The sequence below is a fragment of the Lolium perenne genome, chromosome 7, assembly GCF_019359855.2.
Source record: "Lolium perenne isolate Kyuss_39 chromosome 7, Kyuss_2.0, whole genome shotgun sequence".
NCBI classification, from domain to species: Eukaryota; Viridiplantae; Streptophyta; class Magnoliopsida; order Poales; family Poaceae; genus Lolium; species Lolium perenne.
In genome coordinates, this window is record NC_067250.2 from 294,444,463 (window position 1) to 294,732,820 (window position 288,358).

At 44.5% G+C, this 288,358-nt stretch overlaps 11 protein-coding genes, 6 long non-coding RNA genes and 2 pseudogenes across 33 annotated transcripts; 8 read left to right on the forward strand and 11 right to left on the reverse strand.

The window, feature by feature from the left end:
* Positions 1-9,812: 9,812 nt before the first annotated feature.
* Positions 9,813-129,050, forward strand: LOC127315149 (protein FAR1-RELATED SEQUENCE 5-like). Its single transcript, XM_071824364.1, has 8 exons — positions 9,813-9,954; positions 106,256-106,469; positions 107,612-107,627; positions 107,705-107,774; positions 107,901-108,202; positions 127,512-127,523; positions 127,597-127,651; positions 127,732-129,050. The coding sequence occupies exons 1-8, from the start codon at positions 9,813-9,815 to the stop codon at positions 129,048-129,050; spliced, it is 2,130 nt and encodes a 709-aa protein (XP_071680465.1).
* A 7,782-nt stretch (positions 129,051-136,832) lies between these two features.
* On the forward strand, positions 136,833-138,022 carry LOC139833235 (uncharacterized). Its single transcript, XR_011748624.1, has 3 exons — positions 136,833-137,651; positions 137,749-137,834; positions 137,948-138,022. It is a non-coding gene; the product is annotated as an uncharacterized lncRNA (long non-coding RNA).
* Positions 138,023-138,174: 152 nt separating this feature from the next.
* On the forward strand, positions 138,175-140,961 carry LOC139833327 (uncharacterized). Its single transcript, XR_011748869.1, has 4 exons — positions 138,175-138,283; positions 138,374-138,536; positions 138,680-138,955; positions 139,551-140,961. It is a non-coding gene; the product is annotated as an uncharacterized lncRNA (long non-coding RNA).
* A 2,229-nt stretch (positions 140,962-143,190) lies between these two features.
* On the reverse strand, positions 143,191-145,615 carry LOC127312193 (uncharacterized). The gene is made up of 5 exons (XR_007858191.2): positions 145,478-145,615; positions 145,281-145,389; positions 145,111-145,193; positions 144,791-144,883; positions 143,191-143,774 (listed from the first exon to the last, which is right to left on the reverse strand). It is a non-coding gene; the product is annotated as an uncharacterized lncRNA (long non-coding RNA).
* Positions 145,616-145,666: 51 nt separating this feature from the next.
* Positions 145,667-146,883, reverse strand: LOC127312194 (uncharacterized). Of its 2 annotated transcripts, none has more exons than XR_011748786.1 (4): positions 146,815-146,883; positions 146,302-146,435; positions 146,057-146,214; positions 145,667-145,981 (listed from the first exon to the last, which is right to left on the reverse strand). It is a non-coding gene; the product is annotated as an uncharacterized lncRNA (long non-coding RNA). The 2 variants fall into 2 exon arrangements; XR_011748785.1 differs by lacking the exon at positions 146,815-146,883 and adding an exon at positions 146,522-146,575.
* A 54-nt stretch (positions 146,884-146,937) lies between these two features.
* LOC127312195 (uncharacterized) lies at positions 146,938-151,498 on the reverse strand. The gene is made up of 10 exons (XM_071824365.1): positions 151,348-151,498; positions 151,155-151,250; positions 150,988-151,059; positions 150,562-150,899; positions 150,333-150,422; positions 147,594-147,737; positions 147,381-147,504; positions 147,234-147,272; positions 147,054-147,135; positions 146,938-146,944 (listed from the first exon to the last, which is right to left on the reverse strand). The coding sequence occupies exons 1-10, from the start codon at positions 151,496-151,498 to the stop codon at positions 146,938-146,940; spliced, it is 1,143 nt and encodes a 380-aa protein (XP_071680466.1).
* Positions 151,499-151,509: 11 nt separating this feature from the next.
* Positions 151,510-154,084, reverse strand: LOC127312190 (uncharacterized). Of its 5 annotated transcripts, none has more exons than XM_051342654.2 (5): positions 153,478-154,084; positions 153,233-153,288; positions 153,063-153,119; positions 151,835-151,899; positions 151,510-151,561 (listed from the first exon to the last, which is right to left on the reverse strand). In XM_051342654.2, exons 1-4 carry the CDS (start codon positions 153,829-153,831, stop codon positions 151,875-151,877), a joined length of 492 nt encoding a protein of 163 aa, XP_051198614.2. In that variant the 5' UTR covers positions 153,832-154,084; the 3' UTR covers positions 151,510-151,561; positions 151,835-151,874. The 5 variants fall into 5 exon arrangements, with proteins under 5 accessions (XP_051198614.2, XP_051198612.2, XP_051198618.1 ...); XM_051342652.2 differs by having other exon boundaries at positions 153,203-153,288; XM_051342658.2 differs by having other exon boundaries at positions 153,033-153,119; positions 153,446-154,084.
* A 1,182-nt stretch (positions 154,085-155,266) lies between these two features.
* LOC127312192 (uncharacterized) lies at positions 155,267-158,547 on the forward strand. Of its 9 annotated transcripts, none has more exons than XR_007858185.2 (6): positions 155,267-155,829; positions 155,987-156,037; positions 156,291-156,335; positions 156,748-156,868; positions 157,118-157,185; positions 157,347-158,547. XR_007858185.2 is itself a non-coding variant. In XM_051342664.2 (5 exons), exons 1-5 carry the CDS (start codon positions 155,736-155,738, stop codon positions 157,359-157,361), a joined length of 273 nt encoding a protein of 90 aa, XP_051198624.1. In that variant the 5' UTR covers positions 155,267-155,735; the 3' UTR covers positions 157,362-158,547. The 9 variants fall into 9 exon arrangements, 2 of the variants coding, with proteins under 2 accessions (XP_051198624.1, XP_051198621.1); XR_007858186.2 differs by having other exon boundaries at positions 158,046-158,547; XR_007858183.2 differs by having other exon boundaries at positions 157,118-158,547.
* Positions 158,548-160,515: 1,968 nt separating this feature from the next.
* LOC127312185 (protein argonaute 1B-like) lies at positions 160,516-167,606 on the forward strand (annotated as a pseudogene).
* A 7,292-nt stretch (positions 167,607-174,898) lies between these two features.
* LOC127312187 (uncharacterized) lies at positions 174,899-209,317 on the forward strand. 2 transcript variants are annotated; one of them, XM_051342646.2, is made up of 6 exons: positions 174,899-175,265; positions 175,920-176,047; positions 207,588-207,757; positions 207,858-207,935; positions 208,499-208,643; positions 208,739-209,317. In XM_051342646.2, the coding sequence occupies exons 1-6, from the start codon at positions 175,154-175,156 to the stop codon at positions 209,141-209,143; spliced, it is 1,038 nt and encodes a 345-aa protein (XP_051198606.1). In that variant the 5' UTR covers positions 174,899-175,153; the 3' UTR covers positions 209,144-209,317. The 2 variants fall into 2 exon arrangements, with proteins under 2 accessions (XP_051198606.1, XP_051198605.1); XM_051342645.1 differs by lacking the exons at positions 174,899-175,265; positions 175,920-176,047 and adding exons at positions 203,529-203,888; positions 204,540-204,667.
* LOC127312186 (protein argonaute 1B-like) lies at positions 188,090-195,608 on the forward strand (annotated as a pseudogene).
* On the reverse strand, positions 198,026-198,708 carry LOC127312189 (uncharacterized). The gene is made up of 2 exons (XR_011748876.1): positions 198,652-198,708; positions 198,026-198,268 (listed from the first exon to the last, which is right to left on the reverse strand). It is a non-coding gene; the product is annotated as an uncharacterized lncRNA (long non-coding RNA).
* Positions 199,364-203,337, reverse strand: LOC139833087 (uncharacterized). Its single transcript, XM_071823246.1, has 4 exons — positions 203,073-203,337; positions 200,428-200,526; positions 200,036-200,337; positions 199,364-199,948 (listed from the first exon to the last, which is right to left on the reverse strand). The coding sequence occupies exons 2-4, from the start codon at positions 200,516-200,518 to the stop codon at positions 199,364-199,366; spliced, it is 978 nt and encodes a 325-aa protein (XP_071679347.1). The 5' UTR covers positions 200,519-200,526; positions 203,073-203,337.
* Positions 200,708-201,833, reverse strand: LOC139833330 (uncharacterized). The gene is made up of 2 exons (XM_071823578.1): positions 201,522-201,833; positions 200,708-201,429 (listed from the first exon to the last, which is right to left on the reverse strand). The coding sequence occupies exons 1-2, from the start codon at positions 201,816-201,818 to the stop codon at positions 200,755-200,757; spliced, it is 972 nt and encodes a 323-aa protein (XP_071679679.1). The 5' UTR covers positions 201,819-201,833; the 3' UTR covers positions 200,708-200,754.
* A 131-nt stretch (positions 209,318-209,448) lies between the features above and the next one.
* On the reverse strand, positions 209,449-210,308 carry LOC127312188 (uncharacterized). Its single transcript, XM_051342648.2, has one exon. The coding sequence runs from the start codon at positions 210,181-210,183 to the stop codon at positions 209,785-209,787; it is 399 nt and encodes a 132-aa protein (XP_051198608.1). The 5' UTR covers positions 210,184-210,308; the 3' UTR covers positions 209,449-209,784.
* Positions 210,309-212,125: 1,817 nt separating this feature from the next.
* Positions 212,126-220,322, reverse strand: LOC127312183 (uncharacterized). 3 transcript variants are annotated; one of them, XM_051342642.2, is made up of 20 exons: positions 220,280-220,322; positions 219,670-219,853; positions 219,490-219,562; positions 219,331-219,408; positions 219,157-219,216; positions 218,971-219,075; positions 218,221-218,331; positions 217,480-217,521; positions 216,926-217,024; positions 216,765-216,853; positions 216,527-216,645; positions 216,339-216,451; positions 216,203-216,245; positions 216,028-216,119; positions 214,935-214,983; positions 213,935-214,005; positions 213,002-213,124; positions 212,780-212,895; positions 212,622-212,667; positions 212,126-212,502 (listed from the first exon to the last, which is right to left on the reverse strand). In XM_051342642.2, the coding sequence occupies exons 2-20, from the start codon at positions 219,825-219,827 to the stop codon at positions 212,470-212,472; spliced, it is 1,620 nt and encodes a 539-aa protein (XP_051198602.1). In that variant the 5' UTR covers positions 219,828-219,853; positions 220,280-220,322; the 3' UTR covers positions 212,126-212,469. The 3 variants fall into 3 exon arrangements, with proteins under 3 accessions (XP_051198602.1, XP_051198603.1, XP_051198601.1); XM_051342643.2 differs by having other exon boundaries at positions 213,002-213,121; positions 219,670-219,856; XM_051342641.2 differs by having other exon boundaries at positions 219,670-219,856.
* A 3,314-nt stretch (positions 220,323-223,636) lies between these two features.
* LOC127312182 (uncharacterized) lies at positions 223,637-224,856 on the reverse strand. Its single transcript, XR_007858181.2, has 3 exons — positions 224,535-224,856; positions 224,291-224,413; positions 223,637-224,117 (listed from the first exon to the last, which is right to left on the reverse strand). It is a non-coding gene; the product is annotated as an uncharacterized lncRNA (long non-coding RNA).
* A 44,878-nt stretch (positions 224,857-269,734) lies between these two features.
* LOC127312181 (uncharacterized) lies at positions 269,735-271,596 on the forward strand. Its single transcript, XM_051342640.2, has 3 exons — positions 269,735-270,097; positions 270,355-270,455; positions 270,551-271,596. The coding sequence occupies exons 2-3, from the start codon at positions 270,390-270,392 to the stop codon at positions 271,250-271,252; spliced, it is 768 nt and encodes a 255-aa protein (XP_051198600.1). The 5' UTR covers positions 269,735-270,097; positions 270,355-270,389; the 3' UTR covers positions 271,253-271,596.
* A 1,876-nt stretch (positions 271,597-273,472) lies between these two features.
* Positions 273,473-277,453, reverse strand: LOC127312180 (probable beta-1,3-galactosyltransferase 2). Its single transcript, XM_051342639.2, has 11 exons — positions 277,123-277,453; positions 276,612-276,708; positions 275,782-275,843; positions 275,465-275,676; positions 275,291-275,354; positions 275,104-275,176; positions 274,855-274,975; positions 274,468-274,555; positions 274,272-274,388; positions 274,057-274,166; positions 273,473-273,914 (listed from the first exon to the last, which is right to left on the reverse strand). Exons 1-11 carry the CDS (start codon positions 277,227-277,229, stop codon positions 273,766-273,768), a joined length of 1,200 nt encoding a protein of 399 aa, XP_051198599.1. The 5' UTR covers positions 277,230-277,453; the 3' UTR covers positions 273,473-273,765.
* Between the last annotated feature and the right edge of the window lie 10,905 nt (positions 277,454-288,358).

The window sequence follows — 288,358 nt, forward strand, 5'->3', positions numbered from 1 at the left end:
GAAGATACCAAAAGAAAGATAGATATTATGATAAGATCAAGAAGATTGCTCTAAATAATATGAGGAAGCTCCCCAAGGTTTGTGCACAAAACTAGACAATTTGCATTGGAGTATGAAGTGCACAAACATGGAATCATCACTCCCATAGTATCATTCAAAACAAAAGATACAAGTGAATCAAACTCTAATGATCACCACAAAATAGTGCCTTAAATGGAATGAGGAAGCTCCCCAAGGTACATGCATAAATTAAAATGTTGCATTTGAATACAATATGCATAACATGGAATCCTTACTCCCTCATTACCATTTAAAACACAAACATTTGCAATAGATCATAGATAGAAAATTAAGCTTAACACTTGCAACAAACAAATGGTTGAGCAACAAGTAAGAGGAACCATAATAAAAGGCTCAACCAAGAGGATATGTGAAAGGCATGATAAAGCATATTATAAGACTATTACAAGGATGAGCAAAAAGTATCATCATAATCTTCAATGAATTATATTGCTTAGCATGACCAATCAACATGAAACAAATAAATAAGATATCAAATGGAGATGTATCATCTCTTATGTGTATAAGTTTCTCTAAGTGAGCAATATCACAAAGATATTTATCCACAAAGAAACATGCACACACAAAATAGATACTCAAGAAATATAGTATGATATCCCAAAATGAAGTCATGCAATATACCAATAAGAATTTTTCCTTAATAGCATGGCCAAAGGCTCAATTTTATCTTATTGTACATTCATGAACTTCAACCACAAACATCTAAAATATATCACAAATATCAACAAGGGATAGAAGATAGTTAGGATGCATTGAGATAGGCAACAAGTATCACAAACGAGGATACCAAAAGAAATAACTAAATTTGCACTTTCATCCGTATTGCACACGTGAGAGCCTTGAGGAATTGATATGCAATAAAATTTCTAGATAGGCATAGTTGGGATGGATGAATCATGAGCATGATTTAATATACTTCCCAACAAATGCACTCATCTCAAATTACTCACATTCACAATAAAGAGGTTTCATTAAGACTTTTGCAAGAAGCTAGCACAATATTTGCAAATCAAGAGATTCATGCCAAGATGCAACCACATGGTTGGATGCTAGGAAAAAATGCATGAGAAGATACTTGTTACCGAGATAGCATTGGTGTGGATGTAGTAGATATGTGTTCATTGTCCATCTTAGCTTGCCTAAAGTTATCATTGAGTCACCACTTCTTCCCAAGAGTTAGACAAGCATCCAATGCATATCCAATGTACCTAACACAAAGGTAAGTACAAAATGGTCCCCAAACTAATTGGGTCCGAAGTAGTTAGACACACTACAACATATAGAACAAACTCCACAATACTATGTGCATATAGATATGAAATTCAATTTCATGCACATCTTAGCCAAATTAGGATTTGATGGAGTTTACCCTATATATTGGATAAAAGAAAGTAACACATGCCATAAGATATACATATATTAAATATGCATGCACAATACTTTCAAGAACCAAAGGAAGATACAATTTGGGCAAAACACCAAATAAATCAAGAGACAATGGTTGTCCAAATTATATCAAAAAATCAAATCAACACAAGATTGACTCCCAAGACTTATCTCATTATAAGAAGCTAATTAAACCTAAACACAAAAGAATGAGATAACCAACTCCCAAGAGAGCAAGGTTCCAACAAATAAACCAAACCCTCGAAACTTTTTATGATGGCATAAAGTACCAAAAAGAAAATTTATGTCTCCAAAAACCAAATTTTTGATAGTGATCAAGAGATGTTAAGCATTCTGACAAATATAGGAGAGCTCCCCCAAGATTAGTGCATTATCTAGGATTTTGCATATGAATACAAAATGCACAAAACTAGGATCATCACGCTACCTATATCTACTAAAATGCTAAGAAAGTTTGAATAGACAAATTAGATCCATAAGATGCAAGGAAGACACATGGGAGTAAAAGCACAACACATTCATGGTAATAAATAAGACAATTTAAACACAAGAGCCAATGTAAATATGATCAATAAATTTCTACCTCATAATAGATTGCCAATTGTCCTAGGACAAGAGGTATTAGGAAATATTTCCCGGTGGTAGTTTGTAAGTATATGTAAGATCATATTTACACCAAATAAAGCATATGGTAAAATATAAGAGTTAACCATCATGCAAAGAGAGTTTCTTGATAGCTTCAATTAGTCATACCAACATGCAAAGCAATTAATAGTATTCATACCAACATGCAAAGCAATTAATAGTATGCATACCAACATGCAAAGCAATTAATAGTATGACTTGAAGCACATGGTTTTCCAAAAATGTATTGAGGGACACATTGTGAAAAACCATGCCAAGAAAAACTTTCACAACCAAGATCCACAAAGATATTAGCAATGAAGCCATTTAAATAAATTGGAACTTGTTTGAGCAAACATGCCACATAGGAGAGAGATAATTTACAATATCAATTCTATGTGACACAACCTCAAATGTTCACATTTTCTAGGCTTGTAATATACACAAAGCTTATTACTCCCCCATAATGTGATAAGGAATTTAATTTCACAAGAGGCAAATAAGATCCAACTAGAGATATTAATGGACATTTAGAATTTGAATTTCTCATGAAGATGACATATCACATAGAGACTAGATAATCTTGCAATATCAATTCTAAGTGATATTCCTCATGTACACACATTGTTAGGATCATGAAATTCCCAAAGGAATATCACTCCCCCAAAATGGGATAGTCCATTAATCGCTCATAAGATCCATATAAGATACAACAAGATGCAAAGTGGCTCCAACACAAACACAAATACATGGTGTGCAACCCAACATGCATAGACTTGATTTCTCGAGAAAATCAAGTAGGAAGCACAACATATACAAACACATGCTAGGAACAAAACTAACACATGCAAAGGGGCGAGTAACTTTCAATATAAGTGAGTTGAGAACATGTTACCGCAAGGAGGAACATTGAATATATGATAGAAGCAAGATAACCAAAAAACTTGGCTTGAGATAATATAAACGATGAAGATCCCTTAATTCTTCATGATGTAGCCAAGTCTCCAATGCCCTCCAACAAGCACCTATTGATCAAGTTTTGAATTGTTGGTCCCCAACTAAGTTGGGTCCTAAGAGGTTAGTCACAATAGGCTTGGCAACCCAAATGGTTCTTTTCTTGACACCACTTTGAGCACCAACAAATTTGGCAAACACATTGCCACCCTCATCCTTACGAAGAGAATAAACATCATCAATGGTGATAGAGTTGGATGAGGTACCGATAGTGCAAAAGGAGGAGATGTGGCCCTTCTCACGGCATATGTAGCAGGTTCTTTTCTTCTCCTTCTTCTCACTAGATTTCTCCACAATGGGAGCATTGGCTTGCTTCCTCTTGGGAAGTGGCATTTCTTCAACTTGAGGTTGAATATGAGTTTGAGCTTGAGGCCGCTTCCCTTTTTGCCTCTTCTTCAAAGGGCAAGATCTAACATGATGCCCTTCAATTTTGCACTTGAAGCAAACAATCTTGGCCAGGTTTTTGACTTGTACTTGGCCCTTCTTCTTGTTGTTGTTATTGTTCTTGGACTTGTTCTTGTTGTTGGATTTGAATCCAAGTCCACTCTTGTCATTGGGGGATTGTTGCACACTTAACATCGTGTCAAGTTTGCATTTCCCTTCATGACTCTTTACCAAGTCATTCTTCAAAGAAGTGACTTGGGCCTTGAGCTCTTTGATTTCCTCTACATGGTTAGTAACAACACACGTACTAGAGGAAGTAGAACCTTCATTATTAGAGCAACAAGGCAAGGAAGATAATTCATCACAAGATTTAGCAATATTATAAGTGGATGAATTACTAGGACTAGCACATGGCAATATAGAATTTTGACTAGTAGTGCTAGTATCCACATGAGGCTCACAAGGTGTTGCCTTTGATATGATAGCCTCATGAGCTAACTTTAGCCTATCATGGGAGGCTAGAAGATCCTCATGGGAGCTAGAAAGCTTTCCATGATTTTCTTCCAATTTCCCATAATTTCTAGTTAGCAAATCAAGTTGAGACCTTAGCTCAACATTCTCCTTCAAGATAGATGCTTCACAAGAAGTAGAGTTAGTAGCACAAGCATCATTATTAGTATCAATATGTTATCACCAGATTTTGGCCAAATCAGGAGATGGGCCGTAAGGGAGATGGGCTTGGAAGATTACATGTGGAAGATCTCTGAAGCGGCCTTGCACGAAGAGTTTGGGCTAGATTGCCCGTGTATCTGTAATTATAGTAGATCGCATCTTAGATTAAAAGTTAGAGTTTGTCTCGTGCACGGTGGGGATTATTCCCACGTTAGAAAGTCCCCTGGACTATAAATATGTATCTAGGGTTTATGAAATAAACAACAACCAACGTTCAACCACAAATCAATCTCGGCGCATCGCCAACTCCTTCGTCTTGAGGGTTTCTACCGGTAAGCATCATGCTGCCTAGATCGCATCTTGCGATCTAGGCAGCACAAGCTTATGCTCGTTGTTCACGCGTTGCTCGTACTGAAGCCTTTTTGATGGCGAGCAACGTAGCTATCTTAGATATGTTAGGGTTAGCATTGTTCTTCGTATCATATGTTGTCGTAGTGCAACCCTTGCATATCTAGCCGCCCTTACACCTATCTTAGGTGTAGGGGCGGCACCCCGCTTGATCATTATTTAGTAGATCCGATCCGTTACGGTTGCTCCTTGTTCTTCAAGGATTAGTTTAATATCTGCAATAGTTAGGCCTTACAAAGGGTTGGAGGATCCAGCGGCACGTAGGGTGTCGTTCGCTAGTCCTAGACAGGATGTTCCGGGGATCAACCTCGTGTTGGTTTTTAGGCCTTGTCTAGGATCGGCTTACGATCACCGTGCGTGGCCGCGAGGCCCAATCGTGAGTAGGATGATCCGATTATGCGGTGAAAACCCTAAATCATCGTAGATCGCTTTAGCTTTATCTTGATCAAGCAGGACCACCATATATTCGTGCACCTCGTACGAATCATGGGTGGATCGGCTCCTTGAGCCGATTCACAGGATAACCTGAGAGCCGATCGAGGCTCGTATTTAATGTTTACGTGTATGCCATGCAGGAAACTAAGCGAGGCATCTCCATCACCTTCCTGACCAGGTATAGGTCAGGTGGCACGCCCCTGCACCAGCATCGGACGTGTGTACCAGAGGCTTTGCGGGCCGTCGCTCGGAGGGACCAGGGCCAGCCGCAGCCCTAAGTTGTTCCTGGCTCTACTGTGTTGCCCGTCGCTGCTCGCCGGTGGGTTTCGACCGCAACACATTCTGGCACGCCCGGTGGGACAATCGTCTACATCAACCACATCGCCATCTACATCTGAGATGGCGGACGGCACGCCAGTCACGTACGAGGATCTGACCGACGAGCTCAAGAAGAAGTATGACGAGGTCAAAGCAATCCTCGGCCGACCTCATCGGCTCTTTTCACGTAACCCGTTCACATGGCATCGAGGTGGAAGGGGTTCTCACCTGATGGTGCACTCGATGGGATAGACCTCTCTGCCCCGTCGAAGAACGCACCAGGTCCCTACGTCAGAGATCAACTACTTGGTGGCTCACTCGCCGCACCGCCACTCGAGAACCTCGGCGAACACTCTGAGCGTGTCGCTCTCCGGGTGATCCAGAGATCATGAGGCACCGCACTCTCCGTCAGACCAGCTCTCGGGACACACCAAGGAGAGATGCCACTCCAGTCCCGTCCACCGCTGCCATTTGCGTTGGCGGCACCGAAGTGCCGAATTCACCGCATTCGTCGTCTACAAGATCGGTGGTGACCCTAGTGACTGCCGCTCTTGCATGAGGCGCCTAAGGAGATCCCTCACGGATACATGTGCACATACGTGCGCATCGCGGTAATCGGGCGCTCACAAACCAGGCCGCAACATCAGGGACTTCGGGAAAGCAGAGGAACGTCGCAACAGATCTTGAGAAGCGACGTGGCTAACTAAATATGCCACCCCGACGAACCTCCGCAGCACAGCTCCTGCAGCTTGGCTCGTAGCTGAAAAGCGAGCATGGCTGGCTAAGTACGCCACCCCGGCGAATCTTCGCAGTTCGACTCCTGCAGCCAAGACCGCGGATCAGATCAAGACGATCCTCGTGGGACCAGTTCGGCATGGTGCCGAAAGGAGGACAATCGGCTATTCCAAGCCGTACCCCGATGAATACGAGTTGGTCCCACTACCACCCAAGTATCGGCTCCCTGACTTCTCCAAGTTCAGTGGATCGGATGGTTCCAGCTCCATCGAGTATGTGAGCCGATATTTGGCTCAGCTAGGAACGGCCTCAGCGTCGGATCCACTACGCGTGAGGTTCTTCGCACAGTCCCTCACGGGATCGGCTTTCGGGTGGTACACTTCGTTGCCACCAGACTCGATCCGGACTTGGAAGCAGTTGGAAGAACAGTTCCACATGCAGTTTCACTCAGAAGCTTCCGAGTCTGGCCTTGCCGATCTAGCACGTATACGTCGAAGCGCGGAGAAACCGTGGCGTAATACATACAGCGCTCGTAAATCTAAGGAACCGATGTTATTCGGCTCGTGTGACTGAAAAAGAAGCAATCGAATTGGCGGTGGTGGGCCTTGCCTCACAAATCAAGGACATGGCCTCCCAAGCGTACTATCCTTCATCGGCGCACATGGTTCGAAACTGTCAAGATATGAACAGCGCCACCCGGACTTGTACCAGGACAAATTCAAGCGTGCGTAGTCCTGGTCGGCGCAGGAAGACGAAGTTTCTGCGGGAGATCAAGAGGTAGCAGTGGCTGAATGGACTCGGGGGGCGACCCCCGTGTCCTGCAAATGGGTAAAGCCACCAGGCCCGCCCAGGGGGTTTGATTTTGACGTGACCAAAACTGAGCAAATCTTCGACCTCCTGCTCAAGGAGAAGCAGTTGAATATACCCGAAGGTCTCAAATTCCCCACAGTTCAGGAGCTGAATGGAAAGCCATACTGCAAATGGCATAATTCGCTCTCCCATGCCACCAACGACTGCAGGGTGTGGCGTCAGCAGATCCAAATGGCGATAGAACAAGGACAGCTGATTTTTAACCAGTACGCCATGAAGGTCGACACCCACCCCTTTCCCGCCGTTAACATGGTGGAGTGCACTTACCCTGAAGGTTGCCAGCCAGGATCCTCATTCAGTATCAACATGGTAGGACCTGGGCACCACTCTGGCAAGGATGGAGATGAGGGCAGCTGCTCTCGTAGCAAGGACACAGAGGAGGCCGCTCCACGCGATCGGCTCCGTCATGATGGCAAGCGCTACGTCACAGAGGGAGAAGTGAAGAACATAAGATATCAGCGACCCCTCTCTGATCACCTCCTCAACAAGTCTGTGAGTCAGTATGACCAACGCCGACGATCCAGTGATGATGATGAAAGAGATCGTCTGGCTAGAGAAGCTAGAAGACGTCGTCGGCATGATCGCGATGAGGAGGAGTACGAGCGCCGTGCCAAGGAAAAGTGTGGTGACCCTGCATACCACTGCATGTTGTAGTATGCCAGTCGTTGATATAACATTCACGAAGTACCATTCCGCAAATATTACATCCCTCAGAGTAGTACAACAGAACATAGCAGGGTCCATAACTCATTCATTGATTATTACAACTATCATACACATGTCATCTTGGAGCTCCTCTTGGGTCCTAAGAGGAATACTCCTGGGTTCGAGGCGAACCCAACTTAATTTACAATATAAGAGTCGCATTAAACTAAACATTTATTTCCTCGAGCAGCTAAATACTAAGAGTTCGGGCTGCTCGGTTACTACTACTATCGGATATCTCTAGGCTTGTTCTCCTCCGGAAGCCTCCCCGGATCCGTAGACGATGATGTAGTCTACGCCTTCAACACCTCCTGAGAGGTCTGGTTCCTCGTAGCCGATGATCTCGGCTCCTTCATTGTTGTCGTAGTCCTCCTCCAGACGATTCAGACAATCTAAGCATGAGATTTAAGAGTGGTATGAGTACGAGCGTACTCAACAAGTTCATTATAGATAAGAGGTGTTTTATGCACTAGCTACGATATTAGACCAGAAAGTCTAACACCAATGCAGGTTTTGGTAAACATTTCTTCAAGTGATTGCTTTTATTTCAAAAAGCTATGTCCGTCAGCCTTCACCGGTTTACTAGAACTTCATGGAGCTCCTTTCCGGCCGCTGTCATAGCTCCTTATCCCGAACAGGAGTGACAGTCACGCTTCTTTACACTCTGCAGAGGTGTGTTGCTTTACCCATAAGAGATTTTAACCTTGGTGCCAACCGGGCAGCTTTCCCGTCCACACTTCCTTCGGTGTGAGGCCCGGTATAAGGTCTAGCCAATCATGTTCCTCCGCTACCTCGCACACCCACCCTTTGTTGCATACCCCGACCCTGGGTCCTCATCGGTCCTCTTATACCAACTAAGGATGGACCCCGACCACGACAACAGTTTGGGACTCGTTAACCAAACTCCTTCGCCGGTAGCTGCAACCCATCATAGACCACTTACCGTGGGGAATTAGAATGGGATCCCCACCCCACCGCTTGCCCAACCAGGGTCAAGTGTCTACGGTAAGCGCATCCGTTGATGTACGAGAGGTGGAAACACTTTTGACTACTCCGTCCCACTCCGGATCTTATGGTTAACACGGGTATTACGACACAAGAATCACTGGCGATATTTGTTGTTTAATCCTAGATGGATATTAACCCTTGCAATGGAACCTCCACCATATCAACACAATCCATGGTTCCATTGCCCACCACATAGTCATATTCATAGTTATGAAAGTAGTGGTTTTGGTTTTTATGCAATAGTGATAACCATAATACTTTGCAAGTAATTTGATAGAAATACTCAAATGACATGAGCAAGTGATGAACTTGCCTGAACACTGCAAAGTTTTGCAGTTGGAAGGTGTGGACTGACCCTTGTCCTCTGCCTCTGAAAAATAGCATCATTGTCCGATAAGGGCAATGGTTAAAGAGGCAATTATGCATGATTCCATTTTTAGGGTTTGTTCCCCCCTTCCGGTGTCGTTATTATTTCATGTAAGAGGTTAATACTAAGAATAATTTGAGGATACTCCATTCTAAGTAAAATACAACCTTGAAATGTTGTCAAGGTGTTTTTAAAGTCCAAATGCATTAATGGACTTAATTTCATTTATAGAAAATTAGGTGTGTGATTTAAATGATTATTTAAATCATCAAAATAGGACTTATTCATAATTGTCTTTCAAAGTTCTCTTTGATATTTTATTTAAATAGAGAATTTTATGCTGATCATTTTTCGTATTTTTAAGAGCTTTTAATAATTTTCTATTGAATTTCAAAGTTTCATATTTTTGTTAAATTGTAAAAGGTCCTTTTTGCCCCTGGGCCCACCTGTCAGGGTGGCCCAGTGGGTTAACCCTAACCCGAGCCGCTCGTCCGGCTCGGTCGGACGCACCCGTCCCCTTCCTCACGCGCACGCGCTAACCCTAACCCTCTGAGCTCTGGCGACACCCGCGTCGCCGCCGCCTTTGCCGATTTTCTCCGGCCGACTCCGGTCATCGCCGGCGGTGAGATGGGTATCAATCGAACCGCCGTTCGACGGCGCTTCGATTGATCCGCATCGATCTGCTTCTCCTCGCCGCCGCCGTTCTTCCCCATCATTCCCGTGACATGACCGCGGCGAATCGCCGTGATCTCATCGTTGCACACGAGCCTAGCGCCAGGGCGTGATGGCGCCGCCGGCCTGCGCCGCTGTGGTGCGGAGCGCTGCAGCGCTAGTCGGGCCTGGCATGGCCTGGCCAGGTGCCGCCGTGCCTTCGTCGCGCGCCGCTGTGGCCGCCACGGCCACGCCTGCCGTCTGCTTCGCTCCAGGTACATGCGCCTCCATCTTCTCCCTCTCTTCATCCTCCTCTATGCCATGCTCTAATTACTCGTATGCCTCTCCTCATGGAGATGCTGGTACTGCCTACTGCTGTTGCTTCTGCGCCTCTATGTGCCTTGCGCCAAGCCAGCCCTGGTGCTATGCTGGCTGCTGCCATGCATATGTTGCTGCTGTGCATTAGCCATGGATTCTAGTTGCTGCTGCTCTTCTATTTTGCTCTATGCACTTCTGTTGCATGCTCAATTCCTACTGTGGCCTTTCTCGTGATTGTTCATGAACATCCGGTGATGCTCATGGCCTGCTGGCTGGCTCCTGTGATCATTATTGCTACTAGGATATTCTGTATGTGCATAATCTTGTCCCTGGCTTGATCGTTATGCATGATCCTTGTAGTATACAAGTGCCAGTGTCTCTGTTCCTGATGCTATCTTCACCAATTACTCAAGTGTATTCATTTATGGTGTTCTGGCTGGTTTACTGTGTGAAATTCTTGTAAATTTACAAGTGCCAGTACCCCAGTGTGCTCTTCTGTGTGCTATAATTACATGATTATGCTCAATTGAGCATTGTTACTGACTAAATAACACCATCCCTCATTGGTGTGCTTCTGAATACAATTGTATTTAATTTATTTACTTATCTGTGATGCAATTGTTTATGAGATGTGGCTATATAGTTGATCTGGTTAAATGTGTGGTTGCTAGGCTTGGCTCTATCATGTCTTAGCATGCTCTAGCAAGCTTCTGATGATCATATGATCATCAGTTGCTTGTAAAATCTGCTGTGATATGACTGTGCCTCTCTTCTGCTCATCTTTGTGTCTCGTGTGACACCAAAATCTGTTCTGATGCATGCTCTTGCTTGCTCAAGCAGTTGGTGATGCTTGCAATGATCCATTGGATCAGCTGCAAGACTCTGGTGCTTTGATTCCTTATAGGATTCACTTATCTGTATTTACTAGATTTACTAAAATGGATAAGTGATGTGAACTGCTTGCAGTAATGATCATTTCATTGAGTTTGGCAGGCTAGATGGATGCCACCACTTGGTTGGTACCCTAGCCCTCCTTTTGAACCCATCTGGGTGATGATAACTGTGCATGGCTTATTAGTTTGGGCTGGTTCAGTGGTTGAGGTGACCTTGACAGCAATTCATTGCTGTTTAGGTAGCTCCCACCCTTGTTGGCTTGCTATGGCTTAGTGAATGCATCACTGGTAATTCCTTGTTGGATTTCCAGTGATCTTTGATGTTGACAAACAAGAATAGACACATATTGTCTATCTATCTGATGGTGTGCTAGGTTTTAGGTGCTAAGTGGCTTTGGTTGAATAGATAGGATCATTTCCTTGCTGGATTGCCTTGGTTATGCCACTGTTTTGGTCTAGCCAGTGTTCCCTTGGTGATTTCCTATTGGCTTCACCCATTTTTGCTTGCACCAACTGACTTGGTAGCCAGATGATGATACAACTGGGTATTCTACCCTTCGTGTTCCCGTGATGCATTGTATGCTTATTTATGAGCAAAACTTGGTTTTGCTCGTGTTGATCTGTTTATACCTCACTCCAGCTCCTAGAAAATGGTGTGTTGGTGTAGAGGTTTTGCTTCGTGTCGCTTTCTTGGCTTGCCCTGCTCCTCCTTGTGGCTTGTGCTTGATCTACTCCATGGTTTACTTCTCAACAGAAACAGCTTCTTTGCTTGAGCTGTTCCTGGATGAAGTTCGGCTATGTGTTCTTCCCTGTTCTAAGTGTTCTTGTTTTCGATGACTTACCAAGATGCTCGCCGATGAATGAGCTAGGGTTTGGCTCAAAAAGGTTATATATGATGCCCTCTTGCTCTCTCGGTCGACAGCTTGGCCTCGGTCACTTTGGTGACTCTCCCCGGCCGTGTATGTGCCGGTAGACATGCACACCGCCTTGTGAGCTGCTTGTGTAGTTCCTGGTTGGAACTTGGTTCATTTGGTGGATCAGCTCGGCTGATCTTGATAATATCCTCCCACCGCTCATTTTTCTTGCTAACCTCGCCAAGTGGCAATGCCACTTGGCATAACACTTGTCTTTGTCTTTGTTTGTGTATTCACAGTGAACAATGTGATGCTCGATGAAGATCAAGATCCTCTTGGCAATATCTCCATGATGATCATCTTGTGTAGTTTAGGATAGATCATTAACTTGTAATTTTTCTTTATTTTTCTTTCTTCAATTCTGCCATTTATGTAATGTGATGTATTAATCATTTATTTCACTTATGAATATTGTAATGACAATGTAATTTGTGTGATGATCAATAAAGCTCAAAGTTTTCTCTAATGAGCTTTACTTTATTATAATTGTCCATATTATTTATTATTGATTAATTACTTAATGAATTTCCTCACAATTTAATTATTTAGGGTAATTCTTTAATGTTTGAATTTGAAATTCAAATTCAACATTGGTTTAAATTCAACCATGTCACTTATCAAGAATTAAATCATGCAACTCTCCCCTCTCTTCTTAAAACCCTAAACTAATGAAGTGAGGTGCAAGTTTGTCGCACTCTCGAAACCCTTACCCTGTAAGGTGTCGAGAGAGAAACTTGTCCCCCTTCGATGCAGTTTTTGTTTAAAAGCGCGAAATTTCCCCAGAATTTACTATGCAATGCACATCCCTTTCTAAAATCTACCCCTCGATCGTCTCTAAACCTGGGACATTACAGCCTTTCCCCCTTAAAGAAAACTTCGTCCGAAGTTGTGGTTGTAATACCCGAACAGCTCGGTATGTTTTCCTCGTGTCTTCCTCTTTTTCCTGTGGCTTCCCTCTCGGGATGATGCTTCCATTGTATCTTGCAATATTTGATCGCCTTATTTCTGAGTTGTTTCCAGCTCTCCTCGAGAATCTTGGCTGGCTTCTCGATATATGTTAAGTCTGGTTGTAATTCAAGCTCATCATGTGATATTGGTTCATCTGGGGTCTTTAAGCATGTCCGAAGTTGTGACACATGGAAAACATTATGAACTTGAGCTAACCTTCCCGGTAAATCCAATTCAAAGGCTAAACCTCGATTCTGACTCAGTATCTTGAAAGGTCCTATATATCTAGGACTGAGTTTTCCTTTTACTCCAAACCTCTGGAGTCCTTTCATCGGGCTTACCTTAAGATAAACCATGTCTCCAACTCGTGGCTCCCATATCCTTCTCTTCTGATCGGCATAACTCTTTTGCCGACTTTGGGCTATCTTGAGCCTGTCTCTGATAATGTCAATGATTTGTTGTTTTTCCTTGACATAATCAGGGTTGAACTCTTTGCTTGCTCCGGCTTCATACCAACATATTGGTGATCTACACTTCCTTCCATACAGAGCTTCAAATGGTGCCATCTTGATGCTGCTTTGATAACTATTGTTATATGAAAACTCTGCTAGTGGTAGGTGTTCTTCCCATGATCCTCCGAAGTCTAGGGCACAAGCCCTAAGCATATCCTCTAATATTTGGTTGATTCTCTCGGTTTGTCCACCGGTCTGGGGATGATAAGCGGTACTATAATCCAACTTGGATCCTAAAGCTTCGTGAAGTCGTCTGCATGCCGATGTGAACACGGATCCTCGATCCGATACTATCTTCTTTGGCACTCCATGCTTACTCACGATCTCTTTGATGTAAAGATCGATAAGTTTCTCTCCTTTATCCTGCTGGTTTACCGCTAAGAAGTGTGCACTTTTCGTCAACCGGTCCACGATTACCCATATCATGTCCTTCTTTTTGTTAGTCATGGGTAGTCCGGTGATGAAATCCATCCCTATTTCTTCCCATTTCCACTCCGGAATAGGTAAAGGTTGTAACTTTCCTGCCGGACTCTGGTGTTCAGCCTTCACTCTCTGGCATGTATGGCATTCTGCCACATATTGTGCTATCTCCCTCTTCATGTTATTCCACCAGAATAGTTCCTTTAGGTCCATGTACATCTTTGTACTTCCCGGATGTATGGAATATGGGGTTTGATGAGCTTCCCGGAGTATTACTTCCTTAATTTCAGCAATATCCGGAACGCAAATTCTTTTTTGGAACCATAATGATCCAGATTCTCCTCGGTGAAATTCTGATGGTCTTCCCTCATCTATTCTTCTCATCTCTTCTCCAATGAATGGATCGTCCAACTGACCCATCATTATCTCATTCTTCAAGTTAACATTAAGCTCATCGGCTACTTGCAACGCCGATAATCCTTCATGGGCTTCCTTCTCCCAAAGTTGTATTTGGGCTTGGCTTATTTCCTTCCTCAACTCCGGTGATATTTCTTGTTCCACTCCTCCGCACTCTTCCTACTCAGGCGTCTACTACTACATTAGCCTTCCCTGGTGTGTAATTGATTGTCGTGTCATAATCCTTGATCAATTCTAGCCATCTTTTCTGTCTCATGTTGAGTTCCTTCTGAGTGAAGAAATATTTGAGGCTTTTATGATCTGTATAGAGCTCACACTTTGCTCCATAGAGAAAATGTCTCCAAGTTTTTAGTGCAAATACAACAGCTGCTAATTCCAAGTCATGTGTTGGATAATTCACTTCATGAGGTCTGAGTTGCCTCGATCCATAGGATATCACTTTCCGATCTTGCATGAGTACGCAACCCAATCCATGTTTGGATGCGTCACAGTACACGGTGTAATCCTTGCCAACTTCGGAATCGCTAACACCGGTGCCGTGGTGAGTTTCTCCTTCAGAGTTTGAAAACTCTTCTCACACTCCTCTGACCACACGAATGGTGTGTTCTTCCTTAGCAACTTTGTCATTGGTCCTGCTATCTTAGAGAATCCTTCAATGAATCTCCGATAATATCCTGCCATTCCTAGGAATCCTCGGATTTCCTTGACAGTCTTGGGTGCTTCCCATTCTAGAACTGCTGCTACCTTACTCGGGTTAACAGCGATTCCATCTTTGCTAATAACATGACCAAGAAATTCCACTTGATCTAGCCAAAATTCACACTTGCTAAGTTTGGCATAAAGTTGATGTTCTCTTAGTGTTTGCAACACTAACCTCAAATGTTCAGCATGTTCAGCCTTGTTCTTGGAATATATCAAGATATCATCGATAAATACGATGACAAACTTGTCAAGATATGGCATGAAAATCTTATTCATGAGATTCATGAATATTGCTGGGGCATTGGTCAATCCAAAAGGTACTACAAGATATTCATGATGTCCGTATCTTGAAACAAAAGCAGTTTTCGGAACGTCTTCTTTCTTGATCTTTATCTGGTGATAACCGGATCTTAGATCAATCTTGGAAAAGACTCCCGCTCCTCTAACTTGATCAAATAGATCCTGTATTCTTGGAAGTGGATACTTGTTCTTGATTGTGACGTTGTTCAGATTCCTGTAGTCTCCGCACATCCTTCTTCCTCCATCCCTTTTATCTACGAAGATCACAGGTGATCCCCATGGTGAAACACTTTCTTGAATGAATCCTTTCTGTTCTAAGTCATCCAGTTGCTCCTTAAGCTCTTTCAACTCCTTGGGCTCCATCTTGTATGGTGCCTTAGCAATCGGAGCTGTTCCTGGGATTAGGTCGATAGTGAATTCTATCTCCCTATCTGGTGGCATACTGTAATTCTGCAGAAACACATCCCGGAATTCATTTACTACAGGTATATCCTCTAATTTCACCTCCTTCATGCTGTTCAGCTGTAGCTCAACTTCAATCTGTGTATGTTTGTCGCCTTGGTAGATCATTCTACTTCCATCCGGACTTTTCAATGACACCGTCTTGTTTACACAGTCGATCAATGCTCCGTTAGCTTCTAACCAGTTCATACCAAGAATGACATCAATGTCCTTCATCGGTAAAATGAACAGGTCCGCGTCAAACGCGCACTTATTGATCATAATGACTTGTTTTTGTTTGGCATGGGTTACTACTATCGTTCCCCCCGCAGAAAGTATGGTTATGGGTGTATCTAACTTAGTGCAACTAATCCCATGTTTGATGATGAATTGTTGAGAAATGAATGATGTAGTTGCACCAGTATCAAAAAGTACTTTGCCAGGATGAGTGAGTATCTGGAGCGTACCTATCACCGCCTGATCAGAGTTGACCACCTCCTCTAGACTGGTACAGTTCAGCTTGCCGAAGGGCTTCTTATTCTTCCAGTTGCCTCCGGTGTTTCCTCCTCGACCTCCACCTCCTGACTGACCTCCTCCAGTGTTTCTCTTGGGGCAATCCTTCAGCATGTGCCCCTCCTGGCGACAACCAAAGCATATAATCTTTGGCTTCTTACAATCTTTCGCGACATGTCCTTTGAATCCACAGGAATGGCATATAATCTGGTTTGCAGACTGATATCCTTGGTTCCTCCTCTGATTGTTGTTGTTGTTGTTGTTGTACCGTGGCTTGAAACTCAAGCTGGTATTGGGCTTGTTACTAACAAACCTCTTAGGCTCAAACTTGGCCTTTTTCCTCTTCTCTTCTTGCAGTTGTTTGAAGTCATCTTCAAGAGTGATGGCTGCATCCACCAACTCTTGGAATTCCGTTGCTCTCATCATACGTAGCTGTACCTTGAACTGGGGACTTAACCCCTTCAGAAACCTCTTCTTTTTCTTGTCCTCGGTGTTGACTTCTTCAACAGCGTACCGGGACAGCTTTGAGAACTCCCTGACATAGGTCAGGATTGCTTTGTCCTTCTGCTCGAGATTTTCAAATTCTCGACGTTTGAGCTCCACAATACTTTCAGGGACATTGGATTCCCTGAACTTCCTTGCGAATTCCTCCCAGGTGAATACCTTTCCCGCCAGATAAACGGCTACAATATTATCCCACCATGATGCGGCGGGTCCACATAGCAGATGGGTAGCATAACGAACCTTCTCTTGGTCGTTACATCCAACGATGTTGAGCTTTCGCTCAGTATCCATCAGCCAATCTTCCGCGTCCATCGGCTCGGGCGCGTATGCGAAAGATATCGGCTTGGTGTTTTGGAAGTCTGCTAATGTGACTCCCGGGTTCTCAGGTCTCTCCACCCTGTTCTGCCGCAACTCTTGAAAGAATTTATTCTGCTGCTCCAGCGTTACACGCTGTCGCTCCTCCACCAGCTGCATGTACTGGATAAAGTTTTGCTGCGTCATGGGTGGTGGTGGTGGTGGAAACTGATCTCTGGCTGCACCCTCAGCCTCTTCCTTTTCTTTTGCTTCGCGCTCCATGCGCTGCGCTTCAGTCTCGTTTCCTAACGTTCCCGACATAATCCCCCTAGTTCTGCAACACAAGATGATACTCATAATTACTCCATGCGCAAGTTTTCTGAGCTCAACTTTGTGCACAGAACTAGTCACGCAATGGAAATCAAGAAGCAAATCCAAATCATACAAAACATATACCCTGTATATACATACTTAAGTGGTCTTATTACAATACTCAAGTCGATGTGAGTATGCAAACTCACTTATTAAAGTATATATACAAATTTATACAATATTACAAACTATAATACACGTGGTACTTGTGTATTATAGCCTCGCCTCCCTTGGTGGACTCTAGTCGATCTTCACTCCCGGTACATCCCAGGCTTCCATCCGGTCGAACGTGTCGTCCTCCTGATAGACCCTGGAACATAAGGTCTCCCCATTGGCTGGTAATCCGAATCCGATGATGATCCTAGGGAGAAATCAGTGTTTACAAACTGATCGTTGAGTGCATCATAGTCCACCCATCGGGTGTACTCCCCTGTAGCCCCACCATAAGGGTTACCAAAACTCATACCCGACTCAACTTGTGTGGGATATCCTCCATCCACTCCTTCATTACTAGGATAGCTCTGGTTCTGGGTTGTTGCGTCATCATTCATCTCTCCATCAAAATACACAGAAGTACTATGAGTTCCAGTATCATCTCCCCAACGCCAACCCCTGGAATTCTCGATAGGAGTCCCAGAACGCTGGTTGTTTCCGGATTCCTCTCCGCCTTCATATCCCCCATAGGAACTACCCAGGTAATTCCCAGGTGTAGCAGGTGTAGGTTCACGTGCGAGTGGATCAATACTGATGTAGTCACCAGCTGAATAAACTGGTGTGTGCACTACATTCTCCATAGGTTCTTTTCCCCTACTCTCCTCCTTGGGTTCAGTGAATTCCTCAAGCATCGTATCAATTGCTCCTATCAGATGATGGTTCAACTGAAAGAGTAATGATATGAAGTTGCGGCTATTATCCATATATTTTGCCGCTGCTATGGGTTTGCGTTTAGCATATTTGTAGTGGTTGAGCATGGGATCTTCTTCCTCCTGATTATGAGGAATATGGGAGAACTCGGAATCCATAAGCTCTTTTGTCTTATGTTCCCGTATGTCGGTTATGGCTCTCATAACCGCTATATGGTAGGCTGTGTTGGTGGTCCTAGCTTCTCCAGCTGGCATGACTACGCTCATTCCCAAAGATTCGGGAAGTCGCAGTCCTACCCTGCACTTGGCCAACACCGGTCCATCATAGAACATGTACTTCTTTACTGGAATCTGGGGATCGCACCCAAATTCCAATAACATGGCTCGTAGGATATCTGCAAGTCCTCCTTGGTATTCGTTCAGTGTGGAATCCATAACTTTCACGTTTCTTCCCGGTCGTGAACTTGCCATGTTGGCTGTAGAAATAGAAAGATTATAAGATTAGTAATAATGCATCATAATAGAGATAATAAAGAATTATCGCACTAAAACATATGATTGTTGTATTCTCAATTGAATATACACCATATTTTTAGAGAATTCTTTACTAGTCCTATTTGACTCCTAACATTTGGTCCCATTTACTAGGTTCCAACCTAAGGTCAAAGCTTTTGCTCTGATACCAACTGTGGTGACCCTGCATACCACTGCATGTTGTAGTATGCCAGTCGTTGATATAACATTCACGAAGTACCATTCCGCAAATATTACATCCCTCAGAGTAGTACAACAGAACATAGCAGGGTCCATAACTCATTCATTGATTATTACAACTATCATACACATGTCATCTTGGAGCTCCTCTTGGGTCCTAAGAGGAATACTCCTGGGTTCGAGGCGAACCCAACTTAATTTACAATATAAGAGTCGCATTAAACTAAATATTTATTTCCTCGAGCAGCTAAATACTAAGAGTTCGGGCTGCTCGGTTACTACTACTATCGGATATCTCTAGGCTTGTTCTCCTCCGGAAGCCTCCCCGGATCCGTAGACGATGATGTAGTCTACGCCTTCAACACCTCCTGAGAGGTCTGGTTCCTCGTAGCCGATGATCTCGGCTCCTTCATTGTTGTCGTAGTCCTCCTCCAGACGATTCAGACAATCTAAGCATGAGATTTAAGAGTGGTATGAGTACGAGCGTACTCAACAAGTTCATTATAGATAAGAGGTGTTTTATGCACTAGCTACGATATTAGACCAGAAAGTCTAACACCAATGCAGGTTTTGGTAAACATTTCTTCAAGTGATTGCTTTTATTTCAAAAAGCTATGTCCGTCAGCCTTCACCGGTTTACTAGAACTTCATGGAGCTCCTTTCCGGCCGCGTTCGCAGTTCCTTATCCCGGAACAGGGAGTGACAGGTCACAGTTCTTTACACTCTGCAGAGGTGTGTTGCTTTACCCATAAGAGATTTTAACCTTGGTGCCAACCGGGCAGCTTTCCCGTCCACACTTCCTTCGGTGTGAGGCCCGGTATAAGGTCTAGCCAATCATGTTCCTCCGCTACCTCGCACACCCACCCTTTGTTGCATACCCCGACCCTGGGTCCTCGTCGGTCCTCTTATACCAACTAAGGATGGACCCCGACCACGACAACAGTTTGGGACTCGTTAACCAAACTCCTTCGCCGGTAGCTGCAACCCATCATAGACCACTTACCGTGGGGAATTAGAATGGGATCCCCACCCCACCGCTTGCCCAACCAGGGTCAAGTGTCTACGGTAAGCGCATCCGTTGATGTACGAGAGGTGGAAACACTTTTGACTACTCCGTCCCACTCCGGATCTTATGGTTAACACGGGTATTACGGCACAAGAATCACTGGCGACATTTGTTGTTTAATCCTAGATGGATATTAACCCTTGCAATGGAACCTCCACCATATCAACACAATCCATGGTTCCATTGCCCACCACATAGTCATATTCATAGTTATGAAAGTAGTGGTTTTGGTTTTTATGCAATAGTGATAACCATAATACTTTGCAAGTAATTTGATAGAAATACTCAAATGACATGAGCAAGTGATGAACTTGCCTGAACACTGCAAAGTTTTGCAGTTGGAAGGTGTGGACTGACCCTTGTCCTCTGCCTCTGAAAAATAGCATCATTGTCCGATAAGGGCAATGGTTAAAGAGGCAATTATGCATGATTCCATTTTTAGGGTTTGTTCCCCCCTTCCGATGTCGTTATTATTTCATGTAAGAGGTTAATACTAAGAATAATTTGAGGATACTCCATTCTAAGTAAAATACAACCTTGAAATGTTGTCAAGGTGTTTTTAAAGTCCAAATGCATTAATGGACTTAATTTCATTTATAGAAAATTAGGTGTGTGATTTAAATGATTATTTAAATCATCAAAATAGGACTTATTCATAATTGTATTTCAAAGTTCTCTTTGATATTTTATTTAAATAGAGAATTTTATGCTGATCATTTTTCATATTTTTAAGTTATTTTTAAGAGCTTTTAATAATTTTCTATTGAATTTCAAAGTTTCATATTTTTGTTAAATTGTAAAAGGTCCTTTTTGCCCCTGGGCCCACCTGTCAGGGTGGCCCAGTGGGTTAACCCTAACCCGAGCCGCTCGTCCGGCTCGGTCGGACGCACCCGTCCCCTTCCTCACGCGCACGCGCTAACCCTAACCCTCTGAGCTCTGGCGACACCCGCGTCGCCCCCGCCTTTGCCGATTTTCTCCGGCCGACTCCGGTCATCGCCGGCGGTGAGATGGGTATCAATCGAACCGCCATTCGACGGCGCTTCGATTGATCCGCATCGATCTGCTTCTCCTCGCCGCCGCCGTTCTTCCCCATCATTCCCGTGACATGACCGCGGCGAATCGCCGTGATCTCGTCGTTGCCGACGAGCCTGGCGCCAGGGCGTGATGGCGCCGCCGGCCTGCGCCGCTGTGGTGCGGAGCGCCGCAGCGCTAGTCGGGCTCGGCATGGCCTGGCCAGGTGCCGCCGTGCCTTCGTCGCGCGCCGCCGTGGCCGCCACGGCCACGCCGCCGTCTCGCTTCGCTCCAGGTACATGCGCCTCCATCTTCTCCCTCTCTTCATCCTCCTCTGTGCCATGCTCTAATTACTCGCATGCCTCTCCTCATGGAGATGCTGGTACTGCCTGCTGCTGTTGCTTCTGCGCCTCTGTGTGCCTTGCGCCAAGCCAGCCCTGGTGCTATGCTGGCTGCTGCCATGCGTATGTTGCTGCTGTGCATTAGCCATGGATTCTAGTTGCTGCTGCTCTTCTATTTTGCTCTATGCACTTCTGTTGCATGCTCAATTCCTACTGTGGCCTTTCTGTGATTGTTCATGAACATCCAGTGATGCTCATGGCCTGCTGGCTGGCTCCTGTGATCATTATTGCTACTAGGATATTCTGTATGTGCATAATCTTGTCCCTGGCTTGATCGTTATGCATGATCCTTGTAGTATACAAGTGCCAGTGTCTCTGTTCCTGATGCTATCTTCACCAATTACTCAAGTGTATTCATTTATGGTGTTCTGGCTGGTTTACTGTGTGAAATTCTTGTAAATTTACAAGTGCCAGTACCCCAGTGTGCTCTTCTGTGTGCTATAATTACATGATTATGCTCAATTGAGCATTGTTACTGACTAAATAACACCATCCCTCATTGGTGTGCTTCTGAATACAATTGTATTTAATTTATTTACTTATCTGTGATGCAATTGTTTATGAGATGTGGCTATATAGTTGATCTGGTTAAATGTGTGGTTGCTAGGCTTGGCTCTATCATGTCTTAGCATGCTCTAGCAAGCTTCTGATGATCATATGATCATCAGTTGCTTGTAAAATCTGCTGTGATATGACTGTGCCTCTCTTCTGCTCATCTTTGTGTCTGTGTGACACCAAAATCTGTTCTGATGCATGCTCTTGCTTGCTCAAGCAGTTGGTGATGCTTGCAATGATCCATTGGATCAGCTGCAAGACTCTGGTGCTTTGATTCCTTATAGGATTCACTTATCTGTATTTACTAGATTTACTAAAATGGATAAGTGATGTGAACTGCTTGCAGTAATGATCATTTCATTGAGTTTGGCAGGGCTAGATGGATGCCACCACTTGGTTGGTACCCTAGCCCTCCTTTTGAACCCATCTGGGTGATGATAACTGTGCATGGCTTATTAGTTTGGGCTGGTTCAGTGGTTGAGGTGACCTTGACAGCAATTCATTGCTGTTTAGGTAGCTCCCACCCTTGTTGGCTTGCTATGGCTTAGTGAATGCATCACTGGGTAATTCCTTGTTGGATTTCCAGTGATCTTTGATGTTGACAAACAAGAATAGACACATATTGTCTATCTATCTGATGGTGTGCTAGGTTTTAGGTGCTAGTAGGCTTTGGTTGAATAGATAGGATCATTTCCTTGCTGGATTGCCTTGGTTATGCCACTGTTTTGGTCTAGCCAGTGTTCCCTTGGTGATTTCCTATTGGCTTCACCCATTTTTGCTTGCACCAACTGACTTGGTAGCCAGATGATGATACAATCTGGGTATTCTACCCTTCTGTGTTCCTGTGATGCATTGTATGCTTATTTATGAGCAAAACTTGGTTTTGCTCAGGTTGATCTGTTTATACCTCACTCCAGCTCCTAGAAAATGGTGTGTTGGTGTAGAGGTTTTGCTTCTGTGCTGCTTTCTTGGCTTGCCCTGCTCCTCCTTGTGGCTTGTGCTTGATCTACTCCATGGTTTACTTCTCAACAGGAAACAGTTCTTTGCTTGAGCTGCTCCTGGATGAAGTTCTGGCTATGTGTTCTTCCTGTTCTAAGTGTTCTTGTTTTCTGATGACTTACCAAGATGCCTGCCGATGAATGAGCTAGGGTTTGGCTCAAAAAGGTTATATATGATGCCCTCTTGCTCTCTCTGGTCGACAGCTTGGCCTGGTCACTTTGGTGACTCTCCCTGGCTGTGTATGTGCTGGTAGACATGCACACTGCCTTGTGAGCTGCTTGTGTAGTTCCTGGTTGGAACTTGGTTCATTTGGTGGATCAGCTCGGCTGATCTTGATAATATCCTCCCACTGCTCATTTTTCTTGCTAACCTGCCAAGTGGCAATGCCACTTGGTATAACACTTGTCTTTGTCTTTGTTTGTGTATTCACAGGGAACAATGTGATGCTCTGGATGAAGATCAAGATCCTCTTGGCAATATCTCCATGATGATCATCTTGTGTAGTTTAGGATAGATCATTAACTTGTAATTTTTCTTTATTTTTCTTTCTTCAATTCTGCCATTTATGTAATGTGTTGTATTAATCATTTATTTCACTTATGAATATTGTAATGACAATGTAATTTGTGTGATGATCAATAAAGCTCAAAGTTTTCTCTAATGAGCTTTACTTTATTATAATTGTCCATATTATTTATTATTGATTAATTACTTAATGAATTTCCTCACAATTTAATTATTTAGGGTAATTCTTTAATGTTTGAATTTGAAATTCAAATTCAACATTGGTTTAAATTCAACCATGTCACTTATCAAGAATTAAATCATGCAACTCTCCCCTCTCTTCTTAAAACCCTAAACTAATGAAGTGAGGTGCAAGTTTGTCGCACTCTCGAAACCCTTACCCTGTAAGGTGTCGAGAGAGAAACTTGTCCCCCTTCAATGCAGTTTTTGTTTAAAAGCGCGAAATTTCCCCAGAATTTACTATGCAATGCACATCCCTTTCTAAAATCTACCCCTCGATCGTCTCTAAACCTGGGACATTACAAAAAGTCAAGGGAGCGGGACGACGAGGACAGGCACTGGGACTGTCCCTTCTTCAGACACTGCTGGGATTCAGGAATGAGCCGATTGCCTACAATCGGCAATTGCCCAGAATGCAACCAGAAGAAGAAGGAGGCAGCCAACGTGTCCGTGTTCCAACGCTTAGGGCCTCTCCCGCCTCGAAGCAAACACGCTGAGTCCCCTCGGTTGGAAGATCTCGAGGATTTGGAAGACGAGGGAGAAGAAGAAGAAGACAGGTACCACCGTCCAAGGTGGTGCCCTGATGGACTCAGCCGTTCTCAAAAGCGCAGGGTTCAGCGATTGCGCGGCTTGGAGGAAGCCGAAAGGTTATACCTGCACACGCTAAGAAAGGCGCGGCCGGATCTGGCCGCGAAAATTCAGCGGACCCTGGATGAAGAGGGTCGTCCACGGAAAATGGAGTGGCGCCCCAAGCAACGGAAAGCCGATGATGATACATCGGCTGGCACAAACATGGTGCTCGTCCTTCCGGCGGAGCTTAGTGCTCCAAGATTACACGATGCACTCAAGGTGGACGACAGCGAGCGCATCGACATGACAAAGGATGAGGTTGGGCTGGTCTTATCCACCGGCCTGATCGTCTAGCAAGAACAAACCAATGAGCAAACGTGGCGAGGTTGATCCTTGTGATCGGCCCCAAAAATCTATGAAGGAAAATTACAAGACCTTCATTGAGCGTTTTGATCAATATGGAGGCCGATTCCAGCAATCGGCCAAAATTATCCTCACCACATGTTCTGCTTGTGTTCAACATCGATCTACTGGGCGGCGGTTTACGTCGGCTGATGAGTCAGGGAAAATCAACATTAGTCCTACCAAAACCGACGTGCAAATACGGTGCCTTGGCTAGACTACAGAGCCGATATCTGCAGTTACCTGTCAGCTTCGGCTCGGGGGGCACCTAATCAGAGGAACAGGTGCAGATGAGCACATAAGCAGTGAAATATTGGGGGCCGATTAGAAAAATCGGCCAGTAAAAAAAATTCAGCATCATGATATACAGCCGATGCAAGGGCGCATCATGATATACAGCCGATGCAAGGGCATCGACTTTAGAATTAAGCCGATGCACAGTCATCGACTCTAGTACAGTTACACAAGACCTACCGGCTATGTGCTCGAGGCCCAGATTTTCGCCAAGATGGTTTTCAGTTCGGCTTCAAGAGCTTCTGTTTCCTTGAAGGGGATGTACAATGAGAGCAGCCTCGGCTGCAATGAGCCGACAACCCTTTGCGCCAAGTTCGGCAGTAACATCAGTTAGGCATGCAAGGCAGCCTCTTTCTCATTAAGCTGGTGGTGTTTCATCTACAACATCGGCGATCAGTAGAAGAAAGCTGATCAATGGGGGCAAGTTTGGCTGACTCTTCATGGTGGCTATCTCGGATTACCAGATTACCTGAGGTCAGAGCCTTTTTGTTTGATCTGTGCATCCTTGCCGGTATTCTCGCCTTGATTAAGGCTCGGGGGGCAGCAGGCCTGGTAAATGCTCTGTTTTTGGAGCCGATTGGAGTTGCATCGGCTGACCCTGCATCGTAATCTTCTCCGAAAGCAGTGAGGTGTTTCAGAAGAAGACTGCTAAAGCTACGGAGAGGAGCCGGAAAAGGAAGCCGTCGGCTTTTACGGGGCTTGGACCGTCCTGTTGCTGCGAGAGAAGGAAAGATACTGGATTCTCAAAATAGCCGATGAATAGTCATCGGCTATGGGATTGCGAAATCTTATGGTCAGGTATCAAATCGCAGTTTGAATTTGAAGTGTGCTTGACCGACGGTCTAAAGCGATATTTGAGTCCGGCTTCATGGGCGTCTAAGGAAAATGAATCCGATACGTTGCTATCGGTCTTGGTGTGGCAAGCGGGAGAATTGAAATTGGATTAATTGAAAGATAAGTTGGAAGAACAATTCTCATTAATTCAAAGGAGCGGCTTTACAGGAAAGAGCCGATGGCTCTCAAAAGGAGGATCTGGTGCCTAGTGCACTGCTACTACTAGTCCTACTCTACTAGTTGTCGTTGTCCTCATCGTCGCCGTCGTCGATGCCGTCGGCGCTGCTCCCAGGAAGCTCCTCGTCACTGCTGCCCCAGCCCTCGGCTGGAGCTTCTTCTTCCTCGTCATCATCATCATCCTCGCTGTCCGCCCAAGAGCGGAAGCGCTTCGTCGGCGGGTACCCGATCGAGGAGGAGGATTCATCCTCCTCCTCTTCCTCCTCGTCATCATCATCGTCTTCGCTGTCCGCCCAAGCGCGGAACCGCTTTGTCGGCAGAAGCTTAGCGGGGAAGGAGGGGCCGCCCCCCTTTTTTCCTTCTTCTTCCTCTACTTCTTCCCCCTTCCCGTCGGAGGAGGTGGGTTTCACCCAGGGATGGAGGTCGTCTTCGCTTTCGCTTATCAGCTCCCCTTTGATGAGGAACTTGAGGTCGTCTTCCCCATCGGTCAGAGGCGGGTCGCCCTCTGGCACTTGATCGGAGTTCCACTCCGGCTCGCTCGAGGAGAAGGATTGGAGGGAGAGGCCGGAGGAGACGGAGGAAGAGGAAGGCATTGCTACAGAGGAAGAGGGTTTTTTGGTGCCGATAGCTAGAACAGAGGAAGGGGATGAAGAGGGCTAATTGATCGGCACGGTTAAATAGTGAGGAGCCTGGTGGAGATTTAATGCCATTGCAGTTTCCGAGGAGGTGATGCTAAAAGCTATCGAATTTTGCAGAAAAGCTGAGAAGACAGGGCATCATGATGAAGGATACTGCAACGGTTCTGCTCTGCCACGACATGACCCTTCGAAGGAAAAATAGAGTGGTTTTGAAATTATCATTACCAAAACCAGGGGGACATGTGTTATCACCAGATTTTGGCCAAATCAGGAGATGGGCCGTAAGGGAGATGGGCTTGGAAGATTACATGTGGAAGATCTCTGAAGCGGCCTTGCACGAAGAGTTTGGGCTAGATTGCCCGTGTATCTGTAATTATAGTAGATCGCATCTTAGATTAAAAGTTAGAGTTTGTCTCGTGCATGGTGGGAATTATTCCCACGTTAGAAAGTCCCCTGGACTATAAATATGTATCTAGGGTTTATGAAATAAACAACAACCAACGTTCAACCACAAATCAATCTCGGCGCATCGCCAACTCCTTCGTCTCGAGGGTTTCTACCGGTAAGCATCATGCTGCCTTGCGATCTAGGCAGCACAAGCTTATGCTCGTTGTTCACGCGTTGCTCGTACTGAAGCCTTTTTGATGGCGAGCAACGTAGCTATCTTAGATATGTTAGGGTTAGCATTGTTCTTCGTATCATATGCTGTCGTAGTGCAACCCTTGCATATCTAGCCGCCCTTACACCTATCTTAGGTGTAGGGGCGGCACCCCGCTTGATCATTATTTAGTAGATCCGATCCGTTACGGTTGCTCCTTGTTCTTCAAGGATTAGTTTAATATCTGCAATAGTTAGGCCTTACAAAGGGTTGGAGGATCCAGCGGCACGTAGGGTGTCGTTCGCTAGTCCTAGACAGGATGTTCTGGGGATCAACCTCGTGTTGGTTTTTAGGCCTTGTCTAGGATCGGCTTACGATCACCGTGCGTGGCCGCGAGGCCCAATCGTGAGTAGGATGATCCGATTATGCGGTGAAAACCCTAAATCGTCGTAGATCGCTTTAGCTTTATCTTGATCAAGCAGGACCACCATATATTCGTGCACCTCGTACGAATCATGGGTGGATCGGCTCCTTGAGCCGATTCACAGGATAACCTGAGAGCCGATCGAGGCTCGTATTTAATGTTTACGTGTATGCCATGCAGGAAACTAAGCGAGGCATCTCCATCACCTTCCTGACCAGGTATAGGTCAGGTGGCACGCCCCTGCACCAGCATCGGACGTGTGTACCAGAGGCTTTGCGGGCCGTCGCTCGGAGGGACCAGGGCCAGCCGCAGCCCTAAGTTGTTCCCGGCTCTACTGTGTTGCCCGTCGCTGCTCGCCGGTGGGTTTCGACCGCAACACAATAGGAGAAGGAAAGTTGGCATGCTCTTTTAGATAAGAAGCTTTAAGTTGCTCATGCGACTCGGTGAGTTTGGTTAGCGCACTCTCAATGACCCTTGAGCCCTTTTTGAGTTGCTCAAAATCCTCAAGGAGTTTAGCATTAACAAACACAAGCTTATCATTTTTTAGCTTTAGTACATTTGCCATCTCAAGAGCTCTATCATGGTTTTCCTTTTCTCTAGATAATTCTAGAGCAAAGGTCTCCTCAAGAGCTTCCTTGGTGGTTTGTTCTTCTTCAAGTTCATTCTTTAAAGATGCTACATTATTGGCATACTCTCGTTCAAGAGCACCCTTTTTATCAATGGTGTTCTCATGCATCCAAATAAGTTTTTGGCTCTCAATAGCGGTAGTCAAGATTTCAAAGAAGTGAGAGCTAGCAATTTTATCTTTGCAAAGAACCTTGAAAACACTCTTACCCTTATCGCGTAGAGAGACAACCCAATCATCTTCTTCATATTCATCCTCATCCTTATCACCACGAGAAATATTAGGTTCCATGGTAGGAGGTACCGTGGAACCCTTGGCCATAAGGCATATATGAGAACCGTGAGATAAAGATGAGGAGTTACTTGAGGCTCCTTTCAAGATCTTGTCTTGACCAATAGAATCTTTGGTTTCCTCTACATTGTTAGCCACACAACAACTAGAGGAAATAGAAGCATTTTTATCATGGCCACAAGACAAATCAAGCATATCATCATGAGATTTATTCAAGCAACTTACACATGATATGCAAGGACTATCAACATAAGCATGTAAATCATTTCTAGTGCTAGATGTGTTTAAGTCCAAAGATGAACCATTGCAATGAGGTATAGATGAAGGATCATCAATAGTAAGCTCAATACCAACATTGCAACTTCCAACACCACTCACCATATCATTACCTTGTGTCTTGCCACACATTGGTGAAGTGGATGAAGATGAGAACTCATCACGGCCGGAAGTGGAAGCAATACAATCATCCTCAATAATATTGGACACATCATATTTATCTTGAAGCTTTGTCCATAATTCATGAGCGCTCCCAAAAGGCATGATTGAAGAAGTAACTACATTGCTCACAACAATGCAAAACACATGAGAAGCAAGAGCATCGAGGCAAGAGTTTTCCTCCTCCTCAAGAGTTAAATTTTGAGGATCCTTAGGAGAAGAAAAACCCATGTCAAGAAATCGCTCCATGTCCGGGACATACCCCGCAAAATATTAAGCACATAAATTTTCCATAGATCATAATTTGTGCCATCAAATATAAACAAGTTATTGTGCGCTAATCCCCTAACCGACATCTTTACTCTCAAGGCGGTGAAGCCTAAGAATGAGAGACCTTGCTCTGATACCAATTGAAAGGACACAGATGTCGCCTAGAGGGGGGGTGAATAGGCAGTTTAAAACTTTTACGAGATGGGTGATGTCTACGGGTGCTTCTATTCTTGTAGACAGCGTTGGGCCTCCAAGAGCAGAGGTTTGTAGAACAGCAGCAAGTTTCCCTTAAGTGGATCACCCAAGGTTTATCGAACTCAGGGAGGAAGAGGTCAAAGATATCCCTCTCAAGCAACCCTGCAATCACGATACAAGAAGTCTCTTGTGTCCCCAACACACCTAATACACTTGTCAAATGTATAGGTGCACTAGTTCGGCGAAGAGATAGTGAAATACAAGTGGTATGAATGAATATGAGCAGTAGTAACGGCGCCAGAAAAGTGCTTGCTGGCGTGCAGTTGATGGTAGTAATATTGCAGGAAGTAAACATGCAGTAGAACAGTAAACAAGCGGTGTTTGCAGTATTGGAAACAAGGCCTAGGGATCATACTTTCACTAGTGGACACTCTCAACATTGATCACATAAATAAATAAGTTCTCTTCCTTTGTGCTACATATACTCTTAATTGATAATGAACACCATTCGTTGTGTAGGGCTACAAGAGCACCTCAATGCCGGAGTTAACAAGCTCCACAACATTCGGTATTCATGTTTAAGTAACCTTTAGAGCATAATAGATCTTTGCAACTTAAACCGGGTACTAACATAGCATACACACTGTCACCTTTACACTATGAAGGGGGAATAAATCACATCAATACTATCATAGTAATAATTAACTCCATAACCTACAAGAGATTATGATCATAACCTACGCCAAGTACTACACGATGCACACACTGTCACCATTACACCGTGAAGGAGGAATAGACTACTTTAATAACATCACAAGAGTAGCACATAGACTAATAGTGATACAAAGCTCATATGAATCTCAATCATGTAAGGCAGCTCATGAGATCATTGTATTGAAGTACATAGGAGAGAGATTAACCACATAGCTACCGGTACAGCCCTTAGCCTCGATGGAGAACTACTCCCTCCTCATGGGAGACAGCAGCGGTGATGAAGATGGCGGTGGTGTCGATGGAGGAGCCTTCCGGGGGCACTTCCCCGTCCCGGCGGCGTGCCGGAACAGAGACTCCTGTCCCCCAGATCTTGGCTTCGCGATGGCGGCGGCTCTGGAAGGTTTCTCGTACCGTGGCTTTTCCGTATCGAAGATTTAGGTCAGGGACCTTTAAATAGGCGAAGAGGCGGAGTCGGAGGGGGTACGGAGCCGCCACACAACAGGGGGGCGCGGGCCCTAGCCTGGCCGCGCCAGCCCCATGTGTGGGCCCCCTGTGGCTCTCCTCTGGTGGCTCTCGGGTGTTCTGGAAGCTTCGTGGAATTCTAAGATGCTGGGCGTTGATTTCGTCCAATTCCGAGAATATTTCCTTACTAGGATTTCTGAAACCAAAAACAGCAGAAAACAGGAACTGGCACTTCGGCATCTCGTTAATAGGTTAGTTCCAGAAAATGCATAAATATGACATAAAGTGTGTACAAAACATGTAGGTATTGTCATAAAACTAGCATGGAACATAAGAAATTATAGATACGTTTGAGACGTATCAAGCATCCCCAAGCTTAGTTCCTACTCGCCCTCGAGTAGGTAAACGATAATAATGATAATTTCTTAAGTGACATGCTACCAACATAATCTTGATCAACAATATTGTAAAGCATATGAGATGAATGAAGTGATTCAAAGCAATGGTAAAGATGATGATTAAACAACTGAATCATATAGCAAAGACTTTTCATGAATAATACTGATGCGTGCAGTTGACACACGTCCGTTGGGAACCCCAAGAGGAAGGTGTGATGCAGACAGTAGCAAGTTTTCCCTCAGAAAGAAACCAAGGTTTATCGAACCAGGAGGAGCCAAGAAGCACGTTGAAGGTTGATGGTGGCGGAATGTAATGCGGCGCAACACCAGGGATTCCGGCGCCAACGTGGAACCTGCACAACACAACCAAAGTACTTTGCCCCAACGTAACAGTGAGGTTGTCAATCTCACCGGCTTGCTGTGAACAAAGGATTAACCGTATTGTGTGGAAGATGATTGTTTGCGAAGAACAGTAAAGAACAATTGCAGTAGATTGTATTTCAGATGTAAAGAATAGACCGGGGTCCACAGTTCACTAGCGGTGTCTCTCCCATAAGATAAATAGCATGTTGGGTGAACAAATTACAGTTGGGCAATTGACAAATAAAGAAGGCATAACAATGCACATACAAATATCATGATGAGTACTATGAGATTTAATCAGGGCATTACGACAAAGTACATAGACCGCCATCCAGCATGCATCTATGCCTAAAAAGTCCACTTTCAGGTTATCATCCGAACCCCTTCCGGTATTAAGTTGCAAGCAACAGACAATTGCATTAAGTATGGTGCATAATGTAATCAATAACTACATCCTCGGACATAGCATCAATGTTTTATCCCTAGTGGCAACAACACATCCACAACCTTAGAACTTTCTGTCACTGTCCCAGATTTAATGGAGGCATGAACCCACTATCGAGCATAAATACTCCCCTTGGAGTCACAAGTATCAACTTGGCCAGAGCCTCTACTAGCAACGGAGAGCATGCAAGAACATAAACAACATATATGATAGATTGATAATCAACTTGACATAGTATTCAATATTCATCGGATCCCAACAAACACAACATGTATGATTACAAAGAAACGATCTTGATCATGATAGGCAACTCACAAGATCGAGCATGATAGCACAATTAGGAGAAGACGACCATCTAGCTACTGCTATGGACCCATGGTCCAGGGGTGAACTACTCACACATCAATCCGGAGGCGATCATGGCGATGAAGAGTCCTCCGAGAGATGATTCCCCTCTCCGGCAGGGTGCCGGAGGCGATCTCCTGAATCCCCCGAGATGGGATTGGCGGCGGCTGCGTCTCTGGAAGGTTTTTCGTATCGTGGCTCTCGGTACTGGGGGTTTCGCGACGGAGGCTTTAAGTAGGCGGAAGGGCGGAGTCGGGAGAGTCACGGGGGCCCCACACACTAGGGCCGCGCGAGCCCCCTCTAGGCCGCGCCGCCCTAGTGTGGCGGTGCCCCGTGGCCCCACTTCGTCTCCCCTCCGGTCTTCTGGAAGCTTCGTGGAAAAATAGGCCCCTGGGCGTTGATTTCGACCAATTCCGAGAATATTTCCTTACTAGGATTTCTGAAACCAAAAACAGCAGAAAACAGCAACTGGCTCTTCGGCATCTCGTCAATAGGTTAGTGCCGGAAAATGCATAATAACGACATATAATGTGTATAAAACATGTGAGTATCATCATAAAAGTAGCATGGAACATAAGAAATTATAGATACGTTTGGGACGTATCAAGCATCCCCAAGCTTAGTTCCTACTCGCCCTCGAGTAGGTAAACGATAACAAAGATAATTTCTGAAGTGACATGCTATCATAATCTTGATCATACTATTGTAAAGCACATGAGATGAATGCAGCGATTCGAAGCAATGATGAAGATAATGAGTAAACAAATGAATCATATAACAAAGACTTTTCATGAATAATACTTTCAAGACAAACATCAATAAGTCTTGCATAAGAGCTAACTCATAAGCAATAAATTCTTAGTAGAAAGCTTTGAAACAACACAAAGGATGATTTAAGTTTCAGCGGTTGCTTTCAACTTGTAACATATATATCTCATGGATAATTGTCAACACAAAGTAATATAACAAGTGCAATAGGTAAACATGTAAGAATTAATGTGTCGTTGCCTATTCGACGGTACCTCGGAGGAGGGATCCTCACGAGGGGGAGAAGAAGTAGGGGCCATAGGGCGGAGTGCACACGGGACGGTGGTACGCGATTTACCCAGCTTCGGAACACCTGCACGACGACAGGGCCTACTGCTGCTTGTCTGGAATTATCTAGGCGCTTTCGCGTTGTTACAATGAGTTGTGGTTGTGCCTCTAGGGCTCCCGGGATCCGGCTTATATAGGCGCACGGATCTAGGGTTTACATGGAGAGTCCTAGCCGGAATACAAGTTACCTAACTACGGTACAATATCTTGCCGTGTACGTCAAGGATCCGCCTTCCTTCCAGGCCGTGCTGGATCCGGATACTTTATGGGCTTCCACAGATCCGGCCTCCTTCATAGGTCGGTTGAGATCCGGCTTCCTGTTCCTGGGCTGGACTTCATCCTTCATGATCTACAGCAACTGGGCCGCCCGATGGGCCACATGCCTCACCACCAACTATGGGCCACCCGGGCTTGCCGGATCTAGGCCATGCCATTGATATACCCTTAAAGTATACCCACAACAGTAGCCCCCGAAGTTCTCCGAGATTCATCATTCCTCCGACTTCATTCAGCTCGGATCCGAAGAGAATCTTGAAGAGCTTCAAAACTTTTACTTGATTCCGGGTTCATTCACTCGGAAATCCTTCGTCTTCAGATAAGGTACCACAACGGAGATTCCGCTTTCCCCGCGCACACCTTCCTTTTTTCCCGCGCTAAACCTCCGCAGATGCAAATCTCTAGCCGGAAATCTCGGGAGTGCATGGTTAAGTTACCTCCACGTCGTTTTACCGCACTTGACCTAAGACACGTGTCATCCATCCAACGGTGCGGCCGTTCCGTTTCCACCGTTGGATCCGAATCCCGAATCTCCGCGCGTAGCCTATAAATACCCCACGGCTCGGTAATTCTCCATTCTTTCACCGCATCTCACCACTCCATCTTCTTCCTCACGCCGCGCCGCCCGACGGATCTCAACTCCGGCGAACCTTCATCACAGGAGCTTCACGCGCCGCCGCCTCAAGCCTCTCCTCCAACCAAGATCGCCACGGTTGATCAAGAAATCAACTCCGCCGCCGATTCGTGGTCATCGGAGGCTCAAAACTGCTAGTTCGTCGACCTCTACTTCGCCAGAACTTCGCCGGACCGTCGCGCCATTGTCGGTACGTGCACCGGTCTTGTAGAAGAAGAAGTAGTTGTAGCGTAGATTCTCCGGTTACTCAACTTAGCTCGCATGGGTGCAGCCGGAAGCATGTCTCACGGTTCTCCTCACTGCACTGGTAGTTCTCCGAGTAGTCCGGATCCCAGTGCCGTGGAACCGATCTGCCCGGATCCCATCGCGTATCTACCACCATATGTTTCCGACGTTAGGCTTGCTCAACCGTTCTCCGCCTCTTCCAGTACTTTACTAGGCCGGATCCCAACAGCCCAAGAGCTCGAAGAGGAGCTACAAGGCCAAGCTAGAATGGCAGCCAAGGTACAAGAAGTGGAAAACAAGAAAGCTTCCAAGGCCCGGAGCCGTGAAGGGGTGCGGGGTCAATGGTGGCCCTGCGAGACAACTGACGCGGAGCTCCGGGAGCTTCAAAACGAAGGCATGATTTCCGAGCATTGGAGTTTTACGCGCGACTCCGACGTCCCCAAACCCGACGCGGATGAACGCGTTATGACAAAGGCGTGGGTCGAGCGCGGATTATCACTCCCTTGCTCGGAGTTCTTCATCTCCGTCCTCGACACGTACGGGCTCCAGCCCCACAACATCTGCCCCAACTCCTACCTCCTGCTCTCGAACTTCGCAACTCTTTGCGAGGGGCATCTCGGAATCCGACCCGATATCAGACTATGGCAATTCTTTTTCCGAGTGAAGAAAGAGACGAAAGACAAGGCCATGCTAAACTGCGGAAGTATGACGTTCATGCTCCGCTCTGGTCGGATGTATCCTCCTCATGACTCCCACGAATCCGTCCGGTACTGGAACGCCGGATGGTTTTATGTGAAGAACGAGTCAGTTCCGAACGTCCACGATGGACTCCCGCCCTTCAGCAACACGCCTCCGAAAGAATTGGCGAGCTGGAGCTTCATCCCCATGCTTGCCTAAACACCCATACTAGAGAAGGCTGCGCGGAGGATTTCCTGGTTGGTTCACGATGGACTAACCGGGGCCCAGCTCACCCTTGGCTGGTTTACCCGGAGGATCCAGCCTCTGCGCTACAACGCACGCCTGATGTGCGCTTACACTGGGGCGGACGATCTCCTCCGAGTCACTCGCCACGATCTTCCGGCCGACTCCCTCAAGAGAAGGTTCAAGACATTGGTGAAAATTCCTAGGGGTCAACAGGTCCCGGAACTGATCAAGGATATCTACACAAACGACCAGTGTCCTCCGGTAAGCTCTGTTCTTTTCGTTGCTTCAAACTTCACAAGTTTTTGGATGTTAACTTTGACTTTTTATTCATATTCCTCCCAGCTCAACACTTTGGCGGAGGAAAACTTCCGTACCATTCTTCGTGTCCCTGTCAGCGGCGACGCGGCGGAGGAGGTTCCGGAAGACGAAGAGGAGGAAGAGGAACAGGCACCCCGCAAGGCGGCCCCTCGACCTTCGAAGCGTCCCCGCGCCAAAGCTTCCGGCTCAGAAGCCGGAGCTAGTGGCGAGGCCTCCGCCAAGAAGCCCAAGACCGCAAGGCCACCTCCGCTAGACTTGAGGAAAGCGGAACGTGAACGCCTGAAGATGATCTCAACAGCTGGCAAACGCTCGCGCCCCATCATACCCGGCGCCCCGTAAGTTTCCGAATATGGTGCACCTCTATTTTGGTGAAATTATTTCTTATTCGATCCCTTTCACTTGTTTGCAGGAATCCGAGTACCACCGCCACGCGGACCATCAGCCAAGAGCCTATTACTAAATATATGAAAAAGTCTCCGGCTGTTGGTCCTACTACTCCAGCTCCGCCAAGTACTTCCCACCCTACTCCTCAGCCGTCTCCCCCTCAGGCTAATCAATCTCCCCCTCCTGCCGCAAACACTCCACCGGAAATAATTCCGATTAGCAGCGAGAAAGTGGGCGGAGAAGATCCTAAGGCCAAAGGCCCTGCCCAAGAAGACGCAGAAGAACAAGGCCAGGGAGAGGCTGAAGTCACTTCTTCTGAGAAGGCCGGAATCGGCGCTGGCGACATCGTCGTTTTTCCGAAAAACTTTGGAGATCCGGCTGACATCACTTCCACCCCCAAAGCATATGCTACCAAGTTTTTCAACAAGTTAACCGAGGCGGAGAAATGGGAGCTTGAACAAGACTTGCTCAACGCCTGGGGGAAGCCTGACGCCGCGACATCGGAAATCTAGGACTTTAAGAAGGATGTCGGCCAGTTCTTCGACAAACTCATCTGCAAGCAAAAGGTACTCCCCAGTAGCCCCCAAGCATGTACGCGGAAACTCAAGTAATAGTTAGCGCTTAGATGCTTAGAGAAAGATTACTTCCGGGAAAGTTTTTAAATTGGATCAGTAGCCCCCAAGCATTATGGCGGAAAGGTTCCGGCAATAATGCTTTGAAGGAAACCACTGTTACAGGCCGAATTTTTACTCCTGCCCTGTTTTGTTTTACAGGAACAGCAGGCGCTGCATTACGAGCTGCACAAGAACATTGCCCTCCAGCGCCGCGTTACTCTGAGTCAGGCGGAAAATATCCGTACTCTGAAAGATGCGAATGCGGAACTGAACAAGCAACTGGCGGACGCCCAAGGTTGGTTTCCGTCTTTTTTGTCATTAGTTCACATTCCGACTTTGAACTTGTTCTTGACTTATGTTATTATAGGCGCATCCTCTTCCCTTGTTACAGCCTCGTCGGAACTTGAGAACCTGCGCTCCTCGTACCAAGAATTGGAAACGAAACTAAAGGAGGCGGAACTAAAGAGGGAGCAGGCCGAGAAACAGCTGGCGGAGAAAAACTCCGAGCACGTCAGGGAAAAGGGCGAATTTATATTGAAAAGAAATGCTGACAGCGAGACCATCAAGAGGCAGCAGAAAGAGCTCAATGGGTTCCAGAAATATATGGAGACCGCGGAACATCACTGGGACTTGCTCAGCGAGAACATCTTAGGTACTATGCTGAAAACCTTGTCTAGATGTTTGCTCCGACCTTTATCTTGTGCTCAAATTGCATGCTTATATCCTGATTATCTTATGCAGAGCCGCTTGGGTATCCGGAAAAGCGTCGGAATTTGTTCCCACGAGACGACCTTCTTCAACTTGCAGGCGATGATTGCAAAGATCTCATCTCCGCCTCCCGCAAGATATGCCACAACTTATCTATCAAGAGGAGTCGCACTTGCAACGTTCGCAAACTTGTTAGAAAAATGGACGTTCTTCCGGAGCTGGTGATGGATCTACAAGCATCATCGGCCCGAGGCGCAACTGCAATGACCTTAACTATGTGCTTAGCACATAACCCGGAGCTTGATCTTGAGCAGGTAACCACGGGCGTTCCTCCGGATGCGGATGTTAGCGCGCTCCTGGATGCAGTGAGCAGCTACGACACCCGCATCGCGCGCAGGATCCGGCATGATCAATTCTACGACAAGGTCGTTCTTCCTGCGGACGAGCCCTTGGAAGCCGAACTTCAAAAGTAGCATGACGCGGAGGCGCGACCTGCGGAATCCGGAACCCAATTTACCTGGACCAGCTCCAAGGACGCTCCCCAAGAGGAACCCAAGGCCAGCACTGCAGCTTCTGAAGAAGAGGAAGAGAGTGATGAAGACGTGTCATCTCCGGCCGAAGACGCCGAGGAAAAAGATCCAGAGGGCAAGACTTCTCCGGCTAAGGGGGAGTGTATTCCTGCGGGAGAAACAATGCATCATTTTGGACCCCAGCGAGGGTTTGTAATATAACTTAAATTCTTAAGTAGCTAGGAACGAAACAAGTATGCATGGGCGGAGAAAACTTATCCTGCTAGCCATTATATTATTTGCATGTTTCGTTTTGTTGGAAAGCAAGTGCTGATATCGATGTTTTCCAGCTTACTCGCTTGACCTTCCGCGAGCCAGAAGACCTTTAACCGGGAATGCTCGCCAGCGGCGACGAAGCCCAATGGCAATCCGTCAATAACCGCGGAAACAAGCCCCCAGCCAAGGTGCCGGAAATCGCTACTAGGAATCCACGAATTCGCAACAGAAAAAATTTCCATCAGAAAACTTAAGCTTACGTCCTAAAGGACGATTTTGAAAATCACAACTTTCATACACGCCTAGGCGGAAAGATCCAGCTCTGCGGTTTTAGTCGGAAAAAACATACATGATCTAAAACGAACAAGTAAAGGAGGTAAAAGACTCAAAGAGTGAACCATAAGCTTTATTTCATTGATCATGTATAACTATTACAGAGTTTGTAACTCGGAAAGAATATGCTAAGTGTAGAAAGGACGTAGCTGTGCGATGTTCCAGGGGCGATCTGTCTCGTCGTAGATGTCATCTGGATCCACACGCTTGCGTTTCCGGTGCCAATTAGCAGGTCTGTCCTTTAGCTCTCGGAAATCAACAAGGTAGTACGATCCGTTATGAAGCACTTTGCTAACGACGAAGGGCCCTTCCCAAGGAGATTGCAGCTTATGGTCTTTCACCTGCCGAAGGCGGAGGACCAGGTCTCCTGCTCTGAAAGAGCGATTCCGGACTTGACGACTGTGATAACGTCGGAGTTTCTGCTGGTAGATGGCGGAGCGCTGGTCAGCTAAATTCCGAGCTTCCTCGATCAGATCTACAGATAGCTGTCTAGCCTCGTCAGCTGTTTCTTCGTTGAAGGCGGAAACTCACGGTGAATCATGGATGATGTCGGAGGGAAGCACGGCTTCGGATCCGTATACCAGGAAAAATGGGGTAAATCCTGTTGACCTGTTAGGGGTAGTTCGCAAACTCCACAAAACAGCTTCCAACTCGTCAGCCCAAGCTCCAGCTGCTCGTCGCAGCGGTTCTTCAAGGCGTGGCTTAATTCCTGATAATATTAGGCCGTTAGCCCGTTCGACTTGACCATTGGATTGTGGGTGAGCCACAGATGCAAGGTCCAGCCTAATCCCTACTGTCTCACAATAATCCCTCAACTCTCCTTGAGCGAAGTTTGTGCCATTATCCGTGATTATGCTATGTGGGATGCCGAATCTCATCACGAGGCTGCAGACGAATTTTAGTGCCGTAGCACCATCGGCTTTTCTCACTGGCTTAGCCTCGATCCATTTGCTGAACTTGTCAACAGCGACCAGGAGGTATTCAAAACCGCCAGGAGATGATCTTTTTAACTTACCAACCATATCGAGCCCCCAGACCGCAAACGGCCAGGTGATAGGTATGGTCTTCAGCTCTTGGGCTGGAGCATTTGGTTGAGTAGCATAGTACTGACAACCTCGGCAGGTTTTTACCAACTTGTCAGCATCTTCTTTAGCTGTGAGCCAGTAAAATCCTAGCCGGAAAGCTTTGGCAACGAGGGACCTGGGAGCGGCATGATGCCCGCAATCCCCTGCGTGGATCTCTCTGAGTATTTCAATGCCATCTTGGCTGGAGACGCATCGGAGGAAAACTCCCGTTGCACTTCGTTTGTAGAGCTGTCCATCAACGATTGTGTAGGATCTTGCTTGTCTGATGATCTGTCGCGCTAGGACCTCGTCCTCCGGCAAATTCTGATCAATGAGATAATCCAGGAAAGGCTGGGTCCAAGCCGGAATGATAACCATCACCTCCTTTGCCGGAGATACTGCCACCTCTGGGTTTTCCGGGTTAGCGCCCTTAACTGAGGGTATCCGTAGGTGCTCCAGGAAAATACCAGGCGAAATTTGCTTCCTACCGGATCCGAGCTTGGATAGCATGTCAGCTGCTGTGTTATCGTCTCTCCTGACGTACTTGACTTCGTAACCGAGGAAGCACTTGGCGATCTCGTCAACTTCGTCTCTGTAGGCCGCCATGACGGAGTTTCTGGCGTTCCAGGTTCCGGCTACTTGTTGTGCCACCAGGTCGGAATCTCCACAGCATATAATGTGCTTGATCCCGATTTCCTTAGCGATGCGCAGACCGTGTAGTAGAGCCTCGTATTCCGCCATATTGTTTGTAGCTTCGAAGTGGATCTGCAGAGCATACTGCAGTTCTTCTCCGGTAGGGGACTTCAGGGTGACTCCAGCTCCTGAGCCTTGATGCTGCTTGGATCCATCGAAGTGCATGACCCATGTTTCTGGTTCCGGCTCCAGACTTGCATCCGGAGCTTCTGTCCAATCTGCGACGAAATCTGCCAAGACTTGGGATTTAACCGCAGTCCTAGGCTTGTAAGCGATGTCGAAGGCGGATAATTCGATGCCCCATTTAGCCGTACGTCATGTTGCGTCAGCGTTGTTGAGAATTGTTGACAGCGGAGCCTTGCTCACAATTACATCGGGTGCTCTTGGAAGTAATGTCTCAGCTTCCGGCTGCCTAGGAACACTCCATAAGCTAGCTTCTGAAAGTGAGGGTATCTTTGCTTTGACTCCGTTAGTACCTCGCTAATGTAATAGACAGGTCTTTGGACGTCATATTCATGACCTTCTTCCTTTCGCTCCACCACGATGACGAGACTGATGACTTTGTTGGTAGCTGCCAGATAAAGGAGCATTGGCTCTGACTCTGCTGGGGCTGCCAAGATAGGTGGGGAGGTGAGTATTTCCTTCAACCCCCGAAGAGCTGCATCAGCTGCGTCGTCCCAGACGAATTTGTCTGTTTTCTTCAGCAGCTTGTACAAAGGTAGCGCCTTCTCGCCAAGACGACTAACAAACCTACTGATTGCTGCGACGCAACCAGTTAGTCCTTGCACATCTTTAAGACAAGTTGGCCGTTTGATACACAGGATTGCCTTGATTTTTTCCGGGTTAACCTCAATGCCTCTGTGAGAGACTATGAAGCCAAGGAGTTTTCCGGCTGGCACGCCAAAGACGCACTTCAGCGGATTCAACATCATCTTGTACCTGTGGAGATTGTCGAAGGTTTCTGTGAGGTCGCTGATCAAGTCGGATCCTTTTCGGGTCATGACCGCGATGTCGTCGACGTAAGCGTGCACGTTCCGGCCGATTTGGTCCTTCAGGCATCGCTGCATCGTACGTTGATAGGTGGCCCCTGCGTTTTTCAAACCAAAAGGCATAGTAACATAGCAGTAAGTACCAAACGGGGTAATGAATGAAGTCGCCTTTTGGTCGGACTCCTTCATCCGGATCTGATGATACCCGGAATACGCATCAAGAAAACACAGAAGTTCCGCCCCCGCCGTCGAATCAATGACTTGGTCAATGCGCGGCAAGGGGAACGGATCCTTCGGGCAATGCTTGTTCAAGCCGGAGTAATCGATGCACATTCTTAGTATTTCAGTGTTCTTTTTGGGTACAAGGACGGGATTTGCGACCCAATCGGTGTGAATAACTTCTATTACAAAACCTGCCTCTAGTAACTTAGCTAGTTCCATTCCTATGGCGCGGCGCTTCTTATCTCCAAAGCGTCGCATAGCTTGCTTCACCGGTTTAGCCCCCGGATTTATGTTGAGGTAGTGCTCGGCGAGTTCCCTAGGTACTCCGGACATGTCAGAAGGTTGCCATGCGAAGATATCCATGTTAGCGCGGAGGAACTCGACGAGCGCGCTTTCCTATTTGGGGTCCATGTTGGCTCCGACCGAAACCTGCTTGGAAGGGTCACCTACGATGAGGTCGTGCTTCTTGGTTTCTATCGCGGCCTTGAAGGAGGTCTTCTGTTCAGAGATCTGCTTCTTGGTGGTCTGCATCTCAGTCGGATCCACCGCGGCTCTGTAGCCTTGCAGCTCCTCTCCAGATATCACAGACTCTGCGAAGGCGGCTTCGCCTAACTCGCATTCATGAGCCTTCTTGTAGTCTCCGGATACGGTAATCATACCCTTGGGACCCGGAATCTTGAGCTTGTTGTAGATGTAGCACGCTCTCGCGTGGAACTTGTGGTAGGTGGGCCTGCCGAAGATGACGTGGTAGGAGCTCTTGAAGGGCACAACTTCAAACGTGATCTTTTCTTCGCGGAAATTATAAACATCGCCAAAAGCCACGGGAAGTGTGATGCTGCCGAGGGAATTCGCCTTCTTACCCGGAACTACGCCATGAAACTCAGTGTTGCTGTGTTTGAGCTGTTCCTTGGTGAGGTTCATCCGCTCTAGAGTCTCCAGGTACATGATGTTCAGGCTGGCTCCACCATCCATGAGGCACTTGGAGAAGTCATACCCGTCTATGCGGGGACTTACAACCAAGGCGTAGCATTCTCTTGGCACAATAGCAGGGTGATCCTCCCTGTCAAATGTGCACGGGATTTCCGACCACCTGACATACTGCGGCACAGCCGGAACTGTGGCGTTCAGGATCCGGGTAGCTGACTTGGTAGCGCGGACTGTTGGGGTTCCGAGGAAAGTGTGGTAAGCCCCCACGCTCTTTTTTTCGAATGGGTTGGATTTACCTGCGGATCCTACCTTGGGATCCGGCGAGTTATCATCCTCATCCATCGCCTCGGAACTATCTTCCTCTTTGTCCTTGTTCTTGCCCTTGCCTCCCTTGCCGCGTGGGCGGTGCTTCCGGGCTCGCTTGTATCCTGCCTCCGGGTCGTTCTTTAGATCATTGACCCACTTGCAGTTGCGGTTGGTGTGAGTTGACTTCCCTGTAACCGGATCCAGGTGGGCCAGGCAGGGCATGTCTCTGTACTCCTCGTAGGTTTGCGAGGCGAGGGATCCGCCAGCTGTGACCTCAGTGCCGTGCTGCTGACCCCTGCCGGCTCCGCCTCCACGGCCGCGTCCTCTTCCACCTCCTGAACCTCCGCGTTGGAACGCCATGGCGACCATCTCGGATCCGCCACTTTTCTGGTCATCAGGTGGGTTTTTGCGTTTATGGCCGCTGGTGTTACCGTTGTCACGGTTCTTCTTTTGCTGGTGCAGTGGAATTGCCGTCGCTGCTAGATCTCCGCCTGCGTCGTCATCGGCGGCGGTGTGATCGCTGGCGATGGTGATCATGTCATCCAACGTCAGTTTGTTTGCATTGACCAAGCAAGTTAGCTTGTGTCGCAGCAATCCTCCTCGCTGCAAGCCCCCAATGAAGGCGTGCATTGTTGTGCGGTTGTCGACGTTCTCGCACTCGTTTCTGCATGCCAACCATCGGGTGAGGAAATTCCTCGATGTTTCACCCTTCTTCTGGATACATGCCTGCAGGTCGCTTGTTGTGGCAGGTCTCTTGTAGGTGCCCCTGAAGTGTTTCTCGAAAGCGTTCTTCAGGTCAAACCAGCAAAAGATGGAATTCTTCTCGAGGTCGCTGAGCCAGATCCAGGCTGGACCTACAAGGTACAACTGAAGCATGCGGCAGGCGATGTTAGGGGTTCCTCCGGCGAAGGTTACATCATTATAGTAATCCTCAATCCAGGTATCCGGCCTTTCCGTGCCATCATAATTCTTCAGATTTCCGGGTAGCTTGAGATTCATCCTTGGCTTTGGTTCCTCTCGAATCATCCTGCCAAAGCATTTTGGGCCAATGTAGTCAGATCTGTACTCATTGAGGCGTTCTCGGGCGTCGCGTGGGCCGCCGCCTGGGGTTTTTGAGCGGGAGCGGGATCTTCGGCCACCGCCTCCACCTCCGCCGCTAGGTGGCGGTGAAGGGGACCTGCGAGGGGGCCTGTAAGATTTTTTGCTTCCGCCTTCGGAATCCCGGCGGTCTTCACGAGGCTCGCTCCGGCTTCGATGGCTACCTTCACCTTGGTGATAGTCTCCTCCGTCGTTCCGGCTCCTGCGAGGCTCTGGCTCACGTTCCGCGTTCCGGCTCCTCCAGGGCTCCAGCTCGCGATCATTGTTCCGGTTCCTTCTGGGCTCGGGCTCATGATCTTTGTTCTGGTTCCGACGCGGTTCCGGCGTGCGCGCCCTGGTCCTTGGCGGCGGCATATTGTCACGGATGTTAATTCCACCAGCCCCATGGGGCCTGGTGTTTCCGGCTGGACTGCGGCGGTGAGGTGGCGGGGGACGCGGGTACCCGTTAGGCGGAGGTGACGGATCCCGGTACTTGTTCCTACCAGTGTACATTGCGTCCTTTCCCTTCTTTGGGTCTGACGGAGGCGTCTTCGACGACACGGGGATTGGGTTCGGGTGCTCCCTTGCTTTTCTTCTGCGCTCCGTGGATCCGGTGCGCGATTCATCATCAGGGTGGCGATTGATACGGGCGTCCTTCTGCGCGGTGGATACACAGTGATCCGGATTGGATTCCAACCTGCGCGAAGTATCGGCCTTACTCTGCTGCTGCATTGCAGAAGCAACGAGCTTGCGGACGTAATCAATATCAATTTCCTCGTCCTTTTTGTTCAGGATTTCCGCCGCTTTCTGCATGTTATCCTTTGGAGTTGCGAGCGGCTGTGATACATCTCCGACGTATCGATAATTTCTTATGTTCCATGCCACATTATTGATGTTATCTACATGTTTTATGCACACTTTATGTCATATTCGTGCATTTTCTGGAACTAACCTATTAACAAGATGCCGAAGTGCCAGTTGTTGTTTTCTGCTGTTTTTGGTTTCAGAAATCCTAGTAAGGAAATATTCTCGGAATTGGACGAAATCAAAGCCCAGGGGCCTATTTTTCCACGAAGCTTCCAGAAGTCCGAAGATGAAACGAAGAGGGGCCACGGGGTGGCCAAACCCTAGGGCGGCGCGGCCCCACCCCTGGCCGCACCGGCCTGTGGTTTGGGCCCCCCGTGCCGCCTCTTAACTTGCCCTTCCGCCTACTTAAAGCCTCCGTGACGAAACCCCCAGTACCGAGAGCCACGATACGGAAAATCTTCCAGAGACGCCGCCAACGCCGATCCCATCTCGGGGGATCCAGGAGATCGCCTCCGGCACCCTGCCGGAGAGGGGAATCATCTCCCGGAGGACTCTACACCGCCATGGTCGCCTCCGGTGTGATGTGTGAGTAGTCTACCCCTGGACTATGGGTCCATAGCAGTAGCTAGATGGTTGTCTTCTCCCCATTGTGCTATCATTGTCGGATCTTGTGAGCTGCCTAACATGATCAAGATCATCTATCTGTAATTCTATATGTTGCGTTTGTTGGGATCCGATGAATAGAGAATACTTGTTATGTTGATTATCAAAGTTATATCTACGTGTTGTTTATGATCTTGCATGCTTTCCGTTACTAGTAGATGCTCTGGCCAAGTAGATGCTTGTAACTCCAAGAGGGAGTACTTATGCTCGATAGTGGGTTCATGCCTGCATTGACACCTGGGACAGTGATAGAAAGTTCTAAGGTTGTGTTGTACTGTTGCCACTAGGGATAAAACATTGATGCTATGTCTAAGGATGTAGTTGTTGATTACATTACGCACCATACTTAATGCAATTGTCTGTTGCTTTGCAACTTAATACTGGAGGGGGTTAGGATGATAACCTGAAGGTGGACTTTTTAGGCATAGATGCAGTTGGATGGCGGTCTATGTACTTTGTCGTAATGCCCAATTAAATCTCACTATACTCATCATGATATGTATGTGCATGGTCATGCCCTCTTTATTTGTCAATTGCCCAACTGTAATTTGTTCACCCAACATGCTGTTTGTCTTATGGGAGAGACACCTCTAGTGAACTGTGGACCCCGGTCCAATTCTCTTTACTGAAATACAATCTACTGCAATACTTGTTCTACTGTTTTCTGCAAACAATCATCTTCCACACAATACGGTTAATCCTTTGTTACAGCAAGCCGGTGAGATTGACAACCTCACTGTTTCGTTGGGGCAAAGTACTTTGGTTGTGTTGTGCAGGTTCCACGTTGGCGCCGGAATCCCTGGTGTTGCGCCGCACTACATCCCGCCGCCATCAACCTTCAACGTGCTTCTTGGCTCCTCCTGGTTCGATAAACCTTGGTTTCTTTCTGAGGGAAAACTTGCTGCTGTGCACATCATACCTTCCTCTTGGGGTTCCCAACGAACGTGTGAGTTACACGCCATCAAGCTCTTTTTCTGGCGCCATTGCCGGGGAGATCAAGACACGCTGCAAGGGGAGTCTCCACTTCTCAATCTCTTTACTTTGTTTTTATCTTGCTTAGTTTTATTTACTACTTTGTTTGCTGCACTAAATCAAAATACAAAAAATTAGTTTACTTGCATTTACTTTATCTAGTTTGTTTTATTTACTGTTGCTAAAATGGCCAACGCTGAAAATACTAAGTTGTGTGACTTCACAACCACAAATAATAATGATTTCTTATGCACACCTATTGCTCCACCTGCTACTACAGCAGAATTCTTTGAAATTAAACCTGCTTTACTGAATCTTGTTATGCGAGAGCAATTTTCTGGTGTTGGTTCTGATGATGCTGCTACCCATCTTAATAATTTTGTTGAACTATGTGAAATGCAAAAATATAAAGATGTAGATGGTGACATTATAAAATTAAAATTGTTCCCTTTCTCATTAAGAGGAAGAGCTAAAGATTGGTTGCTATCTCTGCCTAAGAATAGTATTGATTCATGGACTAAATGCAAGGATGCTTTTATTGGTAGATATTATCCCCCTGCTAAAATTATATCTTTGAGGAGTAGCATAATGAATTTTAAACAATTAGATACTGAACATGTTGCTCAAGCTTGGGAAAGAATGAAATCTCTGGTTAAAAATTGCCCAACCCATGGACTGACTACTTGGATGATCATCCAAACCTTCTATGCAGGACTAAATTTTTCTTCACGGAATTTATTGGATTCAGCTGCTGGAGGTACCTTTATGTCCATCACTCTTGGTGAAGCAACAAAGCTTCTTGATAATATGATGATCAACTACTCTGAATGGCACACGGAAAGAGCTCCACAAGGTAAGAAGGTAAATTCTGTCGAAGAAACCTCTTCCTTGAGTGATAAGATTGATGCTATTATGTCTATGCTTGTGAATGATAGGACTAATATTGATCCTAATAATGTTCCATTAGCTTCATTGGTTGCACAAGAAGAACATGTTGATGTGAACTTCATTAAAAATAATAATTTCAACAACAATGCTTACCCGAACAATTCTAGTAACAACTATAGGCCATATCCTTATAATAATGGCAACGGCTATGGTAATTCTTATGGGAATTCTTACAACAATAATAGGAGTTCACCCCCTGGACTTGAAGCCATGCTTAAAGAATTTATTAGTACACAAACTGCTTTTAACAAATCTGTTGAAGAAAAGCTTGGGAAAATTGATATACTTGCTTCTAAAGTTGATAGTCTTGCTGCTGATGTTGATCTTTTGAAATCGAAAGTTATGCCTAATGAAAATCATCATAATAAAATTGTTACTACAGCAAATGCCATTCAAGTTAGAATTAATGAGAATATAAGATTAATGGCTGAACTGCGTGCTAGGTGGGATAGAGAAGAAAATGAAAAACTAGCTAAAGAGAAGAATGTAGCTAAAGTTTGGACTATTACCACCACTAGTAATGTTAATGCTACACATGTTGCTGCACCTCCTACTAATAATAATAAAAGAATTGGTGTTAGCAATGTTTCCACTTCTAATGCAAAGCGAGAAACCGCCGAAATCGCTAAAACTGCTGAAACCGCTTCGTGATAAAGCTGCTGAAATTTTTTCCAACATTGGGGATGATGATCCCATTGCTTTAGATTATAATGGTTTGAATTTTGATGATTGCCACATCTCTGAAGTTATAAAGTTCTTGCAAAAACTTGCTAAAAGTCCTAATGCTAGTGCTATAAATTTGGCTTTCACGCATCATATTACAAATGCTCTCATAAAAGCTAGAGAAGAGAAACTAGAGCGCGAAGCCTCTATTCCTAAAAAGCTAGAGGATGGTTGGGAGCCCATCATTAAGATGAAGGTTAAAGATTTTGATTGTAATGCTTTATGTGATCTTGGTGCAAGTATTTCTATTATGCCTAAGAAAATTTATGATATGCTTGACTTGCCACCGCTGAAAAATTGTTATTTGGATGTTAATCTTGCTGATCATTCTACAAAGAAACCTTTGGGTAAAGTTGATAATGTTCGTATTACCGTTAACAATAACCTTGTCCCCGTTGATTTTGTTGTCTTGGATATTGAATGCAATGCATCTTGTCCCATTATATTGGGAAGACCTTTTCTTCGAACTGTTGGTGCTATTATTGATATGAAGGAAGGGAATATAAAATATCAATTTCCTCTCAAGAAAGGTATGGAACACTTCCCTAGAAATAGAATGAAGGTACCTTTTGATTCTATTATGAGAACAAATTATGATGTTGACACTTCGTCTCTTGATAATACTTGATACACACTTTCTGCGCCTAGCTGAAAGGCGTTAAAGAAAAGCGCTTATGGGAGACAACCCATGTTTTTACCTACAGTACTTTGTTTTTATTTTGTGTCTTGGAAGTTGTTTACTACTGTAGCAACCTCTCCTTATCTTAGTTTTGTGTTTTGTTGTGCCAAGTTAAGCCGTTGATAGAAAAGTAAGTACTAGATTTGGATTACTGCACAGTTCCAGATTTCTTTGCTGTCACGAATCTGGGTCTACCTCCCTGTAGGTATCTCAGAAAATTAAGCCAATTTACGTGCATGATCCTCCGATATGTACGCAACTTTCATTCAATTTGAGCATTTTCATTTGAGCAAGTCTGGTGCCATTTTAAAATTCGTCAATACGAACTGTTCTGTTTTGACAGATTCTGCCTTTTATTTCGCATTGCCTCTTTTACTATGTTGGATGAATTTCTTTGATCCACTAATGTCCAGTAGCATTATGCAATGTCCAGAAGTGTTAAGAATGATTGTGTCACCTCTGAATATGTCAATTTATATTGTGCACTAACCCTCTAATGAGTTGTTTCGAGTTTGGTGTGGAGGAAGTTTTCAAGGATCAAGAGAGGAGTATGATGCAACATGATCAAGGAGAGTGAAAGCTCTAAGCTTGGGGATGCCCTGGTGGTTCACCCCTGCATATATCAAGAAGACTCAAGCGTCTAATCTTGGGGATGCCCAAGGCATCCCCTTCTTCATCGACAACATTATCAGGTTCCTCCCCTGAAACTATATTTTTATTCCATCACATCTTATGTGCTTTGCTTGGAGCGTCGGTTTGTTTTTGTTTTTTGTTTTGTTTGAATAAAATGGATCCTAGCATTCACTTTATGGGAGAGAGACACACTCCGCTGTAGCATATGGACAAGTATGTCCTTGGTTTCTACTCATAGTATTCATGGCGAAGTTTCTCCTTCGTTAAATTGTTATATGGTTGGAATTGGAAAATGATACATGTAGTAATTGCTATTAATGTCTTGGGTAATGTGATACTTGGCAATTGTTGTGCTCATGTTTAAGCTCTTGCATCATATGCTTTGCACCCATTAATGAATAAATACATAGAGCATGCTAAAATTTGGTTTGCATATTTGGTTTCTCTAAGGTCTAGATAATTTCTAGTATTGAGTTTGAACAACAAGGAAGACGGTGTAGAGTCTTATAATGTTTTCAATATGTCTTTTATGTGAGTTTTGCTGCACCGGTTCATCCTTGTGTTTGTTTCAAATAAGCCTTGCTAGCCTAAACCTTGTATCGAGAGGGAATACTTCTCATGCATCCAAAATACTTGAGCCAACCACTATGCCATTTGTGTCCACCATGCCTACCTACTACATGGTATTTTCCGCCATTCCAAAGTAAATTGCTTGAGTGCTACCTTTAAAATTCCATCATTCACCTTTGCAATATATAGCTCATGGGACAAATAGCTTAAAAACTATTGTGGTATTGAATATGTAATTATGCACTTTATCTCTTATTAAGTTGCTTGTTGTGCGATAACCATGTTCACTGGGGACGCCATCAACTATTCATTGTTGAATTTCATGTGAGTTGCTATGCATGTCCATCTTGTCTGAAGTAAGAGAGATCTACCATCTTATGGTTAAGCATGCATATGTTAGAGAAGAACATTGGGCCGCTAACTAAAGCCATGATCCATGGTGGAAGTTTCAGTTTTGGACATATATCCTCAATCTCAAATGAGAAAATTATTAATTGTTGTTACATGCTTATGCATAAAAGAGGAGTCCATTATCTGTTGTCTATGTTGTCCCGGTATGGATGTCTAAGTTGAAGAATAATCAATAGCGAGAAATCCAATACGAGCTTTCTCCTTAGACCTTTGTACAGGCGGCATAGAGGTACCCCTTTGTGACACTTGGTTAAAACATGTGCATTGCGATGATCCGGTAGTCCAAGCTAATTAGGACAAGGTGCGGGCACTATTAGTACACTATGCATGAGGCTTGCAACTTGTAAGATATAATTTACATGATACATATGCTTTATTACTACCGTTGACAAAATTGTTTCATGTTTTCAAAATCAAAGCTCTAGCACAAATATAGCAATCGATGCTTTTCCTCTATGGAGGACCATTCTTTTACTTTCAATGTTGAGTCAGTTCACCTATTTCTCTCCATCTCAAGAAGCAAACACTTGTGTGAACTATGCATTGATTCCTACATACTTGCTTATTGCACTTATTATACTACTCTATGTTGACAATATCCATGAGATATACATGTTACAAGTTGAAAGCAACCGCTGAAACTTAATCTTCTTTTGTGTTGCTTCAATGCTTTTACTTTGAATTATTGCTTTATGAGTTAACTCTTATGCAAGACTTATTGATGCTTGTCTTGAAGTGCTATTCATGAAAAGTCTTTGCTATATGATTCACTTGTTTACTCATGTCATATACATTGTTTTGATCGCTGCATTCACTACATATGCTTTACAAATAGTATGATCAAGATTATGATGGCATGTCACTCCAGAAATTATCTGTGTTATCGTTTTACCTGCTCGGGACGAGCAGAACTAAGCTTGGGGATGCTGATACGTCTCCGACGTATCGATAATTTCTTATGTTCCATGCCACATTATTGATGTTATCTACATGTTTTATGCACACTTTATGTCATATTCGTGCATTTTCTGGAACTAACCTATTAACAAGATGCCGAAGTGCCGATTCTTTGTTTCTGCTGTTTTTGGTTTCAGAAATCCTAGTATGGAAATATTCTCGGAATTGGACGAAATCAAAGCCCAGGGGCCTATTTTTCCACGAAGCTTCCAGAAGTCCGAAGATGAAACGAAGAGGGGCCACGGGGTGGCCAAACCCTAGGGCGGCACGGCCCCACCCCTGGCCGCGTCGGCCTGTGGTTTGGGCCCCCCGTGCCGCCTCTTGACTTGCCCTTCCGCCTACTTAAAGCCTCCGTGACGAAACCCCCAGTACCGAGAGCCACGATACGGAAAACCTTCCAGAGACGCCGCCAACGCCGATCCCATCTCGGGGGATCCAGGAGATCGCCTCCGGCACCCTGCCGGAGAGGGGAATCATCTCCCGGAGGACTCTACGCCGCCATGGTCGCCTCCGGTGTGATGTGTGAGTAGTCTACCCCTGGACTATGGGTCCATAGCAGTAGCTAGATGGTTGTCTTCTCCCCATTGTGCTATCATTGTCGGATCTTGTGAGCTGCCTAACATGATCAAGATCATCTATCTGTAATTCTATATGTTGCGTTTGTTGGGATCCGATGAATAGAGAATACTTGTTATGTTGATTATCAAAGTTATATCTACGTGTTGTTTATGATCTTGCATGCTTTCCGTTACTAGTAGATGCTCTGGCCAAGTAGATGCTTGTAACTCCAAGAGGGAGTACTTATGCTCGATAGTGGGTTCATGCCTGCATTGACACCAGGGACAGTGACAGAAAGTTCTAAGGTTGTGTTGTGCTGTTGCCACTAGGGATAAAACATTGATGCTATGTCTAAGGATGTAGTTATTGATTACATTACGCACCATACTTAATGCAATTGTCTGTTGCTTTGCAACTTAATACTGGAGGGGGTTCGGATGATAACCTGAAGGTGGACTTTTTAGGCATAGATGCAGTTGGATGGCGGTCTATGTACTTTGTCGTAATGCCCAATTAAATCTCACTATACTCATCATGATATGTATGTGCATGGTCATGCCCTCTTTATTTGTCAATTGCCCAACTGTAATTTGTTCACCCAACATGCTGTTTGTCTTATGGGAGAGACACCTCTAGTGAACTGTGGACCCCGGTCCAATTCTCTTTACTGAAATACAATCTACTGCAATACTTGTTCTACTGTTTTCTGCAAACAATCATCTTCCACACAATACGGTTAATCCTTTGTTACAGCAAGCCGGTGAGATTGACAACCTCACTGTTTCATTGGGGCAAAGTACTTTGGTTGTGTTGTGCAGGTTCCACGTTGGCGCCGGAATCCCTGGTGTTGCGCCGCACTACATCCCGCCGCCATCAACCTTCAACGTGCTTCTTGGCTCCTCCTGGTTCGATAAACCTTGGTTTCTTTCTGAGGGAAAACTTGCTGTTGTGCGCATCATACCTTCCTCTTGGGGTTCCCAACGAACGTGTGAGTTACACGCCATCAGGCTGCTGTTCGACAGGGGTTGCGAAGTTGATCCTGCGGGGAGGGATTGCTTCTCTGACGATTCTATCAGCCTCCGCCTGTGCGTAGGTCATTTTCACTTCCCACTCTTTTCTCATACTCTTGACTTGCTCGAGTGTTGCGGTGATTTCGCGATCCTGTCTTTCGAAGCGATCCATGATATGCGCGGCTTCTTCCCTCTCATCCAATATAGCAGCTGCGGTATTGGCGAACTTCTTGGCTGTAGCTAGCATTTCCTTTCTGGTGGCCTCTAAAGCCTTCGGATCTGCGGCGTCGCCAGGGGTTATTGGCTTGTTGAGGACGTCCGACTTTGCGACCAAATCCATGCGTGCTTGTGCAACTATTTCTTCCGGAGACAGGACATCCTAGTACGGTAGTCCCCGATCTAGCGGAGATCCTACATTGGACGGTCCCGGATCGGAGGCGGTGTTTTCATCTTCGGGTTCCTACTGATCCAGCTGTGCCACGGTTGCGAGAACCTGCATGGGCTGGGCGGACTCGATGTCGGGTTGCTCACCGTATCCGTATTCTCTTACCTTCCGATCGAACTCTTCGGTGTCCATGGAATCCCCGGACATTGGGCTTAGGTTGCCGAGGATTGATTCCTCAGGGTTTCCGGCACCCTCTGGACCCGGAGCGTCGCTTTCTCCGACAGCCTCCTGCTGATCCGGAGCGACAGCGTTTTCCGGCGCCTCATCCTGCACGGGGCCAGCTCCGATCTCTTGAGGGGCGGCTCCGGCGGTATGGGCTATGAAGTGCACGAAGTGACACCTTTGCTTCTCTAACACCTGGGAGACCCAGGCGGATCTGCATTGGTCTTCCACCGTTATTTCCTGCTCAGGGGCGGATTGGGTGGGTTTTGATTTTTTCAGATCTAAGGCGGAATCCTTCTTAGGAAGTTCCTGCGACTCAGATCGGAACTTCGCGACTGCGTCCTGCTCAGCGGCGGTCGCGTCAGCGTTACTTACCAGTGGGTTTCCGTCGGAATCGACGTTTTCCCCGATGAAGATGTGTATGCCGCTGTTGCGGTCAGAAACCCACCGGCGAGTAGCGACGGGCAACACAGTAGAGCCGGGAACAACTTAGGGCTGCGGCTGGCCCTGGTCCCTCCAAGCGACGGCCCGCAAAGCCTCTGGTACGCACGTCCGATGCTGGTGCAAGGGCGTGCCACCTGACCTATACCTGGTCAGGAAGGTGATGGAGATGCCTCGCTTAGTTTCCTGCATGGCATACACGTAAACATTAAATACGAGCCTCGATCGGCTCTCAGGTTATCCTGTGAATCGGCTCAAGGAGCCGATCCACCCATGATTCGTACGAGGTGCACGAATATATGGTGGTCCTGCTTGATCAAGATAAAGCTAAAGCGATCTACGACGATTTAGGGTTTTCACCGCATAATCGGATCACCCTACTCACGATTGGGCCTCGCGGTCACGTACGGTGATCGTAAGCCGGTCCTAGACATGGCCTAAAAACCAACACGAGGTTGATCCTCGGAACATCCTGTCTAGGGCTAGCAAACGATACCCTACGTGTCACTGGATCCTCCAACCCTTTGTAAGGCCTAACTATTGCAGATATTAAACTAATCCTTGAAGAACAAGGAGCAACCGTAACGGATCGGATCTACTAAATAATGATCAAGCGGGGTGCCGCCCCTACACCTAAGATAGGTGTAAGGGCGGCTAGATGTATAAGGGTTGCACTACGGCAGCATATGATACGAAGAACAATGCTAACCCTAACACATCTAAGATAACTACGTTGCTCGCCATCAAAAAGGCTTCAGTACAAGCAACGCATGAACAAAGAAATAAGCTTGTGCTGCCTAGATCGCAAGATGCGATCTAGGCAGCATGATGCTTACCGGAAGAAACCCTCGAGACGAAGGAGTTGGCGATGCGCCGAGATTGATTTGTGTTGAACGTTGGTTGTTGTTTATTCCATAAACCCTAGATACATATTTATAGTCCAGGGGACTTTCTAATTTAGGCGTGCACCTAACCGTGCACGGGTAAAACTCTATCTTTTAATCTAAGATGCGATCTACTATATTACAGATACACAGGCATACTAGCCCAAACGTTGCACATAAGGCCGATTCATGTATATTCTTCCATGTATAATCTTTAAGCCCATCTTGATCGCGGCCCATCTCTGACTCGGTCAAATTCTGGTGATAACACATGCCCCCCTGGTTTTGGAATTGATAATTCCAAAATCACTCTGTTTTTCTTCGTCGGGTCGTGTCGTGGCAGAGCAGAACCGTCGCAGCACCCTTCATCATGATGTCCTGCCTTCTCAACTATTCCGCGTGATTTGACCGTTGTCTTTGGGCACCGCCTCCTCGGAAACTGCTGTGGCATTGAATCTCTACTATATCCCCTTTATTTAACCGCTCTGAGCAGTTTGCCACTTCATCCCTTTGCTCTGTTCCGGCTATCGGCACCCAGAAAACCCCCAATCTCCCGTAGCCATGTCTTCCTCTTCTTCCTCCTCCGCCTCGTCGGTCTTCTCCGACTCTTCCTCTTCTCGCGAGCCGACGCCGGAGTGGGGCTCGTTGGTGGCGCACGACATTCTCGCCCCAACGACGTGGGACAAGGAGGAGCACGATTCCTTCGTCTGGTCCGAGGATGACAAATCCTTGACCGAAGGAGAAGGCGACCTTCAATTTCTCGTCGAAGGGGAAGAGGAGGCGGAGAGCGAGGACGACCGCTTCTCCTGGGACGATTTCACCTCCTCCGAGGAAGAGGCGGAGGAGGACGACGACGACTCCCTCGAAGGTTACCCACCAGCGAAGCGCCTCCGCACCTGGTGGGACGACGACAGCGATGACGACGATGAGGAAGATGAGGCTCCCGTAGAAGGCTACGGGAGTTCCGATGAGGAGCCTATCAGCAGCTGCGCTGGCGGCAGCGATGACGAGGGCAGCAACGGCCCTTAGATTAGGGACTAGTAGTAGTAGTCGGCTTTTGTCCTCTTCTCCTCCGAGCAATCGGCTCTTTCTTTGTAAGAAATCCCTCTATTAATGAAGAAAATATTCCTCAATTAATTTCGCTTTCTTGTCAACTTTGCCGATCGTCGAACGAAATCGCCGTATAGAGAGCTGATAGTAGGACATCGGCTCGCAGTATAAACGCGATCTGAGGCCAAGCCGCCGCCTAAACACGCGGTCCAACAGGTCTAACTCACGTCCAAACCATCAGATTGAACTCCTCAGCAACCCACCAGGAGATTCATCCCAAATATCATGATTTCTGGTCTGAACCGATTCCGTTAACCTGCTAATTTGAGCTTGTTCCTCTAGAGTCGATAGCAATATATCGGCTTTATTATTCTGAAGTCGATGTCCGTGCATCGGCTGGACTCGCGTACTGTTGTCTCCGTATGTTTTCTCAAGTCGATGTCTGCGCATCGGCTGTGATTTTTTTATTTTTTACTGGCCGATTTTAAATCGGCCTCCATACCTTACTGCCCATCATCCCACATGCTTGGGAAATACCTCTTGTGGTGTTGACCATTGACGGCTACTGGGAACTTAACGCCGTCCAATTGTTCCAGCATGTATGCATTACCCTTCAAGGCCTGGACGACTTTGTACGGACCGTGCCAATTAGGAGACCATTTGCCATATGCCTTGTCCCTAGTTCCTAACGGCAACACAGCTTCCCACACTAGATCACCAACTTGAAACTCCTTTGGCCTAACCTTCTTATTGTAGGCACGAGCTACCCTGGCTTTGTTCTCTTTAATCTTCTCCAACGACCAAAGCCTAAGTTCTGTTGCGTCCTCAATAGTGTCACTCATCAAAGCTGCATATTCTTCAGCTGTTAGATCATTCTGAAATGTGACACGTCTTGATCCAGCCGTAATTTCCCAAGGTAATACGGCTTCCTGTCCATAAACGAGCTGGTATGGCGAAGTTTTTATAGCTCCATGGCACGACATGCGGTAGGCCCACAAGGCTTCTGATAACTTTTCATGCCAATCCCTAGGGTTCTCGTCAATTTTTCTCTTGATCAACTTGATCAAGCTCTGATTGGACGCTTCAGCTTGCCCATTGGCTTGAGCATAGTATGGAGATGATCGGATCAGTTTAATCCCCAAGTCATCGCAGAACTTTCTGAATTCTTTCGAAATAAAGACCGAACCTCCATCGGTCGTGATAGTTTGGGGAATCCCGAACCTATGAATGACGCGTTCTTTCACAAACTTGATCACATCTTCTGATTTCACCTTCTTCATAGGGACAGCCTCCACCCACTTGGTGAAGTAATCTGTGATAACCAAAATCCATTCATGTTTTTTACTCGACGCCGGATGGATTTTACCGATCATATCCATGCCCCACCCTCGGAACGGCCAAGGCTTGATGATAGGGTTCATTGCTGACGCGGGTACCATCTGAATCTTCCCGAACATCTGGCACGCTTGGCACCCCTTGTAGTATTTGAAGCAATCTTCAAGCATGGTGGGCCAATAAAACCCTGATCGCATAATCAGCCATTTCATCTTGTGAGCCGATTGATGAGTTCCACAGGCGCCTTCATGCACCTCATGTAAGAGCCGATTAGAGTCAGTTGGTCCCAGGCACTTGAGTAGTAACCCTTCCAACGTCCTGTAGAACATATCGTCTCCTATGAGGACATACTTCATGGCTCTGTATCTTACTCGTTTAGGTGCCCCCCGAGCCGAATCTTTTAAGTAATTGAAGATTTCGGCTCTCCAATCATCCTGTTCCAGGAACTGTACCTGAACTTCCGACCCGTCAGATATATCTATATAGCCTGACGCCATTTGTGCGAGATTGTTGGCCTCGGTGTTTTGGGATCTTGGGACCCAATTAAAGTTGATGTACCGAAACTGTGTCATCAACTCACGGCATTCCATCCAATATGGGAAAAGCGATTCACTCTCGCACTTATATTCATCCGTGAGCTGGTTAATCACCAACTTGGAGTCTCCAAAAAGCTCTACTGCTTCTGCCCCGGCTTCCAGTAGCAACTCCATTCCCTTACGTACTGCCTCATATTCTGCTACGTTGTTGGTGCAAGGGGTAGATAATCTGATGGAGAAGGAGTATTCTGCCCCCCGAGGCGACACGAGCAGAATGCCGATGCCACAACCATCGTCGCAAGCCGATCCATCGAAGAACATAGCCCATGCACGTATAGATAGTGCTGCTATATTGGTACTGATCCGTTCAGCTATAAGATCGGCCAACGCTTGTCCCTTGACTGCTTTCGCAGGCTGATACCGGAGATCGAACTCTGACAACGCAAACATCCACTTACCAAGTCGGCCTTTCAAAACAGGGGCCGACAACATGTGCTTGACAACATCTGACTTGCATATGACGATGATCTCTGCCGTCAAAAGGATGTGATGAAGCTTGGTGCAGGTAAAGAACAGGCAGAGGCAAAGTTTCTCAACCTCAGGATATCTTGTCTCCGCGTCCAACATCCTTCTGCTGAGGTAGAAAACGACCTTTTCAACGCCCTCGTAGAGTTGCACCACTACCGAAGCGATGGACGTGTCAGTTACGGACAAGTAGATGTAGAACGGCCTGTCTTGCTGGGGCGGAACTAGCACAGGCGGCGTCGTCAGATACCGCTTAATCTCATCAAACGCTTCGCTGTTCTGCCCCCCAGTGAAACTCGTCATCAGATTTAGTTTTCACCAGCGCCATGAACGGCTCGATTCGTCCTGACAGATTAGAGATGAATCGTCGGACAAAATTGATCTTGCCGATGAGACGTTGGAGCTCCTTCTTCGTGGTGGGTGGCTGCATGGTGCGCACCGCCTCTTGACTTTTCAGGCCGATCTCAATTCCCCGTTCATGAACCAGAAAACCTAGGAACTGACCAGCCGTCACACCAAAAGCACACTTCTTCGGATTCATTCTCAGTCCGAACTTCCGAGTTCGGTCTAGGACGCGTCGTAAATCATCCAAGTGTCCCTCCATGGAGACAGATTTGACTACCACGTCATCGATATAGATTTCCACCAACTTACCGATCAGATCATGAAATATATAATTCATGGCTCGTTGGTACGTTGCACCAGCATTCTTCAACCCAAAGGTCATGACTACATATTCAAACAAGCCTACTGCCCCTGGTACTTGAATGCGGTCTTGTGTATATCTTCCGGAGCCATGAAGATTTGGTTATAGCCGGCGTTGCCATCCATGAAGCTCAACACCTTGTGGCCAGCAGCTGCATTGATCAATGTTTCTGCCACAGGCATCGGATACTCATCTTTTGGAGTGGCTCTGTTGAGATCCCGGAAATCGATGGCCACACGCCATCGGCCGTCCTTCTTCTCTACAGGCACGATACTGGAGATCCACTCAGCATACCGGCATGGCCTGATGAACCCGGCGGCCAACATCTTCTCGATCTCTTTCTTGACTTCCTCCAGAATCTCGGCCCTCATCTGACGTGCTCGTTGTTGGAACGGCCGAAATCCTTTCTTAAGGGGGAGCCGATGTTCAATGATGCTCCTGTCCAACCCAGGCATCTCTGTGTAATCCCATGCAAAGCAATCTGGGTATTCTTTTAACAGAGCTATCATCTGACCCCTGAGCTGTGGATCTAATTTCTTGCTGATAAAAGTTGGTCGCGGCTTATCCCCAGGACCGATGTCGACTTCCTCTAGCTCATCAGCCGATGTAAACCCATACCCTAGCTTCCCGTCACCTGTGAGGTCAACGCCATATACTGGGAAAGCAGGTGGTGCGGATAATATGGGCCGATCGCTAGAATCGGCCTTCATCTTGATCATCACCAGGATCTTTTGGCAGTGTCGGGGCCGATCGCGTGGAGCGGCTTCCTCCTCATCTTCGCTATGAGAGCAGCTGCCCTCGTCTCTACCCTTGCCAGGGCGGTGCCCCAGTTCTACCATGTTGATGTTGAACGAGTATCTTGGCTGGCACCTCCCAGGGCACATGTCTTCCACCATGTCAACGGCGTATGCCGGTGAATTCGGCACTTCTGGTGCCGCCAGAGCGAATGACAACGGTGGACGGGACTGGAGTGGCACCTCTCCTTGGTAGGCCCCGAGAGCTGGTCCTGACGGCGAGCACTGATGCCTCATGATTTCCTGTATCATCCGAAAAGCGACACGCTCCAAAGTATTCACCAGGCTCTCAGAATGGCGACGCAGCGAGTGAGTCACCATGTAGCCAATCTCCTGATGCAGGGACCTGGTGCGTTCTTCTGACGGGACGGATAGGTCCACTCCATCGAGCGCGCCTTCAGGTGAGAACCCTTTCCACCTGATGCCATGCGAACGGGTTCTGTGAAAAGAGCCGATGAGGTCGGCTTCGAGGATCGCTTTGACCTTGATGTCTACTTCCCCCTCCTTTTCCTGTAGACAGTGTTGGGCCTCCAAGAGCAGAGGTTTGTAGAACAGCAGCAAGTTTTCCCTTAAGTGGATCACCCAAGGTTTATCGAACTCAGGGAGGAAGAGGTCAAAGATATCCCTCTCATGCAACCCTGCAACCACAAAGCAAGAAGTCTCTTGTGTCCCCAACACACCTAATAGGTGCACTAGTTCGGCGAAGAGATAGTGAAATACAGGTGGTATGAATATATATGAGCAGTAGCAACGGTGCCAGAAAATAGCTTGCTGGCGTGTAGTTGATGGTGGTAGTATTGCAGCAGTAGTAACACAGTAAAACAGTAAACAAGCAGCGATAGCAGTATTTAGGAACAAGGCCTAGGGATTACACTTTCACTAGTGGACACTCTCAACATTGATCACATAACAGAATAGATAAATGCATACTCTACACTCTTGTTGGATGATGAACACATTGCGTAGGATTACACGAACCCTCAATGCCGGAGTTAACAAGCTCCACAATTAAATGTTCATATTTAAGTAACCTTATAGTGTAAGATAGATCAAAAGACTAAACCAAGTACTAACATAGCATGCACACTGTCACCTTCATGCATATGTAGGAGGAATAGATAACATCAATACCATCATAGCAATAGTTAACTTCATAATCTACAAGAGATCACAATCATAGCCTACGCCAAGTACTAACACGGATGCACACACTGTCACCATTACACCGTGCAGGAGGAATAAACTACTTTAATAACATCCCTAGAGTAGCACACAGATAAATTGTGATACAAAACACGTTGCAATCATAAAGAGATATAAATAAGCACTTCACTATGCCATTCATAACAGTGAATAAGTATTCTGTGAAATATAGCCTAAGAGACCCACACGGTGCACACACTGTCACCTTTACACACGTGGGACAAGGAGTCTCCGGAGATCACATAAGTAAAACTCACTTGACTAGCATAATGACATCTAGATTACAAGCATCATCATATGAATCTAAATCATGTAAGGCAGCTCATGAGATTATTGTATTGAAGTACATAGGAGAGAGATGAACCACATAGCTACCGGTACAGCCCCGAGCCTCGATGGAGAACTACTCCCTCCTCATGGGAGCAGCAGCGGTGATGAAGATGGCGGTGGAGATGGCAGCGGTGTCGATGGAGAAGCCTTCCGGGGGCACTTCCCCGTTCCGGCAGCGTGCCGGAACAGAGACTCCTGTCCCCCAGATCTTGGCTTCGCGATGGCGGCGGCTCTGGAAGGTTTCTGTGGGTTTCGTCGAACGTATCAGGGTTTTCGATCCAGGGGCATTATATAGGCGAAGAGGCGGCGCAGGAGGGCTTCTGGGGGGCCCACACTATAGGGGGGCGCGCCCCCCCCCCCTTGGCCGCGCCGGGGTGTGGTGTGGGGCCCCTAGGGCTTCCCTCTGGCGACTCTCGGGTGTTCTGGATGGTTCCGGGAAAAATAGGAACCTGGGCGTTGATTTCGTCCGATTCCGAGAATATTTCGTTACTAGGATTTCTGAAACCAAAAACAGCAGAAAACAGGAACTGGCACTTCGGCATCTTGTTAATAGGTTAGTTCCAGAAAATGCACGAATATGACATAAAGTGTGCATAAAACATGTAGATAACATCAATAATGTGGCATGGAACATAAGAAATTATCGATACGTCGGAGACGTATCAGACCTCGTCATACTTCTTCTTGAGCTCGTCGGTCAGATCCTCGTACGTGACTGGAGTGCCGTCCGCCATCTCAGATGTAGATGGCGATGTGGTTGATGTAGAAGATTGTCCCACCGGGCGTGCCAGAATGTGTTGCGGTCAGAAACCCACCGGCGAGCAGTGACGGGCAACACAGTAGAGCCGGGAACAACTTAGGGCTGCGGCTGGCCCTGGTCCCACCGAGCGTGCCAGAATGTGTTGCGGTCAGAAACCCACCGGCGAGTAGCGACGGGCAACACAGTAGAGCCGGGAACAACTTAGGGCTGCCGCTGGCCCTGGTCCCTCCGAGCGACGGCCCGCAAAGCCTCTGGTACGCACGTCCGATGCTGGTGCAAGGGCGTGCCACCTGACCTATACCTGGTCAGGAAGGTGATGGAGATGCCTCGCTTAGTTTCCTGCATGGCATACACGTAAACATTAAATACGAGCCTCGATCGGCTCTCAGGTTATCCTGTGAATCGGCTCAAGGAGCCGATCCACCCATGATTCGTACGAGGTGCACGAATATATGGTGGTCCTGCTTGATCAAGATAAAGCTAAAGCGATCTACGACGATTTAGGGTTTTCACCGCATAATCGGATCATCCTACTCACGATTGGGCCTCGCGGTCACGTACGGTGATCGTAAGCCGGTCCTAGACAAGGCCTAAAAACCAACACGAGGTTGATCCTCGGAACATCCTGTCTAGGGCTAGCAAACGATACCCTAGGCGTCGCTGGATCCTCCAACCCTTTGTAAGGCCTAACTATTGCAGATATTAAACTAATCCTTGAAGAACAAGGAGCAACCGTAACGGATCGGATCTACTAAATAATGATCAAGCGGGGTGCCGCCCCTACACCTAAGATAGGTGTAAGGGCGGCTAGATGTATAAGGGTTGCACTACGACAGCATATGATACGAAGAACAATGCTAACCCTAACACATCTAAGATAACTACGTTGCTCGCCACCAAAAAGGCTTCAGTACGAGCAACGCATGAACAACGAAATAAGCTTGTGCTGCCTAGATCGCAAGATGCGATCTAGGCAGCATGATGCTTACCGGAAGAAACCCTCGAGACGAAGGAGTTGGCGATGCGCCGAGATTGATTTGTGTTGAACATTGGTTGTTGTTTATTCCATAAACCCTAGATACATATTTATAGTCCAGGGGACTTTCTAATTTAGGCGTGCACCTAACCGTGCACGGGTAAAACTCTATCTTTTAATCTAAGATGCGATCTACTATATTACAGATACATAGGCATACTAGCCCAAACGTTGCACATAAGGCCGATTCATGTATATTCTTCTATGTATAATCTTTAAGCCCATCTTGATCGCGGCCCATCTCTGACTCGGTCAAATTCTGGTGATAACAGCCGCCAACTGGGACGATGGAGAGCTTGACGGGGTTAGTCTTAGCCGGAATTCAGCACTCATCCGGAGGGACGATCGGAAGATTCCCGGCGAAAAGAACACGCCCCACAGCGATGGTGTCGTCGAAGCTTCCCATGGCGGAACCCTCCCGGTTCCGGCCTCCAGACGCCGCAGGCCCCACGGTGGGTGCCAACTGTCGTTGCCTATTCGACGGTACCTCGGAGGAGGGATCCTCACGAGGGGGAGAAGAAGTAGGGGCCATAGGGCGGAGTGCACACGGGACGGTGGTACGCGATTTACCCAGCTTCGGAACACCTGCACGATGACAGGGCCTACTGCTGCTTGTCTGGAATTATCTAGGCGCTTTCGCGTTGTTACAATGAGTTGTGGTTGTGCCTCTAGGGCTCCCGGGATCCGGCTTATATAGGCGCACGGATCTAGGGTTTACATGGAGAGTCCTAGCCGGAATACAAGTTACCTAACTACGGTACAATATCTTGCCGTGTACGTCAAGGATCCGCCTTCCTTCTAGGCCGTGCTGGATACGGATACTTTATGGGCTTCCACAGATCCGGCCTCCTTCATAGGTCGGTTGAGATCCGGCTTCCTGTTCCTGGGCTGGACTTCATCCTTCATGATCTACAGCAACTGGGCCGCCCGATGGGCCACATGCCTCACCACCAACTATGGGCCACCCGGGCTTGCCGGATCTAGGCCATGCCGTTGATATACCCTTAAAGTATACCCACAACATAATGCACGCAGTTTACACAAGTGTTTGCTTCTAAGATAGAAAGAATAGGTAAACTGACTCAACAATAAAGTAGAAGATAGGCCCTTCGCAGAGGGAAGCATGGATTACTATTTTTGTGCTAGAGCTTTTCATTTTGAAAACAAGAAACAATTTTGTCAACGGTAGTAACAAAGCATATGAGTTATGTATAAGATATCTTATAAGTTGCAAGCCTCATGCATAGTATACTAATAGTGCCCGCACCTTGTCCTGATTAGCTTGGGTTAACACTGATTATCATTGCATAACATATGTTTCAACCAAGTGTCACAAAGGGGTACCTCTATGCCGCCTGTACAAGGGTCTAAGGAGAAAGTTCGCATTGGATTTCTCGCTTTTGATCATTCTTCAACTTAGACACCCATACCGGGACAACATAGACAACAGATAATGGACTCCTCTTTTAATGCTTGAGCATTCAACAACAGTTAATATTCTCATAAGAGATTGAGGTTTTATGTCCAAACTGAAACTTCCACCATGATTCATGGCTTTAGTTAGCGGCCCAATGTTCTTCTCTAACAGTATGCATACTCAAACCATTTGATTGTGAAAACCGCCCTTACTTCAGACAAGACGAACATGCATAGCAACTCACATGATATTCAACAAAGGTAAAAGTTGATGGCGTCCCCAGAAAGCATGGTTACCGCACAACAAGCAACTTATTAAGAAATAAGACACATAAGTACATATTCTTCACCACAATAGTTTTTAAGGCTATTTTGTCCCATGAGCTATATATTGCAAAAGTAAAGGATGGAATTTTAAAGGTAGCACTCAAGTAATGTACTTTGGAATGGCGGAGAAATACCATGTGGTAGGTAGGTATGGTGGACACAAATGGCATGGATTTTGGCTCAAGTATTTGGATGCACGAGAAGAATTCCTCTCAACACAAGGCTAGGCTAGCAAGGTTGTTTGAAGCAAACTCAAGTATAAAACGGTGCAGCAAGACTCACATATAAACATATTGTAAGCATTATAAGACTTTACATCGTCTCCTTGTTGTTCAAACACCTCAACCAGAAAATATCTAGACTTAGAGAGAACAATCATGCAAACCAAATTTTAACAAGCTCTATGTAGTTATTCATTAATGGGTACAAGGTACATGATGCAAGAGCTTAAACAAGATCTATATGAGCACAACAATTGCCAAGTATCACATTATTCAAGACATTATACCAATTACCACATGCGGCATTTTCCGTTTCCAACCATATATCAATGAATGAGGTAGTTCAACTTTCGCAATGAACATTAAAGATAAAGCTAAGAACACATGTGTTCATACGAAATAGCGGAGCGTAATATCTCCAATATAAAGGATTGTGGGATCCGACTTTATTCAAACAAAACAAAAACTAAAGCAAACAGACGCTCCAAGCAAAGCACATAAGATGTGATGGAATAAAAATATAGTTTCAGGGGAGGAACCTGATAATGTTGTCGATGAAGAAGGGGATGCCTTGGGCATCCCCAAGCTTAGACGCTTGAGTATTCTTGAAATATGCAGGGATGAACCACGGGGGCATCCCCAAGCTTAGACTTTTCACTCTTCTTGATCATAGTATATCATACTCCTCTCTTGACCCTTGAAAACTTCCTCCACACCAAACTCGAAACAAACTCATTAGAGGGTTAGTGCATAATCAAAAATTCACATGTTCAGAGGTGACACAATCATTTCTTAACACTTCTGGACATTGCACAAAGCTACTGAAAGTTAATGGAACAAAGAAATCCATCGAACATAGCAAAACAGGCAATGCGAAATAAAAGGCAGAATCTGTCAAAACAGAACAGTCCGTAAAGACGAATTTTACAGGGGCACTTAACTTGCTCAGATGAAAATGCTCAAATTGAATGAAAGTTGCGTACATATCTGAGGATCACTCACGTAAATTGGCAGATTTTTCTGAGTTACCTACAGAGAATTCTGCCCAGATTCGTGACAGCAAGAAATCTGTTTCTGCGCAGTAATCCAAATCTAGTATTGGCTTTACTATCAAAGACTTCACTTGGCACAACAATGCAATAAAATAAAGATAAGGAGAGGTTGCTACAGTAGTAAACAACTTCCAAGACTCAAATATAAAACAAAGTACTGTAGTAAAAACATGGGTTGTCTCCCATAAGCGCTTTTCTTTAACGCCTTTCAGCTAGGCGCAGAAAGTGTGAATCAAGTATTATCAAGAGATGAAGCATCAACATTACCTTGGGCTTTACCCTTACCTTTCTTGTTCTTTTTCTTACTCTTTGATTTAGGGAATATATGTCTACCCCCGGGTGTAGAGGTGAATTTTAGGGTGCCTTCTCCCATATCTATGACTGCTCCCAATAGTTTCAGCAGGGATCTTCCGAGTGTGATTTGTCCAGTTCCTGCACATTCAATAACAAGATAATCAATGGATATTGTTCTCCCAAGAACGGTTGTATGCACACCCGCAGCTATTCCTTTAGGAATTGTAACAGAGTTATCAATAAGAGTTATTCCTTCTCCCCCTTCAACGAATCCCCAAAGTTTCAAAGATTCAGGAATACTCTTAGGCATTAGACAAAATTCAGACATAATATCACAATTGGCATGAAGAGTTTGGTCACCGATAACAATTTTAATAGTAGGATCCCATAATGAAGGTTCAGAGTTCACTAAAACTTGATCAAGACGGTTACGAACATATCTATAATTTTCATTCAAGCGAGATGCACTTGTCTCAAGAGTGTTTAATCTACTATAAATGCTAATAAGGGCTGAATCAAAGTTATTAGCTGAATCATGTGATGCAACCAACTTCTTTATGGCATTAAAAGCTTGATCCCCATTGCAACGAAGGAAATCTCCTCCCACTACAGCATCCAAGGCATATCTATAGCGAATCATAAGACCAAAATAAAAATTACTAAGGAGCAAACTTAGAGTCATTTGAGGTTCAGCTTTACGATAAGAAGTAAAAATTCCGGACCAAGCATCTTTAAAACTCTCCTCATCCCCTTGTTTAAAAGTAAAAACTAATTCCTCAGGTGAAGAAGTAACAGGTACAGAGCTAGACATGATAACAAAAGTAAACTAAATGCAAGTAACTAATTTTGTGTGTGTTTTTGATATAGAAAGCAAGACAGTAAATAAAGTAAAGCTAGCAACTAATTTTTTTGTGTTTTGTTTAAGTGCAGCAAACAAAGTAGTAAATAAAATAAAGCAAGACAAAAACAAAGTAAAGAGATTGGAAGTGGAGACTCCCCTTGCAGCGTGTCTTGATCTCCCCGGCAACGGCGCCAGAAAAAGAGCTTGATGCGTGCAGTTGACACACGTCCGTTGCGAACCCCAAGAGGAAGGTGTGATGCAGACAGTAGCAAGTTTTCCCTCAGAAAGAAACCAAGGTTTATCAAACCAGGAGGAGCCAAGAAGCACGTTGAAGGTTGATGGTGGCGGAATGTAATGCGGCGCAACACCAGGGATTCCGGCGCCAACGTGGAACCTGCACAACACAACCAAAGTACTTTGCCCCAACGTAACAGTGAGGTTATCAATCTCACCGGCTTGCTGTGAACAAAGGATTAACCGTATTGTGTGGAAGATGATTGTTTGCGAAGAACAGTAAAGAACAATTGCAGTAGATTGTATTTCAGATGTAAAGAATAGACCGGGGTCCACAGTTCACTAGCGGTGTCTCTCCCATAAGATAAATAGCATGTTGGGTGAACAAATTACAGTTGGGCAATTGACAAATAAAGAAGGCATAACAATGCACATACAAATATCATGATGAGTACTATGAGATTTAATCAGGGCATTACGACAAAGTACATAGACCGCCATCCAGCATGCATCTATGCCTAAAAAGTCCACTTTCAGGTTATCATCCGAACCCCTTCCGGTATTAAGTTGCAAGCAACAGACAATTGCATTAAGTATGGTGCGTAATGTAATCAATAACTACATCCTCGGACATAGCATCAATGTTTTATCCCTAGTGGCAATAGCACATCCACAACCTTAGAACTTTCTGTCACTGTCCCAGATTTAATGGAGGCATGAACCCACTATCGAGCATAAATACTCCCTCTTGGAGTCACAAGTATCAACTTGGCCAGAGCCTCTACTAGCAACGGAGAGCATGCAAGAACATAAACAACATATATGATAGATTGATAATCAACTTGACATAGTATTCAATATTCATCGAATCCCAACAAACACAACATGTATGATTACAAAGAAACGATCTTGATCATGATAGGCAGCTCACAAGATCGAGCATGATAGCACAATTAGGAGAAGACGACCATCTAGCTACTGCTATGGACCCATGGTCCAGGGGTGAACTACTCACACATTAATCCGGAGGCGATCATGGCGATGAAGAGTCCTCCGGGAGATGATTCCCCTCTCCGGCAGGGTGCCGGAGGCGATCTCCTGAATCCCCCTGATACGCGTACAACACGCGTCCGTTGGGAACCCCAAGAGGAAGGTGTGATGCGTACAGCGGCAAGTTTTCCCTCAGTATGAAACCAAGGTTTATCGAACCAGTAGGAGCCAAGAAGCACGTTGAAGGTTGATGGCGGCGGGATGTAGTGCGGCGCAACACCAGAGATTCCGGCGCCAACGTGGAACCTGCACAACACAACCAAAGTACTTTGCCCCAACGAAACAGTGAGGTTGTCAATCTCACCGGCTTGCTATAACAAAGGGTTAACCGTATTGTGTGGAAGATGATTGTTTGCAGAAAACAGTAGAACAGTATTGCAGTAGATTGTATTTCAGTATAGAGAATTGGACCGGGGTCCACAGTTCACTAGAGGTGTCTCTCCCATAAGATAAACAGCATGTTGGGTGAACAAATTACGGTTGGGCAATTGACAAATAGAGAGGGCATGACCATGCACATACATATTATGATGAGTATTGTGAGATTTAATTGGGCATTACGACAAAGTACATAGACCGCTATCCAGCATGCATCTATGCCTAAAAAGTCCACCTTCAGGTTATCATCCGAACCCCCTCCAGTATTAAGTTGCTAACAACAGACAATTGCATTAAGTATTGCGCGTAATGTAATCAGTGACTACATCCTTGAACATAGCACCAATGTTTTATCCCTAGTGGCAACAGCACATCCGTAACCTTAGTGGTTCTTGTCACTCCTCCAGATTCACGGAGACATGAACCCACTATCGAGCATAAATACTCCCTCTTGGAGTTACTAGCATCAACTTGGCCAGAGCATCTACTAATAACGGAGAGCATGCAAGATCATAAACAACACATAGACATAACTTTGATAATCAACATAACAAGTATTCTCTATTCATCGGATCCCAACAAACGCAACATATAGAATTACAGATAGATGATCTTGATCATGTTAGGCAGCTCACAAGATCCGACAATTAAGCACAATGGGGAGAAGACAACCATCTAGCTACTGCTATGGACCCATAGTCCAGGGGTAGACTACTCACACATCACTCCGGAGGCGACCATGGCGGCGTAGAGTCCTCCGGGAGATGAATCCCCTCTCCGGCAGGGTGCCGGAGGCGATCTCCCTGAATCCCCGAGATGGGATTGGCGGCGGCGGCGTCTCGATGGGTTTTCCGTATCGTGGCTCTCGGTACTGGGGGTTTCGCGACGGAGGCTTTAAGTAGGCGGAAGGGCAGGTCAAGAGGCGGCACGAGGGGCCCACACCACAGGGCCACGCGGCCAAGGGGGGGGGGGCCGCGCCGCCCTAGGGTGTGGCCACCTCGTGGCCCCACTTCGTCTCCTCTTCGGTCTTCTGGAAGCTTCGTGGCGAAATAGGACCCTGGGCGTTGATTTCGTCCAATTCCGAGAATATTTCGTTACTAGGATTTCTGAAACCAAAAACAGCAGAAAACAAAGAATCGGCACTTCGGCATCTTGTTAATAGGTTAGTTCCAGAAAATGCACGAATATGACATAAAGTGTGCATAAAACATGTAGATAACATCAATAATGTGGCATGGAACATAAGAAATTATCGATACGTTGGAGACGTATCAGCATCCCCAAGCTTAGTTCTGCTCGTCCCGAGCAGGTAAAACGATAACAAAGATAATTTCTGGAGTGACATGCCATCATAACCTTGATCATACTATTTGTAAAGCATATGTAGTGAATGCAGCGATCAAAACAATGTATATGACATGAGTAAACAAGTGAATCATATATCAAAGACTTTTCATGAATAGTACTTCAAGACAAGCATCAATAAGTCTTGCATAAGAGTTAACTCATAAAGCAATAATTCAAAGTAAAGGCATTGAAGCAACACAGAGGAAGATTAAGTTTCAGCGGTTGCTTTCAACTTATAACATGTATATCTCATGGATATTGTGAACATAGAGTAATATAATAAGTGCAATATGCAAGTATGTAGGAATCAATGCACAGTTCACACAAGTGTTTGCTTCTTGAGGTGGAGAGAAATAGGTGAACTGACTCAACATTGAAAGTAAAAGAATGGTCCTCCATAGAGGAAAAGCATCGATTGCTATATTTGTGCTAGAGCTTTGATTTTGAAAACATGAAACAATTTTGTCAACGGTAGTAATAAAGCATATGTATCATGTAAATTATATCTTACAAGTTGCAAGCCTCATGCATAGTATACTAATAGTGCCCGCACCTTGTCCTAATTAGCTTGGACTACCGGATCATCACAATGCACATGTTTTAACCAAGTGTCACAAAGGGGTACCTCTATGCCGCCTGTACAAAGGTCTAAGGAGAAAGCTCGCATTGGATTTCTCGCTATTGATTATTCTCAACTTAGACATCCATACCGGGACAACATAGACAACAGATAATGGACTCCTCTTTTATGCATAAGCATGTAACAACAATTAATAATTTTCTCATATGAGATTGAGGATATTGTCCAAAACTGAAACTTCCACCATGGATCATGGCTTTAGTTAGCGGCCCAATGTTCTTCTCTAACAATATGCATGCTTAACCATAAGGTGGTAGATCTCTCTTACTTCAGACAAGACGAACATGCATAGCAACTCACATGAAATTCAACAAAGAGTAGTTGATGGCGTCCCCAGTGAACATGGTTATCGCACAACGAGCAACTTAATAAGAGATAAAGTGCATAAGTACATATTCAATACCACAATAGTTTTTAAGCTATTTGTCCCATGAGCTATATATTGCAAAGGTGAATGATGGAATTTTAAAGGTAGCACTCAAGCAATTTACTTTGGAATGGCGGAAAATACCATGTAATAGGTAGGTATGGTGGACACAAATGGCATAGTAGTTGGCTCAAGTATTTTGGATGCATGAGAGGTATTCCCTCTCGATACAAGGTTTAGGCTAGCAAGGCTTATTTGAAACAAACACAAGGATGAACCGGTGTAGCAAAACTCACATAAAAGACATATTGTAAACATTATAAGACTCTACACCGTCTTCCTTGTTGTTCAAACTCAATACTAGAAATTATCTAGACCTTAGAGAAACCAAATATGCAAACCAAATTTTAGCATGCTCTATGTATTTCTTCATTAATGGGTGCAAAGTGTATGATGCAAGAGCTTAAACATGAGCACAACAATTTCCAAGTATCACATTACCCAAGACATTTATAGCAATTACTACATGTATCATTTTCCAATTCCAACCATATAACAATTTAACGAAGAAGAAACTTCGCCATGAATACTATGAGTAGAACCTAAGGACATACTTGTCCATATGCTACAGCGGAGCGTGTCTCTCTCCCATACAGTGAATGCTAGGATCCATTTTATTCAAACAAAACAAAAACAAAAACAAACCGACGCTCCAAGCAAAGCACATAAGATGTGATGGAATAAAAATATAGTTTCAGGGGAGGAACCTGATAATGTTGTCGATGAAGAAGGGGATGCCTTGGGCATCCCCAAGCTTAGACGCTTGAGTCTTCTTAGAATATGCAGGGGTGAACCACCGGGGCATCCCCAAGCTTAGAGCTTTCACTCTCCTTGATCATGTTGCATCATACTCCTCTCTTGATCCTTGAAAACTTCCTCACACCAAACTTAGAACAACTCATTAGAGGGTTAGCGAAAATAAAAATTAACATGTTCATAGGTGACACAATCATTCTTAACACTTCTGGACATTGCATAAAGCTACTGGACATTAATGGATCAAAGAAATTCATCCAACATAGCAAAAGAGGCAATGCGAAATAAAAGGCAGAATCTGTCAAAATAGAACAGTTCGTATTGACGAATTTTATCGAGGCACCAGACTTGCTCAAATGAAAATGCTCAAATTGAATGAAAGTTGCGTACATATCTGAGGATCACTCACGTAAATTAGCATAATTTTCTGAGTTACCTACAGAGAAAACAGCCCAGATTCGTGACAGCAAAGAAATCTGTTTCTGCGCAGTAATCCAAATCTAGTATGAACTTTTCTATCAACGACTTTACTTGGCACAACAAAACACTAAACTAAGATAAGGAGAGGTTGTCTCCCATAAGCGCTTTTCTTTAACGCCTTTCAGCTAGGCGCAGAAAGTGTGTATCAAGTATTATCAGAGGGTGGTGCATCTTCAGCGGGGTGTGGAGTTTTCTCAACCAGGCATAGTATATTAGATACATAAGTTTTAGCATCTCCCTTTTCATTAGTCTTAGGCTTGCTACTCTCATCAAACAAATTTTCAGGAACAAGCCAAGCATAGTTATTTTCTAGTGCATCATTCATCGCTAGGAGCTTACATGGTATTGGTGCTTTGATCTCCCCACCATCATTAATATTATTAGTGTACTTTATTCTATCCATATCCATCTTTTCAAGGAGACTAACAAAATTGGTATAAGAACCAAGCATATCGTATTTAGCAAAGACCTTCCTAGCCTCTCTTGCTATACCACCAAATTCTCTAAGAAGGGTTTCTAAAACAAAATCTTTCTTTTCCCCTTCTTCCATATCACCAAGCGTGAGAAACATGTGTTGGATTATAGGATTGAGATTAACAAATTTAGTTTCCAACATGCGAACTAAAGCAGCAGCAGCAATTTCATAAGTGGGAGCAAGGTCTACCAAGTGTCTATCTTCAAAATCTTCAATGGTACTAACATGATTGAAAAATTCTTCTATATTATTTCTCCCAACTATAGACCCACGTCCTACCGGTATGTCTTTTGTGGTAAAATTAAAAGGAAACATGATGAATCAAGTAAAGTAAATGCAAGTAACTAATTTTTTGTGTGTTTTTGATATAGCAAACAAGATAGCAAATAAAGTAAAACTAGCAACTAATTTTTTTGTATTTTGATTTAGTGCAGCAAACAAAGTAGTAAATAAAACTAAGCAAGACAAAAACAAAGTAAAGAGATTGGGAAGTGGAGACTCCCCTTGCAGCGTGTCTTGATCTCCCCGGCAACGGCGCCAGAAAAAGCTGCTTGATACGCGTACAACACGCGTCCGTTGGGAACCCCAAGAGGAAGGTGTGATGCGTACAGCGGCAAGTTTTCCCTCAGTATGAAACCAAGGTTTATCGAACCAGTAGGAGCGAAGAAGCACGTTGAAGGTTGATGGCGGGGGGATGTAGTGCGGCGCAACACCAGAGATTCTGGCGCCAACGTGGAACCTGCACAACACAACCAAAGTACTTTGCCCCAACGAAACAGTGAGGTTGTCAATCTCACCGGCTTGTTGTAACAAAGGGTTAACCGTATTGTGTGGAAGATGATTGTTTGCAGAAAACAGTAGAACAGATGTTACGGTAGATTGTATTTCAGTATAGAGAATTGGACCGGGGTCCACAGTTCACTAGAGGTGTCTCTCCCATAAGATAAACAGCATGTTGGGTGAACAAATTACAGTTGGGCAATTGACAAATAGAGAGGGCATGACCATGCACATACATATTATGATGAGTATTGTGAGATTTAATTGGGCATTACGACAAAGTACATAGACCGCTATCCAGCATGCATCTATGCCTAAAAAGTCCACCTTCAGGTTATCATCCGAACCCCCTCCAGTATTAAGTTGCTAACAACAGACAATTGCATTAAGTATTGCGCGTAATGTAATCAGTGACTACATCCTTGAACATAGCACCAATGTTTTATCCCTAGTGGCAACAGCACATCCGTAACCTTAGTGGTTCTTGTCACTCCTCCAGATTCACGGAGACATGAACCCACTATCGAGCATAAATACTCCCTCTTGGAGTTACTAGCATCAACTTGGCCAGAGCATCTACTAATAACGGAGAGCATGCAAGATCATAAACAACACATAGACATAACTTTGATAATCAACATAACAAGTATTCTCTATTCATCGGATCCCAACAAACGCAACATATAGAATTACAGATAGATGATCTTGATCATGTTAGGCAGCTCACAAGATCCGACAATTAAGCACAATGGGGAGAAGACAACCATCTAGCTACTGCTATGGACCCATAGTCCAGGGGTAGACTACTCACACATCACTCCGGAGGCGACCATGGCGGCGTAGAGTCCTCCGGGAGATGAATCCCCTCTCCGGCAGGGTGCCGGAGGCGATCTCCTGAATCCCCCGAGATGGGATTGGCGGCGGCGGCGTCTCAGTAAGGTTTTCCGTATCGTGGCTCTCGGTACTGGGGGTTTCGCGACGGAGGCTTTAAGTAGGCGGAAGGGCAGGTCAAGAGGCGGCACGAGGGGCCCACACCACAGGGCCGCGCGGCCAAGGGGGGGGCCGCGCCGCCCTAGGGTGTGGCCACCTCGTGGCCCCACTTCGTCTCCTCTTCGGTCTTCTGGAAGCTTCGTGGCGAAATAGGACCCTGGGCGTTGATTTCGTCCAATTCCGAGAATATTTCGTTACTAGGATTTCTGAAACCAAAAACAGCAGAAAACAGCAACTGGCACTTCGGCATCTTGTTAATAGGTTAGTTCCAGAAAATGCACGAATATGACATAAAGTGTGCATAAAACATGTAGATAACATCAATAATTGGCATGGAACATAAGAAATTATCGATACGTTGGAGACGTATCACCCCCGAGATGGGATTGGCGGCGGCTGCGTCTCTGGAAGGTTTTCCGTATCGTGGCTCTCGGTACTGGGGGTTTCGCGACGGAGGCTTTAAGTAGGCGGAAGGGCGGAGTCGGGAGAGTCACGGGGGCCCCACACGCTAGGGCCGCGCGGGCCCCTCTAGGCCGCGCCGCCCTAGTGTGGCGGCGCCCCGTGGCCCCACTTCGTCTCCCCTCCGGTCTTCTGGAAGCTTCGTGGAAAAATAGGCCCCTGGGCGTTGATTTCGTCCAATTCCGAGAATATTTCCTTACTAGGATTTCTGAAACCAAAAACAGCAGAAAACAGCAACTGGCTCTTCGGCATCTCGTCAATAGGTTAGTGCCGAAAAATGCATAATAACGACATATAATGTGTATAAAACATGTGAGTATCATCATAAAAGTAGCATGGAACATAAGAAATTATAGATACGTTTGGGACGTATCAAATACTTTCAAGACAAGCATCAATAAGTCTTGCATAACAGTTAACTCATAAGCAATAAATTCTTAGTAGAAGGCATTGAAGCAACACAAAGGATGATTAAGTTTCAGCAATTGCTTTCAACTTGTAATATATCTCATGGATAGTTGTCAACATAAAGCAATATAACAAGTGCAATAAGTAAACATGTAAGAATCAATGCACGCAGTTTACACAAGTGTTTGCTTCTAAGATGCAAAGAAGTAGGTAAACTGACTCAACATAAAGTAGAAGAATGGCCCTTCGCAGAGGGAAGCATTGATTACTATATTTGTGCTAGAGCTTTTATTTTGAAAACATAAAGAGAGCATAAAAAGTAAAGTTTTGAGCGGTGTTTGTTGTTGTCAACGAATGGTAGTGGGCACTCTAACCCCCTTGCCAGACAGACTTTCAAAGAGCGGCTCCCATGAAATTTTATTTTTGGGTGGCACTCCTTCCAACCTTGCTTTCACAAACCATGGCAAACCGAATCCTCGGGTGCCTGCCAACAATCTCATACCATGAAGGAGTGCCTTTTTATTTTAGTTTTATTTAGATTACACTCCTCCCCACCTTTGCTTTCTCAAGCCATGGCTAACCGAATCCTCGGGTGCCAACCAACAATCACATACCATGGAGGAGTGTCTATTTGTAATTTTATGAAAGTTAATTAATTCGGGACTGGGAACCCCATTGCCAGCTCTTTTTGCAAAATTATTGGATAAGCGGATGAAGCCACTAGTCCATTGGTGAAAGTTGCCCAACAAGATTGAAAGATAAACACCACATACTTCCTCATGAGCTATAAAACATTGACACAAATAAGAGGTAATAACTTTTGAATTGCTTAAAGATAGCACTCAAGCAATTTACTTTGGAATGGCAGAGAAATACCATGTGGTAGGTAGGTATGGTGGACACAAATGGCATAGTTTTTGGCTCAAGGATTTGGATGCACGAGAAGAATCCCTCTCAATACAAGGCTAGGCTAGCAAGGTTGTTTGAAGCAAACTCAAGTATCAAACGGTGCAGCAAGACTCACATATGAACATATTGTAAGCATTATAAGACTTTACATTGTCTCCTTGTTGTTCAAACACCTTAACCAGAAAATATCTAGACTTAGAGAGACCAATCATGCAAACCAAATTTTAACAAGCTCTATGTAGTTCTTCATTAATAGGTACAAAGTACATGATGCAAGAGCTTAAACATGATCTATATGAGCACAACAATTGCCAAGTATCAAATTATTCAAGACATTATACCAATTACCACATGCGGCATTTTCTGTTTCCAACCATATGACAATGAACGAAGCAGTTTCAACCTTCGCCATGAATATTAAGAGTAAAGCTAAGAACACATGTGTTCATACGAACCAGCGGAGCGTGTCTCTCTCCCACAGAAGGATGAACTTATTCAAACAAAACGAAAACAAACAGACGCTCCAAGTAAAGTACATAAGATGTGACCGAATAAAAATATAGTTTCAAGAGAAGAAACCTGATAAGTTGTCGATGAAGAAGGGGATGCCTTGGGCATCCCCAAGCTTATATGCTTGGGTGTTCTTGAAATATGCAGGGATGAACCACGGGGGCATCCCCAAGCTTCGACTTTTCACTCTTCTTGATCATATTGTATCATCCTCCTCTCTTGACCCTTGAAAACTTCCTCCACACCAAACTCAAAACAAACTCATTAGAGGGTTAGTGCATAATTGAAAATTCATATACAGAGGTGACACAATCATTCTTAACACTTCTGGACATTGCACAAAGCTACTGAAAGTTAATGGAACAAAGAAATCCATCAAACATAGCAAAACAGGCAATGCGAAACAAAAGGCAGAATCTGTCAAAACAGAACAGTCCGTAAAGACGAATTTTACAGAGGAACTTAACTTGCTCAGATGAAAATGCTCAAATTGAATGAAAGTTGCGTACATATCTGGGGATCACGCACGTAAATTAGCAGATTTTTCTGAGTTACCTACAGAGAACCCTGCCCAAATTCGTGACAGACAGAAATCTGTTTCTGCGCAGTAATCCAAATCTAGTATCAACTCTACTATCAAAGACTTTACTTGGCACAACAATGCAATAAAATAAGATAAGGAGAGGTTGCTACAGTAGTAAACAACTTTCAAGACTCAAATATAAAACAAAAATTGCTGTAGTAAAATAAACACATGGGTTATCTCCCAAGAAGTGCTTTCTTTATAGCCATTAAGATGGGCTCAGTAATTTCAATGATGCACTCCCAAGAAATAAGAGTTGAAGCAAAAGTGAGCATCAAGAAGCAAATTCAAAACACATTTAAGTCTAACATGCTTCCTATGTATAGGAATCATGTAAATAAACAAATTCATGAAGCATAATGCAACAAGCATAGATAGATAAAACAAGTGTAACTTCAAAATTTTCAGCATATAGAGAGGTGTTTTAGTAACATGAAAATTTCTACAACCATATTTTCCTCTCTCATAATAACTTTCAGAGGCATCATGAACAAACTCAACAATATAAGTATCACATAAAGCATTCTTATTGACATGCATAAAAGTATCATTACTCTCCACATGAGCATAATATATTTTATTAGTTGTAGTGGGAGCAAATTCAACAAAGTAGCTATCATTATTATTCTCATCAAGTGTAGGAGGCATAGTATAATCATAATAAAATTTACTCTCCATAGTAGGCGGCACCAAAAGACCACTATCATTATAATCATCATAAATAGGAGGCATATCATAATCAACATAAACTTTCTCCTCAATACCGGGAGGACTAAAGAGATCATTTTCATCAAAACCGACCTCCCCAAGCTTAAATTCTTCCATAGCATTAGCAACAATGGTGTTCAAAGCATTCATACTAATAACATTCCCATTAGCATGCATAAGTTCCATGGGTTTTTTAATTTTCTCTTCAAACACATCATGTCCTAATTCAAGATAAAGTTCATAAAGATCTCTCATTTTGTTGTTGTCTTCCATTAAGCCTTACTAGTGTAAAACAAGAGACAAAAAGATGCAATTGCAGGATCTAAAGGAAATACCTTCGAGCACTTACAACGGCAACAGAAAATAACTTAGTTACCTGGGACCGGAGTATGAGTGCCTTTTACCTTTCCTCCCCGGCAACGGCTCCAGAAAAGTGCTTGATGTCTACGGGTGCTTCTATTCTTGTAGACAGTGTTGGGCCTCCAAGAGCAGAGGTTTGTAGAACAGCAGCAAGTTTCCCTTAAGTGGATCACCCAAGGTTTATCGAACTCAGGGAGGAAGAGGTCAAAGATATCCCTCTCAAGCAACTCTGCAATCACGATACAAGAAGTCTCTTGTGTCCCCAACACACCTAATACACTTGTCAAATGTATAGGTGCACTAGTTCGGCGAAGAGATAGTGAAATACAAGTGGTATGAATGAATATGAGCAGTAGTAACGGCGCCAGAAAAGTGCTTGTCAAGGCGTGCAGTTGATGGTAGTAATATTGCAGGAAGTAAACATGCAGTAGAACAGTAAACAAGCGGTGTTTGCAGTATTGGAAACAAGGCCTAGGGATCATACTTTCACTAGTGGACACTCTCAACATTGATCACATAAATAAATAAGTTCTCTTCCTTTGTGCTACATATACTCTTGTTTGATAATGAACACCATTCGTTGTGTAGGGCTACAAGAGCACCTCAATGCCGGAGTTAACAAGCTCCACAACATTCGGTATTCATGTTTAAGTAACCTTTAGAGCATAATAGATCTTTGCAACTTAAACCGAGTACTAACATAGCATACACACTGTCACCTTTACACTATGAAGGGGGAATAAATCACATCAATACTATCATAGTAATAATTAACTCCATAACCTACAAGAGATTATGATCATAACCTACGCCAAGTACTACACGATGCACACACTGTCACCATTACACCGTGAAGGAGGAATAGACTACTTTAATAACATCACAAGAGTAGCACATAGACTAATAGTGATACAAAGCTCATATGAATCTCAATCATGTAAGGCAGCTCATGAGATCATTGTATTGAAGTACATAGGAGAGAGATTAACCACATAGTTACCGGTACAGCCCTTAGCCTCGATGGAGAACTACTCCCTCCTCATGGGAGACAGCAGCGGTGATGAAGATGGCGGTGGTGTCGATGGAGGAGCCTTCCGGGGGCACTTCCCCGTCCCGGCGGCGTGCCGGAACAGAGACTCCTGTCCCCCAGATCTTGGCTTCGCGATGGCGGAGGCTCTGCAAGGTTTCTCGTACCGTGGCTTTTCCGTATCGAAGATTTAGGTCAGGGACCTTTAAATAGGCGAAGAGGCGGAGTCGGAGGGGGTACGGAGCCGCCACACAACAGGGGGGCGCGGGCCCTAGCCTGGCCGCGCCAGCCCCATGTGTGGGCCCCCTGTGGCTCTCCTCTGGTGGCTCTCGGGTGTTCTGGAAGCTTCGTGGAATTCTAAGATGCTGGGCGTTGATTTCGTCCAATTCCGAGAATATTTCCTTACTAGGATTTCTGAAACCAAAAACAGCAGAAAACAGGAACTGGCACTTCGGCATCTTGTTAATAGGTTAGTTCCGGAAAATGCATAAATATGACATAAAGTGTGTACAAAACATGTAGGTATTGTCATAAAACTAGCATGGAACATAAGAAATTATAGATACGTTTGAGACGTATCAATGGGCTTAACAAATGCGGAATAAAACTAGCGTTTACTTTGTCAAGCCCAAAGCCTATATACTATGGTTCACCTATGTGCACCAACAACTTATTCTAAGCAATACAAACAACTATGTGATAGCAAGATATAACTTATGCTAAGCAATACAAGCAACTATGTGATAGCAAGATATATAAACTTATGCTAAGCAATACAAGCACGATGGCTATCACAATGTAAGGTGCATAAGTAAAGAGCTCGGGTATAGAGATAATCGAGGCACGCGGGAGATGATGATTTATCCCGTAGTTCACACTCTTGCGAGTGCTAATCTCCGCTAGAGAGGTGCGGTGGCTTAGTGCTCCCGAACGCCACAAGAGGCTCACCTTGAGGTGTGGTTGCTCGATGCACACCAACGCCACAAAGGCCTCACCCCAAGATGCGGTACTCACACCACACACCGAGCGCCACGAAGGCGCCTCACCTAAATCTCCGGTGACCCTCGCCACAAAGGCCTAGGTCACGGTTCCACTAAGGGATTTCCTTCGAGGCGGAAACTGGGTCTTACACAAAGGTTGGGGCACACATCCACAACTTAATTGGAGGCTCCCAACAAATCACCACAAAGGTCTAGAATCCGTCTAGGGTTCCAAGAACCCAAGAGTAACAACCTTCTTGCTTTCACCACCACGAATCACCGTGAAGAACTCAAACCGATGCACCAAATGCAATGGCAAGAACACCACAAAGATGCTCAAGTCCTTCTCTCTCAAATTCCAACAAAGCTACAAAAGCTATTGGGGGAATAAGAGAGGAAGAACAAATAAAAGGAGGAACACCAAATTTCTCCAAGATCTAGATCTAGTGGATTCCCCTCACAAAGAGATGGATTTGATTGGTAGGAATGTAGATCTAGATCTCCTCTTCCTTTTCCCTCAAAAAGATTCAAGAAGCATAGGAGGAGTAGAGGGAAAGGGAAGCTCTCAAGGTCAACAATGGTGGAGAGCACTTATGGGAAGAGGTAGCTGCCCAAGGAGGAAGAAGGGGGGCTTAAATACCCCCTCCCATCGAAATATGACCGTTTGGGTGTGCTCAGGCCGGATTTTCCGGGCCGGATATTTGCAAAATATCCGGCCCCCAAAAAACGGCTAAGGACTTGAGAAAACTGCTCGTAGTAAGGGGGCCGGATATTTGGCTGGATTTTCCCAAAAATCGGATTTTTCGGGGGGGCCGGATTATCCACCCCAAACTTGGGCCGAAATATCCGCCCCCCTGAAAACTGGCAGAAACATCAAACTGAAACGGGCATAACTTTAGCATCCGGACTCCGATTTTGATGATCTTGGGCTTGTTTTAAAGCTAGGAACAAGCTCTACAAGATCATGCAGGGAACCATCATAATCAAACAATGTAGGATAGAAAAAATGATGAAAGGTTTGACCTATCTAAAAAAGACATACCGGTGAAAAACTCCAACCTTGAAAATGCAACAAGTTGTCTATGCAAAATCCGTTTTCGATGAACTAGAGCTTGTCATGAGAATAAGCACAAGCTCTAAAACATCACATGGATAAGATCCAAATAACAACCAAGAAAGATGATGCAAGGATGCAAAGGTTTGAGCTCTCTCCGAACGATACGATCGAGTTACTCACTCGAGAGTCCTCTTGATAGTACGGCAACTAAACTGTAAACCGGTCTCCAACTACACTATGAGAGTGGTGAGAAAGAAACCCTATTAAGAGCAAACCTTATACTTGCGCATTCCACTTGAGCTCGATGATGACGATCTTGACCTCAACAAGATGGAACGCTGATGCGTGCAATTAACACACGTCCGTTGGGAACCCCAAGAGGAAGGTGTGATGCGTATAGAAGCAAGTTTTACCTCAGTATGAAACCAAGGTTTATCAAACCAGTAGGAGCCAAGAAGCACGTTGAAGGTTGATGGCGACGAAGTGTAGTGCGGCGCAACACCAGGGATTCCAGCGCCAACGTGGAACCTGCACAACACAATCAAAGTACTTTGCCCCAACGTAACAGTGAGGGTGTCAATCTCACCGGCTTGCTGAAAACAAAGGATTAACCGTATAGTGTGGAAGATGATGTTTGTTTGCGAAGAACAGTAAAGAACAATTGCAGTAGATTGTATTTCAGATGGAAAGAATGGACCGGGGTCCACAGTTCACTAGTGGTGTCTCTCCCATAAGATAAATAGCATGTTGGGTGAACGAATTACAGTTGGGCAATTGACAAATAAAGAAGGCATAACAATGCACATACATATATCATGATGAGTACTATGAAATTTAATCAGGGCATTACGACAAAATACATAGACCGCTATCCAGCATGCATCTATGCCTAAAAAGTCCACTTTCAGGTTATCATCCGAACCCCTTCCGGTATTAAGTTGCAAGCAATAGACAATTGCATTAAGTATGGTGCGTAATGTAATCAACACAAATATCCTTAGACAAAGCATCGATGTTTTATCCCTAGTGGCAACAGCACATCCACAACCTTAGAACTTTCATCATCGTCCCAGATTTAATGGAGGCATGAACCCACTATCGAGCATAAATACTCCCTCTTGGAGTTACAAGTATCAACTTGGCCAGAGCCTCTACTAGCAACGGAGAGCATGCAAGAACATAAACAACTCATATGATAGATTGATAATCAACTTGACATAGTATTCAATATTCATCGGATCCCAACAAACACAACATGTAGGATTACAAATAGACGATCTTGATCATGATAGGCAGCTCACAAGATCTAACATGATAGCACAATGAGGAGAAGACGACCATCTAGCTACTGCTGTGGACCCATAGTCCAGGGGTGAACTACTCACACATCGATTCGGAGGCGATCATGGCGATGAAGAGTCCTCCGGGAGATGATTCCCCTCTCCGGCAGGGTGCCGGAGGTGATCTCCTGAATCCCCCGAGATGGGATTGGCGGCGGCGGCGTCACAGTAAGGTTTTCTGTATCGTGGCTCTCGGTACAGAGGGTTTCGCGACAAAGGCTTTAAGTAGGCGGAAGGGCGGAGTCGGAGGAGTCACGGGGGGGCCACACGCTAGGGCCGCGCGGGCCCAAGCCTGGCCGCGCCGCCCTAGTGTGGTGTTGCCCCGTGGCCCCACTTCGTTTCTCCCTCGGTCTTCTGGAAGCTTCGTGGAAAAATAAGCCCCTAGGCATTGATTTCGTCCAATTCCGAGAATACTTCCTTTGTAGGATTTCTGAAACCAAAAACAGCAGAAAACAACAACTGGCTCTTCGGCATCTCGTTAATAGGTTAGTGCCGGAAAATGCATAATAATGACATATACTGTGTATATAACATGTGAGTATCATCATAAAAGTAGCATCGAACATAAAAAATTATAGATACGTTTGAGACGTATCAAGCATCCCCAAGCTTAGTTCCTACTCGCCCTCGAGTAGGTAAACGATAACAAGGATAATTTCTGAAGTGACATGCTATCATAATCTTGATCAATACTATTGTAAAGCATATGGAGTGAATGAAGTGATTCGAAGCAATGGTAAAGACAATGAGTAAACAATTGAATCATATAGCAAAGACTTTTCATGAATAGTACTTTCAAGACAAGCATCAATAAGACTTGCATAGGAGTTAACTCATAAGGCAATAAATTCTTAGTAGAGAGTTTTGAAGCAACACAAAGGAAGATTTAAGTTTCAGCGGTTGCTTTCAACTTCAACATGTATATCTCATGGATAATTGTCAACACAAAGTAATATGATGAATGCAAATAAGCAAATATGTAGGAATCAATGCACACAGTTAACACAAGTGTTTGCTTCTAAGATGGAAGGAAATAGGTAAACTGACTCAACATAAAGTAAAAGAATGGCCCTTCGCAGAGGGAAGCAGGGATTAAATCATGTGCTAGAGCTTTTCAAGTTTTGAAATCATATAGAGAGAATAAAAGTAAAGTTTTGAGAGGTGTTTGTTGTTGTCAACGAATGGTAATGGGTACTCTAACTACCTTATCAACCAGACTTTCAAGAGCGGCTCCCATGAAGGACGTTATTTCTACCACCATGGTAGATCATCCCTCTTCTCTTTTGTTTACACATGCATTTATTATTTATGGGTGACACTCCTCCCCACCTTTCCTTTCTCAAGCCATGGCTAACCGAATCCTCGGGTGCCTTCCAACAATCTCATACCATGGAGGAGTGTCTATATTTTTTCTTTCCTTTTTCTTTTAGCAAAATTAAGTTGCTCACTGATTGATCAGGGCAAAGCATGTGAAGAGAATTATTAATGCAAGTTAATTAATCGGGGCTGGGAACCCCATTGCCAGCTCTTTTTGCAAAATTATTGGATAAGCGGATGAGCCACTAGTCCATTGGTGAAAGTCTGTCCGAAGTAAATGACAAGATCGAAACATAAAACACCACATACTTCCTCATGAGCTATAAAACATTGACACAAATAAGAGGTAATAAATTTTGAATTGTTTAAAGTAGCACATGAAGTATTTACTTGGAATGGCAGAAAAATACCATGTAGTAGGTAGGTATGGTGGACACAAATGGCATAGGTGTTGGCTCAAGGTTTTGGATGCACGAGAAGTATTTCCTCTCAGTACAAGGCTTTGGCTAGCAAGGTTGTTTGAAGCAAACACAAGTATGAACCGGTACAACAAAACTTACATAAGAACATATTGCAAGCATTATAAGACTCTACACTGTCTTCCTTGTTGTTCAAACACCTTAACCAGAAAATATTTAGACCTTAGAGAGACCAATCATGCAAACCAAATTTCAACAAGCTCTATGTAGTTCTTCATTAATAGGTGCAAAGTACATGATGCAAGAGCTTAAACATGATCTATATGAGCACAGCAATTGCCAAGTATCAAATTATTCAAGACAATATACCAATTACCACATGCGGCATTTTCCGTTTCCAACCATATATCAATGAACGAAGTAGTTCAACCTTCGCAATGAACATTAAGAATAAAGCTAAGAACATATGTGTTCATACGAAACAGCGGAGCGTGTCTCTCTCCCATATAAAGAATGCTAGGATCCGATTTTATTCAAACAAAAAACGAAAATAAAAGCAAACAGACGCTCCAAGTAAAGCACATAAGATGTGATGGAATAAAAATATAGTTTCACTAGAAGAACCTGATAATGTTGTCGATGAAGAAGGGGATGCCTTGGGCATCCCCAAGATTAAATGCTTGAGTCTTCTTAAAATATGCAGGGATGAACCACCGGGGCATCCCCAAGCTTAGACCTTTCACTCTTCTTAATCATATTGTATCATCCTCTTCTCTTGACCCTTGAAAACTTCCTCCACACCAAACTTCAAGCAAACTCATTAGAGGGTTAGTGCATAATCAAAAATTCACATATTCAGAGGTGAAATAATCATTCTTAACACCTCTGGACATTGCACAAAGCTTCTGAAAGTTAATGGAACAAAGAAACCCATTCAACATAGCAAAAACGGCAATGCGAAATAAAAGGCAGAATCTGTCAAAACAGAACCGTCCGTAAAGACGAATTTTACAGAGGCACTTAACTTGCTCAAACGGAAAAACTCAAAACTAATGAAAGTTGCGTACATATCTGAGGATCACGCACGTAAATTGGCAGATTTTTTTGATTTTTTTACAGAGAGTTCTGCGCGAGTTCGTGACAGACAGCAATTCTGTTTCTGCGCAGCAATCCAAATCTAGCATCAACTTTACCATAGAGACTTTACTTGGCACAAAAACATGATAAGGAGAGGTTGCTACAGTAGTAACAACTTCCAAGACTCAACAATACAGTAGTAAAATAAAAAACATGGGTTATCTCCCAAGAAGTGCTTTCTTTATAGCCATTAAGATGGGCTCAGTAGTTTTAATGATGCTCTTGCAAGAAATAAGAGTTGAAGCAAAAGAGAGCATCAAGAAGCAAATTCAAAATACATTTAAGTCTAACCCACTTCCTATGAAAATGAATCTTGTACACAAATAAATTCATGAAGAACAAAATGACAAACATAGGAAGATAAAACACGAGTAACTTCAAAGTTCTCAACATAAAGAGGCGAAACTTAATATTATTAAGATGCATATAACCATGTTTCCCTCTCTCATAATAACTTTCAGTAGCATCATGAACAAACTCAACCATATAACTATCATATGAAACATTCTTATCATGAGCCACATGCATAAAATTATTACTCTCCACATAAGCATAGACATTACTATTAATTGTAGTGGGAGCAAATTCAATAAAATAGCTATCATTATTATTCTCATCACCATAATCATCATATATAGGAGGTAAAGTATCATCAAAGTAAATTTTCTTCTCCATGCTTGGGGGACTAAAAATATCATCTTCATCAAAACCGACCTCCCCAAGCTTAAATTCTTCCATGGCATTAGCAATAATAGTATTCAAAGAGTTCATGCTAATAACATTGCTACAACTATTTTGCAAACAAAGTTCCATGGGTTTTTTAATTCTCTCTTCAAACACATCATGTCCTAATTCAAGATAAAGTTCATAAAGATCTCTAATTTTTTTTTGTTGTTTTCCATTAAGCCTAACTAGTGAAGTCACACAACTTAGTGTTCTCAGGAGTATTCATTTTTAACAGTAATAAAGACAAGTAAAGCAAACTAAATAAAGTAAAGTAAAACAAGTAACTAATTTTTTTGTGTTTTTAATATAGAGAACTGATACGTCTCCGACGTATCGATAATTTCTTATGTTCCATGCTACTTTATTGATGATACCTACATGTTTTATACACATTATATGTCATTATTATGCGTTTTCCGGAACTAACCTATTGACGAGATGCCGAAGTGCCAGTTCCTGTTTTCTGCTGTTTTTGGTTTCAGAAATCCTAGTAAGGAAATATTCTCGGAATTGGACGAAATCAACGCCCAGGGGCCTATTTTTACACGAAGCTTCCAGAAGATCGGAGGACTTACGAAGTGGGGCCACGAGGTGGCCAGACACCAGGGCGGCGCGGCCTGGGCCTTGGCCGCGCCGGCCTGTCGTGTGGGGCCCTCGTGTGGCCCCCTGACCTGCCCTTCCGCCTACTTAAGGTCTCCATCGCGAAAACCCTAGGACGTTCAACGAAACCAGAGAAAACCTTCCAGAGCCGCCGCCATCGCGAAGCCAAGATCTGGGGGACAGGAGTCTCTGTTCCGGCACGCCGCCGGGACGGGGAAGTGCCCCCCGGAAGGCTTCTCCATCAACACCACCGCCATCTTCATCAATGCTGCTGTCTCCCATGAGGAGGGAGTAGTTCTCCATCGAGGTTCGGGGCTGTACCGGTAGCTATGTGGTTCATCTCTCTCCTATGTACTTCAATACAATAATCTCATGAGCTGCCTTACATGATTGAGATTCATATGATGATGCTTGTAATCTAGATGTCATTATGCTAGTCAAGTGGGTTTTACTTATGTGATCTCCGGAGACTCCTTGTCCCACGTGTGTAAAGGTGACAGTGTGTGCACCGTGTGGGTCTCTTAGGCTATATTTCACAGAATACTTATTCGTTGTTATGAATGGCATAGTGAAGTGCTTATTTATATCTCTTTATGATTGCAATGTGTTTTGTATCACAATTTATCTGTGTGCTACTCTAGTGATGTTATTAAAGTAGTTCATTCCTCCTGCACGGTGTAATGGTGACAGTGTGTGCATCGTGTAGTACTTGGCGTAGGCTATGATTGTGATCTCTTGTAGATTATGAAGTTAATTATTGCTATGATAGTATTGATGTGATCTATTCCTCCTTTCGTAGTATGAAGGTGACAGTGTGCATGCTATGTTAGTACTTGGTTTGGTTATGTTGATCTGTCATGCACTCTAAGGTTATCTAAATATGAACATTGAATATTGTGGAGCTTGTTAACTCCGGCATTGAGGGTTCGTGTAATCCTACACAGTTAGTGGTGTTCATCATCCAACAAGAGGGTGTAGAGTCTAGCATCTATCTATTTATTCTGTTATGTGATCAATGTTGAGAGTGTCCACTAGTGAAAGTATGATCCCTAGGCCTTGTTCCTAAATACTGCTATCACTGCTTGTTTACTGTTCTACTGCATGTTTACTTCCTGCAATATTACTACCATCAACTGCACGCCAGCAAGCACTTTTCTGGCGCCGTACTACTGCTCATATTTATTCATACCACTTGTATTTCACTATCTCTTCGCCGAACTAGTGCACCTATTAGGTGTGTTGGGGACACAAGAGACTTCTTGCTTTGTGGTTGTGTTGCGGTCAAAAAACCACCGGCGAGCAGCGACGGGCAACACAGTAGAGCCGGGAGGCTCACAGGACTGCGGCTGGCCCTGGTCCCTCCGAGCGACGGCCCGCAAAGACTCGGCACGCACGTCCGATGCTGGTGCAAGGGCGTGCCACCTGACCTATACCTGGTCAGGAAGGTGATGGATGTGCCTCGCTTAGTTTCCTGCATGGCATACACGTAAACATTAAATACGAGCCTCGATCGGCTCTCAGGTTGTCCTGTGAATCGGCTCAAAGAGCCGATCCACCCATGATCCGTACGAGGTGTACGAATATATGGTGGTCCTGCTTGATCAATATAAAGCTAAAACGACCTACTACGATTTAGGGTTTTCACCACATAATCGGAACATCCTACTCGTGATTGAGCCTGGCGGCCACGCACGGTGATCGTAAACCGACCCTAGACAAGGCCTAAAAACCAACACGAAGTTGATCCCCGGAACATCCTGTCTAGGGCTAGCAAACTACACCCTACGCGCCACTGGATCCTTCAACCCGTTTGTAAGGCCTAACTATGCAGATATTAAACTAATCCTTGAAGAACAAGGAGCAATCATAACGGATTGGATCTACTAAATAATGATCAAGCGGGGTGCCGCCCTTACACCTAAGATAGGTGTAAGGGCGGCTAGACGTCTAAGGGTTGCACGACGACAGCATATGATACGATGAACAATGCTAACCCTAACACATCTAAGATAACTACGTTGCTCGCCATCAACAAGGCTTCAGCACGAGCAACGCATGAACAGTGAATAAACGTGTACTGCCTAGATCGCAAGATGCGATCTAGGCAGCATGATGCTTACCCGGAAGAAACCCTCGAGACAAGGGAGTTGGCGATGCGCCTAGATTGGTTTGTGGTGAACGTGATTGTTGTTTATTTCATAAACCCTAGATACATATTTATAGTCCGTAGACTTTCTAACGTGGGAATAATCCCAACCGGGCACGAGCCAAACTCTATCTAATCGACACGTATCCTACTATATTACACATACACGGGCAAACTAGCCCAAACTTTGCATATAAGGCCGATTCATGTATTCCTTCCATGTATATTCTTCAAGCCCATCTCCAATCGCGGCCCACCTCTGATCCGGTCAAATTCTGGTGATAACACATGCCCCCCTGGTTTTGGAAATGACAATTCCAAAATCATTCTACTTTTCCTTCGTCGGGTCATGTCGTGGCAGAGCAGAACCGTCGCAGTATCCTTCATCATGATGCCGTGCCTCCTCAACTTCTTTGCAAGATTTGATAGCTTTAACATCACTCCCTCGGAAACCGTAATGGCATTAAATCTCCACTATACCCCCTTTATTTAACTGTGTCGAACGGTTCGCCACTTCATCCCCTTGCTCTGTTCCGGCCATCGGCACCTAAAAAACCCTCTTTCCGTGTAGCAATGTCTTCCTCTTCCTCCATCTCCTCAGGCCTCTCTTTCCAATCTTCCTCCTCGAGCGAGCAGGAGTGGAACTTTGATCACGTGCCAGATGGCCCACCCGAAGCACTCGTCGGGTCAGATGGTGACTTACCTCTGACCGATGGGGAGGACGACCTCGAGTTCCTCATCGAAGGGGAGCTGAAGAGCGAGAGCGAAGACGACCTCCACTCCTGGGCGAACTCCACCTCCTCCGACGAGGAGGAGGAAGAAGAAGAAGCAGAGGAAGAAGAGGAAGAGGAGGAGGATGATTCCTCCTCCTCCGCTGGGTATCCGCCGGCGAAGCGCTTCCGCGCTTGGGCGGACAGCAAGGACGATGATGATGACGAGGAAGAAGAGGCTCCGCCCGAGGGCTGGGGAAGCAGCGACGAGGAACTCTCTGGAAGCAGCGCCGACAGCAGCTACGATGCCGACGACGAGGCCAGCGAGGATTAGTAATGTAGGACTAGCAGTTCCTGAGCAATCGGCTCTTCTTTTGTTCTTCCTTTCTTGAGCAATCGGCTCTTCATTGTAAAAAAAAAAAACCCTCTTATTAATGAAGAAGAAATTTCTCAGCTGATTCTGTCCTTTTACCAAATTTGCCGATTGCTAAAATAAGTCAACAAATTAAGAGCCGGTGGCAGCGTATCGGACCTTGCCATGAAACGCGAGCAAAGCCAGCTCTATTGTCTATCCAAATGGTAATCTGTGACTTGTCCGCAAGAGCAAAACCCAAATCCCCAAAAACGCCGCTTGAACAGATCCAAACCACGGCCAGATGAACCTCAGATGTCAATCGCGCAGGTTCGCAACTGCAATGGATCCATGGGCAACACCATCCAATGCCCACGCTATGGTTTCCAGCCTGAAGGTGATCCTTAACTGCTCCTTGCTGTCTGAACATAGCGCCTTGCTCTATCTTTTCGCAGCAACAGAAACGGCCCTGACCCTGTAGACGATGACGGCTTCCCTTTCAGGCTCCTTTCAGCAGCTCTAGTAGTCTTCTTCTGCAACAACTCACCGCTTTCGAAGAAGGTTATGATGCAGGGTCAGCCGATGACACTCCAATCGGCTTCCACAAACAGAGTGTCTACCAAATCAGCTGCCCCCCGAGCCTCAGTTAAGGCGAGAACAGTGGCGAGGACACACAGTTCAGTCCAAGGGCCTTGAACTCAGGCAATTGAGACAGCCACCATGCAGAGGTCCTAGCCATTCCTACGGGCGTAGCTGAGAAGGTGGCCAACTTAGCCAAGCCGACGGTAGATACACCGGAGCCGATCACCTCTTCTTCCATTGAATTTTTTTTACTGGCCGATTTTTCTATCGGCCCCCAATATTTCACTGCACATGTATCGCACATGTTCATCTGATTAGGTGCCCCCCGAGCCGAATCTGCCAGGTAACTGCGGATATCGGCTCTGTAGTTAGCCAAGGCACTGTATTTGAACATCGGCTCCGTTAGGACTAATGTTGACTTTCTCCAGCTCATCAGCCGACGTAAAACCGCTGCCCATTAGATCGACGTTGAACACAGGCAGAACGTATGGTGAGGATAATTTTGGCCGATTGCTGGAATCGGCCTCCATGTTGATTGAATCGCTCAATGAAGGTTTTGCAATGTTACTCCATAGATCTTTGGGGCCGATCCCAAGGCTCGGCCTCGCCACGTTTGTCCACAGGTTTGTTCTTACTATACAGTCAGGCCGGTGGATAAGACCAGCCTAACCCCGTCCTTCGTCACGTCGATGCGCTCGCAGTCGTCCAAATTGATGCCTGAGAGTGGCTCTTGGCCTGTTGTCTCCCAAACGTTCATGCCAGCCGTTGAAATCTCGGCCGAATCATCTGCATGGACGACCTCGGCTTCATCTCCATCCCACTGTATTAAGCATTGGTGCATCGTGGATGGAATGTAACAGTTGGCGTGGATCCAATCTCTTCCTAGCAGGACAGCATAGGTGCTCTTGCTATCGACAATAAAGAACGTCGTAGGGATGGTTTTCCTCCCTACGGTCAGATCCACGTTCAGAACACCTTGTGCATCAGATGCTTGGCCGTTGAAATCGCTCAGTGTCACGTTGGTCTTGATCAGATTCGAGCTAGAGCATCCCAACCGACGTAGCATGGAGTATGGCATAATGTTGACTGCCGCTCCGGTGTCCACCAGCATCTTGTTGACAGGCTGCCCATTGATATAACCTCGCAAGTACAGGGCCTTCAGATGTCTGTAGCTTCTTTCTCGTGGCTTCTCAAAGATAGCGGCCGTGGGCACAGTCAAGTTGTGCCACAGGTGCTTCGTCTAATCCTGGAGCACTAAACTCCGTCGGAAGGATGAACACCATGTTTGTGCCAGCCGATGTTTCATCATCGGCTTTCTTTTGTCTGGGGCGCCACTCTTTCCTTTGTGGCCGACCTTCTTCGTCCAGGGTTCGCTGAATTTTAGCGGCCAGATCAGGCCGCGCCTTCCTCAACGTGTGCAGGTATAACCTTTCGGCTTCCTCCAAACCACGTAGTCGCTGAACCCTACGCTTTTGGGAACGGCTGAGTCCATCAGGGCACCACCTTGGCCGGTGGTACTTATCTTCTTCTTCTTCATCATCGTCTTCCAAATCCTCGAGATCTTCCACCCGAGAGGACTCAGCGTGCTTGTTCCGAGGCGGGAGAGGCCCTAGACGTTTGAACACGGACACGTTAGCTGCATCCTTCTTCTTCTGTCTACATTCTGGGCAGTTGCCGATTGTAGGCAATCGGCTCATTCCTGAATCCCAGCAGTGTCTGAAGAAGGGACAGTCCCAGTGCCTATCCTCGTCGTCTTGCTCTCTTGACTTTTCCTTGGCGTGGCGCTCATATCTCTCCTCGTCGCGATCATGCCGACGACGTCTCCTGGCATCCCTAGCCAGACGATCTCTTTCATCATCGTCGTTGGGTCGTCGGCGTTGGTCATATTGACTCACATACTTGTTGAGGAGGTGATCAGAGAGAGGTCGCTGATATCTCACATTCCTCACTTCTCCCTCTGTGATGTAGTGCTTGCCATCGTGACGGAGCCGATCGCGTGGAACGGCTTCCTCTGTGTCCTTGCTATGAGAGCAGCTGCCCTCGTCTCCGTCCTTACCAGAGTGGTGTCCAGGTCCTACCATGTTGATGTTGAACGAGAATCCTGGCTGGCACCCTCCAGGGTAAGTGCACTCCACCATGTTAACGGCGGGGAAGGGGTGCGTGTCGACTTTCATGGCGTACTTGCTGAAAATTAGACGCCCTTGTTCTATCGCCATTTGGACCTGCTGCCGCCACACCCTGCAGTCGTTGGTGGCATGGGTGAACGTGTTATGCCACTTGCAGTATGGCTTTCCGTTCAGCTCCTGCGTCGTGGGGATCTTGTGGCCTTCGGGTACCTTTAGCTGCTTCTCCTTAAGTAAGAGGTCGAAAATCTGCTCAGCTTTGGTAACGTCGAAGTCAAACCCTCTTGGAGGACCTTGTGGCTTAACCCACTTGCAGGACACGGGGCTTGCCCCCCGAGTCCATTCAGCCACTGCTACCTCTTGATCTCCCGCAGAGCCTTCATCTTCATTTGCCTCAACCAGGACCACCGCACGCTTAAATTTATCCTGGTATACATCTGGGTGGCGCTGTTCATATACTGACAGCTTCTGCACCATGTGCGCCAGTGAAGGGTAGTCTGCTTGGGAGGCCACGTCCTTGATCGGTGATGCGAGACCCACCACCGCCAACTCGACTGCTTCTTTTTCAGTCACACGAGCCGAATAGCATCGGTTCCTAACGGTCCTGAAGCGCTGGACGTATTCTGACACTGTTTCTCCGCGCTTCTGTCGTACTTGTGCTAAATCGGCAATACCAGCCTCGGAAGCCTCTGAGTGATACTGCATGTGGAACTATTCTTCCAACTGCTTCCAAGTCCGGATTGAGTCTAGTGGCAGCGATGTGTACCACCCGAAAGCCGATCCTGTGAGGGACTGTGCGAAGAACCTCACACGCAGCTCATCTGATGCTGAGATCGTGCCCAGCTGTGCCAAATATCGGCTCACATGCTCGATGGAGCTGGAACCATCTGATCCATTAAACTTGGAGAAATCAGGGAGCCGATATTTGGGTGGTAGCGGGATCAACTCGTACTCGTTGGGGTACGGCTTGGAATAGCCGATTGTCCTCCTTTTCGGCACCATGCCGAACTGGTCTCTCAGGATTGTACTGATCTGATCCACGGTGCTGGCTGCAGGAGTCGAACTCTGAAGATTCGCCGGAGTGGCATACTTAGCCAGCCATGCTTGCTTTTCCAGCTCTGAGCCAACTGCAGGAGCTGAGCTCTGGAGGTTTGTCGGAGTGGCATACTTAGCTAGCCACGTCTGCTTCTCAAGATCTGTTCCCGAAGTTCCTCCTCCTGTTCCAGAAGTCCCTGCTGTTGCAGTCTGGTTTGTGAGTGCCCAGTTACTGCAGTCTGGCACATATGTGCACGTGTATCCGTGAGGGATCTCCTTAGGCGCCTCATGCAAGAACTGGTAGTCACTAGGGTCACCACCGATCTTGTAGACGACGTATGCCGGTGAATTCAGCACTTCTGGTGCTGCCAACGCGAATGGCAGCGGTGGACGGGACTGGAGTGGCATCTCTCCCTGGTAAGTCCCTAGAGCTGGTCCTGACGGAGAGTACTGATGCCTCATGATTTCCTGGATCACCCGAAGAGCGACACGCTCCAAAGTGTTCACCAGGCTCTCAGAATGGCGGTGTAGCGAATGAGCTACCATGAAGTTAATCTCCTAACACAGAGACCTGGTGCGTTCTTCTGACGGGGCGGACAGGTCCACTCCATCGAGCGCGCCTTCAGGTGAGAACCCTTTCCACCTGATGCCATGTGAGCGGGTTCTGTGAAAAGAGCCGATGAGGTCGGCTTCGAGGATTGCTTTGACCTCGTCATACTTCTTCTTGAGCTCCTCGGTCAGATCCTCGTACGTGACTGGGGTGCCTTCCGCCATCTCAGATGTAGATGGCGATGCGGTTGATGTCGAAGACTGTCCCACCGGGCGTGCCAGAATGTGTTGCGGTCAGAAACCCACCGGCGAGCAGCGACGGGCAACACAGTAGAGCCGGGAGGCTCCCAGGACTGCGGCTGGCCCTGGTCCCTCCGAGCGACGGCCTGCAAAGACTCGGCACGCACGTCCGATGCTGGTGCAAGGGCGTGCCACCTGACCTATACCTGGTCAGGAAGGTGATGGATGTGCCTCGCTTAGTTTCCTGCATGGCATACACGTAAACATTAAATACGAGCCTCGATCGGCTCTCAGGTTGTCCTGTGAATCGGCTCAAAGAGCCGATCCACCCATGATCCGTACGAGGCGTACGAATATATGGTGGTCCTGCTTGATCAATATAAAGCTAAAACGACCTACTACGATTTAGGGTTTTCACCACATAATCGGAACATCCTACTCGTGATTGAGCCTGGCGACCACGCACGGTGATCGTAAACCGACCCTAGACAAGGCCTAAAAACCAACACGAAGTTGATCCCCGGAACATCCTGTCTAGGGCTAGCAAACTACACCCTACGCGCCACTGGATCCTTCAACCCGTTTGTAAGGCCTAACTATGCAGATATTAAACTAATCCTTGAAGAACAAGGAGCAATCATAACGGATTGGATCTACTAAATAATGATCAAGCGGGGTGCCGCCCTTACACCTAAGATAGGTGTAAGGGCGGCTAGACGTCTAAGGGTTGCACGACGACAGCATATGATACGATGAACAATGCTAACCCTAACACATCTAAGATAACTACGTTGCTCGCCATCAACAAGGCTTCAGCACGAGCAACGCATGAACAGCGAATAAACGTGTACTGCCTAGATCGCAAGATGCGATCTAGGCAGCATGATGCTTACCCGGAAGAAACCCTCGAGACAAGGGAGTTGGCGATGCGCCTAGATTGGTTTGTGGTGAACGTGATTGTTGTTTATTTCATAAACCCTAGATACATATTTATAGTCCGTAGACTTTCTAACGTGGGAATAATCCCAACCGGGCACGAGCCAAACTCTATCTAATCGACACGTATCCTACTATATTACAGATACACGGGCAAACTAGCCCAAACTTTGCATATAAGGCCGATTCATGTATTCCTTCCATGTATATTCTTCAAGCCCATCTCCAATCGCGGCCCACCTCTGATCCGGTCAAATTCTGGTGATAACAGGTTGCAGGGTTGCATGAGAGGGATATCTTTGACCTCTTCCTCCCTGAGTTCGATAAACCTTGGGTGATCCACTTAAGGGAAACTTGCTGCTGTTCTACAAACCTCTGCTCTTGGAGGCCCAACACTGTCTACAAGAATAGAAGCACTCGTAGACATCAAGAACGCAAACAAGACAGTAAATAAAGTAAAACTAGCAACTAATTTTTTTGTATTTTTGATGTAGGAAGCAAACAAAGCAGTAAATAAAATAAAGTAAAGCAAGACAAAAACAAAGTAAAGAGATTGGATGTGGAAGACTCCCCTTGCAGCGTGTCTTGATATCCCCGGAAACGGCGCCAGAAAAAGTGCTGCTGGCGTGCAGTTGACGTGGGAGATACAAATCTTTGTGGTGTAACTTTTCTTTAGGTCCCCGGCAACAGCGCCAAAAAAAAGTGCTTGATGCGTGCAATTAACACACGTCCGTTGGGAACCCCAAGAGGAAGGTGTGATGCGTATAGAAGCAAGTTTTCCCTCAGTATGAAACCAAGGTTTATCGAACCAGTAGGAGCCAAGAAGCACGTTGAAGGTTGACGGCGGCGAAGTGTAGTGCGGCGCAACACCAGGGATTCCGGCGACAACGTGGAACCTGCACAACACAATCAAAGTACTTTGTCCCAACGTAACAGTGAGGTTGTCAATCTCACCGGCTTGCTAAAAACAAAGGATTAACCGTATAGTGTGGAAGATGATGTTTGTTTGCGAAGAACAGTAAAGAACAATTGCAGTAGATTGTATTTCAGATGTAAAGAATGGACCGGGGTCCACAGTTCACTAGTGGTGTCTCTCCCATAAGATAAATAGCATGTTGGGTGAACGAATTACAGTTGGGCAATTGACAAATAAAGAAGGCATAACAATGCACATACATATATCATGATGAGTACTATGAGATTTAATCAGGGCATTATGACAAAGTACATAGACCGCTATCCAGCATGCATCTATGCCTAAAAAGTCCGCTTTCAGGTTATCATCCGAACCCCTTCCGGTATTAAGTTGCAAGCAACAGACAATTGCATTAAGTATGGTGCGTAATGTAATCAACACAAATATCCTTAGACAAAGCATCGATGTTTTATCCCTAGTGGCAAAAGCACATCCACAACCTTAGAACTTTCATCTTTGTCCCAGATTTAATGGAGGCATGAACCCACTATCGAGCATAAATACTCCCTCTTGGAGTTACAAGTATCAACTTGGCCAGAGCCTCTACTAGCAACGGAGAGCATGCAAGAACATAAACAACTCATATGATAGATTGATAATCAACTTGACATAGTATTAAATATTCATCGGATCCCAACAAACACAACATGTAGGATTACAAAATAGACGATCTTGATCATGATAGGCAGCTCACAAGATCTAACATGATAGCACAATGAGGAGAAGACGACCATCTAGCTACTGCTATGGACCCATAGTCCAGGGGTGAACTACTCACACATCGATCTGGAGGCGATCATGGCGATGAAGAGTCCTCCGGGAGATGATTCCCCTCTCCGGCAGGGTGTGATGGCGTGTAACTCACACGTTCGTTGGGAACCCCAAGAGGAAGGTATGATGCGCACAGCAGCAAGTTTTCCCTCAGAAAGAAACCAAGGTTTATCGAACCAGGAGGAGCCAAGAAGCACGTTGAAGGTTGATGGCGGCGGGATGTAGTGCGGCGCAACACCAGGGATTCCGGCGCCAACGTGGAACCTGCACAACACAACCAAAGTACTTTGCCCCAACGAAACAGTGAGGTTGTCAATCTCACCGGCTTGCTGTAACAAAGGATTAACCGTATTGTGTGGAAGATGATTGTTTGCGAAAACGAGTAGAACAAGTATTGCGATGGGTGTATTTCAGTATAGAGAATTGGACCGGGGTCCACAGTTCACTAGAGGTGTCTCTCCCATAAGATAAACAGCATGTTGGGTGAACAAATTACAGTTGGGCAATTGACAAATAAAGAGGGCATGACCATGCACATACATATCATGATGAGTATAGTGATATTTAATTGGGCATTACGACAAAGTACATAGACCGCCATCCAACTGCATCTATGCCTAAAAAGTCCACCTTCAGGTTATCATCCGAACCCCCTCCAGTATTAAGTTGCAAAGCAACAGACAATTGCATTAAGTATGGTGCGTAATGTAATCAACAACTACATCCTTAGACATAGCATCAATGTTTTATCCCTAGTGGCAATAGCACAACACAACCTTAGAACTTTCTGTCACTGTCCCAGGTATCAATGCAGGCATGAACCCACTATCGAGCATAAATACTCCCTCTTGGAGTTACAAGCATCTACTTGGCCAGAGCATCTACTAGTAATGGAGAGCATGCAAGATCATAAACACACATAGATATTACTTTGATAATCAACATAACAAGTATTCTCTATTCATCGGATCCCAACAAACGCAACATATAGAATTACAGATAGATGATCTTGATCATGTTAGGCAGCTCACAAGATCCGACAATGATAGCACAATGGGGAGAAGACAACCATCTAGCTACTGCTATGGACCCATAGTCCAGGGGTAGACTACTCACACATCACTCCGGAGGCGACCATGGCGGCGTAGAGTCCTCCGGGAGATGATTCCCCTCTCCGGCAGGGTGCCGGAGGCGATCTCCTGGATCCCCCGAGATGGGATCGGCGGCGGCGGCGTCTCTGGAAGGTTTTCCTGATCGTGGCTCTCGGTACTGGGGGTTTCGCGACGGAGGCTTTAAGTAGGCGGAAGGGCAGGTCAGGAGGCGGCACGAGGGCCCCACACCACAGGGCCACGCGGCCAAGGGGGGGGGGGCGCGCCGCCCTATGGTTTGGGCGCCTCGTGGCCCCACTTCGTCTCCTCTTCGGACTTCTGGAAGCTTCGTGGCAAAATAGGCCCCTGGGCGTTGATTTCGTCCAATTCCGAGAATATTTCGTTACTAGGATTTCTGAAACCAAAAACAGCAGAAAAAGAATCGGCACTTCGGCATCTTGTTAATAGGTTAGTTCCAGAAAATGCACGAATATGACATAAAGTGTGCATAAAACATGTAGATAACATCAATAATGTGGCATGGAACATAAGAAATTATCGATACGTCGGAGACGTATCAGCAACCCCAAGCTTAGTTCTGCTCGTCCCGAGCAGGTAAAACGATAACACAGATAATTTCTGGAGTGACATGCCATCATAACCTTGATCATACTATTTGTAAAGCATATGTAGTGAATGCAGCGATCAAAACAATGTATATGACATGAGTAAACAAGTGAATCATATAGCAAAGACTTTTCATGAATAGCACTTCAAGACAAGCATCAATAAGTCTTGCATAAGAGTTAACTCATAAAGCAATAATTCATAGTAAAAGCATTGAAGCAACACAAAGGAAGATTAAGTTTCAGCGGTTGCTTTCAACTTGTAACATGTATATCTCATGGATATTGTCAACATAGAGTAATATAATAAGTGCAATAAGCAAGTATGTAGGAATCAATGCACAGTTCACACAAGTGTTTGCTTCTTGAGGTGGAGAGAAATAGGTGAACTGACTCAACAATGAAAGTAAAAGAATGGTCCTCCATAGAGGAAAAGCATCGATTGCTATATTTGTGCTAGATCTTTGATTTTGAAAACATGAAACAATTTTGTCAACGGTAGTAATAAAGCATATGTATCATGTAAATTATATCTTACAAGTTGCAAGCCTCATGCATAGTGTACTAATAGTGCCCGCACCTTGTCCTAATTAGCTTGGACTACCGGATCATCGCAATGCACGTGTTTTAACCAAGTGTCACAAGGGGGTACCTCTATGCCGCTTTGTACAAAGGTCTAAGGAGAAAGCTCGCATTGGATTTCTCGCTATTGATTATTCTCAACTTAGACATCCATACCGGGACAACATAGACAACAGATAATGGACTCCTCTTTTATGCATAAGCATGTAACAACAATTAATAATTTTTCTCATATGAGATTGAGGATATATGTCCAAAACTGAAACTTCCACCATGGATCATGGCTTTAGTTAGCGGCCCAATGTTCTTCTCTAACAATATGAATGCTTAACCATAAGGTGGTAGATCTCTCTTACTTCAGACAAGACGAACATGCATAGCAACTCACATGAAATTCAACAAAGAGTAGTTGATGGCGTCCCCAGTGAACATGGTTATCGCACAACAAGCAACTTAATAAGAGATAAAGTGCATAATTACATATTCAATACCACAATAGTTTTTAAGCTATTTGTCCCATGAGCTATATATTGCAAAGGTGAATGATGGAATTTTAAAGGTAGCACTCAAGCAATTTACTTTGGAATGGCGGAAAATACCATGTAGTAGGTAGGTATGGTGGACACAAATGGCATAGTGGTTGGCTCAAGTATTTTGGATGCATGAGAAGTATTCCCTCTCGATACAAGGTTTAGGCTAGCAAGGCTTATTTGAAACAAACACAAGGATGAACCGGTGCAGCAAAACTCACATAAAAGACATATTGAAAACATTATAAGACTCTACACCGTCTTCCTTGTTGTTCAAACTCAATACTAGAAATTATCTAGACCTTAGAGAAACCAAATATGCAAACCAAATTTTAACATGCTCTATGTATTTCTTCATTAATAGGTGCAAAGTATATGATGCAAGAGCTTAAACATGAGCACAACAATTTCCAAGTATCACATTACCCAAGACATTTATAGCAATTACTACATGTATCATTTTCCAATTCCAACCATATAACAATTTAGCGAAGGAGAAACTTCGCCATGAATACTATGAGTAGAAACTAAGGACATACTTGTCCATATGCTACAGCGGAGCGTGTCTCTCTCCCATAAAGTGAATGCTAGGATCCATTTTATTCAAACAAAACAAAAAACAAAAACAAACCGACGCTCCAAGAAAAGCACATAAGATGTGATGGAATAAAAATATAGTTTCAGGGGAGGAACCTGATAATGTTGTCGATGAAGAAGGGGATGCCTTGGGCATCCCCAAGCTTAGACGCTTGAGTCTTCTTGATATATGCAGGGGTGAACCACCGGGGCATCCCCAAGCTTAGAGCTTTCACTCTCCTTGATCATGTTGCATCATACTCCTCTCTTGATCCTTGAAAACTTCCTCCACACCAAACTTAGAACAACTCATTAGAGGGTTAGCGACAATAAAAAATAACATATTCAGAGGTGACACAATCATTCTTAACACTTCTGGACATTGCATAAAGCTACTGGACATTAGTGGATCAAAGAAATTCATCCAACATAGCAAAAGAGGCAATGCGAAATAAAAGGCAGAATCTGTCAAAACAGAACAGTTCGTATTGACGAATTTTATTAGGCCACCAGACTTGCTCAAATGAAAATGCTCAAATTGAATGAAAGTTGCGTACATATCTGAGGATCATGCACGTAAATTGGTTTAATTTTCTGAGCTACCTACAGTGAGGTAGACCCAGATTCGTGACAGCAAAGAAATCTGGAACTGCGCAGTAATCCAAATCTAGTACTTACTTTTCTATCAACGGCTTTACTTGGCACAACAAAACACTAAACTAAGATAAGGAGAGGTTGCTACAGTAGTAAACAACTTCCAAGACTCAAAATAAAAACAAAGTACTGTAGGTAAAAACATGGGTTGTCTCCCATAAGCGCTTTTCTTTAACGCCTTTCAGCTAGGCGCAGAAAGTGTGTATCAAGTATTATCGAAGGGTGGTACTTCTACAGCGGGGTGTGGATTTTTCTCAACCAGGCATAGTATATTAGATACATAAGTTTTAGCATCTCCCTTTTCATTAGTCTTAGGCGTGCTACTCTCATCAAACAAATTTTCAGGAACAAGCCAAGCATAGTTATTTTCTAGTGCATCATTCATAGCTAAGAGTTTACATGGTATTGGTGCTTTGATCTCCCCTCCATCATTAATATTATTAGTGTACTTTATTCTATCCATATCCATCTTTTCAAAGAGACTAACAAAATTGGTGTAAGAACCAAGCATATTAAATTTAGCAAAGACCCTTCTAGCCTCTCTCGCTATACCACCAAATTCTCTAAGAAGGGTTTCTAAAACAAAATCTTTCTTTTCCCCTTCTTCCATATCACCAAGTGTGAGAAACATGTGTTGGATTATAGGATTGAGATTAACAAATTTAGTTTCCAACATGCGAACTAAAGCGGCAGCAGCAATTTCGTAGGTAGGGGCAAGGTCTACCAAGTGTCTATCCTCAAAATCGTCAATGGTACTAACATGGTTGAAGAATTCTTCTATATTATTTCTCCCAATTATAGACCCACGTCCTACCGGTATGTCTTTCGTGGTAAAATTAAAAGGAAACATGATGAATCAAGTAAGGTAAATGCAAGTAACTATTTTTTTTGTGTTTTTGATATAGCAAACAAGATAGCAAATAAAGTAAAACTAGCAACTAATTTTTTTGTATTTTGATTTAGTGCAGCAAACAAAGTAGTAAATAAAACTAAGCAAGACGAAAACAAAGTAAAGAGATTGAGAAGTGGAGACTCCCCTTGCAGCGTGTCTTGATCTCCCCGGCAACGGCGCCAGAAAAAGAGCTTGATGGCGTGTAACTCACACGTTCGTTGGGAACCCCAAGAGGAAGGTATGATGCGCACAGCAGCAAGTTTTCCCTCAGAAAGAAACCAAGGTTTATCGAACCAGGAGGAGCCAAGAAGCACGTTGAAGGTTGATGGCGGCGGGATGTAGTGCGGTGCAACACCAGGGATTCCGGCGCCAACGTGGAACCTGCACAACACAACCAAAGTACTTTGCCCCAACGAAACAGTGAGGTTGTCAATCTCACCGGCTTGCTGTAACAAAGGATTAACCGTATTGTGTGGAAGATGATTGTTTGCAAAAAACAGTAGAACAAGTATTGCAGTAGATTGTATTTCAGTATAGAGAATTGGACCGGGGTCCATAGTTCACTAGAGGTGTCTCTCCCATAAGATAAACAGCATGTTGGGTGAACAAATTACAGTTGGGAAATTGACAAATAAAGAGGGCATGACCATGCACATACATATCATGATGAGTATAGTGAGATTTAATTGGGCATTACGACAAAGTACATAGACCGCCATCCAACTGCATCTATTCCTAAAAAGTCCACCTTCAGGTTATCATCTGAACCCCCTCCAGTATTAAGTTGCAAAGCAACAGACAATTGCATTAAGTATGGTGCGTAATGTAATCAACAACTACATCCTTAGACATAGCATCAATGTTTTATCCCTAGTGGCAACAGCACAACACAACCTTAGAACTTTCATCCTTTGTCCCAGGTATCAATGCAGGCATGAACCCACTATCGAGCATAAATACTCCCTCTTGGAGTTACAAGCATCTACTTGGCCAGAGCATCTACTAGTAACGGAGAGCATGCAAGATCATAAACAACACATAGATATAACTTTGATAATCAACATAACAAGTATTCTCTATTCATCGGATCCCAACAAACGCAACATATAGAATTACAGATAGATGATCTTGATCATGTTAGGCAGCTCACAAGATCCGACAATGATAGCACAATGGGGAGAAGACAACCATCTAGCTACTGCTATGGACCCATAGTCCAGGGGTAGACTACTCACACATCACTCCGGAGGCGACCATGGCGGCGTAGAGTCCTCCGGGAGATGATTCCCCTCTCCGGCAGGGTGCCGGAGGCGATCTCCTGGATCCCCCGAGATGGGATCGGCGGCGGCGTCTCTGGAAGGTTTTCCATATCGTGGCTCTCGGTACTGGGGGTTTCGCGACGGAGGCTTTAAGTAGGCGGAAGGGCAGGTCAGGAGGCGGCACGAGGGCCCCGCACCACAGGGCCGCGCGGCCAAGGGGGGGGCCGCGCCGCCCTATGGTTTGGGCGCCTCGTGGGCCCACTTCGTCTCCTCTTCGGACTTCTGGAAGCTTCGTGGCAAAATAGGCCCCTGGGCGTTGATTTCGTCCAATTCCGAGAATATTTCGTTACTAGGATTTCTGAAACCAAAAACAGCAGAAAACTTGAATCGGCACTTCGGCATCTTGTTAATAGGTTAGTTCCAGAAAATGCACGAATATGACATAAAGTGTGCATAAAACATGTAGATAACATCAATAATGTGGCATGGAACATAAGAAATTATCGATACGTCGGAGACGTATCAGGGTGCCGGAGGCGATCTCCTGAATCCCCCGAGATGGGATTAGCGGCGGCGGCGTCACAGTAAGGTTTTCCGTATCGTGGCTCTCGGTACAGAGGGTTTCGCGACGAAGGCTTTAAGTAGGCGGAAGGGCGGAGTCGGAGGAGTCACGGGGGCCCCACACGCTAGGGCCACGCGGGCCCAAGCCTGGCCGCGCCGCCCTAGTGTGGCGTCGCCCCGTGGCCCCACTTCGTTTCTCCCTCGGTCTTCTGGAAGCTTCATGGAAAAATAAGCCCCTGGGCGTTGATTTCGTCCAATTCCGAGAATATTTCCTTTGTAGGATTTCTGAAACCAAAAACAGCAGAAAACAGCAACTGGCTCTTCAGCATCTCGTTAATAGGTTAGTGCCGAAAAATGCATAATAATGACATATACTATGTATAAAACATGTGAGTATCATCATAAAAGTAGCATGGAACATAAGAAATTATAGATACGTTTGAGACGTATCAAGCATCCCAAGCTAATCCCCGCGTAACACCATAGCTTGAGTTCCCTCTTATAGGAATAGTTATTCTAGGGTTTATGGTGTACTCCTAATACTCTAATTCAATGGTTGTCCTTTATTCTTAAATAGGTAAAGCTAGGATTAGTATGATTGGTCTCTCTCATTTGGGAAGGTCTTAAATACTAACCTAAGGTTAAGTTCCATAGAGAATGATGTGATCATCAACATCTAGGTTTAACATGAATGGGTTCTCTCTCTAGGGAATGTCTTGAATAAAATCCTAGGATTCCTCTTAAAGATGATGAGTTGAGTATAAGGATGTATATCCAAGGTTTAACTCAAGGTTTGTCATTGCTTCTCATAGAACTCTCACTTATCTAGTTCTGATGTATAATAATATGTAATAGAGAAGAATATATATTCCTAGGGTTCATCTCCTTGTCTTGTTTCCAAGAGTAAAGTGGAATGGATACCATGAGGTTCATGGTAGGACCAAGGATTAGTTTAAGACATGGAAAAGATAAGTCAAGAATGATTTCTTCATTTTATTGTTACTTGATTTACCATTGAATATATGTTCCTATGTTATGGCAAGTAATACCATATTATGATCTTTAATAAGATCAAACAATTGATCATTGAGTAAAGTGTGGTTGTGTTGATTATTAATTCCATTTGATCTAACCCCTTAGATCCAATCATCTCTACCCAAAACAAGGTTTTAACAAAGTCACATTGAGGTTTATAGCGCTTGACTTGACGAGCTACTTCAATTCCACCAAGGTCAAGTGAAATTTCAGTTACTGTGACTATTTTACTTTAAAGCGCAAAAATTCCCCGAATTTTCTATGCATGAATGCAATGCACACATCTGTTTCCTCTATTTTTGTAACCCCAAATACTGGGATATTACAGACAGCGACGCGCACCGTACTACACCCCCGTTGGCCATTGACCCATCATGCGCTTGTACCAACCATAGTACTAGGCGCGCGCCTGTACTACTCCCCACAGTTACGCACCTTGTACTGCGCTGCCCCACGTCATCGTCACCACGTCTCGGGTGTACTAGGAAGAACATACTGTATCACCTCTGTGTGACCGTCACGCGAGTGGAAAAGTCGCGATATGAACCCAGCGACCAGCCGTATTCGCCCATGACGCTCCCATGATGTTTTACGGTACCGGCGGTGAGAGCGACGGGGCGTGCAGAGTGGTGGTACCTGGAAGGTGCGCCGCCTCCGTCGCTGCGCACGCTCCAATCAAAAGCCGAAACGTCTGCGGGTCCTGCTGGGAGGCAGCAGAGCGCAATTATCCACCCACCTGACGCCTCCGCCCCGCCCGGGCGCGACTAGCGGGCGGCCGCATGCCCAATTGTCAAACCGAGCGGCCGGCCCAAAAAGGAAAGTACCTGTCGGGTTGGCTGAAAAAGGAAAGCCACCTGGTCCACCACCTGCGTGCCGGTTGGCTCTTTCTGGCACGCACCAGATCCCGAAAAAACAGGGCGGGAGATCCTCCCTCCAATCCCCGCCCAAACCTAGCTCCCCCAGATCCCAGGTCCAATATAACGCCCAACGCCCAGATCTGTCGTAAAAACAGAACGAAAAACCTACCAGCTCTTCGTCAACCTGGAGCTCCCAGCTCCGTTCAGGCCGTTCGTCTGCCTCCAGCTCCCCATCTCCCTTCGTAACCTTCCAAGCTCCCTTGGTCAAGCTCCCAAATCCCTTCGTCAACCTCCCAGCTCTCCATGTCTACGAACCAAGAACCAGGCATCTCCAGAACAGGAAGATTTCCAGTGGGATCTTCAGATCAGGTAACACAAACTGAACAGAAACCTTCAGAAATTGCCTATAGATCCTCCTATTCCTCTCCTGATAGCCTTCTTTTTTCATCAAAGAGAAGCTATGGGACATACCTGCTAGTGTTTGTGAACTTTGTTGCCTATACATGAGTAGGATTTGCTCCTGCATCTAGATTGAAGTTTCCCATGTAGATTGGAAACAACCAGGCAACTTTTGTTCTTGTTAGCCCTGCATACTATGTGCCCATGTAGCAATAGGCAAAAAACCTGGGCAGAATATGCAACTGGTACCAATTTGAAGCAAGTACTATGAGGAACTGCGAAGCTGGTAATAATTCTAGGATGAACAAGCAAAAAGGAAGCAACTTTTGTTACCCATGCATGCAAATTCCTTGCCTAGTACAAGCAACAAGTAATGTTTCACTGGCAACTTGTAAAAAATAAGATGAAAATATTAAAGTAAGTAACTTTTTAGCCTATGCATGCAACTTTCATGCATAAGAGAAGCAACAAAAAAATGTTCCCCAGGCAACAAAGTAATGTAGAATGACACAAAGTAGAAGCAGGTAACTTTGTAAAAACCATGCAGGCAAATTCAATGCTTAATAGAAGCAACAAGTAAATGTTTCCAGGCAACGAGTAATTTGCAGGTCTGCACTACGGCACATAGTAGAAAATAGAAGTAAGGATCCATCAACAGAAAATGGAACACATATTCAACAGTGGTCTTGACATCTAGAAGAACTCCATGCTATGTACAAATCCACATATCTGCAAACTAGAGCGTGCACCTAGCCAAGAAAAGTGTACTCTGTTCTAGGTAAAAGTAGCAATTGATGTTGAGGAAGTCATGATGTTGTCCTTTGCAATTCCTGTTGCACTTTATATCTTCTTTGTCAACGATGCCTATGTGTTTATAGAACAAGGTGTTAGTTCCAAGTCAAAAATGTAGTTGTAAGAAGTAAATATTGCAGATGCAATACATAAGCAGTAAGGCATGAACATAAAAATTAGTATTATGTTGATAGCAACAAAAAAGTACTCACTGTCATCATCATCATCTTCCCTACAAAACCCACCTGTTTTTTGCTACATGTTTGTGCATGTTAGTTGCTTTGTTTGTGGTTGTTAGTTGCTTTGTTTGTGTATGTTAGTGGCTTCCATGCCCATGTTAGTTGCATGTTTTCGATAACTATTTGCCTGAGATTTTGTGTTTGTTGTAATTGCTAATGGGTCATTTGTTCTAGGTCCCTGGTACTCATGGAGTGGATTTCCTTGATCTAAATGAGGTTCCTTTTGATATTAATGAGGAACCTGGTATCTTACCTCCCAATTATTTTACACAACTGTTGGATGAGGCAATTGACGAGTCACCATAGCCACTTGTGAACACTCACGCCCCGGTTGTTAATGTAGAACCTGCTGCAACAAATACATACACAGGTCCTCTTGTTGCTACTACAGACACTACTACAATAGCACAAGATGGAAATGAGGATGAGGCTTCGTCCCAGCCAAATGACCCCCATGTTGGCATGCGCTATGATACGTTGGAGGGTGCTAAGGAGCACTACAATGCACATGCTGCAAGGAAAGGTTTCTCTGTGAAAGTAAATAGTAGCAGGAGGTCTACAATCACCGGAGAGAAACAGAAACAGCAGTTCACTTGCAACAAATTCAGGAGACCAAGGAAAGATGATGGTGGGGCTGAGTTGCAAGTTGATGTTGGGCCAATTCCTGATTACGTAATGCGAAGATGAGGCTGATATTGAAAATGCAGAGCTTGCTTCCGTTGTGGCTGATCTTGCTGCTCAAGGGCGAAAAGAAAAGGCGCCCAAGAAGCGTAAAAGAGAAAATATTGTGCACACGTTTTGCAAGGCCCAGATGGTTGTGAAGTTAATTGATGGAAGATGGGAGGTTATCCACTTTGTGCCTGAGCATAACCATCCGCTTATCCACAAACCATCTCTCACAAAATATCTCAGGTCACACCAAGGCATGCCAGAGGAGGAAAAGGAATTTGTGAAGAATCTTTGATACGTCTCCAACGTATCGATAATTTCTTATGTTCCATGCCACATTATTGATGTTATCTACATGTTTTATGCACACTTTATGTCATATTCGTGCATTTTCTGGAACTAACCTATTAACAAGATGCCGAAGTGCCAGTTGCTATTTTCTGCTGTTTTTGGTTTCGGTTTTCCTCGTACGGAAATATTCTGGGAAGTGGGCGAAATCTACGCCCCGGGGCCTATTTTGCCACGAAGCTTCCAGAAGTCCGAAGACGAAACGAAGTGGGGCCACAGGGTGCCCAAACCCTAGGGCGGTGCGGCCCCCCCTGGCCGCGCCGGCCTATGGTGTGGGGCCCCTGTGCCCCCTCCTGACTTGCCCTTCCGCCTACTTAAAGCCTCCGTGACGAAACCCCCAGTACCGAGAGCCACGATACAGAAAACCTTCCAGAGACGCCGCCGCCGATCCCATCTCGGGGGATCCAGGAGATCGCCTCCGGCACCCTGCCGGAGAGGGGAATCATCTCCCGGAGGACTCTACGCCGCCATGGTCGCCTCCGGTGTGATGTGTGAGTAGTCTACCCCTGGACTATGGGTCCATAGCAGTAGCTAGATGGTTTTCTTCTCCCCATTGTGCTATCATTGTCGGATCTTGTGAGCTGCCTAACATGATCAAGATCATCTATCTGTAATTCTATATGTTGCGTTTGTTGGGATCCGATGAATAGAGAATACTTGTTATGTTGATTATCAAAGTTATATCTATGTGTTGTTTATGATCTTGCATGCTTTCCGTTACTAGTAGATGCTCTGGCCAAGTAGATGCTTGTAACTCCAAGAGGGAGTATTTATGCTCGATAGTGGGTTCATGCCTGCATTGACACAGGACGATGTGTGAGAAAGTTCTAAGGTTGTGTTGTGCTGTTGCCACTAGGGATAAAACATTGATGCTATGTCTAAGGATGTAGTTGTTGATTACATTACGCACCATACTTAATGCAATTGTCTGCATTTGCTTTGCAACTTCATACTTGGAGGGTTCGGATGATAACCTGAAGGTGGACTTTTTAGGCATAGATGCAGTTGGATGGCGGTCTATGTACTTTGTCGTAATGCCCAATTAAATCTCACTATACTCATCATGATATGTATGTGCATGGTCATGCCCTCTTTATTTGTCAATTGCCCAACTGTAATTTGTTCACCCAACATGCTGTTTGTCTTATGGGAGAGACACCTCTAGTGAACTGTGGACCCCGGTCCAATTCTCTTTACTGAAATACAATCTACTGCAATACTTGTTCTCTTGTTTCTGCAAACAATCATCTTCCACACAATACGGTTAATCCTTTGTTACAGCAAGCCGGTGAGATTGACAACCTCACTGTTTTGTTGGGGCAAAGTACTTTGGTTGTGTTGTGCAGGTTCCACGTTGGCGCCGGAATCCCTGGTGTTGCGCCGCACTACATCCCGCCGCCATCAACCTTCAACGTGCTTCTTGACTCCTACTGGTTCGATTAAACCTTGGTTTCTTACTGAGGGAAACTTGCCGCTGTGCGCATCACACCATCCTCTTGGGGTTCCCAACGGACGTGTCAACTACACGCATCAAGCAAATTTCTGGCGCCGTTGCCGGGGAGATCAAGACACGCTGCAAGGGGAGTCTCCACTTCTCAATCTCTTTACTTTGTTTTTGTCTTGCTTAGTTTTATTTACTACTTTGTTTGCTGCACTAAATCAAAATACAAAAAAAATTAGTTACTTGTTTTACTTTATAATATCATGCATGTTTTTATTACACTAGTTTGGCATAATGGACAAGAATGATCTTCTTATTCTATTTCCTGATTTAAAACATGGATTGTTTGATGCGAAAATTAAAAAACCTATGGAACCTTATTTGCATGCTGGTAGTAATATTAGTATGAACGCTTTGAACACCATTGTTGATAATAATATAGAAAGTTCTAAGCTTGGGGAAGCCGGTTTTCATGATCTTTTTATTCCCCCAAGCATTGAGGAGAAAATTTACTTTGATGATACTTTGCCTCCTATTTATGATAATAATATTGGTCTTTTAGTACCGCCTGTTATGGAGGATAAATTTGATTATGATTATAATATGCCTCCTATATTTGATAATGAGAATAATAATGATAGCTACTTTGTTGAATTTGCTCCCACTACAACTAATAAAATTGATTATGCTTATGTGGAGAGTAATGATACTTTTATGCATGTGAATAAGAATGCTTTATGTGATACTTATATTGTTGAGTTTGTTCATGATGCCTCTGAAAATTATTATGAGAGAGGAAAATATGGTTGTAGAAATTTTCATGTTACTAAAATGCCTCTCTATGTGCTGAAATTTTTGAAGCTCCACTTGTTTTATCTTCCTGATCTTGTCATTTTGCTCTTCATGAATTTAATTGTGTACAAGGTTCCTTTTCATAGGAAGCATGTTAGACTTAAATGTGTTTTGGATTTGCTTCTTGATGCTCTCTCTTGCTTCAAATACTATTTCTTGCGAGTGCATCATTAAAATTGCTGAGCCCATCTTAAAGGCTATAAAGAAAGAACTTCTTGGGAGATAACCCATGTGTTATTTTGCTACAGTACTTTGTTTCTATTTTGTGTCTTGGAAGTTGTTTACTACTGTAGCAACCTCTCCTTATCTTAGTTTTGTGTTTTGTTGTGCCAAGTAAAGTCGTTGATAGAAAAGTTCATACTAGATTTGGATTACTGCGCAGAAACAGATTTCTTTGCTGTCACGAATCTGGGCTGTTTTCCCCTGTAGGTAACTCAGAAAATTAAGCCAATTTACGTGCATGATCCTCAGATATGTACGCAACTTTCATTCAATTTGAGCATTTTCATTTGAGCAAGTCTGGTGCCATTTTAAAATTCGTCAATACGAACTGTTCTGTTTTGACAGATTCTGCCTTTTATTTCGCATTGCCTCTTTTGCTATGTTGGATAAATTTCTTGGATCCACTAATGTCCAGTAGCTTTATGCAATGTCCAGAAGTGTTAAGAATGATTGTGTCACCTCTGAATATGTTAATTTTTATTGTGCACTAACCCTCTAATGAGTTGTTTCGAGTTTGGTGTGGAGGAAGTTTTCAAGGATCAAGAGAGGAGTATGATGCAACATGATCAAGGAGAGTGAAAGCTCTAAGCTTGGGGATGCCCCGGTGGTTCACCCCTGAATATTCTAAGAAGACTCAAGCGTCTAAGCTTGGGGATGCCCAAGGCATCCCCTTCTTCATCGACAACATTATCAGGTTCCTCCCCTGAAACTATATTTTTATTCCATCACATCTTATGTGCTTTGCTTGGAGCGTCGGTTTGTTTTTGTTTTTTGTTTTGTTTGAATAAAATGGATCCTAGCATTCACTTTATGGGAGAGAGACACGCTCCGCTGTAGCATATGGACAAGTATGTCCTTGGTTTCTACTCATAGTATTCATGGCGAAGTTTCTCCTTCGTTAAATTGTTATATGGTTGGAATTGGAAAATGATACATGTAGTAATTGCTATAAATGTCTTGGGTAATGTGATACTTGGCAATTGTTGTGCTCATGATTAAGCTCTTGCATCATATGCTTTGCACCCATTAATGAAGAAATACATAGAGCATGCTAAAATTTGGTTTGCATATTTGGTTTCTCTAAGGTCTAGATAATTTCTAGTATTGAGTTTGAACAACAAGGAAGACGGTGTAGAGTCTTATAATGTTTTCAATATGTCTTTTATGTGAGTTTTGCTGCACCGGTTCATCCTTGTGTTTGTTTCAAATAAGCCTTGCTAGCCTAAACCTTGTATCGAGAGGGAATACTTCTCATGCATCCAAAATACTTGAGCCAACCACTATGCCATTTGTGTCCACCATACCTACCTACTACATGGTATTTCCCGCCATTCCAAAGTAAATTGCTTGAGTGCTACCTTTAAAATTCCATCATTCACCTTTGCAATATATAGCTCATGGGACAAATAGCTTAAAAACTATTGTCGTATTGAATATGTAATTATGCACTTTATCTCTTATTAAGTTGCTTGTTGTGCGATAACCATGTTCACTGGGGACGCCATCAACTACTCTTTGTTGAATTTCATGTGAGTTGCTATGCATGTCCGTCTTGTCTGAAGTAAGAGAGATCTACCACCTTATGGTTAAGCATGCATATTGTTAGAGAAGAACATTGGGCCGCTAACTAAAGCCATGATCCATGGTGGAAGTTTCAGTTTTGGACATATATCCTCAATCTCATATGAGAAAATTATTAATTGTTGTTACATGCTTATGCATAAAAGAGGAGTCCATTATCTGTTGTCTATGTTGTCCCGGTATGGATGTCTAAGTTGAAGAATAATCAATAGCGAGAAATCCAATGCGAGCTTTCTCCTTAGACCTTTGTACAGGCGGCATAGAGGTACCCCTTAGTGACACTTGGTTAAAACAGTGCATTGTGATGATCCGGTAGTCCAAGCTAATTAGGACAAGGTGCGGGCACTATTAGTACACTATGCATGAGGCTTGCAACTTGTAAGATATAATTTACATGATACATATGCTTTATTACTACCGTTGACAAAATTGTTTCATGTTTTCAAAATCAAAGCTCTAGCACAAATATAGCAATCGATGCTTTTCCTCTATGGAGGACCATTCTTTTACTTTCAATGTTGAGTCAGTTCACCTATTTCTCTCCACCTCAAGAAGCAAACACTTGTGTGAACTGTGCATTGATTCCTACATACTTGCTTATTGCACTTATTATATTACTGTAAGGGTATTTTACCCTTATCCATTATTTTGGTATCTATGACACCGTGCTAGAGTATTTGGACTAATACATGCCTACAAGATGACTTTCAGGTATTAGCCAAAGAGGTATGATGGTGTAGCAACGGAACAAAAGGCAACGGGAGACCCCCCCAATTCGACGAAAAATCAGCTAGTTTTTCTGAGCCAGGCCGGTCACAGATCCGGTCGGACCGGCCCTGGCACCGGGCAGCCCGGTCGCCAACCGGACCCTGAACCGGTGCCATCCGGGCGACATCCAGTAAAGAAACGAAGCCATCCGGCGCGCGTCCGGTCACCAGCCCGGTTTCGGACCGACTGCTCCGGTCCACGGCCCGGTCTGACCGGGCGCTCGACCAGCGGCCGGTCAGCAACCGGTTTCTGCGCTGTGACATCCGGGCCACATCCAGTAAGCCCGAAGCCTGCCGGTCAAGTCTCGGTCCCAGCTCCGGTTGGAAACCGGCCGGCCCGATACGTGGCCCGGTCGACCGAGCTGTGGACCGGCCTGTCCGGCGCAAGATCCGGTTGACCGGGTTTCTCGAAGAATCTGCTGATGTGGCAAGTGACCAACGGCCGTATTTAGAAGAACACTATAAATAGGTCTTCTCCTACCTCTGAACAGTTAGGCACTACACTACAAGCTGTTCTTGAGCTCTCTCTCTCATACTCCATTGCTAGAAACACCAAAAGCCTCAGATCTCCCTCCTCCTCCACCCAAACTCAAATCCCTCCGGGGAATCATTAGAGGAGGACCCGATCTACTGTTCTACCAAGCCAAATCTCATTCCCCCTTGTATTCATTGAGAAGCTTGCTTCCTAGGGTTCCTTGGAAACCCTAGGTAGGCAAGAGGAGTCCGGAAGCATCCGGGCTGTGGATTTGCTCCGGGCAAGATTGTGAAGGTTTGGAGGCTACCTCAAAGTCTACCACAAGTGAGTGAGCTATTCCTTCGTGGGATAGGCTCCGGAGAATAGGGTGAGCCTTCGTGGCGCGGGGAATCCTTCGTGGGACCTCCACTCCTCCAAACGTGATGTACCTTGTTGCAAAGCAAGGGAACACGGGAATACATCCTCGTCTCCGCGTGCTATCGGTTATCTCTAACCGAACTCCTTACTTGTGATTTAACTGCCTGTGAGAGCCTTCGTGCTCGAGTTAGTTGTATCCTCATATAGGTTGCTTCACCTAGTTTGCATTAGGCTCATCTTTATATTCCGCAAAGCCTAATATTGCAAAGAAAGAATTAAAATTTGTAGAAACCTATTCACCCCCCTCTAGGTTTACCATCTCTATACTTTCAATTGGTATCAGAGCCTGGACTCTTATTAAGGGCTTCACCGCCTTAAGAGTGAGATGGATAAACTCTTCGAGGGTCTAGATGAAGACTCTAACCTTTCGGTTAAAGAGATGAAATCTAGATTCTTGGCATATGAGGCCGAGAAGAAGAAAAAGGAGGATGAGCTACAAAACCAAATGGCGAAATGACTGCCATGCTTAAGAACCTAACTGCGGGTGGAACTTCTAGTGGGGCTTCGGTCACTAAGGAGTCCTACCATGATGTTAACTATAACTATCCTAGAAACACTTCACCCATGCCTCATATAAACCATAGTGGGACCGTTCCCCATTACGATGGAACTCACTTTCCACATTGGAAATCTGCTATGGAATCTCATATTCGCAGTGCAGTGTGGAGCTATGGGAGCTCATTGTTCATGGATATCCGGAGCCACAAGATCCCACTCGGTTGACATCCACCGAGTTCTACAACCGTCAACTCAATGCATCCGCACGTGACAAGATTAGAAGTGGCATCAACCGCAAGCTTCTTGATCAAGTCGATGACATTGTCTCCGCTAAAGAGTTGTGGGATCGGATCGTAGTACTACAAGAGGGAACCGATTTGATCCAATCAGCTCTCTATGAGACCGCAAAGCAAGAGGCCTACCAATTCATGATTCGAGATGGAGAATCCATATTTGATGCCTATGCTAGGCTTGGTGCTACGAAAGTAAGGGTCAAGGGACTTGGTGTTGAGAAGTACAATGACGGATTTGAGATGAACAGAAGCCTTCATAAAATCCAAGGTCATTGCTATGATTGCCGTCAAACAAGAAGACACCAACCTTGGACTCAACTTGCAAATCATGACCAAGAGTGCCGATCTCAACTCCGATGATCTAGTCTCCTATGTGGCCGCCAATGAAAGCATGGCCAAAGCCGGGAAGAGGCTCAAGGCAATGAACCGTGTTGATGAAGCCTCACACAACCATGAAGCGTCACACAACCTTGCTCTCAAAGCTAGAGCCGACCATGAAAGCAAAGAAGACTATGAGATTGAAGAAGATGAAGAGATGACTTCAACTAGTGACATTGCTACCGACTTTGCTTTCTTTGCCAAGAAGTACAAGGCAAAGTTCCCAATGCTCCTCAATGACAAGAAGAAGAAGAGAACTTGCTACAATTGTGATGAAGATAACCACTTTGCAAATGAGTGCCCTTATGAGAAAAGGGTAGACAAGCCAAAGTTCATCAAAGGGGTCAAGCCAAGATTGAAGCCGAACCCAATCAACGATCGGTACAAGAAGAACAAGGGAAGAGCTTTTGTTGGGGCCGAGTACTTGTCCGATGAAGAAGAGGAAGATGAGGAGAAGGAGGCCGGAGTGGCCGGTTTAGCATACTCTAAGCCCGGGTCACTCTTCACATATGACTACTCCAAAGATTACTCCACGGAGAATGATGTTGGCTCTTCCTTCATGGCAAGAACAACTCAAGATGATGACTCCGATGACTCTCCCTCCTCTCCAATCATTGGCTCTTGTCTTATGGCAAGGGAAACCAAGGTAATGGAACCTCCACCTTCCCTATCTAGTGTTCTTGATGATGAAAACGAAGATCAAGAAGAATTAACTATGCTTAAGGAACTCTATGATGTTAGATGCACCCTTCGTGGTGAAGCTCTTGTCAAGTTTGATTTCTTGATGGACTCACTCAAAGAAAAGGATGAGTCCATTGAGGAATTAGAATATCAATTGAATGAGAAGGAACGGAGATTCAATCTCCTAAGACAAGAGCTAAAAACCGAAAGGTGCATATCTCAAGGCCTTAAGCAACAAATTGAAACTTATGAACTTGATAAAGTTAAGGACCTAGAAACTATTGATAGGGCTCAATTATTGACCCAAGAGCTCAATGCTTCAAAGGAGGAACTTGAAGTTGCTCATGCTTCTCTCACTAGGGATCTTGACCACCTTGAAAGAGCTAACAAGCTTGTCAAGGATGAGCTCAAGAAACTTGGAGAGAATCATGATCTACTTCAAGAATCCTACAAAAAGGCTCTTGGATCAATGAAGGATCCCATTGATGTTGAAAAGCTTGCTTGTTCCTCCATTTCCTTTACTAGTGAGCATGCTAAACTTGTTGAGGAACATGTTCGTTTACAAGAGGAACTTTCTTTGCATGTTGAGACCAATGCATATCTTGAGTCCTTGGTGACCAAATATGGTCTTGACTATCATCCTAATGAATCTTCTTGTGAGCAAGCATCTATTCTTGAGGAAAATGTTAGGCTAACAAAGGAACTTGCAAAGTTCACCACCGCCAAGAACAAGATGGGATTGGATGACCTCTTGAGTAAGCAAAGGTCAAACAATCAAAAGTATGGACTTGGATATACTCCCAAGTCTCACAAGAAGAACAACTACAAGAAGGAGAAACCCGCTCAAGATAAGAACAAGAAGGTCACTAACAATGGCAAAGCCTCAAAGGGCAAAGCCACTAGTGGTGCCCACACGGGGCCAAACGATCACTATGCATTATTTGTTGATTATTATGGTGATGTCTATGCTAACTATGTTGGCCCTCCTAATGGCTATGCTTATAGAGAGTACTCAATTTGGGTACCAAAAGATATTGTTGCCATTGCAAAGGAACCCATTAATCGATGGGTTCCTAAATCCTCTACTTGATCCTGTAGGGGTATTCCTCCGGTGGTCCAAAATGGGTGTTTGATAGTGGATGCACCAATCATATGACCGGAGGAAAAGGTGTGCTTGATCAATTCATTGAAGATATCCACAAGAAGTCAAGCATTACCTTTGGTGACAACTCAAAGGGAAAGGTACTTGGGTATGGCAAGGTAGCAATCTCTAAGGACTTGTGCCTTGAGACGGTTATGCTTGTTGAACACCTTGGCTATAACTTACTTTCTATATATCATCTTGCCGATGCCGGTTACAATTCATATTTCACTAAATATTATGTGCAAGTCTTTAGGAGTGACAATCTCAAATTGGTCCTTGTTGGATTTGTGGAGAACAACCTTTATGTGGTTGACCTCTCGAAAGAGAGCCCCTCCTTCTCCACATGTCTAATGGCGGCCAAGCATGACGAAGGATGGTTGTGGCATCGCCGCCTTGGTCATGTTAACATGAGGAATCTTAAACAACTCCTAAAGGGTGAGCATATTGTGGGACTAACCGGTGTTTCTTTTGAGAAAGATCGTGTTTGTAGTGCATGTGTAGCCGGAAAGCAACTCAAGAAGAAGCATCCCATCAAGAGTATTGTTACCACATCTAGGCCTTTGGAGCTCCTTCATTTGGACCTCTTTGGGCCATCACACTATGATACTCTTGGTGGAAGCAAGTATGGACTTGTCATTGTTGATGATTACTCAAGATACTCTTGGGTCTTTCTCCTTAAGTCTAAGGACGAGACCCATAGAGAGTTCATCACCTTTGCCAAGAAAGCTCAACGTATGTATGAATCCGAGATCAAGGCAATTAGGACCGACAATGGCACCGAGTTCAAGAACTACACTATGCAAGAGTTTGTGGATGATGAGGGCATCAAGCATGAGTTTTCGGCGCCATACACCCCTCAACAAAACGGTGTTGTTGAAAGGAAGAACCGGACTATCATTGAGATGGCAAGAACCATGTTGAGTGAATTCAACTCACCCCACAACTTTTGGGGAGAAGCCATCTCTACGGCCGTCCACTACTCCAACCGGCTCTTCCTCCGTCCCCTCCACAACAAAACCCCATACGAGCTCCTTACCGGTAACAAGCCTAATGTCATGTATATTCGTGTCTTTGGATGCAAATGCCTTGTTAAGAACAACAAAGGAAAGCTCGGTAAATTTGAAACTAGAACCATAGAGGGTATATTTGTTGGATATGCGGAGAACTCTCACGCCTATAGATACTACAACCGGTCCTCCGGGACTATTGAAGTATCTTGTGACGTGGTGTTCTTGGAGGATAATGGCTCCCAAGTGGAGCAAGTTGTTCCATGTGTTGCGTAATGATGTTGATCCATCTAGTGCCATCAAGCATATGGGCATTGGACACATCCGGCCCATGGAGGTTCATAATGATGATCAAGATGATGGAGTAGATGTCTCAAGCACGCCACAAGTAGAGCCTAGCTCAACTCAAGCCGAACCATCAAGTGCAACTCAAGAACCACCCTCCACTCAAGATGAGTCTCAATCCGAAGAACAAGAAGAAGACCCTCATTCCATGGAGCAAGATCATGATGACGATCAAGAAACATCCTCAACTCATGATCAAGCTCAAGTGGTCCCTCATGATCAAGTACTAGCAAGAGATGAATTCATTGATCATGAAGGAACCATTCGGAAGATCAAGGCCGCTACAAGGGCAAGTGACATGAAAGTGGATCAAGTCCTTGGTAGCATCTCAAGAGGAGTGGTAACTCGTAGACACCATGCATTACTTATCACTTATTGTCAACATCATGCTTTTGTGTCTAGTTTTGAACCACTTAAGGTACATGAAGCCTTGGTCGATCCGGATTGGGTAATTGCCATGCAAGAAGAATTGGAGTGTTTCACTCGTAATGAAGTATGGTCTCTAGTTGAGAGACCCAAGGATCATCACATCAATGTCATTGGGACCAAATGGGTATTCAAGAACAAGCAAGATGAGAATGGCATTGTTATACGAAACAAAGCAAGGTTAGTGGCGCAAGGGTTTGCCCAAATAGAAGGTATGGATTTTGAGGATACCTTTGCGCCGGTAGCCTTGAAGCTATTCGTCTTTTGCTTGCATTTGCATCTTTCCACAATTTCAAATTATACCAAATGGATGTGAAAAGTGCATTTTTGAATGGTCCCCTAAAAGAAACCGCATATGTGGCTCAACCCCCGGGTTTTGAAGACCCATGCCGACCCAACCACGTGTATTTACTCCATAAGGCACTCTACGGTCTCAAGCAAGCTCCACGTGCTTGGTATGAGTTCCTTAGGGATTTCTTACTACATGATGGGTTTTGCATGGGTACGGTCGATTCCACCCTTTTCACCAAGCGGGTTAAAGGGGTGGCCTCTTTATATGTCAAATATATGTTGATGATATTATTTTTGGTGGAACTAACCCCAATCATAACAAAGCTTTTGAGCTATTGATGACTAGGAAATTTGAGATGTCCATGATGGGAGAGTTGAAGTTCTTTCTTGGCTTCCAAGTGAGGCAACTTGCAAAAGGCACCTTCATCTCTCAAGAAAAGTATGTGAAGGACATGCTCAAGAAATTCAACATGACCAATGCAAGTCCAATGAAGACACCCATGCCCGTAAAGGGGCAACTTGGTTCATGTGACGGTGAGAAGGATGTGGACATAAAGGTATACCGCTCCATGATAGGATCCTTGCTCTACCTTTGTGCCTCTAGGCCGGATATCATGCTAAGTGTAGGGATGTGTGCTCGTTTTCAATCCGCTCCCAAGGAGAGCCATTTAATGGCGGTCAAACGGATACTAAGATACCTTGTTCTCACTCCTACTCTCGGGCTATGGTATCCAAAGGGGTCAACCTTTGAACTCATTGGCTATTCGGATTCCGATTGGGCCGGTGATAAGGTTGATCGGAAGTCTACCTCCGGGGCTTGCCAATTTATTGGCCGGTCATTGGTGAGTTGGTCATCCAAGAAACAAAACTCCACCGCCCTATCCACCGCCGAAGCCGAATACATATCCGCGGCATCTTGTTGCACTCAATTGTTATGGATGAAGCAAACCTTGAAAGACTATGGTGTGTCTCTTGGTACGGTGCCTCTTCTTTGTGACAATGAAAGTGCAATAAAGATCGCCAACAATCCGGTTCAACATTGTCGCACCAAACATATTGACATTCGCCATCACTTCCTACGTGATCATGTTGCCAATAAGGATATTGATCTCACTCATGTGGGAACAACCTACCAATTGGCGGATATTTTCACTAAGCCTTTGGATGAAGCCCGCTTTGTTAACTTGAGAGGAGAACTTGGTATTCTTGATCCTAAAAACTTGGATTGATTAACTTCTTGCACTATATTCTTGCATTTATCTTGCTATCTAGCTTAGAGGCATAGCACATATGGGGATAGTCATCTTACCATGTCTTGGTATGATGCATACCTATGTGTGCAACATAAATAGACCCAATGTCATTATATGGACCCAAGCATGTCTCTTCGAGGTCTCATGACATTTGCGCTTTCACATAGGGGGAGTAATCCCCGCCCCTCATTGAGCCTTCATTACAACTTGATTTGACTATATAAGGCCAAATGATCTTATTGCAAAAACTATTTCAAAATGCTCTTATGATTCTTGATATACTTCGAATCATGCCCATTGTAGCTATTTGTATCTTGTTTGCATTTTCACTCCAATGGGTATGCCTAGAGAACTTTGTGTTTTTCCAATCCCATGTCTATGCTCATCTCATCATCATCTATCTATCTATTTGTACATGTCATCATATGAGCACTCACACACATTTACACAAAGAATAGGGGCAAAACGAGGCAAAATGACACATTTTTGGGAAAATTGTCTCTGGCCGATCCAGCCCGGTCGGACCGGCCTGTGCGCCGGGTCGTCCGATCAGCCCGGTCGACCGGGTTCCCGACCGGCCGTGCGTGCGGGCTGTTATGTTTTGAAGAGGATACCCTTGGGGATCTTCTTCCTCATTATCCCCCACCTCTCAAACCTCCATGGCCGCCGCCTCCACCATCTCCACCACATCCTAGGCACTTCCCACCACTAGATTCTCCCCAAACTTCACACAAACATAGATCGGGATCTCGCAAGCATCTTCACCAAAGCATTTGGTCCCTCTCAAGCTAGTTTGGGAGATCGTGGGGATTTGGTCCTCAAGCCTTCTTCACGAGTTCCTCTTGCTCACTTGGGCCAAGAGGACAATGTCTTCGGGTAAATCTTTCTCCCTATCCCTCTCCCTCTTGCTTTCCCTCCCACATTGCTCATTTTTGAGGAAAGTTGAGAAAAGTTAGGGTTAGGGTTAGGGTTAGTAAGTCCTCATGCCACCTAGAGTGTCACACCCCTCCTATGCACATTGTTCACTCTCCTGGTATAATCTATGTTCAAGTTTGTGAGTTTTGCATGATTTTATGTCGAATTTCTGGGCAAACATTACAACTCGGCATGACCCGGTCCACAGCCCGGTCGACCGGCCTCTCGACCGGCTGGTCCGGCGCACGATCCGATCAACCGGATGGCCAACCGGCTCGTCGGTCTGTCGTCCGATCGGACCGGCTCTGCGCCGGCTTGCTCAGCTTTTCGCATGATCTCGTCGAGACACTTGAACCTAGGCTATGCTTTTGGCTTCCTCACATATGCTGATGACATGTACACTTACCTCTTTGCTATCCTCTCCCTATTATGCTGATTCACGGGTGATGAATGGATCGAAGCGAACCCTGGCCATGTTGCCAAGAGAGGGAGGAGCTCCGGGGTTCCACCCCGGCGCTCTCTTGGTCGTGCTCCTCGACTAGGGGTGGCAGCTCAGCGGAGGCCGAATCAAGAAATCTGCCAATAAGAGGAAAGATAAAGAGGCGACACGGGATGGCGATGAGGTACGCCCGATTTCCATGCGGTAGTGTGCATATTGGGGCATGGAGAAGACTCGGAGAGTCCAACCCCTATCGCTTTGAGGAACCCACTTACACAGGGGGAGATCAATTCTTGGACCAACACACGACAAGTCATGTGGGAAGAATTCTATGACTCCCGCGAGTACATGAAGAAAGGCACCATTGTTATGCCCAAGGCCATCAAGGATGTCATTGGAATGTATGAAGCCACCAAGTTCCGCTTTGTGGTTGCGACCTTGAGGCGGATGGGGTTGTATGATCTTATGTGCCTGACACCTACCGATGGGTGCTATTGTCCAACCTTGGTGAGACGGTTCCCTTTGCACGATCTTTTTCCATGATGATGCGGCTCGGACTATGACTTGGATGACGGGCAAACAGCAATACACTTGCAACTATCTTGATTTACGTGAAGCCTTGGGGTTTGGTGGAGGGCGTACTTCTGGCTTCAAGATATATTCTCGGCAGAAGTTCAACCGTGGGGACATTGCTGGTTGCTATCATGGAACCCACACCTGGACCTCCCACCATCTCCGGGATGTACTACTCCTACCTCTTACTTGCCAAGCTCTTCCGTGAGACTCTCATCGGCAAGTCCGGCGATACAAGTGAATGCCGTGCATATCATCTCGAACTTGATGTACTACTGTCTCCCCGAGCACCGGCAACCTATTGATGGTCTGTGATCTCATCTCTTGCGAGTTACGGCGCTGTGTTCGCGAGAGGTTGACTCCTAACCTTGCCCGGTCGTTCAGCTCATCAACAAGGTTGTGCCCGCACCTCTCAATGTTTTAGGTGAGCGGGTCGGGATGGAAGCATTCAAAATCCCTGCCCAAGGTGATAACCCGGATGTTCGGAAATGATGCCTTCGAGCGCCGGTCCAAGGCACGCCATGACCATGCTAGCTCCAGCTCCTCTCGTCGCCCACGGCGTGGTGTCGCACGGTTCTTCTCTCGCTTATGGCAGATGTGCAAAACTACACATGATGTTGCACATAAAAGTCTCTCTTTGAACCAAGAGACAAGGAGGCGCCAAAATGAGTTCATGGCTGCTAGGAATGTGCCTATCCCTCCTCCGGCCCTGAGTTGGAGCCCGTCCATGCACAAGACCGGAGATGCCTCCTCTCACCGATGAGATGTTCCGAACTTTGATCCTTCTCTGTACTTTGGTGGTCCTACTCCTAGATTTGCTCATGCACCTCCCGCCGATGATGATGATGAAGAGGATGATGACGGTAATGAGGATGATGATGAAGAGGATGATGATGAGGATGATGATGACGAGGATGACGATGGGGATGGTGATGGCAACTCTCCATCCGCGGTGCCCCACTTCTATTGATGGGACGCTAGCATCTCTCCTCTTTTCTTCGCCTTTTTGGTGTTCCGATGCCAAAGGGGGAGAAGAGAGTAGAGTCTAGAATTACGGGGTTCTTTCGTTGTCACAAGCCATGGGAGTTGCTTTATTTGGATTTTATATGGCTTGTGCGTATTTGCTTTGATTTCTCAAGAACCATTTGCTACTTTGAATAATTCATGTATGGATATGTATGGACGACTATTATGTGTGCTACTCTATGTTAGGATAATCATGCTTTATGGATAATCATGCTTTATGCTTATATATGTTGATATACTTGTCCATACCATGCTTGTTTCCTAAAGATATTGGGGGAGCTTCTCATATTCCACAAATGGTGCACTTTGCATTCAAACGCAAACTCTCCAAGTGCACACATTATGGGGGAGCTGTCGTAATATCTTATATGGAATCAAGGTTTAGAGCTTATCATAATATCTATGTGTTACTCTAGCTCGGTTTGTCATCGTATACCAAAAAGGGGGAGATTGTAAGGGTATTTTACCCTTATCCATTATTTTGGTATCTATGACACCGTGCTAGAGTATTTGGACTAATACATGCCTACAAGATGACTTTCAGGTATTAGCCAAAGAGGTATGATGGTGTAGCAACGGAACAAAAGGCAACGGGAGACCCCCCAATTCGACGAAAAATCAGCTAGTTTTTCCGAGCCGGGCCGGTCACGGATCCGGTCGGACCGGCCACAGCACCGGGCAGCCCGGTCGCCAACCGGACCACTGAACCGGTGCCATCCGGGCGACATCCGATAAAGAAACGAAGCCATCCGGCGCGCGTCCGATCACCAGCCCGGTTTCGAACCAGCCACTCGGTCCACGGCCGATCGACCAGGCGCTGACCAGCGGCCGGTCAAGAACCGGTCTCTGCGCCTGTGACATCCGGGCCACATCCAGTAAGCCCAGAAGCCTGCCCGGTCAAGTCTCGGTCCCAGCTCCGGTTGGAAACCGGCCGGCCCGGTCTGTGGCCCGGTCTGACCGAGCTGTGGACCGGCCTGTCCGGCGCAAGATCCGGTTGACCGGGTTTCTCGAAGAATCTGCTGATGTGGCAAGTGACCAACGGCCGTATTTAGAAGAACACTATAAATAGGTCTTCTCCTACCTCTGAACAGTTAGGCACTACACTACAAGCTGTTCTTGAGCTCTCTCTCTCATACTCCATTGCTAGAAACACCAAAAGCCTCAGATCTCCCTCCTCCTCCACCCAAACTCAAATCCCTCCGGGGAATCATTAGAGGAGGACCCGATCTACTGTTCTACCAAGCCAAATCTCATTCCCCCTTGTATTCATTGAGAAGCTTGCTTCCTAGGGTTCCTTGGAAACCCTAGGTAGGCAAGAGGAGTCCGGAAGCATCCGGGCTGTGGATTTGCTCCGGGCAAGATTGTGAAGGTTTGGAGGCTACCTCAAAGTCTACCACAAGTGAGTGAGCTATTCCTTCGTGGGATAGGCTCCGGAGAATAGGGTGAGCCTTCGTGGCGCGGGGAATCCTTCGTGGGACCTCCACTCCTCCAAACGTGACGTACCTTGTTGCAAAGCAAGGGAACACGGGAATACATCCTCGTCTCCGCGTGCTATCGGTTATCTCTAACCGAACTCCTTACTTGTGATTTAATCACTGTGAGAGCCTTCGTGCTCGAGTTAGTTGTATCCTCATATAGGTTGCTTCACCTAGTTTGCATTAGGCTCATCTTTATATTCCGCAAAGCCTAATATTGCAAAGAAAGAATTAAAATTTGTAGAAACCTATTCACCCCCCCCTCTAGGTTTACCATCTCTATACTTTCAATTACTCTATGTTGACAATATCCATGAGATATACATGTTACAAGTTGAAAGCAACTGCTGAAACTTAATCTTCTTTTGTGTTGCTTCAATGCCTTTACTTTGAATTATTGCTTTATGAGTTAACTCTTATGCAAGACTTAATTGATGCTTGTCTTGAAGTGCTATTAATGAAAAGTCTTTGCTTTATGATTCACTTGTTTACTCATGTCATATACATTGTTTTGATCGCTGCATTCACTACATATGCTTTACAAATAGTATGATCAAGATTATGATGGCATGTCACTCCAGAAATTATCTGTGTTATCGTTTTACCTGCTCGGGACGAGCAGAACTAAGCTTGGGGATGCTGATACGTCTCCAACGTATCGATAATTTCTTATGTTCCATGCCACATTATTGATGTTATCTACATGTTTTATGCACACTTTATGTCATATTCGTGCATTTTCTGGAACTAACCTATTAACAAGATGCCGAAGTGCCGATTCTTTGTTTCTGCTGTTTTTGGTTTCAGAAATCCTAGTAACGAAATATTCTCGGAATTGGACGAAATCAACGCCCAGGGGCCTATTTTGCCACGAAGCTTCCAGAAGTCCGAAGACGAAATGAAGTGGGGCCACAGGGTGCCCAAACCCTAGGGCGGCGCGGCCCCCCTGGCCGCGCCGGCCTATGGTGTGGGGCCCCTGTGCCCCCTCCTGACTTGCCCTTCCGCCTACTTAAAGCCTCCGTGACGAAACCCCCAGTACCGAGAGCCACGATACGGAAAACCTTCCAGAGACGCCGCCAACGCCGATCCCATCTCGGGGGATCCAGGAGATCGCCTCCGGCACCCTGCCGGAGAGGGGAATCATCTCCCGGAGGACTCTACGCCGCCATGGTCACCTCCGATGTGATGTGTGAGTAGTCTACCCCTGGACTATGGGTCCATAGCAGTAGCTAGATGGTTGTCTTCTCCCCATTGTGCTATCATTGTCGGATCTTGTGAGCTGCCTAACATGATCAAGATCATCTATCTGTAATTCTATATGTTGCGTTTGTTGGGATCCGATGAATAGAGAATACTTGTTATGTTGATTATCAAAGTTATATCTATGTGTTGTTTATGATCTTGCATACTTTCCGTTACTAGTAGATGCTCTGGCCAAGTAGATGCTTGTAACTCCAAGAGGGAGTATTTATGCTCGATAGTGGGTTCATGCCTGCATTGACACACAGGACGATGACAGAAAGTTCTAAGGTTGTGTTGTGCTGTTGCCACTAGGGATAAAACATTGATGCTATGTCTAAGGATGTAGTTGTTGATTACATTACGCACCATACTTAATGCAATTGTCTGTTGCTTTGCAACTTAATACTAGAGGGGGTTCGGATGATAACCTGAAGGTGGACTTTTTAGGCATAGATGCAGTTGGATGGCGGTCTATGTACTTTGTCGTAATGCCCAATTAAATCTCACTATACTCATCATGATATGTATGTGCATGGTCATGCCCTCTTTATTTGTCAATTGCCCAACTGTAATTTGTTCACCCAACATGCTGTTTGTCTTATGGGAGAGACACCTCTAGTGAACTGTGGACCCCGGTCCAATTCTCTTTACTGAAATACAATCTACTGCAATACTTGTTCTCTTGTTTCTGCAAACAATCATCTTCCACACAATACGGTTAATCCTTTGTTACAGCAAGCCGGTGAGATTGACAACCTCACTGTTTCGTTGGGGCAAAGTACTTTGGTTGTGTTATGCAGGTTCCACGTTGGCGCCGGAATCCCTGGTGTTGCGCCGCACTACATCCCGCCGCCATCAACCTTCAACGTGCTTCTTGACTCCTACTGGTTCGATTAAACCTTGGTTTCTTACTGAGGGAAACTTGCCGCTGTGCGCATCACACCTTCCTCTTGGGGTTCCCAACGGACGTGTCAACTACACGCATCAATCTTCACAATACAAATTTGACAGCTGGTAAGTTTTTCATTTTTGATACTGCTAATATTTGTATGTTGCATGTGTAAAGATAAATTCAGCTGGTAAGAATCATTTGGAAAAGTAAAAAAAGAATGCTACAGTAGTATTTGTAAAAGTTGCATGAAAATGATAACTAGTTGCTTGTAATGGTTAATAAGTTGCTGCGAATGGTCATGAAGTTGCCTGTTCTATTAATTTACTTGCAGACAGTTGATTTGGTACTAGCCTAGATAGGTTTTATGATTTCATGGATTGTTTAGGTAGTTGCCTGGTTTATTTGTCAAATTCCAGGATATGTTGTGCAAGTTGTCATTGGAGAAAATGCGTGTAGAAAATAGTTTGGAAAGTAATGCTCGAAAATGTGAGGCAAATAGTTGTGGACTATAATACAACCAACTAACCATTTCCTACTTTTTTCAATAACAGGTAAAATGATGGAAATCATGTCAGAATTTTATGGTTCAGAGTTGCTTGTGCCATACACAACCAAAACAATCACCAACTACTGTGCAACTCTGACTAGAGAAGAAACAAAAGATGGGGATCTGGCTAAAGTTGTGAGCTACTTTGTAGAGCTTAAAGAAGAAAAGGATCCAGACTTTTATTTCCGGTTAAAATTGGACGACGAAGACAGGGTAGAAAACATTTTCTGGGTTGATGGAGCTGCCCGGAAGGCATATGCAGAGGCTTACCATGACTGTGTCTCCTTTGATGCAACTTACTTGACAAATAAGTACAGTATGCCTTTTGCACCATTCATTGGGATAAATAAACATGGGCAGTCCATCATGCTGGGTTGTGGATTTGTTAAGCAAGAATTGGCAACAAGCTATGATTGGTTGTTTGAGAGTTTCCTTATTGCCATGAATGGTCTTGCCCCGGACAATATTATCACAGACCAAGATGGTGCTATGGCGGTGTCGATTGGCAGATTGTTCCCATCTTCTGTTCACCGTAATTGTCGCTGGCACATAATGCAGAACGCACAGTTGAAATGTGGCCCTACACTGGGTAGGAACCCTGGTTTAGCTGAAGATTTCAATGATTGCATCGATTTCAGCTTTTCACCAGAGGAGTTTGAGGCAAAATGGGCTCTGTTTGTAGGCAAGTGGCCAGTTGTTGGTGGTGCAAATTCTTACTTTACGACTCTCTATGCTAATCGTGCTAAGTGGGTACCATGCTACTTCAAGCACAGATTCTTCCCATTCTTGCAGTCCACGCAACGAAGTGAGGGCTTTAATGCCATTCTCAAACGCTATACGAACCCAAAAAAGTCTATACTACACTTTGTACAACAGTATGAGAAGTTGCAGACTCATGTACTTGTGAAAGAAGGGGGTAATGATTACAGGACGGATTGTTTGGAACTTCGTCCATGGTCACCATTCCCTGTTGAGGAACATGCTTTCAAAGTTTACTGCAGAGACATATATTTGAGGTTCCGGAACGAGTTTGAGCTGATTGGGAGGTACAATGTGTTACCATTTGGTTGCAACTTTTACAAGCTTGAGCCAAACAGGGGATGGTGCGCAAAATATGGTACTAGGACCTACCTGGTAACCGCTAATAAGGAAGAAGGGACGTATTACTGTGAGTGCTCCAAGATGGACAGGGATGGTATACTTTGTTGCCACATCTTAAAGATCTTCACCCACCTTGGTGTTGATGAGATACCAGATAGGTATATCCTAAAAAGGTGGACTCAAGGTGCTTTGAGTGGTTATGTGCCAGCAACGATTCTTTGAACAGCCAGATGTTATGCCTCCGAGAATCACAAGTGCAATTGCGGCACGCGAACCTTAATATGGGATTCACAAAACTTGCCCGTATTGCTAGTAGAACAGACGCAGCTACGCCATTGTTAACAAACATTTGAGAGCTGCGGCAACAGAGATATCTCACTTGAACAAGTCGCTCAAGAAGAAGAAGCCTGTCTCAGCAGTCCCGTCCACTAGTGCACCTGATCGGCCTACGAAACCTAGGGACCCGGCAAAAACAACGACTAAAGGGAGGACTAAGGAGCACCGTACAGTTTCAGCTCTTGAGTTGCATCCAAAGAAAAAAGTTCAGTGTCACACTTGTGGTTCGTTCGAGCACAATTCTGCAACTTGCAAGCTTAGGTTTCTGTAGTACTGCAGAAACACAAGTCCTTTGTAGTTCTCCGCGAGCTTTATTTTTTTTTCTCTTTTAGTTGTCTACATTAGTTGTGACTTATTGAAAAATCAAAGAAAAGTCTTGCCTCCCTTATTGTAGTCTAGTGTGCAACTCTGAAATATGACAAAATTTCCTTGCTGTTATGTGTTGTGGCAACTTTTAGGTTAAAACGATGCAAAATGCAGTACTAGTGCAAGCAAATTGTGATGACAATGAAGCAACTATGAGAACATTGATATCAGACATGTACTGGCGAGTATGAAAAACTGAATTAGGAGATGAATTATAACATGTAAGTAGAAAAAATGATGCACTGATAACATTTATAAAAAAGTAGAAACCAAAAAAAGGAATTGATGTCTGCATACTTGTTCTTCAAATGTTTAGAATTTGCCTCCAGTTTCCTTTGTTATCTTAAAGTAACCCAATGCGGCCAAAGAACTTTCTTATCTTTGGGATATCCTCGGCTTTATATTCTGGTGGCAATCTCCCTCCCCAGCCGTCCGCATTCATGAGCGTGCAAACCCCACAATCATGGCTGCAACACCATAAGACGCGACAGAAAGAAAGAACAAGTAAATAAAAAGGCAGTGAGTAAAAGACCATGGAATGTTAAACACAAAGTGGAAAAGAAAGCATAAAAACATAGTTTATAAAACAAGTGGTATTGCTTACTTATTGGTTTGCTTTGGCACTGCTATTTCTTGCAACATGAAATCATCTATTTGATTTTAGACTTGTTGTAGTTCTCCTCCCATAGAATGGACAGAGTAGTGCGGATCTTCTTGTAAGTTTCCCTTAGAGCTTTGTCATTGAATGACCTCCATGAATCGAGCACTTGATACCTCTTGTCCCTCATGTTCACAGTTAACAACCAATAGTGGTTAATGAGAGGTTCATTTTTTGTCTTCTTGTTTAGTGGTTCGCAGACAGGTATCATGACCTGGTAGTTTGACATATATAATTACTGTTTGGTTAGAGCTTAAAATAAAACAGAGCAAAAATTTAGTAAAAAAAAAGTTATTCATGAGAAGACATGTGCTTTGTTGCCTGTATTAGTTGTGAAGTTGCATGAATAGGAGTTGTAGTTGCCTATATTTGCCTTGAAGTTGCATGAAATTTAGTACAAAGTTCTATTCATTCCATCTTAACACCAGAAGTACAAACATGTTTAAAAATAAATTATTAGTTGCACATATTGATTATGAGTTTGCATGAAAATAGGTACTGTATTTGCCTTGAATTGGTTCTAAATTACACATAGTAGTAATAAGGATGTTGGATGGGTATGGTTTGAAATTACTTATTGTTTGGAAGTATTTGCTATACAAAAGAAAGAATGTTGCCTGTAAATGTTTTTGTTGGTGATAAATAATACTGGAGTCACTAAAAGTAGTTGCTTCTTAAACAGTAGAGTGTTGCCTGGAATGGGAATGAAATTACTTTGTATGTAAAGAAAGTTGCTTCTGAAGTACAGAATGGCATGTTTTTAGCATGAATTGCATGGTTAGCACCAACCATGAAAAAATGCAAACAATAATTTTTTAAAAAAAAAACAGAGAAAAGAAAGGAAGTTATACCATGTCTTTCTTATCTAAACGTCTTTCATAACTGAACAGCTCCTTCATTTCATGGCGGTTAAAGTCGAGGTTCTGCAACCAAGTCTTTGCAAACGAAACAAAAAAAAACAAAAATAGTAATCAGCATTTTCATGTCCAACACAAAGAAAGTTTCTCATACTGTACATGACTTGTACTTACTCCTATCCTCAGTGGCATGATGACTTTGTTAGATGATGGTGTCATGTTCTTTGTGATTGCCTGAATTCCCACTTCCATAACTGCACTATGTAGCCAACCACCTGGCTTCATTGAGTTTGCGAGTTCCTTGGCCGTAATATGGTATCCACCAAAGTCCACGATATGAAGGCTGTAAGAAATTGAAGGGAGAAAGACAACCCCAAATTAGATAAGTTGCAATAAAAAAGTGTTTGCAACTAAGCATGCATCATTGATTCATGGAAGAAAACTAGTGCATGTTGTAGGTAGGAGAAACCTTTTGTCATCTAAATTCTGTTGCCTAGTGCTTCTTACTGCATACTGGATTATCATAGCATACAGTTTGTTCACTTCAGCTGAACCTTTGGGCTGTTTGGTGCTATCAACATTGACAAATGGAGATTTTTTGCACGGTGGAAGCTTGATTATCCTCCTCTGGAATTGATGAGGAACTGTTGAGCTTCCTGTACCACCCGATATTGATTCAGTTGCAACATTCTCTGCTTCTTTCATAGGTGTTTGAAAGCTGTTTGGAGATATTGAATTCTGTTCAGTTCTTTGTTGCTCGTGCACAGGTCTGCGTGCTTGCTCGGCAGCAATACAAACCCTCTCAATCTCTGCGGGATCAATTCCTTCCAAAGCATCATACTCTTCATCTGCGGATGCACATGTTGCAGCATTTTGATTTTCAGTCAAATCGAATTCCGGGCCAAGATTGAATGTTGGCGCGTTGCAATACCCTTCCAGAAGCTCACTTCCAGACCTGGTCCTCGGGAGTTTCATCTTATAATTGCTTTGTTCCTTCCACTTTGTTTCAGCAGATTTGCTGCGCTGCATATGCTGGGGCATGTCCGGTGACGCGATGCTCTTGTTGATCAAACTGTATACCTCATCCTGCGACAAAGACCCTCGAGGAGCTGTGTGTGGAGATGGCGGTGGGCATGTTTGACGTGTAGGAGGACTAAACTGCACCCTATTGCTGGGCACAACTGGCACCTGTAGGGCTGGAGTTGCATGTTCCAAAGGGCTTGTTGCTGCAAGTGAACTGGTAGTTGCCTTGTTTGCAACACTTGTTGCATGATCAGTTGGTGAGGTACAAATAGGTCCAGGTGTTGTTGCCTCCCTGGCAGCATGAGTTGCGAGGCATCTCAGTGTATTCCCCTGCATGGTGGTAGGAGTTGCCTGCTGTGGTGGATGATGCAGCTGGACTGACGAAGATCTTTGAAAGGCTCTTGGATTTGCAGTTGTCTCTGGCCTAGCTGTAGTTGCCTCAGTTCCAGCATTAGTTGCATGTATGCTACTGGAAGTTGCAACAACTGTGACTGATGTTGCCTTCAGTCCGGCATTTGAATGTTTTCCCTGCAAACCTGCATGAACAGCTTCAGTAGCTGACTGTTTGTTGATGTTTTTCATGGCACTTGCATGTTTACCCAATGTGGGCTCATCATGTTGCACATCTTCTGTCCTGTGACTAGGAGTTCGACCAAGAAACTCCATGTATGCCCCCGGGCTACCTTGCATAGCATTGATGAAAGCCAATCCATCCTCATGTGCAGCATTGGGGGTTGAATGTTCTTTGGACACATTTTCTTTGATATTATGTGACCTTTCCTCAAGAACAACATGTTTTTCCGTTGGAGGGATGTCTGCAAGCTTACTCTTTTTCTCAAATCTGCACAAGTCAGGCACTGATGCATCCTCCATTGTTGCTGTTGGCAAAACATCGGCATCATCCTTCTTTTTCCTCTTGTCACCCGTACCTGTACTGCCCCTTGTACTCCTGGTATTAAGATAGTACTGCGCAGTGGTCAAAGAATCGTCACTAGCTTCGTCATCATACATATCGTCGTTTTGTCCCTCCTGACCGCCAGTTGCAGCATTGTTGCCTCCATCACCATCACTGTCATCATCTCCATCATCACCTCCTTTACCATCAAATTCATCATCATCTCCCTGTTCCTCTTCCTCTTCCTCTTCATCTTCGTCATCGTCCCCATTCCCTTCAACCTCCTCCTCATCAGCGTCATCACGTTGTTCCCCATCATCCTCAGCGTCAGCTCGGTTGTCATCGTTGTTATCATTCTCACTGTCATCCTCGGTATCTTCTTCCCTGTTAACACGAAAAAGGGGAATCAAAAAACTATGCATAGATTATTTATTTTGGTAAAGTTGCAGTTTGAACAGTTGTAGTTGCATGTAATGGCTATTAAAAAAATAGCTGGAAAATGGTCAGGAAGTTGCCTGTGTTTATTAGTTTACTTGCAGACAATATAATTGCAGTGGAAAATAAATTTGGGAAAGTTGCAGATAAATGCAGTTCTAGTTGCATGTACTGGTAAATTAATTGCTACAGATGGTAATGAAGTTGCCTGCTTTATGCTTTTAGTTGCCTGTAATAGTAATTAAAATTGCATCTAAATGATCATGAAGTTGCCTGTTATAATGTTTCATGTTTTGCATTTGAGTTTTGATAATTACTTGCCTTCTGTCATCGTCGCTATCATCATCATTCAATACCAGGTTGTCAGCTTCATCGTCATCAGAATTTGCGGAGTCATCAGTATCATCTTGAAGTGCTGCCTCTTCTTCGTGACTCATACGCTGCCTCTTCCTTGGCCTCTGTGGTTTTTTCCTTCGGTACTACATTGGCACGGGTAGTGCTTCCAGCAGCAGTACGTTGCTCAAGATTGCCAATCCCCTGGACAAACTTTGCCATCGACTCTTCAAATTCAGAGCACAGACCATAAATCAACGCAAAAATTTTCCTTTTCTTCTGTAACAATTGAAATCAGGAAACAAATTCTTAACAATTATAAGATGTGGAAAAAGAATGATATAAAAACTATGCTATAACTAAGAAATAAGTATTGTTTTAGGTGCTCACACTTTGGTCGTAGTCTCGTGGTAGATTAGACGCAGTAAACTGTTCAGCCTTTAGCAATCCTCCAAAAAGACCACCCTGTTGAGTGTCCCTGAATTTCTCCTTCAGCTGGTTTTTAAATTCATAAAAGAAAATTGGAAAAAATGTATCAGTGTAAGGGCAATAAAAAAGAAGACTGTGAACTTTCTAAGAAATGAAAAAGTTATCTTAGCAAAATTAAAAAGAAGTTTATGGTCTATTGCATACTTGTAATTTGCCGAAAACTCCAGGGCTAATCCTATCCTTCTTCTTCACCTTGCTAATTAATGAGCTGTCCCAGGCATCAACACGAGGATTGCAGTCACTTATAACCTCATCAACTTCTAGTGAATCAAGGTACAACATCTGCTCATCAAAAAAAAGGGATGTGTGAGGGGGCAAAGGAAGCATTGGAGAAACAAGAAACAGTAGCTATTTTCATGAGGTTATAAAGTGACTGCAAAATTCAAGGAAAATACAGTAGCTATTTTCATGCAAAATTCATAATCAATATCTGAAATGAATAGCAACTTTGTAACCAATATAGGCAACTACAGCTCCTATTCATGCAACTTCACAACTAATATAGGCAACAAAAACATATATGAAATCTGAAAAAATCTTGTTGGCTCACAAAACAGAATTGAATTACCTGAAAAATCTTATTGGCTCACAAAAACATCATAGATAGAAAAAGCAAAAAACTTCATGTGAGGCAACTTAAAAAACTGTATTTCTAAGCAACTAAATATGGATTGAAGGCAACAAATTCATTGATAAAAAACCAGAAAAAGAGCTCTTGGTGGATTATGCAATACATAGTTGGGAGGCAATTTATGACTTGAACAAGGCAACTAACAGCAGTACATGTGCAAAAAGTATGTACCAAAAAGCAACTGCAGAGATTAAATACAGTGGAACCATGAATTAACACACAGGCTGGTCATATCTCAAAAACTAGCAACTAAAATGTTTGAATGTAAACAATAATTTTCCTCATATATGCTATTCTCTGTATTGTGTTCATCATAGGAAAAAAATACACTTACCACCAAATGAAATACGCAGCAACAGACAGACTTCTTATTTCCCAAGGCGCTGAAAGCAACCCTAATCTGATCAGCAACAAACTGGCATATATTTGTCCGAGGAAGAAGCTTGGTATCATATACAGCAGGGTAGCAGCGTGGGCTAACTTTAAGGTCGGTAGTAGGCGCAAGGAAGCAATCAAAAACAGCAATAGCCCAAGCTCGGAGAAATCGGTCGTCAGTAGCACCTTGCATATCTTTTATCATCTTACACCATGCAGTCTTTTCAGGAGCATTCGTTCCAGGAAAACCGTAGTCCTCATTGATTGCTTTGATGATGTCCGTCTTCATCTCGTAACAAACTTTCAGCCCAGAATTCGGTAGCCCCCAAACTCTTGAAACACTTTCAGCGTCAACTGGTATCTTCCCCCTGTTGGGTATCACTAACTCTGATTTCTTATGATTGTAACACTTCATGACCCATTGGCTGAGATCAATAGGCATAGTGCATGCACCGATGTTGAGAAGACCACCTAAGTCCATCTTTAGTATGGCAATCCTTTGATCAGCATTAAGATCACCATTTAGAGCAAAGAAACGGGATGGTGATGCCCTATTTCTTATTTCCTGCATAGCCAAGTTGCACAAAAAATAGAAAAAGAAAAAAAGTTACTCCTAAAAGTCCCATCAACTCTTAAATTTACTGCATGTTACAAAAAGAACCTACCCAGAACAGACAATTATACAAAAATGCTCTGTGTAAGAAATGATGCATCGTGAGTACAGTAAACTTACATCTGCGCTATCCTTTTTTTTCTTAACTTCCTTTTCTTTCTGTTTCAATGCTGTCTTCTTCTGAACTCCAGCATCCCCAGTCTTTTGTGGTACCTTCTTGTTCTTCTTCCTTTTTGGAGGATGCCCTCGACATCTTTGCTTCTGTTTCATTGCAATATGACGGTAGGCTGCATTGGGGAGTCAACACACATATAAACACATATAAAAGTTTGTAGGAGAAAAAAGGACCCAACCATTTAAGTGAATACAAATGCGTAAAAGCAAAAAAACAAGAGATTAAAAGGAAAACTAACCTGAACTTGTTTGGTGACACTGAAGAAGACCCAGCTACTTCAGACGGATCAGTTCCTACCATTTTAGCACACCTATTTGCTAAAAAACAAATGATAAGTAGGTAACCTTATCAACATGAAAATTACAGGAGGAAGAACTGAATCTACATAGCAACTTTACTAGCACTACAGACAACAAACATAGCAAAGTTGAGCAATAACAACCCAAAATAAAGCAAACTATGCAAAACAAAAAAGATTCATTCTGCATATCAACTTTAATAGCACAAGAGGCAACAAAACATAGAACTAGAGCAACAAACATATCACTACAGGCAACAAAAAAAACATAGCAGTACAAGGCAACAAAAAAAAATTCTAGTTGAGCAACAAACAAAAGTACAAAATTATAAAAATCAATACAACTCTTCATTCAGTCTATAAGAAAACTCAAGTATAGGTTCTAGCCTTTATTTTCAATACACAACTGAATCAAAACTAATAAAATTCATAAGGTGTGATTGGTTTTAGACTTGAACCTAGGAAGACATAGCCTCATGTTTTCAATTCTTCCTATAAATGTTACAACATTACCCGGCCAACCAGGCCATCTCCAGGGGGCAAATCAATCTGGATCGCACGTTGTTACTGCTACAGTGAATTTGCTCTCCCACTTTTCACTCTAACCGTTGGATCTGTAACTTCCTTTTTCACTTGTTCAGCTTCTTGTCGAGTCAATGACGCCTGGGGCCAGTCGCGTATGGGGTCGGGCCGCAGAGACAGCCCCGCACGCTTGTTCCCGTCGCTTTTCTTCGACTTCCACTCGCATCGCCTTGCTTTTCGCGTGTGCGTGGGAGCAGCCGGTGAAAGTGAAACCTAGATCGGTGAAACACTTTCCCCCAATCAGCCGCCTCCTCCCAATCCAATCCTCTCCTCGTCTCCTCCCCAATCGTTGCCTCTTTCATCCTCTCCAATCCCCGCTTCCATCACCACACAGGGCTGTGAGGAGGAGATGGGTGGAGGCGCGCAGGAGGAGCCTCTGCAAGACCGCATCCTGGAGGAGGGCGGCGGGACTAGACGGGACGACAACGGGAGGAGGCGTTGCAGGAGCAGGGCGGCGGCGCGTCGCCACAACCGGCTGGTGCTCGAGCCCGCCGCCTCTTCGCGTTGCTCGCTGACTCCTCGCGTCACCCGCCCCCAAGTCAGATGACGATGCGAATCAGTGGAGGAGGAGACCATGGAGGAGAGGAATGATGCATGGAGATGTCGTGGTTAGCGACGGAGCGCTAGCGGCGGGTGACGACCGGGCCAGGCAAGTCCATCTCGTCCCTCTCCTCTCGGTCTCTCTCTCCTGCACTCTGGGCGATGACCCCCAGTGCCTCTGCTACACCTCTTTGCTTCTTCCCCGGATAGCCCACTGGTATTTTCCCCCTTCTCTTAGTTCTCCACCTGGATCCACTTTAATTTTCCTGCTTAGGGTTACTATATCTGTATGATTCACGTGAAAGATTTTCCAGGTGAAGAGATCCCCTTTTTGGATCACGAAGAGCATGGAGCTTCTCAGATTTCCGAGGGAAATTCTACGGAGTCTGATTACCATCAGGTGGTTCTACCCTTCTTATCTTTTGAGGAAATCAAGTGTGGAAACTGAGCTTTATTGGTTTTACGCCCCCTCGATATGATTCTCTCCTCTTCAAATTTATTTTTCTTTTGCAGATAGGGTTTGGGTGTGCAGTAAGATTTTCATAGCGATGACAATTGCAGAATTGGTGTTGTCCATGGTTACTATAGCCCGAAGGTATACGTAACCTTCACACCTCTCTTTCCCTTCTCTCTTCTCATGTAATCTTTTTACTCCACTTGATATGCCCGTCTTTTACTTTAACTCTAGACTGAATTAATTATGTTACAACATTATTACGGCATAATTTTGTAAATATCTGACAATTTTATGCACCGTTAGGACCATCCACGGCAAGTCGAATCTCGAATGGCATGTATTTATATGGATTTGAGGTGAACCGACTGATTCTGCCTTGCTGTCATATCATTGTAAGTCGCTCTAATCCTTTGCTTACACAGATGCACATGATTTGCCAATTTGTTCGGGGGGTTTGATACTTCGATTGCTGGTCTTTTTAGGAAGTGTCACGTGCCTAAGGTTTCAGACTTGCAATGGTTATGACAGATTTAGTGATAGCTGACCATATGGCCTGTGACATTCAACGTGTGGTGGAAAAGAACTTACCTCCATGGTTGATGCGTATTAGTGCCCTAGGCGTCCAACTACATGAGCTGATCCAAGGTAACCTTCTTTTGTAAATTATTGTTTTCTAAGTTTATTTATTTTTTCTGATTTTGTGTGTGTAAATCATTAGTTAGTTGTAATGGAAATGTGGAAGTTTAGAGTTTATAATGCTGATTTACTTTCTGATATGTGAGGTGTAGTAACATACTGCTTGGCGGCGTGCTGCGGAATAGGCCGTGCCTCCTCTTCCCCCCAATCGCCGCCTCCTCTCCTCCTCCCCGATCCGCGGCGTACAGAGTAGGCAGGTGGAGCAGCACGACCCCGGGCTCCAGACCGTGCAGAAGAGATGAGGGGACAGAGGTGGCTCAAGCGGAGGACGACGGGCATGAGCGAGCGACGGCGCGCGTGGAGGAGGTACGTGTGGTGGCCGGACAAGCGGGCGAGGATGGCCAGGCCACAACAAGATTCACCTTCAGGTTAGGCTCATTTCTTCCTTCCAATCCTAAAGTTTTTCCTCTCCATTCTTCTCTTTTCATCTCTGGCCAGAGATGATTTGATCCATCCGGCGCGATTGAGATTTCCGTGTCTTGCTGCCGTGATGAGCTCTGATCTCAAATAGTGTTGTGGAAATTCGCTGGTTTGTAAGAGGCAGCAACAACGCATCTTTGCCGCTATCAACCTGTAGATTTTGTACTATATTAGTTTGAGGATTGCATAGGATCCACAAGAATTTGGCAAAATATGGAGTGGTAACTATCAACTCCATATTTCACATTGATGTGTGACATGAGTGGTAACTGATTTGGTAGTATATTAGTTTGAACATTGCATCGGATCTACAAGAAAGAGGCAAAATATGGAGTGCTAACTCCATATTTCTCATTGATGTGTGACATGAGTGGTAACTGAAATTGATTCATCATTTTCTATTTTAGTTGTAACTCCATATTTCGCATTGATCTGTGATAGGAGTGGCAACTGAAATTGATTCATCAATTTCTATTTCTATTTCTATTTTTCTGTATGACAATCTACTTGATCAGTCAGTATGATGTGTGTGTTCTTTTCTAGAGGAAAGAAGCCATCTACTTGAATGTGCTTTTGGCATTCTTTCTAGAAGAGAAAATAAGATTTAGATTGTAGGTCGCTTCAACCAAGAGGCAGAGGTACATTCGGAATTTGTTATGTACTTTTGCATGCTTGTAGATTGCTATCCCCTTTTATTAGTTGCATACAGTTATTGGATGGAAACCTAAGGTCTTTGTGCACTTCATTATGGATAAACCAATTTGTTGTATATACAATATTTTTGGCTGGATATATACGCATAGGTCTGATTGCAAACATGTTTCTTGCTACTGTTGGGAAGTCTGGGAATGACCTGCTATTGAATTCTGTAGGGTGCCGATTAGCAGTGAGTTTCTTTATTTTTCTGGGAATGACATTATGCAATTTTCCGAGCAGCAATCTTGGGATATCGGCAGGTTTGACAAGACTTTATTTATCTTTAAAGGGCCTCCGAATCCTCTCAATTTCTTTACTAACTTCATCTTTTCGTGTTTTGTTAATATGTTAATATGCTTTCTTCAGGATTGGTTCCCGTTTAGTTCTTGTCTTCTTGCTTTAAGTGTTACTGTAGAAAAGGTCTTGTTGTTTCAGCACGGATATGTTATTTTTGCTATATTCTAAAGCTAATATTATCCTTCAATCTGTAATGGAGGTTTATTCCGAGTTCTCTTTTCTGCATCTTTGGTAAGTACGCTTACTCAAAATGGGAGCCTTATTTCAGCAATGGTGACATGCTATGCGGTTGCCCTTTATTTCTATACTCCCAGCGGCAAGTACTCGTTGGCTGTTGGATGGCGTTTTATGGTTATTTGTCATACATGAATGCATGTTGTGGCTACCTCATGTTGTGATATTGTTTCCATGTATTTAAAGTGGATATGCATCATTAACGAATCTTTGTTTCTTGCCTCTTTGTTTGCCTTGCATTGATGGAGATCATAAAGTTTCTAATTCGTATTTTATCTCCTGAAAAAATACTGACTTTTTTCTTGCATCAAATCAGGGCCAAATAAAAGAAGTTTTCTATTCATGGTAGAAGCACAGCTTTATTAGGAAATGATTTCTATTATACAATGAATTCTTGAGGTACAGGTATGTGATTTGTAAGAGTGAGTTTTGCATTATTGTTTTCCAAGAAATTGAGTGGGTGCATTCTATGCAGAGATTGCTGTGAGTTTTCATCGTTGGTGCCTATGCCACATGTAGAATTAAACTAGAGGCTTGCTGATCGCTGCATTTTTTTCTAGACTGCAGTTTAATATTAGTGGTTGATGTGGTTTCTGATCTCTATTAAATGAACTAATAAATGTGTTATGAGAAAAGAGCTGAACATTATCATGTATTCTCTGTCCGCTTACTATATTGAAAGCTACTGAAGCATATCCCTTATATCCAGATTTGATGTTTTTTGTGTATGTAGGTGGCTCTGAGTGCATATAATCTGTGTTGATGTATTTAGCCATGGCGTTTATGTCACATGTATGGTACAGTCGTATTCAGCCAAGGTATTTTACCTATCCCTTTCTCTATTGTATTGAAATATTTTGCCATGGAATATTTTCTCATTATTACTTGTTTACTTACTCTAGCTTTGCGAGGCTTTTTTCACTAATATCAAGATAAAGAAGTTGTCGGCATGGTCGCTTTAATACGAAAGATCGTGTTAATTTGGTCGATGCACAATTGCAGAAGATAAAGAACTTTTCTGGCATGTTAGCTTCAATAATAAGGAATATGACAGGTAAATCTTGAGTGTGTGCCAATTTATTTTTTGTATTTTGCATTTGGTTCAGTTGCTACATCCAGTAATGGAGTGTAATTTGATTGATGATGTAGTCGTCTGATTTTTTTTTGACACAGAAGCTATATTGCTGAAGATGCCTACGGTTCAACAGCTTATGATGATTTACTTCAGCAGCTTATGATGTCTATGGTAATGTCTGCCAGGAAATTTGTGTTTTTCCTGATACTTTTTTGCTTCTATTTATTATCTTTGCCTATCTGTTTGTATTATTGTATTGGTGATTTTTTTCCTTCGTCTAAACATAGTATGGATGTATCCATGTAAATTCTAAGCCATCTTATTTGTAAAATGTGCGCTTGATTAATTGTATATTGATATGTTACGTTTCCCACTAAAGTTTGGTCTTTCCTTTCTCACTGAAGTTTGAGATTTCCCTTTACCAGGGAGGTTGGTGCAGTGTGTGACGGGAAGAAATGAGGTGAAGCTTCTCCCAATCGTCTGGCGGTGAGGAGGACGCGAGTTGGAGGTGGATTGAGCTCGATGGCCAGGAGGGGCCGTTAACTGATTGGGGAGTTTGGTGCAGCGTGTGATGGCAGGAAACGAGGTGAGGCTTTCATTTATTCCCCTGCTCATGATCTCTCTCAACAACTCAGTGTACGCCAGCTCTTGATAGCACCCTTGGCCGGTGAGAGCATCAATAGGAGCGTCTTAGCTTGTTTGGCTGCCATCTTCAAGCGGCATGGGACGTTCTGGTAGCATTAAAAAAGATTTTGTAGTGTTTCATAGATAAGGATTTGAAATTCCAGAGCCTGTGGATACTTTACGGATCAACATAGGTCACCTTCTGTTTTGATTTCATTTTACCTATTTGTTTTTGACACTAGATGACCCGTTGCGCTATCGCGCAAGTCTGAATTGAATCCATGTCTCATAAGTACATGGTGATAATCAGTAAGAAATAAAAGATAAATGAATCGACAGTATACTGATCAGCAGCAGCCACATACTGTTCACAATATTTGTTGGCATTTTCAAATAAAAGAACATCACCATCATCAGAAAATTTATTTTCCTTTAGTTGATTTTTAAGAGCTATTCCTATAAAGAATAGTACATGACATCGGCCATAACCAAGTCACAATATCATGATCTTGGGGAAAAGCTTTACCACTACATAATATTTGTATAATTGACAACATACCTATAAGAAATCAGAATGTTTAGCCATCTTTTGGATCGACGTATACACATTTTTCAAAAATCTGACCCCGCCACTAACATATGCGCCAACTATATTGCCAGTACCATGTATTAGTTACCTTACTCATTGAGGCTATGTGCATATATGCAACAAAGAACTATTGGTAGACGAGGGAATTAGGAATGCGAGCATCAGTTTCGAATCAAAATCAGAACCTATGAAATAAGCATAATTATTATAAATTATAGATGACCCTGTTATATAGCTACGGATTATAATCACTTCCAAAGCATAGTAGTAGTAAGCGAAAGTGATAGGAAATGCTCTGGTTGCCTGTAAGTGCAAGGCAATTACAATGCTGCTATATTCTCTAAAAAAACCGAACTCATTTCATGTTTATATAATTTATCTCATAGCCGAACCGTTCCTTTTTCTAGTGGATAAATAATGTGGATGTCATGCAAATACAAAATCAAGATCCTGTAGGTGCCAACGTGATAGAGAATAGAAGTAACGAAGAGGATGAGCTAACCTTGCTAGCTGCTGGAGCGGGCGAGCCGCTGGCTCCGCATAAGGACAGTTTAGTTTCAGAGAAGTGGCTCAAAGACCAACAATGTAAATGAGTTCATTGCTCCAGGAACCATACAAAAGCAGCATGCTCGAGCAGCTGCCCATGGCACAAACGACTGGACACCGAGTTTAGTTTCAGACAACAGGTTTCAGACAACAGGCAGTAATATTAGTAGGTAGCAACTAAAGTTCAGTTCTAGGAAATAGCAGCCAATAAGATCAGCAAAGGTAGCTAGAGCTAACCCATGAACTCGGCACGCACTACTGCAGGGCTCCTCCCCTGTTTGCACAGAGGGTGTACTTGCAAAGCGTGCCTTACATGCTTATACAAAATAAGCTTTACACTGGGGTGACCTTTACACTGGGGTGACAGTGCAAAGGTGACCCATTGACCGCATATACTACTGCAGGGCTCCTCCCCTGTTTGCACAGAGGGTGTACCTGCAAAGCGTGCTTCATAAACAGCGTGGGCTTATACAAAAGAAGCTTTGCACTGGCATTTACATAGACAGTGCAAAGGTGACATCGACTTGCACCAAGACGATGAGGCTGCCTCGGTAACCCGACGATCTAGCAAGGAAGGCTCACTGACCAACAGCACAGGGCGAGCCACGGAATGTTACTAAGATACTAACAAGCTCTTCAGATGGTCCATGTGAGGCATGCTTGCAGAAGGCACCATAGCTGAAGATAAGGCAGCGCGGACGAAGACCTGAATGTAAGAAGCCGTTATAATCTGTTAGCCTAGAAGAGAAGTAACCGAAGTGAGATTACAAATATAATTCTGAGAGAGCCTAGAAGAGAAGTAACCGAAGTGAGATTACAAATATAATTCCGAGAGAGGAAGGAACAAGTCAAAACCGAACACTCTTAAAATAGCGGAATAGGAAATCTTAAAAGTGGGCACGAAAAACAATCATAGCTGAAATCAGTGGCAAGAAGAAAACTTGTCAGGTAAGGAAGAGTCCTTCCTCTGGTTTCCAACCCTGTCCTATTTGATCTAGATAAGGAGTTTCCTGGTTGTTCTGGGCTATGCGAACTCAAAATATCTAATGGAGGAACCTTTTTTTTGTTTGACTTCCCTTCATTGATCTTAATGATGCAGTGCATTTTCATGTATCTCGTGCCGATGAAACCTACATGGAACTATTTCTTATTTAGACATGGCATATATGTACCCGTATCGCGGATGCTCTGTGGTTCTTGTTTATCATTACTCAAGAAGGGACCGTGCGTAAGAAAATGCTATAAATGGCCAATTCTAGCAGGTTTGCCCGCTAGGAATTATGTAGGTTATGATGAGTGTTGCTAATATCCATTCAAACATTTCTGTCTGATTCTGCTGCTGAGTTCCATGATCTTCTAACCTTATATGCGCACTATCTTGAGTGATTAGCCATCACTCACTGAGGGCAACCCTCTATGGCAGTTTAACTTAGTAAACCAATCACTGACTAAGGGTATTATGTTTCTCTGCCAAGTTCTGTTAAGGCTTAGTGAACTAACCGCTAATTAAGGTATTATGTTTCTCTGCCAAATCTTATTAAGGTATTTAGTGAAACTATCCAGCTGCAACATGAAAGGAAATTTCGGGTATTATTTTGCTAAACGAAAGCAGAGATAGAAGAAAGAATTCCCAGAGAGAAAAGAACAAGCAAAGATAGAACACCCGCAGAACAGCGGAAAGGGAAATTATAAAAGCAGGCGCAAAAAACAAGAGAGTCAAACCTTATATACATACGCCGCCCACAAACACATCGTCCAAGTGTCTACGGCTTCGCTTTCTTGGGCAAGGTACCTGACTTCGCAGAATTGGCGTTCCTAAGACAGAAGAAAGAATGTCATGTGCCTGTGGCTGGCTTTAGATAAAGTAGCACCATGTATTTAGGCTAAACCAAAGAAGGCGTAAAGAATATATTCATGGATTATTTGTCCAGCAGGGGGTGGTACATACATCCTAGAGCATAAAGCGGAAGTCGAAAACATAAAAATATCAAATCAAACATAATAATACCTAAACCTACAGGCAATAGGCGACGAAAGAATACCTCTTAGATTTTGGGTTTGGAGGCGGTCCGTTTTTCTCTACATCAGTGGTTATACAATCATCTTCCACAGGCTCAACCAACGTCTGGAAAATGTGCCAAGGAATGCAAGGTAAAGAAAGGATATCCAGGAAACGCTATCACAGGCAAAGATTAAAAGCACGTAGACTAACCGCTGGCTCTTCTTCAGCTGCGGCGGCACAAGCATCAGCCAACTGTGTGTTCCGTTTCGGAGGGCTTGAAAACAAAGAACGCTTCGTGCCACGCTTAGGGGCAGACGAACTGATGTGGGAAACAATAAATTAGGCAATGACATGGAAACAAAACAAACAAGATGTGCACACATCGAGAACAGGTAAAACAAGAATACCCTTTAGCTGGAGTCCCAGGGCTAGCAATAGGAGAAGGGGGTGTTGCATTCCCACTGCTATGCGATCCACCAAACGTAGCAGCCCTGTGATGCACATGTGATAGAGTTGGACCTAAGGGCAAGAGCCTGGAACCTGAACCACCAAGCGGACGATGAAGCCCCAAGACCTCGAGGAAGCAAAAAGCCAGAGGAGGTAACTCGGGTTTGTAGGTCTCCTCAATCCTGCAGACTTGGAAATTCAGGTTCTCGCTATTGCCTGAGTTCCATTTCTTCGAAATGGAAACTAAAAGCTTGTACTTGTGGCCAACGAGACGCTCAATCTCAGCCGGAATAGCTGTGTCGTGTCTAGCAACATTGGCCAACTCATCAACCGTGTAATAGCCTGGATATCTTTGCCGCATCAAGTTCATGAGTTGCTTGCCCACGGCCCCTGCCGCAACCTTTTCGAACATCACAAATTCAGATTCACCTGTGGCATCAGTCGCAAAGAAGGAGATGCAATACCTGAAAGCAAGGAGCAAACCACGATTAGGCAACATGTACCAGGGAATTAAAACAGGCAAGTGGCGAGGCACTTACGCTAGGCTAACGTCAGAAGAATCGCAGTCTTTGCCCGAACACCGAAATCGGCACCCATCGTGCTTAGAGGACTTGCGGCACACGGAGCACGAAGCGAACCACCAGCGCTGGTCTGCGCCGAGCCGGTCAACAGTCGCAGTGCAAAGGAATTTCTTTTCCTGGGAACATAGTTGGATCCAGGTAAGAAAAATGTAAAACAAGTATAAATCAGAATGAAGAGATTTTTCAGAGACAAAACAACCGACCATATCCACGAAGGGATCAACTTCATTCAAATTGCTCGAGGGTTTTCTCAGCGGGAGGCTCGTACACTCGGGGCGCGATGGCACCTGGCCCTGTAGGGACATAGGTGGCTAGAGGAACAAACTGCGGCCCAATCCTATTTCCAAAAATCCAAACGTAAGTATAGAGCAGACGGTAGAAAAGCCAGCACTAACAGGAAAATGTTAATTTCAGAGAACATACTTCTCACGGAACAAGTTAATATCAGGTATGTCCTCATCAATGTACCAACGACAGTGCGTAACTACCACTCAACCCTCTAACACCTAAAAAGAAATTGCAGAACAAGAGATACTCAGGTGGTGAGAAACTGAGAACGGCTGCACAAAACATATGAAACGATTCGTGTACGCAAGCAACAAAACACAACAACCCATCACATAACACTGAAAAGAGGTGCATTAACATACTTATAGCAGAAGAGATGTAGAGGCATAAACATACCAACTACAAGAAGTGAGAATCACAACACTTACCATGAGATGCCTTTGGCAGCGTTCCTACAAAGATAGCAATGACTGGTTCTTTCTCACCCATGGCACGAATCGCTTCCAGCGTCAAACTCAAGTGCTCGATCACCCCAAAGAACAAGCCTAATCTCATTGCCTGTACAATGAAACACAGGAAGATAATCAAGAAGGTGTATAGGCAACAAAGAGCGCACGCACGCAGAGAAAAGGAGAACAACAGCTTACAACAAGTCCTTCAAGATAACGGTCCTCGTATTAGAAGCAACTGCTGGTACATTGACTGAACAGGGATCACATCAGAAACCATGTCAATCTTCCCAATAACATCTGTACAGAAATAGCCCAGAAATCAAGAGGTAGTCACAGAAGGTGAATAGGAGCAGCCTCGTGAGTAGTGAGAGGAGAAGAAAATCAATAAAACTAACCAATGAAGCGTTCGGCACGGCCACAGGGGACTGGGATATCTGTAAACGAAGTAAGACTGTACCTACGTAATGGGTATGTATCCGCCAACCCAGGTCTTTCTTCAACCGTGGTATACCTTGTAACCGAACCATGAAAGGGCTCTCAACAGCTGAAGGTTGGCTTCGACGGATTACAGAAAAACTTCCTTATAACAAACACCTTCCCTTCCTCCAACACATCCTTAAGCCGTTCAGATGTAGCCGGAGGGAGCTGACCATACATATGGTTTCCCTAAAGAAACAAGAACAAATTTATAGCCGGCACAAGAAGAAAGCGAGAAACGGTAAAACCGTAGAAAACCATAGAACTATAACACCAACCTCAACGTCAAGTAGAACCAGATCAGTGTGCTGAATAGGCCCTTCATCGGTCCCTCCACGATAGTGCCACATGCGAGAAACAAGGACACAGATCGTCCACTGATGGTTGTCGCTGTGGATCTCAGAAAGCAGGTTGAACGCCATCTGAATCAACATAATAAAGACGATTAAAGCAGGAGGATGCAGCAGAGTGAACACAAGCATAATAAGCAAATAAGAGGAATAAGGACAAAACAAAGGAACCATAAAGCAAGCGCAATCATAGAGCCATTACCTTGTAGAAAATCAAAACATTTGCTAAAACAGACCACTACCAAAACACCGTAAGCATAATTTTTCGAGAAAATTCATGCCTCGTGGAAAACATGCAGATAGCCTAACCAACGAAGCAAGAGACCATACATAGCACACTTTGGCGTAAGCATGCGGCGAAAGCCTCCAAAACCAGGAGACTAAATGCTAGCATGAAACCATAATATATACACCCCAACATTCCAAGCAATCAGAGCACCAACAAAGATTATTCATCGACAAGTGACTGGAATATTTCAGCAGACACCCATGGCACCTCTGTTCGCTAGATAGATTAGCCATAGAAGTGAGATAAGCTATACATAGAACACCGGCAAAAGCATGCAACAAACACACCAGATTCCAAACCAAAAGGCCAAAAGCTTTCATGGAACCAAAGCATATATACTATAACTATGTACATTATTAGACTACGAGCAATACTATCTCACGACAAGTGCCTGAAAAATTTCAGAGAACACAATGTTCCTAGTTTCAGAACCACACGTGCCATCCTCGTTCTCAATCAATATCTTTAGGGCTTCTTTTGAGGTTACACGGGACACAGCGACATAAAACTGGCCATGGGTGAATACAGGAGTTTTAAGATACAAACCAACTGCTGCAAGAGTCTGGCCTTGACTTTTATTAATGGTCATCGCATAACATATTCTAATAGGAAACTGGCGGCGGTGTAAATTAAATGGCCATTTAGGATCTCTAGTTGTAAGACATATCCTGGGTATGTAGACAACATCTCCAACATGGGAGCCAGTCATCACAATGGCCTCAATGACTTTCTCAGCAAGCCTAGTGACAATAAGACGCGTGCCATTACATAAACCAGCTGTCTGGCTTATATTTCTAAGAAGCATGATGGGAACACCTTTTTTAAGCACCAGCCTATGATATGGGAAGTTGTTTACCTTGATAGTATTTAGGACCTCAACGGGATAAAAAATATCTATGTTACGAATCCCATCAGCGGAGTTTCCTGTAGAGTCACAGCTTAAGTATTCCTTCTCCTCACCAGGCACCATAGAAAGAACATGCCTATTGACATCTTCAGCTACCTCATTAGTCGGTGTCAAGATGGCTCTTTCTCTTAAATAGTTCGGATCAGAGTACCTTTTCAAGAAATCAACATATACAGCCTCAACAATAGCACCTATTTTATCACCATCAGTATGCACTAAATGATCGTCAGGGATGGTAATCCAAGTTGGGTCCGATTCCCCCGGGCGCGCCACGGCAGGAAATGTGCCATCACCGATGCTCAGAACCCACCGAGCAAAGGTTGCTGCCGCGACCTGCACATCAGGATCAGTGCTTTGAACAGCCAGACGCTGGTTAATAGTAAGGTGAAGAACCGTAACATGATCCCATAGAGGAGAATTAGTAATAGCAGAACCTACAACCTGGGAACGTGTCCCGCCCTCAATTACCGGCAAGATCTGCCTAAGATCACCACCCAAGACAACCACCTTCCCACCAAATGGTTCATCAGCTAGCAAAGGGTCATGGTCAGACAGGACATCACGCAAACTTCGATCAAGTGCCTCAAAGCATTTCCTATGTGTCATCAAGGCCTCATCCCAAATAATAAGGGACGACGCCTCAATCAAAGAAGAAAGCATTGTACCCCTCCGAATGTCACAGACCCCATTAGCATCTAGGTTAATAGGAATCTTAAATCTAGAATGAGTTGTCCTACCGGCCAGGCAACAGAAGAGACGCAACACCCGAAGATGCAACAGTCAAGACAATTCTTTTATATCCCCTAAGATATGTAACCAAAGCATTCCAAAGAAAAGTCTTTCCAGTGCCACCCTGTCCTGAGACAAAAAAATAACCCAGGCTTACCATCTCGCACCTTATCTACGATAGACTCAAAGGCAATTTTCTGATCTTCATTAAGCTGAAGTCGCATAGCCTCAGAGGTCCTAATGAGTGTTTCACAGTCCTGCGAAAGCTCGTCACTAATCATGGTATTTCCACACGAATCAGCAGCATAGCTTGTCTTTAGAGGCAAAGCATAATCTAGAATTTTACATCCATTCTTAGAGAAGACAATAGATAATTCATCTAAAAGCATATTTCTCAGCTCATCGTCGGGAACAGTATAGGAAGCATCATGAAGAGAACATTGTATCCTATACTGGATGTCTTCAGCCAAATAAGTCCAATATTTCTCAAAAAAGCCATTTTCATCAAGGACACCACAGAAAATAATCATAGTAACAAACAGCTGCCGTAACTGGTTCCCCATACCCCACTTCAAAGCCTCATCGAAAGCACAGTACCACTCACTGTCATCGCCTAACAACCCTCTTGCAGCACATGCATCCTTAAACGATTCATACACAACGCCATTATAAGTCCTAACGTCGGCATAACACTTTGCGCCTTTTACAATCATCAACAACATTCTGAGATAGTAAAGCTCACCGGTAGAAGGGTGAACATAATATACCCTCCCAATTTTGTCACTCCGTTTTCTCCGCACCCATTGTTTATTTTCTGGCACCCAAGACCACTCTGTTGGAAAATCACAGTAGGTTAAAGACCGGGCGTTAGCATACTTGGCATTACCAACAAACCATTCAGTTAGCATGGTCTTTTGTAACAGGCTATTATTAATAATCGCAGGAAGCTTAGCGAGTGCGCGAAAACGCACAATTTTAAAAACGGTTGGGCCTCCACCATCGTTCACGGAACGGTCTATGGTTGCTCCCATGGAGGTGAAAGCGAACAGGCAATTGTACTGGCGTATTTTCTCAAGAAATGCTTTGCTACGCACGGGGCCATCGAAATCAAGGAGGGCACGCAGGAACTCCGGCGGCTCCTTGAAAGGTGCAATAAAGACCTTCCCACCTTTGCAGCAATTGTTATAGACAACTCGCCTTTCAGTGATCGCAGACGCACTCTTCACCCTTTCCTGGTACCAGAAACTCGCCTTACACCGGCCACAACGATAGTCCGGCCCTCCATAGTAAGACTTATCTGCATAGCCAGCTACAGGTTTTCTCGGTTCAGAACCAAGCAAATAAAAACATGATAGCAACAAACACAGGCAGCACAAGCCACATGAGGTTTCTATTACCTTTTAAGATATCAACCTCCTCTGTTGTAAACCCAACCCACAAAGGCTCCAAGGGGGAAGTAAATGGAGCATCTGTACCAAACATGGGCATATAAAATCTCACAGAACTAAAATAGCACACAGCAAGCTAAACCAAGCAAGTAACAGGGGAAAGAGCAAACAACAACCTGGTGTGCGCCCACGCTGCCTATCATGTATGACCTTGCGCCTTTTTCGGTTTCTAGTAGCAACCTCTGGACTAACAACAGGGAAGAAACCATCCCCTACAGGAGAACCAGCAACAGCACGCACGCACAAACATTAAGAAGCTGAAACAAAAGGAACCCACCAGCACCCAAAAGAAAACAATGAAGCGCATACATTTTCTTTTGGGGAGGCCTGCAGAAACAAACCCAACAGGCGCCGGCAGTGGCACAAACCGGGCTCTATGGCGCCTAGGCGCACTGGTTCGAACTTTAGAAGCAGAAGCCACCCTGAATGCTCTTGTACGGGCAGGACGAGGGCCAACCATGGACGACAAAGAAGAACGCATAGGCACGAGCAATTTTAAGGAGAAACTCACTCTGCACATACACTATAGTACACCTCATGTCAGAACCGACCCATCCTCCGTCACCTCACGCAAGTCAAACAAAGCCGGCAGAGCACAACATGCAACGAGGGCCTCATGAACAGTAATAAAAACGGAAACAACAGTGCACATCCAGTGGATCATGGTAGTAAAACATTGAGGAGCAAATAAATGGTAAACACATAGACACAACGCACGGATACAGGCTATGACACAGAAACAGTGGTAAGCAAAAGGTTAACCAAAATCAAGAGCTCTAAATAAGGAGAAACAAACCTTGGGTGGAGCTGCGAGCAGAAGACAACACCGTTCAGCCCTAGCAAATCCTCAAGTGGCGAGACCTGCGTGTTTAAAACGAGAATGCATGAGGCACCAAACAAAACGAACAGAAGGCCATGCCACTATATGTCCCTATCAATAGCAGAAGCAGACAACACTGAACATACTCCGGTGGTCATACATGAAACCATTTAATTTGCTTTGAATAACTTCCATGTAAATAACAAAACAGTTTGTGTTGACCTCAACAAAATGGCAGCCTACCTTATGAAAAAGCAAAATTTACCTATCAATAGCGTATGTGACACCACTGAACATAATTTGGTGGTCATATAGGAAACCATTTAATTTGCTTTGAATAACTTCCATGTAAATAACAAAACAGTTTGTGTTAACCTCAACAAAATGGCAACCTACCTTATGGGAAAAAAGCAAAATTTACCTCGTAGATTGAAAGAGGCAAAATTTTCACATGATTAGGGAAGAGAAAAGTACCAAGTTTTATCTCAGCACTAACTATATGAAGTAAAATGCATTGAACCAAAAAGTGTGATGGAATATAACAGGGGCGACACTGCATAATATAGCTGAACCAAAATATCTGAAAATATATCACTTTTTTCACGACAGTACTAATTCAAGGGTCCAAAATATCTGAAAAGACATTCAGCTCTCTACCTCATCAAATTGCAACTCAAACCCCCAAACCCCTTTGTTAGTGGTCCAGTTAAATGTGTTATCAGAGAAAAGGAGTTATAAAAGCATGCTTACAATAATAAGTAGCAGCAGAAACTACAAGGAATTCCTCAGCCTAATCAGTAACTATTTTTAATTTATCGATACTTCAAGAAAACAAGTACTCTTGGTCCCTAAATAATTAGGACATAATTAACAGGAAGGAAAACTTAAATTATTTGTGTTTTTTTCTTGTTCAATATGGCTGACGTGCAACTGTTATTAAATCTGTTGACTCAAGAACAAAATGTGCCAACACAAGAACGAACTTTCTATAAGGCAATGCGAGATCATTCCGCACTGGTATTTTCTACTACAACAAAACATACACATACTATCTATCTAAAAATGCTTACGTGTTTGAGGTATTAACAACCAAATGCTTACTGCTGATTAGGAAGCAGGCATCTCACGAAACAAGGAAAAGTAGGAAATGATAGAGGTCAAGAAGAAGACCAACCGAGTTTAAAAAAAAAAAAAGAAGACCAACCAGCTCGTGCAAAAAGATAAGATCGTGGAACAAGGCCAGCACCACGGACGGAACAACCTGCAAGAAACAGACAGAAGCACATAGGACTCACCATGCAGGCATTTCACCAAACACGTAGAAGGCAGGGAGGGGAAACGTACATAACTGAGAAGAAGCAGGGGGAGACAAACCAGGCTATGCGAGTCGAGAAGGCCGGGGAAGAAGCGCAGCAGCGTCGCCAAGCACCCTGCAGCGGAGGACGAGCAGATGAGCGAAAGCAGGAACACACCGCCGGCAACCAAAGAAGGTACAGTAAAAACCATGCACAATAGAGAGGGGATTGAAATTTCTCCTGGAGAGGGGATTGAACGGGACCATGGGGGCAATTGAGCGACGAGCCTTACCTGAAGGTGGATCTGGCTTGGTCATCACGTACCTCCGCGGTCGTCGCTCGCCGTCCTCTGTCTACCGGCTCTTCTCCACGAGCTGGAGCCCCGGCGTCGTGCTGCTCCACCTGCCCCATGAGACGGAGCCGGAGCTCGCCGCGCCCGCCCTTCCCGAGCTCGCGCCGGCCTCCCCTTCCCTGAGCCGGAGCACGCCGCGGCCGCTCACAGCCGCCCCCGCTCGATCTCGATCTGGAGCTCGCTCGCGCCATGACGGAGAGATTCAGGAGGCGGCTCCTGCCGAGAACCGCCGTCGTCGCGCCTCCCGGCACTGCGCCGGCCTGGTCGCCGCGCCGCTCCGTCCCGAGCGTCCGGTGTCGCCGCGCGGGGGAGAAGGAGATCGCCATCGGGGAGGAGAGGGGCGGGGAGGATTGGGGTCGTCCACGGCTCCACGCCGATCTAGGTTTTCACCGTCTCCCGTGGTAGGAGACGGAAGAAGACGAGAATGAGCACCCTAGGCTGCCTCTGATGGCCGGGTCCCAAACGAAGCTGGCCCCAGTCGTCATTGGCTCGGTGGGACACAGAAAAAGTGAGAAAAAAAATGACCGATCGGACGGCTGCAGTGAAAAGCGGGATTGGCACTGGTGGAACGGACGAACCAGATGGATTTGCCCCTCTCAGAGCCCTTGCATGGCTGGGTAGTATTAGAACATTTATAGGAGAAATATACACTGAAGAATCTCTATACTGTAATAGACAGTTATACCACAAATTCTTGGCAGGAATAGAGTTACATACAAGTGACGTGCTCATTCTCAACATCTTGATAATGATACACAACTATATTGCAAATTGCGTTTGGGCCTAAGAATTCCACCTAAAGTTAAATCTTTCTGTGGTCTGTCAAAGATGCAGTTTCTGGTCATGATTGTAGCCTCAAACATTTGTTCTTGAGCTATTTTTTGCATCATGGGGAACTATATATCTGGCTATGTGTCACGGTCTATTGATACAACTGAAAATACATGTTCCTTCTTTGTCCTTTGTTTACTGTGTTAGATTGTTATATACTTCGGCTCTCTGCTATGTACAATTTCAGAATTTCTCTCTGAAAATAAATGCTATCAAAAGGGACATGGTGTGGTCTCACTGCTACAATCTCCATGGGGTTTTGCTTTTCATTTTATTGAATATTTCCTCTCCATTTGAGCTGTTAGTTTGTAGGGGGTTTTCTTCGTAAAGAGTTAAATCAAGCTTTTGCTGCTATGGAATGTTTCTTTTCGTTTTTTGAAGAAATCATTTGACTGGCTGATGTTATTTCTTCATAAAGAGTTAAATCAAGCTTTTGCTGCTATGGAATGTTTCTTTTCGTTTTTTGAAGAAATCATTTCACTGGCTGATGTTATTTCTTGTATACAACCTGACCTATATTTTATTGTTGCTTAGGGTTGACAAGATATCTAATATCTGAATCCATAAATCAGGGCTCTATGTAAATCCGGAATGATGTTTGGTACATGCCGGGCAATGGAGAATCATTGTTAAAGGTGATATTGCAGGCATCATCATGGCCACATCAAAGGTCCTAAACTCTAGGTGAGATCTTTCTTATTTTTTCATCTCTTGAGAATGAATCATCTCCTGCATAGTTATTAATAAGACTATATTTGTGTGACATTGTACTGGCTCATTGGTAATTGATAGTGCTTTGCCTTTTCATACTCGCAGCTATTTTTTGTTGCTCATCATGCCTTGTCTTATGAATTAGTAGTGATCCTGTAAGGCATGAATCAACAGGAAAAATTATAGAAAGGAAAATAATAGCGAGAAGGAGGGTGAGTAGAAAGAAGCATTTATACTCTTTAACATCGATGTTGATTCATATTATCAGACCGGTTTGTTTTATTAGTTGGGTCAGCTGAATGTTAAGACGGGAGGTGGGATAGATAGTCCTCATTGTACCATGAAATTTGAAAATAACTAATTTTTTTTGTTGATGAAGCCGCTGAAAATATTGGTTCTCACGTACTTACACCTTTCAGTTAAATACAAAATCTTTTGTTATTGGAATGTTTCAACTGAATATATCAAGGCAAGGAATTAATTGACAAGATGATCAGATACAATATATTAGTACATTGCCAATGTTTTTTAATACTTGATGTATGCTAAAAAAATTTGGTTTGCCTTTTAATAGTACCCCTCTGGCCCAAATTAATTAGTTGACACACATGGTACTGGAATCAAAACTCGACATAGTAATGGGCTTGCGACAATTAATCGGCCTGAAATTAATTTCTTGCCTTGATACATGATACATGAAGAACCACATCCTCGATGTCCTGTTCCAGGTCCACAGCTACTGCCTTCCCCAAGAAGGCCATCTTTGAGGCTAGATCAGCAAGGTGAGCCCTTTTTCCTTCACATCTTTGCAGCATCAAGTGATTGTCCATGGTTTTATCATCTTGCAATGTTAGCTGTAATTTTGCTTAATTTGTTGATTGTTTTCTTTCTTATGAGCAGAGGAAAGTTGTGACCAAAAAGTATTTGTATTGTCTGCAGGTCACCGTCTACAGAGGACTCATTTTTTGCCTCACAATTTCATTTCTACAGGTTATAATCCAATTTAGTCAATTAGTTGAGTTTGTTGTCTCTGGCATTTGTTTGATCCAAAAGAAAACTGTTAGCATTTTCCCCTTTCCCAAAGTACAAGCTATATTAACTATAGGCCATGTGCATATTAGTTAAATCACACGCATGCCCTTATAGCAAGGTTAATAATTCTCACCTTTTTTATAGTCACTATGTATGTTCTATTTTCTCAGCTGTATATTTGATCGTAATTCTTTTTTTGTTTGTTTGATAGGCTTAGTATGGGAGGAACCTGCGGTTATGATGTATAATAATTCTGGTATGCGAGTATGATAAAGACCACTTTGTGTGGCCTGCTCACATCTGTTCTTTGCTTCTTAGTTATGATCTTGGTGTATTCACATTGAAGAAAATAACACCACTTTATATGTACTTATTGAATGTCTTGATGGCACAAAAAAAACATGAGATTGGCTTCTATGTTATACACTTCATTTCTCTTTTGTATTAACAAATGGTTGGATGAAAAAAAAATTGTCGGTTCTGCAGCATACATGTGTTATCTTTATATAATTGGTTGAATGTTTTTTTATAAAAAAATGCTTATATAGGCTTAAGGGGCCACGACGACCTAATGAATTCTTGGACAACTATATAAACATCAGCCGTGTAAACCTTATGATTAACTATCTCGCTTTTACCTCTGCGCCGGGGCGCACCGGGTCATCTAGATTGTTCAGAGAAAGGTCGGTGCTTATAGAAGGATAGAATACAGATCTCCTGGTGGACTATGCTTTCTTATTTGTTGAAGTGAGATATGATTGTTGGCTGGAGATTCAGAGCTCATAGAAGGTCAAAGTTCCATTCCTGGATACAGTTCAGCATGTATAAATCACTTCAGTTACACATTTCTTTTGTCATTCCAATAGCCCTGCTACTATTTTAAGTCTACTGCAATCCATATGCATATTCAGTCAACTTTTTTGTTGTTGCAGTGATGTGATAAGCAGGCTACTTGTTGAAGTGCATCTCAATTAGATCTCTGAAACAAGCACCGTATTATTGGGTTATACTGAATGCAACTATTCAATTCTTTTGCAGTTGGTGAAGAACCGTTTGGGATCCTCATTTTAACTGAAAGTTTCACTAAATCCATTAAAGGCTGTCAGGTATCTTCTAGCTGTGCAGTGATGTGTTGCAGTATAGGCTTTTCTTAGCTGAGTTTTAGTTCTAACATATATTGGTTCTAATGCAACACAGTTTTTAGAAATGGAGATTAATAGTTGCTTTGCTCTTAGAAATGATGATTTATATATTTGTTTCCTGCAAGATATTGAAGCCCTAGAACTATAGGAGTGCAGCTTGCACGAATAAATAAGGTTAATAACCAGTTCCTGCTGCTTTGATTCTTTGACTAATAAACATGCCTGTAAATGTTTATTCATGTCAAATGCAAGACACGTTTAAGACAGCTCACTAATGAGGAAAAATAACTTTAATTAAGTGTCTACCGTTCTCCCTTGATGGTCAACATATTGTGATGTAAGATTTGTAGGACTTCATGCAAGTCTTAATTCTATTCTCGCACCTTGCTTTCTACAAGCAGCTTTATGAATTTGATATCAAGTCTTGTCTTTTAGATCTCTTTGAACAGTAATTGTTAAACGATTCATATGAATGATGTAGATCAAATTATGTGCACTTCGTGGTACAGCTATTGAAGTCCCAAAACCCTGATGAGACACGTAGTAATTCAGATATGTATGCTACCTTTAAGATTTCTGATCGGTATTCCATTTTTGTTGGTGAAGCGTTCTTCCTTTTCCGTACCTCAGCCATTTTCACCTGCAATTTATTATATAGTTATATGATTAATTAAAGCTCTGTTTTTTTATGTTCACTTCGTGGGACTACTCTAAGTTTGCTATTGTGGTGTACAAAACTTGGTGTCTGGTTTTAATTGTTCATTGATAGGCATTTTTTCTATCGCCTCGATTTAATTTTCGACCTTGTTAACAATCTTATAAAGAGAGAAATTAGGATTGTGTCCCGGTTAAACATGGCTCCTGAGGTGCAAGGCGTACTAACTGCTGCAGTTTTGGCGGTCCATCTTCTCGAAGCAAAGCCATAGGCCATGGACCTGCCGCTCTGCTCTAATTTGGTAGCAACCTGACAGTTAGCGAGAGAGCAGTTCGGGACGGGGCTACCTTACCGGAGATCTGGACGGTTTGGAGTTAGAATGGCCAAATCCTAATTTTCTGTTTAACCCCTTTTCCTTATTTATATGTATTTTATAGCTTCCCAGTTATATTACCTATCTCACCATTAGAGTATAACTATACATATTCTATCGGCTGTGTTGTATGGTAGTGTATTGCTATTGGTGATTTTCTGATCAACCTGGTTTGCAACCAAAGTATGAGTTGTGTTCTTACTGTTGATTCATTTGCTATTTATTTCTTGCTGATTATCACCATGTATTCACTTACTGATAAGACATGGCTTTAATTTAGGCTCGGGTTCGATCTTTATGCTGGGACGCAGGTTCATCCTATATATTAGCGTCCATTAGCATATTATTAATGTGATTTTGTTTGCATTGATTTAGGCATTTCTCTCATGTATTGAATCTGCCATTTGCGCGATAGCGCAACGGGTCATCTAGTATGCATAAACAACCTAGATGGTGGTCTTCAACCCAGAGCAACAGAAAATAAAGATAAGTATGAAAATCAAAATGCTGGCTCAAAAAAGTTAAATCCACCTAATCATCTCAAACTATGAACCTGCGTAGGTGTGACAAGCAACTATTGTATCAACATAGTCAACCAAAACAACAATATGAACCTGTAGATAACCATCTCAAACTATTGTAGCAAGTTTTCTACCACTACAGCCAACAAACAGATCTGGATTAGCAACAAAACAAAAATGGAACAAAAAAACAAGTACATAAGCAATTTTTCTACCACTGCAAAACTGCATAACTGCATAAGCATGTTTTCTACCAGTGCATAAGCAAGTTTCCTACCACTACAGGCAACAAACACACCTGGATTAGCAATAACAGGAATACAAAAAAGCAACTACAACATCAACTTATCCAGAAAAAAACCTCAAAACTCCCTCGACCCCTCTCGCCTGACCCAAACCCAACCTGCAATCACTTCGCAAGCTGAGCGGTTCAGAGTTCACACGCGCCGGCCGAAGCAGCCACGAGGAAATCTCGCCGCCCGGCGACATGAAGCTCCCGCTGTCGGCGGCCTCGCCAGACTCCGCGCCGGAGCTGGCCAAGCCGTCGCTGCCCACCACCTGGCTCATCCTGCACACGCTCTTCTGCGCCACATCCATGACCGTGGGCTTCCGCTTCTCCCGCCTCGTCGTCTTCCTCCTCTTCCTCCCCACCCCGCCACTCAACCCCGCCGCACACCTCGTCTCGCTCGTCACCCCGCCGCTCACGCTCGCCAGCTCCAACGCCACCGCCACCATCACCACCACCACAACCACATCCACCACCGTCACCACCACCACCACAGTCGCCGAGACCGAAAGCCTTCGCGCACCACCAGGTCCACCACGGCCCCGTCTTCGTCGGCCGCCACGCCATCGGCGTCCGCAAGTGTCCCCACCCCGACCCCAGCGAGCTCCTCAAGGCCCACCACATCCTCGCCGTCGTCCAGACCGCGCAGCGCAGCAGCCCCCGCGGGAACGGCTCGCCCAGGCCCGTCATCGCCATCACGCCCACCGTCATCGCAAAAATCAACGGGGAGGCGAGCACCCCCACCCTCTCCGCGCCACCTCGCCGCGCCACCTCGCAGCGGTCGACCTCACCTCGGCGCGGTCGACCTCAATCTAGAGTTCCGCGCCACCTCGCCGCGGGTAGACACCAACTACTACCAAAAATGCGGTTAGAGGCTGCAGGGGAGGAGGAGGTGATTACCGCGACACGGAAATGCACGGCGGCGGAACACGTCCTCGGCGCTGATTGACTCGCCGCTGAGATCCAGTCGCCCCCGTTGCGGAGCGCCACCCGCCTCCTCGCCGCGGCAGTAGCTCCCGAGGTCGGCGTCTCCGATCCAGTCGCCCCCGTTGTGGAGCGCCACCCCGCCGACCCCTACAGCCTCCGGCAACCACCAAATCGCCGCGCAATCGCCGGCGAGGTCCGCCGCTGCCGAGAGAGGAGATAGGGGAAACTGCGGGATGCGGAGTGGAGAAGTGGGCACGATCCCCCAAATTCGAACAGCGGTGTAGTTATTTTTCTCACGACGAAACCAACCAACCTAGTCACCGACATGTGGGACCCATGACGAGAGCAACGGTTAGTAAAAAAACTCACCCAGGTGCACCCACCGGACAATACGACACCTGAAAAGGATCAGGTGGCCACGACACCGCCCGCTCGGCGCGTCGTTTGGGCGGCCGCACGCCAACAAGATTTTAGGTATTATTATTATACGTAGGAGTACTTATCTTATCTCGATGTCGGTTTAGAACCCCACTAATCCCCGCGTGCGAGGCGCCCCCTCATCGTCCTCTCCTCAAAAAAGCCGTGCGAGGGGGTTGTGTTCGTGGTGGAGGCGACAGCACTACCGACGCCTAGGGTTTCGCCGCCGCCGCCGCTGCAGTTCACCGGGCGTGACCCAGGTACTCACCCCGCCCTCCACATCTGCTCCTCTACCCGTCCCGCGCCTCTACTTCCCCTGCGCCGTCCCCTGCTCCGTCTGCGCGCGAATATCGGTGCGCGTGCCGGCGGGGGTTCGGCGCCGTGTTCCGGCGGATCTATTTCGTATCAGCGCTCATCGTCCTCTGCCCATTTTTTCGCTTTTACTGGTGCTCGTGCTCGTGCTCGCGCGATCGTCCTCCTCCGTTTCCGCTAGCTGCGTAACGCCAGCAGCACCGCATTCTTCTCTCACGGTTCCAATCTATTTTTCCGCCACGACTGTTACGTCTGCTCCATCTACTGCTCCAAACCTTAACGCCCAAGCTTCGTACAGGGCATCGATGCAAAACAATGAGCCGGACGCTTCGTTAGGATTTAGCCTATGGCATAATAATCGGAATGATTCAGTTCAAGTAACAAGCGCCTCACACCGTGTGGACCTGCGTTGCAGCTTTGGACTGTTTCGGGATACGCTAGGATTAATCCCTGCTATTTCCCCTAGTTAAGCGCCTGCTTAAGCGGCCACGATTGAACGTGTCTATTTGTTCGAGGACATCAGTTGCAGATGGGTGAAACAACGTGTCAGTAAACAAGGGAAAATGGTTGTTAATATTTTTGATTTGTTTTTTTTTTTTACCAAAAGGCTTGAATGCTATGGTAATACATTTTGCTTATCATGGACCATCACTGCTTGAGTTCTGCCCTCGTTTTAGTGGTAAAACAAGTACTGGCCTACTGGATCTTCCATCCAGTCACTCTAAACAAAATAGGGAAACAACGAGGCAGCGTTTACTTGGATGTTCTTCTCTTGCATATGTTTTCATAGTTTTCTGTATGCGCAGTGTCTTACTTAACTGGTTATGCCAAGGATTACGCGTCGATGAGTCAATCATGGGTAGCGACTCATAGACTATTCATGACTCATGGAGACTAGAGTCGACCATAAAATACCACAATATATATTCACTAATATTCTAATACTAGTACTCCTTCCGTCTCAAAAAAAGCTGCCCAACTTTGTCTAGCTGCGGATGTATCTATACACTAAAAATGTATCTAGATACAACGGTATCTAGACAAACTTGAGCAGCTTATTTTAGGATGGAGGAAGTATGTAAATATGCAATACAACAGAAGGCTGGGGACAGGGAAACCTGGTCCATTGCATACAGTGGTCAGGGCCTTCCTCTTCATCAACCAGCAGCCTACAATAATTATCATAGCAAAAAAGACCATATCTGCATAGCTTCTGTGTTAGCCAGCTACAGCAAGGATATCATCCTACCCTTCAGTCCTTCACCGCAAAGGATCACATTTTAAATCCGTTTATATTGTGATTGCTAATTTACTGTCTGATTTTTTTACACTGATGGAGTGATGGGTAGATTCTTTACTATGTTTTGCCAACTTACTCCTTTTCATTTTTGTGGATATAGCATATTCTGTTTCCTGATACTCGTGTGTTTGGGTTTTTGTGCTCGCTTAACCCTACATTGGAATAATCTAATCAGTTGACACTGGGCATTTGCAATTTGTTAAAAGCTTATCTTCTATATCTATTACATTATATCAAATAATTTTCCTTATCATCTGCAACCATTGCTGTCATTTTTCAGAAAGTTGTTACTGTCATCTTTGCAGATGGTTGTAATATGTTACACATCCTCTTGTGCATCGCCCTGCATCCATTTTCTTATTTCGTCATAAAATTTCAGTTGATTATATTGTGTCTTGTTTGATAAGCTGTTCTTGTACGAGGTATAAGTATATATTAGAAGATTTAGAACATGGGCAAATTGCAGATATTGTCGATGTTTAGATTATGTAATGCTGTATATGCACTGCCTTTTGAATCCTATATTGAGAAAATGCACCCATTTATTTTTCTTGTCATGTTTATTCTTGATTCTGATATTCTCTTTTTCTGCAAGAAAGTTATAATTGCTATGTGTCTTGATAGTGTATATTCTTGTCTTGGCAGCAAGCATCATGGTTAGGAAGAAAAGAACTGGTCCTGGCAGCCCTGAGAGAGTTCTGGGGAGCCTTCGGGAGCTTCTGGGCAGGGATCCTCACAGCGAGCTGACAGGGGACCTCAACAGCATGGTGGAGGGCGTGGTTTTGCACCTCAACAGGTGGCCGTGGTGGTGCGCAACACCAGGGCCGCGGTGGACATTACCAGGGCCATGGAGGGCCAGCTCCACACCATCCAGGTGGTGGCCCACCTGAATATCAACAGCGTGACTTTCAGGGGCGTGGACATGCAGGTGGTGGTCCACCTGAATATTAACCGCGTGATTATCAGGGGCGTGGTCATCCAGGTGGTGGTCCACCTGAATATCAACCGCGTGACTATCAGGGACGCGGTGGTCCACGACCCAGAGGTGGTGGAGCCCCACAGCCATACCATGGCGGGCATAGGGGAGGTAGTGTTGGACGCAGTGCCCCTACAGGTCCACCAAGAACAGTTCCCGAGCTGCACCAAGCCCCATATGTCCAACATCAAGCCCCGATGGTTTCACCATCCGCATCGGGAGCTGGCTCATCCTCTCAGCATGTGGCAGAGGTGAGCAGTGGACAAGTCCAGCAACAATTCCTGAAACTTGCCATAGTGCATCAAAGTTCGACCAGCCAAACCAGTCAAATGGCGCCAGCATCAAGCAAGTCAGTTAGATTCCTCCCATTGCGCCCTGGAAAGGGTACCTCTGGGGATAGGTGCGTTGTGAAGGCAAACCATTTCTTTGCCGAGCTACCTGATAAAGACCTTCACCAATACGATGTATGCCCATTGACATGCTGTTTTATTTCCTTGCTGCAGTTCTTATTTTGTCTTTTCTGATCATTGATCTTGTTTCATCAGGTGTCCATAACACCAGAGGTTACATCACGTGGTGTCAATCGTGCTGTTATGGCAGAACTTGTTAAGCTTTATAGGTATTTCTCAGTTGGATGGACGTCTACCTGCCTATGATGGAAGGAAGAGCCTTTATACGGCTGGACCATTGCCTTTCCCTTCAAGGACATTTGAAATAACTTTGCAAGACGAAGAAGAAAGCCATGGTAGTGGACAAGTTGCGCCAAGGTATACTGCTACTATTATATTTCTACTTAATGTGTTAATAGTTCTGTGCTGATCTCCACCTTTTGTTTTAAGGCGTGAGAGACAATTCAGGGTGGTGATCAAATTTGCTGCTCGTGCTGATCTCCACCATTGGCTATGTTTCTAGCCAGGCGGCAACCAGATGCACCTCAAGAAGCTCTTCAGGTGCTTGACATTGTGCTACGTGAATTGCCTACTGCCAGGTATCTCTTAGGCCTCCTAACCATGCCTTGTTTTATTGTTTTACCTGTGGCATGTGTTATAATTTATATGGTTTTCTTCTCTAGGTACTCTCCAGTTGGCCGATCATTTTATTCTCCCAACTTAGGGAGATGTCAGAAACTTGGTGATGGTTTGGAAAGTTGGCGAGGATTTTACCAAAGTATAAGACCTACGCAGATGGGGCTTTCACTGAATATTGGTTAGATGCCACCCCTCTATTGTTTTTCTTTGTGTATCATGCATCATCGTTCATTTGTTGTCTTGTTAGTTCTGATGAATGTGGGTGGTTGGTGGCCTGAATGATCTGTAGTAATAATACATAATATTCCACTTTACAGAGCATCTTAGTGGAGGTCATGGATTGTCCATCGGTCTTGCTGACATAATGATTTATACGCTGTTTATTTTTGCAGATATGTCTTTGACTGCATTTATCGAGCCTCTCCCTGTGATTGAGTTTGTTGCTCAGCTTCTTTGCAGAGATATCTCAGTTAGACCCCTATCTGATTCAGATCGTGTGAAGGTTTGATTCATTACAGGTCTTGCTGTTGTTCAGAGACTGGTTTTAGGCTGAGTTACCATAACTATTTCCCCTTCTGCAGATCAAGAAAGCCCTACGAGGTATAAAGGTTGAGGTTACACATCGAGGAAACATGCGTAGGAAATACCGTATATCTGGACTTACTTCACAAACAACACGAGAGCTATCGTATGTACTTCTTTCCCTTGCTTTACACACAGTTTATGCTCTTGCAGATTCGTGGGCGATTGATTTCTTGTTTGTTTTCTGGCGTAGATTCCCTGTTGACGATCGTGGTACTGTAAAGACTGTGGTGCAATACTTCCTGGAGACATATGGTTTTAATATTCAGCACACAACTCTACCTTGCTTGCAAGTGGGCAATCAGCAAAGGCCGAATTATCTTCCTATGGAGGTTACTATCTTAAACAATCTTGCTTGTATCTGTTTTAAACATTGTATATTTACCTGTACATGTGTATCCTGGATGCTATATCCAGCTTCAGCATCTTTCCACGAGTTGTTCAATTAGTTTATCACTTTGAAATATCAGGTCTGTAAGATTGTTGAAGGTCAACGTTACTCCAAAAGACTGAATGAGAAACAGATAACTGCTCTCCTGAAAGTGACTTGCCAGCGCCCTCAAGAGCGTGAGAAGGACATCTTGCAGGTAAATGTTCATTATATAATTCTGGCGCAAGTTGTTATAGCTGTGTTGTTGCGAAATTGCCTACTGACATACTGCACCTGCATGTGATTTTCTTCCTATTTTGTGCTTTCTTTGGTCTTCTATGTTGACAAAGTTATTCCACTTTGATGTATTTAATTTGCCCTATTGCAATTAGAGCATCTATAATGTTAATGATCTTTTGGAATTCCTGCATAAACATGTTGTTAGCTGCTTGATGAGGTTTTTGTTAAGTTCAAAACCATAATTCAGGGGAGACTTACTATCTTGTTTGTATCGATTATTACACCCTATCAGCAATGCGCTGTTATCTGTCTGCACCAGCTTTATACATTTAAGCAGGAACTTTTTAATCTTTTTCTTTCCTATTTTACCAGACGGTGCATCACAATGCATACTATGAAGATCCTTATGCACAGGAGTTCGGCATAAAAATTGATGAGCGACTTGCATCGGTTGATGCTCGTGTTCTGCCTCCTCCAAGGGTACGTCTTTTCAGTTGCGATTACACAACAGCTGATTTCCCATATTGTGCATATGTTCTGCATAGCAACTGACTACATTTTTTTTTGCATTAGCTTAAGTACCATGATAGTGGCAGAGAGAAGGATGTCTTACCCAGGGTCGGCCAATGGAATATGATGAATAAGGTACACCTTGTTAAAATGTCCTGGGAATACAAAATATTTCCATTCGTCCTGTGAAAGCCTTCAGCTGCCTATTTCCATACATGAAGCTGAAGTAGAGAATTGTACTGTATGATTAATATGAAAATACTGTTTTACGAAAAACTAGAAAAAAGTTAAACTAACCAGTCAACTAGGAAACAGTTATCACCGGAGGTGAATATATGCTATGCTGTTTTCTGTTCATTGCATTAGCAATACAGTAGCAACTAGCAAGATTCTCTGTTTATTTGCACTGTGCAACTTTGTTAAATACATCCTTGGAAGTTTTGTTGCTGCTATGTATCATGATGTTATTATGCTCATTCCATCTATCACATTTCCAGAGGACTGTCTAGTTTCATATGGGAACATTTTTAAGAGAGTCTGCATGGTTTAACTCAAAAGCTATATTATTTGTTTTGATGTCCCTCTGCCATTAGCATTTCTTCAAGCCGGAATTGCATCTGTTTTCTACTTGTTGTGGCCCTTAGTTTTGCTCTCTTTTCAACCTTTTGTGATGTTGTGTTTTACATAGTTCTCATGTGTGTTCATTTTGGTGTGTAGAAAATGGTGAATGGTGGTGTGGTAGAGTCCACAACTGGGCATGTATTAACTTCTCTCGGAATGTGCAAGATAATGCTGCCAGGAATTTCTGTCATGAGCTTGCTTTAATGTGCCAAGTATCTGGAATGGTATGGTTCAGTCATCCAACTAGTTTCTCATAATATAGCTGCATCACTTTGGTTATATTGTATTGTACTCTGGTTTTCATATTTTCACTGTCTTAGGATTTTGCACCTGAACCTGTGCTGCCCCCACATAATGCGAGACCTGAAGATGTAGAAAGAGCACTAAAGGCTCGTTATCAAGATGCCATGAACATACTTAGACCTCAGGGCAGAGAACTTGACCTGCTAATTGTACTGCCAGACAATAATGGTTCTCTTTATGGTATGATCTCTTCCAAAGAACATTTGAAGATTGTCCAGAGGATACTTTTGCTTATCATTATTTTCATCCCAGGGGATCTCAAAAGGATTTGCGAGACTGATCTTGGATTGGTATCTCAATGTTGCCTGACGAAACATGTTTTTAAGATGAGCAAGCAGTATCTTGCAAATGTTGCTCTTAAAATAAATGTTAAGGTATTTCACCGAGCTTCATCAATTCCATCTTTAGTATAGACCTCGATTGTTATAAGTTACCTACTTTTAAGGTGGGTGGAAGGAATACTGTACTTGTGGATGCCTTGTCCAGGAATCTTATAGTTAAAATATTGAATATCTAAATTACCATTATAGAAATCATTAAGCAGTTAATTTAAAATGAAGGATTTTCCGATACATTGGATGATTTAGTGGTTATAGCTATGACCAAAAAATGCCCCTCTCGGAAAATAACAGGCCTCCGCTTCGCTCGGCCCTCACGCTGAGTGTAAGGAACCTTGCTCGCTACGGCCTCCACTCTGATAGAAGCCCGCAACCCACCAGAACCACCGTCACCTCTAGATCATTCCAACATGAAGCCAATTTGTAACCGTAGCTTTGATACCACTTGCTAGCATAATAAGAGATTATTGCAAAAGGTAGATGGGACATGTTGTTAGGCAATGCAGTTCAGGGATAAACGCCTACATCTGCAGGGGCATGCTTTACGTGTGCTCTTCCCTAGATACTATCATAGTACCGCCGATGACAAGCCTGTCAAGGTATAGAAATACGCCAGATCTATAAATGGCACGCTGGTCCAGCGCCCTGTCACGGCGCACTGGACCATCCCCGAAAATTAATCTTGTTTCTAACCTAGCTTTCGTCTAGTCTATTTTGACTACCCAGGTGCCTTTACGAGTTCAACTCTAGCACGTAACCTACCCACACAATTTGACTCCAACTTAACCTATAAACATATTTGTTACAACTTCAACATTTATTTTTTATCTTTCAAATTATAAAGTTTGTGCAATGTTTTTCAATTATACACATGCGCACACAACATATTTGAATCTTGAAATGGTTATCATCGTAAATACCGAGTAAGCTTTGCGGTGAGTTATATCTACCCAAACCGTAAGTTCCTTTGTTTTCTTCTTATTAATTAAATTTTGAACTAAGTCGTATGATGTGTTCTTTAATTGTTTATCTTGTCGATCTAACAAGAGCATGTCAGTGTTTGAGACTTGAGCATGTCGAACAATGGCGGGAATTGAATTCGGCTCACGGGTGCATATGGCCTCTACTAAAAAATTATATTTAAAAATATTGAAAATTTTGACATAAAGTTCTACATGCACATCTTCACAATCTACGTGCATTCGTCAGGCTTCACGAGGGACCAATATTTGTGTGGTCTATGTAAAAAAAGAGAAAATTTACTGAAAAGCCTTATTTTTAGCATTGAATTTTATTTTTTTCATCCACCACATGACAAGCCGATTTTCATGAAACAACTTTATGAGTTTGTAGCACGTGCGAGTTTTTCTTTTCATTTTCTTGATATTTTTAAATATAAGTAACATGCATTTCAAAATAAAGTGAGCATATACTCCCATTCCCATGTTCCAAAATACTATTCTCTACATTCTCAGAGAATGGCTGGTTTATACTTCTTAGACGGGTCCATATAACAATCGTTAATTATTTGTAACAATTGCAATTTTATGTGATGTTGTCAAATAATTCTGTCGCTAAACATATATTAAAAACATTGTTGCAGACTCGTGTGTTGCACGTGCATGCTAACTAGTTCCAACCAAATATGGAAGGCAGTTGCTGTTTTTTTTTAGGGAGGAAGTAAAAAAAAATCAAACCAGGCAGTTCGAACATCATTGCACTTGCAGTACACATGCAGGCCCTGGTGCGAGGGGCTCCTCGCCACCGACTAGGTCGGCAGCAGTAGGATGCCGCACACCCCGTGCCCGCAGGTTGCTAGCTCCCCGAGCGAAACAATTTGCGTCGGACGCCCAGGATGGAGAGTCGCAACTCCTGATCGGTTTAGGGTTTAGGGGGATATTCAAAAGCGAGGCGTATCGGGCTCCGCACTATTTAATCTCCCCCTCCGGCTAACTCACCCATCACCACCACACCACCTACGCCGCAGCAGCACGAGCATATCCATTCTCGCGTGCTTCATTCCCTTTTCCTTCCATCTGAGAGAGATGGCGACAGAGGTGTCTATCCCCGAGGTCGAGGCTCCCGAGGTGGAGTCGCCGGGATCCGGCTCCTCTGAGGTTGTGGATATGAAGGCCGTTAAGCCGGCCAAGAAACACCCGCGCTACGCCAAGGTATGAAGGCGATTTATTCCCTCGCACGTGGTGCTCCCATCAGTCTGCCTTTCGGTTGTCTGTTATGCTGGATCCGAAATTGTAACTTGCTGTTCATTTGCAGATGATCACGGAGACAATCGCTTATAGATGTCTCAAGGAGAGGAAACACGTCTCGAGCTTTGTGTCGATTCGCAATTACCTCGAGGATAAGTACAAATATGAAGACGGCTATAAGCTGTCTCGCAAATTACCGACGCTGCTCAGTGAAAGGCTTAATCAGCTTGCCGTCGTCGGTGAGCTGATTGAGCATTCGGTGAGTTGATTGAGCCTTCGGTGAGCTGATGAGCCTTCAATCAGCTTGCCGTCGTCGGTGAGCTGATTGAGCCTTTCAATGAGCAGCGCCGGGAATTTGCGAGACAGCTTATAGCCGTCTTCGTACTTGTACTTGTCCTCGAGGTAATTGCGGATCGCCACAAAGCTCGAGACGCGTTTACTTTCCTTGAGACATCTATAAGCGATCGCCTCCGTGATCATCTGCAAATCAACAACAAGTTACAATTTCGGATCCAGCACGATAGACAGCCGAAAGGCAGACTGATGGGAGCACCACGTACGAGGGAATGAATCGCCTTCATACCTTGGCGTACCGCGGGTGCTTCTTGGCCGGCTTGACGGCCTTCATATCCACAACCTCAGAGGAGTCGGATCCCGGCGACTCCACCTCAGGAGCCTCGACCTCGGGGTAGACACCTCTGTCGCCATCTCTCTCAGGTGGAAGGAAAAGGGAATGGAGCACGGGAGGATGGATATGCTCGTGCTGCTGCGGCGTAGATGGTGTGGTGGTGATGGGTGAGTTAGCCGGAGGGGGAGGTTAAATAGCGTGGAGCCCGATACGCCTCGCTTTTGAATATCCCCCTAAATCGATCGGCAGTTGCGACTCTCGATCCTGGGCGTCCGGCGCAAATGATTCAAAAAATGTGCAGTGTTTTTTCTTTTTTGTTGTTTCTTTTCTTTAAAAAATATATTTTTAAAAAATTATTATTTTTTATATACGAACAATTTCAGAATTTGAACATTTTTAAAATTTGAATAACTTTCAAATTTAAACACAATTTTTGTATTTGAACAATTTCGAATTTGAGAAAATATTGAATTTAAACAATTTTCGTATTTGAACAATTTTTATACTTGAACAATTTTTGCATTTCAACAATCTTTATACTTGAACAATTTTCGAATTTGTTAAAATTCATAATTGAGCGATTTTCGAATTTGATTTTTTTCGAATATTTGACATAGAACATTTTGCATTTAAAATATATTTAAATTTAAAATTAAATCTTAAGAACGAAAAAAGAAAAAAAGAAATAGAAAAGAAAAAACAGAAACAAAAAACAAAAATAAAACAGAAAACAGAAAATGACACTAACTGGGCCGACCAGGCTGCCCCATACCACGCCCGCGTGGGCGCGCGGCGCGCGGTATCCGCCGGCGAATTCTATACACTGACCAGGTCGGTGCTTACCAAGCACCGCACACCCGTTTGCTCTTTATCATCTTCAAAGTACTTCCTAGATTTGGAAATACCAGAAGTACAAGGATTCCGCGTGAAGTGAGTGGCCTCTACGGTTCATCCTTTAAATTGATTATTGATAATCCACCTTAGTCGTAGGATAACTATGACTTATTTGTTTGTGTGCAGTTTGCAACACCCAAAATTCCCCATAGTGCACCAGTCTCAGCAAGAAAGCCCTGCAGCTCCAGCCGAGGAGTCTCGAAGTATCTCGAAGCGAACTCAGGAGCTACGGAGTAGTTGGAGAACAATCAAACAGCTGGAAAGCTTCGACCCGTTCGAGCTACCGGTAAGCCGGTGCTCCTATGGTTCTCTCATCGGTCGCACACAAACCTTAAGGACGGGTTCTGCTCATTTGTCAGTCTAATTTTGTTTTTGGGCTCTGTTGCAGGAGAATGCTAGGTTTTTGTGCAAAGTTTCCCTGGTGAAGATAGACTGCACCAATGGCTGGTGCTATCGTGGATGCTTCGACTGCAAACGGTGGATCAGCCAGAACGGAAGCGAGGTCTGGTGCAGCCAATGTGCTTCAGTTAACAAGAAGAGGAAGAGGCCGGTTTGGTTGTAAGAACCTTTAAGACTCGTATTGCCACTGCCTCATTGTTTAGACATCGATCAGATGCTAACTAGTTTTACATGCTGCTGTTTTCGACACACAAGGTACAAGCTGGATGCGGTGGTGGAAGATGCCACCGGCACAATGAACCTGATGATCTTTGACGAGGATGTGGAGGGACTGATCAGGGTCGCGGCAGAGGACCTCGTCGATGAGATCACCGATGAGAACAGGCGTATCCTTCCAGATGCGATCTCGGATCTTATCAGCTCGACCCACGCCTTTGAAGTTGCCATCAACCACCGGAGCTTGGGCTGCGTCGTGAAGTGGGTCCTGAATGATGATCAGTTGATGCTGCTGCAGCACATTGGCTCAAGTCAGATGACAGTAGGAGATGACAGTCCTTCGCTGGTGGAAGAGGGCTCTTCTTCTGACTCTGGGTGCAGCTCACAGCTTACGGAGGTAGGTCATGCGTGATTGCATGACATTACGATAAACCGATGAGCGAAAACATGTACTCCGTAGTACTTTCTTTTTTCCTGAAAAACTGTACATACGCTCTGCCTAGTGTGTCGATCCAATCAGGATTTGTTGCCCGTTGATTTTCAGGAGAAGATGGTGACTGTGAAGCGAGAAACCGAGCTGAAGGCAGAAGATGGGGCTCTGGAAAAAGATGCTGAGTGATGCCTTTCTCTGACTTTGATTACCAACTGTGAATGTAGCAAGAACAAGATGCGCTATATGTGCGGTTTTCAGATCAAGTGCCTGCTCTTTTTTTTTTGCGGGTACAAGTGCCTGCTCTTTTGCTCAGCCTTGTTTCCAAACCTATGTAAAAATCCCTTGTAAATAATATTCTCCATGCTGTGTTTGGTTGCGCTGAAACTGGGCTCGGAATTGGAATTGGGGCCAAATCGGCAAATTCAGCTGTTTGGATTGCACTTAGAATTGGGGCGTGGAAACTGGGCTCAATTCGGAGCCCCCGCCCGCGCGTGTAACGCTTGTCCCAAATCTTTCCGAGGTCAGCACCTCGGAAACGCTCGGAATCTCCACAGCTCGCGTCGCATACCTCTTCGTCCTCGATAGAAATCGAGCGAGCTCGGGCCGCCGCCGTGAGCTGCAGCAGCCGGCGCTAGTACAGCCTCCCTTCCCTGGCTCGTCTCCTCCCTCCTCCATGCCCTCCCCTCCCTGGCCTCCCTCTTCCCCGACCTCCCATTCCTACTCCCTGGCCTAACCCTAGATGGCGGGCAGGACAAGAATGGCGGCACTAGGAGGAACGGCGGCGGAAGGCGGTAGGGGGCACGGCGGTGAGCGGCGGTATGGGAATGGTGGTCGACGGCTCCGCCCCGCCGCGCTCGCCTGCAGGTGCCTCTCCTCGACGCTCCGCCCCACCACGCTCGCCCGCAGGTGTCCCTCGTCGACGCTCCGCTCCGCCCCGCCGCGCTTGCCGGCAGGTCACCCTCCTCGACGTTCCGCCCGCGCGCTCGCCGGGAGGCGGCCCTCCCTCGTCGCGCTCGTCGGAATATGGCCTCCGCGCTCGCCGCCAGATGGGCGCTGCGCTCCGGCCAGCACGCTTGCCGGCATGCGGCCCTCCTAGCAGCTTCGACCAGTGCGCTCGCCGGCAGGTGGTCGTCCTCGATGCTCTGGCCCAGATTCATCCCAAGTTCAACACAATATCAATTTCCATAGTATGTACATCCAAACAGGATTTGGAATTAGTTACATCCTTTAATTTCAACAGCAAAATTCAAAGACATCCAAACAACATAATTGAATTTGAAGCCAATTCATTTCCATCTCAGATTTAGAATCTTACTCCAATTCAATTCCATGCCAACTTTCTATGCATCCAAACACAGCACTAGTAAATCTAGTTCTATCAAATCAAGTGTCCGGGTAACTTTTGCAAACAAGATGGATCTGTTGTGAATAGCAGGGTAGAGTACTTTATTTTGTCACGCCTCAGGGTATGTACAATGGTAAATGGTCATCTACAATGGTAGAGGAAGCTTGCCTTCTTTCACCGGTCCACGTCACTAGAGAAGACAGTAAATATTTCTTATTGTTATCTTTAGTAATTAATGATAATAATTTGTGTTGCGAACATAATACACATGTTAAAATGGAAAATTAGTTTTCTCTTGTTTTTGAGGGATCATTCTTTAGTAAAAAACAGAATTGCACTTTCTTCATTCTTTTTTCTCTAATTAAGCAAAAAAATTGACATGACTACCGTAACAGAAGACTGATGTCACTCTTTTCCTCGATATAGAGTATATATTAATATCGCGAAGGTATCAATTACATCAAAGATCTGCAACGACGCATTGTTCTAACGGCATTACAGATGCAGATAGCCAAGGATCTGTTTTCCTTATTGTCCAAATCATAAGTTGGATGGTTGAGCTTTTTTTTTTAACAGAGGATGGTTGAGTTTGAAGTAGTCATTGTAGAGGAAAACATGACCCATACTCCCATAGCCCTTTTACCATCGGCCTTCACCAGCCATATGTCAATCCACTTTACTGCTCATCCAAACATAGAAGATCCGTGGCAACCATTAGGCTCTCCCCATCATTGGCTTCTTCATCTGACGATGTATCCATATATTCATGGTAGAAGTACTCATTGTCGCTATCTGTAGACTACGAGTCCTTGCAAGCTAGTTTCTAAGTTTCCAGAATCTGGCAAACTATCGTTTTTCAGCTATTTGGCTTCTTTATCCCTTTTTTCAATACAACAATCAAATAATAAAGCAATCCATTGAATTGATAATAAGAAATTTGCAAATAAAATTTACCTACAACCTTGTTTTGTCAAATGACCAATCACCTTGCATGTGAGAGAACTGAGGTAGACACATGCACCATTGATGAATTGTGGCCGATGAAAAGGATGAGCTCCACGGCGGCATGCACTGGGATCCATCACGCTCGACCTCGCATGTGGCCAAAAGGTGTCGAAAACATCGGCAGGGAGTTGTGGCTGGTCGACCAGCGGCGTTGCAGGACATGGTGGTGATGGATGCGGCGTCGAAATGAGCATAGCGGTTCTACAAAGGATTGGAGTCGGGTCCGATAGAGAGGATGGTGGAGGGAGTCCGAACACCCCGAGCCAACCCCGAATGTTGGCAGGGGCCTTCGAAATATCGAACATTTTTGGCCAATAAATAGATCAATGAAAGATCTGTTAGAACGTAGAAGAGTTTTCGGTGCTGCCATTGGAGATGCTCTCACAACCTTACATTACAGTGGTCTAATTTGTTTTGAAGAATCTTCAACATTGGTCACCGGCACAACCCGATACCGGTCAGGCCTTGTTTACTTCTAAGGTACTTATGGAGATGGGAGGGGATTATTTCGTATCCCGGAAAATCCCCACTAGTCCGTTTACTTCTCCGGTTTTGAACGACATAATCCTGAGATATCCCCTCCCATCCCCATATTTTTTGCCTAAATCAAAAACTCTCCATCATAGTAGTGTATTTTTTGGAAGGGTATTTGAGGGGATTGGGTGAACACCAAATCCCCTCCCATCTCCATACCCATTGGAAAGAAAAATACCAGAGAGGTAAACAAGGCCTCAGTGTGGCTGCGGGCCCACCTGTTCGCGACCAAACGCTCTGCTTGAGACTCCTTGCTGGGAACGGGCAGGGAAAACCAGTCAAATCTTCCCCGGGGGCCATGGCCCTATGTCGGTATTATCCCTAGTCGGCTACCTCCCGATCCCCCGCCGCGCCCCGCCCCGCCGGCTTCCTCTCCACCACCACCACCGCTCCCCCTCGCGCCGGCCGGCCTATTCTCTCTATCGGGTTCTCCCCACGATCGGCGCGCCGTCGCTGCCCCGCGGCCGCGGTCCCGCGTCGCCTCCGCCCCGGCTACCTCGATCCGCCCCTTGATGGAGAAGGGCAAGTCGGTGGTCGCGGAGCTCGCGGCGTCCTTCAGCGGTATCCAGGTCGCGCCGCGCCGGAAGCCCACGAGTATACCGCCAGGACCAGCGGCGTCCTTCTGTAAGCTCTCCGTTTCTATCCCCATTAATTCCCATGCTATGGGATTTCTGTTCCTCTTCCTCGTAATTCGTATGGTGTGGACAATTCTTTTGAGAATTGTATGGTATGGACAATTGGAGATAAGTTACTCATCTCAGAATTTCACTTGTTCTTTTACGTTGTCAGCCATGGCTGCATGCCTGTATCGCAGCTTGGCGTTCAAAGTGTGTGCACTCTGTTTCTGGAGATGCAGTGTTTCTGGCAGTGTACCTTGTAGTAGGTTGTAACTTTCTAAAATATGAAAATCTTGTGTTACTCACTTGTTCATCCTGGGTAGGAGAAAGAAACTGCGAACTTTCTGAGATGGTAAAACAGATGCAGTCATTGTTCTCATGGAAGGTGTAGTTGATTCGGTTAAAGCTTCACTCTGATTGTTCCATCGATGATATCTAAAAGGGGCGTTTAAAGTTCTGAGCACTGCATGACTCCACTGTTGCTATTAGTAGGACGCATACATCTGGAAGTTCCAGCTAGTTGCTTTGGCGGTGGGATTAGTTAACTGTTGTTCACCTTCATCCAGTGGCATGTTGATTAGAAAAACTGAGTGTTTTCTTAGATGATGTGGTGTTGCGTGTTTTCTACAAAATGGTAATTTGAAAATTTGAACTAATTCAGATTCTCCCGTGAAGAAGGCCAGGCCTGGGAAATTGGTCAATTTGTGCATTGGCGTCCTCGGTCAGCATCTTGAAGATATTATCACTGATATTTCTGAATTCACTGCCTTCTTTCCACCCCACATAAAGGTACCAGTTTACATATTTGGTTATGCATGGTTCTTCTCACGTTTGATTCTTGCCTCAATTCTGAATGAACATTGTGCTCAGGATTTGATGAAATATTGAGTTTGTTTGTTGTTTCTAATTGGAGCCCAATTAATTGACAAGGTGACCCATTAGGAGGCTAAGTTGTTTGTGTAAGTTAGCCTTAGACTTATACAAATCAAACAAAAGTTAGAATGGTTAGGAGAAACAATGTATATTATGTACTCCCTCCGTCTTACGAAAGTTGTCTTAGATTTATCAAAATCTAGATGTATGTAGACACTATCTAGTATGTAGATACATCCAAATTTTTCAAATCTTAGACAAGTTTTATGAAACAAGAGGGAGTACAAAAGAATGCCGAACTGAGTTTCTGAATGAATGAGTGTCTAGGAGGAACTAGACACTACTTTTATTAAGGAGGTGAGATTCGAACCCAGGCTGCCTAGACCACCACCCGTGGTTCTAGCCAGACTGGTGAGTTCTCTCCCAACTGAGGACCTAATTCCTGAACCAATGACCTCAACACAAGAACCTTGTGCCTACAAGTATCACTAGGCCACAGATGTAGCAATTCAACCCGGTTAGGATTGGATCTCTGTGCATGCAGTGCTAGTCCCTAGGATCATTTGCTAGCACACACAGTTCGATGAATAAAAAGAATAGCAAATGCATCTTTATTACAACGTATGATACAAATTATAATTATTTCGACTTGCATAACTTGAAGCTAACTCAAATAAAGCAGTTCAAAACGGAAATAAATAAAACAAAGAACATCCATCACACCACATGCGAACATGCTGAGTATAAGCTCGTGACCTAAAACGGTGTCTCACTCGTCCTCAGAGTAACCTGCAACTGTAGGGTTGCAGCCATGGTCAATACATTTTGAATTGTATTAGCAAATGTCAATTTTGGTGGATATGTAAATGGCGCCTAACAATGACGTGCTTATTTGGCATAAGCAAAATTTGTCTCTCCTACTTCTAAAACAATTTTAATTCTTAAAAAACTTACTAACTATCATCACAGTAGCAACCCATTGTTACCCATAAAGTTTTTATTAAGAAATTGGAATAATGGGATTATCCAAATAGTTTCAGACTAGTTGCTCATAATGTTCATAACCGGGGACACGGCTAAATACTTAGTTTAACACTCTCCAGAGTATGTACACTTTTCCCACATGATTTGGCCAGCCCCTTCTACCATGATGGTTAATTTGCTTAAATGGTCGGGTAAAGGCTAAGACGAGATCTTTGGAAAATAGAACCATGAACCGCGCTTCGTATCATACCCAACCTACAATTCACTACCTGTTGATACACGACTGCCATGGTCCTATAACTTAGTCAAGACAGAGCCCATATGACATGTGGTTTTACTAGAGGCTACCAAAATAAAACCTGTCAAATCTCTTTATTTCTCGGTGGCCATCCACAAGTGTGATACACATGACCGCCATAGACATGACTCTGGTGTAACCACTCAACATAAACCAAGCAAAGCCATTTGCACCCAGATGATTCATTATCTTAAATTATTTTATTACATCAAGGCAATGATTTTCCAGTATCACATAACACATCATGAATTCCGAAACCACCTATTTAAAATAGCAAGGCTAAGCACTCTACAATACGGTGGTGACAAAAAAATCATGTCATAAAATTCATATGGCTATCCTAGATAGATTTCTTGGCATACCAATATATTTTTGAAACAATTTCTACACATACATAGTTATTGAAATTAACAAATTGGGCGTAGAAAAATAATAGGACAGAAATAGGACAGTGTGTGACTAATGCCTTCTTAATTGTTCAAACAATCGTTGCAGTCGCACTCGTTGCACTCCGGGCAATCTATCGCAACCAGACAAGTCACAGTCAATCTCAAAGCAATGAAATTACACAACAAAATAATGTATGCATGCATGCTTTGGAAATAATTTTAGATTCGAAAATACATTTATACGCAATTTGTGTATTCAATAGGTGTCTTAAATAGGGTTTTAATGCAAACAACAAACTTATACATAAAATATTTTCATAAATATGATAAACAGGTATTGCTGCATAGAGAATTTCAATGGTTTTCATTTGGCATTGGAATCAAATTAAAATTATTTACCAAATTTAAAAATACATTGAAAATACTACACACTATTTATAATTTGAAAATCTGTAAGTTTTGTAAAAATACAAACTTCCAGTGCCACGATGCTTCTCATTTTTATGAATTCAACTGTATATCATTAATTAAATTCGAAGCTACAAAACAATTGTTATGAATTTTACAAATTCAATCTGGATTGCACGTTTGCCCTTTAATCTGACGGCAGCTTATCCGCGCAAAAAGGTATCGGCCAATCGCAAAACGCCACGTGGCGAGGTTTCTCTAATAACTCGATTTTTCGTTTCTCCAAATATAAGAATCTTGTAAAATTCAAAACAACTGTTTCATAACTCGGAATTTAACAAATGATATACCATTGGATTCAAAAAAAATAAGAAGAACATCGTGGTACTGTTGGTTTGTATTTTTACAAAACTTACATATTTTCAAACTATAAATATTGTTTTAGTATTTTCAATATATTTTAAATTTGGTAAATGATTTTAATTCGATTCCAACGTCAAATGGAAACTAGTGAAATTGTCTATGAAGTAGTACATGTTTATAATATTTATGAAACTACTTTATGTATAACTTTCCTGTTTGAATTAAAACCCCTAACTGAGACACCTATTGAATACACAAATTGCATAGAAATGTATTTTTTAATTTAAAATAATTTGGAGCATGCATACATTATTTTGTTGTGTAATTTATCTGTTTGCATTGCTTCGAGATTGATTGTGAATTGTCTAGTTGTGATGGATTGTCCGGAGTGCAACTAGTGCGGCTGCAACAATTGTTAGAACAATTGAGAAGGCAACTGTCACACACTAATCCTATTATGATGGCATGTCACTCCAGAAATTATCTTTGTTAGCGTTTACCTGCTCGGGACGAGCAGGAACTAAGCTTGGGGATGCTGATACGTCTCCGACGTATCGATAATTTCTTATGTTCCATGCTACTTTATTGATGATACCTACATGTTTTATACACATTATATGTCATTATTATGCGTTTTTCGGAACTAACCTATTGATGAGATGCCGAAGTGCCGATTCTGTTTCTGCTGTTTTTGGTTTCGTAAATCCTAGTAAGGAAATATTCTCGGAAGTGGACGAAATCCACGCCAGGGGGCCTATTTTTACACGAAGCTTCCGGAAGACCGGAGGACTTACGAAGTGGGGCCACGAGGTGGCCGGACACCGGCGGCGCGGCTCGGGCCTTGGCCGCGCCGGCTTTGTCGTGTGGGCCCTCGTGTGGCCCCCGACCTGCCCTTCCGCCTACTTAAGGTCTCCGTCGCGAAAACCCTAGGACGTTCGACGAAACCGGAGAAAACCTTCCGAGCCGCCGCCATCGCGAAGCCAAGATCCGGGGGACAGAGTCTCTGTTCCGCACGCCGCCGGACGGAAGTGCCCCCGGAAGGCTTCTCCATCAACACCACCGCCATCGTCATCAACGCTGCTGTCTCCCGTGAGGAGGGAGTAGTTCTCCATCGAGGTTCGGGTCAGACCGGTAGCTATGTGGTTCATCTCTCTCCTATGTACTTCAATACAATAATCTCATGAGCTGCCTTACATGATTGAGATTCATATGATGATGCTTGTAATCTAGATGTCATTATGCTAGTCAAGTGGGTTTTACTTATGTGATCTCCAGAGACTCCTTGTCCCACGTGTGTAAAGGTGACAGTGTGTGCACCGTGTGGGTCTCTTAGGCTATATTTCACAGAATACTTATTCGCTGTTATGAATGGCATAGTGAAGTGCTTATTTATATCTCTTTATGATTGCAATGTGTTTTGTATCACAATTTATCTGTGTGCTACTCTAGTGATGTTATTAAAGTAGTTTATTCCTCCTGCACGGTGTAATGGTGACAGTGTGTGCATCGTGTAGTACTTGGCGTAGGCTATGATTGTGATCTCTTGTAGATTATGAAGTTAATTATTGCTATGATAGTATTGATGTGATCTATTCCTCCTTTCGTAGTGTGAAGGTGACAGTGTGCATGCTATGTTAGTACTTGGTTTGGTTATGTTGATCTGTCATGCACTCTAAGGTTATCTAAATATGAACATTGAATATTGTGGAGCTTGTTAACTCCGACATTGAGGGTTCGTGTAATCCTACACAGTTAGTGGTGTTCATCATCCAACAAGAGGGTGTAGAGTCTAGCATCTATCTATTTATTCTGTTATGTGATCAATGTTGAGAGTGTCCACTAGTGAAAGTATGATCCCTAGGCCTTGCTCCTAAATACTGCTATCGCTGCTTGTTTACTGTTCTACTGCATGTTTACTTCCTGCAATATTACTACCATCAACTGCACGCCAGCAAGCACTTTTCTGGCGCCGTACTACTGCTCATATTTATTCATACCACTTGTATTTCACTATCTCTTCGCCGAACTAGAGCACCTATTAGGTGTGTTGGGGACACAAGAGGCTTCTTGCTTTGTGGTTGCAAGGTTGCATGAGAGGGATATCTTTGACCTCTTCCTCCCTGAGTTCGATAAACCTTGGGTGATCCACTTAAGGGAAACTTGCTGCTGTTCTACAAACCTCTACTCTTGGAGGCCCAACACTGTCTACAAGAATAGAAGCACCCGTAGACATCAAGAACGCAAACAAGACAGTAAATAAAGTAAAACTAGCAACTATTTTTTTTTTGTATTTTTGATGTAGGAAGCAAACAAAGCAGTAAATAAAATAAAGTAAAGCAAGACAAAAACAAAGTAAAGAAATTGGATGTGGAAGACTCCCCTTGCAGCGTGTCTTGATATCCCCGGAAACGGCGCCAGAAAAAGTGCTGCTGGCGTGCAGTTGGCGTGGGAGATAAAAATCTTTGTGGTGTAACTTTTCTTCAGGTCCCCGGCAACGGCGCCAAAAAAAGTGCTTGATGCGTGCAATTAACACACGTCCGTTGGGAACACCAAGAGGAAGGTGTGATGCGTATAGAAGCAAGTTTTCCCTCAGTATGAAATCAAGGTTTATCGAACCAGTAGGAGCCAAGAAGCATGTTGAAGGTTGACGGCGGCGAAGTGTAGTGCGGCGCAACACCAGGGATTCCGGCGCCAATGTGGAACCTGCATAACACAATCAAAGTACTTTGTCCCAACGTAACAGTGAGGTTGTCAATCTCACCGGCTTGCTGAAAACAAAGGATTAACCGTATAGTGTGGAAGATGATGTTTGTTTGCGAAGAACAGTAAAGAACAATTGCAGTAGATTGTATTTCAGATGTAAAGAATGGACCGGGGTCCACAGTTCACTAGTGGTGTCTCTCCCATAAGATAAATAGCATGTTGGGTGAACGAATTACAGTTGGGCAATTGACAAATAAAGAAGGCATAACAATGCACATACATATATCATGATGAGTACTATGAGATTTAATCAGGGCATTACGACAAAGTACATAGACCGCTATCCAGCATGCATCTATGCCTAAAAAGTCCACTTTCAGATTATCATCGGAACCCCTTCCGGTATTAAGTTGCAAGCAACAGACAATTGCATTAAGTATGGTGCGTAATGTAATCAACACAAATATCCTTAGACAAAGCATCGATGTTTTATCCCTAGTGGCAACAACACATCCACAACCTTAGAACTTTCTGTCACTGTCCCAGATTTAATGGAGGCATGAACCCACTATCGAGTATAAATACTCCCTCTTGGAGTTACAAGTCATATGAACGGAGAGCATGCAAGAACATAAACAACTCATATGATAGATTGATAATCAACTTGACATAGTATTCAATATTCATCGGATCCCAACAAACACAACATGTAGGATTACAAAATAGACGATCTTGATCATGATAGGCAGCTCACAAGATCTAACATGATAGCACAATGAGGAGAAGACGATCATCTAGCTACTGCTATGGACCCATAGTCCAAGGGTGAACTACTCACACATCGATCCGGAGGCGATCATGGCGATGAAGAGTCCTCCGGGAGATGATTCCCCTCTCCGGCAGGGTGCCGGAGGCGATCTCCTGAATCCCCCGAGATGAGATTAGCGGCGGCGGCGGCGTCACAGTAAGGTTTTCCGTATCGTGGCTCTCGGTACAGAGGGTTTCACGACGAAGGCTTTAAGTAGGCGGAAGGGCGGAGTCGGAGGAGTCACGGGGGCCCCACACGCTAGGGCCGCGCGGGCCCAAGCCTGGCCGCGCCGCCCTAGTGTGGCGTCGCCCCGTGGCCCCACTTCGTTTCTCCCTCGGTCTTCTGGAAGCTTCATGGAAAAATAAACCCCTGGGCGTTGATTTCGTCCAATTCCGAGAATATTTCCTTTGTAGGATTTCTGAAACCAAAAACAGCAGAAAACAGCAACTGGCTCTTCGGCATCTCGTTAATAGGTTAGTGCCGGAAAATGCATAATAATGACATATATTGTGTATAAAACATGTGAGTATCATCATAAAAATAGCATGGAACATAAGAAATTATAGATACGTTTGAGACGTATCAAGCATCCCCAAGCTAATCCCCGCGTAACACCATAGCTTGAGTTCCCTCTTATAGGAATAGTTATTCTAGGGTTTATGGTGTACTCCTAATACTCTAATTCAATGGTTGTCCTTTATTCTTAAATAGGTAAAGCTAGGATTAGTATGATTGGTCTCTCTCATTTGGGAAGGTCTTTAATACTAACCTAAGGTTAAGTTCCATAGAGAATGATGTGATCATCAACATCTAGGTTTAACATGAATGGGTTCTCTCTCTAGGGAATGTCTTGAATAAAATCCTAGGATTCCTCTTAAAGATGATGAGTTGAGTATAAGGATGTATATCCAAGGTTTAACTCAAGGTTTGTCATTGCTTCTCATAGAACTCTCACTTATCTAGTTCTGATGTATAATAATATGTAATAGAGAAGAATATATATTCCTAGGGTTCATCTCCTTGTCTTGTTTCCAAGAGTAAAGTGGAATGGATACCATGAGGTTCATGGTAGGACCAAGGATTAGTTTAAGACATGGAAAAGATAAGTCAAGAATGATTTCTTCATTTTATTGTTACTTGATTTACCATTGAATATATGTTCCTATGTTATGGCAAGTAATACCATATTATGATCTTTAATAAGATCAAACAATTGATCATTGAGTAAAGTGTGGTTGTGTTGATTATTAATTCCATTTGATCTAACCCCTTAGATCCAATCATCTCTACCCAAAACAAGGTTTTAACAAAGTCACATTGAGGTTTATAGCGCTTGACTTGACGAGCTACTTCAATTCCATCAAGGTCAAGTGAAACTTCAGTTACTGTGACTATTTTACTTTAAAGCGCGAAAATTCCCCGAATTTTCTATGCATGAATGCAATGCACACATCTGTTTTCTTTATTTTTGTAACCCCAAATACTGGGATATTACAGACAGCGACGCGCACCTTACTACACCCCCGTTGGCCATTGACCCATCACGCGCTTGTACCAACCATAGTACTAGGCGCGCGCCTGTACTACTCCCCACAGTTGAGCACCTTGTATTGCGCTGCCCCACGTCATCGTCACCACGTCTCGGGTGTACTAGGAAGAACATACTGTATCACCTCTGTGTGACCGTCACGCGAGTGGAAAAGTCGTGATATGAACCCAGCGACCAGCCGTATTCGCCCGTGACGCTCCCATGATGTTTTACGGTACCGGCGGTGAGAGCGACGGGGCGTGCAGAGTGGTGGTACCTGGAAGGTGCGCCGCCTCCGTCGCTGCGCACGCTCCAATCAAAAGCCGAAGGAAAACACTCCGGTTCCCCCGGGGGATCCCTTCTTAGCGATCCTCCGCTTTCGCTGGACGACGCGTGTCCCTACGCATGGGAGGCAGCGAGCGGTGGGGGGCCCACCACACCGCTATCCATTGGAAGCTTTCTCATCCACGCATCTCTCCTTTATTTCTTCAGCCATGGATACAGCCATAAACTCTCCCCCGCGCGCTCGATTTTTGCCGTTTGCTGTAGGGATCGCCGGCTCGAATCCGCGCGAGGAGAGCTCTGCTACCGCCGCCGCTCTCCTAGCTCCGCCACCTTCGAGCCTCGCGCCGCGGGGGCCCTGCACCTCCTTCACTTTCCCCTCCCTTGCTCCCGGATGAGGGAAACCCAACGAGATTCGCCGCCGGTTCGTTCTGTGCCGCGGCTGTGTGCGGCTGGTGGTGCTACCATGGGCGACGGTGGAGGCGAGTTGCGGACATGCTGCTGCGACGGCGGCACCGCGGTTGTCCGCTGTCATCGAGTACGGCGGATGCGAGGTGCAGCCAGGCTTCTGCGACGGCGGCGCCGGTTGTCCCCTGTCATCGAGTACGGTGGGTGCTGACGTGTTGTCAACGGAGCCGGGCGGCGCTGCAAGCGGTGATTCTATCGGCGGTGGGCGACGCTCCTACAAGCGCCCGGCGCCGCTGCTACAAGCGCCCAGCGGCGCTGCTACTTTGCTCCGGCGGCGCTGCTACGAGCGCCCAGCGGCGGCGGCTGCTACTTTCCTCCGGCGGCGCGCTGCTACTTTCCTCCAGCAGCACTGCTACTTTGATCCGGCGGCGCTGCTACAAGCGCCCAGCGGCGGCTGCTACTATCCTCCGGCGGCGCTGCTACAAGCGCCCAGCGGCGCTGCTACAATTGCCCGGCGACGCTGCTACTTTCCTCCGGCGGCGCTGCTACAATTGTCCGGCGGCCCTGCTACAATTGCTCGGCGACGCTGCTACTTTCCTCCGGCGGACAATTGTCCGGCAGCGCTGCTACAAGAGACCGGCAGATAGCAAACGCCGAGTTCCGGTGCTGCAAAGCTGGCGGCTGCCAGTGGTAAGCGTCGATCCTGCGATGGTCGACTGTTGGTGCTACACGGGGCTGCCGCCGCTGCTACGACCACTAGCCACCGGCTGCTGCAAGGGTTGAGCCCGAGGGCGAGCAACGCTGCTGCAAGGGTTGGTCATCGGTGCCACTAGGGGGAGGCGGCGCTGCTGCGAGGGCAAGTTCGCCGGAGCTACGCCGGCATATTTTAGCGGGCGCTTGGGGATTATTCCGGTGGAGAAGAAAGTGACTGCACTGGGGAGAGATAAGGGAAAAGTGACCTGAACTGGGTCCACCCACGTGGGGAGGGGAAAGCAACGCTGAGCGTTTTTCGTATCTGATGCCATCGGACGGTTGAGCACCGGGGGATCGGGAATTTGATCCCCCGGGGACGCTCAGCGCTGGCCAAAGCCGAAACGTCTGCGGGTCCTGCTGGGAGGCAGCAGAGCAAAATTATCCACCCACCTGACGCCTCCGCCCCGCCCGGTTCTTTTTTTTTATTATTATTATTATACGTAGGAGTACTTATCTTATCTCGATGTCGGTTTAGAACCCCACTAATCCCCGCGTGCGAGGCGCCCCCTCATCGTCCTCTCCTCAAAAAAGCCGTGCGAGGGGGTTGTGTTCGTGGTGGAGGCGACAGCACCAGCGGCAGCACTACCGACGCCTAGGGTTTCGCCGCCGCCGCCGCTGCAGTTCACCGGGCGTGACCCAGGTACTCACCCCGCCCTCCACATCTGCTCCTCTACCCATCGCGCGCCTCTACTTCCCCTGCGCCGTCCCCTGCTCCGTCTGCGCGCGAATATCGGTGCGCGTGCCGGCGGGGGTTCGGCGCCGTGTTCCGGCGGATCTATTTCGTATCAGCGCTCATCGTCCTCTGCCCATTTTTTCGCTTTTACTGGTGCTCGTGCTCGTGCTCGCGCGATCGTCCTCCTCCGTTTCCGCTAGCTGCGTAACGCCAGCAGCACCGCATTCTTCTCTCACGGTTCCAATCTATTTTTCCGCCACGACTGTTACGTCTGCTCCATCTACTGCTCCAAACCTTAACGCCCAAGCTTCGTACAGGGCATCGATGCACAACAATGAGCCGGACGCTTCGTTAGGATTTAGCCTATGGCATAATAATCGGAATGATTCAGTTCAAGTAACAAGCGCCTCACACCGTGTGGACCTGCGTTGCAGCTTTGGACTGTTTCGGGATACGCTAGGATTAATCCCTGCTATTTCCCCTAGTTAAGCGCCTGCTTAAGCGGCCACGATTGAACGTGTCTATTTGTTCGAGGACATCAGTTGCAGATGGGTGAAACAACGTGTCAGTAAACAAGGGAAAATGGTTCTTAATATTTTTGATTTGTTTTTTTGTTTTTTTACCAAAAGGCTTGAATGCTATGGTAATACATTTTGCTTATCATGGACCATCACTGCTTGAGTTCTGCCCTCGTTTTAGTGGTAAAACAAGTACTGGCCTACTGGATCTTCCATCCAGTCACTCTAAACAAAATAGGGAAACAACGAGGCAGCGTTTACTTGGATGTTCTTCTCTTGCATATGTTTTCATAGTTTTCTGTATGCGCAGTGTCTTACTTCACTGGTTATGCCAAGGATTACGCGTCGATGAGTCAATCATGGGTAGCGACTCATAGACTATTCATGACTCATGGAGACTAGAGTCGACCATAAAATACCACAATATATATTCACTAATATTCTAATACTAGTACTCCTTCCGTCTCAAAAAAAGCTGCCCAACTTTGTCTAGCTGCGGATGTATCTATACACTAAAAATGTATCTAGATACAACGGTATCTAGACAAACTTGAGCAGCTTATTTTAGGATGGAGGAAGTATGTAAATATGCAATACAACAGAAGGCTGGGGACAGGGAAACCTGGTCCATTGCATACAGTTGTCAGGGCCTTCCTCTTCATCAACCAGCAGCCTACAATAATTATCATAGCAAAAAAGACCATATCTGCATAGCTTCTGTGTTAGCCAGCTACAGCAAGGATATCATCCTACCTTTCAGTCCTTCACCGCAAAGGATCACATTTTAAATCCGTTTATATTGTGATTGCTAATTTACTGTCTGATTTTTTTACACTGATGGAGTGATGGGTAGATTCTTTACTATGTTTTGCCAACTTACTCCTTTTCATTTTTGTGGATATAGCATATTCTGTTTCCTGATACTCGTGTGTTTGGGTTTTTGTGCTCGCTTAACCCTACATTGGAATAATCTAATCAGTTGACACTGGGCATTTGCAATTTGTTAAAAGCTTATCTTCTATATCTATTACATTATATCAAATAATTTTCCTTATCATCTGCAACCATTGCTGTCATTTTTCAGAAAGTTGTTACTGTCATCTTTGCAGATGGTTGTAATATGTTACACATCCTCTTGTGCATCGCCCTGCATCCATTTTCTTATTTCGTCATAAAATTTCAGTTGATTATATTGTGTCTTGTTTGATAAGCTGTTCTTGTACGAGGTATAAGTATATATTAGAAGATTTAGAACATGGGCAAATTGCAGATATTGTCGATGTTTAGATTATGTAATGCTGTATATGCACTGCCTTTTGAATCCTATATTGAGAAAATGCACCCATTTATTTTTCTTGTCATGTTTATTCTTGATTCTGATATTCTCTTTTTCTGCAAGAAAGTTATAATTGCTATGTGTCTTGATAGTGTATATTCTTGTCTTGGCAGCAAGCATCATGGTTAGGAAGAAAAGAACTGGTCCTGGCAGCCCTGAGAGAGTTCTGGGGAGCCTTCGGGAGCTTCTGGGCAGGGATCCTCACAGCGAGCTGACAGGGGACCTCAACAGCATGGTGGAGGGCGTGGTTTTGCACCTCAACAGGTGGCCGTGGTGGTGCGCAACACCAGGGCCGCGGTGGACATTACCAGGGCCATGGAGGGCCAGCTCCACACCATCCAGGTGGTGGCCCACCTGAATATCAACAGCATGACTTTCAGGGGCGTGGACATGCAGGTGGTGGTCCACCTGAATATCAACCGCGTGATTATCAGGGACCTGGTCATCCAGGTGGTGGTCCACCTGAATATCAACCGCGTGACTATCAGGGACGCGGTGGTCCACGACCCAGAGGTGGTGGAGCCCCACAGCCATACCATGGCGGGCATAGGGGAGGTAGTGTTGGACGCAGTGCCCCTACAGGTCCACCAAGAACAGTTCCCGAGCTGCACCAAGCCCCATATGTCCAACATCAAGCCCCGATGGTTTCACCATCCGCATCGGGAGCTGGCTCATCCTCTCAGCATGTGGCAGAGGTGAGCAGTGGACAAGTCCAGCAACAATTCCTGAAACTTGCCATAGTGCATCAAAGTTCGACCAGCCAAACCAGTCAAATGGCGCCAGCATCAAGCAAGTCAGTTAGATTCCCATTGCGCCCTGGAAAGGGTACCTCTGGGGATAGGTGCGTTGTGAAGGCAAACCATTTCTTTGCCGAGCTACCTGATAAAGACCTTCACCAATACGATGTATGCCCATTGACATGCTGTTTTATTTCCTTGCTGCAGTTCTTATTTTGTCTTTTCTGATCATTGATCTTGTTTCATCAGGTGTCCATAACACCAGAGGTTACATCACGTGGTGTCAATCGTGCTGTTATGGCAGAACTTGTTAAGCTTTATAGGTATTTCTCAGTTGGATGGACGTCTACCTGCCTATGATGGAAGGAAGAGCCTTTATACGGCTGGACCATTGCCTTTCCCTTCAAGGACATTTGAAATAACTTTGCAAGACGAAGAAGAAAGCCATGGTAGTGGACAAGTTGCGCCAAGGTATACTGCTACTATTATATTTCTACTTAATGTGTTAATAGTTCTGTGCTGATCTCCACCTTTTGTTTTAAGGCGTGAGAGACAATTCAGGGTGGTGATCAAATTTGCTGCTCGTGCTGATCTCCACCATTGGCTATGTTTCTAGCCAGGCGGCAACCAGATGCACCTCAAGAAGCTCTTCAGGTGCTTGACATTGTGCTACGTGAATTGCCTACTGCCAGGTATCTCTTAGGCCTCCTAACCATGCCTTGTTTTATTGTTTTACCTGTGGCATGTGTTATAATTTATATGGTTTTCTTCTCTAGGTACTCTCCAGTTGGCCGATCATTTTATTCTCCCAACTTAGGGAGATGTCAGAAACTTGGTGATGGTTTGGAAAGTTGGCGAGGATTTTACCAAAGTATAAGACCTACGCAGATGGGGCTTTCACTGAATATTGGTTAGATGCCACCCCTCTATTGTTTTTCTTTGTGTATCATGCATCATCATTCATTTGTTGTCTTGTTAGTTCTGATGAATGTGGGTGGTTGGTGGCCTGAATGATCTGTAGTAATAATACATAATATTCCACTTTACAGAGCATCTTAGTGGAGGTCATGGATTGTCCATCGGTCTTGCTGACATAATGATTTATACGCTGTTTATTTTTGCAGATATGTCTTCGACTGCATTTATCGAGCCTCTCCCTGTGATTGAGTTTGTTGCTCAGCTTCTTTGCAGAGATATCTCAGTTAGACCCCTATCTGATTCAGATCGTGTGAAGGTTTGATTCATTACAGGTCTTGCTGTTGTTCAGAGACTGGTTTTAGGCTGAGTTACCATAACTATTTCCCCTTCTGCAGATCAAGAAAGCCCTACGAGGTATAAAGGTTGAGGTTACACATCGAGGAAACATGCGTAGGAAATACCGTATATCTGGACTTACTTCACAAACAACACGAGAGCTATCGTATGTACTTCTTTCCCTTGCTTTACACACAGTTTATGCTCTTGCAGATTCGTGGGCGATTGATTTCTTGTTTGTTTTCTGGCGTAGATTCCCTGTTGACGATCGTGGTACTGTAAAGACTGTGGTGCAATACTTCCTGGAGACATATGGTTTTAATATTCAGCACACAACTCTACCTTGCTTGCAAGTGGGCAATCAGCAAAGGCCGAATTATCTTCCTATGGAGGTTACTATCTTAAACAATCTTGCTTGTATCTGTTTTAAACATTGTATATTTACCTGTACATGTGTATCCTGGATGCTATATCCAGCTTCAGCATCTTTCCACGAGTTGTTCAATTAGTTTATCACTTTGAAATATCAGGTCTGTAAGATTGTTGAAGGTCAACGTTACTCCAAAAGACTGAATGAGAAACAGATAACTGCTCTCCTGAAAGTGACTTGCCAGCGCCCTCAAGAGCGTGAGAAGGACATCTTGCAGGTAAATGTTCATTATATAATTCTGGCGCAAGTTGTTATAGCTGTGTTGTTGCGAAATTGCCTACTGACATACTGCACCTGCATGTGATTTTCTTCCTATTTTGTGCTTTCTTTGGTCTTCTATGTTGACAAAGTTATTCCACTTTGATGTATTTAATTTGCCCTATTGCAATTAGAGCATCTATAATGTTAATGATCTTTTGGAATTCCTGCATAAACATGTTGTTAGCTGCTTGATGAGGTTTTTGTTAAGTTCAAAACCATAATTCAGGGGAGACTTACTATCTTGTTTGTATCGATTATTACACCCTATCAGCAATGCGCTGTTATCTGTCTGCACCAGCTTTATACATTTAAGCAGGAACTTTTTAATCTTTTTCTTTCCTATTTTACCAGACGGTGCATCACAATGCATACTATGAAGATCCTTATGCACAGGAGTTCGGCATAAAAATTGATGAGCGACTTGCATCGGTTGATGCTCGTGTTCTGCCTCCTCCAAGGGTACGTCTTTTCAGTTGCGATTACACAACAGCTGATTTCCCATATTGTGCATATGTTCTGCATAGCAACTGACTACATTTTTTTTTTTTGCATTAGCTTAAGTACCATGATAGTGGCAGAGAGAAGGATGTCTTACCCAGGGTCGGCCAATGGAATATGATGAATAAGGTACACCTTGTTAAAATGTCCTGGGAATACAAAATATTTCCATTCGTCCTGTGAAAGCATTCAGCTGCCTATTTCCATACATGAAGCTGAAGTAGAGAATTGTACTAGTATGATTAATATGAAAATACTGTTTTACGAAAAACTAGAAAAAAGTTAAACTAACCAGTCAACTAGGAAACAGTTATCACCGGAGGTGAATATATGCTATGCTGTTTTCTGTTCATTGCATTAGCAATACAGTAGCAACTAGCAAGATTCTCTGTTTCTTTGCACTGTGCAACTTTGTTAAATACATCCTTGGAAGTTTTGTTGCTGCTATGTATCATGATGTTATTATGCTCATTCCATCTATCACATTTCCAGAGGACTGTCTAGTTTCATATGGGAACATTTTTAAGAGAGTCTGCATGATTGAACTCAAAGCTATATTATTTGTTTTGATGTCCCTCTGCCATTAGCATTTCTTCAAGCCGGAAGTGCATCTGTTTTCTACTTGTTGTGGCCCTTAGTTTTGCTCTCTTTTCAACCTTTTGTGATGTTGTGTTTTACATAGTTCTCATGTGTGTTCATTTTGGTGTGTAGAAAATGGTGAATGGTGGGGTGGTAGAGTCCACAACTGGGCATGTATTAACTTCTCTCGGAATGTGCAAGATAATGCTGCCAGGAATTTCTGTCATGAGCTTGCTTTAATGTGCCAAGTATCTGGAATGGTATGGTTCAGTCATCCAACTAGTTTCTCATAATATAGCTGCATCACTTTGGTTATATTGTATTGTACTCTGGTTTTCATATTTTCACTGTCTTAGGATTTTGCACCTGAACCTGTGCTGCCCCCACTTAATGCGAGACCTGAAGATGTAGAAAGAGCACTAAAGGCTCGTTATCAAGATGCCATGAACATACTTAGACCTCAGGGCAGAGAACTTGACCTGCTAATTGTACTGCCAGACAATAATGGTTCTCTTTATGGTATGATCTCTTCCAAAGAACATTTGAAGATTGTCCAGAGGATACTTTTGCTTATCATTATTTTTCATCCCAGGGGATCTCAAAAGTATTTGCGAGACTGATCTTGGATTGGTATCTCAATGTTGCCTGACGAAACATGTTTTTAAGATGAGCAAGCAGTATCTTGCAAATGTTGCTCTTAAAATAAATGTTAAGGTATTTCACCGAGCTTCATCAATTCCATCTTTAGTATAGACCTCGATTGTTATAAGTTACCTACTTTTAAGGTGGGTGGAAGGAATACTGTACTTGTGGATGCCTTGTCCAGGAATCTTATAGTTAAAATATTGAATATCTAAATTACCATTATAGAAATCATTAAGCAGTTAATTTAAAATGAAGGATTTTCCGATACATTGGATGATTTAGTGGTTATAGCTATGACCAAAAAATGCCCCTCTCGGAAAATAACAGGCCTCCGCTTCGCTCGGCCCTCACGCTGAGTGTAAGGAACCTTGCTCGCTACGGCCTCCACTCTGATAGAAGCCCGCAACCCGCCAGAACCACCGTCACCTCTAGATCATTCCAACATGAAGCCAATTTGTAACCGTAGCTTTGATACCACTTGCTAGCATAATAAGAGATTATTGCAAAAGGTAGACGGGACATGTTGTTAGGCAATGCAGTTCAGGGATAAACGCCTACATCTGCAGGGCATGCTTTACAGGTGCTCTTCCCTAGATACTATCATAGTACCGCTGATGACAAGCCTGTCAAGGTATAGAAATACGCCAGATCTATAAATGGCACGCTGGTCCAGCGCCCCTGTCACGGGCGCACCAGACCATCCCCGAAAATTAATCTTGTTTCTAACCTAGCTTTCGTCTAGTCTATTTTGACTACCCAGGTGCCTTTACAGAGTTCAACTCTAGCACGTAACCTACCCACACAATTTGACTCCAACTTAACCTATAAACATATTTGTTACAACTTCAACATTTATTTTTTATCTTTCAGTATAAAGTTTGTGCAATGTTTTTCAATTATACACATGCGCACACAACATATTTGAATCTTGAAATGGTTATCATCAGAAATACTGAGTAAGCTTTGCGGTGAGTTATATCTACCCAAACCGTAAGTTCCTTTGTTTTCTTCTTATTAATTAAATTTTGAACTAAGTCGTATGATGTGTTCTTTAATTGTTTATCTTGTCGATCTAACAAGAGCATGTCAGTGTTTGAGACTTGAGCATGTCGAACAATGGCGGGAATTGAATTCGGCTCACGGGTGCATATGGCCTCTACTAAAAAATTATATTTAAAAATATTGAAAATTTTGACATAAAGTTCTACATGCACATCTTCACAATCTACGTGCATTCGTCAGGCTTCACGAGGGACCAATATTTGTGTGGTCTATGTAAAAAAAGAGAAAATTTACTGAAAAGCCTTATTTTTAGCATTGAATTTTATTTTTTTCATCCACCACATGACAAGCCGATTTTCATGAAACAACTTTATGAGTTTGTAGCACATGCGAGTTTTTCTTTTCATTTTCTTGATATTTTTAAATATAAGTAACATGCATTTCAAAATAAAGTGAGCATATACTCCCATTCCCATGTTCCAAAATACTATTCTCTACATTCTCAGAGAATGGCTGGTTTATACTTCTTAGACTGGTCCATATAACAATCGTTAATTATTTGTAACAATTGCAATTTTATGTGATGTTGTCAAATAATTCTGTCGCTAAACATATATTAAAAACATTGTTGCAGACTCGTGTGTTGCACGTGCATGCTAACTAGTTCCAACCAAATATGGAAGGCAGTTGCTGTTTTTTTTAGGGAGGAAGTAAAAAAAAAATCAAACCAGGCAGTTCGAACATCATTGCACTTGCAGTACACATGCAGGCCCTGGTGCGAGGGGCTCCTCGCCACCGACTAGGTCGGCAGCAGTAGGATGCCGCACACCCCGTGCCCGCAGGTTGCTAGCTCCCCGAGCGAAACAATTTGCGCCGGACGCCCAGGATGGATAGTCGCAACTCCTGATCGGTTTAGGGTTTAGGGGGATATTCAAAAGCGAGGCGTATCGGGCTCCGCACTATTTAACCTCCCCCTCCGGCTAACTCACCCATCACCACCACACCACCTACGCCGCAGCAGCACGAGCATATCCATTCTCGCGTGCTTCATTCCCTTTTCCTTCCACCTGAGAGAGATGGTGACAGAGGTGTCTATCCCCGAGGTCGAGGCTCCCGAGGTGGAGTCGCCGGGATCCGGCTCCTCTGAGGTTGTGGATATGAAGGCCGTTAAGCCGGCCAAGAAACACCCGCGCTACGCCAAGGTATGAAGGCGATTCATTCCCTCGCACGTGGTGCTCCCATCAGTCTGCCTTTCGGTTGTCTGTCATGCTGGATCCGAAATTGTAACTTGCTGTTCATTTGCAGATGATCACGGAGATAATCGCTTATAGATGTCTCAAGGAGAGGAAACACGTCTCGAGCTTTGTGTCGATTCGCAATTACCTCGAGGATAAGTACAAATATGAAGATGGCTATAAGCTGTCTCGCAAATTACCGACGCTGCTCAGTGAAAGGCTTAATCAGCTTGCCGTCGTCGGTGAGCTGATTGAGCATTCGGTGAGTTGATTGAGCCTTCGGTGAGCTGATTGAGCCTTCAATCAGCTTGCCGTCGTCGGTGAGCTGATTGAGCCTTTCAATGAGCAGCGCCGGGAATTTGCGAGACAGCTTATAGCCGTCTTCGTACTTGTACTTGTCCTCGAGGTAATTGCGGATCGCCACAAAGCTCGAGACGCGTTTACTTTCCTTGAGACATCTATAAGCGATTGCCTCCGTGATCATATGCAAATCAACAACAAGTTACAATTTCGGATCCAACACGATAGACAGCCGAAAGGCAAACTGATGGGAGCACCACGTACGAGGGAATGAATCGCCTTCATACCTTGGCGTACCGCGGGTGCTTCTTGGCCGGCTTGACGGCCTTCATATCCACAACCTCAGAGGAGTCGGATCCCGGCGACTCCACCTCAGGAGCCTCGACCTCGGGGTAGACACCTCTGTCGCCATCTCTCTCAGGTGGAAGGAAAAGGGAATGGAGCACGGGAGGATGGATATGCTCGTGCTGCTGCGGCGTAGATGGTGTGGTGGTGATGGGTGAGTTAGCCGGAGGGGGAGGTTAAATAGCGTGGAGCCCGATACGCCTCGCTTTTGAATATCCCCCTAAATCGATCGGCAGTTGCGACTCTCGATCCTGGGCGTCCGGCGCAAATGATTCAAAAAATGTGCAGTGTTTTTTCTTTTTTGTTGTTTCTTTTCTTTAAAAAATATATTTTTAAAAATTTATTATTTTTTATATACGAACAATTTCAGAATTTGAACATTTTTAAAATTTGAATAACTTTCAAATTTAAACACAATTTTTGTATTTGAACAATTTCGAATTTGAGAAAATATTGAATTTAAACAATTTTCGTATTTGAACAATTTTTATACTTGAACAATTTTTGCATTTCAACAATCTTTATACTTGAACAATTTTCGAATTTGTTAAAATTCATAATTGAGCGATTTTCGAATTTGATTTTTTTCGAATATTTGACATAGAACATTTTGCATTTAAAATATATTTAAATTTAAAATTAAATCTTAAGAACGAAAAAAGAAAAAAAGAAATAGAAAAGAAAAAACAGAAACAAAAAACAAAAATAAAACAGAAAACAGAAAATGACACTAACTGGGCCGACCAGGCCGCCCCATACCACGCCCGCGTGGGCGCGCGGTATCCGCCGGCGAATTCTATACACTGACCAGGTCGGTGCTTACCAAGCACCGCACACCCGTTTGCTCTTTATCATCTTCAAAGTACTTCCTAGATTTGGAAATACCAGAAGTACAAGGATTCCGCGTGAAGTGAGTGGCCTCTACGGTTCATCCTTTAAATTGATTATTGATAATCCACCTTAGTCGTAGGATAACTATGACTTATTTGTTTGTGTGCAGTTTGCAACACCCAAAATTCCCCATAGTGCACCAGTCTCAGCAAGAAAGCCCTGCAGCTCCAGCCGAGGAGTCTCGAAGTATCTCGAAGCGAACTCAGGAGCTACGGAGTAGCTGGAGAACAATCAAACAGCTGGAAAGCTTCGACCCGTTCGCGCTACCGGTAAGCCGGTGCTCCTATGGTTCTCTCATCGGTCGCACACAAACCTTAAGGACGGGTTCTGCTCATTTGTCAGTCTAATTTTGTTTTTGGGCTCTGTTGCAGGAGAATGCTAGGTTTTTGTGCAAAGTTTCCCTGGTGAAGATAGACTGCACCAATGGCTGGTGCTATCGTGGATGCTTCGACTGCAAACGGTGGATCAGCCAGAACGGAAGCGAGGTCTGGTGCAGCCAATGTGCTTCAGTTAACAAGAAGAGGAAGAGGCCGGTTTGGTTGTAAGAACCTTTAAGACTCGTATTGCCACTGCCTCATTGTTTAGACATCGATCAGATGCTAACTAGTTTTACATGCTGCTGTTTTCGACACACAAGGTACAAGCTGGATGCGGTGGTGGAAGATGCCACCGGCACAATGAACCTGATGATCTTTGACGAGGATGCGGAGGGACTGATCAGGGTCGCGGCAGAGGACCTCGTCGATGAGATCACCGATGAGAACAGGCGTATCCTTCCAGATGCGATCTCGGATCTTATCAGCTCGACCCACGCCTTTGAAGTTGCCATCAACCACCGGAGCTTGGGCTGCGTCGTGAAGTGGGTCCTGAATGATGATCAGTTGATGCTGCTGCAGCACATTGGCTCAAGTCAGATGACAGTAGGAGATGACAGTCCTTCGCTGGTGGAAGAGGGCTCTTCTTCTGACTCTGGGTGCAGCTCACAGCTTACGGAGGTAGGTCATGCGTGATTGCATGACATTACGATAAACCGATGAGCGAAAACATGTACTCCGTAGTACTTTCTTTTTTCCTGAAAAACTGTACATACGCTCTGCCTAGTGTGTCGATCCAATCAGGATTTGTTGCCCGTTGATTTTCAGGAGAAGATGGTGACTGTGAAGCGAGAAACCGAGCTGAAGGCAGAAGATGGGGCTCTGGAAAAAGATGCTGAGTGATGCCTTTCTCTGACTTTGATTACCAACTGTGAATGTAGCAAGAACAAGATGCGCTATATGTGCGGTTTTCAGATCAAGTGCCTGCTCTTTTTTTTTTTGCGGGTACAAGTGCCTGCTCTTTTGCTCAGCCTTGTTTCCAAACCTATGTAAAAATCCCTTGTAAATAATATTCTCCTAGTAAATCTAGTTCTATCAAATCAAGTGTCCGGGTAACTTTTGCAAACAAGATGGATCTGTTGTGAATAGCAGGGTAGAGTACTTTATTTTGTCACGCCTCAGGTAACTTTTGTCAATGAAAGATCTGTTAGAACGTAGAAGAGTTTTCGGTGCTGCCATTGGAGATGCTCTCACAACCTTACATTACAGTGGTCTAATTTGTTTTGAAGAATCTTCGACATTGGTCACCGGCACAACCCGATACCGGTCAGGCCTTGTTTACTTCTAAGGTACTTATGGAGATGGGAGGGGATTATTTCGTATCCCGGAAAATCCCCACTAGTCCGTTTACTTCTCCGGTTTTGAACGACATAATCCTGAGATATCCCCTCCCATCCCCATATTTTTTGCCTAAATCAAAAACTCTCCATCATAGTAGTGTATTTTTTGAAAGGGTATTTGAGGGGATTAGGTGAACACCAAATCCCCTCCCATCTCCATACCCATTGGAAAGAAAAATACCAAGAGAGGTAAACAAGGCCTCAGTGTGGCTGCGGGCCCACCTGTTCGCGACCAAACGCTCTGCTTGAGACTCCAGGCCTCGTTCGGTTATGAGTGGCTCAAATCCCACGTGGATCTAACCCGGGGAGTAATCGGGTGAACCCCCACCACCACCCCAATCCCCGCTAAACTCTTTTCCCATATCCCTGCTTTACATGTTCGTTCGGTTAATCCCCCGCACCCCACAAGCAGCAGCAGACTGGACATGCAGAAACAGCAGCAGGCATGCAGAAACAGTAACAAGCAGAAACATCAGCAGAGGCATGGCAGGCAGAAACATTCGGTTGATCGTCAGCAACAGTTGTACTTAAATATGGTTGCACAGTTCGCCAGAAACAGCAAGCAAGCAACACAGTTGTACTTAAATATAGTTGATAATAAAAATATCCTAGAAGATCCATCCGATTTTTAAGGGGAAAACAACAAAATTCAGCAAATTAATACAAATAAATATTTTGCTTTTCCGCAGTAAAGCACAGAAACTGATCCAATACACAGCACCCTTGCCCATCTTCTTCAGTTCTTCTGGAGCTTCTTCATGAAAAAACTCTATTTCTTTTCCCTCTATTATGTATCTATAATTTACAGAGAAAATGTAAGCAAAAGGCTCAGATAAAAAAATATCAAAATGGATCAAAGATCACAAAATGCAAGCACGCATGAATGAATCAGTCAACTCCATATAAACTCGAGACACAAAATATAAGCCAGTACTACATGAATGAATGGCAAGAAGCCTGTACTACATCAATGAATGGCAGGAAGACTGTAGTACATCAGGTGAACATTGCGCAACTGGTACTTCTTAATAGCGAGTTCAGTACTTCATGCAAACTTATAATCTACACGAGAATTCCTTAAATCTAGAAATCTACATGAGAATTTCTCAAATCTAGAAATGCTCACACATACAGCTATATCTTACAACAACACATATGCAGTTAGCAAAGAAGCAAACCTCACAGTGCATAATCTACTTGATCTGCATCTCCTCTTAGGAACTGAATTGAACCCTGCCAATTGCCCATTTTATGAAACATAAAGAATCTGTTAGCAGAAAATCTGTAAAGTGATGAATGAAACACGCTAAATCGATTAGGATTTGTTTATTCTTACACAGAGTAGTAACAAAAATAAGAAGTATGAAACGAAAGGAGATGAACTGAAGCTAACATCGTATAAGATCATTGGCTGCAAATATATGTGCTCGGTGCAATAGCTAATCTGTAAAGCGAGACAACGACTGAAAAGCTAAGCAGCTTTCTCTCTTCCTGAACCTGGACAAAAACCTAGCACAAGCTAAACCTCACCTTCATATCATACTTGTCTAATATCAAATCAGAACAAAAAAGTTCTGATATGAAAAGTTTTCTCTGCTACATCTTTGAAGCTAGGAAAATAAATTACACCCATATTATTGGAATTCCAGAACCTGAGCATCAGTAAATGTGTTTCACGTATATGAGCCAATAATAATAAAGTATGAAACATTTTGGCATGTTAATCGTGGGGTAATATTAGCCACCTGCCTTAAGACATGACAGGGTATTCAAATAAATAAATGGCCACCATCATAATCATGTGAATATGTGATTTTGGTTGGTTTACTGTAATTTATCCAAGTTTATATAGTCGAGAAATACCAAAAGTGAAGCATGAGTTTACCTTTCCTAAGCCATTTCGCCTTGCAGCCACATCAGAGCTGTATCCATATCAACGCAAAGGAAGAGCTCGCGATTGTCAGCATCCGTAAAGACTTTTAGGGCTTTGACCTTATCCTCTCGTGACAATCCCATTGTGTTTAGCCGAGCCACGCAATTCTTGATTGAGTACTCATCCATGTTCGCGATTTGCTTGCTCTCGACCTGCTTCATCTTGATCTCAATGTACTTCTCCATCATAGCAGCAATATCTCCATTTGACCGGCGCTTCTTGGGTTCATTTTCAGTACTTGTTGATGGTGCAGCAGGCACCGTGGGCTGAGCCTCCCCGTTCCCAACAAAGTTCTCCATCATACTAGCCTCTTGCATCCCTCCTTGTGTATCATCCACCAAGGTCTCTGCATTATCATGATGGGAATGTGTCGCCTCTACGTAACCGACTCCTGGATTGACCTCCACTTGTGTGTGCTGTGTTGGTTCAGTGGAAGTGAAGTTGTAGTTTCCCTCGGCAAGATGTCCATCATATAGCTCTCCCAAGGCATCAAAGAGGGGAAAAGCCTTGTTGCTACGGAACTTCCCGATCTTAGGAAATGACTACACAATATAAAGGAACACATGAGTGATGCATATTGTTAAAAGGAATGAATATAAGCATGAAAGGAGCAATACAAACTATCTTACAATGATGAGGTTGTCCCACAACTCTGGATCAGCTTCAATCATACACCGTTTCTCATTCCACGAAACCCCACTCTGCTGTCTAGCCTCCTTGAGCATCTTGTACTCTCTCTTCAACTCCTTCTCCTTGTCTTGGATCTGACCCTTTGTGTAATTCTTGTATGGATGGTTATCATGGAATTTCTTGGTAATCCTGTTCCAAACATCGGTGGACCATCCATTCTGCCCACGATATTGTGGAGTATTGTGCTCATGGAGCAAATCCACAAGAGCCTTCTCTAGGTCTGCATTCCAAGAGGCCCTAGCTGTTTGAGGAAAAAGTCAAGTTCACAGTAAGCTACACATTATAAAAAGTCAAGTAGCATCAATCACATTAAAGGAACACATGCACTCACCTTTAGATGATGTTCCCCTCTTTTTTGTTACCCCACCACTGCCTTGCGTTCCCGTCCTTGGAGATCGTCTTACATTCGTCATGGTAGACATGGCGACCCCTGCAAATATTATTGATACAAGCAGCCAGACATTTATTCACCATATAAGAATTTAAAAATCTCACATCAAACAAGTCTGGTACTTTATTACATCAAACAAGATGCAAAACAAAAGAAGTTCAAGTCTGGTACTTTATTACATTGAACAAGATGCAAAATGAAGAAGTTAAAGTCTGTACCCTATTACATCAAATAAGTTCAGATGTCACTACTTTATTACATCACTACTTAACGTCGGTAATCTGCCCACATTTGTTGCGCAATGGTATCTCTAAGGTTGTCGCCTTCATGGTTGACTTGATGATTTTGTGGGGGGTCACCATCAGGTAGGTCAACATAGTTTGCTGCAGGTATGAGTTCTCTTTGGTTATCTAACCAACTCTCATCCCCCTTGTGCATACGGATGATGTTATGCAACACTGCAGCAGCAGCCGGTAGCTTGACTTGGTTTTGTATTGTGTGATGTGTTCCAACCTTGAGAATGGGGAAGCGCTTCTTTAAGATTCCCAAATCCCGTTCAATATGATTCCGTATCACGGCATGGCGATGATTGAACAGTTCTTGGTAGTTTTGTGGTGCTCGGTGACCACGGCCAAACTCCTTCAAATGGTATCGAACACCACGATACGGAGCAAGAAAGAACTTAGTATTTGCGTACCCACCGTCCACAAGATAGAACTTGCCCTCAGGTACTCTAAACCCTTTGCGAATTGCTGACCTAAGAACCCTAGCATCGGCCGCAGAGCCCTCCCAACCACAAGAAATGAATGTGAAGTTCAGGTCAAAGTCACACACCACCATCACGTTCTGGCTGAGTGTTCCCTTCCTATTTCTAAATGGTGTGGCTATGTCACCATTAATGTTCATGGGAACATGAGTCCCATCAATAGCTCCAAGACAATTCTCAAAGAACACCAACAAGGTATCATTTGCTATGTGAAAAAGAATATATTTCCATGGTTATATGATTTAGACTGAAGTAGTTTAGCAAAAACCTGAAAATAAGGAAAGAATCTTGGGTTGTTCCGGATCTTTGGGTGTACTTGAGCTGGATTGGGAGGCTTCAGAAAGTGTTTGAATAGTGCAGGAACGATGTTGAAGAAGTTATTCATGATGTTATGGAAAGTGTCATTACTATGCTTGAACTGTACTTGGAGATCCTGGTATGAGGAATTATGGGACAACATCCACAGAAAGGCCGCAAGTTTCTCTTCGACGCTAAGTCCGGTATCACGCACCAATCTCTCGCGTCGAAGGAAACTAGCCAAAGCCCCGAAGATGTGGGCCTCCATCCTAAATGCTACCCGACAATTTTGTACGTGCCCTTCCAAGAAGTCCCTTACAACCTCCTCGCCTCTTATCGTCGATGTATGGCGGGGCTTTTTTTCCTTGGTTCACCCAAATAGATGCAAGACATTGGTAAAAGAAATAGAATCATATCATCATCATCCTCCTCTTCCTCCTCTTCCTCCTCCTCTCTTCCTAATCCGATCCGTAATTCTCAAAGCCATTCAAAAACTAAAGATAAAAAGGACACTAGTTATTTAATGAACAGAATTTGCTTTTAATTAAAAACTTATAAGTACTGATGTTATACATACTATCCTATATAGAGCAGGTTGCCAATAACCATCATGTAAAGGATGCACTGGACAGTTGGTACTCTACAGTAGTTTCAGGTTTAAATTACTACAGCCAATAACCATCATGTAAAGGATGCACTGGACAGTTGGTACTCTGCAGTAGTTTCAGGTTTAAATTACTACAGCCAATAACACACAAAGTATAACTGCAGGATTAATATGTACTCTGGATAATTGGTACTTGCTGAAAAGGATGCACTGGACAGTTGGTATGCAGCCAATAATTTCAGGTTTAAATTACTACAGCCAATAACCATCATGTAAAATAAAAACAGGATGAAATAAGTTAAGTTGAGTAGATCATTTACCACACGGAAGGAAGCTTACAACAGAAATACAACTATCGGGATTTTTCTTCTAGAGGAATTCCACTGTTCAATTAATATATATGGTTGCCTCGTGCTGAAACTGAACATTTTGCAATCAACATTTTATTGAAAATGAACTGAACGAGAAATCTCAGCCAGCTAACTACGGTTTGTGACATATTCAGACTCTTATTAGATTCTTTTATTAACTTAATATCACATAGAGCTAACTACGGTTTGTGCATATATATGCATTTTAAATCATGACCGTGCCATGCAATATCCCAGTTGGTAAAACCCAAAATCAATCAACACTAGAAACAACCATGAAATCGAAATAATCTGGGTGACAACATTGGTGCTCGCCTCACCCCCTTGCACCACAGCAAGCATACAGGTACAACAGATATATAGAGGAAGACCATGAAGATTAAGTTCAGCACACGGACGTTCCTGGACAAGATCCATGCCAGATCGAAACCAACCAACACGAACTGATCGGATTACCTTCTACGTACCGGCCGGCGTTCTCTGCAACCGAACGAGGCCTTATACAGGAAGAGGTGGAGGGGAGGAGGAGGAGGAGATGGTTTACCTTCTACCGGCCGGCGTCGGAGGCGGGGAAGGGCAGATCTTGAGCCTGCGGCTAGGGATTTGATCGGGCTCCGTGGCGGCGTCCGTGTCGAGGAAGGGTGGCGTCCGCTTCGTCGAGGAGCTCTCCTCCTCCAGCCGCCCACCGTCGAGTCGCCGCCGCCGTCCCTTCCGCTTGAATCGCCGGCGCCGCCGCTGTCGCGAGAGCGAGAGCACGCACGCGTCGCACGCCTCGCTCGGGATGGATTCCACGGGTCAAGAGTCGTGTTTCTAAAAACCGGTCAAACCGAGTGGTTTCAGACAAAACCGGGCGGGTTAGAAAACCGACGGGGTTTAACCGAACGCATTTTCGGAGCGGGCCGGTATTTAACCCCCGGGGGCCCAATACCGATGTATCCACGCGAATTCCGGCCCGATACCGGGCGGGATGGGGCTAACCGAACGAGGCTGCTGGGAACGGGCAGGGAAAACCAGTCAAATCTTCCCCGGGGGCCATGGCCCTATGTCGGTATTATCCCTAGTCGGCTACCTCCCGATCCCCCGCCGCGCCCCGCCCCGCCGGCTTCCTCTCCACCACCACCACCGCTCCCCCTCGCGCCGGCCGGCCTATTCTCTCTATCGGGTTCTCCCCACGATCGGCGCGCCGTCGCTGCCCCGCGGCCGCGGTCCCGCGTCGCCTCCGCCCCGGCTACCTCGATCCGCCCCTTGATGGAGAAGGGCAAGTCGGTGGTCGCGGAGCTCGCGGCGTCCTTCAGCGGTATCCAGGTCGCGCCGCGCCGGAAGCCCACGAGTATACCACCAGGACCAGCGGCGTCCCTCTGTAAGCTCTCCGTTTATATCCCTCGTAATTCCCATGTTATGGATTTCTGTTTCTCTTCCTTGTAATTCGTGTGGTATGGACAATTCTTTTGAGAGTTGTATGGTATGGACAATTGGAGATAAGTTACTCATATATGTTACTCAGCTCGGACTTTCATTTGTTTTTTATGTTGTCAGCCATGGCTGCATATCTGTATCGCAGCTTGGCGATCGAAGTGTGTGTACTCTGTTTCTGGAGATGGAGTGTTTCTCGCAGTGTACCATGTAGTAGTAGTAACTTTCTAAAATATGAAAATCTTGTGGTACTCACTTGTAAAAAGAAACTGAGAACTTTCTGAGATGGTAAAACAGATGCAGCCATTGTTCTCATGGAAGGTGTAGTGGATTCGGTTAAAGCTTCACTCTCATTGTTCCATCAATGATATCCAAAAGGGACGTTTAAAGTTTTAAGCGCTGCATGACTCCACTGTTGCTATTAGCAGGACACATACATCTAGAAGTTCCAACTAGTTGCTTTGGCGGTGGAATTAGTTCATTATTGTTCACCTTCATCCAGTGGCATATAGATCAGAAAAACTGAGTTGCTTTCTTAGATTCTGTGGAGTTGCGTGTTTTCTACAAAACGATAATATGCAAATTTGAACTAATTCAGATTCTCCCGTGAAGAAGGCCAAGCCTGCAAAATTGGTCAATTTGTGCATTGGCGTCCTCGGTCAGCATCTTGAAGATATTATCACCGATATTTCTGAATTCACTGCCTTCTTTCCACCCCATATAAAGGTACCAGTTTACATCTATGGTTATACATGGTTCTTCTCATGTTTGATTCTTGCCTCAGTTCTGAATGAACGTTGTGCTCGAGATTTGTATCTGATGAAATATTGAGTTTGTTTGTTGTTTCTAATTGGAGCCCATTTAATTGACAAGGTGACCCATTAGGAGACTGAGTTGTTTGTGTAGTTAGCCTTAGACTTAAACAAATCAAACAAAAGTTTAGAATGGTTAGGAGAAACAATGTATATTGTGTACTCCCTCCGTCTTATGAAAGTTGTCTTAGATTTGTCAAAATTTAGATGTATCTAGACACTATCTAGTATGTTGATACATCCAAATTTTATCAAATCTTAGACACGTTTTATGAGACAAGAGGGAGTACAAAAGAATGCCAAACTGAGTTCCTGAATGAATGAGTGTCTACGAGGAACTATACACTACTTTTATTAAGGATGTGAGATTCGTACCCAAGCTGCCTAGACCACCACCCGTGGTTCTAGCCAGTAAGCCCCTGGTGAGTTCTCTCCAAGCATATGTAGCAATTCAACCTTGTGCCTACCAGTACCACTAGGCCACATATGTAGCAATTCAACCCGGTAAGGATTGGATCTGTGTGCATAGAGTGCTAGTACCTAGGATCATTCGCTAGCGCACAGAGTAGCAAATGCATCTTTATTACAACATATGATCCAGAGTATAATTATTACAACTTGCATAGCTCGAAGCTAGCTCAAATAAAACAGTTCATGCGAACATGCTAAGTATAAGCTCGCGACCTAAAGCGGTGTCTCACTCGTCCTCGGAGTAACCTACCGTAGAGTTGCAGCCACGAATGGTCAATACATTTTGAATTGTATTGGCAAATGTCAACTTTGGTGGATATGTAAATGGCGCCTAACAACGACTTGCTTATTTGGTAGGTGGTGTTCAGGCTCATTTGCAGAAAGCAAGATTTGTTTCTCCTACTTTTAAAACAATTTTTAGTTCTTCAAAAACTTACTAACTATCATCGCACTGGCAACCCCTTGTTACCCATCAAGTTTTAATTAAAAAATTGAAATGATGAGATTATTCAAACATACTCTAGTTGCTCATAATGTTCATAACCGAGGACACGATTAAGTACTTAGTTTGACACACCCAACAAGATGTACACTTCTTTCACATGACCTAGCCAACCTCTTCCACCATGATGGTCAATTTGCTCAAATGGTCAGGTGAAGGCTAAGACGAGACCTTTGGGAGATAGAACCATGAACCATACTTCGGATCATACCCAACCTACAATTCACTACCTGTTGATACACGACTGGCCATGGTCCTATAACTTATTTAGTCAAGACAGAGCTCATATGACATGTGGTTCTACTAGAAGCTACCAAAATAGAAACCTGTCAAATCTCTTTGTTTCTAGGTGGCCATTCACAAGTGTGATAAACGCGACTGACATAGACATGACTCTAGTATAACCACTCAACATAAACCAAGCAAAGCCACCTGCACCTAGATGATTCATTATCTTTAGTTGTTTTATGACATCAAGGCAATGATTTTCCAGCATCACATAACACATCATAAATTCCCAAACCACATATCTAAAATAGCAAGGCTAAGCATTCTACAATAAGGTGGCAACAAAGAATATTGTCATGACATTCATATGGCTATCCTAGATCAATGTATTTAAATCATTGTATTGATGTAATAAAACAACTTAAGATCACGGGTGCAAGTGGATTTGCTTGGTTTATGTTGAGTGGTTACACCAAAGTCATGTCTATGGCTGTCTTGTGCATCACACTTGTGGATGGACACCTAGAAACAAATAGATTTGACGGGTTTCTATTTTGGTAGCTTCCAGTATAACCACATGTCATATGGGCTCTGTCTTGACTAAGTAAGTTATAGGACCATGGCCAGTCGTGTATCAGCAGGTAGTGAATTGTAGGTTGGATACGATCCGTAGCGTGGTTCGTGGTTCTATTTTCCAAAGGTCTCGTTTTAGCCTTCACCCGACTATTTGAGCAAATTGACCATCATGGTAGAAGGGGCTGGCTAGGTCATTTCGGGCAAAGTGTACATCTTCTCGAGTGTGAAACTAAGTACTTAGCCATATCTCCGGTTATGGACATTATGAACAACTAGAGTCTGAAACTATTTGGATAATCTCATCATTCCAATTTTTTAATTAAAACTTGATGCGTAACAATGGGTTGCCAGCGTGATGATAGTTAGTAAGTTTTTGAAAAATTAATTTTTTTGAAGTAGGAGAAAAATATATTGCTTTTCTGCAAATGAGCATGAACTCCACCTGCCAAATAAACATGTCGTTGTTAGGCGCCATTTACATATCCACCAAAAGTGGCATTTGCCAGTACAATTCAAAATGTATTGACCATTCGTGGCTGCAACTCTAGGGTGATCCAAGAAACTAGAGTTCCATCTATTGTTCTTCTTAGACAATGATTTGAAATGCTGATTTCTTCTGGCAGCTCAGTGTATGTTACACCTCACGCCCTCTTTCAGCAAATTTACTTATAACACTTCAGACAAGGAAGGCATTTAAGCAACACCAAGAATCTATGTTTTGTATTCATTGCTTGCTGTGGAGTGTGGAATCTTCAATCTCGACAATGTAGCACAGAAGACATGCATCTTGAAGTTAAAAAATTAGGAGACAGCGCAATTGAGTATCAGCCATAATACAAAAAATATTGTTTGGTATAAGGTTCTCTAACCTGGTTATAGAATAGTAGCAAATCACAATATGTTTTATCTGATGTTGAATTGTCGAACTTTGGTACCAGTGGGAAAATTCTGGTATATTTATGACACTTTGTGTCCCTTTCCTACCCGCACCTTTATTATCTGTTCTACCGATACCCGTACATCTATCAGTGATAGTTGAGCTAATTGTATGATACAGTTGGCAATTCTTTCTATTGCAAGGAGGAGAAGGTTACTGAATGACGAAGTTCTGGTTTCTCTTGCTGATAGCTCCTGGAAGGTCCTAGATATATCTGGGTCTGATGTTACTGATGTTGGTTTGGCTACTGTGGCGCAGATTTGTAGTAGCTTATGGGCTATTGATATTAGGTAAGCTTTGATGTTATGTGTTAGCTATTACTTGGTGGAAGTTAAACAAATAGTCTAGTTAATGGTTTTGTTATATTTAATGATATATCTTTGCATGCAGTCGATGTGAAAAAATAACTGCTGCTGCCGTTTCAGAGGTTATATGCCACTGTCCATCCTTGGAGATATTAAGATGCGGGTATGACCTCCAATTAAATGCATAGGATTTATTTATGGTCTAGAATGATGTTTTACTTCTCTGATTCTTACCCCTATAGGTTACTTGAATCATCTAGTTGATTATGATTGCTATGATTTTGCTCTAGTTCTTTGTGGATTACTCAAACATGGTTGAATTCAGTAGCCCTATGAAACTTGTGTTTTCTTATTGAAGAAAACTGAAACTCCAATGTCACCTGTCTAATTGTATAATATGCCACTTAATTTATGCATGCACTTTGCAGCTGAAAATTATATTATTTGTCATGTATACCTGACAATTAGCAAAAAGAAAATGATAAATTAGATTGATGCCAGTGGTCAATATGTACCAGCTGAAAGTATGTGGTCATGTATGGTGCGTGTTATCTGTTTGACCTCTCTGCCTAGCTTGAGCATAGAATAGCTAGTTCAAGCCTTGGTTGGAAGTTGTTTTTTGCTCTCTACTTTGTCAGTGCTGGCGAGTCACATAGGTTTCAGTGCTGACTGCATAGTATTCCACGTAGCAAGATATGAAAAAGGGCTTATATCCCATGATTGCAGAGGCTGTCTAAGAAGCGAATTCACAGCACGTCGGTGCGTTGATCTTTTAAAACCCAAACTGAATACTCTTGAAGAGGACTCATGGGAGGAACTTGAAGCAGTAGATATTGGTGGCGGCGCAGAGTCTTTAAGATGGTTAGTTTGGGTAAGCATGCAAGTTCTGTCATCTCCACTCATTCACAATTAATTAATGAACTAACAGTGTGCCCCTTGTGTTTCGTATGTTTGCGTGTCTTACAGCCCAAGATAGACGATTACTCGAAAGAAATCCTTGCAGCAGAGTGTCCTCGTGTTATCGTCAACCCGCAACGATCACTTCTTGACCTGTGCGGATCCAAGACCCCGAATGAAGCATTGGCGAGTGTGCCATTAGACCATTCCATAGTAGAAGATATTGATCCGAAAACATGGGCAGTGTCTGCGGCCCCTCCAAGAGCAGCTCCTCCACCTCAGCCAAATGCTCTACCTGAAATACCGATCGCTGAGAGGTTCAGGCTAGCCTATGCGTCGAGGGAAGCGAGGCTGGCACCAAAGAGGGCAAGGAGGGAAATGCAGCGTCGGCGCCGTGCCGAAAGGGATTACTGGATGAATGACATTGACGCCAAATCTGTGGCCCTTGCGAGTAAATACCTGAGCAAGAGCTAGTGATGGCGAAAGGGGTTACTGGATGGAAATATGGAATGTTGTATGTATCGAAGGTTGTCAATCAAAATACAAGGGAGAAACGCTGAGTTGTAACAATGGAACGGTTGCATCCGGTTAGGAGCGAAGTGGTGGATGTATTACCCAACTATAAATGAAAACCTTCACAGTTTTGTATGAGATTCGTGGTAGCGGTGTTTGTAACAGTACTGACACAGTTTTGTATCCAACTCAATGTAAGCGCAAGGAAGCAGCATTGCTTGGCGAAAGTAAATTTTGCTAGAATGGCTGGCAAATTATGCGAAATCACATCAGAGATGAAAATTTTGAATCAAACCAAGTACGTAGTACAAAACATTTATTTATTCTCTAAAGACACAGTTCCCTCGAAGATAAGGCTACACAGATAGTTTATACTCCAAAGCAGCAATTGCTACATTCGATAATTTTTTTTTGCAATTCCTACATCTGAAAACAAGGTTGCAATTCCTACATCTGAAAAAGAAGATACAATTCCTAAGAAGCATCTGCACAGATCTAACCGATCCTAAAACAACAGCCGCGCGGCACAACACAACAATTGGTCTCCAGCGCGCGGCGACCAGCGCGAACGCGTCCAAGACTGTGAGCAGGCAGGCCCTCAGTCAGTGCGCGGCGAGGAGCTCCGACGGGGCGAGCGCGAACGCGCCGAGGAAGGCCTCCGCGGCGCCGGGCGACATGGGCGGCGGGTGCGGGGGAAGGAAGACGACGCCCCTGGCCGCGGCGAGCTTCTTCCGGAGCGGGTACCGGGGCCTAGCGCTAGCGCCCCCGCCGAAGTAGAAGTGCGGGACGGCGCCCTCCGCGGGGGACAAGTGCGCGGGGGAGCGGGGCGGGGGCGAGGAGGGCGGGAGAGCCCGCGCGGCGGAGCGGAGGGAGCGGGCGACGATCTTGGAGTCGCGGAGCCGGGCCAGCGCGCCGGGGCGGAGGAAGCGGTGGTGGTCGCAGTCGGCGCGCGACGTCGGGGGCGAGCGGAGGCGGCGGTGGTCCGCGGGTGGGTGCGCCATGCGCGCGGCGGGGCGGATGGATCTGGAGGCTAGGCGGGGTCGGGAGGATCGTGCGTGGTGGGATGGAGGATTTGGGCGGGCGCTGGTACGTTTTTGGTGTGAAGAGGAGGAGAGTATATGGTGGTGTGGTGGCTCAGTGGCTGGTTGGTGGAGGGAAAACGAGGCGGGAAGGGGGAGCGGAGCGAAATTGGAAAAGGAGGGAGGTGTCATGCGAGGAAGCAACTTGACAAAGGGACGGACACTTGGCCAGGGGCCATTCCATCATGCCAACTGCCAAGCCACTAAGTTATTCTTTCCAGCAAGAAAATATTTTATTCTAACAAAATTTACTAGTGAGTACGAGAATTGCAAGGCTGCGTCAGGTTTTCATGAAAAAAGTGCATCAGGGTGGGCACAATGTCAGCTTGCAAGAAGGGTGCCAGGCTGTTTTTATGTGTGTGTGTGTGTTTTGTTCGAGAGACGCATCGGGCAAACTTTTTCTCTAGCTCCGCCCATACTGAATATCCACAAAATTTTATCGATTCTCTGTTAATTAGCGATGTAACTATTATTTGGACATAGTATTTGTTGCGTCAATTCATTTGGGCACGAGGGAGTAGTGTTAACGGAGGCCGACATGGACTTTTGAGGAACTTCACAAAGTTCCAATTAAATCGCGATCACCAAAGGTGAAGGTGAGCATCATGTTTCAACCGTGGTGGGTAACCTCCTGCATATGTAGCTTCACATCACCCTTTAAAGAAGTGGTCTTCTTACGACACTCGAATTCACTGCAAATAAAGTGTTTGGAAATGATGTGATTTCTCGGCGCACGAAGCACACATCACAGATTGTAACTTCTACACTACACACTAAAATGCATATAGATGCATCGGTCTCTAAATAAAGCTACGACACTTATTTCGTACAAATGGCTCCTTGGGTATTGGACCAATTTGTGTATGGCCACCGAAAAAGCATGGGTTGGTGTAAAATGTTTCCTCTGCTCACTAATGTTAAACGTTTTAGATATTTGAAAATGGACTAAATACAAACTAAAATGAGTGAACCTACACGTTAAAACCCGTGCGATTGTTTTCAAAATGTCGCTCATTAGTGAAAGGGGGAGTATGATTGTTTTTAGAATGTCACGAAGATCGCTCCTGGACCAGTAATCGGTACTATGTAGAAGCTTACAAAACTTCAGAGATATCTCAAGGTAGCTACAAAATTATGAAAAATAAGCTTGGGCTCTCACAAAATATGCTTGTTCACAGCTCAACAGGTGGTTAAGCAAACCTCAAAAAAAAAAAGGTGGTTAACCTCGTTTTGTTTTGCAGCAGTCCCAAACTATAAACCAGCAAACTACCATCCTTACAAATTTAGTCAAGAGATGTATTGACCATATTTTTTTTTAACTCCTTTCATCTTAAGGATGTCAAATGTTTGTTTAAATTCGAATGTATCTATACAGTAAAACTATCTAGATACATCCAAATTTAGACAAACTTTTAACACCCTTTTATGGATAGAGGTAGTATTATACATCATCATGTTATTCTGCATCTGAATCAGCCAAGTCATATATAGGTCTTATCCATCATTTTAAGTAGCCCACACCCCATCCCAAGTCAAATAGTATAGGTCATATCCATCATTTTAAGTAGCCCACGCCCCATTCCAAGCAAAACGTGCGATGTAATAGCAAATGAGATGCAACCAGCATCTGCACTAATTTCCCGCATGCTTCAGTCTGAAGTTTTGAACCGTCCATCTCAACTCCAGGATCACAATAATCCACATACAGACTGGGACTAAATATCTCCTTTTCTTCGCATAAGTGCAGTGAATATCTATTCCAGGAAGGTAATTCGATCGGTTCTTAGAAACACATTAGGAATTCATGGACAGCAGAATAAGAATAGTACAGCATACAGTAATCAGATAAACAAATCAGCGGCTGTAAGGGGTAAATTAATCTCTGCCATTGAACACCAGAAGTTCATCACATTAAATCTCTGCCTAATGACCTAGAGGACGATAGGACCAGCAGATAGAGAGATAAACAAAGAATGTAAATAAGAAAAAATGGGAGGCCAAACAAGACGCTACAGCAAATTACAGTATTATACACAAAATAACCTATAGTAAGACCACCCGGCCTTTCCTGTAGCTTCACACCTTCTACACAGATCTTAGAATGTGTGGTATGATCAAGAATCCCTTCACCTGATGCCAAAAAAAAAGAACACTGCACAAAACAATGAGCAAAATTCTTCTAGATGAAAAATCTTCTGATTGACACATCTAAGCCTTGCCTTTCCTTTTAGCATCTAATGCCTGCAGTAATACAATTCAATTAAGTCATTAGAAAAAAGGAGCAGAGATTTAACACAGAATCATATATCGTGCAAGAAAACCAAAAGGTTTTAACATCAGAAACGCTGAATGAGAGATACCTTATTTTGGAAAGTTCTCATGACCAATACGATTAGATCACGTAACCTGCAGAAGTATCGCTTAATCAGATCTATGATTTTACCCTTTGTCAAACAAAAAAAGTTAAACAGAAGTTTGGGAAGTGAGAAGATAAGGTAACTAAGGCAATAGTTGGCACCTAACGTCATTATCCTCGCTATTTGGCTCCGTTATTCCCTGTGTATTAAATGGTAGATTTACACCCCCAGAACTTACTAAAACAAACTGAGTTGTACGTCCATTGGGAATTTTTGCCTGTGAAGAAGAAATTAATACAAACAAGTCAAATAATATTTGTAATCCACAATGCTTCAGAAATCATAACTACTGATTTAATCAACGTGCATGTCGGAGAATGTACCTCCAGATTTGGTGAATATTTCTCGTCAATGAAAACTTCACTTTTCTGGCTTAAGTTAATTTGGTATCCAGTTCGTCTAAGCACCAACGTTGCCAGTTCCCATTCATCAGGAGAGTACCCCTGCTGTGCAAAGGGAGGCATATGTCAGCCTCAACATTTGGATAACCTTTTTATTTCCTCATGCGTAAAGTATTACACCATGCAGCAGACCCAAGGTCGTTGCAGTCAGTCAACTAACCTGGGTAGGTGAACTGAGCTATGGTGACATTTCAATAAATTAATCCCATCTCAACAAATCACAAATTATGAAACTTGAAAGGTTAAGGTTGGTGCTCTAACAGAACCAGCTGATTGCCATGCATACACGGTTCAAGTGACTTCATCTATCAATGCAAAAACAGTTTCAATGACGACTTCATCCATCTAAAGTAGCTCCAAATCAATAGCTCTACTAGTAGTATAGTTTGGTCCTTTTATAATGTACTCCGTCCGTTTCAGAATTTTTGTCATGGTTGTAGTTTACTTTTGAACTAAAACCACGACAAGAATTATGAAACGGAGGGAGTACTTCATAGGAAGTTCACACAACTTCCCAAAATTAGGATTTTCTATTTCCGAAATATTTCTTTCTGTTCAGCTACGATTAATCCTGTCAAGCTTGCTCCAAAACCAAGGTAGTTTGATTCCATACCATCTTACTTGTACTTTAGCAGAAATTATGTTAACAAGCTAGTGACAGTTGACTTTGAGCGTATCTTACTACTTTAGAAGCATTATTAATGAGCTAACAAGACAAGCGGATTTCATCTTACTTAAAGTTCCGAAGAAAATAAATTAGCAAGTTAGCAGGAGTAGCCATCAAAGTGGATGTTCTAAAACTCTAATAGGCAGTGTATTTTACTTTTTATGTGTAATAAATACTTTAGGACATACCAGGACATAAATATCAAAGTTGGCTTTCCCCTTAGAAATACATATATCGATGTCATTCTGCATATCTGGATCTGCATTACATAGAATGGAACATGTATAATTCTACTAAGAAAACGAAAAGATGTAAGTGAAATTCAAACTATGCTAACAGTGCACCAAATTAAGAAAAATAAAATTAGATTCTCCAAAATAGGTAAAACAAATACGATTATTCAAGTAATTGTATCTCAACTTCGGTGGCAAACAGGACAACCATCGTAGCTGTTTGATAAAATCTAATGGCCCAGGAACCCAAAGATGAAACACTATTATCATGTGTGATGAGGTATGAACATAATTTCACTAACTTTGGTGATCATCGAGTTTGTGACTTTTTTCCAGAACTTGGTTATTGTATGGATAAACAAGCATTGTCATCCCTTCTTTCTGATGTGCTTCTACAAGACTCCCGCTTCGAAATAGTGCAACACAAACATCCATGTCACCTTCTATCAGGTGACCTTAAGTCTGTAACTCATCTTATAATGAAATGTGTTTTCCCCAGCTTATACCATTACCACGACCATTTAGTTTTTTTCTTCAAATTAAAATAATGCATATAACTTTGAATATTACTAAACTATTTTGTTCTTTGATAAATCTGTACCAGTGTGTCACAGCCCTACCTTGGGAGGAGGTATGTATAGAGGTAAATATGCAACGGCAAAAAGGATAAGATGTTATCTATGGCTAATTACTTCAATGTAATACTAAAATGTAAAGAGGGGACATTTAATATGTAGGTGAACCTTTTATTTTACCAACATGATGCATTAGACAACTAAGTAGTAGTGTCTAGGTATTTTTGAAAATCTTAAAAGTATAAAGTGAAAATACATCAACTATCCAAATGCTGATCCAATAAAATTGGACCAGAGCATGACATTATTACAATCCATTCTGCCAGGGATAAAAAAGAGGCAACTTCCAAACACGCCCTATATACACATCATAAACTTACCACAAGATATCTTGTTCTCATCATTAGCAAACTTCCTCACCAAATCACCCTACAATCAAGAGGAGCAACTCAACTCAAAATCTCGATGAAGAGCACTGTGGGTAAAACTAATACAAAACTATCGACATTACAAATTCATATATCAGTGGAGCACATAATTCCATTTCAGATCCATGCATTTTAAAAAATGCAAGTACATTTCTATCAGCTAGATAAAAAAAATGATTGCCTGAAAGCCCAAAACAAACCATCAACAAGAATAGCATGTGCACTTGTTGTGCATTTACTCCCTACAATTCAATGAATAAGGCGTCTTCATTTTCCATGTTATTTCTTTGACCAAGAATTACTCCAAAATATACAAAGATTGTTGGTATAAAATTAGCATCATTAGAAAGTGTTTTTCAATAGGAACCCAGCGGTACTAATTACATACAATATAATCAAGATTTTGCTGCTCAATTTTTTCGGTCAAAGTTCGTCTTGAAATACGTGTGCGTCTTATTCATCAAAACAGAGGTAGTATCATACAAAAAACTACAAGAACCACGGCACACATAGCTAAACAGACTTTTTAAACATAGCAAAGTCTACATTGAATCAACAAATAGCATATTAAAGGATAGGGTGCTGTTTCATACGCTAGTGAAACGAATGATGAATCAAAAATAACAGAGCAAAATCAGCCTACCTAGCCACCAAGACTGTTAAAAATAAACTAACTAGTTTGTAACAAAGAAAGGGACATAATTAGCAACTAAATATCAACAACAACAAAAACACGGAAAACTTCAAAACATAAGGGTGACAACTCTAAGTTTGGTACAGTTGTAAAAATGTGAATATTTGAAATTGCAAGGGCAAGTGGGCAACGTTTCAGTGAGTACAAATGAGAACAAGCCCATAGTGAGCATGATGGTGTTTAAGAGCAAATTGCACTTGTCACTGCTTCCCCAATTTGCAAAAAAATGATGCTCCATAATGAGTTTGCTAATTTTGAAACTTGAGCACTACCCAAAACTTGACATAGATTGACCACATGGGCTTGCAGTTTGTGAGATTAAATTGTCCCTAAAGCACACTTATTAACAACCTGGCGGCCATTATCATCCATAGGAGTGCAGTCTACAGCAAGAAGAGTGCCAACATCATCTGCAGTAACCACATAGTCGTACATCGTAGCACCTGAATAGCAAAATAGTTAGAACTAGTCAGTAAAAAATTCTCTTGTCATTAACACATGTTGGAGGACAAATTCCCTTCTTTACCTTCAATAGATTGCCTGGTGCCATCTTCAAGATAGCGAACCCACTGAAAACATCTCAGTGTGAAAGGTTTATTGGAGGGTTTGGAAATTCAAGGGAAGATGCAATAATCACAATCAAGAGTAAGAACACAGCGTACCTGAAAATTACAAAGTGTAGTACCATTCGTTGGAAAACCACACGCCGTTAAATTAGATCCTGGTCTCGGGTCACCAACAATTTGAAATCCCTCAATACCAGGTAATGGATCACCTAGGTTAGAAGTGCATATATATCAATAGATATGATCTGGAATCTTTCTAGTTACACAATTAGCACTTTATTTACCATCAGTAGAGTACTCTTGATTATCATTCCTATAGAACTGCGAGTCATCATCTAATCTTGCTTCTCTAGGACCAGCATTTTCTTGAAAGTAATTAGAGGGAGTAGCCGTTACTATATCCCTGAAAGATAGTGTCAGGCAAGAAACAAGGTCAACATCTTTCCATGTCAATGAGATATTTTACTGGACTTTTAGTAACTGATGTAAGTAAAAATTTCAAAATCTTAACAGAGCGCATACTGATTAAAAGTGGATCCATGGTACATTTGTTCAGCATGTCGATCATTTGAATCTTGAGCGTACTGGGGGAAAGTGTTCCTATTCGGCTCCTGTAAATAGGAAACAGTCACGCATGGAGTTTCAAATTAAGACAAGCTAATTACAGGACCACATTATCGTACCATATTGTAAGATGACGAAGGTTCATTTCTCGACGGAGATGCTTGTTGATGATTGGGATTATATATATCTACCGGTTGAGTTGTATCACCCAAACTGTCCTGGATCAGTATAACAGTCAACTGAGTGTCTTACAAAATCATTTTTGTAAATACTAATATCACTAATAACAGGGTTCAATAATTATAGAAGGCAAAAAGGCTGCTGTAACCAACAACTCAAGACAAAACTACATGTAGTCATGCAGGGTTGTTCAAAAGCTATTCAGCAAACTAACATAAATAAATGAGCACTAGCTAGATAAAAGTGGTATCAAATGTATTCTGCCCTTTTGTGCCAATATGATTAAAGGCGCCACTTTGACATTATTCCCAAACTTGTCGATTATCTATCAATATTGGTGTGAAGATGCCCACATCCATGTCCAGATACTCACGCAAAATCCATATGCGCAGATATCCAACAGAGGTGCACACAAAAAAGGGGCTTCAAATAGTCAAAATAATTCAGAATTGGAACTTCACCAGCTTGAAGATACATAGCTGAGATCACTTACATTTAAAGATCTGATCTTCCATTGCATCTGTTGGTATAAACGCTGAAAATTGAATGGACAAAACAAATATATTACATCTTCATGTTAGCCATTGAGTATAGAGTATTAAAAAGACACTCGTAAACTCCATTATAAATACTGGATTAAGCTTTTGCAAAAAAACTTATTTGTAAAAATATAGCAGCTGTCACTAGCTACCCTGTTTTGCCTTGAGTCAGCACTCAGCAGTACTTCCCAATAGAAAGGAAAAGAACTTAAGATAGATTTTGCTAACAATGTGAAGGTATCTATCAGAAAATGTGTGTGTGTGTGTGTGTGTGGGGGGGGGGGGGGGGGGGGGGTCTAATGCCTAGCTTTTCATAAGGAGTGACTACGTATCATTAAGAATAAGCTGGTACTTACATCAATAAATTATACTCTCTTACCACATCCATAAACACCGTACATTATGTTAGCATAAAACAAAAGTAGGAATACACTAAGACTAGCTTATATTGTATAATAGACTGCAATTAGTACGATTTAGGCAACACTTGGGCCTTACAGTAAAATCAAGAACTGGGGTAATACCAAGATATGTTCACAATTCAAATATACAGAATGTACAAAAAAAAAAGTTTTAGTCAACATGACGCAGCTAATATATTGCTAGCTCATACATATAAATCACTGTTTATGACTAAAGTTGCTATTATTATCATCCAAGGAACAAGAGACTAATTTGGGCAAATGGCGAGTTACCTTTGTAACAGCTGTAATGGTTGAAGCATATATTTGAGGTGGGCGAACATTGTGTTCTGCTAACATGCCAAGCAATGAAGAAGTGAACAAGTATAACTCTTCTTCTTGAACCTACAAGAACTGAATAGTAAGTTCCTGAATTCTTGATGACACAATAGCAAAGCATGTAGTTAGTCTGAAATAGTTGATCAGGATGAACTAAAATTACGAGATGCGGCAAACTAGGACTTAAGTTGATATGTCACCATGAAGTTAGTGGATACTGGACATGGAAAGAATAAACGTCACTCTATATCTGATGGACATGTAGGCTAGGGTATCAGGATTCACTTTCATATACATAGGTCGTGCTATTTATATAAATCATAAAACTTTGGAGTCGCATGCACCTAATCGTATGCAATGGTACAAGAAGAGTAAAGGACTGCAGCATCTAAAAATAGTATCTAAATCACACATTTTCATACAATTTTGCCACATTATTTGATTGTTCATATTACTGTATTAAATACAGTAGTGATTTGTCAAGCATGAACAACCTTTGAACACCAAGCCCTTTATCGTATGTCTAATAAGTTTTTTTGAACAAAGACTATGGGATAAAACCCCACAAAAAAATTTATTAGCCAGATCACACTATTTACAAACAGAAGAAAATAATGAACATATTAAGTTTTGCAACAAGAGAAAAATGAACACATTATAAAGAGAATTGAGCATACATTCTTGAAATGTACAATAGCACCATACTTTTAGGTCATTTGATAATCTCATATTTTCTTCAATGTGGTTTCTCTTCTCGTTCAGTTGCTTCAAAGCACCAGATATGGCGTCTTCCTGCCTCTCATCAACAGCCTGTCACGGTAAATATACCTTCATTAGTGCATACTATAAAAATTGGTCATGCAGCAAATGTTCTACATCGTTTATACAGACCATCCTCAAATCTGCAAGCTTCCTCTCCAGAATATGTTTCTCACTCAGCAACTGCAACTCCTACAAACATAGAGAAAATAACTAGAGTTATGGGTGAAACAGAGGCGATAAAAGAAGGAGAAGGTAAGGCGTATGGAGATATGCTCGACTTTTTTGTAACTTTTAGCGTCATACCTTAGAAGATGCATCAGTGATTTGCTTGCGAAGCAGAAGGATCTCTTCCTCTTGTGTCCGTGACCTGAAGTAAAGCTCCTGCAAGAACACGTCGCCAATTTCAGAAACTGGAGCAAACTAGGAGTGAGGTAGTAAACAGCAAGGATGCCAGGGAGTTACCTTGGTTTCAGGGTCCATCAAGCGAGTATGGGGATCTTCCGCAATCAAGTCGTTATGGAGAGATGCACCCTGCCTGCCAGCACATGATACATTCTGATTTCTCAACAACAACAAAAACCCTGAATGCAGTCTAATAAGAGCCCAATTAGAAAAGTTAACTTCCCCACAGGGATGAATGACCTGACTAGAGTGTCGGAGCTCGGGACGAAGGGTTTAGCATCACCGTTTTGTAAGGCATGGTCCCTGGCAGACAAGGTAACGTTAGTCCTGGTGAGCTCGTTCCCAATGCGACGATCTGCGTCGATCAAATCAACTGGCGCGTTGAATGGATCTCGCATATTCTCCTCCCCCCGTGATCCTCCTCCTGCTGAAGATAGATGGGATGGCCAGCCTGGTCAGTCAGATGATACACCCAGCATATGTACACACGTGAACTGCGCACGATTGTTAAGAATTCAATCTTGTGCTCTGGTTACAAAGGCATGCGCCATATTAATTCCACAAGCAATGGTCAGGGGAATAGTACTTAGTTCACATATAAGATGGTCAAGTAAAGAAAGGTATAGAAATCAAAGACGCCACAATTAATTCTCTCTCCCTCTCCTCAATTTCTGAACACCTAATCGAATGTTTCAGACTCCAAACACCTCCACTCAACAATCACAACCCTAAAAACATCACAAAAGACTAAGCTAACGCAGGAGGTATATTAAGAAACAAAATCGAGCTCGAACACAGGCACTTGTCAGCCAAGCAATTGCATCGGCGCGTCGTTGCGAGCCACACTGACCTGCCAAGAACTCGCGCGCGCGCGGAAATCCGAAGGGCGGGGCGGGGCGGGGCGCACGGGAAGCAACGACGCGGAGGAATCAGTCGTGGTAGACGGGGAGGGATCCTTGGAGGCGGGTTCCGGGGCGAGGGGGAGGAAGGCTCGTCGCGGCTCCCTCTCGCCTGCCGGGGAAGCGACGAGGAAGGGAGCGGGGGGTGGACGGAGACGGAGACGGAGGAAGAGGACGGCCAGCGAGTGAGAGACGGAATGGCAGGGTCGGGCCCGTCGTAGAGAGTACGCGTAGTCTGGGCCGGGCCGGGCCAGGCCGACTCGAGCGACGGCGATTCTACTGGGCGATATTATGGACCGGTCCGCCGTAGGCCAGCCCAGATGAGGCAGGCAGGTAAGAGCATCTCCAATAGAAGATGTATAACCTCTAAAAAAAAACAGAAGATGTATAAAGCTGCGTGTTGTAAAGCAACTGCTTTTTTTTTTCGGGCGCGAGGAACAAAAATGATGTTCCAACAAGCGCTCGGCCCTGTAAAAATTATATACATCGACATGCAAAAAAGCTGCAGCGGTTCAGCCGCTGTAAAAATTTGTCCACGCACAAGGCTCAATCGCCATCGGAAGTTTCACCTGCGCGGAGCCGTGGTACCATCTTGTTGGGCGCCACCACCTCTAGCGCCGTCCTTGTACGTCGGAGACGCTTCTCTCCGTCCCTAGCCTCGCGTCTCCTCTGTCTGGTCCCGTTCGTGAGCTTTTTGGCTGGCGCGGGTGACCGTCGGACGGGCCACGACGAGCTTCACGACGGGAGCGGGTAAGCACGGAAGGGGCGGGGACGGGCGGCCATCGGGCCGGCGTAGGCGAGCTCCGCCACGGCGAGGTTCGCGAGGGATAGCGACGGAAGGGGCGAGCTCTTGTGCCAATTTAGGACCTGATCGCTTTTCTTAAAATTTATGTAGGATCTTCTCACGAGCCTGTTTGCTGCAAGTGTATACAAAAACAATGTTTGACGCGCCCTATTTTACGACGTCTAGTAAATCGCTACTTACGACCGCGTCTGGAAAAGCTCGACACTACCGTGCGCCCAAAAAACAACTAAAGTGACGCTGTGTAAACAAGTTTTAGCGTGCCAAGTTTTTAGACGTTTGTTGAAGATACTTTTTTTTTTTTAAAGTTTTTGGAGTATGTTGGAGATGCTCTTACCGCCCAATCTATTTGATCTTCTTGTTGGCTGGCGGCTACGATCGGTTTCAACATAGGGCCATGCTACACCGAGGTCGACCTCAATTTCTGCCTAACGCGAGGTCAGTCCGAAATTACCATAAAAAGCAACACGGAGGGACCACACTTTCCTGAAATAGAAAGAATAGCTGGCTCGCCCGAGAGAAGCTCTCCTGGCATTAAAAGCGTGCGGAACCACAACCTAGATGGTACAAAACAACACCTTTTCTGCCAAATCCCCATCGGATCACATCTTCAACCAAACGAAATTAAATCCTCCGTCCAGTTACATTCGGAAATCAACCAAACGACAGAGGAGAAAAACAGCAGAAATAAGACCGGGGTGTTACATCAAGATCTCAAACCGAACAAAAGAGGAGAACAACAACAAGAACACAGATAATTTCGAGCAGTTACATCTCATCCCAGCAAAATCCCGTTCCTCCATCCAGACACAGACCACACAGATAATTTCGAACAGTTACATCTCATCCCAGCAAAATCCCGTTCCTCCATCCAGACACAGACCACACAGATAATTTCGAGCAGTTACATCTCATCCCAGCAAAAATCCCCTTCCTCCATCGGGACACAGACCACCTATAAGTTTTTTTTCCCACGGCACCTTCTTCTCTAACAAACTTACCGGTTACATCTTGCTATTCTTGTGTATGATACATGCATGGATTCATAGTTGAGCAAGTAAAAATCTGAACATCTAATCGGGATGGTCTGTGTTCTGAAATCCGTGCTACATCTACTTTAACTGCATATGAACATCAGCATGCAGGTACATCTAATTTCAGATCACATCCAATCAACAAAAAGATGGAACATTTCCTGTAAAGTAGAGGAAGAGTAACATCTAGTAAAAGATGTAGGAAGAATAACATGTAGTAAAAAAAATGAGGCATGCATGATTGAAAAAAAAAACAGTAGTATGTTAGTAGTAGCAAAAATCGGTTACAGCAGAGAAAGAGTACCATCTAGTCATAAAATTACCATGTGTTACATCCTGTCATAATTCCTACAATGTAACTGATTTATCCTACAAAAAAGTTGGCATATGCTACATCTGCAGGCTAGAAAAAATGTTTACTGCTAGAAAATTGACATGTGTTACATCGACATAGTAGAAAAACTCCCATCTGATAGATTTTACCCAGGGAAATTATAGCGTGTCAAAATCCTCATGTTATCATTGCTACAATGTAACAGATTTGACCTACAAAAATTAACACGTGTTCCATCTAGGATCCAGAAAAACTCCCATCTAAAGAATTTAGACCTAGCAAAATGACATGTGTATTACATCTACGATCTAGAAAATTTCCATCTAATAGATTAAAGCTAGGGAAATTATGATGTGTTACACCTCCTATCATGATTGCTACAGTATAACCGATTAACCAGAAATGCTCCCATCTCATAAATTACACATAGCAAAAGCTATAAAAAAATTGTTGTGCATATGAAGTTTTCTATCCATATGTGTACGACCATTCCTTTCCTTGGTGCAGCTTATGTGACTTGGCTTCACCAAGTCAGAAAGCTACGGTGCCCTGCCTTGGCGGTCCAGCAAATAGAATACACACGGCTGGATGGAAACATCGGACAAGGATCAGACGGAATTTGTCTTACTTGCAGCAGTACTCGCTATAAAAATATGTGTTGCATCTACAAGGATACCCTAGCTAGAGGAAAATCCCATCTAATAAAGTACATGTAGTCCACATATCTGTTACATATATATGTATACCTGAAACATCTACGGGGCATGAAAACATACATCTAAATCCGAACTAAAAAAGGGATTACATCTAGAAAAAATACATGGCATAAAAATGCACTGATCAAGTTGTCCCAATGTCATGCCCGAGCTTACACAATCAAATCAAATCATAGAACCATGGCACTGAACCAGGAAAAAGGATGGCACAACTTGAAGCTCGCCATTTTAATACACTAGGGAAAAAACTAACCTAAGTTTCGTGGATAGCACCATGACGAGATAGAGCAAGCACATATGCCTTCATCAAACCAATCCTCGCTTGAATGAAAAATACTAGACAAAATAGATACATCGCACTAATTTAACTAACATCCCGACAAGTTATGTTGATGATAAAAAAAAAACTACCATCCCACGTAAATTACATCGCCATAATTTAATTAACATCACACGTGAGTTACATCATGGTAATTTAATCAACATACCTGTAAGTTACATTGGTGATAAAAAAAAAAAGCTACCATCGCAGGTGAGTTAAATCGCAATAATTTAACTAACATCTTGGTGAGTTACGCCGCAACAAAAATTGCACTAACATCACGGTCAAAATCATTTAACAAGTTGCATCTCCCTGTTGAATTGTATTCAACTGACATACATTCCTTAGGACGACCGCGAGCTGACAGCGTTACCTTACCGCTCTCACCACGAAGAATGGCACCGCTGAGCCGCTATTATCTTGAATGGGAAAGCTAGCGTGTACATTTAGCTTGTACCGCCGGCCTCTAACTTCCTCCTTGTGACCTTCACATATTTTTGCCGTTTTGGAGTTCTAGCACAAAAGCCGATAGTAGCTTTCTTCACTTTGTTGTCTGATTTAGTAAACAGAGCGCCCTTCTCCTGAAAACATAACAGATAGAACTGAAGAAAGTTTGAAGATTGTTCCATTCTACACTCGACAACACTAAAAATTGAGTTTTTCTTTAAGTGACATGTACGCCATCACATGAACATTAGCTTTAGTCTCACATATTCGCTGTATTGACACAGACAAACGGGGACCCAAATTTTACCTGAATACTGAAAGTAGTTTTCTGCATGTAGCATCCATGATTAAGTCAGAGCCAACCTTGGAGAACATGAAGTGAATCACATCTACAAGCATGCAGAAATTACATCCAGTAATTTGGGACAATCTGCAAAGCCAATAAAATGCGCTCGAGTCAGTTATGTAAATAAACACATGTGCATGTTAGCTATGACTCTATCCCCTATGGAGATGGCATGAGACCATGAGTGAGGCGCACGTATGCTGACCTGATGTCAATGTGATCCAAACAAATCAAATCATCAGATGAACACCGGTCTCACCGGCCCGCTTTTTTTTATCTTCGACAGATGATCTCGTACACACACAAGGGGGAAAGGAACGAAAATTAGGGCGAGTAGTTGATAAATGTCCAGATCAAGAGCCGATTATGGTGCAGACCTGGAAATCCGACGAGGAAAGCATGCAGATACGGCTGAAGAGGAGTAGCAGGGAGCGCCGCTCCGGGTAGCAGAGCTGTGTCGCGGCGGTGGAGAGTCGGGGGAGGAGACTCGGGCGGAGCTGGGCCAGCGAGTGGGGAGCAGCAGGTGGCGGCGGCACATCAGGGGAGCGAGTGGGGAATCTTGAGAGGAATCAGATAGTAGGCGGAGCGGCAGCCGGAGCAGCAGGTGGCGGCGGCACATCAGGGGAGCGAGTGGGGAATCTTGAGAGGAATCAGATAGTAGGCGGATAGAGAGACTAGAGAAGAGAGGTGTGTGTGTGTTGTGTCTTGGCCCTGGCCCTGGCCCTACCTGGCGTGGAACAACGGTTCACCCGCAGCATCCGATCGGAATCGAGCGGCAATGGCCGTGACCTCGCTGGAAGCAAAGAACGAGGTCGGCTTCGGAATAGATTTTGCGTTCAACATATACTAATACACGGTAGCAGGGGCGGACCTATGTTGAAGCAAAACCGGGCCATGGCCCGCCCTGCCCAGCCCAAAACAATGAAGGATGAGTGCTAAAGTGGGCCATCAAAGGAGATAAAATGGGGTTTTCTTTGGGCTGGCCCGCCCAATATTTTTTTGCCAAGATCCGCTAGTGCACGGTAGCCCTAATTAAGCGCAGCCAACGACGATAAACCATATCTAGGCATCTAGCTACCCTGTGCTTCGGACTCGATTGATAACCGACCAATCTATTTGATCTTCTTGCTTCCCGGCGGCGGAGGTTTACCACGACGGCACGACCGATCAGGTTTCTGCTGCTCTGATATATACTATATATCATGCACTGGTTTTTCGTTTGCATCCAGATTAATTTGCATTCTATGTATCTTTTCCCATGGTTGATCAATGAAACATGCAGTCCGACATACAGATGGACGAACTGCAGCTGCTATCGACCGTTGATCCGACGAGGCGTTTGGAGTACGATCTGCTTGATGCAGGCATGACATGGCGGCTGGAAGAAAGGGCTAAACAATGCCGCCGCCGCCGGTTGTCCTTCGCCCTCGCAGTCCGCAAGGGCCGGTCCGCGAGGTACAGCCTCCTCATTGGCAGCCGCTACGGCGTGTGGTCGGCGGCGGAGCGCCGCTTCATCAGGACAACAAACCTCTACCACTACCACTGCCTCACCCAGGGGATCAGGGACGTGAGAGAGATCTACCTCGCCGTCCTCTTCGACCCCTTCGACGTTCGCAGCTTCGCGGGCTTCCTCTACAAGGTTTTTGTAGTCAACTGCTACCGCCGCCGCACGGCGCTCATCCTGCGCGCCCAGTGGTTCTACTACCACGCCTTCATGGTCAAGGACCGCCGCATGGAGTGCTGGCACGACGACGTGTACGGCGGCGAGGACAAGAGGGAGGAAATGAGCTCCCTGAGGCATAGGCTGGTGGACGTGTACCGGAGACGCATGACTCCTGCGCAAAGGCAGCGCGCCCTGGTGATGTACCAACGTGATCGTAGGGACATCAGTTGTTTTCTTGGATTTATCTTGCTGGTGCTGCTGGCACTCTTTGCATTCGTTGTTCGGCTTCTTAATTATTGTTGGAGGGTTTAGATCGATCAATCGATCTGGCTTAAACCGTGTTCCTTACTTGTTTGGCACTTCAGTCAGTTAACCTGGCTTTGACATTCTTGTTTGCCAATATTAGATCCAGAACCTAGACATTTGTTTGCCAATATTGACAATCTTGGTTGTGCATGTATTAATTGTTCCAATATGTAACTGTTAAATGTTTGAGTTCAGATGCGACGTTGATATTTATTATGAAAATTGTCATGCTATGCTAGATATAGTAAAGGGAAATGTGTTGATATATCTTTGTTGAAATATATTGTCCGCTTCTCATCATAAGTATGGACTTTTAGTTGAGTAGGCTAATACATGAATTCAATATGTATCGCAACCAAGAGGTCTCAAGTTAAGACTCTACCAACGCATTATTAAAAACACAAATATTACGTGGCCTAAATCAAACCCGCATCTAAGGGCCAAGCCTAGACGTGAAGATGAGTGTTGAAATATATTGTTTGCCTGTAGAAATATATTGTTTGCCACTCTTCACAAGACTTTCACATGGATCAACAATTTAAGAAGGCCACTTGTAACTACCAAGACAATAGAGCATACAAAAATAGAAGAAAGCATAAGGTTATACAAATAATAATGAAGATGATAAATACTTAATTCTCAACCCCTTCAAAATTGTTTCATTTACATCGTGAGCAGCGGAGGAGCAAAAATCACGGCACTGATTATTATTCCAAATTATTCATCAGTGCTACACATGTCATAAGAGCATCTCCACTCGTCTCCCCGACGAGGCCCCCGAACGACGTTATTTCCATCCGGACGGCGAAATTCGGCCCAGTCGCGCCCCCGGTTCCTCGTTTTCGTCCGGATTTGGCCCTTCATCCATCCGGTGAGCCCATGCCATCCCCGGTCCCCCGGGGATCTATCGGGAACTCCGGACGAGTGAAAAGCGGGGAAGGGCCCGATCTGTCGGCGACTCGACACACAAACCCCACCGCCACCTCGCTCAAAATCTCCCCCACCCCTCGTATCTCTCTCGCCGCAGGCACCACCCCGCCGGCTTCTTGCCCAGATTCCGCCGTCCCTCCTTCTCCACCTGCCTATATTCCGCCGTCTTTCGACGAAGGCCTATCTGGCTGCTCCTCCGCCGGCCTGTTTTCCGACTTTGGCCTACTCCCCGTCGCTCGCGGCTCGGGCTGCCTCGACCACGCCCGTCAGGTGTTCGTCCATTTGCCTCGCCGGCCATGGACTCGGACGAAGAGGAGGAACAGATGTTCGTCGAGCTTATGCGAAAAGAGATGGCAGCCGCCGCCCAAGACCAGGAGCACATGATGATCCTCGGTTGCTTGTCAAGCATGTACGCCGGACTGGCAACTGGTCGACGTGGTGGGTCGGCACCAGGTCGCCGGAAGTGCAAGCCGAGACAACGAATGGAGGGCTACTGCATGTTGTATGCCGACTACTTCGCCGACAATCCATTGCACGGTGAGAGTGTTTTCCGGCGTCGTTTCAGGATGAGCAGAAAGCTATTTCTGCAAATTGTGTATGCCATCCGAGACTTTGACCCCTACTTCAGATGCAAGGCGGATTGCATTTGGTTGGATTTTCGTCACTGCAGAAGTGCACAGTGGCTATGAGGATGCTGGCGTATGGAGCTCCCGCTGATGGTGCAGATGACTATATTCGGATGGCGGAGTCCACCGCCCTTGATTGTTTCTACCGGTTCTGCAGGGCCGTCATAGCAGTGTTCGGGGACTTTTACTTGAGATCACCCACTGTCGAAGACACTGAGAGGATCCTTGCAACAAATGAAGCTAGGGGTTTTCCAGGGATGCTTGGAAGCATTGACTGCATGCATTGGAAATGGAAGAACTGTCCGTTTGCGTGGCAGGGAATGTACAAGGGTCACAAAAATGGCTGCACTGTGATACTTAAAGCAGTGGCTACCCATGATCTCTGGATTTGGCACTCTTTCTTTGGTATGCCTGGATCCAACAATGACATCAACGTCCCAAACTGCTCCCCGATCTTTTCCAAGCTTGTTGAGGGTCATGCTCCCCCGGTGAACTATGTGATCAATGGTCGGCACTACAACAAAGGATACTACGTTGCAGACGGTATCTATCCAAAGTGGGCAACATTTGTGAAGACTATCTCGAAACCTAGCACCCCCAAACTTTGCGAGTTTGTGAAGAAATAAGAAGCTTGCCGAAAAGACGTCGAGCGTGCATTTGGTGTCCTCCAGCAGAGATTTGCTGTCGTCCGGTTCCCCGCTATGACTTGGTCCAAAGATCAGATGTGGGAGGTGATGAACTGATATGTGTGCCTACACAATATGATTATTGAAAATGAGCGAAAACATCCGGTTCCTCTGGCTGAGCAACAAGCGCCATATGAGAGAGAGGGACCTCTTGCACAGTCTAATCACCAGGTGCCGACATCATGGGCCGCCTTCATTGCTATGCGCCAGGAGATCCGAGACTCTACAATGCATCAACAGCTGCAAGATGATCAGGCGGAGCACATATGGACGCTCCGAGGCAACGCCAACGCCAACGCCAACTAGTCTGTCTTTATTTATTTGTTTCAAAACTTGTGAAATTGTGTGCTTCATTTGTTTCAGCACTTGTTAAACATTGTACTGATTGTCGCCGAATTTGTTTCAGCAATCTTGTTCGCCGAACTTGTTAAATTTTATGTCGAATTTGTTTGAAATATGTCAAATGCCCCAAGTTGGGGGTGACATAGGCATCCCCAATGGGCCTGCCGAAGATGGTACCCGGGGTTTACTAAAGGCCCACAACCCGAAGAATAAGAAGATTCGGAAGCCCAAGATGTTATTAAGGAAAACTAGAGTTGTATTAGGAAACGATACTTGTAATCTTGCGGGACGGGTTAGAAACCCTCCCGGACTCTGTAAACTTGTGTATTATGAAACCCTCGGCTCCACCTCCTATATAAGGGGGAGCCGAGGGACAAAGAAAGGATCGAATCATTGTCTCACAAACCCTAGTTTTTACATCGTCGAGTACTTTTCGGCTGAAACCTTCGAGATCTACTTGCCCTCTACATCCAACGAAACCCTAGTCTACTATCTGTAGGCATTGACAAGTTAATACCTTGTCAATTGGCGCCGTCTGTGGGATCTAGAGGCGACAAGGAGCTGATCTCGATGGCACGTTCAAGATCGTCGACTTCATCGGTGGCAAGCAACATCATGGATAGAGGTAAACAGATCGAAACTGGTCTAGTTGATTTTATACCTCACCCGCCCTCCCGTTTGGATGCATATGCGTATCTGGAGGAGCCCATGGAGATGACATTTGGAAAGTTCCACTTCCGTGTCGAGAAAGAAGGAGCGTATCGTCTCGAAGTTCCGATCTCGTCGGGATTATCGGCGGTTGATCCTGACTTCTCAAGCTCAACATCATCCATCGAGTCAACCGACGAGGAGATTTCATCGCCACGCTTCATCGGCACCAAGGCAAGCGAAAAACTCGCCAAGATATTCAGTGACATGTCCTTCGAGTCATCCGCGGACTCCTATATAAGCGATGATTCGAGCGACACCGACAGCTTCGATTTCATCGACAAGTCCATCTCTATTGGAAAGGTCTTCACCAATCTTTATGATGGTGTCACCAAACCAAGCGAAGTTCAGAACTCAAAATATCATCAGATCTACGCCATCGGAGAAACAAGTCGCAGTCAAGAGGAGACATCAGAGGCTTTCGACGAATTGGGAAATCCATATGTCGATCCCTCTGACCTAAGGCGAGGTTTGGGCACTAATATGTCGGGCCTACACCACGCGTAAGGATTCAACTTCCACAAGCAGCATGGGATAGAGCAGCGAGAGCTATGGATGGTTCTGAACCAATGGAGACAACTGCTACGGTCGAAGAATTGCAGGCTTACCAATATAGGCTTGCTCGAGCTAGAAGAGAATTGGAAAAAGAGACAGCTGCTCTGAATAGAAGAAGGGAGGCAGCTTTCGCGTCAAGCAGGCGAAGAGCGGAGTTAAGTCGACAGTCAGGAACTTCGGGAGATAGTCACAGAGAAGCTCGGAGGAGAGCAAGATCTCGGCTGCAAAATATACCGGAGGCTGAAAGAGAAACTTTAATCCAAAACCTCGACATGTCCTTCATGTCAATCGACACGAGGGGGAATATTATCCCAAAAACACCGGAAGCAGGGTACATGGCGACACAAGCTTTCATCCTGGCGTCCAGACCACCTCCCGGAGATCCAAGAGAAGCGTTGTATAACATGGCCATGGCAGGATGTGGCGCCATGGGAGCAGCGTTCGCAGCTACACCTCCCGAAGGAACTGCAAGGCAAAATAGTCCAAGACCTACCGCAGCAGTGCAAGATCCACCGAGAGCGAGTGGAGCCAGAGACACAACGACTCAGGCCAGAGTGGATAGAGCGCGACAAGAAAGAAGGGAATGTCGGCATTCACCAGAACTTGCTGAAGAAGATATGTGTGGACTCCCGTGTTTCACACGACGGGTCCGAAAAACTCGAGTTCCATCAGGATTCAAGCTACCCGATAGTTTCAAGAAATTCAATGGCCTGCAAGATCCCGAGGATTGGCTAGTCGATTACCTCGGAACAGTAAAATTGATAGGCGGAACAAGAGCAACAGCCATGCAGAGCATTCAAATATATCTGAGCGGAGCCACCAGATCGTGGATAAAGAAGCTTCCCCCAGGCTCCATCGATAGCTGGGAAAGTTTTGAGGATATATTTATCAAGAATTTCCGATCAACCTGCAAGAAACCTGCGACACTAGAGGAGCTGAGGTCATGTCGACAAAAGCATGATGAATCAATGAGGAAATACATCCAAAGGTGGAACATCATCAAAAACTCGGCAGGAAATATATCTGACGAGAGAGCGATAGATGCGTTTGTAGCAGGAGTTCGACGAGGAGATTTCGTAGAGGACTTGGGAAGGACAAACCCAAGGACAATATCAGCATTAATAGAAATAGCAAACAGATGGGCAGATGGTGAAGATGCGGTACGTAACAAATGACATAGGTCCCCAGAGGAGGACCGCAGTCGAAATTTTCAAAATAGACGCCGATTTCCTCGACAATTCTCAGGTTACGACGCACCTGGCCAAATATCGGCTGGTTTTCGGGGAAACAATGGAGGAAACAATAGAGATGATTACCAAAGAAGTAATGCACAACAAGGCGACAATAGAGATAACAGGCAAAATAGCGGATCAAGGTTTCAGAGATCTTTCGTAACTCCCGAAGATATGATCAAGGTGCCAGATGCATTTTTACCTCGACAGCAATGGGAAAAGACAATCAGGACATCTGCAGAAAGACTGCCGCAATTTCCAAGCAATGATGCGGGTCGCAGGGATGGCTAATGCTCACGCAGCAAATAGAAACCCCCAAGGGCCCAGGAGTGAGATCCACTTGCCACCTCCTCCCGCGATCACGGATGAAAATCGACATCAGCTCAGAATAGCGGCAGCACCACAACCACCTCCAGATGTTGATCCGAACAATAATGGTGCGGTCTCGATGATCCAAAAAGCTAGGCCATCTAATAGGGCTCAGAAGGTAATCTCGCGGCAAGTGTTTATGGCAGAGAAGATGCCTCCACCAACGGTTGAGTACCTAAATTGGTCAGGGCAAGACATTGGCTTCACAATAGCGGATCACCCGCAGCAAGTTCCTCGACCAGGGCAATCAGCACTTATCTTACCAGCAGTAATTGCAGGATTCGACGTATCTCGAGTGTTCATAGATGGCGGCAGCAGTTTAAAGCTTATGTACGCAGATACGCTAAGGAAGATGAACATCTCCTTAGCAAATTTGAAACCAACCGACACACGTTTCCACGGCATCACACCAGAGAAGCCAAGTTACCCATTGGGGAGGATCAATCTCGACGTTCAGTTTGGGACCCGAGAAAATTACAGGATAGAAAGGTTGGAATTCGAAGTTGTCGATTTCCCGTCGCAGTATCACGCTTTGTTGGGACGCCCAGCGTATGCCAGGTTTATGGCAGTGCCACACTACACATACCTGCTCTGGAGGTTGCCTGGGCCCAAGGGGCCAATCACAGTCAAAGGAAGCTTCGCGCTAGCCGCTAAATGTGACAAAGATTTTCATCGATTATCAGAAACCTTCGGGATGCAAGCGGAGTATGCAGCGTCAAGGCTCATGACTGATTATGATGTGCTGCCAGATGTAGGGAGACCCAACAAGGAATCAACTTTCAATACCGCAAAAGATTCTAAGGAAGTGCAGATTCACCCGACAGATCCGAAGAAAACGACGTCCATCGCAACAAACATGGACCTCGCATAGGAAAGCGCGCTCGTCGAGTTCCTCCGTGAGCACTGGAAAATCTTCGCATGGTGTCCAGCTGACATGCCAGGAGTACCCAGGGAACTTGCCGAGCACCACCTAAACTTGGATCCAATAGCAAGACCAATCAAACAACCTCTGCGGCGTTTTTCGGAACCAAACCGCAAAGCCATGCTGTCAGAAATTGATCGACTCAGAGAAGTGATACGTCTCCGACGTATCGATAATTTCTTATGTTACATGCCACATTATTGATGTTATCTACATGTTTTATGCACACTTTATGTCATATTCGTGCATTTTCTGGAACTAACCTATTAACAAGATGCCGAAGTGCCGATTCTTTGTTTTTCTGCTATTTTTGGTTTCAGAAATCCTAGTAAGGAAATATTCCCGGAATTGGACGAAATCAACGCCCAGGGGCCTATTTTTCCACGAAGCTTCCAGAAGTCCGAAGACGAAACGAAGTGGGGCCACAGGGCGCCCAAACCCTAGGGCGGCGCGGCCCACCCCTTGGCCGCGCCGGCCTATGGTGTGGGCCCCCTGTGCCCCCTCCTGACTTGCCCTTCCGCCTACTTAAAGCCTCCGTGACGAAACCCCCGCACCGAGAGCCACGATACGGAAAACCTTCCAGACGCCGCCAACGCCGATCCCATCTCGGGGATCCAGAGATCGCCTCGGCACCTGCCGGAGAGGGGAATCATCTCCCGGAGGACTCTACGCCGCCATGGTCGCCTCCGGTGTGATGTGTGAGTAGTCTACCCCTGGACTATGGGTCCATAGCAGTAGCTAGATGGTTGTCTTCTCCCCATTGTGCTATCATTGTCGGATCTTGTGAGCTGCCTAACATGATCAAGATCATCTATCTGTAATTCTATATGTTGCGTTTGTTGGGATCCGATGAATAGAGAATACTTGTTATGTTGATTATCAAAGTTATATCTACGTGTTGTTTATGATCTTGCATGCTTTCCGTTACTAGTAGATGCTCTGGCCAAGTAGATGCTTGTAACTCCAAGAGGAGTACTTATGCTCGATAGTGGGTTCATGCCTCCATTGACACACAGGACGATGTGAGAAAGTTCTAAGGTTGTGTTGTGCTGTTGCCACTAGGGATAAAACATTGATGCTATGTCTAAGGATGTAGTTGTTGATTACATTACGCACCATACTTAATGCAATTGTCTGTTGCTTTGCAACTTAATACTGGAGGGGGTTCGGATGATAACCTGAAGGTGGACTTTTTAGGCATAGATGCAGTTGGATGGCGGTCTATGTACTTTGTCGTAATGCCCAATTAAATCTCACTATACTCATCATGATATGTATGTGCATGGTCATGCCCTCTTTATTTGTCAATTGCCCAACTGTAATTTGTTCACCCAACATGCTGTTTGTCTTATGGGAGAGACACCTCTAGTGAACTGTGGACCCCGGTCCAATTCTCTTTACTGAAATACAATCTACTGCAATACTTGTTCTACTGTTTTCTGCAAAAATCATCTTCCACACAATACGGTTAATCCTTTGTTACAGCAAGCCGGTGAGATTGACAACCTCACTGTTTCGTTGGGGCAAAGTACTTTGGTTGTGTTGTGCAGGTTCCACGTTGGCGCCGGAATCCCTGGTGTTGCGCCGCACTACATCCCGCCGCCATCAACCTTCAACGTGCTTCTTGGCTCCTCCTGGTTCGGTAAACCTTGGTTTCTTTACGAGGGAAAACTTGCTGCTGTGCGCATCATACCTTCCTCTTGGGGTTCCCAACGAACGTGTGAGTTACACGCCATCAAGCTCTTTTTGGCGCTCGTTGCTGTGAGATCAAGACACGCTGCAAGGGGAGTCTCCACTTCTCAATCTCTTTACTTTGTTTTTGTCTTGCTTAGTTTTATTTACTACTTTGTTTGCTGCACTAAATCAAAATACAAAAAAATTAGTTGCTAGTTTTACTTTGTTTGCTATCTTGTTTGCTATATCGAAAACACAAAAAAAATTAGTTTACTTGCATTTACTTTATCTAGTTTGCTTTATTTACTGTTGCTAAAATGGCCAACCCTGAAAATACTAAGTTGTGTGACTTCACAACCACAAATAATAATGATTTCTTATGCACACCTATTGCTCCACCTGCTACTACAGCAGAATTCTTTGAAATTAAGCCTGCTTTACTGAATCTTGTTATGCGAGAGCAATTTTCTGGTGTTAGTTCTGATGATGCTGCTGCCCATCTTAATAATTTTGTTGAACTATGTGAAATGCAAAAATATAAAGATGTAGATGGTGATATTATTAAACTAAAATTGTTCCCTTTCTCATTAAGAGGAAGAGCTAAAGATTGGTTGCTATCTCTGCCTAAGAATAGTATTGATTCATGGACTAAATGCAAGGATGCTTTTATTGGTAGATATTATCCCCCTGCTAAAATTATATCTTTGAGGAGTAGCATAATGAATTTTAAACAATTAGATACTGAACATGTTGCTCAAGCTTGGGAAAGAATGAAATCTCTGGTTAAAAATTGCCCAACCCATGGAGTCGACTACTTGGATGATCATCCAAACCTTCTATGCAGGACTAAATTTTTCTTCACGGAATTTATTGGATTCAGCTGCTGGAGGTACCTTTATGTCCATCACTCTTGGTGAAGCAACAAAGCTTCTTGATAATATGATGATCAACTACTCTGAATGGCACACGGAAAGAGCTCCACAAGGTAAGAAGGTAAATTCTGTCGAAGAAACCTCTTCCTTGAGTGATAAGATTGATGCTATTATGTCTATGCTTGTGAATGATAGGACTAATATTGATCCTAATAATGTTCCATTAGCTTCATTGGTTGCACAAGAAGAACATGTTGATGTAAACTTCATTAAAAATAATAATTTTAACAACAATGCTTACCGGAACAATTCTAGTAACAACTATAGGCCATATCCTTATAATAATGGCAACGGCTATGGTAATTCTTATGGGAATTCTTACAACAATAATAGGAGTTCACCCCCTGGACTTGAAGCCATGCTTAAAGAATTTATTAGTACACAAACTGCTTTTAACAAATCTGTTGAAGAAAAGCTTGGGAAAATTGATATACTTGCTTCTAAAGTCGATAGTCTTGTCATTGATGTTGATCTTTTGAAATCAAAAGTTTTGCCTAATGAGAATCATCATAATAAAATTGTTACTACAGCAAATGCCATCCAAGTTAGAATTAATGAGAATATAAGATTAATGGCTGAACTGCGTGCTAGGTGGGATAGAGAAGAAAATGAAAAACTAGCTAAAGAGAAGAATATAGCTAAAGTTTGGACTATTACCACCACTACTAATGCTAATGCTACACATGTTGCTGCACCTCCTACTAATACTAATAAAAGAATTGGTGTTAGCAATGTTTCCACTTCTAATGCAAAGCGCGAGAAACTGCCTGAAACTGCTAAACTGCTGAAATCGCACTGTGATAAAGCTGCTGAAATTTTTTCCAACATTGGGGATGATGATCCCATTGCTTTAGATTATAATGGTTTGAATTTTGATGATTGCCACATCTCTGAAGTTATAAAGTTCTTGCAAAAACTTGCTAAAAGTCCTAATGCTAGTGCTATAAATTTGGCTTTCACGCATCATATTACAAATGCTCTCATAAAAGCTAGAGAAGAGAAACTAGAGCGAAGCCTCTATTCCTAAAAAGCTAGAGGATGGTTGGGAGCCCATCATTAAGATGAAGGTTAAAGATTTTGATTGTAATGCTTTATGTGATCTTGGTGCAAGTATTTCTGTTATGCCTAAGAAAATTTATGATATGCTTGACTTGCCACCGCTGAAAAATTGTTATTTGGATGTTAATCTTGCTGACCATTCTACAAAGAAACCTTTGGGTAAAGTTGATAATGTTCGTATTACCGTTAACAATAACCTTGTCTCCGTTGATTTTGTTGTCTTGGATATTGAATGCAATGCATCTTGTCCCATTATATTGGGAAGACCTTTTCTTCGAACTGTTGGTGCTATCATTGATATGAAGGAAGGTAATATAAAATATCAATTTCCTCTCAAGAAAGGTATGGAACACTTCCCTAGAAAAAGAATGAAGTTACCTTTTGATTCTATTATGAGAACAAATTATGATGTTGACACTTCGTCTCTCGATAATACTTGATACACACTTTCTGCGCCTAGCTGAAAGGCGTTAAAGAAAAGCGCTTATGGGAGACAACCCATGTTTTTACCTACAGTACTTTGTTTTTATTTTGTGTCTTGGAAGTTGTTTACTACTGTAGCAACCTCTCCTTATCTTAGTTTAGTGTTTTGTTGTGCCAAGTAAAGTCTTTGATAGAAAAGTAAGTACTAGATTTGGATTACTGCGCAGTTCCAGATTTCTTTGCTGTCACGAATCTGGGTCTACCTCCCTGTAGGTAGCTCAGAAAATTAAGCCAATTTACGTGCATGATCCTCAGATATGTACGCAACTTTCATTCAATTTGAGCATTTTCATTTGAGCAAGTCTGGTGCCATTTTAAAATTCGTCAATACGAACTGTTCTGTTTTGACAGATTCTGCCTTTTATTTCGCATTGCCTCTTTTGCTATGTTGGATGAATTTCTTTGATCCACTAATGTCCAGTAGCATTATGCAATGTCCAGAAGTGTTAAGAATGATTGTGTCACCTCTGAATATGTTAATTTTTATTGTGCACTAACCCTCTAATGAGTTGTTTCGAGTTTGGTGTGGAGGAAGTTTTCAAGGATCAAGAGAGGAGTATGATGCAACATGATCAAGGAGAGTGAAAGCTCTAAACTTGGGGATGCCCCGGTGGTTCACCCCTGCATATATCAAGAAGACTCAAGCGTCTAAGCTTGGGGATGCCCAAGGCATCCCCTTCTTCATCGACAACATTATCAGGTTCCTCCCCTGAAACTATATTTTTATTCCATCACATCTTATGTGCTTTGCTTGGAGCGTCGGTTTGTTTTTGTTTTTTGTTTTGTTTGAATAAAATGGATCCTAGCATTCACTTTATGGGAGAGAGACATGCTCCGCTGTAGCATATGGACAAGTATGTCCTTGGTTTCTACTCATAGTATTCATGGTGAAGTTTCTTCTTCGTTAAATTGTTATATGGTTGGAATTGGAAAATGATACATGTAGTAATTGCTATTAATGTCTTGGGTAATGTGATACTTGGCAATTGTTGTGCTCATGATTAAGCTCTTGCATCATATGCTTTGCACCCATTAATGAAGAAATACATAGGGCATGCTAAAATTTGGTTTGCATATTTGGTTTCTCTAAGGTCTAGATAATTTCTAGTATTGAGTTTGAACAACAAGGAAGACGGTGTAGAGTCTTATAATGTTTTCAATATGTATTTTATGTGAGTTTTGCTGCACCGGTTCATCCTTGTGTTTGTTTCAAATAAGCCTTGCTAGCCTAAACCTTGTATCGAGAGGGAATACTTCTCATGCATCCAAAATACTTGAGCCAACCACTATGCCATTTGTGTCCACCATACCTACCTACTACATGGTATTTTCCGTCATTCCAAAGTAAATTGCTTGAGTGCTACCTTTAAAATTCCATCATTCACCTTTGCAATATATAGCTCATGGGACAAATAGCTTAAAAACTATTGTGGTATTGAATATGTAATTATGCACTTTATCTCTTATTAAGTTGCTTGTTGTGCGATAACCATGTTCACTGGGGACGCCATCAACTACTCTTTGTTGAATTTCATGTGAGTTGCTATGCATGTCCATCTTGTCTGAAGTAAGAGAGATCTACCACCTTATGGTTAAGCATGCATATGTTAGAGAAGAACATTGGGCCGCTAACTAAAGCCATGATCCATGGTGGAAGTTTCAGTTTTGGACATATATCCTCAATCTCAAATGAGAAAATTATTAATTGTTGTTACATGCTTATGCATAAAAGAGGAGTCCATTATCTGTTGTCTATGTTGTCCCGGTATGGATGTCTAAGTTGAAGAATAATCAATAGCGAGAAATCCAATGCGAGCTTTCTCCTTAGACCTTTGTACAAAGCGGCATAGAGGTACCCCTTTGTGACACTTGGTTAAAACAAAGGCATTGTGATGATCCGGTAGTCCAAGCTAATTAGGACAAGGTGCGGGCACTATTAGTACACTATGCATGAGGCTTGCAACTTGTAAGATATAATTTACATGATACATATGCTTTATTACTACCGTTGACAAAATTGTTTCATGTTTTCAAAATCAAAGCTCTAGCACAAATATAGCAATCGATGCTTTTCCTCTATGGAGGACCATTCTTTTACTTTCAATGTTGAGTCAGTTCACCTATTTCTCTCCACCTCAAGAAGCAAACACTTGTGTGAACTGTGCATTGATTCCTACATACTTGCTTATTGCACTTATTATACTACTCTATGTTGACAATATCCATGAGATATACATGTTATGAGTTGAAAGCAACCGCTGAAACTTAATCTTCTTTTGTGTTGCTTCAATGCCTTTACTTTGAATTATTGCTTTATGAGTTAACTCTTATGCAAGACTTATTAATGCTTGTCTTGAAGTGCTATTCATGAAAAGTCTTTGCTTTATGATTCACTTGTTTACTCATGTCATATACATTGTTTTGATCGCTGCATTCACTACATATGCTTTACAAATAGTATGATCAAGATTATGATGGCATGTCACTCCAGAAATTATCTGTGTTATCGTTTTACCTGCTCGGGACGAGTAGAACTAAGCTTGGGGATGCTGATACGTCTCCGACGTATCGATAATTTCTTATGTTCCATGCCACATTATTGATGTTATCTACATGTTTTATGCACACTTTATGTCATATTCGTGCATTTTCTGGAACTAACCTATTAACAAGATGCCGAAGTGCCGCTTCTTTGTTTCTGTTTTTGGTTTCAGAAATCCTAGTAAGGAAATATTCTCGGAATTGGACGAAATCAACGCCCAGGGGCCTATTTTTCCACGAAGCTTCCAGAAGTCCGAAGACGAAACGAAGTGGGGCCACAGGGCGCCCAAACCCTAGGGCGGCGCGGCCAACCCCTTGGCCGCGCCGGCCTATGGTGTGGGGCCCCTGTGCCCCCTCCTGACTTGCCCTTCCGCCTACTTAAAGCCTCCGTGACGAAACCCCCAGCACCGAGAGCCACGATACGGAAAACCTTCCAAAGACGCCGCCAACGCCGATCCCATCTCGGGGGATCCAGGAGATCGCCTCCGGCACCCTGCCGGAGAGGGGAATCATCTCCCGGAGGACTCTACGCCGCCATGGTCGCCTCCGGTGTGATGTGTGAGTAGTCTACCCCTGGACTATGGGTCCATAGCAGTAGCTAGATGGTTACTCTTCTCCCCATTGTGCTATCATTGTCGGATCTTGTGAGCTGCCTAACATGATCAAGATCATCTATCTGTAATTCTATATGTTGCGTTTGTTGGGATCCGATGAATAGAGAATACTTGTTATGTTGATTATCAAAGTTATATCTACGTGTTGTTTATGATCTTGCATGCTTTCCGTTACTAGTAGATGCTCTGGCCAAGTAGATGCTTGTAACTCCAAGAGGGAGTACTTATGCTCGATAGTGGGTTCATGCCTCCATTGACACCTGGGACAAGGATGTAAAGTTCTAAGGTTGTGTTGTCTTGTTGCCACTAGGGATAAAACATTGATGCTATGTCTAAGGATGTAGTTGTTGATTACATTACGCACCATACTTAATGCAATTGTCTGTTGCTTTGCAACTTAATACTGGAGGGGGTTCGGATGATAACCTGAAGGTGGACTTTTTAGGCATAGATGCAGTTGGATGGCGGTCTATGTACTTTGTCGTAATGCCCAATTAAATCTCACTATACTCATCATGATATGTATGTGCATGGTCATGCCCTCTTTATTTGTCAATTGCCCAACTGTAATTTGTTCACCCAACATGTTGTTTGTCTTATGGGAGAGACACCTCTAGTGAACTGTGGACCCCGGTCCAATTCTCTTTACTGAAATACAATCTACTGCAATACTTGTTCTACTATTTTCTGCAAACAATCATCTTCCACACAATACGGTTAATCCTTTGTTACAGCAAGCCGGTGAGATTGACAACCTCACTGTTTCGTTGGGGCAAAGTACTTTGGTTGTGTTGTGCAGGTTCCACGTTGGCGCCGGAATCCCTGGTGTTGCGCCGCACTACATCCCGCCGCCATCAACCTTCAACGTGCTTCTTGGCTCCTCCTGGTTCGATAAACCTTGGTTTCTTTCTGAGGGAAAACTTGCTGCTGTGCGCATCATACCTTCCTCTTGGGGTTCCCAACGAACGTGTGAGTTACACGCCATCAAGAAGTTGGTTTCATTAAAGAGATATCCACAGAGGCCACCTGGGTAGCTAACCCAGTGATGGTGCCGAAGAAAAACACGAAAGTCCTTCGCATGTGTGCCGACTTTACGTGCCTCAATAAACATTGTCCAAAGGATCACTTTCCCCTCCCAAGGATCGATCAAATTATCGACTCCACGGCAGGATGTGAACGTCTTTCCTTCTTGGACGCATATTCTGGTTATGACCAGATCAGATTAAAAGAATATGACGAAGCCAAGACAGCATTCATTACACCGTATGGCGTATTTTGTTACAGGACAATGCCTTTCGGGTTGAAAAACGCGGGAGCAACATATCAACGGATGATGCAGAAGTGCTTAGCAACACAGATTGGAAAAAATGTACAAGTGTACATCAACGACGTCGTTATCACATCAAAAAAGGAGGAAACATTAATCGAGGACTTGAAGGAAACCTTCGACAACCTCGACAAATTTTGTCTCAAGTTGAATGAGACGAAGTGTTCTTTCGGCGTCCCTGCAGGAGAACTTCTCGGGTTCCTAGTATCAGCAAGAGGGATCGAAGCTAATCCCGAAAAAATCCAAGCTATCGTAACAATGAGGAAGCCAACAAAGTTGAAAGAAATACAACAGCTAACGGGGCGAGTCGCAGCTTTAAGCAGATTCGTCGCCAGGCTGGGAGAAAAGGCGTTACCGTTCTACGCCCTAATCAAACAAGGAGATAAGTTCCAGTGGAACGAAGAAGCAGATAGAGCTTTCGAGGATCTTAAACGTGCAATCTCGACACCACCAATCTTGGTGGCGCCAAAAGAGAAGGAACCCCTCCTGCTATACATTGCGGCTACATCCCAGGTGGTCAACACGGCGCTAGTGGTCGAAAGAGAAGAAGAAGGAAAACTCCATGGAGTGCAGAGGCCAGTATATTTCATTAGTGAAGTATTATCGCCTTCAAAACAGAGGTACCCGCAGTACCAAAAGCTAGCATATGGAGTATTCACAACCGCAAGAAAATTGCGGTACTATTTTTCGGCGCATCCGATAATAGTGGTCAATGAGGCGCATTTATCCAATATACTCAACAATCCAGAAGCTACAGGCCGTGTCTCCCTTTGGGGAATAGAACTTTCTCCTCGGGACATCACGTATGAAAAAAGAAAGGCAATAAAGTCGCAAATTTTACCAGACTTCATCGCAGAGTGGATGGAGTTGCAAAACACAGGACCTCCGGATTTATCGAGAACCTGGACTATGAACTTTGACGGGTCCAAAAGGTTAGAAGGAGCTGGAGCAGGGGTGATACTCATATCACCTGAAGGCGACAAATTGAAATATGTCTTGCGGATGACGTTCCCAAACACATCTAATAATGAGGCAGAATATGAAGCCCTTATACATGGGATGAAGATGGCGAAAGCCTGCGGCGCAACTCGATTAAAAATATTTGGTGACTCACAATTGGTGGCTCAGCAAGTCATGAACCAATGCGATGCAGTCAATGATAGCATGGTGGCGTACAAAGAGATGTATAATGAGCTGGAGAAGCTGTTTGATGGATGCGAAGTAAACCACATCAGCAGGTTGAGCAATGATGAAGCCGACGTTCTTGCAAACATCGGGTCGCAGTGCCTCGCAATCCCTCCAGGTGTGTTCTGGGAGGAGATAACAGAAAGATCCACAAAGCCGAAGAAATCAGCAAAAAAGGAGAAGAACGAGAAACCCTCGGGGACTGCGAAAGAAACATTGGAAGAAGAAGAAGAGGAACAGGATCTAGTACTGATGGTGCAAATCCCATGGATGCAGGCGTACATATCATATATCCTAAGAAAGACAATACCTAACGATCCAGTTGAAGCAAGGCGAGTTATTAGACGATCCAAAGCTTTCACGGTAGTCAAAGGGGAGTTGTACAAACGAAGTATTTCGGGTGTGTTACAAAGGTGCGTCACACCCGAAGAAGGAAGGATAATCCTAAAGGACGTACATGAAGGAGTATGTGGCCATCACGCAAGTAGTCGAGCTATCGCGGCCAAGGTTTTTCGAGCTGGATTTTACTGGTTGACATCAATTGAGGACGCGAAGGAGATAGTGCGAACTTGCGACGCGTGCCAGAGATTTGCCGCAAAACCCCACTCTCCGGCGGCGGAATTGATGCCCATACCCTTATCTTGGCCCTTTGCTCAGTGGGGTCTCGACATGGTAGGAAAGTTACACAAAGCCTCACCAGGAGGATACGAGTATATGCTCGTTGCGGTTGACAAATTTACCAAGTGGATAGAAGCAAAGCCGATAAATTCATCGGATGCAGCGTCAGCAATAAAATTCGTGAAGAGCATTGTTTTTCGGTTTGGAGTACCTCATAGCATCGTCACGGACAACGACAGTAACTTCACATCCAAGGAATTCAAGGCGTACTGTGCAGAGGTAGGCATCAAATTGCACTTCGCGTCAGTTGCACATCCTCAAACCAATGGTCAAGTCGAGAAAGCCAACGGTATCATCTACAATGGTATCAAGAAACGCTTGTTAGGACCATTGGAAAAAGCTCGACATACTTGGCCAGAGGAGTTGCCGAGTGTGTTATGGAGCATCCGAACAACACCAAATACAGCGACACAGGAGACTCCATTCTTCCTGGTCCATGGAGCAGAGGCAGTACTACCGATAGAAATAGAGCACGACTCTCCCAGAGTCACGGAGTATAATGAAGAAGTCTCCAGGAGAGCATTGGAAGATGACGTCGACCCACTCGACGAAGCTCGAGACGAAGTATTATCAAGGGTAACTAAATATCAGCAGGACCTGAAAAACTACCACAGTCGACGTTTGCGACCAAGATCCTTTCAGGTTGGAGACCTAGTTTTGCGACTCAATCAAGAGCGCACTGAAAAACTCGAGTCGCCATGGCTTGGCCCTTATGTCGTCACAGAAGTCATCGAAGGAGGAGCGTACAGGATCAAGGACAAGAAGACAGGGAATCTCGAGAAGAACCCCTGGAACGTGGCACAGCTAAGGCGTTTTTACGCTTAGTGTCGAAATATAGTCCTCCTTGTAAAAATACAATGTACTGAAATGCCCGCGAATTTTCTGACGCACTCTTTTCCTTTTTCGGGGCACCGAGTGGGGCCGGAAAGGTTTTTAATGAGGCGGGCTCGCGGTGCTGCAATAAAATAAAGATAGTGGAAATATATATCTTTTCTTCGACACGATCAGGGGCTTACGCCTCGAAAGTTGCAGTATAGATGAATTTAACTGATAAAATTATCTCACCTTGGTACCGAATACCTCGCTAGATAAAAAGAAGACACAAAATAGCAATGAAAACAGAGCAAAAACACTCGAGGGCTAGAACCCGCAAATATAGTATATTCAGTATAAATTCGGTTGCCTTGGTCTAAAAGCCTCGCATATACAATAAAGAGACCCGCCATAGAAACATTCGGGGGCTTGATGAAGAAAAATAAATACATTTGTTGGCTTCACAATACAGAATATGTCTACAACACACGAGATACAATCGTGGAGAAGATTCGACAAGCTACAAGGAAAAAATATCAATTCCTACCTAATATACTATCTATGGATAGTCCTTTGTTATTTGCAGGAGTTGTCGTATGTTCAGCATAGCCACCCTTGATAAAAAATTCAGAGTCCATCCGAAGAAGTTCATCCATCATTTCTTCGGCTACAGGAGTCACAATATCATTGATTCTGTCGATGTTCCTTTTTCGTTTCGCCTGCTTGGCCAAGCACTTGGAGACAATCGTCGTCAGGTTTAACTTTCGGTAGCAGATCTGTATCATAATCATGGCGAATCTTGCTCCCGCGGACAATTGAGCTCGCACAAAGTTATGGATACGAGGAGCATCCCGAAATTTTTCCATCAAGCCAATAAGAGTGTCAGGTGCCTCGTTCCGAGGAAACATTGTCTTGTAAACCAAGGACAAGGTCCTGGTACAGAAATCAAGGAAGTCACGAACTTGACTGGCGCGGTCTTGAAACCTGACAATCTGTTGGGTACGCTCTGGAGTGGCCTAGAAAAGAGAACCATGGTCAAGAGAAAGGTTGACAAGGAGATTGGTCCTTGTGTTTACCCTTTCGTCTTCAGCAGCAGCGTCGAGAAAGAAACCTATTTGGCGATAGCATAAGAATATCGGAAAAGAAAAAACGGGCAAACAGAAGGAGTCCTGGTTCGCAAAAGCATACCTGACATATCCGCACTGGCTTCATTTACCAAATCAAGCATCAAATTCTCTCGAGCGGTCGCCTTTTCAGTTTCAGAAATAGCGGCTTCTTTGGCAGCTATGGCATCTTGAGCCTGTCGAAGTACAGTTTTCTCCCTCTCGGATGATTTTCGAGACTGTTCCATCATCATAAGTAATTGTTTCTTCAAAGACTGCAGTTGTTGGCGAAGCTCTTCCAAGTCTTCCGATGAATTTTTACTCGAAGAAGTTGCAACATGATCGACAGCAACACCAGCTGCCTTCGAACGGGGTGACGCAGGTAAAACATCGGAAGGATGACGAGTTGCAGTATAGTTGTCAAAAATCAACTGGAAAATAAAAAGATTCGATATCAATCACCAAGCAAAGATAGATTTTCATTGATTCTCAAAGTATATACATTACTATTACAAAAGAAGGGTCCCTCATGGACTATTGAAGCAGCTGTCACTAAAACTAACTAGGGCGACAGCGTCAAAAGATAGAAAAAACCAAAAAGAGAGGACAGGGTGGTCTACTTGACCTCCGGCTTGGATGAGCTTGGAGCAGGAGTTGGCTTAACACCAAGGAAGGAAAGGATTGGTTTTGAGGGAGGCTTGGCTGCTCTAATTAGAGATTGCCATTTCTTCGTTTCCATCTCCCCTATATCGCCAACCTTGGTCCAGTCGACGTTTTGCTGGCCATTAGCAACCAGCGCGATGGTGTGATACGTCTCCGACGTATCGATAATTTCTTATGTTCCATGCCACATTATTGATGTTATCTACATGTTTTATGCACACTTTATGTCATATTCGTGCATTTTCTGGAACTAACCTATTAACAAGATGCCGAAGTGCCGATTCTTTGTTTTCTGTTGTTTTTGGTTTCAGAAATCCTAGTAACGAAATATTCTCGGAATTGGACGAAATCAACGCCCAGGGTCCTATTTTGCCACGAAGCTTCCAGAAGTCCGAAGAGGAGACGAAGAGGGGCCACGAGGGGGCCACACCCTAGGGCGGCGTGGCCCCCCCTTGGCCGCGCGGCCCTGTGGTGTGGGGCCCCCGTGCCGCCTCTTGACCTGCCCTTCCGCCTACAAATAGCCTCCGTTGCGAAAACCCCAGTACCGAGAGCCACGATACGGAAAACCTTCCAGAGACGCCGCCGCCGCCGATCCCATCTCGGGGGATCCAGGAGATCGCCTCCGGCACCCTGCCGGAGAGGGGAATCATCTCCCGGAGGACTCTACGCCGCCATGGTCGCCTCCGAAGTGATGTGTGAGTAGTCTACCCCTGGACTATGGGTCCATAGCAGTAGCTAGATGGTTGTCTTCTCCCCATTGTGCTATCATTGTCGGATCTTGTGAGCTGCCTAACATGATCAAGATCATCTATCTGTAATTCTATATGTTGCGTTTGTTGGGATCCGATGAATAGAGAATACTTGTTATGTTGATTATCAAAGTTATATCTATGTGTTGTTTATGATCTTGCATGCTCTCCGTTACTAGTAGATGCTCTGGCCAAGTAGATGCTTGTAACTCCAAGAGGGAGTATTTATGCTCGATAGTGGGTTCATGCCTGCATTGACACCGGGACAAGTGAGAAAGTTCTAAGGTTGTGTTGTGCTATTGCCACTAGGGATAAAACATTGATGCTATGTCTAAGGATGTAGTTGTTGATTACATTACGCACCATACTAACTGCACTGGTCCGTTCCTTTGCAACTTAATACGGGAGGGGGTTCGGATGATAACCTGAAGGTGGACTTTTTAGGCATAGATGCAGTTGGATGGCGGTCTATGTACTTTGTCGTAATGCCCAATTAAATCTCACTATACTCATCATGATATGTATGTGCATGGTCATGCCCTCTTTATTTGTCAATTGCCCAACTGTAATTTGTTCACCCAACATGCTGTTTATCTTATGGGAGAGACACCTCTAGTGAACTGTGGACCCCGGTTCAATTCTCTTTACTGAAATACAATCTACTGCAATACTTGTTCTACTGTTTTCTGCAAACAATCATCTTCCACACAATACGGTTAATCCTTTGTTACAGCAAGCCGGTGAGATTGACAACCTCACTGTTTCGTTGGGGCAAAGTACTTTGGTTGTGTTGTGCAGGTTCCACGTTGGCGCCGGAATCTCTGGTGTTGCGCCGCACTACATCCCGCCGCCATCAACCTTCAACGTGCTTCTTGGCTCCTACTGGTTCGATAACCTTGGTTTCATACTGAGGGAAACTTGCCGCTGTACGCATCACACCTTCCTCTTGGGGTTCCCAACGGACGCGTGTTGAACGCGTATCATGGTGCCTTCAACGCCAATCTTCTGGCCCTCTTGGCGAAGTTTGAGCCCAAGATCTTCCGGCACATTGAAGGCTTTGGCAAGAGCAACGAAAGTGTTGGGTTCCTCTTTCTTCGGGAAGAAGTAGGGGAAAAGCTTCGACAGACCTGCTTCAGCATCAGCAAGGCCTTCGCGTACTTCATCCCCATGAATTTCAAGAAGAGTCAGCGCGTCGAGCAGCTCGTCGCCTTCAGGACCATCCACTTCATACTCCTGATGAGTTCTCCCTAAAGACAAACAAAGGATAGCTCGTAAAAAAACATGCTTGGAAAATATGAAGTAACCCGAGAAAAATAGCAAGGATCAAAGTACTTACTAACAAAACGTCGACTCTGCGACTCCAGGCGAGTGAGGATTTCTGTCTCTCGAGCTGATTGTTGTTCTATATTCTCGCTCAAAGAGTTTTCTGCCTCATGAAGTCTTTTTCGAAGATCTTCGACAGCGGCAGCATCGGCTTCAGCCTTTTTACGGGCCTTTTCGCTCTGCTCCAACTTGGTAGCAAGAGCGCTAGCACGCTTATTGGCCTCCGCAAGTTCTCCTGGCAAAATAAGCGACAATAAAATATTATGACAAATAGTGGAGGGCATGCAACAAAAAAGGCGGAGGATGATAAGTACCTTCTAGTTTCTTGGTATGATCACGATACCCGACGAATTGGGTACCGAGACGGATAAATTCCTTCATTAAAGGCTGAAGAGAGGACCAAAAGAAAAAAGAAGTCAATACAGTTAGTCTAGACTCAACAACATCTTGCAAGAAACAAAGGAGAGATAATAGCACTGAAAGGCTCGGAACACGAACAAAAAAGAGCAGACTGAAACACTTACGTCATTTAATGAAGGTGTCGACGAATTACCAGGGAACTGTATGGGTTCCTTGGATGGCTCGACCCTTGCCTTCTTTGGCGAAGAGGCACGGGGGCTTGCAGGTGGAGTCGAATGCTCGACGTTTTGTTGAGGAGGCGAAGTTTCCTCCCCATCACGCTGAGGTTCGGACACAACTAAAGTACGCGACGTACTCGTTCGAGCAGCCGCGTCAATAGGTTGTTCTTCTTCCTCGTCATCACTACAATAAAAGTGGCGACAGTATAAGAAGCAAGAAAGATGAAAAATATCAAAGAGCGAAAAAGTAAGGAGTAAGGAATAACTTACGAACTGACGAGGGCATCGGTGTATGGATTGAAAGCTGCCTTCCCATCTGAAGGATCAACTTCTTCGGCTTTGGAGGTGCCGGAATCTTTGCCTTCACTCCTTTTCCTCTTGTTCTTCGGGGAAGCAGGAGGAGGGGAGTGTGTCGAAGCAGTGGTTTCAGACTCAGCATCTTTTTCAGAAGAAGCCGCGGATCTGTGAGAACCCGCGACTTCACTATCAGGGCGCGAGGTGCCTTGGTTGTCATCATCGACAACGGTACGTTCTTCAACTTCTCCACCCTCAGGAAGAGGAGGAAGAGAAGTGAGAGAAGGATGGTTCTGAGAAAAAGAAAGAGTGTCGATAAAAGGAAGTTATGCAAAAAAGCTAGCAAGATAGTAGTCGACAAATAATAAAATGCGAGGAGACAATAAAGCAATCAAAAGGAAAAAGTACCTCGGGAAGGGGATTGGCGCCGCTATATGGCGCAACGCAGCAAGAAGTAGGAATGTTGTCCTTCTTGCTGAGTTTCGACATCCTTCGGATTAATTTCTCCAAGTCCTTTACAGGAAGGTCCTTGGAAATTCTCTCGACATCTTCATCACCAGCATACATCCAAAGGGGATTTTTGCGAGCTTGCAGAGGTTGCACTCTAATCCTAAGGAAGTATGCTGTGATCTGGATACCCGACAATTCCTTGCCGCGGGTGTTCTGGAGCTCACGGATGCGAGTCATCAGTGCCTCTGTCGCCAATTTCTCTTCTTCGGTAGCTTCAGCATCCCAGGATCGGCGGCGAAGAATCTTGGTTTTTCCATCAAAGGGAGCAATGTTGTACTCCACTGAATCAGAGCTTTCTTCATGAATATAGAGCCATCTCTTGCGCCACCCTTGGATAGAATCAGGGAATTTGATGTCGAAATATTCGACGTCAGGACGAACACAGATAACGACGCCGCCGATGTTATAGGCGACGCCATGGGCACCATTGCGGCGGATGCAGAAAATGCGCTTCCACAGAGCCCAATTAGGATGGACTCCGAGGAAGCATTCACACAGTGTGATAAAAATCGACACGTGGAGAATGGAATTGGGTGTCAGCTGATGTAGCTGAAGCCCATAAACAAAAAGAAGACCACGGAGAAACTCGTGGATTGGGGGAGAAAGACCGCGGATCAGATGGTCAACAAAACTGACCCGATACTCCATCGGAGGTGATGGGTAGCTTTCCTCGGAGGGGAAGCGCAGCATGTTCTCCTTCTTGGTGAACCCCAGCTTCTTCAGCAGGTTCATGTCTTGATTGGAAATTTTGGATCTCTCCCACTCCAGATCTTCGGCGGCCATCTTTGACTCCGGAGTGCTGTGCCTAGTCAAACGGAGGCGAGGCGGCATCAATGAGCTTGGTGGCGAAGGGTGTGAGTGTGGATGAAAGTTTTAAGCAAGAAGAGCAATGGAGGATTTGGTAGCGGAGAGACAGAGGTGCGGCGCGAGCGAAAGGATTGGAGGAGGAAGACGATACCCTTATATAGAGGTGCGGCGAACCGTCGCACCGTTGGATCGAAAGATTGCGGGACAGATGGTGTACACGTGGACAAGGGGTAAAACGTAATTTCATATAGACGAGAAAACACAGAAGCTACAGTACGTGCGCCAGGAAAACCGGAGGACGTGTGTCCCCCACTTGCGCGACGTGTCAAACTAGTAAGAAATTTGGGGCCACAAGACAGAGGGAGAGAAGTTCTCGCGTTTTCCCGATACAGTAATCGTGGCTATCATCAGCAATGATGTCACCTTGGCAAGAGAAAATCTCGGATACGACAGTTTGGAAGAATGGCGGCAGCAGACGATTGTTTCGAGAGCCTTTAAACAAATACAAGTTTTTGCCCAAATGCTCGGGGGCTACTTTGGAAAAAAGAAAAAAAATCGAGTATGACAAAATAGAAATGTCGAGAGCCTATGACCAAATGCAAGCATTTGTTCATAGCCTCGGGGGCTACTCCCATCGGGAGCGCTGGTCGCGCACCCGATAAATATAAAAAGTTCGAGAAAGAATGAAAATATATTGACATGAGGCAATAAACTGTTGAGCCTACAACCAAGTACAAGTCCTTGGCTGTAGCCTCGGGGGCTACTCCCATCGGGAACACTGTTCGCGTGCCCGATGAAATTATAAAGAAAAAAAGAGAAAGAAAGAAAGAAGAAAAAGGAAGAAGTGAGCATATTTCGAGTTATACAAATAACTCTACATATACTCCCATCGGGAAGGCAAAATAAGTCATACATTGACTCAATAAAATGTGCTATTTCAGCAGCTGAAAAAGCACTCGACAATATATTCTCAGAGCGCCAAAGTAGCGAATAATCTCTAAATGCCGCAAAATATTGCGAAGGTAAGACCCCAGATCCGTTCTGTGCGGCGTGGCGCCGTCTCTGACGTCGGTTTGCTACTTTTTTCCGTATCAACAGATACGAAGAAAAATCCTAACGGACGCGTTAGGTACCCGATAAAATATGACTGGGACTCGACAGAATGGTAAGACCTTAAGCGGCGCCTGTCGAAGTTTACACCAGTATCCCGAGATCATGTCCAGGGACGTGATCTTGAAGTAGGTTTTTACGGATTGCCACTAGAGCAGTTAACTAGTACCTGGTCCGTCAGATGAACTAGCCCCAATTACCATTATCCCTGTACAATATAGAATTGCGTATCTAAAGATATGTGATGAAATCAGCAGAAATATTGAATGATTAAAGTTGGAAATTTTCCATGAGTCTTCGATTCAAGTAAAATCTCGGGGGCTACTGACATAGGCATCCCCAATGAGCCTGCCGAAGATGGTACCCGGGGTTTACTAAAGGCCCACAACCCGAAGAATAAGAAGATTCGGAAGCCCAAGATGTTATTAAGGAAAACTAGAGTTGTATTAGGAAACGATACTTGTAATCTTGCGGGATGGGTTAGAAACCCTCCCGGACTCTGTAAACTTGTGTATTACGAAACCCTCGGCTCCACCTCCTATATAAGGGGGAGCCGAGGGACAAAGAAAGGATCGAATCATTGTCTCACAAACCCTAGTTTTTACATCGTCGAGTACTTTTCGGCTGAAACCTTCGAGATCTACTTGCCCTCTACATCCAACGAAACCCTAGTCTACTATATGTAGGCATTGACAAGTTAATACCTTGTCAGGGGGTGTCCTGCCGGGGGGACGGCTGGAACTTCGGCGCTCCCCGGGCCTAATTTTCCTCCAATCCAGACGAAACTTTCGCCGAATTTGGGCGTGGGGAGCGCCAACGAGTAGAGATGCTCTAATATCAGTTTAGAAGGCATGTACAATCAGATGAGATGGGAGGACGACAAGCACGAGCCATCACTGCTTCCGATGCATCTATCATAGCATGACACCAGTCGAACTTATTCTCAATTATCACCGGCCACAATTGACACGGACGTGGCAAGAACTGAGGACATCTCTAGCGGCTGACCCAAACAAACATAAATTGACTGTTTGCGTTCTCACACTCAAACTTTGGGTCTGCCCCAAACTTAGCGACCCGAGGCATAGTGACTGGGATGTTCATAGGGACCGAAGCGCGACCCAAATTTGAGGTCGGGATGCGACTGCCCGGACACGGCGCGGTTCGCGCGCGTTATTGATGCGTGCAGTTAACACACGTCCGTTGGGAACCCCAAGAGGAAGGTGTGATGCGTACAGTAGCAAGTTTTCCCTCAGAAAGAAACCAATGTTTATCGAACCAGTAGGAGCCAAGAAGCACATTGAAGGTTGATGGCGGCGGGATGTAGTGCGGCGCAACACCAGGGATTCCGGCGCCAACGTGGAACCTGCACAACACAACCAAAGTACTTTGCCCCAACGAAACAGTGAGGTGGTCAATCTCACCGGCTTGCTGTAACAAAGGATTAGATGTATAGTGTGGATGATGATTATTTGCAGAAAACAGTAGAACAAGTATTGCAGTAGATTATATTTAATGTAAAAGAATGGACCGGGGTCCACAGTTCACTAGAGGTGTCTCTCCCATAAGATAAATAGCATGTTGGGTGAACAAATTACAGTCGGGCAATTGATAAATAGAGAGAGCATGACAATGCACATACATGATATGATAAGTATAGTGAGATTTAATTGGGCATTACGACAAAGTACATATACCGCTATCCAGCATGCATCTATGCCTAAAAAGTCCACCTTCAGGTTATCATCCGAACCCCTTCCAGTATTAAGTTGCAAACAACAGACAATTGCATTAAGTATGGTGCGTAATGTAATCAATAACTACATCCTCGGACATAGCATCAATGTTTTATCCCTAGTGGCAACAACACATCCACAACCTTAGAACTTTCTGTCACATCGTCCTGCATTTAATGGAGGCATGAACCCACTATCGAGCATAAATACTCCCTCTTGGAGTTAAGAGTAAAAACTTGGCCAGAGCCTCTACTAATAACGGAGAGCATGCAAGATCATAAACAACACATAGGTAATAGATTGATAATCAACATAACATAGTATTCTCTATCCATCGGATCCCGACAAACACAACATATAGTATTACAGATAGATGATCTTGATCATGTTAGGCAGCTCACAAGATCCAACAATGAAGCACATAAGGAGAAGACGACCATCTAGCTACTGCTATGGACCCATAGTCCAGGGGTGAACTACTCACTCATCACTCCGGAGGCGACCATGGCGGTGAAGAGTCCTCCGGGAGATGATTCCCCTCTCCGGCAGGGTGCCGGAGGCGATCTCCTAAATCCCCCGAGATGGGATTGGCGGCGGCGGCGTCTCAGTAAGGTTTTCCGTATCGTGGCTCTCGGTACTGGGGGTTTCGCGATGGAGGCTTTAAGTAGGCGGAAGGGCGGAGTCGGGAGAGTCACGGGGGCCCCACACGCTAGGGCCGCGCGGGCCCCCCTTTGGCCGCGCCGCCCTAGTGTGGCGGCGCCCCGTGGCCCCACTTCGTCTCCCCTCCGGTCTTCTGGAAGCTTCGTGTAAAAATAGGCCCCTGGGCGTTGATTTCGTCCAATTCCGAGAATATTTCCTTTGTAGGATTTCTGAAACCAAAAACAGCAGAAAACAAAGAATCGGCTCTTCGGCATCTCGTTAATAGGTTAGTACCGGAAAATGCATAAATACGACATAAAGTATGCATAAAACATGTAGATATCATCAATAATGTGGCATGGAACATAAGAAATTATCGATACGTCAGAGACGTATCAGCATCCCCAAGCTTAGTTCCTGCTCGTCCCGAGCAGGTAAACGATAACAAATATAATTTCTGGAGTGACATGCCATCATAACCTTGATCATACTATTGTAAGCATATGTAATGAATGCAGCGATCAAAACAATGGTAATGACATGAGTAAACAACTGAATCATAAAGCAAAGACTTTTCATGAATAGTACTTCAAGACAAGCATCAATAAGTCTTGCATAAGAGTTAACTCATAAAGCAATAAATCAAAGTAAAGGTATTGAAGCAACACAAAGGAAGATTAAGTTTCAGCGGTTGCTTTCAACTTATAACATGTATATCTCATGGATAGTGTCAATGTAAAGTAATATAACAAGTGCAATATGCAAGTATGTAGGAATCAATGCACAGTTCACACAAGTGTTTGCTTCTTGAGGTGGAGAGAAATAGGTGAACTGACTCAACATAAAAGTAAAAGAAAGGTCCTTCAAAGAGGAAAGCATCGATTGCTATATTTGTGTTAGAGCTTTTATTTTGAAAACATGAAACAATTTTGTCAACGGTAGTAATAAAGCATATGTATCATGTAAATTATATCTTACAAGTTGCAAGCCTCATGCATAGTATACTAGTAGTGCCCGCACCTTGTCCTAATTAGCTCGGATTACCAGGATTATCATCGCAATACACATGTTTTAACCAAGTGTCACAAAGGGGTACCTCTATGCCGCCTGTACAAAGGTCTAAGGAGAAAGCTCGCATTTGGATTTCTCGCTTTTGATTATTCTCAACTTAGACATCCATACCGGGATAACATAGACAACAGATAATGGACTCCTCTTTAATGCATAAGCATGTAGCAACAATTAATGTTCTCATATAAGATTGAGGATATATGTCCAAAACTGAAACTTCCACCATGATTCATGGCTTTAGTTAGCGGCCCAATGTTCTTCTTCTCTAACATTATGCATGCTCTAACCATTTAATGAGTGGTAAATCTCCCTTACTTCAGACAAGACGAACATGCATAGCAACTCACATGATATTCAACAAAGAGTTGATGGCGTCCCCAGGAGCATGGTTATCGCACAACAAGCAACTTAATAAGAGATAAAGTGCATAAGTACATATTCAATACCACAATAGTTTTTAAGGCTATTTTGTCCCATGAGCTATATATTGCAAAGGCGAATGATGGAAATTTAAAGGTAGCACTCAAGCAATTTACTTTGGAATGACGGAGAAATACCATGTAGTAGGTAGGTATGGTGGACACAAATGGCATAGTGGTTGGCTCAAGGATTTTGGATGCATGAGAAGTATTCCCTCTCGATACAAGGTTTAGGCTAGCAAGGTTATTTGAAACAAACATAAGGATGAACCGGTGCAGCAAAACTCACATAAAAGACATATTGTAAATATTATAAGACTCTACACCGTCTTCCTTGTTGTTCAAAACTCAATACTAGAAATTATCTAGACTTTAGAGAGACCAAATATGCAAACCAAATTTTAGCAAGCTCTATGTATTTCTTCATTAATGGGTGCAAAGTATATGATGCAAGAGCTTAAACATGAGCACAACAATTGCCAAGTATCAAATTATTCAAGACATTTTAGAATTACTACATGTAGCATTTCCCGATTTCAACCATATAACAATTTAACGAAGAAGATTCAACCTTCGCCATGAATACTATGAGTAAAGCCTAAGGACATATTTGTCCATATGCAATAGCGGAGCGTGTCTCTCTCCCACACAATGAATGCTAGGATCCATTTTATTCAAACAAAAACAAAAACAAAAACAAACCGACGCTCCAAGCAAAGAACATAAGATGTGATGGAATAAAAATATAGTTTCAGGGGAGGAACCTGATAATGTTGTCGATGAAGAAGGGGATGCCTTGGGCATCCCCAAGCTTAGAAGCTTGAGTCTTCTTAAAATATGCAGGGGTGAACCACCGGGGCATCCCCAAGCTTAGAGCTTTCACTCTCCTTGATCATATTGTATCATCTCCCTCTCTTGATCCTTGAAAACTTCCTCCACACCAAACTCGAAACAACTCATTAGAGGGTTAGTGCACAATAAAAATTTACATGTTCAGAGGTGACATAATCATTCTTAACACTTCTGGACATTGCACAAAGCTACTGGACATTAATGGATCAAAGAAATTCATCCAACATAGCAAAAGAGGCAATGCGAAATAAAAGGCAGAATCTGTCAAAACAGAACAGTTCGTAAAGACGAATTTTAAAGTGGCACCAGACTTGCTCAAATGAAAATGCCCAAATTGAATGAAAGTTGCGTACATATCTGAGGATCACTCACGTAAATTGGCATAATTTTCTGAGTTACCTACAGAGAATTAGGCCCTGATTCGTGACAGCAAAGAAATCTGTTTCTGTGCAGTAATCCAAATCTAGTATGAACCTTACTATCAACGACTTTACTTGGCACAACAATACACAAAACTAAGATAAGGATAGGTTGCTACAGTAGTAAACAACTTCCAAGACTCAAATATAAAATAAAAGTACTGTAGTAAAAACATGGGTTGTCTCCCATAAGCGCTTTTCTTTAACGCCTTTCAGCTAGGCGCAGAAAGTGTATATCAAGTGTTATCAAAAGATGCAGTATCGACAGCGAGGTTTGGAGTTTTCTCAACTTTAGGCCTATAATAATTCTTTGGTTTAGGCACCTTAGAGACATACATGAATTTTTGCTCTTTACCCACATAAGCTTTCTCCTTATATTTAAGAGAAGAAAAAGTTGAACCCAAAGTTCCCATAGCTTTTTCAAGTTCGCCAATCCTATTGATTTGATTATCATGGACAACACAAGTTCCTAGGACACTAATTCTTTCATCAATTCCTCCTAAGGATTTATCAAGTTCATCAGTTTTATCAAGTGACATTTCCAATTTAGTTTCAACACTTGGAAAGTTTTTCTCTATTGTTTCCAATTTTTTCATAACATCCTCAAGAGAGATTTCAATTTTAGTTTCATTAACAGGTGGTATCCCAACTAGACTCTCAATGATGCAACTAGCTTCTAAAGCAGGAGTACCTAGGAAATTACCCCCCGAAAGAGTATCAAGAACATACATATTCCAATTAGATATACCAACATAAAAGTTCCTAAGTAGGATAATAGTGGAGTGTTTCTTAGTGCACCTATGATGAGCATCACTAATTCTATACCAAGCATATTTAAAACTTTCTCCACCTTGTTGTTTAAACGAACGAACTTCAACTTCAGGATTACTCATTTTAGCAGTAGTAAATAAAGCAAACTAGATAAAGTAAATGCAAGTAACTAATTTTTTTTTGTGTTTTTGATATAGAGAACAAGACAGTAAATAAAGTAAAACTAGCAACTAATTTTTTTGTGTTTTGATATAATGCAGCAAACAAGAAAGTAAATAAAATAATGGAGACTCCCCTTGCAGCGTGTCTTGATCTCCCCGGCAACGGCGCCAGAAAAAGAGCTTGATGCGTGCAGTTAACACACGTCCGTTGGGAACCCCAAGAGGAAGGTGTGATGCGTACAGTAGCAAGTTTTCCCTCAGAAAGAAACCAAGGTTTATCGAACCAGTAGGAGCCAAGAAGCACGTTGAAGGTTGATGACGGCGGGATGTAGTGCGGCGCAACACCAGGGATTCCGGCGCCAACGTGGAACCTGCACAACACAACCAAAGTACTTTGCCCCAACGAAACAGTGAGGTTGTCAATCTCACCGGCTTGCTGTAACAAAGGATTAGATGTATAGTGTGGATGATGATTGTTTGCAGAAAACAGTAGAACAAGTATTGCAGTAGATTGTATTTAATGTAAAAGAATGGACCAGGGTCCACAGTTCACTAGAGGTGTCTCTCCCATAAGATAAATAGCATGTTGGGTGAACAAATTACAGTCGGGCAATTGACAAATAGAGAGAGCATGACAATGCACATACATGATATGATAAGTATAGTGAGATTTAATTGGGCATTACGACAAAGTACATAGACCGCTATCCAGCATGCATCTATGCCTAAAAAGTCCACCTTCAGGTTATCATCCGAACCCCTTCCAGTATTAAGTTGCAAACAACAGAAAATTGCATTAAGTATGGTGCGTAATGTAATTAATAACTACATCCTCGAACATAGCATCAATGTTTTATCCCTAGTGGCAACAACACATCCACAACCTTAGAACTTTCTCACACGTCCCGCATTTAATGGAGGCATGAACCCACTATCGAGCATAAATACTCCCTCTTGGAGTTAAGAGTAAAAACTTGGCCAAAGCCTCTACTAATAACGGAGAGCATGCAAGATCATAAACAACACATAGGTAATAGATTGATAATCAACATAACATAGTATTCTCTATCCATCGGATCCCGACAAACACAACATATAGTATTACAGATAGATGATCTTGATCATGTTAGGCAGCTCACAAGATCCAACAATGAAGCACATAAGGAGAAGACGACCATCTAGCTACTGCTATGGACCCATAGTCCAGGGGTGAACTACTCACTCATCACTCCGGAGGCGACCCTGGCGGTGAAGAGTCCTCCGGGAGATGATTCCCCTCTCCGGCAGGGTGCCGGAGGCGATCTCCTGAATCCCTCGAGATGGGATTGGCGGCGGCGGCGTCTCAGTAAGGTTTTCCGTATCGTGGCTCTCGGTACTGGGGGTTTCGCGACGGAGGCTTTAAGTAGGCGGAAGGGCGGAGTCGGGAGAGTCACGGGGGCCCCACACGCTAGGGCCGCGCGGGCCCCCCTTTGGCCGCGCCGCCCTAGTGTGGCGGCGCCCCGTGGCCCCACTTCGTCTCCCCTCCGGTCTTCTGGAAGCTTCGTGTAAAAATAGGCCCCTGGGCGTTGATTTCGTCCAATTCCGAGAATATTTCCTTTGTAGGATTTCTGAAACCAAAAACAGCAGAAAACAACAACTGGCTCTTCGGCATCTCGTTAATAGGTTAGTGCCGGAAAATGCATAAATACGACATAAAGTATGCATAAAACATGTAGATATCATCAATAATGTGGCATGGAACATAAGAAATTATCGATACGTCGGAGACGTATCAGTTATCAATAACCACGACCAGCAGTAGGCAGTTTTTTCCGCACTATGTAAAATTATTTCTATTACAAAATTGTCAAGATTTTTTGCGTCAGGCCGCTCGGCTACCTGATGTCTACTCACGCTTCTTTTCCTGTAGACAGTGTTGGGCCTCCAAGAGCAGAGGTTTGTAGAACAGCAACAAGTTTCCCTTAAGTGGATCACCCAAGGTTTATCGAACTTAGGGAGGAAGAGGTCAAAGATATCCCTCTCAAGCAACCCTGCAATCACAATACAAGAAGTCTCTTGTGTCCCCAACACACCTAATACACTTGTCAGATGTATAGGTGCACTAGTTCGGCGAAGAGATAGTGAAATACAAGTAGTATGGATGTATATGAGTGGTAATAGCAATCTGAATAAAATATGGCAACGAGTAAACATGCAACAGAACAGTAAATAAACGGAGATTCGATGTTTGGAAACAAGGCCTAGGGATCATACTTTCACTAGTGGACACTCTCAACATTGATCACATAATAAAACCACTCTACACTCTCTTGTTGGATGACAAATACCATTAATTGTGTAGGGCTACAAGAGCACCTCAATGCCGGAGTTAACAAGCTCCACAACATTCGATGTTCATATTTAAATAACCTTAGAGTGCACAATAGATCATTGCAATTATACCAAGTACTAACATAGCATGTACACTGTCACCATCACACTATGAAGGAGGAATAGATCATATCAATACTATCATAGTAATAGTTAACTCCATAATCTACAAGAGATTACAATCATAACCTACGCCAAGTACTACATGATGCACACACTGTCACCATTACATCATGAAGGAGGAATATAGTACTTTAATAACATCACCAGAGTAACACATAGATGAATAGTGATACAAAACTCATATGAATCTCAATCATGTAAGGCAGCTCATGAGATCATTGTATTGAAGTACATAGGAGAGAGATTAACCACATAGCTACCGGTACAGCCCTTAGCCTCGATGGAGAACTACTCCCTCCTCATGGGAGACAACAGCGTTGATGAAGATGGCGGTGGTGTTGATGGAGAAGCCTTCCGGGGGCACTTCCCCGTCCCGGCGGCGTGCCGGAACAGAGACTCCTGTCCCCCAGATCTTGGCTTCGCGATGGCGGCGGCTCTGGAAGGTTTCTCGTACCGTGGTTTTTCCGTATCGAAGATTTAGGTCAGGGGGCTTCTTATAGGCGAAGAGGCGGAGTCGGAAGGGTTACGGGGCAGCCACACAATAGGGGGGCGCGCCCCCCCTTGGGCCGCGCCGACCACATGTGTGGTGGGCCTGTGGCTCTCCTCTGGCCCCTCTCGGGTGTTCTGGAAGCTTCGTGGAATTATAAGATGTTGGGCGTTGATTTCGTCCAATTTCGAGCATATTTCCTTACTAGGATTTCTGAAACCAAAAACAGCAGAAAACAGGAACTGGCACTTCGGCATCTCGTTAATAGGTTAGTTCCGGAAAACGCATCAAAACGATATAAAGTGTGAACAAAACATGTAGGTATTGTCATAAAACAAGCATGGAACATAAGAAATTATAGATACGTTTGAGACGTATCACTACCCGACGCAAATTCTTATCGGCGGCCCGAAATATACAGATACCAACAGTCACTTTTACTTACCGAAATACCCTAGGGTGCAATTGATAAAAAAGAGTAAAATACATGGTTAGTCACAGAAGTTGTCCGTATAATTCAGATTAGTCATTGTATTAACGAAACTGTCCATTACGGTCACAAAAAGATGCGGAGCAGTGTCACGCTACGGTCACCGCCGCTGCTGCTGCGACGAACACGTGTACACGGATGGGTGGGTCCCAGTTGCAATGAGACAGCCGTTCTGACCGGCCGATATTTTGCAAGAAGGCACCTGAGGATTATTAATTGCACCGATTCAGTCTGGTTACTCTGATTCCGTATATAGTTTTTGTCGTGATCGCGATTGTTCTAAGGTGAGGCAGAGAGAGCAATCGGCTCTCCCTGATGATGATAGTCGGCGGCGAGGGAAGGGCGCCGACGCTGTTCCTTGACGTGTGTGCGTGCAGGTGCAGGCAATGTTGTTTTCCGCTGGGAGGAGGCGGTGGCTATGGTGCCTACCCGCATGCTAGAAGGCGCGACACCTCTGGATTACGGTAAACCCGAGAACATCATCCCCAAATCGCACGTTTTTTCTCGTGTTTTTGGTTGTACAATCATCGCAAAAGGGTTGTTTTGATATGTAATTTAGTTGGTTCGCCCCTGTTTTGGAAGAGGAATTTAGTAATCATGGTGTGGTTTAAGGTTCAGTTGACTGGGTAGATGATTTTGTTTCTGTATATTGCGATGCGGGGCGAGGCAGAGAGTATTTTTCAGTGGCAGTTCACCATGGTGGTTTCTTTGTTGGAACTGGTTGCAATAAGGCGTATGTCGATGGGTCTGTGATATGGTATGATGGGTGTGGGTCAAGAACTGGACACAATCAGTTGTGGAGGATATTGTTGAAGATATAGGCTATATATGAAGTGGTTGGTAGGATGAAGATACACTACTGCATACTTACAATTGAAAGGAATGGACTGAGGGAGATAAGGACTGTAGATGACACTGAATTTATGCTTACATTTGTCTCCATTGGGGATTTGTATTTGCATATTTACCTTGATCATGATGAGAGCTTGAGGCATATGAATTGGGATGATGTGGTTCAGTTCCCAATCATTGAACTGCCACCAGTCACTGTGTGCACGTTGAAGACAAGTAACAATTCAATGCCACCAGTCACTGTGTGCACGTTGAAGCCAAGTAACAAAGAGCAAAATGAAGAAACTAAGGATCAATAAGAAGTTACTGAACATGTTCATTTACTTGTGCAACTTGTGATGTCACACCGAGGTTGCCATGGGTTTTGATTTTTTGGAGTTGGTTGCATGGTAACCCCATGGAAGGGGTGTGTCGACAAGGGTTTTCGGTGGAAAAGAGGGGGGAGTGAGCAAAAAATAGACCAAACCACCTTAGATTGGGCCATGATTTGGCACACTTTTGCAACATGTGATGTAAAACCTATATTGACATGGTTTTTGATTGTTTGGAGTTGTTTGCATGGTGACACCATGGAAGGGGTTCTGTCGAAACAAGGGTTTTTTTGTGGAAAAGAGGGGGAACTGACTAAAAAATAGACCAAACCACTTTGGATTGGACCGTGCTTTGGCACACTTGTGCAACTTGTGATGTAAAACCTATATTGACATGGTTTTTGATTTTTTGGAGTTGTTTGCATGGTGACACCATGAAAGGGGTTATGTCGAAACAAGGGTTTTTTTGTGAAAAAGAGGGGGAACTAACCAAAAAAATAGACCAAACCATTTTGGATTGGGCCATGCTTTGGCATACTTGTGCAACTTGTGATGTCACACCTAGGTTTCCATGGGTTTTGATTTTTTTTGGAGTAGTTTGCATGGTGACCCCATGGTAGGGTTGTGTCGAAACAAGGGTTTTTGGTGGAAAAGAGGGGGAACTGAACCAAAAATGTTTGACGAATTTAGATAAATAGGTCCTAATTATTGTGCGTTTGCCATGTTACCTGTGAACCTGGACTTGTAATAATCCTATTATATGTGAACATAGGCTTTTGAAACCTTAGTGGCATGTTAACTAAATGCAGATGTTGTCGAATATTAATGCGGGCGGATGTTTTCTAAATTCTAACGTTATCGAATACGAATGCGGAATGGATGTTTTGTAAATTGTAATCTAGTCGAATACGAATGCGGAACATATGTTTTATAAATGGTAATACCAGAATGGATGTTTTCTAAATGCTAATGTTGTTGAATACAAATGCAGAACGGATGCTTTCTAAATGCTGGTAGGATGAAGATACACTACTGCATCCTAGTACTTACAATTGAAAGGAATGGACTGAGCGAGATAAGGATTGTAGATGACACTGAATTTATGCTTACATTTTTCTCCATTGGGCACTTGTATTTGCATGTTTACGTTGATCATGATAATAGCTTAAGGCATATGAATTGAGATGATGTGGTTCAGTTCCCAATCACTGAATTGCCACCGGTCACTGTGTGCACTTGAAGCCAAGTAACAAAGAGCAAAATGAAGAAACTGAGGATGAACAAGAAGAGGCTGCTGAACATGCACATTTCTTTATTTGGAGAAGAAAAATAAGAGCTAGCTACCTGAGCATCATGAAACATATCCAAAGGGAGAAGAACTAAAGACATGTTGCTTCGATTGGATTGGTCTCAACAGCTCGCCGACATTCTCATCGATGATAAACGGCAGGGACATAGCTACCTCTCCTCTCCTCGCCTCGCCAAAGTCCAAAATCACAAGTCACGCGATAGCCGACACGCGGCTGTGTGTCCATGGCATGGCTTGGCAAAATGAAACACCCCCGTCCAGCCCCTAAAACGAGGCATCGGTGTTAATTGACTTGTGGCATCCCGATGGGTCGTCCGTAATAACTGCTTCAACAAACTATTCATTCTCCTTCCTAATCCCTAGTACTAGAACAATTCATAAAACCATGTGCATCTGCATGAACCTGCTAGATTTGTTTCTTTGTATCCTGTCGGAGAGAAATTACAATGTTCATTCCTATTTCGCTTCCGCACGCCCCGCAACACATCACATATTAAAAGGCTGTACATATGCACATAAAAAAGGTCGTAGATATGCCATGAGTATCCATTTTTTTAATACTCCCTCCGGACTATGTACCATGAGTATCCATTTCTTAATACTCCCTCCGGATTATAATACCTTTCGCTAAACCGCATGTATGTAAGACTAGTCACAATGCATAGTATCATATAGAAGTATCATGCGTATGATACTATTACATGTTACTAACTTCACAATGCATGGTATCATATACTAGTACGTATCATAGTTTTTTTATATTAATTGATTTGTAGAATCTCAATGTAAATATATGTATAAGATTTACTTGACACTAATTTTTTTCTAATAGTATGTGTTATGATACGGTATCTACCTATGATACTTCCTCCACGTGGCTGGCAGGCTCAAGCGTGCCACGTTTGACACGATGTGTGACGCCTCTCCCACGGGCGTCACATAGTCATGTGTGGCGGCGTTTGCATAGATGGCATATAAAAAGAAGGTTAGACGGCTGAAATAATTTGGCCGGACGGATCTTTCCATAAAGGGTTATTTTTGTGTAAATCGTACAGCACAGTACTGGCCCATTGTATGTGGCCCATGATGCCCCACCCGACCGAAATCAGAAAAGAAAAGCCAACAAATCGACCGAACGAACGCTCGAAGAATCGAACCCTTCCCTTCTGCCTGGCCCGCTCTCGTTGCTCGCGGCGGAATGATTAATTGTGGGTGCGCGTGTCAATTGAATTGAATTGAGTTGCCGGAGTAAATGAACGTGTGTCGACGATCGGGTTCCCCGGGTCGGGTGGGCGGCGCGGCGCATCTACCCATGCCATTGAATACCACACCAAAAATCCCCTTCCTCCTTCCCGAGAAATTAGAGGAAAAAATCTCAAAAGGGTTGTTTTGATCTGTAATTTAGTTGGTTCGTCCCTGTTTTGGAAGAGGAATTTAGTAAATCATGGTGTGGTTTAAGGTTCAATCGACTGGGTAGATGATTTTGTTTCTGTATATTGCGATGCAAGGCGAGGCAGAGAGTATTTTTCAGTGGTAGTTCACCATGGTGGTTTCTTTGTTGGAACTGGTTGCAATAAGGCGTATGTCGATGGGTCTGTGATATGGTATGATGGGTGTGAGGTCAAGAACTTGACACAATCACAATCAGTTGTGGAGGATATTGTTGAAAATATAGGCTATATATGAAGTGGTTGGTAGGATGAAGATACACTACTGCATACTTATACTTACAATTGAAAGGAATGGACTGAGGGAGATAAGGTCTGTAGATGACAGTGAATTTATGCTTACATTTGTCTCCATTGAGGATTTGTATTTGCATATTTACCTTGATCATGATGAGAGATTGAGGCATATGAATTGGGATGATGCGTGTGAACTGGCTAAACACACCAGAACCAATTATCCTAGCACTAATGATAGAAGTAAGATACCTTTTGATGTGGTGCATTCGGATGTATGGGGTCCATCAGTTGTAACTGCCCTCACAGGGGATAGATATTATGTGACCTTCATCGATGGTTTTAGTAGGTGCACATGGTTGTACCTCCTAAAGCATAAGTCTGAAGTTCTGCCTGCATTCAAAGATTTTTTAATATGGTGCGTAACCAGTATGGTATGAATGTGAAAATATTACGCTTCGATAATGGTACTGAATATGTCAATGGTGAATTTAGTAACTTCTTGTCTACTTATGGTATTATACATCAAACCACATGTGTGAGTACGGCAGAACAAAATGGGGTAGCAGAGAGAAAGAATAGACATTTACTGGAAGTTGCTCGGGCTCTCATGTTTATGATGAATGTGCCAAAATTTCTTTGGGGTGAAGCAGTTAAAACTGCTGCGTATCTAATAAACCGTATGCCTTCTAGAGTTCTGGGGCATAAGACTCCAATTGAATGTTTGCATGGTTCTAACTCATTTATTGTGCCACCAAAAATATTTGGATGTACCTGTTTTGTTCATGATTATAGGAGTTCAGCGGGAAAACTTGATCCAAGAGCCGTCAAATGTATCATTGTGGGATATTCTCCCACAAAAAAGGGGTATCGGTGCTGGTCTCCTGTGGAAAGGAAATTCTTTGTGAGTATGGACGTTACCTTTCATGAAAAAGAACCATTCTATCCCTTAAAAGAAAACTACAGTGATACATGTAGCAAGGGGGAGAATCTCATAAAAGAGAACAATGATGGGGGCAGTGTAATGGTACCTATTGGGGATATTATACGCTCAACCGGTGAAACAGAGGGCGAGAAAATTATGAATACAAATGAAGAAGGTGATAATGAATTAATACCCGAAGTGTATGAAAATATTTCAGGTCAAGAGGAGATGGAAACATATGATGGAGAAGGTGTACCTCAAGATGTTAATGAAGGAGTTGTTAACCGACTACAAGTACTAGAGGAGACACCAACAAGTGAAGAAATCGCCCATGATGAGGGTGCTACTGAAGGTAACGAAACCCATATACCATCCTCTAATACTCAAATAAATGATGAACCAATTGCCTTAAGAAAGAAAAGAAGAATAGTTGATGTACCTGCACGCCTAAAGGACTATGTAGGGTATAAACATGATCTTGCAAAAGTTGTTTCGTATGATAGATGTACTTCCTCTTTTAGGAGCTTTCTTGCATCCTTGGATTCTACATCACTACCTAAAGATTGGAAGGATGCATTAAATGATCCTAAATGGAAGGCGGCAATGTTGGAGGAAATGCCCGCTTTAGAAAAGAATAATACATGGCAATTGGTAGAATGGCCAAAGGGCAAGGAACCAGTCGGATGCAAATGGGTTTATACTATCAAGTATAACCCTGAAGGTGAAATAGAGAGGTATAAAGCTCGTTTGGTGGCCAAAGGCTACACACAGACTTATGGCATCGATTATGAGGAAACATTTGCCCCTGTAGCAAAAATGAACACAGTAAGAACTTTAATATCTTGTGCAGCTAATCTTGGCTGGAATTTATTTCAGATGGATGTAAAAAATGCATTCTTACATGGAGACCTCCAGGAGGAAATTTATATGCATATACCACCTGGTTTTAGCACAGTACAAACTGAAGGAAAGCTCTTGAAACTCCGTCGTTCATTGTATGGTCTGAAACAATCTCCTCGTGCATGGTTTGATCGATTTAGAAAAGCTATGTTGAAATTGGGTTTCAGCCAGAGCAATGCTGACCACACTTTATTTTATAAAAGATGTGCCGGAAAACTGACGATATTAATTGTCTATGTTGATGATATTGTTATTACAGGAGATGATAGTCAAGGTATTGAAAAAGTGAAGCAACATTTGAAGAATGAGTTTGAAGTCAAGGATCTAGGAGAAATGAGGTACTTCCTTGGAATTGAAGTATCGCGAAGCCCAAGAGGTATCTATTTATCTCAAAGAAAATATGTGCTAGATCTATTGTCAGAAACTGGTATGTCTGGGTGTCGTGCGGCATTAACACCAATTGAACAAAACCATAGATTGACTAGTGAGTCAGGGGAACCTGTCGACCGAGAGCAATATTAGAGACTTGTTGGTCGTTTGATCTATTTATCACATACTCGTCCTGATATAGCTTTTGCCGTAAGTGTGGTGAGCCAGTTTATGCACAATCCTAAAACTCGCCACATGGATGCAGTATATCGAATCATTCGCTATTTAAAGGGGTGTCCAGGTCAAGGTTTATTGTATAAGTCAAGTGGCAACTTGCAAATAGAATGTTATACTGATGCGGATTGGGCTGGTTCATTAGATGATAGGAGGTCAACATCGGGATATTGTACGTTTGTTGGAGGAAACATAGTTACTTGGCGTAGTAAGAAACAAAATGTTGTTGCAAGGTCTACTGCAGAAGCGGAATTTAGATCTATGGCTCATGGAGTATGTGAAGTCTTATGGCTAAAAATTATACTGATGGAGTTGGGTCTATTTCAGAAAAAACCAATGATGGTGTACTGTGATAATAAGGCTGCACTAGATATAGCACATAACCCGGTTCAACATGATAGAACAAAGCACATAGAAATTGACCGGCATTTCATCAAAGAAAAACTTGACCGAGGAATAATATGTATGCCTTATGTGAACTCTTCAAACCAAATAGCTGATATTCTAACCAAAGGTCTAGCTGAAAAAGTGTTTTCTAGGTTATGTAGCAAGATGGGGTTATATAATGTGTTTGCCCCATCTTGAGGGGGAGTGTTGAATATAAAAGCTGTAATTTATATTTTGTATGGTTGTGTACTAAAGTGTAAATTATAAATGATAGGAGGACAAGAGTGTAAAAATAATGAAGAGATAAGAGAAGAAAGAGACGGAGCTCTAGAAGATGCTCCAGTTCTCTGTTTTAGTGCAACCGTGAACTCCTCTTCTAAATCCTATTTGATTTACCTCTAAATTCGAGTGTTTCTTTGAGGAATTACAACATATGCTTACATTTTTCTCCATTGGGCACTTCTATTTGCATGTTTACCTTGATCATGATGATAGCTTAAGGCATATGAATTGGGATGATGTGGTTCAGTTTCCAATCACTGAATTGCCACCAGTGCACGTTAAAGCCAAGTAACAAAGAGCAAAATGAAGAAACTGAGGATGAACAAGAAGAGGCTACTGAACATGTTCCTTTATTTGGAGAAGAAAAATACATCATGAAACATATCCAAAGGGAGAAGAACTAAAGACACGTTGCTTCGATTGGATTGGTCTCAGCAGCTCGTCGACATTCTCATCGATGATAAACGACAGGGACATAGCTACCTCTCCTCTCCTCGCCTCGCCAAAGTCCAAAATCACATGTCACGCGATAGCCGACACGCGGCTATGTGTCCATGGCATGGCTTGGCAAAATGAAACACCCCCGTCCAGCCCCTAAAACGAGGCATCGGTGTTAATTGACTTGTGGCATCCCGATGGGTCGTCCTTAATAACTGCTTCAATAAACTATTCATTCTCCTTCCTAATCCCTAGTACGTACTACTAGAACAATTCATAAAACCATGCGCATCTGCATGAACCTGCTGGATTTGTTTCTTTGTATCCTGTCGGAGAGAAAGTACAATGTTCATTCCTATTTCGCTTCCGCACGCCCCGCAACACATCACATATTAAAAGGTTGTACATATGCACATAAAAAAAGGTCGTACATATGCGATGAGTATCCATTTTTTTAATACTCCCTCCGGACTATGTACCATGAGTATCCATTTTTTAATACTCCCTCCGGATTATAATACCTTTCGCTAAACCGCATGTATGTAAAACTAGTGGGGAAATTCAATTTGGCTCCCGGATGCGTATGCTCCCTCTACCAACAAAACATATTTCGAAGTGTGAAAAATTTTTGACAAAAAATTCTACATGTACATCTCCATAATATATGTGTGTGCGTCAAGTTTCACGAAAAAATAATATTTTTTGTGGCCTATGTAAAAAAGAGAAAACTTATCGTGTGAAAAACATTGTTTTTAGCACTGAATTTTGTCTTTTTTACACACGTCACATGAAAAGTTCATTTTTTATGGAATGACTTTGTGAGCACGTAGCACGTAAAGATGTACGTGCGGATTTTTTGTTTCAATTTTTTTGAAATTTAAAATATTTGTAAGATGCATTTCAAAATATTGGGAGCATATGCTCCCATGTTCCAAAACACCACTCCCAAACTAGTGACAATGCATAGTATCATATAGAAATATCATGCGTATGATACTACTACATGTTACTAACTTCACAATGCATGGTATCATATACTAGTACGTATCATAGTTTTTTTATATTAATTGATTTATAGAATCTCAATGCAAATATATGTACAAGATTTACTTGACACTAATTTTTTCTAATAGTATGTGTTATGATACGGTATCTACCTATGAGACTTCCTCTACGTGGTTGGCAGGCTCAAGCGCGCCACGTACGACACGATGTGTGACGTCACATAATCATGTGTGGCGGCGTTTGCATAGACGGCATACAAAAAGCTTAGACGCCCTGAAATAATTTGGTGGACGGATCTTTTCATAAAGCGTTATTTTTGTGTAAATCGTACAGCACAGTACTGGCCCATTGTATCTGGCCCATCATGTCCCACCCGACCGAAATCAGAAAAGAAAAGCCAACAAATCGACCGAACGCTCGAAGAATCCAACCCTTCCCTTCTGCTCGCGGCGGCAGGACGCGGCGCCGCCACGCCACTCGCCGTCATCGGCGGCAGACGGCTTGCTGCGGCCCGCTGGCTCCTCGGACGGCCGGACCCCTCCCCCTAGCCGTCGCGCGGTCCTATTCCGTCGTGTACCTCGGCTACGCTGCCGGTTGCGGCCGCTGGCGCGACTGTCGGGCGGCGCCGCCCGAGTGCTGGTGCGGACGTGCGGTGCTCGACCCCTGCTGCTCTGCCTCTCCTAGACTCCAGTCCAGGCTCCATCTGTCCACTTCTCTCGGCTCGGCTGCAGCTCCCCTCTAGCTAGGCAGCTAGGTAATATGTTTACGCCTCTTCAGTTGAATTGTCTTATGCCGACTGTCTAGAATTGAACTGATACATTGGTTTAACAATCTGTTTACTGATTTCATCGATTCATTGATCTGTACCGACTATTCAAATGTTTTTTGTCATCTATGATGTGCCTTGTTAGATCTTTTCAGAGTTCACTTGCAATATATGTTCATCTTTTCAATTGCACTGTTTTTTTTTTTGTGGTATTACAACTTATGCGTCTCATAATTTGCAAACAGGTAATTATATCGACCGCATCCATATACACGGACACATGGTGACCGGTAGGAGCAAGGAGCACAGTATATTCGCGATGAGGTTTTCTGCTATGATCAATCAGGTTCGTCCTCCTTGCTCTGATACATGCATTCATTTTTCTTTGTATCAACACTCCATTTCCGAGATTGACTTGCATTCTCCGGCGGAAACCTGCAGTCGAGAAAAAAGACGGACGAACTACACCTGCTCTCGGCCGTTGATCTGACGAGCCGCCTCGAGTACGATCTTCTTGATACACAAGGGGCATGGCAGCTAGAAGATGAGGATAAAAAAGACCCAGGACGAAGCAGCACCAGCCGCCGGCGGCGGCGGTTGTCCTTCTCCCTCGCGGTCCGCAAGGGCCGGTTCGCGAGGTACAGCCTCCTCATCGGCAGCCGGTACGGCGTGTGGTCCGCGGCGGAGCGCCGCTTCATCAAGAGAACAAACTTCTACCACTACCACCACATTACCCAGGGGATCAGGGACGTGAGAATGGCCTACAGCGCCGTCATCTTAGACGGCTTCTATGGCGTCCGTAGCACCCTGGGCTTCCTCTGCAAGCTCCTCGTCAACCCCCGCCGTGCGGTGCGGATCATGCGTGCGCTGCTGTTCTACTACCACGTGTTCATGGCCAAGGACCGCCGCATGGAGTGCTGGCCCACCGACGTGCACGGCAAAGACAGGAGGGACGAGCTGAGCTCTGTGAGGCATAGGCTGGTGGACGTGTACCAGAGACGTATGACTCCCGCACAGAGGCAACGCGTCCTGGTGATATACGAGCGTCATAGTAGGGACCTCAGGTTTGCTTTGGGCTTCATCTTGCTGGTGCCGCTGGTGCTCTTTGTAATCATTGCTTGGCTTCTTAAGTATTGTTGGTGAATTAGATGAATCTTAAAATATCTCTCTTACTTGAGGAAATTCCATACATACTACCGGGAAATTATCCATATGCTTAATGCTACTAAAACGTTACGGGTTCCAGATATATACCACTCGAAATTGTAGTGGGTAATTTGCCACTTCCTCAAGATGTCTTGGTGTTGACCGTGGCAGATTCAAAACCTAGACAATTATTTCCATGTCTGCCCTGAGTTGAACTTTGATGCTTTTGAGCATGTATTGTTGTGATAACTGTTAAATGTTGTTGAATTTGGATTATGTGCTGCTCATATTTGTTATGAAAATCATGATGCTAAGCTAAATAAGGGGAAATTTTCTTGACATTCTGTTTATTCATATGCTGCAATCATATACCTTTTTTTTCTACTATTTCTTCACACTAAAACATATTACAATATTCTTAGTAATATTCATGCCAAAGGGCACTACAATTTGTTTGAAAATATGGAACAGGGTGTATTCCGAAATTTATATATGGAGTACATCATTTTGGAAAAATTGCTGCAAGTTATGGCTAATGGGAAAATTATCTTGTAAATCACCTCTTGATAGTCCAACTAATAGAGCTAGTAGTGTCTTTAGATCTGAGAAATTTTGAGTGCAAATTCATAACAATAGTATATATGGCATTTCCTATTCTTACTTCGAGGGGCTTCTGAACATAGCCTGGGCAGTTTTTCGGAATGGTTCTTGCCTCGTTGATCACCCAGTGATGATTTTGGTGCACATGAGTGTTTATCTGTAAAATAATATTCTGTTGGTATATTGTGGAGATTATATATGATGATTAGTCATTAGTGTCATCAGATATTATATTTTGGTGTTGTTCTCGACTTTTCCTTAAATGCAGGGTATCGTATAATGCCATTTTTGCATTAACTGAAGTGGGAACTCGTATGTGTTTCTGCTATAAAAGAAACCTAACCTCGTGTGTGATTTCTCACTACTCGTAGCAGCAGAATGGGAAACTAAGCTTGTATGGAACACAAAAAAACTATCAGTTGTTCAAACAAGGCATGAACCAGAGAAGGTTCATTAACATAACAAAATGGCGATTGCACACGAAATCTAAATGCAGGCAAACGATTAGAAGGGAGGTTGAAAATGCTGGAATTTAACAGTGACAGTTTTGCTATCCTCCAAATTTCCAAGGATGTCAACAAAAACTACAGTGAACAGCATGATAAGTATTGAACAAGTACATAAGAAGTTGGGATTTTTTTTAGGAAATTCCCAAATAATGTCAAACTTAGTGATTACACAACTGAGATTTATATAGAAACGAGTGCGACAGTTCAATAATAAGCATATTAATTAACATTCATATAGGCACAACCTGACATATAGTAGTAGAATGAACTGGAGAGCGGATGTTTTCAAACCTCCAAATTATGTCAGATTTTGTCTTTTTTGTTAATCCTAGAATATAAGGTATTTCGGAGTCCATATTTCGTATGGTTGTCGATATCTATATCTAAAAAAAATTAATTTATTTTTAAACTTTGAAATATTGCCAATTTATTTTTTGAAAAATACTGGGCTACCTGTAGGCTGTAGCCTGGGATCCATAGTGATTTTTTCAATAACTGCACTTAACCATGCATGTATTTGGTACTCACAAAATATAAATATTTTCTCGTAAGATTCATCTCACAAAATATGTAGCTAGGGAGATTGTTGTGGTCTCCTGCTTGGGAAGTTGAAAATATCAAGTTTCCAACAATCTTAAATCTCCTGCCCTGGAGCGGACCATCTTTGATCTGTTGATGCGATGTCTCTAACCGCACCTGGCCCACCGCTGATGACTTGGACGAGGCATCGATGTCCTTCATGGTGTCAAAATATAGGGTCACCAAAACCATTTCCATCATATCTTTGGAAGAGGTCCCCGGTACATTCTCAGAAAAAAAGCAAGAACACACTCTCAGCCTGGCCTGGCGCTGCCTTGAGATTCCCAGATCTGTTTGTGTTTTATTTTTGGATGCGATTATTTGCTCATCGTCAAATTTGAATAAAACAGTTCTTTTCAGGAGCCGAGAATTAAGCTTTCTTTTTCTAAAATTGAGAATTAAGCTATTTATTCTACATTCCTATGATCCAAAAGCCATCCATATATACCCTTCCTATGAAGTTTTTACGGAAATATTTCAATTTGAAGAAGCCTGGCGTGTACGCACTGCTCATATTTACGTCAAAATGTGGTAGAATGAAGATTACAGATCTTTATATATCTTGTTAGCCATCCACAGAGTACATAAGGTCATTACAAAATGACCACCCAAAAACATGCCAACAGATCAAGCAGCCCGTATACCCCCTCAACCAGCACTGGCAGACTCCGAGTAAAACCATGGCCTGCTTCGCCGGCATTTCTGAACAGACCACCTACCTACAGGGCTAAGAATGAACTGAACACATTTCATGCACAATGTACAACATACACTTATATACTACAACAGAGCAACTTCGGTCAGGTGTTCCTCCAGGTTTGGTTAGAAAGAAGCGGCCCAGAGTGCCTTTTCGCTTTCTCCACACTTGTTGTGCACTCCTACGATGTTCTGCACTGAGTTGCATATACCGCTGCATCTCCAATCGAATGAGGCCGCACAGGTGTTCCCCGCCTGGGCTTTCCATTCGCAATCTGTGATCAGTAAACAGACACGTGATTTGGACCTAATTTTTCACATTCTTCTAATTATAGTCCAGCAGCAAATACCGTGAAACTTTGAGTAATCTAGGACTCTATCTGAACACGTTCAGATAAGAGTTATAGAGATGCTTACCAGGTGGAGTACCACAGCAAAGTCGCCGGTCATCAATATGCTCAACATCTAGCCCTATGAACCAAGACCCCAAAGAAACATCCTCATTGATATACTTGTGCAACACATGCCTGGTAATGATTGAATTATACGAAACGGCTTGAGCACACTCCAAATCATGAAATTAGAGTAAATTCATTCATTTGAAACATAAAATGGTTTGGGTACTATCTCACTTGTTTATGGAGATGTAGGTTGCCAAATCTTTTGAAATAGCATAGAGTTGACCGGTGGCATGTCGGAAGTACTTATCCCCAAACTTCCAGTGCTCAGGTTCATAATACCTGGCTTCCCTGCGCAGTTGCAGTTGCATATTAACAATTAGGAAATCATGATAAAGAAATAAGAAGCTAAATACCATACACCACTTACTTATCAGATAGGACAGGACCAGACTTCATGCATCCAGTATATACCCTGGGCCTCGAAATATGTTTGGACAAAATCTGCCCAAGGGTCGCTGCATATGTACAAGTTTCATGTCAGAATAGAGGCAAATAAATGGAGGTCAAGAATAGACAGACTTCCGTCAGTTCCTACAGAATCTAAAGACTGGATGGCATCTTAGTGTAAATTCATATCATCCTATAGGCACTTAGAGCACCCTACCAATATATTAAAGTATCAACGACACTAATGATGATCACAGAACATATTACTGTAGAAATGACCACAAAATAAGATGTTCAAAGATGATAATCGTGCATTCATGACTATTTTACCCTCAGCACATATGGTATGATCGGCGTTTGAGTTTACCTATATTTACATGCACATCGTCATCAACTTTCACGTAGAAGTTAGCATCCCACAAAGCAACAGCTGTAGCAAAGTATGTCTTGGTTTTTCCTGATAACTCAAGGTATCCTTCAACATGATCCTGAACAGAGTGAAAATAACTGAAAGTAAGAACAACTAAAATCATGTAGGCCAAAGTCAAAGCAACAATTACATTGACACCCGCATATAACTAATAACTGTTAGTAAAGCAGATAAGGTGAAGCTTACAAGCCTCATGAAGTCTCCATGTTTTCTATCCTCTGCTGCGATTGCTCTATCCACTATTCCACCTGCAATAGCACTGCAAATAACCAGTTATCAGAACCAATTGTATGGATCTGCAGGATAATATTTTGCATACGACATGACCCAGATGTGAGATAAGGACAGGTTAAGAAACAAACATGTTGTGCACCTGTGACCAATAACAAAACGAATTATGATCCCCTTCTCTTCTTCAAGTTTTTTTCGCTTCTCTCCTGTTTTGCATTGTTAGATCGCCATTAATAACCCAAATGTCGAAAAATTAATAGCCCAAGCAACAAGAAAGCTTGAAGAACAAATGAAGAACGGTTCCATGTGAAAAAACCTCGTGGCATCCAGGTATTGCGGATAGAATCTCTTCTCTTGCGGCTACTGAAAGCCGTATTGATGCCGATCACCATGAAGTATTTCCGCCTTCCAGCAGACTCAGAGGCCTTGTACTCTTCTGAAACCGGAGAACCATTTAGAAATGATTCCTGAAGGGTCCTTGCAGCAGAAAGCTCCGACTCCAAATTCGATATTGTCTTATCCAAAGTCCTGCAGCAGGAGGAGCCAGTTGAGCTGTAGTCAGAAACAGCTGCCTCGAAGCTTTACTGGAAGAAACAAATCAGCGGGGCAGAAGACATGTGTGCCATCACATACTGTACATCGTTAGTACTATCCAGGACGCTAAGCGTGTCTCTGAAATCGTGCTTCTCTGGAACCTGGTGAGACAAGAAGATGAAATCTGCATCAACACTGTTGTGACGTTGAAAGAAATATCCAATATTGGTACTTGAGAAAGTGGAAATGTCCGGATTTATTTTAGAAAACAAATGTGGTATTGGATTTTGAAGCAAACGTGGGTACAGAAGTGGATATATCTTAAACCCAATAAAATTACGTTATCCGATTTCAGCAACTGTAGCCCCTATATGCCAATTATCCAAACCTAGACACTACCAAGTAGTCTAATACTATATTCTTGTGAGGTCGAACCTAGAGCAATTATGCATCGTAGTAGCATATGTATCTGTCTGTGAGTCGGGTTGAGCTATTGTACAACATGAGTCTATCATTTCGAGTCACAATGTTACTGATTTTTCTTTGAAGTATGTTGCCACTAATAGAACTACTCCCTCCGTTCTGAATTAGTCTACATTCTAGCCATAAAATTTGTTCTGAAATAATCTACATTCTAGCTTTTAGTAAACAACAACACTAAAAACGAAGTGGTTTTGCTCTTTTTATTGGATGTTGTTATTTTTAATATAGCTTGGATTGGTTGTTCGCATATCTAAGTAGTACTAATAAATGCAACACTAATTTGTCTCTTTTTTTTTCTAGAATGTAGAGTAAATCGGGACGGAGGGAGTATATTTATCGGGAAAAAAAATGATTACCCTTAGTAGAACTACTGAACTTGGTTACTTCTTTATTACTGTAATAATCAAGAATGGTTCAACTTTCTTTTTATTGGAGGGAAGAGGTACCTTTGCAGAATTACAGTCTCCGGCGGTAAGCTTGGCCGGTTCCCCTCTTCTTTCGTTTGGTTTGGCAACCTCGGTCGCCTCGGGCAATGTCCACATCCTGGGAAGGAGAAAACAGCAGAGTGGATCAATCGGTGCACATATATGCTCCTTAAATCGTAGAGCCCATGTGAGTAAATCATGAGCAGCAGCTAAATCAAGAGAGTCAGGAACTCAGAGCTCCCGCAAGCGATTCAGCTAGTACAAGTTCTGGAGCTGCGATTCAGCTGACTCCATGATCGAACAAGAGAACAAGTGATTAATGAACAGGCAGGAGTCTGAATTCTTGACCCCGTGAATCAAGCACCACAGGCCATTGACCTAAATCTTGCCGCAGAATGGAAGGAGGGACAGAGCAGATCTTGCCACCAAGAACCGTAACGCATCCCAGGCGCACACCCGCTCGGAATTCCGCGTAATGGGGCACGAGATCACGGTGAGCGAGCAGTGGAGTAGAGTTGACAATTTGACATACCCGTTGGTGAAGAGCAGGCCGAGGGAGAAGCTCCCGGCGCAGAGCAGGAGGACCCATCGCCTGCTCAGGGCCCCGTCCCCTGCTCCGCCGCCTCTCCTCCAGCTCATGGCGCCTCCGGCCGCGTCCCCGCCCGCGCTGCCACCGGCCTCCCCTGCACTCTCAGCTGCCGCGGCAGGGCAGGTGTTCTCCGGTGGTGGGCTGCGGAATGGAATGGAGATTGGAGGAGGAGGCGTGGCTCTCGGGTTTTCTTAAATCCCGTCCCGCCCAGAGTCGTCGCCTCCTCCGTCATGGCCATGTGCGCGGGCGGGCGGCGGAGGCGACCGACAGTACAGTGGCAGAGTTGGATGCCGCGAATTCGATGGAAGCTTGCGGTGAATTTAAGAATTTTAACTGGCCGTAAAGTAAACTAATGGCCGCTGTTGCAGTTGCTGTTGGGTGGATCGCCGAGCTCGTCGTGTGGCGGCAGGTGGAGGAGTGCAGGAGGGGGGCGTGTGCGTCAGTCAGACATGGAGAGTGGAGCACAAGACAGGTCGGTGGCGGAGCCAGAATGCCACCAGGTTGTCGTTGGGCAGAGTATTATTGTAGTACAGTACTGTACGAAGGATTTGCACATGGAGAGCTAGCAGAGCCACCGTGCGTGCGTGCGAGCGTGTTGCGCAATCGGGCCGTCGCATCGGCGTCTCATGGCGACGGCGCGGGCTGCCGGCGGCGTGTCGGCCGCATGGTTTTGCAAATGGGCGCGTTGCTTTTCGGTGCGGTCAGTGGAGCAGGAGACCCGCCACGGCCGTGCGGTGCGGCGCGGCGCGGGCTGGCGAGGTCCGAGCGACGCCGGCGCGCGCGGCGCACTCTAGGTCGGATGCAAACGTACGGCAGCAAAGGGCGGTGCGGGTCGGGTCGGGTCATGCTGTGCGGCTCATGTGCAAAAAGCCCGATCTGCCTCTATTTTCTCTCGTTTAAAACCATCTCTAGCGGTATAAAAAAGTATATAAGAGTATCTTCACCGGAAGCCTCAAATCGTAGCCGGTGACGATTTGGGTTCTAGTGACAGCTAACACCAGCAATTTTCATACGAAATCCACGTCATCCCAAGCCTAATAGATAGTCGGCGCGTCACAACCAATCCCTATGCCAAGAGAGGATATCGGGATCGCTAACACCAAACTCACACCACTTTCACGTCGATTTGGGGGTCTTTTTTTTTCTACCGGAACGGCTATGAGAGAGTACCAGTGTGTTGGTTTGGAATTTTTTTGACCGGCACTTGCTGCTGACGACTCCCAAACGTAGTTGGCATGTGTGCTGTCAGCTACTATTTGAGAGTCACCGGAGCCTCTCCATCGGTTCAATTCATTTCGAAAGTTAAGTGTGTTTGTGTTGATCTATTTTTATCAGTCTGTGGATAGGAATGAATTTGTGTCTACCCTTTGTTTTGTTTACGTTGGTGGCAAACCCAACAGCGAGACCCATTTATTCCGCGCTGGACACTGACCTTTTCTTTTCCATTTCACCCAATTGGCCAACTATGAATAAAACTAGTACCAAAAACTGAATTAATAGCTAATAAATTACCACTAGTTAGGAAATTATATAGTTCGTTCACACGTCATAGTACCGAATTAATGAAAGTGCAAAGGAACACAAGTTTCATACGGAATAGACAAAGTAAGATAGATATACGAGCACGGTTTGTCGGATCCATGATACTTAAGTCGGCGGACATGATTCGATTAATCTCGTCGAGAAATTTCGCAATGACGTATACAACTTTCGTGACGACTATACAACAAAGCGGATACTTATGCGCCGTGAACGAGCCCAAACCGGCACATATCGGTGCCGTGATTAGCTAGTGTCACGCTACACCGATGCTTAATAATGTCACGCTCTGGGATCAAATGCTAAACATTTTGTGTAGTGTAGTAAAAGCGATGTTAAAAGTTGGTCCTCCGCTGTACAAAGACAAGCATGCCACACTCCCTTTGAGGCATGGCTCGCTGAATGGTGTGTCCCACCATTGGCGTGCTTTGACTGTTGACTATTTATGCATAGGCTGCCACTATACTCACATATCCCATATACGAGCGCACCCACTACTCATCCTCTCCACCAACCTCGATCGCGCCTGCCCGACCTCGAATCAGCAGCCGTCAACGGAGGTGACACATAAGTCAGCGAGCCATGCCTAAAATGAACCGCAAGTGGCAGCATCGTATGCTTTCTTCATCAACCAATCTTTCTCAAATTTGTTTTTCTTCGATCTCGATCTAGTTGGGGTTTTCATTTTCATAGAAAAATTGAAGTTTTCTTCTCAGCACGGCAAGGTGCCATGGTGGATCTAGACTGATTACTGCAAAGGCATCGATGAGAAGTGGTGGAGGAAGTGTGAAAGTGGCCTATTCTTGCATCGGTTGTGGCATACGGGGGCATAGACACCGGCCGCAAGTTCATGGATGCCACTACATATCCCCCGGGTGCACCTTCTAGCGTGATCAATGAACCGCACTCGCCGAAAATGTATCATACATTGATGTGGATGTTGTTGGAGATATGCCCCAAGAGGCAATAATAAAAGTGGTTATTATATATCTTTGTGTTTATGATAAATGTTTATATACATGCTATAATTGTATTAACCGAAACATTGATAAATGTGTGTTATGTAAACAACAATGAGTCCCTAGTAAGCCTTTTAACTAGCTTGTTGATTAATAGATGATTATAGTTTCATAATCATGAACATTGGATGTTATTAATAACAAGGTTATATCATTATATGAATGATGTAATGGACACACCCAATTAAGCGTAGCATAAGATCACGTCATTAAGTTATTTGCTATAAGCTTTCGATACATAGTTACCTAGTCCTTTCGACCATGAGATCATATCTTATACTGGAAAGGTACTTTGATTACATCAAACGCCACTGCGTAAATGGGTGGTTATAAAGGTGGGATTAAGTATCCGGAAAGTATGAGTTGAGGCATATGGATCAACAGTGGGATTTGTCCATCCCGATGACAGATAGATATACTCTGGGCCCTCTCGGTGGAATGTCGTCTATATTAGCTTGCAAGAATATGAATGGTTCATAAGAGACCACATACCACGGTACGAGTAAAGAGTACTTGTCAGGAGACGAGGTTGAACAAGGTATAGAGATGCCGATGATCAAACCTCGGACAAGTAAAATATCGCGTGACAAAGGGAATTGGTATCGTATGTGAATGGTTCATTCGATCACTAAGTCATCGTTGAATATGTGGGAGCCATTATGGATCTCCAGATCCCGCTATTGGTTATTGGTCGGAGAGAGGTCTCAACCATGTTCACATAGTTCGCGAACCGTAGGGTGACACACTTAAGGTTTGATGTCGTATTAGTAGATATTGAATATGGAATGGAGTTCGAAGTTTTGTTCGGAGTCTCGGATGGGATCCCAGACATCACGAGGAGTTTCGGAATGGTCCGGAGAATAAGATTCATATATAGGAAGTCATTTTATAAGTTTGAAAATGATCCGGTGCATTTATGGAAGGTTCTAGAAAAGTTCGGAAGAAATCACTTTGGAAGGCGGAGTCCCGAAGGGACTCCACCTCCCATGGCCGGCCAACCCTAGAGGGGTGGAGTCCCAGGTGGACTCCACCAAGGGTGGCCGGCCACCCCCCTCATGGAAGGGTGGGAGTCCCACTTGAGGTGGGAATCCCACCCTGGGTAGGTTTCCCCACACATGGAAGGTTTTGGGTTGGGGTCTTATTCGAAGACCTGTAGTCCAACACTTGGGGGTTCCACCTATATAATGAGGGGCAAGGGGAGGGGGCCGGCCACTACAAGCCCATAGCTTGGCCGCACCCCTAAGTGGCCGGCCACCCCCTCTCCCCAAACCCTAGCCGCCCCACTCCTCCACCTCTCCCGCAATGCTTAGCGAAGCTCCGCCGGAGATCTCCATCGCCACCGCCACCACGCCGTCGTGCTGCCGGATTCAAGGAGGAGCTACTACTTCCGCTGCCCGCTGGAACGGGGAGAAGGAAGTCGTCATCAACACCGAACGTGTGACCGAGTACGGAGGTTGTTGTGGGTATACTTCATGGGTGTACCATCGACAGTGCCTAGATCCGGCAAGCCCGGGTGGCCCACAGACGGTGATGAGGCATGTGGCCCATCGGGCGGCCCAGTTGCTGTTGATCATGAAGGAAGAAGTCCAGCTCAGGATCAGCAGGCCGGATCCGTACCGACCTTAGGAGTAACCCGGATCCATGGAGGCCCATGAGGAACCCGGATCCGATTTACGTGTATGGAAGGCGGATCCGTGACGTGCACGGCAAGATATTGTACCGTAGCTAGGCTATCTGTAATCCGGCTAGGACTCTTCATGTAAACCCTAGATCCGTGCGCCTTTATAAGCCGGATCCCGGGACCCCTAGAGGGACAACCACAACTCATTGTAACAACGCGAAAGCGCCCAGATAATTCCAGACAAGCAGCAGTAGGCCCTGTCATCGTGCAGGTGTTCCGAAGCTGGGTAACTCGCGTACCACCGTCCCGTGTGCACTCCGCCCTATGGCCCCTACTTCTTCTCCCCCTCGTGAGGATCCCTCCTCCGAGGTACCGTCGATTAGGCAACGACAGTTGGCGCCCACCGTGGGGCCTGTGGCGTCTGGAGGCCGGAACCGGGAGGGTTCCGCCATGGGAAGCTACGACGACACCATCGCTGTGGGACGCGTCCTTTACGCCGGGAATCTGCCGATCGTCCCTCCGGATGAGTGCTGGATTCCGGCTAGGACAAACCCCGTCAAGCTCTCCATCGTCCCAATTGGCGGCATACACATCTTCATCGGGGAAACCGTCGATTCCGACGGAAACCCACTGGTGAGTAACGCAGACGCGACCGCCGCAGAGCTGGACGCTGTCGCGAAGATCCGATCTAAGACGCAGGAGCTTCCCAAGGAAGATTCCGCCTTGGATCTGGAAATTTCAAAGCCCACCCAATCCGCCCCTGAGCAGGAAACAAAGGTGGAAGACCAATGCTGATCCGCCTGGGTCTCCCAGGTGTTAAAAAAGCAGAGGTGCCACTTCGTACACTTCTTGGCCCATACCGCCGGAACCGCCCCTCAAGAAGACGGAGCTGGTCCTGAGCAGGAAGAGGCACCGGAACACAACGCGGATCCGGATCAGGCTGAGCTTGTCGGAGAGAGCGAGACTCCGGTTGAAGAGTCGATTTTGGGCAACCCGAGCCCAATTTCCGGAGATACCCCTCCATGGAGTCCGATGACTTCGTTCGCAAGATAAGGGAATACGGATACAGTGATCAGCCTGAAGTCGACTCCGCCCAGCCTAAGCAGGTTCTCGCAACGATAGCAGCGCAGGGACAAACTGGATTTGAAGAACCAACCAGCCAATTTGACCCTCAACCATCCCAACAAGGATCTCCAATGTCTCGGGTACGACCCCAAAGGGATTCTTCCTCGGAGGAAGTCCTGTCAGCAGAGGAGGTGGCCGCGCGAGCAGTTCTTAACACACCTATAACCCCGGGCGACGCCGCAGATCTGGAGGCTCTAGAAACCACCGTGAAGGAGATGCTGGCCACAGCCAAGAAGCTCGCCGATACCGAAGCTGCGTTAAAGGTAGGGAGGGCAGATCATGCACTGGGCGGAAAACTTCGACGACAGACCGCGAGATTGCTGCCACACTCGAGCAAGTCAAGAGCATGAGGGCTGAGTGGGAAGTAAAGATGATCTATGCGCAGGCGGAGGCCGATCGAATCGTTAGAGAAGCAATTCCGCCTCGCAGGATACCCTTCAACACGCCCGCAGAGCACCAGCCGCTGGAAACCCCAAAGGACAACATGCTAAAAGCTGCGGAACTACTGCAGAAGAAGGACGAAGAGGTCGATATCAACTATCTTCGCACACTCGTCGCTTCAGCAATGCAGCAGCAAAGCAAGGCGGATACTTCGCGCAGGTTGGAATCCAATCCGGATATCTGTATATCTACCGCGCAGAAGGACGCCCGCGCTGATCGGCGACCCGATGACGAATCACACACCGGATCCTCGGAGCGCAGAAGGAAAGCCAGGGAATACCCAAATCCAATCCCCGTACCATCAAAGACGCCACCGTCAGATCCAAGAAAGGGAAAGGATGCGATGTACTCTGGACGAGACAAATACCGCAACCCCTCTCCTCCGCCCAACGGTTACCCGCGACCCCCTCGCCGCCGTAGTCCAGCCGGAAACACCAGGCCCCCAGGGCATGGTGGGATTGTTATCCGCGACAACGTGCTGCCAAGAAACAGAAACAGGGAGCGCTCGCCGGAACCTCGCCGGAACCAGAACATTGTTCATGAGCCCGAGCCCAGGAGGAGTCGGAATGAGGACCGCGGTCCAGAACCTCGCCGGAGCCGGGACCCAGAGCCTCGCCGGAGCCGTGATCCGGAGCCTCGCCGGAACGACCAGGGCAGCCAGCGCCAAGGCGAAGGCAGCCACAGGAGCCGGAGCCAGCACCAGGAAGGCCGAGGAGATTTAGATGGCGGAAGCAAGAGGTCAGACCGCCCACCTCGCAGGTCTCCCTCACCACCACCTAGCGGTGGCGGCGGAGGTGGAGGCGGAGGCAATGGCCGGAGATCTCCCTCTCGCTCAAAATCTCCTCGCCACGGCTCGCGCGACGCGCGGGACCGCCTTAACGAGTACAGAACCGACTACATTGGTCCGAAGTGCTTTGGCAGGATGATTCGAGAGGAACCAAAGCCAAGGATGAACCTCAAGCTACCCGGAAATCTGAAGCATTATGATGGCACCGAAAGGCCGGATACCTGGATTGAGGATTACTATAATCTTTGTAACCTTCGCCGGAGGAACCCCTAACATCGCTGCCGCATGCTTCGCTTGTACCTTGTAGGTCCAGCCCGGATCTGGCTCAGCGACCTTGAGAAGAACTCCATCTTTTGCTGGTTCGACCTGAAGAACGCTTTTGAGAAACACTTCAGGGGCACCTACAAGAGACCTGCCACAACAAGCGACCTGCAGGCATGCATCCAGAAGAAGGGCGAAACATCGAGGAACTTCCTCACCCGATGGTTGGCATGCAGAAACGAGTGCGAGAACGTCGACAACCGCACAGCAATGCACGCTTTCATTGGGGGCTTGCTGCGAGGAGGATTGCTGCGACACAAGCTAACTTGCATGGTCAATGCAAATCAACTGACGTTGGACGACATGATCACCATCGCCAGCGACCACACTGCCGCCGATGACGACGCAGGCGGTGACCTCGCAGCCACAGCAATCCCCCTGCATCAACAAAAGAAGAACCGTGACAACGTCGGCAGCAGCAGCCATAAGCGCAAGAACCACGATGACCGTAAGAGTGGCGGATCCGAGATGGTCGCCATGGCGTTTCAACGCGGAGGTCCAGGAGGCGGAAGAGGACGCGGACGCGGAGGCGGAGCCGGCAGGGGTCAGCAGCATACCTCCGAGGTCACTGCTGCCGGATCCCGCGCCCCGCAAACCTATGAGGAGTACAGAGACATGCCCCCGCTGGCCCATCTGGATCCGGTTACGAGGAAGTCCACTCATACCAACCGCAACTGCAAGTGGGTCAATGATCTAAAGAACGACCCGGAGGCCGGATACAAGCGCGCCCGGAAGCACCGCCCTCGCGGAAAAGGTGGCAAGGGCAAGAACAAAGACAAGGAGGACGATAGTTCCGAGGCGATGGATGAGGATGATAACTCGCCGGATCCCAAGGCAGGAGCCGCAGGTAAATCCAATCCATTCGACAAAAAGAGCGTGGGGGCTTACCACACTTTCCTCGGAACCCCAACAGTACGCGCCTCCAAGTCGCCTACCGGATCCTTAACGCCATAGTTCCTACCGTGCCGCAAAGACGTCGAGTGGTCGGAAATTCCGTGCACATTTGATCGGAAGGATCATCCCGCAATTGTGCCAAAGGAATGCTACGCCTTGGTTGTAAGTCCCCGCATGAAGACGGGTATGACTTCTCCAAGTGCCTCATGGATGGCGGAGCCAGCTTGAACATCATGTACCTCGGAGACTCTAGAGCGGATGAACCTCACCAAGGAACAGCTCAAACACAGCACCACCGAGTTTCATGGTGTGGTTCCGGGTAAGAAGGCAAACTCCCTCGGCAAAGATCACACTTCCCGTGGCTTTTGGCGATGTTCATAATTTCCGCGAAGAGAAGATCACGTTTGAAGTTGTGCCCTTCAAGAGCTCCTACCACGTCATCTTCGGCAGGCCCACCTACCACAAGTTCCACGCAAGAGCGTGCTACATCTACAACAAGCTCAAGATTCCGGGTCCTAAAGGTATGATTACCGTATCCGGAGACTACAAAAAGGCTCATGAGTGCGAGTTAGGCGAAGCCGCCTTCGCAGAGTCTGTGATATCCGGAGAAGAGCTGAAAGGCTACAGAGCCGCGGTGGATCCGACTGAGATGCAGACCACCAAGAAGCAGATCTCCGAGCAGAAAACCTCCTTCAAGCCCGCGATAGAAACCAAGAAGCATGACCTCATTCCAGGTGACTCTTCCAAGCAGGTTTCGCCGGAGCCAACATGGACCCCAAATAGGAAAGCGCTCGTCGAGTTCCTCCGCGCTAACATGGATATCTTCGCATGGCAACCTTCTGACATGTCCGGAGTACCTAGGGAACTCGCCGAGCACTACCTCAACATAAATCCGGGGGCCAAACCGGTGAAGCAAGCTATGCGACGCTTTGGAGATAAGAAGCGCCGCGCCATAGGAATGGAACTAGCAAAGTTACTAGAAGCAGGTTTTGTAATGGAAGTTATCCATACCGATTGGGTCGCGAATCCCGTCCTTGTACCCAAAAAGAACACTGAAATACTAAGAATGTGCATCGATTACTCTGGCTTGAACAAACATTGCCCGAAGGATCCGTTCCCCTTGCCGCGCATTGACCAAGTCAATGATTCGACGGCGGCGGAACTTCGTGTTTTCTTGATGCGTATTCCGGGTATCATCAGATCCGGATGAAGGAATCCGACCAAAAGGCGACTTCATTCATTACCCCGTTCGGTACTTACTGCTATGTTACTATGCCCTTTGGTTTGAAAAATGCAGGTGCTACCTACCAACGTACGATGCAGCGGTGCCTGAAGGACCAAATTGGCCGGAACGTGCACGCTTACGTCGACGACATCGCGGTCATGACCCGGAAAGGATCCGACTTGATCAGCGACCTCACAGAAACCTTTGACAACCTCCGTAGGTACAAGATGATGTTGAATCCGCTGAAGTGCGTCTTTGGCGTGCCAGCCGGAAAACTCCTTGGCTTCATAGTCTCTCACAGAGGCATTGAGGTTAACCCGGAAAAGATCAAGGCAATCCTGTGCATCAAAAGGCCAACTTGTCTCAAAGATGTGCAACGACTAACTGGTTGTGTTGCAGCAATCAGTAGGTTTGTTAGCCGTCTGGGCGAGAAGGCGCTACCTCTGTACAAGTTGCTGAAGAAAACAGACAAATTTGTCTGGGACGACGCAGCTGACGCAGCTCTTCGAGGGTTGAAGGAAATTCTCACCTCCCCACCTATCTTGGCAGCTCCAGCAGAGTCAGAGCCAATGCTCCTTTATCTGGCAGCTACCAACAAAGTCATCAGCCTCGTCATCGTGGTGGAGCGAAAGGAAGAAGGTCATGAATATGACGTCCAAAGACCTGTCTACTACATTAGCGAGGTGCTGATGGAGTCAAAACAAAGGTACCCTCACTTTCAGAAGCTAGCCTATGGAGTGTTCCTGGGTAGCCGGAAGTTGAGGCACTACTTCCAAGAGCATCCAGTAACAGTCGTGAGCAAGGCTCCGCTGTCTACAATTCTCAACAACGCTGACGCAACAGGACGTACGGCTAAATGGGGCATCGAATTATCCGCCTTCGACATCGCTTACAAGCCCAGGACTGCGGTTAAATCCCAAGTCTTGGCAGATTTCGTCGCAGATTGGACAGAAGCTCCGGATGCAAGTCTGGAGCCGGAACCAGAAACATGGGTCATGCACTTCGACGGATCCAAGCAGAATCAAGGCTCAGGAGCCGGAGTCACCCTGAAGTCCCCTACCGGAGAAGAACTGCAGTATGTTCTGCAGATCCACTTCGAAGCTACTAACAACATGGCGGAATATGAGGCTCTACTACACGGTCTGCGCATCGCTAAGGAAATTGGGATCAAGCACATCATATGCTGTGGAGATTCCGACCTGGTGGCACAACAAGTAGCCGGAACCTGGAACGCCAGAAATTCCGTCATGGCGGCCTACAGAGACGAAGTTGATGAGCTCGCCAAGTGCTTCCTCGGATACGAAGTCAAGTACGTCAGAAGAGACGACAACACAGCGGCAGACATGCTATCCAAACTCGGATCCGGCAGGAAACAAATTCCGCCTGGCATTTTCCTGGAGCATCTCCGGATACCCTCAGTTAAGGGCGCTAACCCGGAAAACCCAGAGGTGGCAGTGTCTCCGGCTAGGGAAGTGATGGCTATCATTCCGGCTTGGACACAGCCTTTCCTGGACTACCTCATCGATCAAAAGTTGCCAGAGGACGAGGTCCTCGCACGACAGATCGTCAGACGAGCAAGAACCTACACAATAGTTGATGGACAGCTCTACAAACGAAGTGCAGCAGGGGTATTTCTTAAATGCGTCTCCAATCAAGATGGCATTGAAATCCTCAGAGAGATCCACGCAGGGGATTGCGGGCATCATGCCGCTCCCAGATCACTCGTTGCAAAAGCTTTTCGGTTAGGTTTCTATTGGCTTACAGCTAAAGAAGACGCTGATAAAATAGTCAAGACCTGCCGAGGTTGTCGCACTACGCTACTCAACCAAACGCTCCAGCCCAAGAGCTGAAGACCATACCTATCACCTGGCCGTTTGCGGTCTGGGGGCTCGATATGGTTGGTAAGTTAAAAAGATCATCTCCTGGCGGTTTTGAGTACCTCCTGGTCGCTGTTGACAAGTTCAGCAAATGGATCGAGGCTAAGCCAGTGAGAAAAGCCGACGGTGCTACGGCACTAAAATTCGTCTGCAGCCTCGTGATGAGATTCGGCATCCCACACAGCATAATCACAGATAATGGCACAAACTTCGCTCAGGGAGAGTTAAGGGATTATTGTGACACGATGGGGATCCGACTGGACCTTGCATCGGTGGCTCATCCACAATCTAACGGTCAGGTTGAACGGGCTAACGGTCTAATATTATCAG

Excerpts from the sequence above, each read along its gene's own strand:
- LOC127312192 (XM_051342661.2), top strand. The coding sequence starts at position 155,736 with ATGATACATGAAGAACCACATCCTCGATGTCCTGTTCCAGGTCCACAG. Across the intron at positions 156,038-156,290 it reads TCACAATTTCATTTCTACAG|GCTTAGTATGGGAGGAACCT; the intron begins GTTATAATCCAA and ends TTTGTTTGATAG. Across the intron at positions 156,336-157,117 it reads TATGATGTATAATAATTCTG|TTGGTGAAGAACCGTTTGGG; the intron begins GTATGCGAGTAT and ends ATTCTTTTGCAG.
- LOC127312190 (XM_051342652.2), bottom strand. The coding sequence starts at position 153,831 with ATGGCGATCTCCTTCTCCCCCGCGCGGCGACACCGGACGCTCGGGACG. Across the intron at positions 153,289-153,477 it reads GGCGAGCGACGACCGCGGAG|GGTGCTTGGCGACGCTGCTG; the intron begins GTACGTGATGAC and ends CCTCCGCTGCAG. Across the intron at positions 151,900-153,062 it reads TTATCTTTTTGCACGAGCTG|GTCTCGCCACTTGAGGATTT; the intron begins GTTGGTCTTCTT and ends TTAAACACGCAG.
- LOC127315149 (XM_071824364.1), top strand. The coding sequence starts at position 9,813 with ATGGCGCCGCCGGCCTGCGCCGCTGTGGTGCGGAGCGCTGCAGCGCTA. Across the intron at positions 107,775-107,900 it reads TGATATTAATGAGGAACCTG|GTCCTCTTGTTGCTACTACA; the intron begins GTATCTTACCTC and ends ATACATACACAG. Across the intron at positions 127,652-127,731 it reads TGTAGAAAATAGTTTGGAAA|GTAAAATGATGGAAATCATG; the intron begins GTAATGCTCGAA and ends TTTCAATAACAG.
- LOC127312187 (XM_051342646.2), top strand. The coding sequence starts at position 175,154 with ATGGAGAAGGGCAAGTCGGTGGTCGCGGAGCTCGCGGCGTCCTTCAGC. Across the intron at positions 175,266-175,919 it reads AGGACCAGCGGCGTCCTTCT|ATTCTCCCGTGAAGAAGGCC; the intron begins GTAAGCTCTCCG and ends GAACTAATTCAG. Across the intron at positions 176,048-207,587 it reads TCTTTCCACCCCACATAAAG|TTGGCAATTCTTTCTATTGC; the intron begins GTACCAGTTTAC and ends TGTATGATACAG.
- LOC139833330 (XM_071823578.1), bottom strand. The coding sequence starts at position 201,818 with ATGGAGGCCCACATCTTCGGGGCTTTGGCTAGTTTCCTTCGACGCGAG. Across the intron at positions 201,430-201,521 it reads GATTCTTTCCTTATTTTCAG|AATTGTCTTGGAGCTATTGA; the intron begins GTTTTTGCTAAA and ends GTGTTCTTTGAG.
- LOC127312183 (XM_051342642.2), bottom strand. The coding sequence starts at position 219,827 with ATGCGAGATCCATTCAACGCGCCAGTTGATTTGATCGACGCAGATCGT. Across the intron at positions 219,563-219,669 it reads AGCTCCGACACTCTAGTCAG|GCAGGGTGCATCTCTCCATA; the intron begins GTCATTCATCCC and ends ATGTGCTGGCAG. Across the intron at positions 216,854-216,925 it reads CTTCGTCATCTTACAATATG|GAGCCGAATAGGAACACTTT; the intron begins GTACGATAATGT and ends TCCTATTTACAG.
- LOC127312181 (XM_051342640.2), top strand. The coding sequence starts at position 270,390 with ATGGTGACCGGTAGGAGCAAGGAGCACAGTATATTCGCGATGAGGTTT. Across the intron at positions 270,456-270,550 it reads TTTCTGCTATGATCAATCAG|TCGAGAAAAAAGACGGACGA; the intron begins GTTCGTCCTCCT and ends GGAAACCTGCAG.
- LOC127312195 (XM_071824365.1), bottom strand. The coding sequence starts at position 151,498 with ATGGTTGGCCCTCGTCCTGCCCGTACAAGAGCATTCAGGGTGGCTTCT. Across the intron at positions 151,251-151,347 it reads AGGCCTCCCCAAAAGAAAAT|GGGATGGTTTCTTCCCTGTT; the intron begins GTATGCGCTTCA and ends GTTCTCCTGTAG. Across the intron at positions 147,505-147,593 it reads TGGTTCTACTTGACGTTGAG|GGAAACCATATGTATGGTCA; the intron begins GTTGGTGTTATA and ends TTGTTTCTTTAG.
- LOC139833087 (XM_071823246.1), bottom strand. The coding sequence starts at position 200,518 with ATGTCTACCATGACGAATGTAAGACGATCTCCAAGGACGGGAACGCAA. Across the intron at positions 200,338-200,427 it reads GAGGGGAACATCATCTAAAG|CTAGGGCCTCTTGGAATGCA; the intron begins GTGAGTGCATGT and ends TTCCTCAAACAG. Across the intron at positions 199,949-200,035 it reads TGTGGGACAACCTCATCATT|TCATTTCCTAAGATCGGGAA; the intron begins GTAAGATAGTTT and ends TATATTGTGTAG.
- LOC127312188 (XM_051342648.2), bottom strand. The coding sequence starts at position 210,183 with ATGGCGCACCCACCCGCGGACCACCGCCGCCTCCGCTCGCCCCCGACG.
- LOC127312180 (XM_051342639.2), bottom strand. The coding sequence starts at position 277,229 with ATGAGCTGGAGGAGAGGCGGCGGAGCAGGGGACGGGGCCCTGAGCAGG. Across the intron at positions 275,177-275,290 it reads CGTTTTGTTATTGGTCACAG|TGCTATTGCAGGTGGAATAG; the intron begins GTGCACAACATG and ends GGTTATTTGCAG. Across the intron at positions 274,389-274,467 it reads GGTCCTGTCCTATCTGATAA|GGAAGCCAGGTATTATGAAC; the intron begins GTAAGTGGTGTA and ends GCAACTGCGCAG.